This window comes from Tribolium castaneum, chromosome 2, assembly GCF_031307605.1.
Source record: "Tribolium castaneum strain GA2 chromosome 2, icTriCast1.1, whole genome shotgun sequence".
Classification (NCBI taxonomy): Eukaryota; Metazoa; Arthropoda; class Insecta; order Coleoptera; family Tenebrionidae; genus Tribolium; species Tribolium castaneum.
In genome coordinates, this window is record NC_087395.1 from 2,243,698 (window position 1) to 2,479,852 (window position 236,155).

A 236,155-nucleotide genomic window follows, 5' to 3' on the forward strand; every position below is an offset into this window, starting at 1 on the left:
CCATATCACATGGGACTTGCCGGAATAGACTATTATTTTTATTGCGCATCCACCTCAGATGCGTTGAAAATTCAAATGTGTGGTAAAAGTAACAAAGACTTGGAGTACATTCGACAATTTGGAACGCATCAAGTGGAAGTAATTCTGATTAATGAAAGTCTTTGTTCTTCGGTCGCTTTTTGCCTTATCTTTCGTGGAGTTTCTTATTAAGCGCAAAGAGTAATCAAATTGAATGATTACTTTAATAACGTTGCTTGTTTATTAGATTGGCAAACTGTTTGCAAGTCTGACCAAACTGCGTATCTTTCGTAATGTTTATTATTAAGAAACGGAAAAAATATGGTACGTCATGGGCGGTTAGAGCAGCGGTTTGCTATCTTGACCAGTAGTAATCGCGACTTGTTCGACTACAAAGTTGAAAACATTGATTGAGACATTACAACAATAATAAACCAAACAGCCATTTCATTTTAACGGAGGGAACACACAAATTTTTGGATTTTATTGTCAGTTTTGAGGAACAGTGTCAATGGAAATGAAGTTTTCTTTATAGGAACTTAGTACCAGTCAGATTGTTAGCAACCTGGAATTGGAGCCCCATTTTTAAAATTTGAAATACGAGCAGGAAAAGGAAATACAATCGTTATAAAATTCCGTTAATCGAAAGGGCACTAATTCCAACAATTATTGTTGAAGTAGTATTGTTGAAACTTTTGAAACCGAAGAATAAGGCAATGTACAACGACTTCTGAATAATTTACTTTTTCTTTACACAAGACATGACGGACGAGACAAAACAATTTTGTGTGTGAAAATAGCTCTAAAAAATTTATTTGGGCAGGTTTTATTTATTAAGACTTAAACAATCTATAAATAATATAGTGTAAATTAAAAATCTTTTAATGTTCAACAACGTAAGAAATAACTTTTTATGTTTGTGATAACGAAAGGGATAGCAAAAGTTATAAATATACAGGCTGACCCAGGGGTGCGTAATCGGTCTACAACTACTTTTTTGCTGTTGAAAATATTGCGATGCCGTTTTTATTATCCGATAGATCAACTTAAAGTCCATAAACTAAAAATACTTAAATTTTACACAGGATGTTATACAGGGTGATCAACGAAAGTTATGTTTTTTTTATAGGAACACCCTATATATTTTTGCATAATTAAATTCTACGTAAAAAAATAATGGTACTTTGTATAAACTATTACAGGCCTTTCTTTTTTGTTTCGGAATTATTCAACTTTTTGTGCTAAAAAATCACTGTGAAGCCACCAATGAGTATTTTCCGACAAATTTTCGACAGAAAAACTTAGAATATCTTGTAGTTTTAGCAAATAGTCGACTTTTTGTTATAATGTACAAGGTGTGTTAAAACGCAAAAAGTTGAATAACTCATTTTTTTCAAATGGAACACCCTGTATTTGCTTACACCTATTAATAGAAATTTGGATAAGCTTTCTAATGATGTGCGGTTTGTAAAGCAAATTTAAAAGATTTCTCGAGATTTAAAAAAAATATATTTTATTACAAAAAAAACAGTTAAATTTTTGTTTTACAAGAATTACTTTTCTTGGTACAATTGAGAATTAAAATAACACAATGTTTATAACAATATTAATGTTCATCATAATTCCTATAGAAGAAAAATTAACAATAACAAAAATGAACATTATTTTAAAAAAATACTAAATAATAATAAAATAATAAGTAATAAAAATATTAATATTAAAAAATTTAAAGTTCAAATAAACCACCGTTTTCTTTGATACAAAATGACAATCGCCTTTCAAAAGACAATTTGACTCTTGCTAGCGTGTCTTGGCGGATGGACTGAAATGATTCAGAAATTCTATTCCTCATATCTTCAGCCGTCGTTGGTTTAACGCTATAAACTTTGTCCTTTACATTTCCCCATAAAAAAGTCCATTGGTGTTAAATCGGGCGAGCGAGGTCTATTTGGAAAAGCTTCATTCAAATACTGATGAACAATTCTATGATAATATTGATAATGCACCAGAGCACCGTCTTGTTGCAGTCATAACTACCTTCTTGTATTCAGATCTACATTTTCCAAGAGCACAGGGACATTTTCCTGCAGAAATTGTAGGTACTGGGCACCAGTGAGATCACCATCAAAGAAAAATGGACCTATTACATGTGTGCCAATAATTCCCCCCCCAAACATTTAGTAGTAGTGCATATTGTGTCTGTTCATACTTCCATTACTTTTAAATGTCGCTTCATGGGTAAACAGAATTTTGTTTATAAAATTTCTATTTTCGCCAATCAAATTAAGCATAATTTCAGAAAAATTTATCCTTTTTCGAAAATCTTCCCCATGTAGTTCTTGATGTAATTTTAAATGATATGGATGAAATTTATGTTTTAATATAACCCTGTTGATGCTGCTTTGTGAAATGTCGGATTGCCTAGAAATTTCCCGCGTGCTTAAATTCGGGTTTTCTTCTAACATGAGTAGAAAATTTAATTCAGTGTCCTGATCAATCATCCTTCCAAGTATTTCTTTCGTTTTTGGGTTGTTTTTAGCACAAAAATTGAATAATTCCGAAACAAAAAAAGATAGGCCTGTAATAGTTTATACATTATTTTTTTACGTATAATCTAATTATGCAAAAATATATGGGGTGTTCCATTAAAAAAAATATAACTTTGGTTGATCACTCTGTATAACAACAACCTGTATAAAATATAAATATTTTTAGTTTGTGGACTTTAAGTTGATCTATCGGATAATAAAAACGGCTTCGCTATATTTTCAATAGCAAAAAAGTTATAGACCGATTACGCACCCCTGAGTCAGCCTGTATAAAGTTATATATTTTATACATGTTTTATATCTAAATATAAAACACGATGTAGGGCTAACTGTACCTACAATATTTTACAAAGTTGCAAAAATCTAATTCACTCGTAACAAACCGGCGACAATTTTGTAATTAATTAAGACATCGTACTGTATGCAACACTGTGTTTAAAATTACCATGTAATTTATGGACCTGTAATTATATAGTCATTTATAACACGTATTTAAAAACATTATAAGTCTTGCTACAACACATAATTTGCTACGACAATATTGTAAGTAAACTTTAATTTAAATACGAGTTACCCGGCGCATCCACCAATTTTACTTCCAAATTTATCTTATTTCACAAAAATGTATTTTTTATTTTCGTATTCTGTACGCATTTCAATAATTAAAATACACTTCGCTGCAAAATTAGGGAATAGTTCAGTATTTTTATCTTGGCATAAAAGATTTGCATAAGCTTACTTATATTTAAAGAAGATTATTTTATTTTTTTTAGTTCTTATCGTTTCTTTGTAAAAACCCACTAAAACTTAAAATTAGGTCATACAGGTGACAATTTTATTATTTAAATTTTTCGCAAAAAAGCATAAAACTGTTGCAAAAAACAGTTTTATTTTATTGCATGTATGTATAAAGAACGTCGTTGTTTATTTGACACAAAAGTCATCAAAATAGTGACTGTTATTCGGAAGTAAAATTACCGTTGGGGGCGCCACTGAGCTAGGTCGAAAACAGTAACCATAAATGGCGGGAAAATGTTTATTCGGATATTTTGAGCGTTGTACGAATTTTGAGGCTTCACAATTATTACATTGCCTATGCGGAATGATTATTGCATCTTTGATGCAAGAAACTTATGTTGACAAATGAGAGATGACGAGGAAAACACGAATAACGAATGACTTTATTGGAAGATTATTACAAAAACATTGAAAAGCCTACCTTTTGGCATAATTTACGTTTAAATGTATCAGCAGTTGTTAATCTTTATTGTAGTTTTGTAGATTTACCGCAGCATTTCATGATTTTTTCAGTGGAAAATTCTAACCTAAAATTCATAACACTTCACTAATTTATTGGTTTCTTGAGCCAAAGTTTGTGTTCGCTGTGATCCATTACTTATAATCTTTAATTAGACAACTGTTTGATAACACTTTGTAATCAAAATTTAAATATTTTTCACTTTTTATCCACTTTCAAATTCCAACAATAAACACTTTATACCACGAAAAACCACAGAACCAAAGTGAACGCTAGTATTTACCACCACGTACTTTTAAAGTGATTCTTTCTATTGTAAGTAATTAACACTATACACGCAAAATTGTTGAACAATTCATTAAATGTCAGTTAAATGTGGCATTACAAAAATTTCTTTACTGTTTTCGACATAGTTCAAAAGTCATCACCAGAGGGCGTCTAGTTAATTTTATTTCCGAATTGAAAAAGAATTATTCTGTCAATAAGAAGTTGGTTAAAGATTGCATGTGCAACAATCCAGAGGTCAGTACAACTTGATGGCTACATTGTAGGTAGAACGGCTGCTCCTGTAGTAGACTAAAAGTGGGTAAAAAATACACAATAGCACATGCAGAAGATCGACTTTTACGCATTACTTTTAAAAAAAGTTTTTGTTTTGCAAAAAATTTTCTGCATACTACAGGTACCATCGTTAGCTTAGATATGTAAAGTTGTACTAGCCCGGCGCATCCACCAATTTTGTTTCTTATGTTTTTTTTAAACTCAAATTTAATTGAATATCTTTTCTTAGTTAATTGGCACATATTTTTGCATCACTTTTATTTTATTTAATATATAAAGTTATTTAATTTACTTAACGATTTTCAAAATTTTCTAAACTTTCAGAAACTAGAAAAACACAAATTATTCAACAGTTGTAGTACGTCAGTATTTATTGCTATTGCGACAAGCTAATGTATGTAAATTTTAGAATCCAATGAATTGGTTCTATTTAAATGATTATCTTTTCCCAAAAGCTTTTTTGTCACAAAATACATTAATCATGTATTTTAAAAGAATCTTAACGTTACTAAAATTATTTTGAAATTTTGGTGTCGGGTAAAGCGAATACAGAGCGTTCGTTTAACGCGTTTACTTTCCTCAAAAGTTATTACATTTTTTTCTATCATATCCACTTAGTCGTACGGTATAATAAACTTAACGCTCTGAGTATAGTACTGTTCTGGACCACAAAAATAGGCACGGAGCGGAGCCTAAGTGAAGTGCTTCGACCAATGAGAACCCTAGGCGATTGGATAAAACTTACTTTTTAATTTCGTCAACAATTGTACATTAATTGCAGTGTAAACGGGTCGTTGAGGGACTATTACTGTGGCTCCTGACGACCTGTTTTTATAAAAAAAACGCCGGCATGTAAAATATGCAAAAATTACGTCTTACACATTACACTTTATCACTTTTGAATCGCTCATGAGTAACGAATTATTACCGAATTTCCACTGGTTTAATTTCAAATTTTGTCCACGGAATAAGAGTTTGTGGTCAACGAAAAAATATTGTACTCAACTAAAGGGAGAAAACTTCTGTGTGTCCAATATAACTGTCCACAAGTCATTTGCAATCACATATTTTATGTAGTCTATGTTAACATGGTCCATCAGTAGCGCGCAATAGTTAATAATTTATTCGTCCGTCGGGTTGAAGAACACACGTTTTTAAATTGATTCTTACGCAAAATTTTCTGTTGACTTTGAATCCGAAGTTCGTTTTTCTCTTTGGAATTGCCTTCTTCATGAAAAAGACTTTTATGTGGACATTTTTTAAAAACTTAAATTTGGTCAAATTTTTTTTTACATCGTCACATCTTCCGTCTGGATAAACCTAGCAACTTAATTTTTTTGCAAAAATTTTTTAATGAATGTGGATTCTAACGATTAGACACAACTTTTAGTTTTGACAAAGGAAAACTGAGTAAACTGCATTTTTCTTGTAACGTTTGTAAATATAGACCGATACATAATCGAGACGAAGCTAATAGCTTGAATAAGTTTTTGGTGCAAGAATAATTTCGATATCTTTAACACTCAAGAAGTTATTGCAATCTAAAATTACTGTGATTGCTTAATTTTCTCAGTTTTCTTTTCTCAAAACTAAATGTTGTGTATTTACGTTAAAAAGTACATTCACTGAGCATCTTTTCCAAAAAAAGGAAGTTTCTAACTTTACCTAAAAGGAAGGTGCGATGAGGTAAACGAAAAATTTGACCAACTTTAAATTTTTCAAATTTTTTTATATAAACATCTTTTTCATAGAGAAGCAATTTCAAATCTAAAAATTAACTTCGGATTTAAATTCAGCAAAAAATTTTGCTTAAGAATAAATGTTTCGAGGTTTCTCAATGTAATAACTATTTTTATGTTTCTTTCAGCTTAATTTGCTGCATGTCTGAAGTAAGCAACACAAGCAGGAGTAATTTATCGATTTTAATAACTAAACACTATTTTATTAGTTGATATAGGTCTTGCGCCTGCTGCTACTCGGAAGGGTTAATTTGTGGTTTCCTGACTATGTCCAACCTTGAATGTGTTTACAGTCCGTATACGACAGTTTACTAAGTTTTCAATTTAAGAGCACTTCTCTGCTACTTGTACAGTGTTAACTAAGCAAACAGGCTGATGTGCACATATTATGGTTTCTCAGCAAGTTACGTTGCTAACTAGTCAAAACAGAATTTCGTGTTTTCATAATGAGGGGGAAACGTTAAACTATTTTTGAACGCCGTATTTCGCTTATTATTTGATTTAAATACATCCCAGAAACTAAAATTTATTTCACTGCAGGCTTTAAAATCAGAATCTGCTGCTCTTTAAATTTTTTCATTTTTATACCACCAATTATTATTTTGAGATAAGGTGAAAAGTGAAATGGGTTTAGTTAGTTTTAACGCTCTCAAATAACAGAATTTATCGAAAACCATGCAAACAGAGAGAATCAGTTCTAAAATCAACTATCGTTTTCTATAAAATCAATGAAACCTTTAACTTTAGAAAGGTCAGATAAATTAGAGCATACATTCACAAACATAGATTATTGTAATTTTTTTAACTGTTACTATAAGTATTATTCTAAACTTGTATTTAATTAAGAGATAAAATATTTATGTATTCAATTATGCGGCTTGGCCCATCAAAAATAATAATAGAGGTTCCACTGTATTTATGCGATTGATACTTGGAACTTTTCAAGGTTTTTCTTCAAATTTAATGTCAGTACTAAAAACTCTTTATCATCGATAAAACCTATTGTGTTTTTGTAATTTAATTTTTAATTTAATATTTTGGATTCAAATCAATTTTTAAATCAACAAGTGTAATAAATTGAGGTGCAATTACTGTGGCTCCTGGCGGCCACAATTTACGTAAAACATGGCCTACGAATGTACACATTACACTTTCCACTGTTTTTTTTAACCATTATATTTATTATATTTTCATTTTGAGCTGCTTTTTCTGCTTTTATGTTCTTTAAGTACATCGTGTATTATTGTATTTTCTTTCTTATATTAAATAAAAAATAAAAATATTTTATTCTCACTACAGTATTTGGGATACGTCTTTATACGAGAGGGTAGTCTCTCTAACGAAACGTCCAATTACACTTATACACATAAATAATAATCGGACAATACAACAAAATTTTACAAAAACCAACAAAACATTCTACCTTTTTAACAAATACACCCAAAAAACTTGTCCAAAGTTGTGTTTCGATTAAAATTGTTTTTGTTGGATTTTTAAACAATAGCCAGACGTTGTATGTCATAATTATAACAGTCATAAGGTAAGTATTTGAATAATTTAATTGCTGCATAGTTGCATTCTTCTCATTTTGAGTTAGTCTATGTTTGAAATTATCTTCTAACATTCTTATGTTATATTTTTTTATAATTGTGCATTCTTGTATTTTCTTTTTTAAATTCTATTTCCTCATTCGTAACCCGACAAAAGACCCCGCGGCAAAGTAGTCCACCGACAAAATGGCCCACTGACAAAATAGCCCACCGACAAAATGGCCTAGCGAGAAAACAGTCTATTAATAAAATAGCTCATTCCAACTACAACTAAAAAAATTGTTCTAAATTTTAAGTGGTGGAAACAAATAAATTAAAAATAAAAAAGACAAAAATTTGTAGTTGTTCTTATTAGCTGTTTCCAAACTATGTAAACGCCAACGTCGCAGTTTCTCTCAAAATTAGTTGTTTTAAATTATTTATGCACTTTAAAAAATTAATAACTAATTACCTAATTTATAGTTTTAATGAATAATTATTACTAACTATTTTACATTTTTATTAATCGTATTTAAAAATATAATTTGATAAAATGCGACGTTGGCGTTTACATAGTTTTGAAACAGCAAAAAGTAAGTCATAATTTCAAACAGATAAAAAATTAGTTGAATGAAAATCCAATTACGTAATCAAATAAAAACTAAAATTTACAATTTTGATAATGACGTTTATATAAAAATTGTTCTTAATCACAATGTTTAAAAAGTTTGAAACATTTATAAATAAATTCACAAATAACATTTCTTAAATGTCTTAATTATTTAAAGTTAAATTCAAATGATAAACAATTATAGGGCAGACTATAAGCACTTTTTTGTATTTTATACATATTTGACAATATTCACAGCCGGCTGACTTAAATGTTTTTGTGAACATAGTAAGAAACACTATCAGGCCTAATCGTTTGTCTAACTAAATACTTTGCAAACATTTAGACTTATTTTTTTATTTTAGTCCATGCTATTACCTTTTTATAGTCGTGGGCTATTTTGTGGGTGGACTATTTTAACGGTGGGCCATTTTGTCGGTGCGCCTTTAAAATTTTGTCACCAGAATAAAAGTTGCTTAAACATTATCGATTATTATTAACAATAGTTGATTAAGATGCTATTTAACTTTGCTGGGTTTATATTTCACAATTCTTCAATTTTTTGTTTTAAATTATAAATGACCTTTGTGAAAGTAAATTTTCTGCATTCAGGACTATATCTTCTTTATTTTTTTTGTTTTTCTTCAACTTTTCAGAACTCTTCCCAGCTGATCTTTTAAGATCCGAAAACGGAAGCTTTTTGTTGTTTTTATTAAAGCATTTTCTACTTCAGTCCTTGCAGTTTGCTTGGTTTTCTAAGGCCCGTTATTTTAATGTCAAAGTAATTTTGAGTTAGGTAAATATAACTTTCAGGTTAAAATTCTATATAATATTATACAGGGTGTAGAGGTCTTCCTTTTAACACGAGATACTATGCATTATTCTTAAGAATTTTAGCCTAAATCGTCTAAATAAAATGCTTTTAATAACGGAGATAATTTTTAGGTTTTCTAAAATTTTGAGTCCGGTCCTGTCTAACCGCCGTTTTGAGATAAGCGCTTCACCTCATTATTGCAGATATCAGATTTTCAGTAATAATACTTTTAATATATTTTTTCACACTAAGTACTCTCTGAATGCCGCAGCTGCATTCTGACAGCATTGCCCATATACAGGTTGACCCTGGGGTGTGTAACCGGTCTATAACTTTTTTGGTAAATAAAATATTGCTATGCTGTTTTGATTATCCGATCGATCGGCTTAAAGTCCACAAACTCAAAATATTTTCCAATTATGCAAAAATATACAGGGTGTCGCAGCTAAGACTTTCGGGCTTAATATTTCAGTTATTTGTCAACGGATTGTTATAAAATTTAGTGCATTCTAAATTTTATAACAATCCGTTGACAAATAACGAGATATTAACCTCGAAAGTCTTAGCTGAGACACCCTGTACTTATGTTGCAGCCGTTCGATCTCTTCGTATTTCTTCTACCCCTACATTTCTGCTCCATACATTACAATGCTTTTCACAAAGCTGTGAAACATTATCATCCTCTTTCTCCTTTTTAATTTTCTTTCCAAACACCATTATTTTGGCTTTATCTGCATCTCGCCCTTGCTTTTTGCTACAATCATCAAGTCGACTTCAAAGGCCAGGAACCACACTTTCTCTCTGCCTATAACTATTCCACCAACTTGTGTCCTTCTTAGAACCTCAGCATGTTCCTCAGGCATGCTCGGAATAATGCAAGGTTTAACGGACAACCTAGTCTTTCGCCTTTGATTGTCCAAAAGTCCAAAAACCTTTACTCGTTTCTCTACCTATTTTTACGTAATTAATCGCTTCTTCATAAATTTTGACTATTCTTCTCTTCCCTTCTTTCTTAATATTTTAGGAGGTGGTCTTTCATTAGGGGCAAAAAATTACTTTAAGTTGAAAAATGAAATTTTAAAACACATTTCTTTTATTTAAAATTAAGCCAAATGACCGTTGGATCATTAAACCCCGAAAAATAAATAGCCACACAAAAAATTAAACAAATCGCTCGGCTGATCCAAGAAAAAAATTAAATTTTGTTGTTAAAAACTTAATCCAAATTTTGATAGTATTTGGGCAGTCGGCTTTTGAAACAATGGATGAAGCATTTCTATGCAGCATTTTGTGTACCACTGAAAAAACTGTCAAAAGTGAAAAGTAAAATTGTTTTAATTTGATGAAATTACTCTAAAAACCAACAACAGTGGCTGAAATTTTTATGTTGTTGAAAAAGAAATCAATATTCGCCTATGTAAAGTGACGTTGGACTTTTTGTGAATTGTTATTTATGAAATTTAAAGTTCAAAGAATCGTCAATAATTTTAAGACACAGGAAGCGTACTTGAACTAAATCGAGTGAGGAGAAAACACGTCATTGGAAACGAAGAAATAGTTGGGGCTGTAATTCAACCTTTTGAAGAGAATCCAATCAGCAGTGTACGAAACATTTCCAAAGTCTTGAATGTTCAAGTGTCTAGAATTTTTCAGTTGTTGTTCAGTTCTTTAGTTTTTTTTTTGAAAAAATTAAAGCATCCAGTACCAAAAGTGAGTCAAAAATATTGTTTTTTAACTTTGCATAGGTGAGAGAAATTGTGAAATGTCCAAAAATGACCAAAATTCAATGGTAGTGCACATTTATCTCATAGAGATCCACGCTTTTGCATCTGTACCCACGTGTAACAGTTTGTTTCACATTTTTCTCGCGTAACAGACGTCTTCCACGAAGGAGTTTTTTCTGACAGCATTTTTCACTGACGATAAATTTTTTAATATAAATCTTAAAAGGCTTAACATTTTAAAAAGGCATGTATAAATTACGTTTTTAAGACTTGACTTGTTGCATTTATTGGATTTTAATGTTTATTTTCTAAAATATCTGCATTTTAAATTTCATAAAAATCCGTTGAAAAATATATGAGATATCAGGCTCGAAAGTCTTAGCTGAGACACCTGTATAGTCAATGGTCCTTTGATTTTTTTGATCTGAACAGGGTCGGCTTCCAACATTTCAAAAAAATTAGTTATTTTATCTTCGTTATCATCAACATTTTATTAAGGTGTTTTAGGCTTAAATTATAGCACCTCTTAAATGAAACGCCTCAACTTCGTAAACAGCCTGTATATAATGTATATTATAATCAGGTTAAAATCTTGAAGTTAAAATTACTAGTACCACAAATACGAGGCAATATCCCGAAGTAAGACTATATCATCTTCTATCTTCTGCAGTAGATCTCAATCATTAACCAATCAACCAACAATCACTGATGTGTTGGACTAGAATTTAATATGCACCTATTTTTTAATAAATTTCGTTGGAAATAAGACGCTTGCAAGATTTGAACTTTGTGTATTACTTGTGGTACAGTTTAAGCTTTTCATTGTGTTTCCAAAATTGTTCTTAAACCTAAAAATATGCTGATTACAATTTTATTAATTATGTGCAATAAAGCTTTGCATATTCCATATTCCAACACTAGAACGTAGACACACAGCAGGAAGTGTGTAACAATTCACGGTACAAATTAAGGTCGATTGTTGGTGTCAAGTAGCGGAGGTGTCGGGAATTCAATTTCAGTAAGACGCGAGTTATCTAGAAAGTGCGTTTGTGAGAAATGGCATCACTACACTTGACGTTATTTACTGACAGTGGACAAATAGTTGTGCTTTAGAAGGAACTTGCTAGATATGTGAATGCATCAATCAGCCGAGCTGGAATGTTAGGGTTATAAATTTAATTCTGTGCTACATTTATAGACACACGGTATTAGCTGAACCTTCGTCTTATTTTCGCCCATTCATCCTAACAATGGAATGACAAAAAATGTATAAATCAAGGAGATATCCACGAAACCAATTAACTTTAAATTAATTTCGTAAATTTGAACTTTTCCTCTGCAAGATTAAACAAATAATAACTCCCCGAAGGGTTTTGAATTATCCCTCCAGCCTTTAATCTGAATAATTCTCCGCTTACACTCGACCGGCATCATATGTAAAGGATCGCCGCTCCTTGATCCCTTACAGGCAGTATTGTTTTCTCGTAAAATGTGAAATATGGCACGCTTGAACCGGAAACTCCGTGTTCTCGCAGGAAAAATAGCCAGGGTAATAAATAGTGATGTATTTGGACGGACCTGATCGCCTTTCTGGGCCTTCCAGCCGCAACATGATAATCTAAACCGAACATCTTCGCATTTCTTGCATTTCTCGCAATTCGAATCTTGAATCTAATTTATTATTAAGGATGAATTATTTACATTTGGAATGGTGGTCTGCATTTAAAGGGAAGATGTTCAAACGAGTGTTTAAATGGAAAAAAATTAAATGATTAAGCGTTGACATTAAGAATAATGTGCATGGACTCTTGTTGCACAAAAAAATAAATTAAAGTTTGTTTAATCTGTGCTAACAATTTGCTTTCTCTGTTGTATGTAACTAGCTTAAACATAGGTATAATTTATTATATTACTAATTTCAACATTAAAAAAACGATGCTTGGTCATGACTATCCTGTACAGCGTGCTCGAAAACTAGCGCACCAACTCAATGGTGTGTGGTAGAGAACTCGTTACATATAAAGGTAAAAATGTTTAAAAAATTCTTTATATTAAAGTTACTGATAAACAACGGATTTTAGATAAATGATATGTGGCAACGTTGTCTAACAGTCATGATCACAATAGAATTTCAGCAACAATAAAAATAAATTATTTTTGAAACGGTTTCCTAGGAAATAATTCCCAGTATTGTCACATCTACACATTGTGATTTTTTGGATGAATTTTAATTTCTTTAAATTAAAAAAACTGCTAAAATCTGATAGTAAATTTAAAAATAATTATTCATCGTTTTGTTACGGAACGATTACCTGGTATGAAACATAAAAACATAAAAAAATAATAAAAACTAAAGAAGTTAACACAATAAGTTTGTAGCTCCAGATTTTTAAAATATGACTTTAGGAATTTTTTCAACATTTTTTCCGTAATCTGCAGTTGCTTCTCAAAAACGTACCACTGAGTTGGTGCGCCAGTTTTTGAGCACCTTGTATATCTAATAAAGAAAGGTTTAGTTAAACTTTTGAAGTGACAGTGTCATTTTTATGCCTATTAAGAGAATAATTAAAACCTAAGAGAATATCCAGAATTTAGAATGAAGCGTTTTTTTAATAAAAATGGCAATTGAAAAGAAGTAAGAATTTCGGCATAACTGGTAGAAGCTTTAGTCGTTGAATAAGTTTGAAGAATGCTTTCTTTTTTTTAGCTTATCAAGCATAAAGTGGTTAAGTTCTGCTCCAAAATGAAATATTATTTTAAAGACTTCTAAACTTTAATTTCTTTTATTATTTCATCTTTAGAATCATATTCATCATTAAAACCTGAATCATCTTCTAAGGAAATAATGTGAAGAGGAGTGTTCACAAAAAAATCTTTTCAGGTCTGACCTGACCTGACCTGACCCCGGGGTGCATAACCGGTCTATAACTTTTTTATTATTTAAAATATTGCGATTCTGTTTTCATTATCCGATAGAACGACTTAAAGTCCACAAACCAAAAATGTTTCTATTGTACACAGGGTGTTGTATACACGGTGGTGAACCAAAGTTGCATTTTTTTAAATGGAACACCCTATACATTTTTGCATGATTAGATTCTTCGCACAAAAATAATGTAACTTTATATAAACTATTATGGGTCTATCTCTTTTCGTTTCGGAATTATTCATCTTTTCGTTATCAAAAAGACCAATTTTTGAAAAATCGCTGCAAAGTCGCCTGTGAATATTTTTCGGCAAATTTGCAACAGAAAAATTCAGAATACTTTGTAGTTTTAGGAAATAGTCTACTTTTACTTGAAACACGGAAATAATGTACAGTTTGTGCCAAAACGCAAAAAGTTAAATAACTCATTTTTTTAATGGAACACCATGTATTTCTTTACATGTCGATTGCATTTTTCATTAGCTTTCTATTGATATGCGGTTTTTATAGCAAATTTACAATATTTCTTAAAGTGTTCAAAAAAATAAAAAATAATTTTTTTTATTTATTTTATTAATAATTCTTGATGAGTGAAATTCATTTATGTATCAGGTAATAATTAGATTACTTGTGTAATTAGTCACATTAGTACATGTCAAAAAATTAATTACTATTTGACTATCAGATTCTAGGACAACATATTGTCTTGTAATAAAATATATTTTTTCGAACAATTTCGTAAAATATTTTAAATTTGCTATGCAAACCCTATACCTTTAGAAGGCTTATCAAAAATGCTTTTGATACATTTAATAAAATACAGGATGTTCCATTTGAAAAAAATGAGGTATTTAACTTTTTGCGTTTTGGCACACCCTGTATATTATCTGCTATCCTAAAAGTTGTCGATTTACTAAAACTACAAGGTATTCTGAATTTTTCTGTTGTAAATTTATCGGAAAATATTCATAAGCGACTGTGCAGTGATTTTTCAAAAATTGGTCTTTTTTATAACGGAAAGTTGAATAATTTCGAAACGAAAAGAGATAGACCCATAATAGTTTATATAAAGTTACATTATTTTTTTGCGTAGAATTTAATTATGCAAAAATATATAGGGTGTTCCATTTAAAAAATATAACTTTGGTTCACCACCCTGTATATGACACCATGTATACAATAAAAATATGTTAAGTTTGTGGACTTTAAGTCCATCTATCTAATAAAAAAGTTATAGTTCGATTACGCACCCCTGGGTCACCCTGTATAATAAATACATTCATATATATATATATATAAAGACTTGGTACAGTAAGAATGGCCAGTTGTTGCCATTCCGGCACGTTTCTCTTGATCTTTCACCTGTTATCGCTTTAACAGCCCTTTTTTGTAAAATAAAAATATCTTCTGTTTTTGCTTTACCCCAAAAAATGATTCCATATTTAATAATTGAATAAAAGTAGCCATGGTAAACATCTAGCAATGTCTCTTGATTTAAATTTTTTTTTAGTTCTTTTAATAGGTAACAACAAGAAGCTAATTTCGCACTAATTTTATTTATGTGGGTTTTCCAATTTAGGTTTCTGTCAATTAATAAAGGAAGGCGGTATCAGGTTTTAAGGGGACAGCTATATTTCGAATGAAAATGGACTCAGGATAATTATTTTCATTGAGAGGATGTTGAAATAATATACAGTTAGTTTTTTCCAAATTTAATTTTAGTGACTTGTTTTGAGTCCATGTTTGAACGTCTGTAAAATTGCTCTCAGCTTCTGTAAGAATATCAGTAAGATTATTGCCTGTAATCAGTAAACTCGTATCATCGGCATAATTAATAATGTTGACAAAGCGATTATCAAACATGTGCAACATGTCGTTAATGTAAATAAAGAATAAGAGTGGTCCAAGTATGCTGCCCTGTGGAACACGTGATTTAATTTGTAGACCAGGTGAAACATATATTATATAGTCCTTTATAATGACGACTTTCTGAATTCTGTCAGTAAGATAAGAGTGTATACAATTATATGCAACTCCTTTAATACCACAGTTTTCGAGTTTATTTAGCAAATTATCATGATTTACACAATCAAAAGCTTTTGATAAGTCTAAGAACATACCTAAAGAAATTTACAAAAGTCAACAAAACTTAGGATTCTCATTGTAGCCTGATAATGATTTACTTGAAAACGTTGCTAAAAATATAAAGCTTATTTACCACCACAACAGTCTTAAATACGAGATCGTATCTTCCCCTAAACCTCTGAGTAATCGCTTCAAACAGAAGCTAATGGAGCCCCCAAATCTTACAATATCTAACAATTATAATAATTAATAATTTTTGTAAAATAGCGTTTATTGCATTTTAAAATTTTTTGATTGCTATTTTTTGTGAAAAATAAACCTCTGTTTTTTTAATTTACACAATATTTAATTGTACAAAAAGTTTGTCAAGTAAATTCGTATTAGTTTAAACCTGAATTCGGGTGCTTAGAGTAATTTTTGCGTATTCACAAAGCTTTGTTGTTGGCTCTTTGTACATGATGTAAATTGGCTTAGAAAGCCTTTCGATTCGGTACAAAAAGTGCGTTTGATACGTCTTTCCTTGAACTCGTTGTTTCGTTGTATAAAAGCAAAGTTTGGCTTCACCTGCATCCCAGATGTGTATAAAAGGCCATAAACCATTAGGGCCGCAAGTGGTTTGATGTGGCAGAATTTCCATTCGCGTGTCTGTATAAATCCCTTTCGTATTCAACTTATGGACACCAGCGGGCTCCATTATTCGAATTGGCTCATTCCTATTCGTACCTCGCACATCTGTTTCTGTTTCACAGACGCCTCCTCGGTGCTGCTAGGGGGACACTTTCCATAAATCAAACATCGATCCAAACGTATTTTTCCATTATTAAAAATCTAATCTAAACTAAAAAATATTAAAGCCCCAAAGGTTAAAAAAGCAATAGGTTTAGTCCCAAAGGAAACTATTCAATCTTGTTGGACGATTGTTGGCAACAAGGATAATCCGGCGGAAACAATAACTAAAAGTCAATATTTATTTATAATACCTTTAAACGAATTAAGTCTATATCTACTGGAACTTGCTCCAAACTTCTCAAGTTCCTCCAGGTGTTCACAAGTGCATAATGCATTAGACAACTACCTGAATTACGAAGTATGTCGAAGACAGCGTATCTAATAATCGACTCACTCAATATCTGAACACGACAAGATAATCAGGATATTCCATAATCTGCAATTTCGTTCTTTTTTGTAATTCTATTTTTGTGGGGGTTGGAGAATAAATCGTATAAAATTTTTCAGCAAGATAAAAGCTCCGTTGACGTGTATTAAATGTCCGAAATTTTTCTTGCAACCTCTGATGTACATCGACTCATCACGCACTTCCTGGACGAAATCAAAAATAAATCGCAATGTTACAACTATTTAATCATTACCCTTGACTAACCTGCTGTAATATTCTTTTGAGAACATTTTTTGTACAAGTTTTTTTCTTTCATTGGGTATTCTTATTTAGAATTTATCAAAATCGTAGATAACAGATATGATTACTGGAAAAATGTTTTCATGGAATCCAAATTATGTTAAATTTACATAATTACTATAATAATAGTTATTTATTGTATAAGTGTTTTAGGTAACATTTTATCCACGCAAGAATGTTTAAACAGGACCGCGTCAGTCCGGCGTGCGTTAAGTTGGCCCAACCACTTTCAAACTTTGAAAATGCACATACGGCATTTAAATGTGCTCGGAAAGTGCTGAAGAATGCTGCGGTTTATTTAAAAAATGCTATTTTAGTTTTATAGATTTTTTGTGTTTTTTGGTTGGGCTAACTTAACGGTGGCTCAACCATTTTATGTGCTGGACGTTTTGTTTATGCCATTTAAAAGTCCTTTAAAAATGCCGGCAAATGCCGTATTTTAAATTAAAAGTGCTGGGAAAATAACGGATTTTTTTAAATTTAAATAATGGTTGGACTAACTTAACGACAGCCCAACCATTCATGTGCTAAACGATTTCTTTATGTCAACTAAAAGATCTTGAAAAATGCTGGCGAATGCTGTACTTTAAATAAAAAGTGCTGAGAAAAAAAAGGAAGTTTTTTATTTAAGTAATAGTTGGGCTAACTTAAAGACAGCCCAACCACACCGAGTGCTTTCGAGTTTTTTATGTCAACTAAAAGACCTTAAAAAATGCTGGCGAGTGCTGTACTTAATTCAAAAAGTGCGGAGAAAATAACATTGGTTTTTAATATCGAAAATTTTCCCCTTTAAATGCAGGAGCTGTAGTGCTCACTTAGGTACATCATATATCGTATATTTTTTTTTAAGTAGATTCACATGAATTGGAATTGTTTAATAAAAACCCAATACTTTATTTAAAAAAAAATCATTTTAACATAAAATAGACAATAAAAAAATAATATAAATATACTTTTACAAACAGCGATAAACAAGTAGGGCACAACCTCTTAAAACTTTTTCCGGGGGACAGTTTGTGTTCACTTTGTCTTGAAGATCGTCATATATTTCCCATTTTTCATTTGGCCTTTTACAATGGGCAATAAAATGACCTACATCACTAGCAAGAATTCCTTCACCGATAATTTCCACTACCCCCTGGAGTTTGTAGTTTAGGTTTTTATGGATTAATGCTATATTAGCAAGAATTTGGCATAACTGAACACTTCTATTTGTGTTGGTCAATGAAACTGATGCCCAGTCAATAAATATGTAGTTTTCATTAAATTTGATTTCACGTTCAGATACTTTTTGTCACATTTTGGACAAAAGTAAGTTTTCACCATTGTCTTTGTAACAAGCTCAGCTACTAAATTATTAGCACTTAACATAATTGTTGCATAATTTCTGGTTTCATTGTAACCACACTTAGAGCAAACCGTGATTTCTTTCTTAGGCCATTCTAAGAAATTATTAGTAGCTAATCTATCTATTAATAATTGCTGCGTACATACGCAAGGAATTTCTATTAGACCATCGGCCCTGAGGACTTCATCAAAAATTTGAGACAAAATTTTAGCTCTTAGTATGTAAAAATGTCTAGATATTTTTCCATTGACCAAATTCTGTAAAAGTTCGGCCAGAAAATTATCATCTACAACACCCTCTCTAAATGCGGGGCAGTCACAGTAACATGAAGACAATATTTGTGCATTTGTGCAACAAGTGCATCAAATCCACACGTATTAGTAAACATAAACTTTTTTTATTAATCGTGATTGTTCTTAATGTAGAACAGTTTCCATTTTTAATTAAAGATATAGGAATTGTTTTTGCCCGTGCCGAAAGTTCCATAAAATCCCATTCTTTTTTATTTTCCAGATAAGATCTCCGTGGACGTTTAGGTTTAGTTGCACCTTCCCCTTTCCAGTTTTCAACTGCTCTATCTTCTTCATCTTTCATTGTCTCGTCGTTGTAATCGTTTGTTGTTTCCACTTCTTTGGAATTTTTATGTGTTTTCTCTAGCAAAGAAAGAAAGTCGTCTGCTTCTTTGGGTACAGCTGAATATAACTTATCTTCATTTTTGTTAGTACATTTAGGGAAAATATTTTCTTCGCCCTTCCATACTAACATGCTGTCCTTGTTTTTTGAATTTACTAGAGGTATAGCTCCTTCTAAAGTTTCTATGTGGATTTTAAAAACTTTTCTAAGCCTAATAAATTTTGAATTAAAAGTAACTGTTGTTTTCCCAACTCTGTTTATTTGCAGTATAGCCTTTGTCAGTATTTTTGAAAACGTTTTAGTTCATATGTATAAATAAATCGTAGAGCACTCGGTGTAAGATTGGACTGTCCGGCCACCGTTAAGAAGTTAGCCCTCTAATTTTCGATATTAAAAACCAATGTTATTTTCTCAGCACTTTTTGAATTAAGTACAGCACTCGCCAGCATTTTTTAAGGTCTAAACTCGAAGGCACTCGGTGTGGTTGCGCTGTCGTTAAGTTAGCCCAACCATTATTTAAATAAAAAATAAAAAAACGTTTTTTTCTCAGCACTTTTTATTTAAAGTACAGCATTCGCCAGCATTCTTCAAGATCTTTTAGTTGACATAAAGAAATTGTTTAGCACATGAATGGTTGGGCTGTCGTTAAGTTAGATTATTTAAATTATTTAAATTTAAAAAAATCTGTTATTTTCCCAGCACTTTTTATTTAAAATACGGCATTTGCCAGCATTTTTAAAGGACTTTTAAATGGCATAAACAAAACGTCCAGCACATAAAATGGTTGGGCCACCGTTAAGTTAGCCCAACCAAAAAAACACAAAAAATCTATAAAACTAAAGTAGCATTTTTTAAATACATAGCAGCATTCTTCAGCACTTTCCGAGCAGATTTGAATGCCGTATGTGCATTTTGAAAATTTGAAAGTGGTTGAGCCAACTTAACGCACGTGTCAGTCCGAGTATTTAATATTCTTAAGTGGAAAAAATGCGACTAAAACACAAGGCAATACATCGTTTTATCCACAATTATCACATTAACAAAATTAAATTAAAGTTAAATTAAAAATATTCGTATTCGTAAATTAAAAGATTTTTAATAAAGCAAGAATGGAGTTTCTATCAACATAAATGTTAATGTTAATATTAATAAGTAAATAAAATAAAATGATTCTCATCTTAAGTGGTCTGTGAATTCCTCATGTAAAATCACAAATGCCGCTTTATAGAATTAAGGACAGGCATTGGGACACCGAATATTACTATTCTCCATTTATTAACTCTATAATTCGGAAATAAGCTTCGACAGTAAAAGTGTTTTCTTGCAAAATTTAGTTACATTTCAAAGACATTTTTAAAATTACATGCACAGCGTGGTTCACAAAGATGTTGCCAAAGGTTAGGGTGTTGTTGCAGTCATTGAGACAGATAACTTTTGCTTTTAAGAGCCGTCCGGAGTGAAATCTCTTACGGGAGTTCCAATGTAAATGACTACCGCTGTACCTCAAAAATTATCAAACATATTTTCATAAACTTGGTATCATGTAAAAGATATTTTTTTTCCTGTTTATCGACCATTTTAGATATGCGATAGGTTACCTACAAACTCTAATAAAGGTAGAGAAAGTTTGACTAAAGTTAAGGATTTCTAGAAAACGCATTTTAAGAGGTTTTTTCGAATTTTTTAAATGGTCAATAAATTTGTTCTTGTTGTTTAACCCGATAATTTCAAGTCCGATGAAAAAATGTTTGTAAATAACACCTCCACAGAGGTAGCCTTATTTGCAATCGAAAATCGAGTGGGCAAGAGATAATTTACAACTCGCCCATATAAAGTAACCGCAAACAATTAGACCCGGACTTCAAACATAATTTATGATCACCCCTGACGATGCAAACAGATGTCTAATAAATGCCTATGTTTATAAGAGAAGAGATTTTTAAATTTTTTTGGCATAAACATTCTTTTGAATAAATGAGAATTGTGATTTCATTAAAAATACAAGGTACCTAAATAAATGTTTTGCTTTTATTTCCCTCCTGTGGAGGTAGCGTTTTGGCACAGCTTGTACATTATCTGTGCGTTATAATAAAAAGTCAACTATTTGCTAAAACTACAAGATATTCTAAGTTTTTCTGTCGAAAATTTGTCGGAAGATAGTCATTGGCGGCTTCACATTGATTTTTTAAATGTGGGTTGTTTTTACCACAAAAAGTTGAATAATTTCGAAACAAAAAAGATAGGCCTATAATGGTTTATACAAAGTACCATTATTTTTTTACGTAGAATCTAATTATGCAAAAATATATGGGGTGTTCCATTAAAAAAAAACATAACTTTGGTTGATCAGTCTGTATAACAACATTCTGTATAAAATATAAATATTTTTAGTTTGTGGACTTTAAGTTGATCTATCGGATAATAAAAACGGCATCACAATATTTTCAACAGTAAAAAAGTTATAGACAGATTACGCACCCCTGGGTCAGCCTGTATGTCTACTCAAGTGTAAAGGAAGCGTTTAAAAAAATTCCAACTCTTTAGGAATTTTGTCCACCGATTTGTTTAATTTGACTGGGCTAATATTCAATAAATTCAAATTTTTATGTAACTCCACTAATTTCATCTGGCGATTGAAAAGTTAATGTTCTTTCATTTACCTCAATGAAATAAATCCAGAACAGGTAAATTTATTGCAGTTATAAAAAAAAGTCTATTGTCGGCTAGTGTTCGAGGTCGCTTTTCCCAAATCCTATCAAAAATGTCATCCCTTACGCAAGCGTTTAAAGGACATTGTTTTGTCAAGCACCCGCTTCTGTTTGCTCTTATCAGCCTGCCTCTAATCAACATCATTTAATACTGTGAATACATGGGGCAACTGATAAGGTGCTATTTAATTAAGCAGCATAACCGACGATAAAACCGAAACGAGGGTGAGAATTTGCGTCAAGCGCACAGTTTCGATTGACCGAAAAATATTCAAAGCCTCGTTTGAGATTAAATAATGATTGTAGAATGTAGAGCTATTGCAATGTTGGGATTCGGGACTTGAGCAGCTAATGAAGCCCTCTTCTAATTGCGAAGCTACCATGGAATGGTGATAAGCACTTAATTACCTCCCTTTGCAAATTTAATCAGTTATGCTTGCTTAGTATAAGTGCAAAGTTGCTAAAAGGAGGTATTAATAATTAATACAAGTTTGGTTTTTGAACAATAGCAATGTTGGCGAAATATTTGCCCTTTCTCATAAAAAAGCCGTGACATATCGAGAGTCTCCTGGGGTCGCCTCATAACGCACATCCGCGAGTTTGAAGTGTCACAACCCTATTGATTTCCGTCAAGATTTATTGCCCACGCTTTTAGATGCGCCATGCTAATGCTTAACTGATTGATGACCTGCATCGTAAACCATAAACAAATTATAATTAATTTCTTTCCGATCCGACGACGGACAATTAATGACCTAAGATTTATTTGATTAATTTGGGGTCTGCGCTCGATGTGTGCTCTGCTCGACTAAATTCCTCTTAGCTTTTTGCTGAGCTGACAACAAAGTACACCACCTGTTTTCTTCATTTTAACTTTCTTTACGCATATTCCTTTCTTAGGGGTGTGTACACTAGAGCAAATGACATTAAATTTCTCTGCTATTTTTTCAATACATTTTCTTTTTTCCTATGCTTATAGTGTCAGTTTTCTTACATTCTTTTAAAAAAGGAAAGTATTTGTTTTTCTAAAAAATAAAAATAAATGCATTGGTGTAACGTCACTTACTAAGTACTCTTTTTATTTTTCGATGAAATTTAAAGAGTTCCTACTTCAACTCAGTTGATATTTAACATCTCGGATCAAATAAGTCATTAGGTGTACAAATGTTGAAAGTTGGGAGAAACCTCATATCAACGGCATCATCGGTCAAATGATATGTACAGTCACGATCAAAAAGAATGACACCCCTACCAACCGAGCAGGATAGCAAATGGCCGATTAAAATCTTTTAGGCCGTAAATTTCAATAAATCCTTCAATTTACAAACTGTCCAGCAAATTTACACAATATTCAGCTAGTTTATATAAACTACCCAAACGTGCACATTCATTCTTTTTGATCGTGACTGTATCTTCAAAATTCTCTGTATTTCTTTAATGTTAAGCTTTTTAGATACACGCTCCCTAAAATGGTTACTTTGGGACTGCTTTGACTTCGCAAAATGTCATTTTAAAGGACAAGTACTTGTGGCGGTTCTTCAGTTCTCCGAGAGATGGCACTGCGCAGCTTTCTACTTACGACCATAGCATTTCTATTTGTAAATAAATAGACGTATTGTAAAGCTGTCAGACAATTCGTTTCAACTTGCTCGCATACACAATATTTAGCTAATTTATAAACTAGCCAAACGTACACATTCATTCTTTTTGATCGTGACTGTATCTTCCAAATTCTCTGTAGTTCTTTAATGTTTATACTTTCCTGGTATTTTGAGTCTTGGGCGAGGATATGAACAAGGTTTGTGACTATTTCAAGGGCTTTAAGCTTGTACAAGTATAAACTTGCAATGCTGTTGCTATGAGATGCTCGGCGGAGCAAAGAAGTGTCAAAAATGCAAAATGATACTGAATTAGACAAATAGTATATTATATGTAGAAAGTCTAAAGTGCAGCATTTAATTCAACTCAAGCGATTTAGGAACTTTGGTTCCAAAATATATACGCAATTTTTTGCAATTCAAATTTTTTTTTGCATTTCCGAGACTAAAATAGATACTTTCGTTTCAGTATCAACTTTAGTCAAGGAAGTGCAAAAAAACAATTAAATAAACGTCTGTCGCTAGATGTAATTAAATAAATAACGGTTAGCACAAGCCAAATAAGGAAATACAGACAGAGCATTAAATTCTCAATAATATGAGATAAAAATATATATATATATATATATATATATATATATATATAATATATATATATATATATATATATATATATATATATATATATAATATATATATATATATATATATATATATATATATATATAATATATATATATATATACGTTGCTATATATATACGTTGCTATGGAAAGCGTGTTTTAAAATAGTGAAAACACGTTCATATGGGAAACATGTTTTAACATAGTGTTCATAATCTAGGATTCAGATATTAAAAAAGGCTTAAAATGCTACCATCAAAAAACGGGAACTGTTTTGGCTCCGTGAAATGTCATTTTTAAGGGTAAATACTTACAGTCGTCATAGCAACAAATTGCCGACTTTAATATATTTATTATTTGACAAAACAATAATTATTGTTTCAATAAATCAGTCGTTGTTGTGACTATCGATCGACTGCACTTGTGATGAGGGAGAATTGGAAATGTAAAGAATTTTACAATTTTGTGGTTTTAGAGAGCTATTACCAAAAAAGTTTGTATGCAACACTTCCACAAAAAGTTTTAGCGGACTCATCTCATTAATCCGATTTGTCCGCTAAAACTATTTTGCGGACTATGTTATTATAACTATTTTCTCATTTTTCTGATACAAATTTTAGTCGTAAATTTTTCTCGATCTATTAAGAATGCAGAACTCAACATTTATGCATTTTGTTTAAGTAATTAGTGAATTGGTTGAATTTAAATTAATTTAAAACGATTTGGCGTCTCCTAAATAGTCCTTCGTAGACCTGACTTGACCTAACCTGACCCAACGTTTTAACGAAATTAACAACACAACTCGAACAAAATGTGTGGACACGTTTATAGTTAGAGAGGTTAGCTGCTACCAATTTTTTCACCAAAGTTTTAACTTGGGGAATTCCGTTTAAGAATTAAAAAAAATTAGGTTATTATTGTTGTTAGTTGAATATAATTTTTTAAATAAGTCTTGACTCCAATTACCTACTTCGTGGCAACAATCATTTACATCAATTAAGTTAAAGTTATCGAACAGAAATCAAATGGGATCAAAATGCTTCACAGTTGCAATGAAATGCAAAAAATACCAGCAGTTAAAATCATACCTTTGACAGAAAAAATGGTTGTAAAATTAGACAGTAAAGCGTTCGATTTCTGTTGACAATTAGTAGCTCTTTTCACATTAGAGCCCAGTTTTTCCCCTTTTATTTGATTTGAATAAATTACGCCAACCCATCGTTACAGCTTCATCTCACACATAGAGGCTCATTTAAGTCCCATTTCCTCTCGATGTTGATTCAGACTAGCCTAAAGGGCACACCCCATTATTGACGCGGTAGGCGTTTGCAAAGACGCACTTGTCACATCAAAGCATTTTAATTACGTATGCATTACTTAATGTGTCTACTGTAGTATTTTTAGGGGGAACATCACCAGTGTTGCCAACTTAGTGAATGTTTGCATTGTTCACAATTTTTGGTTAATAATAAGTATACTTAGACAAATTTTATACTCGTTTGAGATTATTCGAGAACATGCAAAGAATTTTTTAAAATGTTATCTTGATAATATTTGTAGGGATATTGTAGAAGATTATGCCTTTTTAGAATAAAGATTGAATCTAAAGAATAATCTAGAAAAATTTTAATCGAATTATAATAGTTAAAAAGCGAAATTTAAAAGTAGAAGATACGAAATTAGAAAATGTGGTGAAGAATTTATAAAATAATATAACGGCAAGTTTACATTTGCAATCAACAACAGGTTTTATAAAGAATCAGAGAAAAAAAAAATCTTAAGAAAAGTCCAAAAAAGAAACACTGCTAAAGAAAAATCTGGAAGAGTTCTAAACTTTTAAACTAGAAAAGAATGCTGAAATTCAGAATTCTGAGTAGAATGTGGAAAAATATAGAAAAAGTGTTTATAAAATTATTTTAAGTAAAAACTAGAAAATAATTGTAAAGAAAAATCAGGAGAATAATTTATAAAATGATCTAAAGACGACTCCAAATTTCAGACCTACAAAAGTTTAAAAAAAAAATCGGAGATAAATCTTTAAAAAAATCTAGAGAAGAAGCAATCCTAAAAAAATCTTGAAGAGTTCTAAATTAAAATACAGACTGATCCAGAAATACTGAGTCTGTTGGCAACACTGGACTTAAATTTTTAAGTATATCAATGGAGTACGCTTTTCAGTTAACAACAATTTAACATTCTTGTGGGGTTGTACGTCAGATAAATGTCAAAGAAAATCGAATTCGGTTGCAATGTTACAAATTACGAGCACAAATACTTTCAAATGTGTTGCCAACAGACTCAGTATTTCTGGATCAGTCTGAAGAAAAGAATTCTCAAAAGACGCAGAGTAAAATTTAAGAGTGAATTTAGAAATTTTAGAGTTCTAAACGAAACTAGATAAGAATTCTTAAGTTCAGAATTGAAAGTAGTTAGAATATGAAGAATATAGAGAAACGTAGGAGTGTTTGTAAAATTGTTTTGAGTAAAATTATTGTAAAAAATCATCTGGAGAATAATTTATAAAGTAATCTAAAGACAAGTCCAGATTTTCGATGTACAAAGGGTTTTAGAAAAGAATCAGAAAAGAATCTTAAGAAAAATCAAGAGAATAAGCAATGCTAAAGAAAAATCTTAAAGAATTCTGATTGAAAATAGAGCAGAATTCTGAAAAGACGCAGAGTACAATCTAAGAGTGAATTTGGAAATAGTAAAAATAATTTCCAATCTACAAAGAAAGAAAGAATCAGACATGAATCTTAAGAAAAATCTAGAGAGAAAACATTGCTAAAAAGTAATCTGAAAGAGTTCTAATCGACACTAGAGAAGAATTCTTAAATTAAGAATTCAGAGTAGAATCTGAGAGAGAATTTGAAGAATATAGAAAAATGTAGAAGTGTTTGTAAATTTATTTTGAGTAAAATCTAGAAAATAATTGGAAAGAAGCATCTGGAGAATAATTTATAAAATAATCTTAAGTCGAGTTTAGATTTCCGATCTAGAAAAGGTTTTAGAATAGAAACAGAGAAGAATCTTCAGAATACTCGAATAAGCAATGCTAAAGAAAAATCTTGAAGAATTCTGATTGAAAATAGAGCAGAATTCTGAAAAGACGCAGAATACAATCTAAGAGTGAATTTGGAAAATGTAGAAAATAATTTTCAATCTACAAAAGGTTTTACGCAATAATCGGAGAAGAATTTTAAGAACAATCTAGAAAGAAAACAATGCTAAAGAGTAATCTGAAAGAGTTCTAAAAGAAACTAGAGAAGAATTTTTAAATTCAGAATTCAGAGTAGAATCTGAGAGAGAATTTGAAGAATATAGAAAAATGTAGAAGTGTTGTAAAATTATTTTAAAAATCTAGAAAATAATTGTAAAGAAGCATCTGGAGAATAATTTATAAAATAATCTAAAGACGAGTTTAGATTTCCGATCTAGAAAAGTTTTTAGAAAAGAATCAGAGAAGAATTTTAAGAAAAATCTAGAAAAGAAGCAATGCTAAGAAAAATCTTGAAGAGTTCTGAATGAAAATAGAGAAGAATTCTGAAAAGACGCAGAGTACAATTTAAGAGTGAATTTGGAAATAGTAGAAATAATTTCCAATCTACAAAAGGTTTTACTAAAGAATCAGACATGAATCTTAAGAAAAATCTAGAGAGAAAACAATGCTAAAGAGTAATCTGAAAGAGTTCTAATCGAAACTAGAGAAGAATTCTTAAATTTTGAATCCAGAGTAGAATCTGAGAGAGAATTTGAAGAATATAGAAAAATGTACAAGTGTTTGTAAAATTATTTTAAGTAAAATCTAGAAAATAATTGTAAAGAGGCATTTGGAAAATAATTTATAACATAATCTAAAGACGAGTTTAGATTTTCGATCTAGAAAAGGTTTTAGATAAGAATCAGAGAAGAATCTTAAGAATAATCAAGAGAATAAGCAATGCTAAAGAAAAATCTTGAAGAGTTCTAAATGAAAATAAAGAAGAATTCTGAAAAGACGCAGAGTACAATCTAAGAGTGAATTTGAAAATAGTAGAAATAATTTCCAATCTACAAAAGGTTTTACTAAAGAATCAGACATGAATCTTAATCTAGAGAGAAAGCATGCTAAAAAACAATCTAGAAGAGTTTTAAACGAAACTAGAAAAGAATTTTGAAATTCAGAATTCGGAATATTAGGATCTAAGAGAGAATTTGAAGGATACAGAAAAATGTGAGAAAAGTGTTTACAAAAATATTTTGAATAAAATCTATAAAGTAGTTGTAAAGAAAAGTCTGGAGAATCATTTATAAAATAATCTAAAGACGAGTCCAGATTTCCAAACTATAAAAGGTTTCAGAATAGTCTCAGAAGAATCTTAAGAAAAATTTACCTATTATCCATTCTTTTTAAACAAACGTGGAAAATTATTGTGATTTTAACCAAGCTTGTTTAAAAATATGCAAATGGCACAGTTGGTAAAACTGAACACCAACACAAAATTACACAAATGTCTGCTAAAAGTGAAAGGATTTTTCAGCAAGAACAAACACATTTTTTCTTTTGCTCCCATATCATCGTACGTTAAAGAACTCGGAACAAACAACTCTCTATCGTATAATATAGTTTCTTTTTAAACTCCAGCCATAAAAACAGGCCCTTTTTTCCCTTCAGCAGTCAGTCTTGCTTTCATATTTCTCTGAGAAAATCCCGCTCGTAAAAATGTTTCTTTTCCATTTATATAAGTGATATTCCCAATACAGGCATTATTTTTCATTCATGGCCTTTTGCCTATGTTTTTATCCAAGCCCTTATCGATTGATTGGTGGTAAGAGTGGGTCATTGTGTCAGAGACAAAGTGTGCGCTGAACGTCGACAGCTGAAAGTTACGCACGGCCTACTATTCATTCATCCGGATTTAATGTTCGCTTCCGATATTTTACAAGCTAACCTTAAACACACACACTCTCATCATTTTCAAATGTCCTAAAAGCCAACGTCAGATAGGGAAAGTTATATTACGGGAGTAAATGTTATGCTAATGGAATTACGAAATTGGGAAAGTTGAAGGCACGATTTTAGCAAAACTTAAAATAACACGAACTGGGTGCTGGAATAGCCCTGCGAGGAAAGGACATGATCTGGCGTTAATTGATTTAATATGTTTTGAGTTTTAATGTAGTTTTGTCTAACAGACTGCCTTAAGAAAAATTTACATTTTGAAGTACTTTTTTATTATTGTAAAATTAAAATATCGGTTGTGCTAGATCGTCCAATAAATTCCAATTTACAAATGATTCTGTTCTTCCGCCCCATACATTTTGATCGTTTTTCCAACAAGATGAACGAGACGTTGGCTATTACGTTTATAAAAGATTGGAAATTGACCAGCGCAGCTTTTAAGGTAGAACAATGATTAGAAGAGATGTGCTATATTAATGTGCTTATTGTTGGACAAAATATCTAATTTACTATTTTTTTAATAAATAAGTAATAATTATTATGTCAACATTTATTACATTAGGGATCGATTTATACACGTCATTAACTTAATTCGTAATTAAATGCGTGACTAAATCACGTGACTAAATTGAAGCAATTTGATTAGTCCATTTGCGTTGTTAACTTTTAACGTCGGATTAAATTTTAACACAGCTTTCTATAAACCGGTCCTACCTGTATTTAGAACAAAAATATGTTACTAATACAACTTTGGTTGGAGTTTGAGATAAATTCACTGGTGTTCTCAACAGAGTCAGCCTGTATATTCCTTTATATTTTTATTGGTCATTTTTTCAGAACCCAAATCGTTTACTTTAATTCAGTCTTAATCTCTATTGTATCACTTTTTTGCTTTAAGATTTAAGAAAAACACACTTTTACGTAACAATCTGGTTTAGAAAAATTTTGTTATGTTGGTGAAAAACCATATACAGGTGTCTCAAAAATGACGCCCGTGCGTTAAGAATTTGACTCAGGAGGTTAATACAAATTGAAAGTTAAGAGTAAAAAAATTTCCAATTGTCTTTAGTTTTCGAATTATTGATAAAAAAAGTAAAAAAATAAGCTTTATGCTGTCTTTCCAATTATTTGGAAAACATAATTCATTAGTTGACGTTAGCGATGTTAAAATTCTTTGTATCACTCTGTCTAGTGAGGAGTATTATTAATTTTCTTCAGTTTTGTATGTTTAAAATGATACGATATTACTACATTATTACATTCGAGATTTTGTCGATTGTTAAAAGTGCGGTTATAAGTTAGAGGTGTTTATGATGGCACTGCTGCTACAGAGGCTAGGGCATATGCGGAAAAGTTTCTAAATTGCATTGTAACGTATTTTTTGACAACAAATTTGGTTTCTATTTAACTTTCAACTTTGAAATATAAGTTTCAGTTATCTGACATAAATTTGAAACAAAAGTTGTAAATTTTGCATATGTGTAAATTAGAAGTTTGATTGAATTATTGTTTTTATTATGTGACTAAATGGAAACGCGTCGATGTAAATCGTTCAAATTTAAATCATTTATTACTTGCTAATAGTCTAACATTTGTGCCAAGTTTTGTCAAAAAGTTTGTATTCCTTCTTGGTGTTGCAAGTTTTATGTCACTGAGTACATTTATTTGATTGTAGGACCTTCCGCACTGTTGAGGTGATTGGAGTCACTTAAAAACATTTAGCTTCTTTGAAAATAATATAATTAATTATTTATTGCAAACGACTTATTGGGTTATTATCTAAATATTTGCTCCAGTCCATAACTCCTTACAATCTAAATAGTTAACAAAGCTCTGTAAATCAATTCCTTAAAGTCATCATAGCAAAATTGATATTTTTTAAACTTCTCTGTAAACACTTGCATCATAGCGCTATAATTGTCAATAGTTGATGAGGTTCTATAGATGTTCCGTCAAACTGTTACAAGTAGACGCTGAATTTTAAACGGCAAATTAATTAACTCTGCGTTAAAGTCCTTGTAGAGTCGCAAATTGTCTTGAAGCTTTTTCAGACATTTCAGAAGGATTTATAAATTCTCATGTATCTAATTTTTATGGCATAAAATTTCAAGTTTTCTCAGAAAAATATAATAGGCTTGTGGGTAATATTAACAGGTATCTTACCTTCTTTCATCTTCATACAACAACAAATATATTGCAACTGGTGCAATAATAATAATATATCATTGAATTACTTAAATTTTAGAACCAGAGTGACTGAACACGTTACAAACAATTATGAGAACATATACTATGGCAATTTTTTGTTACAGAAGCTGTAAGTTTTAAGGTGCCTATTTTTCTCACCATAACTTTATAGACACTTTAAGCATTTATTTTATCGTTTTTTTTAAATTCATTTTAGCTTTCTATAGCTTAAAGAGTTGTACCGCTATTGCATGTATTTTTTTTCGATAACATAAGTTTCACATGTAAATAGTAGCCTGGAAGATTTATACATTCCCTAATTTCTTACAAAAATAATAGAATGGTAAGATATTAAGGGTTGGTTTATAGAAAGCAAAATTAAAATTTAATTCAAAATTAAACTAATTCGAATTAAGTTGCCATTTAAAATGCATTGACAAATGTCAAGTTAATCGCGAATTAAATCGTTCTGTAAACCGGTTCTTAGTCTCCAAACATAAATTATACTTACACGTGGTGTATCAGAAATACGTGTCCTAATTTTCACAGATAACAGAATTCAACAAATTAAATATCTTTTTTATTTGTAAATTTTCAATATAAAATTAGCAAATTTACTTAAAATATGGAAAAAGATAACATACTGAAACGTGTACCCGCCTATGGGTAGAAAAATAAAAGAGTGGAACTATTTTAGTTGTGATAGAAACGGACAATTTAAACAATTTAAAACAACAATGAAAATTGTTGCTATGAATACACACTAATTATTAAACATTGATCGGCTCATTTGCACCAATGAAACGAGGAAAACAGTGGAAATTATAAATAAGAATTTTGCAAAACTTTATATAGAAAAGTTGTTTTACTTGATGAGTTTTATTACGTGGTAAAATTAACACACGTATTTCTTTTTATTCCTGGTTTTAATTTATAGTAACAATTGTTACAAGAATTGTCAGGGATTTAAATCAGGATTAAAAATGATTATGTTTTTTACAGTTTGACCCTTGTGCCAGTTATTGTAAAAAGTGAACATTACAAAATTATTTATAAATTTTCAACATTCGTGTAATAGTTAATTTTGATATCTTTAGCATTTTTAGATGAAAGATGTTTGGGAAACGAAAATTGAAGTCTTGATAAATAACTGAGTACTAGATTTGTTGACATAACATTTGTGTTCAACCACTTATTGTTGGCCAGAAGGGAGATCTGAAGTCGTTGTTTATACAACACTTTATTCCACTACCTTCTATCAACACATCAGGTCGTAAGACACTTACGGGTAGTTTTAAACTTTTTTGTTTTTTTTTATATCGTACCTGTCACAATAAGAGCATTTAAGCTTTTTATCTTTTCTAGTAACTTTTCGTTACTTACTCCACAACCAAACTGATAAAAACCTGAATTCAAATAAAAAAAGCGAGCAGGAAAAAATTGTATGAGTTTGAAAAATTCTTTCTCCAATGTTCCAATAAAATGGAATTAATTCATCACCGATAAACTTAAAAAAAAATCTCAAAGCTATTTCATTCTCAGACTTACTCTCATTTGAAATTTGGATTTTGTTCCAATTTTTACTACTTTGAAGTTAGGAATTCAAACTGTGCAGAAGAGGTTTCGAGCTTTTGTAACATTTCGGTTTAGACATCTTTAAACAAAATTGATTTCTTTAACATATACTAAATTTCTAACAAATCCGAAATCATGTAAAATAAAAATAATATTGGTAACTAAACTGTATTGTTAAGTTTTTGAAATATATACTCTTTAATTGCAAAGAAACCATGAGAAAAGTCAAAAATGTTAAGAGGTTTCTGCACATGAAGGACTATTATATATCAAACTTTTAGCAACAAAGCTTTGATTTTCCAACCATTTCATATGGAAGTCATTCTATAAAAAAATTCAAACTTTATTCTATGAATCGAAAGAATCGCATAGGAAAAATTTAGAACATATTAAAATCAGATTGTGTTTGTATCAAATACAAACTTAAATATTTATTTTTTCTACAAGCTATAGTTATTAATAAAGACTTGATCTTAGGGAACTTTCCTAACCTGTCCTTTTTATGGGCTTTTCTTAAAACTCGCAATAAATTTGTTATGTTAAAAATGTAAATGTTTGACACTTTTTTTATTTTTCGTAAATTCCTAAATTGACGTGTTTATCCTAAACGTGTTTTAAACATATTAAAGTTGGATATAGTGGCGGTCAGCTCGATTTGCGTGTGCGTCATCAATTTCATTTTTTCATTACCAACACAAAGCTATAAAAAATTATCAAAAACAATGCAAATTTAAACAGCTAAGGGCTATCTAAGGGTGGTATCCTTGAACATTAATTTACATGTGCACTTCGACAACACCGTCAAGTGTCACGAATTTGTCAAACTGACATTGACAGTAAATTATAGACGTCGTCGCATGGTTGTCGAAAGTGTTATCGGTGTTAATTGCAAGTATTTTTTGTTCGTTTATTGTGTTTTGTGATTTGCGTTTCGTTAGGTTTTTGATTCTGCGTTTATTAGTTCTTGTTTTGTGAATCTGTATTTTTTGTAACAACTCATAATTTAAACATTTCGTAACCTCAAAAAATATTTAATAGTTTGTCACCGCTATGCCCCTGCTATGTAAACGTAGTGACAGAAATGTCAGATGACGCCTTCGACCATATATAATATAGACTGGGCAAGGTGAGATTTGTTTTGAAGCCAACATGTGCAGGTGGGGCAAGGGGAAATAAGGCTTGGTACGCGAATTTGACTCTTAGGTACCCCTTCTCTGATTGGTCCATTCAAAATATTTCCAAGTGTTTCGTTAATATTCGTCAAACTTCGTGCTTCACGATTGTGATTAAAGGGAAAAATTGTGAATTTTGGGCTTAAATTTACTTGTGAATGGGTAAAATCTGGTTCTTGCGTCGAAATATACAGGAGAAAGTATTCACAAGGGGTATTCATCGGTAATGTCATCCGTAGGTAAGAAAATACAGGTGTTAACCTAAATCTGGAAACACACCAGTGGCGTCGTAACGTATTCTGATTTTCCGCTTTGATACTGAATATTTTTGAATATTACAACTCTGACGACATGTCATAAGATAGAATTAGAAGTATTTTAACTAAGGCATTTTTTTTGAAACTCGAAAACTTAAATTATTTCTGAAACTTGTAATGTTTTTTCAATTGTTTGCCCCTTGACTACGAGCTGCCATTGAACAAGGAGTGAGCTTCCTCTTGCCCCTCACTCCTCGCACCCATACATGTTGGCTTCAAACAACCTGCCTACAAACTCGCTTTACGGCGAGTCTATATGATATATGGTCGAAGGATGACGCAAATGGAGACGAGCGCTACCATATATCATTTATGATTCAAAATATGATATTTTTTTAATTTTTATTTTATAATAGTTTTTTACTTTACTATTTAAAAATTTTTTGTTTTTTAGGCTTCCAGACTTTCAATCCCATAATTTTTTTCGAGTCTGTTTACAGAAAGCGAAATTAAAATTTAATTCAAAATTAAACTAATTCGAATTAAGTTGCCATTGACAAATGTCATGTTAATCTCGAATTAAATTTTAAATGCCCTTAAACCCGGTTTATAGAAGCGTCATTAATTTAATTCGCAATTAAAAGTGTGAATAACTGATCATGTGACCAAATTGAAGCTGTTTGATTGGTCTATTCGCGTTGTTAACTTATAACAACCAATTAAATTTTAATAGAGCTTTCTATAAACTGGACCTTTGTATTTCAGTGACACAGTTTTTTAATTTTCATATTTACTTTCTAAAATTGTTTAGTGGTTTCACTTTCTTATAATTTCAGTTTTCAAATTTAATGTTGTTATTTTGCAGTTCTGTAGTGTTTTCATTTATTACTCTTTCAGCCACTTAGATCTACAGAACTTTAATCTTAATGTATTTTAATTCTCTTGTATTTCAGTTTTTAGGTTTTTTAGCTTTCCAGTCTCTTAGTGTACTGGTTTTTATTCAAAATGTAAGTTTTCTAATTATTGTTGTTTTCTTTATTCACTTGTATAATTTTTTTCGTTTCTTAGTTCTTTAGAACTTAAATCTCATTTTTTTTAGTATTCTTTGTGTTTCAACTTTTTAGTTCTTCAGCGTTAAAGTTACATTTTTAGTTTTTAAAGTTTTAATATTTGTACTTCTGATTAACGAGCCCTTCTACAGTATATTTTTAATTTCAGTATTTTTAGCCACTTTTAAAAATGACTTACTTTCTCACTTTAAGATTCTAGTTAATAGTATAACAAAATTAGAGATAGCAGTAAACCTGTCACTTGTACAAAGCTTTGAACTTGTCAATAAAGTGCAAATTTTTCTAAAAAGTGGATACTCCAGTTGTGACAAATTAAAAAAAAATCTGGTTATAAAGAACTAATAAAAATAAAAATGTTAATTGAATAAAAAAATATTGGTAATGTAGAGATGCCTAAACATAAACTAATTTTACAACAGCAAATTTAGAACAATATTTAATTTCAACAATTAATTAACTTCTTTAGGTATAGCTTTTTTTGTGTAGTAAGGAATTTTAAGTTTTTTACAAAACCAATTTTGTTTTGTTTGTTTATTACATTAAAAATTATGTTTTTATTTTCTCTGCAAAATGTATCCTAAATTACCGGATTTTAATTCCTGATGTATGTTTTTGACAACTAAATAAAGTTTTTAACATTCTAAAAATCCGGTCTCTAGTTATTAGTTATTACAAAAAACCCACTTTACTAAAACAACAAGACTCCAAGCTTTCACTATTTTTATAGATCTCATTACAAAACGGTCGTGTAAATGTTTTCTTAGGTCGTATTTAGGACTAGGATTGTATTCCCTAAAGAGGCGACTTTAAAAACAGAATATTTCCCAATATTTGTCGTTTTATATTTGCTGTTCAATCTTGCCTTCTTCCCAGCAATTTACAGAAGATTCCCAAAGTGTAGGATCACGACTACATTATTGCCTCCGAGATATGGAGCAGGCCTTGGCGAGCCGCCGCCGCCTATGTTTGAATTGGTTCGGCTTAGGGAATACGTGAGTTCGCAACTCTCACATGTGCACAACACATTATACAGAGGTTGACTTTAATCTTCTGCTCCTTGCCTTGCAGAAGTATAAAAGATTTGAAACTTTTTTTTTGCTCACCCGGCGCCTCCACCAATTTTAACAATTTGACAGTCGAAAAGTGTTAATTGTGTTGGTCGGTATTTACTAACAAAAAACAAAAGCACTTTCAACGAAATGAAACAATCGAACCGGAGGTGGTCTTTGAGTGAAAATCCCGGTCAGCGTAAAGCAATAACCACCAAATAAAGTCCGGAGGCATTAAGCCGTTTCCAAAAGCCACCCTTATGAAGCGTCTGACAAATATTATTGCTGTGTTCGGATATGAAAGTGATATTTTTAGAGAAAAGATTTTTTCAAAGGCCACAGCTCAAGTAAATAAGTTCTTTGAGGGAATTTTTTTATTGCTTTGGCAACCAGGCCTGAAAAAATAATACTTACAAGTTCAATTTATTGATGAAATTTTATGTAGTATTTTTTATGATATTTAATATTTTTCGAGTTATAGTAACTTGTTAATGTTGAGATAATTTAGCTAGAATTACTTCAAAAAACTTTATACAATGAATTATAAAGTTGGTTCAATAAATAGGATAAGAAGAAAAAAATATATAAGGGATTACCAAGTCGTGGCGTTTTTTTGCAATCAAGCAAATTTAACATTGCCACCTCTGTACGTGTTCGTAAAAAGCTGGAAGCTCTAATTAAAGGGCTCCCAGTAAGCGTACTTGAACTTCGGTCCTTGTACGAGGCGGCTTCGCTTTGAAGTTGCAAGTGCAGAGCACGCACTAATTACTAATTACTAATCCTTCTTTTGAAAACTCCGGATGAGATTTTCCTTTGACGACAATTTCCGTTTAGGTGTTTTATTTCGCGGAGGCCTGTATTGTTCATACGCCTATAGTTTTCCGACGGCTTTACCATTTCGAGAATTTTAGACTGAATGAATAGAAGCCCGGCTTTTGTTCTTTATGATGCAACTACTTTATATCCACATTTCAAAGTTTTAGCCGTCATTATTATCATGGGTCAGCAGAGACTACATACTTTACGTATTGTACTTCACCCGAAATGGTGAATATTGACATTCAGAAGGTTATCAATCAGAAGTGAACAGATAACACTTTTTTCCAAATATGTCTAATATTTATTGTAGTGCTATTTATTAATGGTTTGCAAAGTTGAAAAGTATAGCACAACTGGACAATTGGCCTCGCAAGCAAGTTGTGAATACAGAGTGCTCAAAAACTGGCGCACAAACGCAATGGTGTGTGGTAGAAAACTGATTACATATAAAGGTAAAAATAGTAAAAACAATCTTTGTATTAAAGTTATTGATAAATAACAGATTTAATCAATAAAATTTGATCAGCAATAAAAATTAATTATTTTTGAAACGGTTTCCTAGCAAATAATTTCCAGTGTTGGCACATCTACACATTGTGAATTTTTGGATGAATTTTAATTTTTTTAAATTAAAAAAACTGCTAAAATCTGATAGGAAATTTAAAAATAATTACTCATCGTTTTGTTAGGGCACGATTACCTAGTGTGAAACATAAAATCATTAAAAAATAATGAAAACTAATGAAGTTAACATAATAAGTTTGCACCTCCAGGTTTTTTAAAATATGACTTTAGGAATTTTATCAACATTTTTTCCGTAATCTGCACTTGCTTCTCAATAACGTACCTCTGAGTTGGTGTGTCAGTTTTTAAGCACCCTGTATAAAGACAAGGAAGCATAAATTTGTTAGTTATTCCAGTGTAGTCTGCGGACTTGAATAATTCCAAGAGACTGACTCAGCAACTGCTCTACTACTAATTCAATTAGTGGTTTATAGACAGTACCAATTTCTAGTATTTTATTTTAAATTGTCAGTGATCGCCGAAAATAATAAAGAAGAAACTAAAAACAAAGTGGTGGTATTTTCTTAAAAATACAGAAACAAACACAGGCTCATTCTTTTAGGGCATATATTAGAAACTTTTTAACTTCTAATTAATTAGAGCTTTGAAATTTTGTATACGATCTAAATCGACCATTCTGAGTTCAACTACGAGAAATTGGCGCCAAGTTTGAAAGTTTAAATAGTAACCATCTATTATTATTGCATTTATGAATTTGCCTCTGGAAACTGAGTAAAATGTACTTACCTGTCATAGTTTTTGACGTTTGTCAATTTTTTTATACAAATTTTCATTTGCAGGGGTTCATTTAAAATATCAAGCGTTTACAATAAGTGAATAATTCTTTATGCATTTGGTAGCCAAAGGTTCGAAGGGTCTTCTCAAATCTTCAGAATTGTCAACTGTCAAATTGCAAGGCTACTATGATTTTTTGAAAATGATGATTAAAACATGATCATAAAATAGTTTTTTTTTTCAAATGGAATGATTGTGTTTTTTTAATGGGAATCAAAAAAACATCAATTTTTATGCAGACCTTTATTAATTTATTTCTAATTCTATGTTTTACAGTTTTTTAAATAATCGCAAAAACAGAATTTTAGTTCGTTATTTTTATTTTTAATCAAGTAAATTTTTGAAAAATACGATAAAATTGTGCTATTAATTAAAAGAAATGTCCTATTTGTCACCATATTCATTCAAAAAGTTCAAAATTCGATGGCAGATTGACATAATTCGCTAAGTTATAATAAACCATAATTAAATATTATTAATTTATATTATATATTATATTATTCGATAATGAACCAGCTAAAAGCTAAATAAATAATTAAAATTGACAAATGTTGACCATTGTGCAAGATCTACATGATTAACTATGAGAATTCCGAAGTAAAATCCGTTTTTTGATTTTTTTCAAAAACTATATAGGACGTATTAATAAAAGTCACCATATACAGGGCATCCCAGTGGGTCCATTATTAACCTTTAAATGTTAGAAAATTAATCTTTTTTACGAAAGCCGTACATACTAACCCCCTGACTTACTTAAAATTATTTTCAAGTATACAGCGTGTTTCTAAAATTAGCTACAACACAAATTTATGTTTTTTTAATGGAACAGTCTATATTTTTTGCATTTTTGGCATGTAGCTTTTACGACGGAGTTTCTGATTGCCGTTTAATTTATAAATGCGAGGAATGAGAAAGATATTGCCATCTCAATATTAAGTAGTATTGCCAACTTAACAACAAAGAGGCACCAAGTAGATAATAAAAATTTATATTGAAGTTTTTAAGCTAAATTGTTATTGGTCGATTTTGCTTTGTTTTTGAAACAATTTAATTGTTTCAAAATAATTACATGAAAACTAAGAATCTCCGAAAAGTAGAACTTTGACCACTTTAAAGAAGAAAGTTCAAACTTTAAGGATGTATTATTTTTATTAGCTTACTGCAATCAAGAACATAAAAAATTAAGTGGATTGTTGCAAGTTGAATAACTTAGAAATTTTACATGGAACACCTAATTTTTAATTTTTGCATCAAAAAGACCTTTAAATTGCCTCTCTAAAAACATTAGCAGTTAATGTTTTTTTTTTGCTGATTAACATTAAACAATAAATTATTATTAATTATTAGTGTTAGATATAATTATAATTATTATTATTAGATCGGGAATGACTCTCCCGGCGCATCCACCATTTTTTAATTATGATGTATGCACAATTAGTCACCAAATTAGTAATATTTAATAATAATTATAATAATTTTGTCTGTTGCCGCAATTTTGGAGCGGCAAAAAAACCTGAGGCAACAGAGAAAAGTAGATGACTAAAAGTCATTGGCGGTTTTGAAATCAGTGCATAACAATTACTTAACAACAGCAAATAAATCGTAGAAATCAGTATAATTATAATTATTTATGATTAAAAAAATATTTGTTTTTACTTCAAGTAAATACTCCACGTCGTAGTTCTTACTTCAAGTAAATACTACCTAACGTAGCATTTACTTCAAAGTATACTTGAAGTAAGTAGTTAAAGTAAATACAGAGGACAATATTATGAAAACTTTCAATTACCTGTAGTATTTGCTTCATCGTGAAGTATTTACTGAAGTTTTTGCGAAGTTGCTCAAGGAGTAACTTTGATTTCGTGATTTTGTCAAAAAACTGTATAAAATAGCTATTTTTACCAATTATAATATAAATCATAGACAAATACGTAAAATATTGTGATTAAAATAAAACAGAATTCTTATAGCTTTAATGCAGAGAACGTTAAATGGATCAGGACCACCATAATCGATGGAAAATTAAATAGGATCAGAAAATGCAATAAAAATGAAAATATTTTAAAAAAATTCTTGTTTATCCTGGGTTTTAAGATAGTGATTTTCTTCTAAACGAGTGCGTAAAACTGAATCTGCAAAAAGGATAGCGCACACCTAGAGACCCAGAGCTATAAAGCTTACAGGTTGTACCTACTAATACTGAAATAATAATAAAAAATTAATATCCTTTAACAAAGGATCGATCCTTTGCATTTGCTTCCCAACATAATTTTTAATCTCACTTATGGTCAAAATGATAACTATTAACTATTGTTAGAAAACTTTATTAAAACTAGTTAAATAAAATCAAAAAGCTCAAATCAAGATTCATTCACATTGGTAATTAACAAATGTGAACTCTTTTAATGCCTAATTCTGTCTGCCTTGGGGGCTGTTTTTGTCTCTCGTTCTCCAGAATACCGTCCTTCTATCCTCTTGGTACTTCATGACCTAGTGTTTTTTGTCCTAGACACTTCCCATAAACTTAAGTACTATATCACTAGGGCGAACGAATCCTCACAAGGCTACAAACGCCATTTCTAACACTATTTTCACTTTACAAAAAATAAAAAAATAAATGTCAACCAGTTGACATTAGGAAAGCCGTGGCATTTACTACGCACCGAAGTTTTTACTTTATGTAAAAGTTTATGCTTCAGTAAATGCTTCTTTCTACTTTCTACAAGTAAAAGCAAATGCTTTTTTTAATCATACCACTCATTGTTTCAGTAGTCAAAAGTAAAAATTTTTGCTACTTGTAACTTTAATGTTACCCTTAGGCCATTATTTGTCTTTTATTACAGTAAAATAATTAAAATTTTAATTAATGGCGAATTTTTAAATTCTCGTATAAACTCTAACAATGGTCCGTGGTAGAGTTATTATAGTTATGATAAGGTTTACTGTGGTAACAACAATGCTCATGAATAGAGTACTTTTTTGTTGAAACTAACTTTTAAAGTGAAATATCTTTTGCGTTATTAACTTTAGGTATTCGAAGCTTTATGTTTTTAGATAGAAAATTTAATAATCTTTGAGAAGCAAGAAAAACAATAGGGTGTTCCATTTAAATTTTTCAAGTTATTCGACTTTTAAAAAACTTCTTAATTTTTCCTAATAACAATGCGCTAAATATTTTTTCCCCTTTAAAGCGGTGAAAGTCCTACTTTGCTACGATTCTCCGTTTTTGTGTAACAAATTTTTAAATAAAACGTGTTTATGTCAAAAAAAATCAAATTATTTCAAAAACTAAGCAGAATCGACATATACAAGATTGGATTAAAATTATCAGTATTAAAAGCTACGTCCAAAAATGCATTAAAATTTTGGGTGTTCTATTTAAAAAAACATAACTTTAGTGTATTTTTAATATTCGAACACTCTGTATATACAACGTGTCTCAGCTAAGACTTTTGAGCTTAATATCTCAGTTATTTGTCAACGGATTGTTATGAAATTTAGAATGCATATATTTTAGGAGGTGGTCTTTCAATTAGGGGCAAAAAAAATGACCTCAAGTTAAAAAATTAAATTTTAAAACACATTTCTTTTATTTAAAATAAAGCCAAATTACCGTTGGATCATTAAACCCCGAAAAATAAATGGTCACACAAAAAACAACCAAATCGCTCTGCTGATCAAAGAAAAAAAATTAAATTTTGTTGTTAAAAACTTAATCCAAATTTTGATAGTAATTTGGGCAGTCACCTTTTGAAACAATTGATGAAGCATTTCTATGCAGAATTTTGTGTACCACTGAAAAAAACTGTCAAAAGTGTGCGCGCTGTCAGAAAAGTAAAATTGTTTTAATTTGGTGAAATTACTTTAAAAACCAACAACAATGGCTGAAATTTGTTGTTGAAAAAGGAATCAATATTCGCCTATGGAAAGCGTCGTTGGACTTTTTGTGAAATGTTATTTACGAAATTTAAAGTTCAAAGAATCGTCAATAATTTGAAGACACAGGAAGCGTACCTGAACTAAATTGAGTGAGGACAAAACACGTCACTGGAAACAAAGCTATAGTTGGGGCTGTAATTCAAACTTTTAAAGAGAATCCAATCAGCAGTGTACAAAACATTTCCAAAGTCCTGAATGTTCAAGTGTCTAAAATTTTTCAGTTGTTGTTCAGTCTTTTAGTCCTTTTTGGAAGAATTAAAACATCCAGTACCAAAAGTAAGTCAAAAATATTGTTTTTTAACTTTGTATGGGTGAGAGATAATTGTGAAATGTCCCTTGCATGACAGTTACGTTTCTGCGAGTAGGATTGACCAAAATTCAATGGTAGTGCTCATTTGTCTCATAGAGATCTACGCTCTTGCATCTGTACCCACGTTTAACAGTTTGTTTCTCCTTTTTCGAGCGAAACAGAGGTCTTCCACGAACGAGTTTTTTCTGACAGCATTTTTCACTGACGATAAATTTTTTAATATAAGTCTTAAAAGGCTTAACATTTTAAAAAGGCATGTAAAAATTACGTTTGTAAGACTTGATTTTTGCATTAATTGGATTAAGACACTCTGTATACCGCAATATTTTAGAAACATGCAGCAAGAACGCAGCTATAATCTACAATAAAAGTAAAAGTCAATATCTTTAATGATAAACAAATTATGGAGCTTTTTCGGATCTTTGGAACAGCCAGTATATTGATATTCTTTCAGTATATTGATATTCTTTCGACTGGCGTTAAGAAAATTGGGTCGTCCCATTTGAAAAACTGAGTTACTGTAGTTTTTTACAACCATTTTGAAAAATCATACTAGCCATGAATTTTAACAGTTGACAGTTTCGAAAATTTTAGAAAACTCTTCAAAGCTTCGATTGTCAAATGCAAAAAAAATATTTTCTTGTCGCAAAGGGTTCAAACGCTGTCATATCTAAGACAAACCCTTGCAAATGAAAATTTTAACAAAATAATTGACATATATGTCAAAAACTATGACAGATAAGTACCAACAACTTGGGTAAATTTTACACAGCTTGAGAAGGTGAATTCAAATATGCAATAAAAATATGTAGTTACTATTTAAAATTTCACACTTGGCGCCAATTTTTTGTAGTTCCGGAAGCTCAACCATTTTGAAAATAATTCAGTTAAACTTAGAATGGTCGATGTGAATTGTGTATAAAATAAAGCTCTAGGCTTTATTCGGAAATAAAATTAACTAGACGCCCTCTGGTGATGACTTTTAAACTATGTCGAAAACAGTAAAGAAATTTTCGTAATGCCACATTTAACTGACATTTAATGAATTGTTCAACAATTTTGCGTGTATAGTGTTAATTACTTACAATAGAAAGAATTACTTTAAAAGTACGTGGTGGTAAATACTAGCGTTGACTTTGGTTCTGTAGTTTTTCATGGTATAAAGTGTTTATTGTTGAAACTTGAAAGTGGATAAAAAGTGAAAAATATTTAAATTTTGATTAAAAAGTGTTATCAAACAGTTGTCTAATTAAAGATTATAAGTAATGGATCACAGCGAACACAAAATTTGGCTCAAGAAACCAATAAATTAGTGAAGTGTTATGAATTTTAGGTTAGAATTTTCCACTGAAAAAATCATGAAATGCTGCGGTAAATCTACAAAACTACAATAAAGATTAACAACTGCTGATACATTTAAGCGTAAATTATGCCAAAAGGTAGGTTTTTCAATGTCTTTGTAATAATTTTCCAATAAAGAAAGTGAACCAAACAGTCATTCGTTATTCGTGTTTTCCTCGTCATCTCTCATTTGTCAACATAAGTTTCTTGCATCAAAGATGCAATAATCATTCCGCATAGGCAATGTAATAATTGTGAAGCCCCAAAATTGGTACAACGCACAAAATGTCCGAATAAACATTTTCCCGCCATTTATGGTTACTGTTTTCGACCTAGCTCAGTGGCGCCTCCAACGGTAATTTTACTTCCGAATTAAAAGTTAAAAAGTTTATAATGTCGGCCCTAAAAGAATCACCCTGTATAGTTAGTTAATAAGTTAATTTTGCTAAATATGACAAGGCACCAGGGATTTTTCGCTTGACCATTCTCAAAATTCTGACATCATCAACCGCCCTTCAGTAAAGATATGGAAAATACAAAATTTGTAACAAATTCAAAATAAAAAACTTTCAAAAAATAAATTAAAAAGGACAGCAAGTCGCAAACATCTGGACCAGCCATAACTATAAAGAATTTGTTCCAAATTGAGTCATTATACTGTGCGCAAGCATAAGGCAAGCGTGTATGTGACCAATATTCCAGGTTTCATTCCTGCAAGATCCGCACGTTTTCAATTTGGACTTTCAAGGCGCACACGTTTCCTTCCATCCATGATATTCCTTCCGATTCTGGCGGCATGCATGATACTCGAACAGATTTACCTAATGGAAACACGAACAAATATTCTTTTCTTCATATTATTTACCCTTTTCCAAATACTTTTCTAGCATAATTACTTTTTTTGAAACATACGTATATTTAAAAATATGCAAATTCGTCTCATCGTGGTCTGACTTTTTTATCAAATGGAGCGTTTAAAGCTGTTAAATATTTAAATGTATTAAACAATGGCCAAGCTTCATAAACCCCAAGCTCTGAAAGAAAGTTTATGACCCGAGTTTTGTTGCTGCATGGCGAGATGAATAAAATAAATACCCAAAGTTTGTCGGCGTTTATGTTCCTGAAAATACCTCACCAAGTCGCTCATTGTTATATAAATTTATTTTTATCAAGCGTTTGACGTCCACAGGGATAATACAGAGGGAGAAAAAGTTTAGGTGTCATTAATCTTCTGCAAGTATCCTCACCCAACAACTTCTTGTTTACACTGCAGTTTTACTGCATTCATTTAAATAAGCGATAATGTTAAACAAAACCTCGCGGTTCGTTGATGGTTTATTTTTCCTAATCACTTCAAAGCTCAAGTTCATACTGTTGATTTTTTTTAATTTTTGGGCGAGACCAATAATTGCACTTAGATTTTTACATTGTGCATTTACATTGCACAACTACTCATCATTTTGTTCCAATAGTTTTTCTAGTATAGTTTTTGAAACCGTTTGTTCTATACGTTTTTTGTCAGGAAAAAATTGATCACCAGAATACTGCACTTTCCCATTTTGGAAAGCCCCTCTTTAATTTCCGACAGAAGACAATCTCTTTAGTTATTTCGAGATATTTTTGTGATAGAAATCTTCAGTCTAGAACCGAACTAACTTGCTTTAAGTAATTTTTTGGTAGGACTTGCATTTTTGTGCATTTGTGCATTTTTGTGACAAAAACTTTTTTTTAATTTAGTTGAAACATTTATTTTAAGGAATTTGCTAAAATAAGCCGAATAATATACAAATATACGTAATTTAATTTTGAATTTTTTTATTTTTGAACACATTATATAAATGCCGATTAAATTGTGTACTCCTAACATAACATAGAGACTTTCTTCTCAGAGACAAAGTTAATAATAAAACATTTTAAAATAGCTGAAATTAAAAAAATGTTCTTATTTGTATTACGAGTTTTTATCAAGCTTTATAATCGTCATTTTAGGCACTTATGGTCGGTTTACAGAAAGCGAAATTAAAATTTAATCTTTAATTAAACTAATTTGAATTAAGTTGCCATTTAAAATGCATTGACAAATGTCAAGTTAATCGCGATTAAAATTTAATTGGAATTAAAATGTTCTGTAAACCGGCTCTAAGAACCGGTTTATAGAAGCGTTATTAATTTAATTCGCAATTAATTGTGTGATGAACGGATCACGTGACGAAATTGAGCCAATTTGATTGGTCTGTTTGCGTTGTTAACTTTTAACATCGAATTAAAATTTGATAAAGCTTTCTATAAACCGGACCTTAGTGTGTTTGATATATTGAGTGACTTATTAAGTTTATAAAACGAGTTGAATACTCCACTTTTTCTAGGACGGAAAAGTCTGGAAATCAGACGAATATTTTAAACTTTCAGAGACCACCAAAAAAAGATACTTTAAAAAGTTAAAAAAAAGTTTCTTAATGCTGGAAGGAAAAAGATACCGTCTTTATGCTTTCCAACCTTAACTATAGTCTCATAATCAATTATTCGTGTTTAGATTATCGTTCTAAATATCAATTACAAAATGTATAAGATTCGTGTACTCGTTTAGTTTATGAATTAAGAAAATTTAATCATGTATTACAAAAAGTAAAGGATTTTGATGGGCTGCTTTTACAAGTCCAAACTTAGAAACATAGAAGATGTAAATAAAGGTCTGCATAAAAATTGATGTTTTTTTGATTGCCATTGAAAAAATGGGGTCACTCCATTTAAAAAACTGTCATAATCATTTTCAAAATATCATAGTAGCCTTGTGATTTGACAGTTGCCAGACAATCCTAAAGATTTAAGACGACCACCCTTCGAGCCTTTGGTTATCAAATTCAAAATGAATTATTCACTTGTTGTAAAGAGTTCAAGGACTGTGATATTTTAAATAAACACCCGCAATAGAAAATTTTAACAAAAAAAATTACATACCTCAAAACCTATGACAGACAAGTACTATCAATTATGGTACCTACATTTTACTCAATTCTAAAAGGCGATTCAAGAACGCGATAAAATTTAAAAGTTGGTGCCAATCTCTCATAGTTCCGAAAATTCAGCCATTTTGAAAATAATTTAGTTGACCATAAGATGATCGATTTGGATCGTATACAAAATTTTAAAGCTTTACCTATATTAGAAGATGAAAAGTTCGTAACGTAGAACCTAAAAGAATCAGCCTATATAATCATTTTTTGTTAATGTTCATCTATAAAATGTCCGTTGTTGCTTCCCCAGAAGTATTTCATTCAAGAAAAAGTTAACTAATGTTGCTGATCTTTCATTATCCAAGTTTAAAACAACAATATTTGAAAGATCACTCTGTTACAATATGATAATGTTATACTATTCTTGTCATTTGCTTAAATAAAAACTCTCGGTAAACAATATTCGCAACAAAATAATAATATACATATTTTGATGCGAGTTTTACAAGGCGCATTTTGTCGCATGCACGAATTTAGGGCATGACGAGCGCAGCAAGGAGTAGGAAAAGCATATTTTTTCAATCTCTAGGTTTTTTCAGCATTCTTTTTGTTATTTTCTTCTTGCTTTTTTTGTATTATTTTACTTCAGGTTTTTACTCCTGAGTTGTATTTACAATTACAATTTACAGTTTGCAATTCAAACAGAGACGGATTATTATTATTATTATTATTATTATTATTATTATTATTATTATTATTAATTATTATTATTAATTTAATATTCAAAAATAAAAACAATTTTAATTTTTGGCTAAATTTTAGTCAACGCCATCTGGTGCTGAAAATGAAAACACTTAGATCCATCATGTGTCGAAATATTGGAATTTGAATTAATCGAAGAACGGTCTTCGACCATAAAGTTGTGTGGATTCTTAGTGCGTTAGGTATTTCACAGCGATCAGTTTTCTTAAATCTCTCAGCTTCGCTTCGAGCTTCACACCGTAAAATCATAACTATTACTTTTTAATATTTATTATTTCTGGGCAGCACTGAATATCGAATTTTTTCGCTTGGTAATTTGAAGCGATCAACTTTACACTGGAAGAAACTCTCCAAGTCTCGTTAGTTTGATTTTATGGAACCTTGAAGCTGATTTCGGCTTCTTTCCCGATTCGCAGCACGTCTGCCACTATTCGCATTTTCATATTTCTGCTTTGATCCTTTGCAAATTCGTCGGTTCCCCATCAAAGTGGCGATCAATGCAATCTGCTCGCATTGCGTGCTCCGGTACCGGTTTAATAATAGTCCTGGTGTGATCCTGACGACTCTCGAAGGCGTCGCGACGCCAACACAGCGGAGGGCCGTTTCATCTGTATGCTAATACCCGCAAATTGCGCCACCCTCTCTTATTACTCCCGCCATAAATATCGAATTACTGCGACCTCAAGTGTGATTGATTTTTCCAGGACATGAGCAACGGTTGGACTCTTAACAGGCACTCATTGAGGGGGTGTTAAACAGATTTGCCGACAAATTGATGCGGATTTGCTACATGATTGCTTGACCATAGGGCACACCTCCGGGGATCTAAAACATTTAATTAAAAGCCTGTTACATCTCACAAGTTAACCATTACGAGAAATTCGAAGTGATGATGAGCGAAGGGATTCAAGAAGGGTGAAACTAACACAGTTAAAAAATATATTCAATAAAAAATCTCAAAAATCTAAGAGTGCACTCAAAGTCATTAGTGATTTTTCTAAGGATACCACAGATATTGATGCTTACATAACTATGCGCAAAGTTTACAAAAAGAATTAACACGTGCCAAAAAAAAAAATCAAAAGGCAGATTTCTTGAACAGTCTTCAAATAAAATTAAGGATACTTGGAAACTAAAAAACTCTGAGAGAAAGTGCAGAACAAAAACTATTAGTACACAGCTCAATCGTGAAACATTTATTAACTTCTTTTCTACAATTGCTGATAAAATTTTACAAACACTTCCAAACACTATTAATGACTCCCAGAGGTTTTTGAGCAATGTCCCTATAAAGCATAACAGTAGTTTCTATTTGGAACCGGTAACTTCCCTAGAAGTCATAGACTCAATAAAAAACACTAATAGCTGAGATATCTACAATTTAAACAATAAAATTTTAAAAAGATGGTCTCCTTTTTTGCTGAACCGCTCACCGTTTTATTTAATAAATGTTTCAGTGAAGGAATATTCCCAGATATGTTCAAAAAATCTAAAATTATTCCTGTACATAAAAAAAATTGTGTTAATAACCCGGATAACTTTAGGCCTTTTGCACTGATACCAACATTAGGAAAGCTTTTTGAAAAACTAGTGAAGAAGCGATTAGTTAATTACTTTTAAAAATTTTCTTTATTTCATAGCTCGCAGCATGGCTTTAGAACTAAACATTCAACGATTGATGTGGTTCGAAAGACTGTTGATCATACTACTGAAGCCCTTGATAATAGACACCTCTTTGTGATTTAAGCAAAGCTTTTGATTGCGTCAACCACGATTGCTTAGAGCATTATGGAATTAGAGGACTATTTCTATCGTTTTTTAAGTCCTTGTCAAATAGACCACTATGTGTTATGCTGAATCACGAATTATCTTCGTTTAAAGAATCTGCAAGGGGAGTGCCTCAAGGATCGGTGCTGGGGCCGGTTCTGTTTATTATTTATGTGAATGACATGTTCTATAATATGGGCCTTTCGGGTTTATTGATGTATGCTTATGATGCCTCCATTACTAATATTACCACAAATATAGAAAATTTAAAAGATTTAACGAAAGTTTCATTGAATAAAGCGGAAGACTGGTACATGGGCAACAGTTTAAAGATAAATCGAGATAAAACTCAACAACTAATAATATCTAAAAAAATTAAAAACGAAAAGATCAATAGTATAAAGCTCCTGGGAATTCACATAGATAATAGACTCAACTGGTCTCACCACGTAGATGCCCTTACTTCTAAGCTTGCCACTTATGTGTTTTTATTTAATAAATTAAAAAAATCAGTATACGTCGTCAACACACTGTTAATGGCATACCATGCCCTAGTCCATTCTCAAATAGCATACGGAGTAACTTTGTGGTGAAACTGTGGACATTCCATAAAAATTTTTATAATGCAGAAAAAAAATATGGGCATCATTGCAGGCTGTCCTTACAATGCTCACTGTCGGCCAATATTCAAGATGTACCGAGTTCTGCCTCTTCCATGTTTATTTATATTGTACACAGTTGTAGAAATACATAAACTCTGAAATAAATTTCCTTTACAGTCGGATACACATGATTATAATACTAGATGAGCCAATCTAATGAAACTTCCGTATTGTCGTTTGGAAACTAGTAAACTTGACGTGAAAATTTATAATAAACTTCCCAACAGCATAAAAAATTTGACCGCAATGAAATTTAATATGTTATTAAAAAATGTCTGTTACACTTTTGTTTTTATTCATTAGAAGAATATATGAATACGCCTTTAGAAAATTTTTTCTTACACTGATATTTCCTATCTTGTGTTATGTATTTAAATGTAAATTATTGTTTTATACTCTTTCTTTCCTTTTTCTAACGTGCTACACAGCATGTTTATATTTTTTTACTTAAGTAGCAAATAAAGATTATTATTATTATTATTATTATTATTATTATTATTATTATTATTATTATTATTATTATTATTATTATTATTATACAGCGTGGAATTTTTACTGGAATAAAATTTATAACTTTGATTTAGGCGATTTTGATGAAAATTCCCGAAACAGTTCAATTTTTGTTTTTCCTTGAACACTATTTGGTGCATATTGCAACATTTTTAGTGTGATTTGCCTAATGTCAACTAATAAAATTTGGTTTTCATTTTTTTATCGCGTAGGCTTTGAAAATATTCAGAAAACAAAGAGTGCGCTGTATTCTTTGCAAAGTGCTCTTTCATAGGTGGTGACACTTGACATACCGTCACATTTGAAACAAAAAACTCATGTACCAAATGATGTGCAAAGAAAAATAAAAATCGACCTGTTTTAGGATTTTTTACATAAATCGCTTATATCCAAGTTACTAATTTGATTTTAGTCAATAATTTCACACTGTTTTAATTTTTTATCCCTTGGGCGTTAACAATATTCAGAAAACAAATAGTGTGTTGAACTGCTTTCGAAGTGCTCTTTTACATGAGGTGTCACACGACATACCGTTACATTTGGAAAAAAAGGCGGCTTTGCAGTTTTGACAACAGATAAACAATAACCATCCACCAAATGATGGGCAAGAAAAAACAAAAAACAACCTGTTTTTGGATTTTTTACAAAAGTTGCCTACATCAAAGTTATGAATTTTATTCTAGTTAAAAATTTCACACTGTATATTTGGAAGTTCAAATGATTGATTCGATATTGAGTTAATTACAACTAATTTTGTGTTGATGTTATAAACGCGAGTTGAATGTGTTTAATAGTTTCAGTTACGCTCGTGATTTTCAAAGCAATAAACGTTAACGTCAGTTTCAGGTTGTATTGCAGTTAGGTTAACTGAATTATTCGGTTCAAAATTGCACTGTTTGATCCTTTCGTTTTAACACTATGTGGAAAGAGAAAAAGACAAAAAATTAGTCTCTTTTCTTTTTACACTAAACGTATGTAAGATGTTCTGAGAAATTGATTGGCGTTGAGAAAACCAAAAAAATTTGTCTCAGTTTGGAAAAGATTTAATTTTGTATTTAATTTTCTGTATTTTGTCAAACTGTACGTGTGTATGTAAAATGTTTTGAGAAAGCAATTGAGTCAAGAAAACTGTGTAGTTATCTCACAGTTTAGCAAATTTCGGCTGCATTTATTAATTTTTTTTAATAAGACGTCATTTTTGGCAAAACATCAGAAAACATAATTTTCTTAAGCTGTGGGACAATTAAGTTGTACGTGTATGTAAAATGTTGTGAGAAATCAATTGTGTCAAGAAAACTGTATAAACATCTCACAGTTTAGCAAATTTCGGCAACATGAGAAAACATAATTTTCGTAAGCTATACGTACTCGCTATATGTATGTAGAATGTTCCGCGGAATCGATGGGCGTTGTGGAGGAAAAAAGTTAGCAATTTTTGCAAAACATGGGAAAAGATAATCTTCTTAAGCTATACGTTCTGGCTATATGTATGTAAAATGTTCCGCGAAATCGATGGGCGGTGTAAAGAAAACCGTAAAATCAACAAGGGTTATAGAATTTTGAATATTTTTTCTTATCTTGCCCATTTCGGCGAAGCTGTAATACATGGTACAGTGTTTTGAGACATCGATTGGTCGATGAGATCAACAGTTTTGAAGATATCGACGGAAGTTTTGAGCTGTAGGTGTGTAAAACGCCAATAACAACTGTATACAAATTTACAATTTGGAACATGTACGGTGTAATTATAGGCTTCTGACTTCCTAGCGAGTTTTGTACTTTATTATTTGTTTGTCTTGAAGGGACACAGACAAATTTCATAATATAAGTGCTAAGAAAACTATTAAAATTCTTACAGTTTTGAAGATATCACCAAAGATTTATAATTTTTGATTTCTTTTTTCTTTATTTTGTTAGTTCCGGCGAAACCATTAGACATAATAGTATATAATTATACGAGTATTATAGGATGTTCTATTGTGGCACGAATGATTAGAGTAGAGTGTATGCCACAATTAAGTCTTATAAAACGAGTGGAATATGCTATTTTTTTGCTTTCTATTTTTGTTATTTGTGTTGAGTTTAACTTATCAAAATTTGTTCAAACTATTTGCTCTTAATCTTATTAATTATTCGAACTTTATCAATAAACGACTTGTCGTTGTTGACAGAATGACAGATCGCATACTGGGTACTCAGTCCAGTACTGCCAATAGAATTCCTAAAAATTTACTAAAAGGAGTTACACAAAAGTTCAATGAACAGTTTGTGAAACCAAAGTATATATTTTTTTAATGTCATGCATATGCAAAATAAGAAATCAATTAATGTCACAAAAACTCAAAATTGCCAACAGAAAGTTATCGATTTAAATTCACAAACTTTCAAAGTAATTTTCTTATTTTATCAATTTTGTACAACTTTGGAGGAAAGTCGATGTTTCTGTGCAGAAATTTCTTACAGTTGAGAAAATATCGCCGTTTTTTTTACTTTTTTATTTTATCAATTTTGTCAAGCTGTACTCATATAAAATGTTGCAAGAAATCTATTTGCGTCAAGAAAATAGGAAAAACAATGACAACGTTCAATTTTGTTCCATTTATTTTGTCCAATACGGAGAAACTATTAAAAATATTAAATTTTCAAAAAGTTATACGTATGTAGAGTGTTCCAAGAAATTGATTGTACTCAAAAAAACCTCATAATTGCCAACAGTTTTAAAAATATCGACAGACTTACTTATTTTACATTCGTTATTTTATTAATCTTTATCGGACAAAATTTTTGAATTATACGTTGGTGAAATGTTCCGAGAAATTAATTGGCATCGAGAGGAACGCAACTTGATGACAGTTTTTAAAATAAAAATAAATAATTTTTGAACTTAAGTTTTCCTATTCTGTCCAGTTCAGCGAAATTATCGCACATAATTTTTTTTAAGCAAGACGTATGTATACTCCAAGAAATCAATTAACTTCAAAAAGTTTTTAAAGTGTTATAACATCATTTTTCTTATTATATTAATTTCGGTAAAATTATAAAAGTTCATGGCTTTAAGCTGCACGTGTGTAAAATGTATCAAAAAATGACTAATTAATTTTACTTCACGAAAACTAAAAAAAAACACTCACAGCTTAGAAAATATCGAGAAAGGTTTAATTTTTTCAACTTTATATCTCTTATTTTCTCAACCTTGGCGAGACAATAAAAATATTTCTTGAGCTATACTTTACACAAAATGTTCCAGTGAATCGATTGGCATCGAAAAAACGCAAAATAGACAATGGTCTTGAAAGTATTTATTAACGTGGGCTTATATTTTTTTTAATCATTTTTCTTATTTTGTTAGTTTTTGTAATCTAATGGACAAATAAGTGTTTTCTTGTGCTACAGATATGTAGAACATTGAAATCAATCGATTGTCGTTGAAAAAACCCTAAAAACGCTGCAAAATGATTTTAAGAATTTTTAATTTAATTATTTTTGTGTCAATTTAGGTAAATTTTAACCTAGGCCTAAGTAAAATTTTCAAAAATCTGGTGGCATTAAGGAAACCTCAAAAGCGCCAACAGTTTTAAAGATATCGACGGAAGATTCTATAGTTTTACAATGTTTATTTGTCTTATTTTTTATTACATTATTAGAAAATTAGAAAATTATGTTAATGTTTTAGAATTCTCCGTTTGTAAAATGTTCCGAGGAATTAACTGAAATCAACGAAACTCGAAACTCGAGATACAATTATTTTAAAAAAATTTTTTTTATTTTGTAAATTTTACGCGAAACTTTCGAATTCGTACAATTGTTATTGTTACTGTGTGTAAAATGTTTTGAGGAATTGATGGGCAACAAGAAAACCTTAAAACTGTCCCAACAGTTTGTTGACGTAGATTTATACATTTTTTAATAATACTTCTTTATTTTGTCAATTTTGACAAAATTAGTTCTGCTTGTTGTAAGTAACTGAATTGGCATTTTTTCCTTTACATTAACAATCTGTGTTACAAAAACAACAAAAAATGCATTATCAAACCTTTTTAATAATAAAGAAATAGAAATAGAACCATTTCCTACTCAAAAATTGTTCTAGTAAAAACTACCAATAGAACGAATAAATTTATTTGTACGTAGAATCTTTAGCTTGTTACTTAAGAAATCTTCTCCTGAAAAAAAAAAGATTATTACGTCTTAACTAGAATTTAAAAAAAAAAACAATTTATAATGAAAATGTAATTAGAATTTTAATCTCACACAAAAATTTTGAAAAAGTTTGCTTCGATTCACTTTGGTATTAAGCGCGACATAATCTCTCCAGCGGCAAACGACAATTATGACACATTCAAATATTGACGACTTTGACTAAATGGATGTATCTTGAGGAGCTTCTGGATCTGAATATTCAGAAGGGATTTAAGGAGATGAGGCAAAGCGGTGACATCGTCCTGTTAATTATTTCCCTTCATCTTAAAACTGATGAATAAGTTAAGAAAAATGCGGTTGGAAACATTAGCAGTGGTGTCTAGCAATATGCAAATTTATGAATATTAAGAGTTTTAAGTATCACGCAGTCACGAAGCTAGAGGTGAAACGAACATTTTTTTTCTCATTGTATACAACGTTACAGAAACGCCTCAATTTTGTGGAAATGAAGGGAAAATGGCCAAACACAAAAAATACAATCGTGTTATTACAAGTCGTAAAGAGCATTTTGACATTTTCATCTTAGATTAGATTAGAAATTATTGTGTGTTTAGTATTAGGAAATATGGTCAGACGTTTTTCCTACAAGAACATTTCCAGTTCTCTGAATTTGATACCACTCCAAAAATCGAAGAGATTAATTCCGGGAGAATAACGAAAGGACTTTAATTCCTTAGTTGATCCGATTGCACAATAAAAAATCAAACGAACCTTGCTCACTTTTATCGTGGTGGAAAGGATTTCCCAGTGTTCCTTTCAAATTATTAATTTTCATTGATTTCGATAAATTTATATTTTTTATAAATCAAAATCAACTACGTGACAGCCTGCGTTGAAGGCTTGAAATCGGAAATAGAACTTTTCATATTATTTTTCAGGATCTGTTTGGGGAGACTCCTATTTGAATTGAAAATTTCACCTCAGATATATTCCTTTGAAGTGTTATTTAAATATGAAACTGGATAATATGTGCTTATCTCCAATGCCACTGTTTTGCAAACATTTGATTGTGGAAAGAGATATCTAATAATACTTAAAGTTTCAATTATTAATTTTATTTATCATTCTCTCCAAACAGAACAAATTTACTCAGATTCCGAATCAACTGATGGACCTACTCTATATGTAAATGACGGCACATGCATAATAGGGCTGTCACTGGATGTCTAGCTATTCGATTACTCGATGAAACTCGATTCGCTGTAAAAATGGATAAAATTGCCGGCAACATTAATTCACTTTGAAAATTAATGGAAAACGCTCACAAAGCCAGCTGCAAGCTAAATATTTTTAGGTCTTATTATGTTAAGAGAAAAAACACACTACAAATATTTTTCAAGTTAAAAAGACAATCACAAATAAGTGCGTGATCAAGATTTATTTCGTAATATGTAAAGGCGTTCCTCTCTTTTCCCTTTTCAGGCTTATTTCTTCTCGAGTGTTCTTTGCTTTAATATTTCTATTCTATAGCTCATTTCTTCTCTTCTTTAGATCTTGTTCTCTTAATTTCAACTCTCAAACAATGTATTTAAAACAAGATTAAAACGAATAAAACGTCATCTCAAAAATTATTTTCTAATATTTAAAAGAAGTTTCATTCATTAAGTCTTTACTCCAGGTCTTCTCTTCATCTCCTATCTTCGTTGCTCTAGTTCTTTTTCTTCTAACTTTTATTTTCCCTCTAGCTCATAGCTTCTCTATTTACTTTTTTAGCTTTTTTTCTTTGAATTCCCAAAAAAGTAGTAAAATAAAAAAAAAATCATGAAAAATATTATTTTGTAATATTGTAAAGAGTTCCCTTCTCGTCTTTTTTAAAAGCTTTTATTTAACTTGCTTTGTTGTCTGTCTGTCTGTTTCATATTTTTAGAGCCAAATTTGAAAGGGTTCCCGTTGTCCCAATGAATTGAAATTTTGCATACTTACGTAATCTGCGTGGCAATGTAATCCTATGTGGTTAAATAGGGTTTTGAAGTTTTAGGTTCACAAATGGGCTTTCGATGTGTACATACAGTAACTTATACCAACATTAACGGTATGTTGGTCATCGGCAATTATACTAATACCTAATCATTTTCATTACGTTTCGTTACAAACAAATATCTGTATTTTTTAATTTCGTTTATTTTGTACGATAGAGTATAGACACAGAACAGAGGTTAGGATCTGCTTTCAATGCTAACAGCTGTTTTCTACCACATTCCACTAAACAAGTTTGCACAAATTAGCAAAATAATTATCCATTTCTCTGTCTTTTCACTTTTCTAGCTATTTTCTTCTACAGCTCCTTTTGTCTCTGGCTCATTTCTTTTTTATTCTGCAGCTCTTCTTTTTTATAATATTTTCTTTATCTCTGTTATAGATTCTATAGATTCTCGAGCTCTTGTCATTTTTAGCTCTTCTCATCTATATAACTCCATTATTCTCTATCTCTTCTCTTCTCTAACTCTCTGCTTTTCTAGCTCTTCTTTTCTTTAGCTCTTCACTTCTCTATCTCTTCACTTCGTTAGCTCTACTCTTCTCTAGTTTCTCGCTTTTCTAGTTTTTGGCTTCTCTAACTTTTTCAGCTCTTTTTTAATTCTTTTCTGTTCTATCTTGATTTTTCCCCAGCCTGTCTCTTCTTAGCTATTCACTTTTTTAATTTTTCTCTTTTGTAACCTTTTCTGTTTTTCCTATAGCTCTTTTTCTTTCTAGCTCTCCGCTTCTTTAGCGCTTCACATCTCTAGTTCTTTTCTTTTTTATCTCTTTTTTTCTCTATCTCGTATCTTTTTTATTATGTAGATCTTTTGTTTTCTAATCTTTAGTTCTTCTTTTTTTTCTTGTTCTTCTTGTTCTCTAGTCCTTCTTTTAGCTCTTCTTTCCGAATTTTGTAGCTCTTCTTTTCTCTATTATCTAGCTTTCTTATTTTCCAACTTTTCTCTTCTCTTTTCTTGCTCTTTTCTTTTTTAGCTCCTCGCTTCTCTAGCTATTTAGTTCTTCAGCTCTTCTTTTTAACTCGTATCTTTACTCTTCTCTAGCTCTTCTCTTTTGTAATCTCTAGCTTCAACTCTTCTCTTCTCAAGCTCTTCACCTCACTAGCTATTTCCTTCTCTAGCTCTTCTTTTTAGCTCGTATCCTTACTATTCTGTGGCTCTAATCTTTTATAATTTCTAGCTGGTATCTTTTCTATCCTGTAGTTCTTCTTTTTTCTAATCTCTAGATCTTTTCTTTTCTAGCTTTATTCTTTTCTATCTCTTCTCTTCTTTATCCTTTCAATTCGTTAGTTATACTTTTCTCAAGCTTTTCGCTTTTCTAATTCTTGACTTCTCTGACTTTTCTCTACTCGTTTTTATTTCTTTTTTTTTTCTATTTCTTCATTTCTTCAGCTTGTCTCTTCTTTAGCTCTTCACATTTCTAGCCTTTTTTTGTTTTTTCTATAGCTTTTCTCTTTAGCTATTAGCTTCTCTAGCGCTTCACATCTCTAGTTTTTGTCTTTTTTATTGCGTTTTTTAATTCTCTACTCTTTTTTCTCTAGATTTTTGCTTCTCTAGCTTGTATTTTTTACATTCTGTAATTGTTTTGTTTTATAGTCCTTTCCCTTCCTCTATTCTCTAGCTCTTTTCTCATCATTAGCACTTTTTTTCTTTAGCGTTTCTCTACTATAGCTCGTATTTTTTTATTATTTAGATCTTTTCTTTTCTAATCTTTAGTTCTTCTTTTTTTTGCTAGGTTTTTTGTTCTCTTGGCCATTTTTTGGTTTTTCTTTCCCTATTTTTTAGTTTATTTCTTCTCTAGCTCTTTTCTTTTGTAATCTCTATCTCCAACTTTTCTCTTCTCAAGCTCTTCACCTCACTAGCTATTTGCTTCTCCAGCTCTTCTTTTTAGCTCGTATCCTTACTATTCTGTAGCTTTTCTCTTTTATAATCTCTAGCTGGTATCTCTTCTATTCTTGAATATAGCTGCATCGTTTGGTCGCCTATATATATTACTTATACAGATCAATTAGAGGCTGTGCAGACTAGTTTTCTAAAATATGCTAAATACAAACTGTCTACTAATAATGTTATTTTGAATAGCTCAGATGATGTGTCATCCTATCTATCTATTATACCCCTAGAAAAAAGGCGTACGCTACATAAACTTTGTTTTATGTTTAAATTGGTTAACAGCCAATTAGATTTACCAGACATATTATGTAAAATTAATTTTAATGTATCATTGGTAAACGTTAGATGTCCGGAATTATTTTTTGTTTACAAGAATAAACACAATTATTCCTATAATTCACCACTTAATAGTTTATTCTTGGAAGCAAATAAATATGCCAGCAAAATAGATTTTTTTGGTTCCTCCTTGTACAGATTTAGAGCAGATTGTGTTATGAATATGAAAGTGTAATTGTTTTTTTTTTGCGTTACTTATGTTATTGTAAATGCTTCTTAGCGTCAATAAAGTTATTATTATTATTATTATTATTATCCTGTAATTCTTCTCTTTACTAATCTCTAGATCTTTTCTTTTCTTTTCTAGCTTTATTCTTTTGTATCCCTTCTTGGTTTTTATTTCTTTTTTTTTCTATTTCTTCATTTCTCCAGCTTGTCTCTTCTTTAGCTCTTCACGTTTCTAGCCTTTTTTGTTTTTTCTATAGCTCTTCTGTTTAGCTATTCGCTTCTCTAGCGCTTCACATCTCTAGTTTTTGTCTTCTTTATTGCCTTTTTTTAATTTTCTACTCTTTTTTCTCTAGATTTTTGCTTCTCTAGCTCGTATTTTTTACATTCTGTAACTGTTTTGTTTTATAGTCCTTTCCGTTCTTCTATTCTCTAGCTCTTTTCTCTTCATTAGCACTTTTCATTAGCGTTTCTCTACTATAGCTCGTATTTTTGTTATTTAGGTCTTTTCTCTTCTAATCTTTAGTTCTTTTCTTTTTTGCTAGGTCTTTTGTTCTCTTGGCCATTTTTTGGTTTTTCTTTCCCTATTTTCTAGTTTATTTATTTTCTAGCTCTTCTTATTTCTAGTTCTTTCCTTTTCTAGCAATTCTTTCTTCTATTATTGAGCTTTTTACTTCTTTAACTATTCTTTTCTCTTCTGTAACTTCCCTAGTTCTTTATTTCTCTAGTTTCTCCCTTCTCAAGCTCTTTACTTCTCGTGCATTCTCTGATTATTTTTTATACATTCTTTTTTCTAGCTTGTCTCTTCTTTACTTTCTTCACTACTCTATTCTATTTTCTAGCTTCTTCTCTTCTCTATTCTCTAGCTATTTTCTTCTCTTGTTTTATCTTAAATTATAAATCGTACCATTTCTAATCGTTTTTTTTTAATCTTGTATTTTGTATTTAATTGTCTTCTAAACCTAAATTAAAGAAGAAAAAAATGTGTAACTTGTTTTAACAATCTTGTTGTGCCATCTGGAAATTAACTGTTGATGATTACATGCTCCCTTGAATCCTGAAGGCAGCGTCTCCTTATTGAGTTAGCCTACAAATCCTAAATTTCTGCAAGCATGTGTCCCAGCACAAGCCATGTGCTGGGAATGTAGGCATTCATGTTCTCTAGGGATTTATTAATCCCTTATTAAGTTAAAGATATCTACATAATCGTGTTAGCTGGCATAATATTTATTGAAGCGCGCGTTCCGAATCCGAAAACTGAAAGATAATCGATCAGTTGCAACAACAACAAGAATTTCCAACTACTCAATGTAATATTTATGGAATTAGTAACGTGTTTGCCTTCGAATTTGTTTGAGTTTGCTTTTAGCTATTTAGTTCTGGAACAATAACAGAGAGGATTACCGATAAATTTATCACAGTATGCAAGTTTAATCGGACGAATTTTTCTCTTAGAGGAACAAAGTAGACAACTCAAAAACTTGCCACGATTATGGTGCAGGTACCGAATGTTATTTCGTTTCAACTTACACTTGAAAGCGCTCAATTTCACTATGGATTATGAACAGCCGACGAGATGACTTCAAAAGCTTATCTTGTGTTATGAGAAGTTTCAGCCGTTTTGCCCTTTGGTCAATGCTTCAAGAGTTACTCGGCCTTTATGAAAGTAATTTCAAGTTTTGTAATTACTAATTTACTAAGTTAAATCATGAGCACGGAACGTAAAATCGATCTTGAATTATCTTCGACATTGCCAAAAAAACAATAAACCTCCAACTGAATTATATTTACATGCAAACTCCATTAAGCGCTACTCTTCCAGAGATGTGTTTATGTGTTGATAGCAACCACCTGGAAATAATAACGTCAGAAAATGCATTAGCCATTCCAATTCAGCTAATGTAGAAAAGTTAAAAATTTGCAAATTGATAGTTTCGTGTTCGACTGGGAGTCATTAAAAGTTCATGCATAGCAAATTTCTATTCGTTGCGACCCTTTCTCCCTCCCTCTTTCCAAACTCAATGACTGAAATGAAATTACACCATCCAACGAGCGGAATTTATAAGACCTACACTTAAATTAAAAACTTAAATGTGCCCTCAAAACGAAATTTTTGTTTGCACTAAAGTAATTAATTATGCAATGGTTTCCCGAAAATTACAAACATTATTGATTTGTTTTGTGTATTGTAATTAAAAAAAACTGATCCCAAAAAATTTCACAAGGTGGGTCTGTTGCCATTATATTTTATATCTCAAACGCAGTTGCAGTCTTTGCTATTACATGTTTTATTTATTTTTTTCTTTATGCATGTGAAGTTTTTCAAAATGTTGGTACAATTCCTTGTCAAAAACATTTCTTAATTAAAAACATTAAGGACCGGTTTATAAAAGCGTCATTAATTTAATTCGCCATTAAATGCGTGATTAAATGATCACGTGACCAAATCAAAGCAATTTGGTTGGTCCATTTGCGTTGTTAACTTTTAACAACGAATTAAATTTTAACAAAGCTTTCTATAAACCGGCCCTTAAACATTTAGGACCGGTTTATAGAAGCGTCATTAATTTAATTCGCAATTAAATGTGTGATTAACGGATCACGTGACGACATTGAGCCAATTTGATTGGTCTAGTCGCGTTGTTAACTTTTAACAACGAATTAAAATTTGATGAAGGTTTCTATAAGCCGGTCCTAAGGATCGGTTTATACCAGCTAATTAATTTAATCTGCAATTAAGAGCGTGATTAACAAACACATTCTAAACAACATTTAATTTAATTATCCTTTAAATACGATTACGAAATTTGCCCTAATTTTAAAAAATTTTATGATTTGCAAAAAAATAGTTTCATTCATTCAACATTTTTTTCGTATTTTTGCACCCAACAACATCTAAGCATTGCTTGTTCTAAAATTACAGTAGATATAACAATTTTTGCAGCGACTTAACATAATTAATTAATTTTAATTACCAGGTGTTCTAGAAAAAAATATGAATTTCTACAATTAAAGTTAAATTTATTTCTAAGGACCGGTTTATAGAAAGCTTTATTAAATTTATTTTAATTCGTTGTTAGTAAGTAAGTGAGTAAATAAGTAAGTTTATTAATGTTAACAATACATAGGTATTTTACACAGGTCAAAAGGATAAAGCATAGAAGATAAGTGAAATACAATTGAAAATAAAAAGAAAAAAGTTATAGAAATTACTTAACATCACTTTGCCATATGATTGATAACATGATAACACTCAAAATCAAAGAAGTCACATTCCAAATATTCCGCAATAGAGTAAAAGCTAAACAATTTTTGACGTTGTGATTAAAAGTTAACAAGTTAAAAGTTAACAACGCAAATAGACCAATTAAATTGGGTCAGTTTGGTCACGTGGTCAGTTAATCACGCATTTAATTGCGAATTAAATTAATGCTTCTATAAGCCGGTTCTAAAAGTTTAAGATTTACTCTGAAATTTCTTGGTACAAAACTGCAGAAGACAAGAGTTAGAAGAGAAGAGAAAAGCTAAAAGAGTAAGAAAAAACCAGAACAATCGATCTAGAGAAAAGGAGATCCAGAGAAGAGCTAGAAGAGATGAAAAAATTATAAAAAAAAAGGAAAAAGCTAGAGAAGACAAAAGCTAGAAGAGGAGCGAAGGGCTAGAAAAGAACAGAAAAAAGCTAAAAGAGAAGAGAAAAGCTGGAGAAGATAAGAGCCAGAACAGAAAAGCTAAAAAATAAAAAAAGCTAAAAGAAATGAGCTACAGAAGAGAAGAGCTAGAAGAAAAGTAACGTACTAAAGAAGAAATAGAAGAAATGAGAAAATTTGGGAAATGCAATGCTAGAGAAGACAAGACCTACAAAAGAAGAGAAGAGCTAGAATGTAGTAGATCTAGCTAAAAGAGAAGGAAATAGCTAGTAGCAAAAAGTTAGAAAAGAAGATTTAGACAAGGGGAAATCTAGAGCAGAGCCAGAGAAAGTTTAAAAGCTGAAGAACAACTGACCTAAAGAAGAGCAGATCTAGAGAAGATAAAAACTAGAAGAGAAGAATCGCATTAGAAGGAGAACAAATAGATAAAAGAAAACCAACAAAGAAGAGCTATAAAAGAGAAAAGGTAAAAGAGATGAGAAAATTTAGAAGAGATGGCAAAAACTAGAAAAGAAGAAAGCTAGACGAACGAAATGCTAGAGAAAGAAAAGCTATAGAAGAAAAGACTTAAAGAGAAAAATGGAGCTAAAAGGAAAGAAACACGCTAAAGAAAAAGAGATAGATAAAAAAGAAAAGTTAGAAAAGGAGAGCTAGCAGAGATGAGAAAATTTTGAAAAGAAAGAAAATGTTAGAAGAGAAAAAATGCGCTAGGAGAAAAATTGAAAAGAGCTAAATTAGAAGAGCTAGTGAAGAGAGAAACTAGGAAAGAGATAAGCCAGAGAAAAGAAGAGAAGAAAACAGAAAAAAAATAGAGTCAACTTTAATTATGTTTTCCGATAATTTATGATATAATTTTAAATAAAGATTTTATTTTTAAAGAGATTCTATTTCACTATTATATTTAAATAAGCCGTTGTTTACAACTAAATAAATAAATAAATGATCCTTTAAAACAAACTTTTTTGTTCTTCGTTAATTGTTATATTATTTTATAAATTGTTGAAAGATAACTAAATCTTTATCTTAATTCATTTTTAATATTTTAATATTTTGGTTTTAAATAAGTAGTCCTATAAATTGGAGATTGTGGAAAATTAAACTGGATTACAAAAAAAATTAATGCCATAAAATTAACCAAAATTCTCTTAAAATTATGTATGTTATGAATTCCAAGAAATTAAATTTATTTTTTCAATTAAAATATCATTTCTACCAAATTTAAAAAAATGGCATTTTATTTTTCCGTTTTTTTTAACAAGGTTGATGACATGTTACAGACGTTTTTCTCAGACAAAAAATTTCATAAGATTCATAAAGTCATCCCAGTAAAATTCTACAATTAGAATTAATTAAACAAATAACAAATTACAGGGAATTCTTCAAAGATTCGAAATATACAATCAGTTTTTATTGATTTTTGACAAAAAAACTTTTTTTAATTGGTCAAATCGACACTAGTATATGTTAAAATTTAAATTTTACGTAGCCAAAGCCAAGAATCAGAAAAACAAAAACACTGAAAATTCCAACTTGGCTTCATATTAAAAATTTGAATTAGATAGTAGCGTCCCTTTTCGAGGTCCTTGTTCATTTATGAGCGTTCTCCTGCGACCATTTATTACACAGAGGTCCCGAGACAGGCCGAGACCATCGACGCCCCTTTACCCATAAATTATGAAACTCTGGCACAGATTAACCACACTCACAGCACGCATTATTCCAAAATTCAACAAGTTAAAATGTACTATTGCACTGTGGAGGATTGCCACCGGTAGCAGGAACAATCTCGGACCAACAGTTTGAAAATTTACATTAGGAAGATGCGGTCTAAATACACACACACATATAAAATTAGCTAACTTAATGGAATGAATATTTATAGGCAACATAACACATAAGGGCCTCCTTTGCTAATGTCTCAATAACACAATTCTTACTTTAAAAAAAAATTGTAAAAAATTACAATAATCTAAAATGGATCTTTAAAACTTTCTTCATTATTTTTTAACTTTTCAGTGTTATTTTCTTAGGATTGAGTGATTTTAACGTAAAATGGCCGGCGGAATGTAAATTTGCAAGAATCAAGTCGCTACTACTAACCGTTTTGAAAATATCGTCAAAAATTTTGTCTTGTCACAATTTGTCTAGACCAAATTTCCTTTATTATTTTTCAAATTTATGAAGTTATTTCCTTAGGACTAAATGTTTCTGAAGTAAAATGACCAGCGGAATGTAAATTCGCAAGAATCAAATAGCTACGACTAACCGTCCTGAAAATATCGTCAAAAATTGTCTCGTCACAATTTGTCAAAACCAAACTTCTTCATTATTTTTCAACTTTTTAGAGTTGTTTCTTTAGTATTGAGTGATTTTAACGTTCGGAAAATATCGTCAAAAATTTTGTCTTGTCACAATTTATCAAAACCGAGTTATTTCTTTAGAACTGAATGTTTCTGACGTAAAATGACCAGCGGAATGTAAATTCGCAAGAATCAAATAGCTACGACTAACCGTCCTGAAAATATCGTCAAAAATTGTCTCGTCACAATTTGTCAAAACCAAACTTCTTCATTATTTTTCAACTTTTTAGAGTTGTTTCTTTAGTATTGAGTGATTTTAACGTTCGGAAAATATCGTCAAAAATTTTGTCTTGTCACAATTTATCAAAACCGAGTTATTTCTTTAGAACTGAATGTTTCTGACGTAAAATGACCAGCGGAATGTAAATTCGCAAGAATCAAATAGCTACGACTAACCGTCCTGAAAATATCGTCAAAAATTGTCTCGTCACAATTTGTCAAAACCAAACTTTCCTCATTATTTTTCAACTTTTTAGAGTTATTTCCTTAGGATTGAGTGATTTTAACGTAAAATAATCAGCAAAATGTAAATTAGCAAGACTCAAATTGCTACGACTAACCGTTCGGAAAATATCGTCAAAAATTTTGTCTTGTCGCAATTTGTCAAAACCGAACTTTTTCGTTATTGTCCAACTTTTCAGAGTTATTTCTTTAGAATTGAATGTTTCTGACGTAAAATGACCAACGGGATGTAAATTCGTAACAATCAAATAGCTACGACTAACCTTTCTGAAAATATCGTCAAACATTGTCTCGTCACAATTTGTCAAAACCAAACTTTCCTCATTATTTTTCAACTTTTTAGAATTATTTTCTTAGGATTGAGTGATTTTAACGTAAAAGGGTCGGCGGAACGTAAATTAGTAAGACTCAAATCGCTAAGACTAACCGTTCGGAAAATATCATCAAAAATTTTGTCTTGTCACAACTTGTCAAAACCGAACTTTTTTCATTATTGTCCAACTTTTCAGAGTTATTTTTTTAGAACTAAATGTTTCTGACGTAAATTGACCAGCAGATTGTAAATTAGCAGAATTCAATCGCCACGACTAACCGTTCGGAAAATATCGTCAAAAATTATGTCTCGTCACAATTTGTCAAAACCAAACTTCCTTCATTATTTTTCAACTTTTTAGAGTTATTTCCTTAGTATTGAGTGATTCTAACGTAAAATGACCGGCGGAATCCAAATCTGCAAGAATCAAGTCGCTACTGCTAACCGTTTTGAAAATATCATCAAAAATTTAGTCTTTCAAGAATTTGTGATATGTTTATCACAAAAGTTTGTTAACTTTCTTCATTATTTTTCAACTTTACAGAGTTATTTCTTTAGAGCTGAGTGTTTCTGGCGTAAAATGACCGGCCAAATCGAAATTTGGAAGAATCAAATCTCTATAACAAACCATTCGGAAAATATCGTAAAAAATATGTCTTGTCACAATTTGTCTAAACAAAACTTTCTTCATTATTTTTTAAATTTGTGAAGTTATTTCCTTAGGACTGAGTGTTTCTGATGTAAAATGGCCGGCGAAATCCTTATCCAAAAAAATTCTGTCCTATTAGTTTAGTTCAGTTTATTTTTTTGTAAAAGAAGTGAAGAACGAAAATAATTCCTTTTTTTGACATAAAAATTTTAAAGATACATTAGAGTAGAATAGAATAGAATAGAACTTTATTCGTGAAAAACTAAATAGCGTAAAACATGTCGGAAAAAAATCGAACATGAAAACGTAAATTATACTTAAAAAAATACAGTGACAATTATAAATATAAAAGTTAACAAATACCTATAACTTTAGACTTTAGTTTAATTTTTTTTCAATTTCATTGAAAGCCATTGGTTTAGTTTATTATCAATGTTTTTACGGTTTCATGTAATTTGTATTGCTTTTATTATACAGTGTGTTAAAATTCCGCCTTTCGGTTGAGTTGCGTGTTCTTTGCCGACTTATTAAATCAAATTTCGTCGTGAAAACTTGGCCAAAGTTCGTTATTTTTTTACATTTTAGCATGGAGAAAGTTGTGCTACGAAGTCGAATTTCGTTACGCAATGGAGATTACAAATATCTTCGGCGACGCGTACAATCGGATTAAAAGTTTTGCTTCGTGAAGTGACTTTGAGTCAATGATGGCGATTTCAAACAGACTTTTTCTTTTTCAGGACTGTGTGTTTAACTATAGTTTTCTATGGACGAGCTTCGCAGGAAACACTTTATTTGAGGACAAGGCAAAAACACAACTGCCGAACAAATTGTGTTAAACGAGCTCCAAGTTGACGTGAAATTAGTAGCGCAAAACTTAAATTATTGCGCTGAATTTGGGAAATGTCTTAAAAGGTCGTTCATTCTGTCAGCAAAATCCAGGTTACGTTTGTGTGTTTTGATCTCTCTACAAAGAAATTTTAATTTTTTTAAATAGCTCTATAATTGAGATTTTTAAGGTCATAAAAAATGATAACCGAAATAAAATTTTTTTTATGTAAATTCAAAATTTTAAATGTTTTTGAAAAAGGTATCATATTTTAAAGATACTATTTACTCGGATATTTATCAACATTTTACATTTTTTTTAATAATTTGTAAATTGTGTTTGTCGATTGTTGAAGTGGTTCAAGGTCAGGGAAAATATAAAATACATTGAAATTAGAGTTTTCCTCGGAATTTTCTTATGTGAAATTGTCCGAGGATTTCCAATATGAGATCAATTTTTAATGTAGATTATTTATTATTATCCAAATTTTCCCAATATTTGTTTAAAATATGCGACAAAATTTGTTAAACCGACTATGGGTCAAATGACTATTGTTCTTGATTTAAAAAAAAAATATCATATCACCTATGTGAAATCGTTCAAAAAAGAATTATCCGACTGAACAATTAGTACAATGTGTTTTTAAATGATTCTCATCTAGTCGTTTGTGAATTACTTATGTAAAATCAGAAATGCCGCTTTATAGAATTAATGACAGACATTTAGACACCAAATATCTCCAGTTATTAGGTCTCCAATTCGGAAATAAGCTTAGAAGATAATTATAAGATAATATAAGTGTTTTCTTGCACAGTGTAACAATTTAGTTGCATTTTAGCAAAATTTTTAAAATTAATTAATTGACGATTTGTAAATTTCATAACTGACAGTTTTGACATTTATTGACAAAGAATTCAATTGAACAGAGCGGCACAATTTTTTTTACATGTAAACTTATTTCAAAGTTAACTAGATGAGAATCATTTAAAAACACATTGTATTTAGCCATGGTAATGACTAATGAATTAATGACTCAAATGTTCTTTTCATTTTTTAAGTCAAAAACTAAAATTACTTTTTAAAATTAGAGAAAATGACAAATTGAGCTGAAATTACATGTTTTTACGCAGAATTTTACTAAAATTCGAAAATGTAACCAGTTTTGATATACAATTAACAGTTTTTGAAATTCTGACAAACAATTTACCATTTATTCCATTTTTTTTCTGTTGTGGTCGAATGCTGACATAATTTTCCAGTAAAACGTTGAACAGAAATTTAATTTTTTCGATGCAAAAATCCCCAAGAATTTTTTTCAAGACACTGAATTTTCAAAACGATTTAATATTTTTTTTCTAAATTTTGTCATGTAGTTTCAAGTTAAGTGCAAGAATTTTTCTAGGTCACCAAAAATAACAAATTAAAATACATTTTTTTAGGTGAAATTGTCCAATGATTCTAAATATTTTGCTGAAGTTTTAGTAGTTATTAATAATACGAATGCGAAAACACAAGCTTAAAGCTCGAGGGCTGTCATTATGCAACGAGCGTAGCGAGTAGCTTACCTAGACAACCGAGAATTTCAAGCGTTTTCCCATGAGTAGTGTTATTCAATTTTTTTTTGTTGGAACATTTTAAGTTAAAACATGTTGCTATGGGAAACGTGTTTTAAAATAGTGAAAACATAAATTTAGAACACGTTGGTATGCAAAGCGTATTTTAAAATAGTGTTTATAATCTAGGATGTAGATATTAAAAAGAAGGCTTAAAATGTTACCAATAAAAAATAAAAAAATAACAGAAGAGTAACATTCTAGCCCACTGGTAAATAAAGCCTTTTTTCTGTTTTGATTTGACAAAAGGTCACAAAAAATATTAAATGCATTAAAATTAGAGTTTTCCTCGGAGTTTGATTATGTAAATTTGTCCGAGGATTTTCAATATGAGATCAATTTTTGATACAGATTTTTCTTGTCCAAGCTTTTCCAATATTTGTTTAAAATTTGCGAGAAATTTTATTAAACCGTCTATGTTCAAATGATTATTTTTCTTGATTTGAAAAAAAAAAGATGAATACTGACTGAACAATTAGTATTTAGCCAGTTTGAGTTAATGACTAAAAATGTAACATTTTTTAAATCAAAAATTATTTTTTTAAGATTACAGAAAATAACAAATTGGGCTGGAATTTCATATTTTTGACATGGAATTTTTCAAAAATATTCGAATATTCAGTTTCAGTTTCGATTTACGATTAACAGTCTTCGAAATTCTAACAAATAATTTACTACTTTTTTCCATTTTGTTGTTGTCCTATGGTGAAATAATAATTTTTCAATAAGACGCTGAACTGAAAATAATTTTTTTCTGTGCAAAAATCCCCAAAAATTTTTTTCAAGACACTAAATTTTTAAGTCTATTTAATTTTTTTTCTAAAAATCGTCATATCGCTTCTAGTTAAATCCAAGAATAGAATTTTGCTTGATCACCAAAAATAACAAATTGAACTAATTTTTTTCAGTCTTAATATTTTGCTATATTAAACTTTTTGTACATTTTCAAAAACTATGAAAATTTTAATCTTTTAGTAATGTTAATATGAATATGACATTAGAAAAGTAAAATTTTGGCACACCGGTAAATAAACCTTTTTTTCTATTTTGTTTTGACAATGTTATTCTGTTATTTTATTTTGTAAACTGTTTCTAATTTGTAAATTTATTTATTTAAAAAAATTATTTATACATTCACAGCCACAAATACATTTACGACTTGATTTAACGATTTTTTATTTTAGTTTGATAAAGTTGTCGAAATAAAGTAAACATCCTTTTGGAATTTAGTGAAGATTTTTGTTTTTTTTTATAGTGAATTTGTCACTTAAAAACTTTCGTAAAATCTTCTCATCGGATTTTTAACCATTTCCTACAATGTTTTGACAACTTTGTAATTTTGAACATTAATTTCTTAGTTAAAAATACCGAAAATAGTACATTCCACACTGAATTTTCTATTTTTTATTTTATTTCTCGAAAATGTTACTATTTTTTATATTGTTCAGGTATAAAACTGACAAACGCTTTAAATAATATAACAAAAAAAGGACACTTCACTTAGGTCAGACTAGATTTAAGATTGTTTTGCTTTGTTGTGGCAAAATATTTGTTGAAAAACACTCTATAGACTTCAGAATTGTTTGAATTTACTGAATTTTCAGCTAAAAAATGCTCAACATCATTTCAGGCATGCCTTTTCTTTTTTGTTTTGTAATTAATTACATTCGCAACTTTTTGTGTTTTAACTTTGTAAATTTCGTACATTAAAACAGAAAGTAATCTATTACACACATAATTTAACTATTTTGTGTTCAGATTTGGCAAAATCTCAAATTTTACAATGTCCAAGGACATAACGATTTAACAATTTTTTGATTTGTTTTAGGAGTTTCTCATAATCAAAACCATTTATGGAAAGAAGTAAATACAATTAGTTTCAGGCAATTTTTCTGCTTTATTTTGTAAAAAAATATTATTTTTAATAAACTTTTCCACGAAATACGGTCTAAATTCGTAGTTTTAACTTGCACTATTTTATAATTGTTTTACAAACTCTTGAGTGTATGATTCAAAACTACTCCAAAATTTGCCGACATATATTTTACATCTCATTTTTTGATTTATTTTGGCAAAATCTCACAAATTCCATAGAAAATTAAGACTTCACTTGATGTAGAGTTTTCTTAATTTGTTGTGAGTTGATTTTCGCAAAGTTTTAATTAGATTTTTAGTAAAGAAAAAATTTTGATTCACTCTTAAAATAAATGTAGCGTGAGAAGAAATCTTTACTGTTGATTCCGGCAAATTCGCATTCACCTCACACGTTTCCAGACTATCCTTGCTTTAAAAACGCATAAAACATCCACCTCTGAAATGTGCTTAGCAGCAAATCGTGTTGTATTGGCAATTTTTTTTTCGTGAAGGGTGACATGTGTGAGATTTTCGCATCAGTGGTAAAGACAAGAGGTGGTTTGATGGATGATGGTGTGTGTTATTTGGACGCTAACATCCATCCATCCATTAGTATTGCCATTCACCGCATGGCACTATACTGGATGGCGGTAGAGAAGCGGTTGTGTTCAGCCGAAGGAAGGATCCGGTGTTAATGCACTGTCTAATTTGCATACCGACATCATGAATACGTGATTAGACTCCTCTCCGTTTGATTCAACAACTGAGATGCGAGAGCTAATTCGGGAGTAAATCACAAAAAGAAAATATTTACCCATCTTAAAACAGACAGAAGGATTTTCTCAGAGACTTTTTACAAAACTGTAGTTTAGGGCAAGGATTTAATTTGTGCAATACAGGCTGGTCCAGTTTGTCTGGATAGTTGGAGTTTCGGTATTTTGTAGACATTATTTATATTCCAGGAGACATTTCAGGAAAATACTTTTGATTATATGTACAGGATGTGCGTAATATGACGTCATAATAATAAATTTTTAATGGTATGCTGTTATTTTTTAGTGCTCATTAGGATGTCTTTCTAGCTTTTTAAATGTCCCTAAAGTTTTTTTTAATCGGTTCAGGGATTGTTGTTAAAAAAACTAAAAGCTCAAAAATCGGTTTTACACCTTTAGTTTTAAAAATTAATAAAAAATAGAAGCAGTGCTTTTTTGATGACATTATTAGTACATACGTCTTGAACAAGGTCTAACAGACATATTAATTAAGTTTGATTGATCTGAGTTACTACAGGGTGTTTACAATTTATTTACAAATTTCTTACATTTTGGGCGTTTTTTATATTGTATCTAGTAATCCTTGAACCGATTTGAAAAAAACTTTAGGAACATGTAAGAAACTAAAAAGGTATCCTAAGGAGCACAAAACAATACTAGCATGCCATCAAGAAAATATTGTGTTAACGTCATACATTTTTAGGACACTCTGTATAATCAAAATATTTTGCTTCAAATACGTCCTAGAGTATAAACAATGTCTACAAAATATCAAAGGTCCAACTTTACTAATAACTAAGCTACAGAAGACGGGAGCTGAGGTGGGCCACCCGGTAGGTATACAGAGTGTTCCGAATAAACCCTACATTAGATGTATTGTGAGTTCTAAAAATGATAGTCATCTGAAAATTTGTATAGGACCATAATCATTAAAGTCCTGCTCAATGAAAATATTTTCAAGATGGTTATACCGGAAGTCACTGTTAACTTCCTTATATTAAATCCAAAGCTATAGTTCATTTTTTTAAACAATCAACTGTCAGTGTCAAAATTCTAATAAAGACCAGACTGTATCACCCTAAAAGTTCATGTCCAACCACTTTTGAAACTGGCTGTATTCTGTATTTGACATTTTGAACACCAGATTTGAAATTTTTTGAAAATTGGACGTTAGTGTTAGTCGTTAATTCGTTAGTGTAAAGGTGGTCTAAAATAACTAAATGTGTTGTTGTACGTGTTTTAAATTAGAGAGAACTTGAAAAATTTGGCAAATGAATTTTCCAGGTAAAAAATTACACCAACCTTAATTCAAAAAAATTGCTATTTATGATAATGGCAACCTGACAGCTCTTAGACAGTTGATTATAAAAAAAATCGACTATTTTCGGTTCACTTTCATAAAAACCATTGTGGTGGAATTGACTAACCTGTTACCATGACAACTCATATAAAAGTTAATGCCAAGAGTACCAAATTTCCACCACAATGGTTTTTATGAAAGTGAACCAAATATATTTTTTAATGCGTTTTTGCATTACTGGAGTTATTTTAAGATAGTTTATATAAGCTTTCCCTATATTTAATCGTTTACGAAATATTCAGGGTTTTTTTTTTGGATTTGTACCTTCCAGTTTAAACATCGATAAGTATGCCATTTTAATTTTGCTTAATTTATTGTTTATTCATTTTGATTCTTTTCAAGAATTGTTTATACAGAGTGCTCAAAAATTTGCGCACCAACTTGGTGGTACTTTGTTAAGAAGCATGTGTACATTCCGGAAAAAAAATTGAAAAAATTCCTTAAGTCGTATTTAAAAAAATCTGGAGCTACAAACTTATTTTGTTAACTTCTTCAGTTTTCATTATTTTTAATGATTTTTATGTTTTACACTAAATAATCGTTTCCTAATAAAACGAATAATTATTTTTAAATTTACTATCAAACAGCAGTTTTTTGAATGTGATTTCATCAGAAGAATCACAATTTGTAGATCTGCCAACACTGGGAATTATTTCCTCGGAAACAGATTCAAAAATAATTTATCTTACTTATTGAATTTTAGAAACTTGTTTAGTTTATAGTTAGGGTCAAAAATAACATTTTAAAGACATTAAATCATCAAAAAAATTGGTAATAGTATGGTTTCTTTTTTTGGAATTGCATTTTAAATACAGCGCTAGTTTTGCCACTATTGCGCCATCTTTCCACCAATAAGGCGAGACAGTAGTGAAACGCGGCCGGCTTTAAAGATTCTTACAAGCAAAGAAAAGTTTGCGTCTAAGGTTTGCGTATTTGGTTCGTTTATTTATTTAATTAAATAAGCATTCTTTTATCAAGCGATGAAGTAAAATTTTGCTATTAATACATTGAGATATATCCATTTCATAATCATGGCTAATGGACCGATTGCTGAACGCAACAGAGGTAAGTTTTCGATTACTTAACCTCACAAATTCCAATAAGTGCCGGTGTTTTTTGTGTTTTTGCAGATGCAACAATTTACGTTGGTGGTTTAGATGATAAAGTTACAGAATCGTTATTATGGGAACTGTTCGTCCAATCTGGCCCCTTGGGTAAGCATAATTTTTGTAATAATTTACAAACCAATTTTTGTCCATTTTAGTCAACGTTCACATGCCCAAAGACCGCGTAACAATGATGCACCAAGGCTATGGTTTTGTGGAGTTCATGGGTGAAGAAGATGCTGATTATGCCATAAAAATAATGAACATGATAAAGCTTTATGGAAAGCCAATAAGAGTGAATAAAGCATCAGCCCATCAGAAGAACTTGGACGTGGGGGCGAATATTTTTATCGGGAATTTGGACCCCGAAGTGGATGAGAAGCTGCTTTATGATACATTTTCGGCGTTTGGTGTTATACTTCAAACACCTAAGGTAGGTCAGGGATGCTTATTTCAGTCTGTTGTAACAAAATTTTAAATAAAAACATAATTTAGTGTAAAAATACCATTTTCGACTAATTTTATTGTTTGTTTGGTGATATTGTTCAAAAAAGTTGTGTTGTTAGTACAAAAACACTGTTAAAGGCCAAAACTAACTATAATTTTTGGCTTGGTTTGATACATCTATGACCGATTTTTAACGAAAACTTGGGACATTGTTTTAAGTGACAAACGTGTTAATGCAAAAATTGGTATTATAAAATTTACATTACATTTGAAAAAAAAGTTAAAGGTGCCTGCAATTGACTTGTTTCCGGAATTTTCACAAAAATCGTATGTACTTATCAAAGTAATGGATTTTATACTTGTTAAAAATTCCACTCTGTATCTAATTCTGTAACTGACATTGGCATACCAAAATTTAAGCCACTATACAAAAATTCTTAACGTCGGAAGTCAGTGTATTCTGTCGCTCCTTTACATTTGCGTAAGTGAGAAAGAAATAAAATTTGGGAAATAATGTTGCTTAAAACCAGTTAACATAAAATTTATAGTTTTATAAATGATAATAAAGAATGCATGTTAAAGTGAAGGTATAATAATAAAATTGCAATTGTGCATTATTTACTTTTTTATCGAAGATACACTAAGTTAACATCGATAAAAGCGTTGTCTCAGCTAAAACTTTCGAGCCTGATATCTCAGATATTTGTCAACGGATTTTCATGAAATTTAAAATGCAGATATTTTAGAAGATAAAGATTAAAATCCAATTAATGCAAAAACTCAAGTCTTAAAAACGAATTTTTACATGCCTTTTTAAAATGTTAAGCCTTTTAAGACATATTAAAAAATTTATCGTCAGTGAAAAATGCTGTCAGAAAAAACTCGTTCGTGGAAGACATCTGTTTCGCGAGAAAAATGAGAAACAAACTGTTAAACGTGGGTACAGATGCAAAAGCGTAGATCTCTATGAGACAAATGAGCACTACCATCTCTCACCCATACAAAGTTAAAAAACAATATTTTTGACTTACTTTTGGTACTGGATGCTTTAATTCTTTCAAAAAGGACGAAAAGACTGAACAACAACTGAAAAATTCTAGACACTTGAACATTCAGGACTTTGGAAATGTTTCGTACACTGCTGATTGGATTCTCTTCAAAAGCTTGAATTACAGCCCCAACTATTGCTTCGTTTCCAGTGACGTGTTTTGTACTCACTCGATTTAGTTCAGGTACGCTTCCTGTGTCTTCAAATTATTGACGATTCTTTGAACTTGAAATTTCATAAATAACATTTCACAAAAAGTCCAACGACACTTTCCATAGGCGAATATTGATTCCTTTTTCAACAACACAGAAATCTCAGCCATTGGTTGGTTTTTAAAGTAATTTCACCAAATTAAAACAATTTTACTTTTCTGATAGCTCGCAAACTTTTGACAGTTTTTTTCAGTGGTACACAAAATGCCGCATAGAAATGCTTCACCAATTGTTTCAAAAAATGACTGCCCAAATTACAATCAAAATTTGGATTAAGTTTTTAACAACAAAATTAATTTCTTTCTTGGATCAGCCGATCGATTTGGTTAATTTTTTGTGTGGTCATTTATTTTTCGGAGTTTAATGATCCAACGGTAATTTGGCTTTATTTTAAACAAAAGAAATGTTTTAAAATTTCATTTCTTAACTTGAGGTCATTTTTTGCCCCTAATTGAAAGACAACCTCCTAAAATATGTGCATTCTAATTTGATAACAATCCGGTGACAAATAACGGAATTGTATATTGAAATGAAATATTGCTTTGTAACATCCTTCATGGCCTTAATAATTATAGACATATGGTAGCGCTCAGCTCCATTTGCGTGTGCGTCATCTGACATTTCTGTCACTACGTTTACATAGCAGGGGCATAGCGGTGACAAACTATCAAATATTTTTTGAGGTTACGAAGTGTTTAAATTATGAGTTGTTACAAAAAATACAGATTCACAAAACAAGAACTAATAAACGCAGAATCAAAAACCTAACGAAACGCAAATCACAAAACACAATAAACGAACAGAAAATACTTGTGATTAACACCGATAACATTTTCGACAACCAAGCGACGACGTCTGTAATTTACTGTCAATGTCAGTTTGACAAATTCGTGACACTTGACGGTGTTGTCGAAGTGCACATGTAAATCAATGTTCAAGGATACCACCCTTAGATAGCCCTTAACTGTTTAAATTTGCATTGTTTTTGATAATTTTTTTATAGCTTTGTGTTGGTAATGAAAAAATGAAATTGATGACGCACACGCAAATCGAGCTGACCGCCACTATACCTAACTAGGCAGAAAAATATCGATAATTTCTTATTTCTTTTTCTTTCTTTTCTTTTTTCTCGTTAATTTTTGTAGTGCGCTTTCACTTTTGCACCAAGCAATGGGCCACTCTGAATTATTAATGTTATTATTGTTATTTAAATATTGAAAACAAAAGTTTTTGTCTACTATATTTTGTAAAAGTATTTGGAAACGATAGGAACAAAACAAAATAACTAAGTTAAGTGTGAAATGTATTATTTTCTTGTAAATTTACATTTTTAAAAAATTTAAAAATTTAAAAATAATTATTAATCGTTTTGTTAGGAAACGATTACTTACTGTGAAACATAAAAACATTAAAAAATAATGAAAAGTAAAGAAGTTAAATACAATAAGTTTGTAGCTCTAGATTTTTTAAAATATGACTTTAGGAATTTTTTCAACATTTTTCCCGTAATCTACACTTGCTTCTCAATAACGTACCACTGAGTTGGTGCGCCAGTTTTTGAGGACCCTGTATAACCGAATTTCAAGATCTCAAATTTTTTCGTTGTCCGCTTCGCATGAAAAGCCCCAATTGTTAAATCAGGTGTAAGTGCCTTGTATTGCTTTATGCGACAGATTTAGGGATTCTCATGTATTGAAAAAAATTACCTATACGAGCATTCTTCCTTCAAAATTTATTTATTTATTTTTATTTATAATTTTGCTAATCTCTGTATGTTATTTATCAGTTGAGTTATTTGTCTCACTCCATTTGGTAAAATTAAACGTTCAGCTTCTCCACATACCAATCTATTTTTTTTTTCAAACGTTTTTTTTATATTTTTTAATATTGTAGATAATGAGAGACCCCGACACTGGCAATTCCAAAGGCTTCGCTTTCATCAACTTTGCAAGTTTCGAAGCATCTGACGCCTCAATCGAAGCAATGAACGGCCAATACCTCTGCAACCGCCCCATTTCCGTCTCCTACGCCTTCAAGAAAGACTCCAAAGGCGAACGTCACGGCTCCGCAGCCGAGCGTCTCCTCGCAGCCCAAAACCCCCTCTCCCAAGCCGACCGCCCCCATCAACTATTCGCCGACGCCCCTCCCATGGGCATGATGCCCCCAGGAATGACTCTCGCTCCGCCCCCACCTCCCGTAATCCTCGCTGGAATGATGCCTCCACCACCCCCCACTCCGGCAAGTATGCAACCTCCTCCACCCCCACCAGTTCCTCCACCCAGTTCTTTCCCCTCGGGGATCCCCCCTCCGCCATTACCTCCCTCCCAACCGCCCTTGCCACCAGGTGCACCTCCACCGCCTCCAACCTCCGCCGCTGGAGCACGGCCCCCTCTGCCACCAATGCCTGCCTCAACGCAAGCTTCAGGCGCCCCCAGGATGATACCACCTCCGTGGCAAGGTGGAGGTGGGTTACCGCCACCACCACCTGGACCGCCAAACTCGGCAGCGCCCCCAACGTCAGGTGCACCGCCGTTCCCGGGATGTTTCCCGCCGCCACCGCCTCCAGGGGGGCGGCCCCCGAATTGGAGGCCGCCGGTTAATTTTGGTGGAGGGAGACCACCGTTCCCACCAAGGGGACCTCCACCACCACCTCCGAATAATTTTAGCGAAAATAATTGGTAAAAACAATAATACAATAAAGTCAAGGTGAATTTTTTTATTTCGTTTTGTGTCTTGTTTTTTGGATTTTCCTATTATTATCCTTTTTATTATTGTCACTATTTCCAGTAAATGGTATTGTGGTACCAGGGGCTTGATATCCTAATTCCTCAAAACTTAATGTTTCTAGTGAAAGTAGAATATGTATCATTGGCAATTTTCGTTTAACAACTATTTGGTCTAAATCAGGAATAACTGGATCCCAAAATTCTTCTACTCTGCAAAATTGTAAAATATGATGCAATTTCTGATCCAAGTCGTCTTAGGCTGAAATTAAGTTGGTGACACTCTTAGTGGCGTTTGCCATGCAATGTCACCAACTTATTTTAAGTCATGTCAGCGGAAATTTTTAATTGAAAACAAACTTACACCCTATAACACAGTTTCGTTATTTGGTGTAACTGATTATTGTGTTCCCGTTTCATAATTTCAGCACATGTTACAGTTTTACCAACAGATTGTCCAAATCCTGTCCACACAACGGCTTTAGCACTTGGAAATTCATTTAATGCGTGACTTACAAGATTCCTTATTTTACTTCCACCCCTCACCTAAAACAATGAAATAAAATTAATGTGAATTTTGTAATTACGTTTATTACCTGCATCCATAAAAAATTTTCAGGAAGGTTAGGAATTGGAATTTTGTCCCTTTCGAGAGGTTCTTCCACGTTTTTACCTTTGTGGTAATTCTCCATTTATGGTTTTGAAATGAATCAAAAATACAGTTGATAAATAATGTGGCAAAAAGTGAGGTTAATTGAGAGCAGAGCACCACTTCTCGTTCACTCTATTTCTCACAAGTGAGACAGTTGGAAAAATTACAGTGCATCAGCAAAGTACTGTGTCCATACCACGACCGATGTCGTACAAAAAAAGATTGGATGAATACGGGGTGTTTTAAAATCAACAACTGAATTTTATTTTATTTAAAAGTAAATTTCTCACAAAAAATTTTAGTGCTTAGTGCCTGTTTGGTTAATTTATTTTGTTTACTCATTTTTTTCCATTTATCTTTGATCTTTTTTTTTTAGTAACTTTAATGTTAAACAATTTATTATTGGCAATTCCAACGGAGATCACAATTCAAAAAAAGCAGCTTCAAATTTTTTGTACTTTCTTCCTCGCGACTACCATAAACAATTACTTTCAATTATACGGACTTACCTTAAAATCATTTATTTCTCCACTCAATACTTTCGTTGGACTTGTTTTTTAATATCTATTTACTTTATTTATTTTTTAATTGAGTCAATTGTGTTGTTACGTTTTAGGCTTTCAATAAAAAATAAATATGCGCATAAAGATCTAATTATCTCGAGTAAATGCGAGTCAAACTATCTCGTGTGACCTCAAATGCGACCTAGGATCCACACATTTTTAAATTATTTATCAAAATGACGTTATCATAACAATGTATTAATTAAGTGCGTTATTTTAATAAAAACAGTCTTGCATGCAGGGTTGTTCATACACCATGAAAAAAACAATTCTTCTTTGTCTCCTGTCCCAATTGTTATTATTAAAGGTACGTCAAAAAAACAAGATTCGGTTTTGGTCAAAGAATGATATAAATATCTTGACTTAATTTTTAGGCCGCAGAACTGCAACCCGAAGATCGCCACCAAATAGCACTCCAGTGCATTGATATAGTTGGAATTGACCAAAAGGTCGTCGAAGACGCTATCAATATAGAAATACCCAAAAATAACCCCAAATATAAAGAATTTCTAGCTTGCAGTTACAAGAAACAAGGCTACCAAAACGAAAACGGCGAAATTCTAATGGAAAACATTAAGAAGTTCTTGCAAAAGTTTTACCACCCTTCAGACTTGCAAGAATTGAATTCTTGCTCCGGTCACAATGGCACAAACCACGCAGAAAACGCATACCAGGCCCTTCAGTGTATATACAATCGATTAAGTAATATGACAGTTGTAGGTAATTAAAAAACAAGAAAAATGTGAATCTGTGATTTATTTTGGTTACAACAAAAAAGTGTAATAAAATTAAATATTAAGGTACAATGGGTCTTGATACTGATTAAACGTTGTGTAATTGAGTATGTATACATTTCACTTAAAAATGTAAAGGCACTGTGGAATGTATACTTACAAATAATTATACTAGAAGAAAAAAATTGACCTTGGGTGGCCGTTTCAAGATAAGTAATATCACTGGAGCCAATCCGTTCTAAGTGATTCTATTACTCATAGTGTTTTTAACTGCAGCAAGACGCCGGGTTCGGGTCTTTCCCGGACCTCTTCGTAATGTTAATCCTTGTAAACTCTTCCGCAATTGTTGGATGTATGCCGACAGTGCTCATCAACGCATTCACAGTCAAGTTGCACCTGAAAGTAAACGAAATAGTTATGTTCAGTGTGAGGAAATCTTATGGGCGAAGGTTAGTGCATGGGCACGCGCTTGCAGTCATATAAACCTTTAAATCGAAATGTTGTGGAACAGCTCGCATTGTTGATATAAGTTAGTAAAGAGTATTAAAAAATGTTTAGTCAAAGAATTTTTTGTTGCAACCCTCGCGAAGGGACTGAAAAGACGTTTTAGCTAAAAATTTGCAAACACCTAAAATTGGACACATTTTGCGTTTACATACTCATATCTTCCTTCTGGATAAAGCTTGAAACTCCGTTTTTTTTTGCAAACAAATTTTCAATAAATGCAGATTTATACGTAGTTTAACAAGGTTGAGTTTTGATAAAGGGAAACCAAAAAAATTACATTTTCTTGTAACGTTCCATAATTGTGTAGTGCAATTTTCGAGATGCGAGAAAGTTTTTTAATTTAAAAGATAAGACTCCCACATAATCGAGACGAAATAAAGCTAATACTTGAAATAAATTTTTGGTGCAAGAATCATTTCGTTATCTGTAAGACTCACCAAGTTATTGCAATTTAAAATTACTGCAAAATGCGCCTGAGGTGAAACCGAACCGTATTTCCCTCTGAAGCGTGTTCATCGCCTTTGATAACATTTCGAGAGCTAAAAATCGTAATTCGTAAATAATTAAAAAATAATTATCTATTAATATTATACCTTTACTTTTAACCGCCCTAACTCTCTGTTAATTTTAATAATATCTAAAAAGTCAAAAGAACTTTTTTATCTCATGTACTTATTTAAAAAGCATAAAAGTGACCCAGTAGAACTAAATTACGAAATTGTAATTCATTTCAAAGTATTCTTTGGTGTGACATTAATATTTTTTTAATTATTTACCATTTTTAGCCCATGAAATATTTTTAACCACACCACGTTTCAAAGGGAAATACGCTGCGATTTCACCTCGAGCACATTTTGTAGATAACTAAATAATCCTTCTTTAAAGTCCTTTTTAAAAAAATATACAAATCGTAACGTTTCTGACGAATCAACAATTGTAGTTACACGCTGGGGTACTTGGTTAGAAGCAAATTTCTAAAAATTTTAATCAATTAAAATCATTTGTTTATTGCTTTAAACGACGATGCACAAAGCATTAAACAATGTAAAACCGTAGTTTTAACGACAAATTTAGTTTCTCAACTTAATTTTATTGAAAACAATTTTTCAAATATTCCAACTACGATAAAATTTCTAGAAACGTAAAATTTAAAATTATCCATTACAGTTGAGAAATTTGAGCCTACGTTGATAGAGTTAAAATCTGTAGAATGGTCATTACAAGATAAATTTAATGCAAAAATTGACGCAGTTGTTACTAGATAGAAATCCCGATTTTCTAGTTTTAAAACAAATAGCGAATAATGTACCACCTTCGACATATTTTGAATTAGGTTACTCCTGTAACCAGCTGTGATGTAGAAAGATCTTTTTCGAAATTCAAAGATATTTTAACCGCAAAACGGAATCAGTTATCGAGAATTTAGAAAGAATCACAGTTATTCAAGCGTATTTCTCAGAGAAAATGATTAAAATATTTATATTTAATTTTTAATTTTAATTTCCACTGAATTAAAACGCAACATTTTAAAAATGTAATAGTGACTTATGCTCCCCTGTATTAAACATCTTCATTGGTGTCCATGTAAGATTGAGGAAATGATGAAGTTATTTTTTAACGATTATGTCAAATTAGGTGCCTTGTCAGGGTTTGAACTAGCCAATCAGAAGCTGATATTAGCGACTATTTTAAAATTGGTTCAGAAAATAATCTCAACAAAGATAACGCAGTCTTAATAAATTAGTGACTATTTTACTGCCACAATTTTTCTTGGGTACTCCGTAATTACAATAAAACAATAATATTTATGTTTTAATTAGATTTTTGTAAGCGACCGGTAACATTAATTGTATAAACCCCAAGTAAACTACGCCAATGCACGCGCTGCAACGGACCATTTCATCGATAAATATGAACATCACGAGAGCGCTACGACAAGTCGGTTGATCGGTTGTGGCCTCATGGCCACCCCATAAAATTTCCTCACACTGGTTATGTTACACCTCCACTTTACTTCTTAATACTGCTAAGAATAATTAAGAATGAATGTTTTTTATAATATTATAATAATCGAGTTTCCTGGAACGAAAAACTCACTTCATAGCCGCTGCGAATCCTTGAATAACTTCCCCAGCTTGTGGTCCAATAAAGTGCATTCCCAAAACTTGCTGAGGCCCTTCACGTTTCGCCACAACTTTCAAATAGCAATGAGCGATCGAACGTTGCGGAATGAAAAATTCGGTTGGTTTGTAGTACGCGTGATAGATTTCGATGTTGTCTTCGCCGAAACGCTGAATTGCTGTTTCTTCACTTATGCCAACACTTCCATATTCCAGAGGACTGAAAACAGTTGTTGCCACGTTGTCGTAGTCCATTTGGACAGTGCTGTTGCCGAATAACCGGCGGGCCAAGAGACGTCCAGCGTGGATAGCCACTGGAGTCAATTCGGGCTTTTTCTATGAAAAAAAAAAAAAAATGGCTTAGATATTGAAATGAAATGAATTGAAGCCACAATCCAATTTAGGTAATTAAAGTGATGATCAAAAGCAATCGATATTAATAACATTGCAGACCTTGGTTTCCAAGCGGAAGACGAATTACGTACAAATAAAACGATCAATGAATTACAAAAATTGCCGTATTTAAGTAACAACAGGACACAGGTAAATAGGGCATTAAGTTCTCAGTAGTAAGAGATAAAAGTAATGCAAAAATGTATAGAAAACTACATTTTAAAAAACTTTAAACTTATATCATATTTTTCAAAACGCTGCGAATTTGGTTATAGACGCGTAAGAATATTTTTCTTCGTAATTTATAATGTGTTGTATAATTTAATTGCCTCAATTTTGTTCTTTTTTGGTATATTGAACTGTTACTTGTCCACTATAGACTAATAAGTCTGTTAGAAATAAATTGTATTATTATTATTATTAAAAATATAACGAAAAGTTATTAAAATAAGTAAAAAATTTCAATTTTTCCCTTTTCAACCGTTTTTAATTTTAAATAATCTCGTTCAAAATAAATGTAAGTAAGATTTACTTATAGTTTAGCCTTTTTCTCAAAAAACTGCTAAAAATCAAGCACATTTTTACTCAGAAACGTTGATAAGTAATGTTTTATCAAAACTTTATAAAAAAAATGGAAATTGCATTTTTTAATTGTTTAACCACATTATTGAGACAAAAATGCAGTTTTTGCTAGAGCTGGCTGAAAAATCAGTTAATTGAATAGAAATAGCTATGATTTACAATTTTATAACATTTTTTTTTAATCTAAACGCGCAATTATTCAGAAAAATTTCGTCAAAAATTACCTAAACAAACACTGAATTTTGTCAAAAATGGTGTTTGGATTTGTTCAGTTGCTTAAACACATTTTCGCGAAATTTGAAATAATCACAAAACCTAATAAAAAAATTCACCGTTTTTCGTCGTTTTGCAAAATTTTAATTATAATAAAACAAAAAATTGCCGAATTTTAATTTACGAAATCTTAAAAAGTAGCAAAAAAAGCGTTGGATTGGATAGAATATAGTTTTTTTTTTATTTTGCAAAACCGGAAAGAGAATTTAGCAAATTAGTTAAAATAACGCTTTTTTTCTTTTTTTTCCTTATTATTATTCGGTAATATTATCGTTGGAGGTGCCACTGAGCCAGGAAAAGTCTGTAGAAGATGAAGCAGTTTGTTGCACTGATAAATTGCTTATTCAAGACAACAATGATAGGAAAAATATGAAACTACATAAAATTTAGAGAAAGAAATGCAGTTAAAAAACTTTTCTATCTCCAACATCAACCAAAATGTTGTACAGTAGAATCAGAAACTTTATCTCAGGTAAGTAAAACTTTTGTATGATACCTATTGCTTAGGTACTTGAAAGGAATAAAAAAACGAATTAGTACCGATCGACTTTAAGATTTATTTCAAGTAAAAACAAAATAAAAAAGAGCTAGGTAAATCCCAAAAATGTTTACACTTGAAAGACTTTTGTATATGGACAAAAGTAGAGGAAAAAATACACAAATTACACTCCAGTTTTGTTATTTTCTTGAAAAGCTTTTAAATTAAATAATGATCAAATTAAAATAATTAAGACTTAGTAAAAACGAGCACTCAAAACTGAATTTATGACAGGTATTTGCTCTTAATATTGTTTTTTATATTTTATGTACTGTTTATTTTTATTTACACTTTTTACTACCTTATTACTTGAGAATTTATTTTGTTACGATTGTGTTTACTTTCTTTGATAACCATAACTATAAAATTATAAACAATTAGAGCAATTTTCAAATACTGTTATAATAATGAATAGTAATATACTCTGATACGCAAGCATGACAGAATAATATCAGAAATTCATTTAATCAAGCAAAGACTATAAAAACACAACACATCGATTTATTTTTATTTACATTTAAAATTATTTAGGTCTATGTTATTTCTAACATTTTTCTTATATTTTTAATTGTATTCGCAGCGTTTTGAAAGAAAAATATTGAACAGAGCGCAAATTTTATATATTTTTTCTTGTCCGATAGATCGATTTAAAATCCACAAAGTAAAAATATTTTTATTATGCACAGGGTGGTGAACCAAAGTTATATTTTTTTAAATGGAATACTCTATATATTTTTGCATAATTGGATTCTACGCAAAAAAATAATGTGACTTTATATAAACTATTATGGGTCTATCTCTTTTCGTTTCGGAATTATTCAACTTTTCGTTATAAAATAGACCAATTTTTGAAAAATCACTACAAAGTCGCTTATGAATATTTTCCGATAAATTTGCAACAAAAAAATTCAGAATACCTAGTAGTTTTAGTAAATTGACAATTTTTAGTTAAAGCACGCAGATAATATACAGGGTGTGCCAAAGCGCAAAAAGTTCAATAACTCATGTTTTTCAAATGGAACACCTGTATTTGATTAAATGTATCGAAAGCATTTTTGATAAGCTTTCTAACGGTATAGGGTTTGCATAGCAAATTTAAAATATTTTTCAAAATTGTTCAAAAAAATATATTTTATTACAAGAAAATTTGTTAGCCTATAATCTGATAGTCAAATAGTAATTAATTTTTTTACATGTACTAATGTGACTAATTACGCAAGTAATTTAATTATTACCTGTACATAAATGAATTTCACTCATCAAGAATTTTAAATAAAATAAATAAGAAATTTATTTTTTATTTTTTTGAACACTAAGAAATATTGTAAAATTGCTATAAAAACCGCATATCAATAGAAATCTTATGAAAAATGCAATCGACACATGTAAAGAAATACATGGTGTTCCATTATAAATTAATTATAAAAAAATGAGTTATTCAACTTTTTACGTTTTGGCACACCTGTACATTATTTCCGTGTTTCAAAAAAATTTTTTTTTTAAGTTTTAAAAGTTTTTCTATTGCAAATTTGCCGGAAAATATTCATAGGAAACTTTTCAAAAAAAATTTTTTTTTCAAAAATTGGTCTTTTCTATAACGAAAAGTTGAATAATTCCGAAACGAAAAGAAATAGACCCATAACAGTTTATAAATAACTTTATATTTTCTTGCGTAGAATCAAATTATGCAAAAATATATAGTGTTCCATTTAAAAAAATATAACTTTAGTTCACCACCCTGTATTCAACACCCTGTTGAATGGTACAATAAAAATATTTTGAGTTTGTGGACTTTAAGTCGCTCTATCGGATAATGAAAACAGGATAGCAATATTTTAAATAATAAAAAAATTATAGACCGATTACGCAGCCCTGAGTAATTTTATAATTTTGTTTCGTCTCCTAATATTTATTAAATACTTACATATAAAACATCTCCGACGGCAAATATGTGAGGTACATTTGACTGTTCATTCATCGCATCTATCTTCTCACCATCTCCAGCCACTTTAACACCTGCCTTATCCAAATGAAGTTCCCTTGTAAGAGCTCTTCTACCAATTGCAAACAATACGGTATCAAAGACATCTTCGAATTCTTGACCAGTCTCATTTGACCATTTAACAAGTAGCTTGTTATCAGATCGCTTTTCGACGGATTTTGGCAGACACCTAAATAAATATTGCTATTTAAAAATTATTTTTTAACGAAGTCTAGTAATAAGCGCTATTTTTTAAAGCACGAACGAGCGATAGCGAGTGAGTGCCTTTAACAGTTCAGATTGTTATTCGCCCATCAACAAACTCTCTAATTTAAATCATCCATCTTTAACTTCAATTTAAAAAGTTTAATGTGAGACTTAATTTTCGAAGAGTGGGTCGCCAGGAGCCACGGTAATTGTACCTTAAGGGACCGTTTAGAGTGAACTTTGATTACAAAGTGTTAAAAAAAAGACAAAATAATTTCGTACTTGTGAAGGAATTTAACTCCTTTCTCCTCCATTGCTGAAGCGATGAGTTTAGCCATCTGTTGGTCGAAACCTCGCAAGACCACAGATCGGACCATGACGGTAGCGTCATAACCTAATCCTCTCAAAAAACCGGCACATTCCAAACCAATATCTAATATAGGAAGTTAAGAAAAAAAATTGAAAAGAATTAACAAAATAACCAAAAATTAAATAAAAGGATACATCCAGCACCGACAACTAGTGTTTTTCCCGGTGCCTCCTCCAAACTGAAAATATCATCACTGGTAATACCGTATTCTACGGCACCCGGTATATTAGGATAACGAGGTCTTCCACCTACTGCTATCAGAAAATACTTGGATGTTAATGTACGTTCTCCCTGTTTGGTCACCGTATGAACGGTGTGAGGATCTTTAAAAACGCCCAAACCATTGATGTATTCTACCTTTCTATAAATAAAAAAAATTATGAATTATCAGTATTTCCGTTCAGAGTGTTAAATAATAAATAACTTACTTATCTCTAAGTTCTACCCTGGTCACCCAATTGACAGACTTAATATGATTTTGCACAGCCTGTCTGAGAGACGCCCAATCGTGCTTGATGTTTTCTGGTTGGGGAAATTGCCAACCGTAACTCTTAGCATCCTGGAAATTTATAAAAAAAATGGTAAAAAATTAAATTTTTCGTTTTGGAACGAATTAACTGAACAACGAATAACAATAGTTAATTATGTAATCACAAATCAGTAACGTAAAGAACGATTTTGTTTAACGAGCATAATGTTTGCCAAAACGAGTGAGCGCAGCGAGTGCAAGCAATAATAGTCTTTTTTTCATAACGTATTAAGTAAAAAACTTTTCCAAATGCCGTAGTAAATTGAAAATTTATTCCCACAATTTTATAAAAAAAACGAGTAAAGAAATCAATTAGCATCACCCGTTAACGAGTTGCGTAACAAGTGACAGCAGTACATCAAGTAAAAATTAGAGGTAAAATCGGACATTTGGTAATGGGATTCGGAAAAATTAAAATATTAGTGCCCAAGAGATAAAATATTATTAAAGATCGTGGGATTTAAAAACATTAATGATTTTAATTAAAGAAATATTCCACAGTTTTTCCTTCATACGTGGGATTTTAAAACAATAAAAAATATACAACAGTTTTTCATTCCACTTTTCAATTTGACTTTGTATTTCAACTTTTTTTTGATGAAACATACAATAATAATTTACAGAGTGAAAAATGCAACAGAATAATTGAAAAGTTGGTGAAATAGTCCCTGTTCAGGATAAAGAATACTATAATTATTTTTTTCTACATTCACAGGAGCAATAACATTTTAATTAATGTCTAATCCGTTCTTAAGGTGTTTTTATTTCGTTCTATAACTTCGTAGAACTATAACGTAAAAAACTAGATCATTACACATACAATTAAAAAATTAATTTTGATCAAAATTTGTTTTCCAAATTTCGTCTTCATCTAACCACTTTTTGACATTTTTTTAATTTTGAAAATATAAAAACACACTAATAATAACTTCAACAAAACATAAGTTTGTATTGTAACTCATTAGTTTATTTCTCATTTTACTCATTTACTATTACTGAATAATTGTATTATTTTTTTTATACGAAATGTTCTCAAGTTCAATTGTATTGTGAAACTGTTTTTTTTTAATAAAAAATAATAGGAACTGATAGCCAAAAGTTTCATTAACAATTACATACAAAAGTTAAATCCATTTTATTTTTTTTTAGGCCCGTTATTTCAATAGTGAGTTAACTTTAGAACCAAATAACTTTGAGTCAACCTAAACGGTTCTACCGCTTCTGAGACTTGAAATAAATTGGTTTAACTAACTTAATTAAACCTTAGGTCTAACTTACGAGTTTTATAAGAGGTTCTATTGTGGCACAAATGGTTTTGGAGCACGACGAAGGAGTGCCACAATTAAGTCTTATAAAACGGGTGTCATATACTATTTTTTCTACTTTCTATTTTTGTTGTTTGTTTTTGTTTAGTTTAGCTTATTAAAGTCTGTTTCCTCTTAATTTTGTTAATTGATGACACCCAGCCCAGCACTCCCAATACAACTCCTAAAAATTCACTAAATGGAGTTGCACAAAAGTTCTTTTTGTGAAACTACTTTCAGTTTCATAATAAACAAACCAAAGTAGAAAAAATATTTTTTCATTATTTCATCAGTCATGTGCTCTTTCAACAGCGTCAAGTCGTTTATTGATAAAGGCCGTATAATTAACAAAATAAGAGAAAATAGTTTAACAGATTTTGATAAGTTAAACTAAACAAAAACATTCGTTTCATAAGACTTAATGGTGGCACTCATTTTATTGGTGCACTCCTTATTCGTGCTCCAAAACCATTCGTGCCACAATAGAACGTCTTATAAAACTCGTATAACAAAATACTATTGTGCATCGAGCAAGTAACCAAAAAAATTCATTTTACAAATTTCGTGTTCATTTAAATGACTTTAGCAATTTTTTTAGTTTTAGTTATAAAAACAATAGTTATGTATTGTTTGGATTGTTATTGAGATATCTCATCTATGAAACAGTCTGAATACTATGTATTTGGTATAAAAATGTTTCAAACTATACGTTAAAAACCTAGTGTTTATTTATGTAATGAAAAAAAAAATCTTTCGAAAAAATAGTATTTAATAAAACAAGCATTTTATGATAATTATTAAGACACGAATGGCTTAATAGTCATTAAATGCAAACTGCATACACCATTTTTTCTAATAAATCAAATAAATTTTATCAGAATAAAAAATTGCATTTTTCTCAAAATATCGATTTATTTTTAAATGTCATAATGTCCCCTGCCTGTAGATTCACTTGTTTTAGATTCGGAGTACTAAAATTTTAATCTCTGTGTCTAATCCATTTTCAAGGTCTCAATTTAGTTTTAAAACTTTTCTTGAAAAAACTATGACGTATGAAATTAAATCATTACATGTACAGGTAAAAAAAAACAAAATCAAACATAATTCGTTTTCCAAATTTCATGCTCATTTAAATTGGGCTAACAAATCATAATAATAATTAACAAACATTTTCTTGATTCCTAAAGTGATAACTTTTTTATCGTGTGCTATAATTATGATCTTTAATTATTATACCCTTCATAAAACAATGATTTATTCCACATTAAAATCTTAACCGTAGTTTAATTTAAATTTTCGAAAACAATACAAGAATGACATTTTCAATGTTTACATCAAACATTGAGAAAATGAGAACTCTTCAATAAATTGCCAAATTGTGCATGTTTGATAATCACATTTACGTCACCTAATCGAAAAAACTAATAATAAATAATGAATGTTCCAATCACTGAAGTGGTTTATGACGTCCTATACTAAACCTAACTTATTACCTCGATAGCCTCTCCCAGTAAAGCAGCTTGATGCATCAATTTTTTCGGTATACATCCAACATTGACACAGGTACCACCAAGACCCCATTTAGTACCTTTAGGTGATGGTGTTACATAATCTAAAACTGCAACTTTGGCACCTAACCCAGCTGCTTCTTTAGCAGCTGCAAGTCCACCAGATCCACCTCCAATTACTACCAAGTCATATTCTGGACCGTCACCTGCAAAATGAAGAATGATTATTAAAATAAATATCACATATGACCAAGTATTACACTGAGTCATATTCAGGTCATGTTCTGCAGTATCACCTAAGCAACAAAATGGAATTTTGATAAATGGGGTGATTAGTATCTAACTGGAAATAATATAAGTATTATTAAAAAAACCATACAAGACAAGAATGTTCTTTTTTAAGGTAAAAGTAAGAACAGTTCACCATAATCCATAACAATTAAACAGTTTCTCTAATGAATTCGACAGGTGGCAAAAGAATGTTCTTATACTCTAAAAATAGCATTGTTTGTTTCCCTAAACTTTGCAAATTTTAAACGATATAAACAGCTCAAAATAAATCTGTAAAAATAGCGTAATAATGTACTAAAGTTCAAAATCAGATTTCCAAAAAAACTAAACTAAATAAAATATTTAAAAAATGCTGCAAATACTCGGATTTATTGTATAATAATTCTAACTGTATCACTTTTATTATACTGACCTAATAAGAACATAATTAAATTTAGTGTTTTATTATTCACATAAGCTTTTCTAGTATTAAAAAGATTCAGAAGTTTTTTGTAGTCTCATTCCATACCTCGTGAGTGTCTTATAAAATTAATTTTGGCCGATGTTTCACCCATACGTCAAGTTGACATTTGTTACGATAAGATAAATTTATTGGTGCCAACTAGAAAATTCCTTCATGATATTTATGTACTATTAGTAAATACTAAATATTTATTTTGGTTTTAATCTTTAGGTTCTAGACGAATATCAGTGTCCACAAAGCATTTGACCACTTTTTCTTAAATTCGGTTTCATTTCTGGTGTTTGCTTATTTGAACTTCCTGAATTTATGAGAAGACTAGCAGTTGCCCGCGGCTTCGCACGCATGTCCACAACTATTTCGAAAAGCTAATAAGACAAACCTTGTAAGAAATAATAGGAACACAATTTTATTATTCGTATGAACTATATTTTATTGCTTCTTTTTTGGTGCATACAGCACAGTGTGGAAGCTTTAACTGGAATAAAATTGATTACTTGGATATTGGCGTTTTTGTAAAAATCAACTGTTTGGCGCATATGGGTATTGTTCATCTGCTCTCTGAAATGCACAGCCATTTCTAACTTTTTTGTATGTGAAATGACATATCGTTTAAAAGATCGCTTTCCAAGCAGTAGAATTTACTACCTATTTTCTAAATATGTATTACTAAATTTTATTAACATAACTTTAAAAATTATGGATTCTAATGTTCAACTTTTTTAGGGGAGAAATTTCTAAAAATTTTTATTAAACACTTGTTCTTTATTTTATTCCGAAAACTCAAATACAAATTTTCATAAACATATTACGAATTTTTATGTTTAACCTCCATATGAGGTAAAATTTCCAAAAATCCTGAAAAACGCTTTTCTTTATTTTTAACCGAAGACAGAAATACCAATTTTTATTAATATACCTTAAAAAAAGACGCATTTTTATATATAACCCTTTTAGAGGTGGAATTTCCAAAATTTCTAAAACACTCATTTTTCATCTTTAAACGAAACCGCAAGTACCATTTAGCATGGATAAAAATAAAAAAAACGGATTTTTATACAAATTCCATCCCCTGTTTAACCCCCTTGTGAGTAGAATTAGCAAAACAACTAAAAGACTACATTTTTCAACGAAAGCCTAAATACCAACTTTTGTAAATGTAAATTTAAAAATTACAGAATTTTATCCAAATCTTATTACTCCTTTTAAAACCCTTCGGGATTGATTTCTGCAAAATCCAAAAACATGTGTTTCTTCATTTTTACATAAAAGCCCAAATAATAATTTTCAAATATAAAACTTTAATATAACTTTAAAAATGACGGATTTTTATTCAAATTTTAACACTTCGTTTACCCTCTTTAAGAGTTAATTTTTCGAAAATTTTAAAATATGTCTTTCTTCATTATTAACCGAGAGCCCAAATACTAATTTTCATAGAAATCAGGTAAAAAAATGACGAATTTTGATATTGAACCCTTTGGGGGTGGAATTTCTAAAAATCATAAAACTTGTGTTTTTTTATTTTTCACTGATTGCCCAAACACCAATTTTTATAAATATAAGTTCAAAAATGACGGATGTCTACATTTAACCCCCTTAGGGGTGGAAATTCCAAATGTTCTTAAACAACGTTTTTCATCTTTAACTGGAAACTCAAATATTAACTGCATGGATACAAAGTAAAATTTACGGATTTTTATACAAATTCCAACCCCTGTTCAACTCTTGGGGTCGGTATTTTCAACTAAAATACGTGTTTTTACACTTTTCACTGAAAACCCAAATACCGACTTTAATCAATGTAAATTCAAATGTTACGAATTTTTATACAAATTTTAATACGTTATTTAACCCTCTTAAGGGTTGATTTTTCGAAAACCCTGAAATACGTTTTTTTTAATTTTTAACAAAAATGGACGTTTAAAAATGACGGATTCTCTAAACTCTAATTCTAAATTCAACTCCCCATTTAACCCCTTTAGGGGTTGATTTTCCAAAAATCCTGAAACACGTCTTTCATTATTTTTAACCCAAAGCCCAAATACTAATTTTCAATGATATAACTTAAAAAATGACGGATTTTTATTCAAACTTTAACACCCTATTTAACCCTCTTAGGGGGTGATTTTCTTAGTACACCCCTACGTTACAATAGCTATCTACTGTGAAAATTTCAGGTTTCTATCCTGAGCCGTCTAGGTTGTGCGTTGATAGGTCAGTCAGGAAAAGCAATTTTATATATATTTTATATATTATATATATATATATATATATATATATATATATATATATATATATATATATATATATATATATATATATATATATGCATGCATTCTTGTCAATCTGTTTTGACTATCATTTTTCCTGTATTGTTTACAAAGACATCAATCACGCTTCAATTTTTGTGATTCTCCCAGAATTTTTATGGTATCTTCAACCAATCAATTTGAAAAATATTCGCAAAAATTAAGAACAGAAGCAAACAGTAGTGTTTCACTTTATTTGGCCTGTAAAGTATGATATTTACAAATACCAATCAAATATTAGTTCGTTAAATGAAGTTAAAAAGTTTATAAAATGAAAACCCAAAATCTTTAGTAGCAAGATAAATTCATGTTTCTAGTTGAACTGAAAATATGAAACAAGTTTCACAAATTTTACTTAGACCGTACATTATCATGTATTTATTCAATTTCCTCTTGAAATTAAAAAATGCCATGTTAAATACCAGCTTTTTGCATTAAAGTTGCTACCAAGGAAAATACTCTTCGTACCTTATTATTTGAAAATGAATGATAATTAGCACTATTATTACTATTAAAAACACAAATGAAAGTAATTTCAAACTGATATGAACAGTTAAGGTCAAATTCAAGCTTCAGTTGCTTTCGTCGCTCTTTCCTTAAAACCTTTACTTGGTTATTAATTATTGAAAACATCATAGCATTCTAAGAATCTGAGCTATATTTTAAATTTCTAATAATACTCGGATTGTTAGAAAAAATTTCCGGTAAAAACGTTTTTTTTAATACTAGCAACGAAGTGCCTTCACTACGTACAAATAAATTATTCTGGAGAGGTGAGCACAATACCAATTGTAATTCTGTTCTAGGGAACTGGTTTTATGTCTGTTTCTTTTTTATGTTTACAAAATTTAATAAATCAGAATTTGCAACAAACCTGGATTACAGAGAGTGCCTGCCTGTTTCACTCGTCAAAAATAAGTCAAAAAAACTATAAAGATGGATTTATTTTTAATTTTTATACTATTTTGTAAACCTTCAAAAGCGGTTTTGAGCTAAAATCTTAGCTTTTTCACCAGAACAGAACGAAAAATCACCGAAATAAATGAGTTACTATTACTATTACTATTTTCGACTCAACTGCTTTGTAAAATTCTGTTACTAGCAAAGAAAGTGGTGTTATTTTTGCCTTTATTCGAGAGTCGAAGCACATTTTTGAGATAAACTGCTGACTTTCGAAAAATTTCACTCGAACTAGTTGAAAAACACCAAATCGATTGAATCTTAAATTACTGTTCATTGATTTATTTTACTTTCGAACCAAAAACTCATTTATTTTGCGAAAACTTGTCAAAATAAGCAGAAAATCATCCAATAAATAAAAATTAATAGTATTTTGTCTGTTCCATGCGATTTAAAACCGTATGAAAAAAAAATCGCAAATAAATTGGACAAAAAAACTAAAAAAATTCATCGCGTATTGTACTGCTGTTACTTTCTAAATCTTTTAGAAAACTTTTTGCTAAAATACTGATCACCAAATTCCACTTCCCTTATTTCGCTCGATTGAATAGGTTTTTGAACAAAACTAAAACAAGAATAAATTAAGTAAAATTTCGTCAAAAATAATCCAAATAAACAAAAAATTTAGTTGAAGATGGTGGCATGTTTTTGCACTAAAATCCTAGAGTTTCATATTAAGAACTCAGTTTTTTCAAGGAATTTTAGTAAATCAAGCCTAAAAATTGTCAAATTGTTGCTAGAAAAACTACAGGTATTATATTTTTAACTAATTATTATTAGGCTTTATTAGGTTTATTATTATTTATTAGGTTAGTTGCATAGATCAGCTGATTTCATAGATTATAATTAATCTATGAAGTTAAGCAGCTCTCACCCCGGTCATTCCTTGGATGGGTGACCGGATAATGTAATGCCAAAACATCGCAACTAACTCGTCTTTCGGAGGAGACGTTAAGCCGTCGGTCCCGGTCACTACTAGTGGTCGTTAGGTCAGGTCAGAGGCTGTAGATGCGACCTGAAAACTCTGGCACTTGGGTGATGGCATTACCACCATACGCATATTTATATTTTTTTTTATTTTTTTATTAGGCTTTGAATTTATACAAAAAAAATGAACAGATTAAAGTAAAATAGATATAAATCTGTACAATTTAGTTTTTCTAAAGTGACAACACCGATTGAAAATTTCTGGAAGTCAGAAAGAAAAAATATACAGCAAAAATTTTGCTGTACATTGGTGATTCTATAGAACTGTTTGCAATCCAATGACATGGACTTTTTAAAACTGAACATAGGATATTACAAATAATAGTATTATGTGTCTTATGTAATGTTCAGCGAAATAAGCTCCTCACCATTTAATCAGAAGATTTAAGAAAAAATAATAAAGCACTGATTAGAATTTTTTAAACTGAACATAGTAAAGTTCTGGTTTTCCCAAAACACGTTCAGGATTCCCATATTCTAGTTATTTCTTCAGAAATAAACTGCAATAAATAAGATGTCAACAAATTTATTATTAATAGTTAGTTATGTATTAAAAGCGTAAAGAACTTCTCCGGCCTGCTGAAGCCTTATTTTTGGCCTGAGACGCAGCCAAAAAATTATATTGATTTCTATTAGTAAATGCTCGAGCAAATCACTTCCAGAATTTTACCGAAATTTTGAGGAATATAAATTTGACTTACCGAAGTTTTTCCGTTTTTAATATTTTTTATTTTTTAAATAGCATAATAAAGACACATTAAAATAATGCCAACGTCTTATTTAAACTATATTTTAATAGCAAAATTTAACTTTAATCACAACCAAGTATGTTTAAATGATCGTTGCTTGAATACTTGCTGACAGATCAAAACCTCTTGCCTTACGCAAACTCCTTCAATTATGAAAAAAAAAATATTTACAAATTCAATTATTTTCTGTCAGATGTTAAAAATATGCATTCACAAGTTTATCCGTTTTTAAGATCAGTAACGATTGAAGAAAGAACCCTAACTCAGGCCCAGTTAGTTGTAGTAGGATTGATGCATCTAGAGGAAAGGTTCTTTAGAAAATAGACAAAAAAAACTGTGCACAAGAAAATAATTGTTGAGCTGTAATCAATGATCGAAAAGCTTTCATTTAAGCCTAATTTCGAACAAAATTTTTCTCTTTGTATTTACATGTGTGATGTAGACATCTGTTAATAGATTTTTGAAACGGTCCCACATAGTGCCTTAGCTCACTTGACAGAGAAGCAACACCAACTACTTTTATCATTATACTGAAAAAAATGGTCACGTTTTACACTGCTAACAACAATGACATTGCAAATTTGCAATAACAATTATTAGAAACTAGTTTTACATGATTTCTCGAAATCAAATTATTTTGGAAACTTATCATTTCTACTATTTTTAGTATTTTAACGAAATTATGATACAGACAAGGTAGAATATTAGACATCAATGATGTAGGAGGTCAAGGTTATTTCACACATACATAAGAGAAAGGAACAGGTATTAGTAATTCCTGTTGAAATTAAAACTCTCAAGCTACGATCGGTTTGTGATTGTGGAAAGAGATAATTTATCCAGCATGTAGAGATAATAGAACAATCGTACTGTTATTAAAAAGGCGATAAAATCCTCATAATTTCCAATAATCAAGCGATGACACAATCACAATGTTAAGGTTAGAAAAGTGCAGCATCATTTTCGAGCAAGTGTCTAAAACTATATGCAACAACCAAACTACCACTTACTTTTACTGTACCAACGAATATTACTGTTAATGTAATTCACATTTTGTAACACTAGAAATTTTGAATTTTTCACTTTACAAACACCACGAAAAATGACAGTACTGAAACATAAACGCAACGCCATAGCACTTTTGACGTTCACACTATCAGGCGGCCCTCGTACACTAAATTGACTTTACACTAAAATAACAGTGATAAAAGTGATTAGGCAAAGACATGAAGTCGATTCTTGTGACCGGCTGCAATCGTGGAATAGGGTTAGGTTTGATTAGGCATTTAGTGAGAGAAAAAAATCCCCCAAAGCACGTTATAGCAACCTGTCGAAGCATCGAAAAGGCGAAGGTAAGACCCGGAAATAGAATTTAATAATTGTTACTCACCTATTGGTGCCATTCCGATTCACGAATGAAACTTTGCACAGGAATTGAGTTAAAACAGGAAACGTTGGTTTTTTTTGCGGCGGCACCGACAAACACAACTGATCAGTGCGTTAATGTTCGTTCAAATAATTACAGAACACGAATTTAATTAACTTAAAACTATTTGTACGGATGTTTCGATGTACGCCAGCGCAAAATGTGACAGTGACAAGCGCGGAAAACTATTTGTGTGAAGACAGCTCCCAAAACCAGCTCCTCGAATTTCCGAAGAGACCCGAACATGAAGCCAGTTTCAGACTAGCAAAATAAGTTTCAGTTTGCTTAGATGTATGTTTGGTTGTCAGCTTTGAAACCGTTTAATAAAATAAAAATCCGAAAAAACACTAAACACCCTCTTAAAAATGACATTTTAAGAAAGTCACTATGCTAATAGCGAAAAACTCAATTATTTACCACAAATTGCTTTTTAATTTTTCCCACTTTTTCACCTAATTTCAATATTTATGGCTCCGCAAATGCATTATTGTAGTTTTCGCCCCATTTCACCCCGAAATCGGTTTTGTCACACAATGCCCTTTTGACCACTAATTCAACAATAAAAAAGACGTTTTTTAAAAATAAAATTATGGCCTTTTAGTTGTCGGAACAATGTTAAAAATTGTTATGTTGCCCAGCTCCGCAAATGCACTGTTGCAGTTTTCGCCCCATTTCACCCCGAAATCGGTTTTGTCACACAATGCCCTTTTGACCACTAATTCAACAATAAAAAAGACGTTTTTTAAAAATAAAATTATGGCCTTTTAGTTGTCGGAACAATGTTAAAAATTGTTATGTTGCCCAGCTCCGCAAATGCACTATTGCAGTTTTCGCCCCATTTCACCCCGAAATCGGTTTTGTCACACAATGCCCTTTTGACCACCAATTCAACAATAAAAAAGACGTTTTTTAAAAATAAAATTATGGCCTTTTAGTTGTCGGAACAATGTTAAAAATTGTTATGTTTTCCAGCTCCGCAAATGCATTATTGCAGTTTTCGCCCCATTTCACCCCGAAATCGGTTTTGTCACACAATGCCCTTTTGACCACTAATTCAACAATAAAAAAGACGTTTTTTAAAAATAAAATTATGGCTTTTTAGTTGTCGGAACAATGTTAAAAAAATTTATCTTGTCCAGCTCCGCAAATGCACTGTTGCAGTTTTCGCCCCATTTCACCCCGAAATCGGTTTTGTCACACAATGCCCTTTTGACCACCAATTCAACAATAAAAAAGACGTTTTTTAAAAATAAAATTATGGCCTTTTAGTTGTCGGAACAATGTTAAAAATTGTTATGTTTTCCAGCTCCGCAAATGCATTATTGCAGTTTTCGCCCCATTTCACCCCGAAATCGGTTTTGTCACACAATGCCCTTTTGACCACTAATTCAACAATAAAAAAGACGTTTTTTAAAAATAAAATTATGGCCTTTTAGTTGTCGGAACAATGTTAAAAATTGTTATGTTTTCCAGCTCCGCAAATGCATTATTGCAGTTTTCGCCCCATTTCACCCCGAAATCGGTTTTGTCACACAATGCCCTTTTGACCACCAATTCAACAATAAAAAAGACGTTTTTTAAAAATAAAATTATGGCCTTTTAGTTGTCGGAACAATGTTAAAAATTGTTATGTTGTTCAGCTCCGCAAATGCATTATTGCAGTTTTCGCCCCATTTCACCCCGAAATCGGTTTTGTCACACAATGCCCTTTTGACCACCAATTCAACAATAAAAAAGACGTTTTTTAAAAATAAAATTATGGCCTTTTAGTTGTCGGAACAATGTTAAAAATTGTTATGTTTTCCAGCTCCGCAAATGCATTATTGCAGTTTTCGCCCCATTTCACCCCGAAATCGGTTTTGTCACACAATGCCCTTTTGACCACCAATTCAACAATAAAAAAGACGTTTTTTAAAAATAAAATTATGGCCTTTTAGTTGTCGGAACAATGTTAAAAATTGTTATGTTTTCCAGCTCCGCAAATGCACTATTGCAGTTTTCGCCCCATTTCACCCCGAAATCGGTTTTGTCACATAATGCCCTTTTGACCACCAATTCAACAATAAAAAAGACGTTTTTTAAAAATAAAATTATGGCCTTTTAGTTGTCGGAACAATGTTAAAAATTGTTATGTTTTCCAGCTCCGCAAATGCATTATTGCAGTTTTCGCCCCATTTCACCCCGAAATCGGTTTTGTCACACAATGCCCTTTTGACCACTAATTCAACAATAAAAAAGACGTTTTTTAAAAATAAAATTATGGCTTTTTAGTTGTCGGAACAATGTTAAAAAAATTTATCTTGTCCAGCTCCGCAAATGCACTGTTGCAGTTTTCGCCCCATTTCACCCCGAAATCGGTTTTGTCACACAATGCCCTTTTGACCACCAATTCAACAATAAAAAAGACGTTTTTTAAAAATAAAATTATGGCCTTTTAGTTGTCGGAACAATGTTAAAAATTGTTATGTTTTCCAGCTCCGCAAATGCACTATTGCAGTTTTCGCCCCATTTCACCCCGAAATCGGTTTTGTCACACAATGCCCTTTTGACCACTAATTCAACAATAAAAAAGACGTTTTTTAAAAATAAAATTATGGCCTTTTAGTTGTCGGAACAATGTTAAAAATTGTTATGTTTTCCAGCTCCGCAAATGCACTATTGCAGTTTTCGCCCCATTTCACCCCGAAATCGGTTTTGTCACATAATGCCCTTTTGACCACCAATTCAACAATAAAAAAGACGTTTTTTAAAAATAAAATTATGGCCTTTTAGTTGTCGGAACAATGTTAAAAATTGTTATGTTGTTCAGCTCCGCAAATGCATTATTGTAGTTTTCGCCCCATTTCACCCCGAAATCGGTTTTGTCACACAATGCCCTTTTGACCACCAATTCAACAATAAAAAAGACGTTTTTTAAAAATAAAATTATGGCCTTTTAGTTGTCGGAACAATGTTAAAAATTGTTATGTTTTCCAGCTCCGCAAATGCATTATTGCAGTTTTCGCCCCATTTCACCCCGAAATCGGTTTTGTCACACAATGCCCTTTTGACCACCAATTCAACAATAAAAAAGACGTTTTTTAAAAATAAAATTATGGCCTTTTAGTTGTCGGAACAATGTTAAAAATTGTTATGTTTTCCAGCTCCGCAAATGCATTATTGCAGTTTTCGCCCCATTTCACCCCGAAATCGGTTTTGTCACACAATGCCCTTTTGACCACTAATTCAACAATAAAAAAGACGTTTTTTAAAAATAAAATTATGGCCTTTTAGTTGTCGGAACAATGTTAAAAATTGTTATGTTGCCCAGCTCCGCAAATGCACTGTTGCAGTTTTCGCCCCATTTCACCCCGAAATCGGTTTTGTCACACAATGCCCTTTTGACCACTAATTCAACAATAAAAAAGACGTTTTTTAAAAATAAAATTATGGCCTTTTAGTTGTCGGAACAATGTTAAAAATTGTTATGTTGCCCAGCTCCGCAAATGCACTATTGCAGTTTTCGCCCCATTTCACCCCGAAATCGGTTTTGTCACACAATGCCCTTTTGACCACCAATTCAACAACAAATGTAGTCCTGTTGATGATGTTCCTTTAAGCGAAGACACTCCATATTTTGAATTGAATAAAACACTAGATGTTACACGTGAAGACATTGAAGTTCCTTTAGGACTTTCGGATCTTTCTTTTGTAAAAGCCGATGAAAAGCGCCGCCTATTACCATTGGGTACTAAAAATGTTGAGCCAATTTTGCACACTCCTGTCAGTCGGAGGAAATACGATTGCTGCAATTTTTTAGAAGGAAAATTTGCAATCACAAAAGTTGTTTGGAAATTAATTTTTGAAGATGGTCAATTTCATCCTAGAAATTATCCATATTACTTTCGCAATAGAATAGCTAAATACGTTAATAACACGTGTAATATTGCTTTTTATAAATGGCGCAGTCGTAAAAATGACACTTTTGTTTTATATGCCTACTGCAGACATAACAACTCAAAATGCAAAAATTTTAAAATTGAAATAAAAAAAAATATTAAATTAGATCAATACATGGAAGCCGTCGTGTATTCATCTTCTCTTAACTTTTGCCATCCATACAAAATTACAAGTTTTGTTAAGGGTGTTGAAAGAGATTTAACACGAAACAAGCTCATGAAAACGCGACCGCTTATTTTTCGAAAAGATTCAATTCGTACAGCTAATATGGAACTTCTGACAGTAGCTGGTAATTATCAGCAAATAAAATCTGAGTCGGTGATTAGAAAAGCAAGGTCAGAAGCTTTAAATTTAAGAAAACGTTTCAACGATGATAATTTGGATTTAACTTCGATGCAGAAATCACACGCTGAATACATTAAACAGGTCTCATTTCCATTAAATATAAAAATTTTTAGTAATGAACAATTGCTAGTATTACAAAATTCGATAGACTTCAATTTATACTTCGATGCTACAGGTTCGGTTGTTCGAAATCAGTCTGATCCTAAGAGTACAGTTTATTATTACGCTGGTGTCGTTGTTACTAAAAATCATCGAGTGTGTCCAGTTCTAGAAATGGTATCGTCGGAACACGCAACAAATAATATTCAGGACCTCTTCGTGAGGTTTATAAACTTCTGTAAAGAAAGTAGCATGTCAAATATACCCTTCGAAACTGTTGTTACTGATTTCAGTTTCGCAAATATTCACGCGGTATGTCTGTCTTTTAATGAAATGACGCTCAATCAATATTTGTCCACGTGTTTTGATCTAGCCATTCACCATAAGTCCGTCCCAAAAAAAATTAAAATAATCCGTTTATGTGCAGCTCATTTTATGAAAAATATTTGCACGCATTTAAATGAATTTGTTGGTCAATCTAAGAAGTCTCATCATAAATCGTTCATCAAGGAATTAATTGCATGTGCTTTCAACTTAACTACCTTCGAAGATGTTAAGTTTTGGTTTGAAAATGCTTGCATTATTCTAATGTATGAAACTTATAACGATGCCGTGCAAATCGCATTGCATAACATTTCAAGTATTGCTAACTCTCTTTCTACGAATTTAACAAAAAATATTGGTGACGACGATTTTGGTATTGACCACAGCGTTTCTGTTTCGGAAGATTTTATATCTCATACAAAATTAAGAAAAAATAGTCCATTTTACAAAGAATTTTTAAAAATTTTCAATGCTGTTGTTGCCAAGGAAGAAAAACATAATAATTCAAACATCTACTGTTGTAAGGAATTTATGAATTATATTCTAGATAGGTATATTCCTTTTTTACCAATGTGGACGCTTATAATCCATACAAAACATTCAGAAAGAGTGACAAATAATGCAATTGAAAGATATTTTGGAATTTTGAAGAATGAAGTATTGGAAAGACAAACATACTTGGCACCCTCTTTATTTATTCGACATTCGAGGGATTACGTACTTAGTATTTATCGTGAAGTTAAGTATAATATAGGAAAAGAGGGTTTGGCCAGAGCTCCAAAAACAAAAAAAGATTTAAGTAATGGTACTATACAATCCAAAAGGCTGAAAAAATCACCATCATCAATGGTGACTGATGATAAAGTCTTTATATTGAGTGAAAATGATAAAATCAGTGTCGCTTCTTCATTTGGAAGTGCTGGTACTATTGAAAGTCAATCAGACCAAATTTATTCTCACAAGGAAACTTGGAAAAGTAAACCTGTAAATAAACGGGCATCTTACTTTCGAGGAACTCATTTAAAGAGACAATTATTTGCTGATAAATTGGATACTATCCAAGAAGTCTCAGAAGTACCCGAAATAATTGATGTGGATAAAGTTCCCGACATAAATGTAATGACACCTGTCGCCGAAAAATCGTTTCAAATAAATTTCTTGCCCAATGGCTTAATAAACTCCATCGAGTATTATTTAAATAATTTTACTGTAGGCTACAGGGACTTTATAGTGGCACGGTTTGACAATGCTTTGGGAGACAAATGTTTAAATAATACGGAATTCAAAAAAATTTCAAAACATACTCTCACTAATAAAGTTGCTAATATTTTAAATTCAGTTTTAATAAAAAAATATCAGCTACACGCGGCCACTATATGGTCTGTTCAAAGGAGTCGAATGGCTATAGTGCTGCAAAAATTTTCTGAAAAAATGCCTATCTTACGTAATATTACATACATGATATTAAACGAAGTGGAAGACAAATGGGTTTTACTTAAAATTGACATTAGAGAAAGAGAAGTAGGAGTTTTTAAACCATTTGGTTTAAAAGAAATTGAATTGCAAAGTTATCTTACGCAGTTTGTAAATTTTGTAAAGCAATATAACACTAAAAAAAGGAATTTAAGCACTTTTAAAATGATTCCTGAAGATGGATGGCGTATGTCGGCAATGATGAGCGAATACACTTTGGATCCTTTGTGCTCAACTGCAAACGGTTTAATGGTATATTGGATTTTAACAAAATTGGTTTCAAAACAATCAAAACCGTTAGATGATTCAAGGTCATTTGATCACGAAAAATTTATCAAAGAAATTCAAACACTTCTTATTCACTTTTCTGACGATATGACAAATAACTGTTTGATTTGTGGAAAAATAGAATTGGATCATACAGTAAATTGGATCCGTTGTAACACTTGTGGCAGATGGTTTCATACTCATCATGACGACATCAACACAAGTCAAAATTTAGATTCGTCTAAAGCCACATTCGCCTGCTTGTTGTGTCAAAAATTTTTTAATATTGAATCATCCACTCATGAAATCGTAAAATCTCATCTTCGCGAAAATGCTCTAATGAAAAACGTTGATTATTATGTTGAATGTAAAGCAATGGGTAAAACATATACCGTTGCCAAGTATTATAACTACGGTATAATTAATGTTTTATCAGTAGAAGATTACCAGGATCTTCATGGTCAGCAATGGTTAAGTAGCATGCTAATTGATCAATATTTAAATTTGTATTATAAGGTTAATTGCTTAACCAAGGAATGGTTCATAGACTATTTGATTTTGGAGTCAAAAAAAAGTGAATTCATTTTTTTTAATGAGGAACTACAAAAGTTACCAAGAAGTTTTTTCAACGAGCTACCTAGGCTGGCGGGAAAAAAAGTAATTTTAATTCCAATTCTCAGAAGTTCCCATTTTACACTGGCAGTAGTGGATTTTGAAAATAAAACGTTCCACTATTTGAATCCAATGAAATCCAATACAGATCACACATCTCAAATGTTTATTCGATTTAAAAAGTTTATATCAGAATATAAAAAATATTGCAGTTTTAACGCTGATCTAGAATGTTTTCAATTAAAGACGGTTGAACATGACTACCAAACTGATACAAACAATTGTGGTATTTTTGTTCTCTTTTATATTGAGGCAATTTTAAATAAAAACTCATTAAAACAAATGCCATGTACACCACAACAATATAGAATAAACGTGAAGGAGTTTTTGTTGGAAAATTCAGATGACATGCAACATGTTTGTATGGGATGTGCCAAAGAAGTTGTAACTTCTGAAGAAAATTTTCTAAAATGTACATTTTGTTTGAGACTAACTCATACATACTGTCTTTATGCTCCTTGGACAATTCAAAATGTGTGTCATTTATGTGTAAGAAATTATAATCCAAAAACATCTCAAAGTGCTGTTGGCACTTAAAAATTTACAACACATACATAAAATTGAGAAATTTAAAAGTAACATAATTTTGTTATGTACTTAAAAAAATCCGGTCCACAGCAGGAGGATTCTATAGAAAATATAGGATCCGAATGTTTATAAAATATACCTACCGAACCTAGGGCTTATTTATAGAAACTTTTTGTTTAAATGAAACCTTTACATCATGACTACACATTTTTAGTGTAATATTCCCGTTTATATGATCAGTACTTTATATTATTAGATATTTTTTTCGATAAATAGCTCTATTAGTATTGTACGAGTAGGTATCAGCACTGAAATATTTTCTGGGTGTTATCAGCACTGAAATATTTTCTGGGTGTTATCAGCACTGAACTACTTTTTCGGTGTTCGCTACACTGAAAAGTGTTCTGGGTGTTTTTTGGACCGGATGATAAAGTGCATAATTTTGAGAATTATGAAAAAACTCTAAATTCTAATATTAAAAAGATGTTTCTTTGATCCTTGATGTCTGTAATGGTTTAACATGTAACAAAGATGGTTGTAACGAATACAAGGTATGTTGAAATAAACGCAATAAACTTCCAATTATAAATATAATGTTTTTGTTTTACAGCATTTATGTTCCACTTCGGATTAATTCAATCGACAGCCAGGCTCTAAAGGTTTACCACGAAAAATGAGAAAAAACAAAAGTGGTTATCACGAATACAAGGTATTCGTATGTTGAAATAAACTCAATAAATTTCCAATTATAAATACAATCTTTTTGTTTTACAGTATTTATGTTCCACTTCGGATTAACTCAATCGACAGCCAGGCTCTAAAGGTTTACCACGAAAAATGAGAAAAAACAAAAGTGGTTATCACGTATACAAGGTACTTGTATGTTGAAATAAACTCAATAAATTTCCAATTATAAATACAATCTTTTTGTTTTACAGTATTTATGTTCCACTTCGGATTAACTCAATCGACAGCCAGGCTCTAAAGGTTTACCACGAAAAATGAGAAAAAACAAAAGTGGTTATCACGTATACAAGGTACTCGTATGTTGAAATAAACTCAATAAATTTCCAATTATAAATACAATCTTTTTGTTTTACAGTATTTATGTTCCACTTCGGATTAACTCAATCGACAGCCAGGCTCTAAAGGTTTACCACGAAAAATGAGAAAAAACAAAAGTGGTTATCACGTATACAAGGTACTCGTATGTTGAAATAAACTCAATAAATTTCCAATTATAAATACAATCTTTTTGTTTTACAGTATTTATGTTCCACTTCGGATTAACTCAATCGACAGCCAGGCTCTAAAGGTTTACCACGAAAAATGAGAAAAAACAAAAGTGGTTATCACGAATACAAGGTACTCGTATGTTGAAATAAACTCAATAAATTTCCAATTATAAATACAATCTTTTTGTTTTACAGTATTTATGTTCCACTCCGAATCAACTCAACCGATAGTCAGTAATTCGACAACTTCAAGTTCTCCAAGATTCTCGAAGTTTAATCGTCTTAAATTTGGTGCAAATTTTTAAATTTGTTGTTAAAGCTATAATTTCGTTATTCAGAAATAGTATTTAGTAGTCCTTATCCTCTAAGATATAATTAGTCTATTGTGTTTGTATATCTTGTGGTAACTGATATCTATTGAAAAGAAACCCGAATTTATTCGAACAAATTTTTACCCGCACATTATAACTTTATATTTAATTATGATTATGTTTTTTTGATATTCGCTATTCCGCTTGTAAGATTCGAAAAAAGTTAAATTTTCTGCAAAAAATCTAAGCACAGTTGTTTTCTGTCCTAAGATCTTACCTGGTCGGCAGAGACAGCCAGTCTTTTATGTTTTATTGAAAGGGCGCATGAGTCTTAACACTTTTACAAAAACCGTCATAATTTCACAGATAAGGTTTATGAAGGTTGCATAATCTTAGAAGGTAAGGTTTACTAATTACTACACTATTTTTGTTTTGAAAGAAGGCGTTGTGTAAAACATTCTGTATTTATGTTTAAATTTGAAAGGAAATGTGCAATATAAGTTTGTTACTTGATTTGTTACTTTATTTAATTGGATAGTAAATTTTGTGTTGTAGTCGACAATACTTAAAAAATATAGTTTTACTTGGATTATAATTGCTTTAAATTTTTCTTTTAAGAAAGACGTAATTGTTGGATGAATATTATAAATATTACAAATAAGTAACTAAATAAGGGCTAATATTCACAGTTTGTAGAAAACACAAAAAAGACAATTTCTTAGTATTAACGGCCTCTTGGACACTAAAATTAAAAACAATAAAGAGAAAGAAATTAACTGTGTCTGTACAAAATCAAAATTGGGTCATTTATTATGCACAAAAAATATAAAAGGGCATTGTGTGACAAAACCGATTTCGGGGTGAAATGGGGCGAAAACTGCAATAATGCATTTGCGGAGCTGGAAAACATAACAATTTTTAACATTGTTCCGACAACTAAAAGGCCATAATTTTATTTTTAAAAAACGTCTTTTTTATTGTTGAATTGGTGGTCAAAAGGGCATTGTGTGACAAAACCGATTTCGGGGTGAAATGGGGCGAAAACTACAATAATGCATTTGCGGAGCTGAACAACATAACAATTTTTAACATTGTTCCGACAACTAAAAGGCCATAATTTTATTTTTAAAAAACGTCTTTTTTATTGTTGAATTGGTGGTCAAAAGGGCATTATGTGACAAAACCGATTTCGGGGTGAAATGGGGCGAAAACTGCAATAATGCATTTGCGGAGCTGGAAAACATAACAATTTTTAACATTGTTCCGACAACTAAAAGGCCATAATTTTATTTTTAAAAAACGTCTTTTTTATTGTTGAATTGGTGGTCAAAAGGGCATTATGTGACAAAACCGATTTCGGGGTGAAATGGGGCGAAAACTGCAATAATGCATTTGCGGAGCTGGAAAACATAACAATTTTTAACATTGTTCCGACAACTAAAAGGCCATAATTTTATTTTTAAAAAACGTCTTTTTTATTGTTGAATTGGTGGTCAAAAGGGCATTATGTGACAAAACCGATTTCGGGGTGAAATGGGGCGAAAACTGCAATAATGCATTTGCGGAGCTGGAAAACATAACAATTTTTAACATTGTTCCGACAACTAAAAGGCCATAATTTTATTTTTAAAAAACGTCTTTTTTATTGTTGAATTGGTGGTCAAAAGGGCATTATGTGACAAAACCGATTTCGGGGTGAAATGGGGCGAAAACTGCAATAATGCATTTGCGGAGCTGGAAAACATAACAATTTTTAACATTGTTCCGACAACTAAAAGGCCATAATTTTATTTTTAAAAAACGTCTTTTTTATTGTTGAATTGGTGGTCAAAAGGGCATTGTGTGACAAAACCGATTTCGGGGTGAAATGGGGCGAAAACTGCAATAATGCATTTGCGGAGCTGGAAAACATAACAATTTTTAACATTGTTCCGACAACTAAAAGGCCATAATTTTATTTTTAAAAAACGTCTTTTTTATTGTTGAATTGGTGGTCAAAAGGGCATTGTGTGACAAAACCGATTTCGGGGTGAAATGGGGCGAAAACTACAATAATGCATTTGCGGAGCTGAACAACATAACAATTTTTAACATTGTTCCGACAACTAAAAGGCCATAATTTTATTTTTAAAAAACGTCTTTTTTATTGTTGAATTGGTGGTCAAAAGGGCATTATGTGACAAAACCGATTTCGGGGTGAAATGGGGCGAAAACTGCAATAATGCATTTGCGGAGCTGGAAAACATAACAATTTTTAACATTGTTCCGACAACTAAAAGGCCATAATTTTATTTTTAAAAAACGTCTTTTTTATTGTTGAATTGGTGGTCAAAAGGGCATTATGTGACAAAACCGATTTCGGGGTGAAATGGGGCGAAAACTGCAATAATGCATTTGCGGAGCTGGAAAACATAACAATTTTTAACATTGTTCCGACAACTAAAAGGCCATAATTTTATTTTTAAAAAACGTCTTTTTTATTGTTGAATTGGTGGTCAAAAGGGCATTGTGTGACAAAACCGATTTCGGGGTGAAATGGGGCGAAAACTACAATAATGCATTTGCGGAGCTGAACAACATAACAATTTTTAACATTGTTCCGACAACTAAAAGGCCATAATTTTATTTTTAAAAAACGTCTTTTTTATTGTTGAATTGGTGGTCAAAAGGGCATTATGTGACAAAACCGATTTCGGGGTGAAATGGGGCGAAAACTGCAATAATGCATTTGCGGAGCTGGAAAACATAACAATTTTTAACATTGTTCCGACAACTAAAAGGCCATAATTTTATTTTTAAAAAACGTCTTTTTTATTGTTGAATTGGTGGTCAAAAGGGCATTGTGTGACAAAACCGATTTCGGGGTGAAATGGGGCGAAAACTACAATAATGCATTTGCGGAGCTGAACAACATAACAATTTTTAACATTGTTCCGACAACTAAAAGGCCATAATTTTATTTTTAAAAAACGTCTTTTTTATTGTTGAATTGGTGGTCAAAAGGGCATTATGTGACAAAACCGATTTCGGGGTGAAATGGGGCGAAAACTGCAATAGTGCATTTGCGGAGCTGGAAAACATAACAATTTTTAACATTGTTCCGACAACTAAAAGGCCATAATTTTATTTTTAAAAAACGTCTTTTTTATTGTTGAATTGGTGGTCAAAAGGGCATTGTGTGACAAAACCGATTTCGGGGTGAAATGGGGCGAAAACTGCAATAATGCATTTGCGGAGCTGGAAAACATAACAATTTTTAACATTGTTCCGACAACTAAAAGGCCATAATTTTATTTTTAAAAAACGTCTTTTTTATTGTTGAATTGGTGGTCAAAAGGGCATTATGTGACAAAACCGATTTCGGGGTGAAATGGGGCGAAAACTGCAATAATGCATTTGCGGAGCTGGAAAACATAACAATTTTTAACATTGTTCCGACAACTAAAAGGCCATAATTTTATTTTTAAAAAACGTCTTTTTTATTGTTGAATTGGTGGTCAAAAGGGCATTATGTGACAAAACCGATTTCGGGGTGAAATGGGGCGAAAACTGCAATAGTGCATTTGCGGAGCTGGAAAACATAACAATTTTTAACATTGTTCCGACAACTAAAAGGCCATAATTTTATTTTTAAAAAACGTCTTTTTTATTGTTGAATTGGTGGTCAAAAGGGCATTGTGTGACAAAACCGATTTCGGGGTGAAATGGGGCGAAAACTGCAATAATGCATTTGCGGAGCTGGAAAACATAACAATTTTTAACATTGTTCCGACAACTAAAAGGCCATAATTTTATTTTTAAAAAACGTCTTTTTTATTGTTGAATTGGTGGTCAAAAGGGCATTGTGTGACAAAACCGATTTCGGGGTGAAATGGGGCGAAAACTGCAATAATGCATTTGCGGAGCTGAACAACATAACAATTTTTAACATTGTTCCGACAACTAAAAGGCCATAATTTTATTTTTAAAAAACGTCTTTTTTATTGTTGAATTGGTGGTCAAAAGGGCATTGTGTGACAAAACCGATTTCGGGGTGAAATGGGGCGAAAACTGCAATAATGCATTTGCGGAGCTGAACAACATAACAATTTTTAACATTGTTCCGACAACTAAAAGGCCATAATTTTATTTTTAAAAAACGTCTTTTTTATTGTTGAATTGGTGGTCAAAAGGGCATTGTGTGACAAAACCGATTTCGGGGTGAAATGGGGCGAAAACTGCAATAATGCATTTGCGGAGCTGGAAAACATAACAATTTTTAACATTGTTCCGACAACTAAAAGGCCATAATTTTATTTTTAAAAAACGTCTTTTTTATTGTTGAATTAGTGGTCAAAAGGGCATTGTGTGACAAAACCGATTTCGGGGTGAAATGGGGCGAAAACTGCAATAATGCATTTGCGGAGCTGGAAAACATAACAATTTTTAACATTGTTCCGACAACTAAAAGGCCATAATTTTATTTTTAAAAAACGTCTTTTTTATTGTTGAATTGGTGGTCAAAAGGGCATTGTGTGACAAAACCGATTTCGGGGTGAAATGGGGCGAAAACTGCAACAGTGCATTTGCGGAGCTGGACAAGATAAATTTTTTTAACATTGTTCCGACAACTAAAAAGCCATAATTTTATTTTTAAAAAACGTCTTTTTTATTGTTGAATTAGTGGTCAAAAGGGCATTGTGTGACAAAACCGATTTCGGGGTGAAATGGGGCGAAAACTGCAATAATGCATTTGCGGAGCTGGAAAACATAACAATTTTTAACATTGTTCCGACAACTAAAAGGCCATAATTTTATTTTTAAAAAACGTCTTTTTTATTGTTGAATTGGTGGTCAAAAGGGCATTGTGTGACAAAACCGATTTCGGGGTGAAATGGGGCGAAAACTGCAATAGTGCATTTGCGGAGCTGGGCAACATAACAATTTTTAACATTGTTCCGACAACTAAAAGGCCATAATTTTATTTTTAAAAAACGTCTTTTTTATTGTTGAATTAGTGGTCAAAAGGGCATTGTGTGACAAAACCGATTTCGGGGTGAAATGGGGCGAAAACTGCAACAGTGCATTTGCGGAGCTGGGCAACATAACAATTTTTAACATTGTTCCGACAACTAAAAGGCCATAATTTTATTTTTAAAAAACGTCTTTTTTATTGTTGAATTAGTGGTCAAAAGGGCATTGTGTGACAAAACCGATTTCGGGGTGAAATGGGGCGAAAACTACAATAATGCATTTGCGGAGCCATAAATATTGAAATTAGGTGAAAAAGTGGGAAAAATTAAAAAGCAATTTGTGGTAAATAATTGAGTTTTTCGCTATTAGCATAGTGACTTTCTTAAAATGTCATTTTTAAGAGGGTGTTTAGTGTTTTTTCGGATTTTTATTTTATTAAACGGTTTCAAAGCTGACAACCAAACATACATCTAAGCAAACTGAAACTTATTTTGCTAGTCTGAAACTGGCTTCATGTTCGGGTCTCTTCGGAAATTCGAGGAGCTGGTTTTGGGAGCTGTCTTCACACAAATCGGAAAACTAGGGACATCTAGTCAGTGGGTGATGAATCATCGTTGCCTTTCTAATTTTACCACTTCCACTATTTAGATTTTTCGAGAAAACTGCTAGTCATTTGGTGATCTTTTACAGCTTTTCGAAGAATCTTGCATCATATTTTTGGAATTAGTGGGATATTCATTCGTCAAGAGCTCGAAAATAACAGGTGTGTTGTGTAACTCAAGACACTTCCAAAATTCAAATTTTTTGAAGGGGATGTCACTCTGTCAATGTGACATTTTCAAAATTAAAGTACACAAATAGCAATAAAATCATTTTTTTAAAGCACAAAATATGTTATTTTAATAGTTCCGAATTCATAAATCATAACCAGTATTTTTTGGAGGCGATGGGAACTACCCAACTACCCGTACAGTGCTGCCATCTGAAAAAAATACTAGAATTGTGCTTTTACTCCTACCAAAATTTTATTTAAATCTTTCTAATACTGTACAAGGTTTTCTTTTTTCATAGAATGAGGGCCAGAATATAAACGTCATTAAGGTAATTGCAACCAAAGGTCAGATTGATGATCACGTGACTAAATTGATCCAATCTAATGCTCAGATTCACTAGTTAATTGCCAATTAAATTTTAACTTTTAATTAATCTTCTATAAACCAGGAAACCGGCCTCAATAAAAGTTGGGAAAGTGCTGAATTTTTTGAGCGTTTTTAACGAAAATTTACGTATGTATTGCGTTTCTGACTGAAAAACGAACTAATGCGGTCGAAAAAGTTTTTAGGGTTATTTATACATAATCACATAATCACAGACGTAATCTTGCAAAAAAAACAAGATTTTATACTCCATTTCAGTTCATAGTATATTGAAACTTCTAATAGATATTTATCTAGTTGGTAGTCAGCATAATCCGTTGAACTCTGCTCAATGAAAATATTTTCAAGATGGCGGCACTTCCGGTTATACCGGAAGTCGCTATCAACTTCCTTATTTTAAATGGAAAGCTATGTTTTTCACTGCGTTTTTAGATTAGCTGAAATATTTTAAGGTAGTTTTTATCAGCTTTTTCTATACCTAAGTACCTAACTCTCAACTTGTGCTCCATTTCACTCCAAAAAATGCATATACGTTGTTGCAAAATTCTACTAGAAAATGAATTGGGATATAGTCCAAAAACGTGGTTAAGTCGTTAAGTAGGTTTTATTGGTGTATTTTTGATACAAATTCGATGAAACAGAAGAACACAACTTTTGGCCTTCTTATTTTTTTATTTTAAGGGCATTTTATAAAGTAACTGCCTTTCTATTTAAAAAAAAAACAAAAAATGCTTAGGAAATGAAAAAATACAAAGGTATAAAAATGGCAGCATTAGGTAAAAAAGATGATTAAGTAGAGGTTTTTTGGGACAGTTTCAAGAAAATCGAAATTTCAACACCATACTTTCACCTAATGTGGTAATTTTTCGGCTTATTTTTAACAGATAATTGCATTTCTTTCGTGTTTTATAGAAATATGGACAAAATACCATCATCAATTTTAATTAATTTTTGTGTTTTAGCAACAATTTTGCGAATTAACAAATGAGTTTTTAATTCAAATCAAGCTAAAAAAACTTAAATAACATCAAATTTGTACATGTTGCAGCCACTTGGCGAAATTTTATTTCGAAAAAAAAACTTAATTTTTACCTTGAGAAGTGGTTAAACACTCAAAAAAAAACAAAAACTAATACAATATTTCGCCGAAGTGGTTTGTTTTTAAAAATGTCCTGGTTATAAGTGCGTTTATTGTTCAATAACCTATTAGAAAGATCTCAAACAGCACAATAATGTAATATCGTGTTCATTATACTTAAAGATTAAATGTGTCAAAAACAACATATTCATCTTAATTTAGGAATATATTGGCTCGTTTTTTCAAAATTTAGCGAAATGATTGTTTTTTACCGAAAAACGAATGAAAATTTTCGAAAATAGACAAAAATAATGCACTTATCGACTTAATTTAGTTATTAGTGACCGCCAAAACGTAGAAAAGTATGTAGGTTTGAAAACAGTAGCAAACAACCCCATCTTCGACAAAACTTTGTGGTTATTTTTGACTAAATTTCAATCAAAAACCAACTATATCGCTTATTTTTATTTTTTTTTACATAAAAAATTAAATTTTCGACGTTATTTGTTGACTTTTCGTTTATTTTTTGCAAAATCTAACAAACAAAAAAAGAAGAAAATCTTACATAGTTGAATGATGTACTTAAAGATTCGAAATTGATAAAAATAATAACATCCTTTTCGGCCTATCTTTGCAATTTTTGAACTCGTTTTTAACTACATTATGCAATATAATTACTTGGTGACTTTTTTGTTTAATGATGTTTTGACGAACTCTTACAACATTTTGTGATTCTGGTCCAAAATAATCCTTAACAGCTTGAAAAAATTGACAAATTGACATCCCTTTTTGAACAAATTTAGTGTGATTTTGGTTTATTTTTGACGCAATTTCATTCGAAAACGAGCTTTAGATCGAATGCACTTTAAGAAAATTTTTCCAGATAAATAAGTCATTATTTAATTCTCAAAAGCGTACTAATACGCTTGAGACATTTTATTTCGAAAAAAAAATAGGTGTTCTCTGTGTTTTTAACAAATACTCACAAAACAGAAAACAAGATTTTAACAAAAAAGGTGCTTATAGATTTAAAATTTCACAAAAATAACAACATCATTTCTGCATGGTTTGGTTGTTAACGAAAGTTTCTGGTTGAAAAAGGGACTAAAACGCTCAGAAAAGTGTGTTTTATACAGGGTGATGAACCAAAGTTATATTTTTTTAAATTGAACACCTTATATATTTTTGCATAATTGGAATTTACGTAAAAATAATGTAACTATTATGGGTTTTTTTTTTTAGTTTTGGAATTATTCAACTTTTCGTTATAAAAAAGACTAATTTTTAAAAAAATCACTGCAAAGTCGCCTATGAATATTTTCCGGCAAATTTGCAACAGAAAAATTCAGAATACCTTGTAGTGTTAGCAAATAGACCACTTTTAGTTAAAGCACGCAGATAATATACAGAGTGTGCCAAAACGAAAAAAGTTGAATAACTCATTTTCTTTTCAAATGGAACACCTGTATTTTTTTCATGTATCGATAACATTTTTGATAAGCTTTTTAAATCCTAACGGAATGGATTTAAAAAAAAATGATTTTATTACAAGAAAATTTGTTATCCTAGAATCTGATAAGTCAAATGGTAATTTATTTTTTGATATGTACTAATGTGACTTATTAAATTAGTAATCTAATTATTACTTGATACGTAAATGAATTTTGATCATCATCAATTAATAATAAAATAATAAAAAAGAAAAAAAAATCCAACACTAAGAAATATTTCAAATTTGCTATGCAAACCCTATACCGTTAGAAAGCTTATCAAAAATGCTATCGATACGTGTAAAGAAATATTTGAGATAATAAAAAAATTATAGACCAATTACGCACCCCTGGGTCACCCTGTATTACGTTACGTTTGTGCTGCTTCAGAGTTATTACACCAAAAGTTTGTGCGAAAAAATATTTACCCACTCTCAATTTTTTGCTTAAAATGTAAACACTTACCATGTTTAACTTTCCGCTCGTGAACTTTCACACCACAACAGACGAATCTCATCTCAAAACCTCAAAATTTGACATTAAACAAAGTCAAAATAAATAAAAAAATTGGGACGCAAGTTTTGGCCGCAATTAATTGATAATAATCTGTTGCACGTACGGATGATAAGGGAAAATACAAGCGAGATAATTCAAATAACTACAAGCAATTAAGGAGTGTCTTTATCGATAGATACCCAAGCAATTAAGCGAAGCAAAGTGGATTAAAATTGATTATTCTGACAAGCTCACATGTCACATTTGATCAATAAAAAACTTCTCCCTTCAGCAACACGACTAAAATTAGATTTTTCAGGACTTACAACACATTGCTGCTGAAAATAAAAATGTGCATCTTCTGGAATTGGGTAAGTTAGATGGAATACAGTTCGAAAGAAATATTAACTGTATTAATCAGATGTCCGAAATTATGACGAATATGACAATTTTTCGAAAAAAGTGGAACAAATCGTCCAGTCCGATGGGTTAAACATCCTTTTCAACAATGCTGGAGTTTCGTCGAAATTCACCCGAGTTCAGTTGGTTAAATATGACCAAATGTTGGAAGCTTTCAAAGTTAATACCATTGGTCCAGTCATGCTCACAAAGGTATACGTTATAATACACGTATTAATTAACTAAATAAATGTTTGTGTTATTAGGCTTTGTTACCACTTTTAAAACAAGCCGCTCAAAACAATTCGGATAAACCACTTGGAGCAAACAAGGCTCTAATAGTTAACACGACCTCTGTTTTGGGCTCTATTGCCTTGAATAGTGATGGAGGTTTCTTTCCTTATCGATGTTCAAAGGTACAAAGTATTTATTGTGTACTGTTCTGTAATTTTAATTTTTAGGCTGCTTTAAATATGGCAACAAAGTCCCTAAGTGTAGATCTCCAAAAAGATGGAATTCTGGTCACTGGAATTCATCCAGGATGGGTCAAAACTGATATGGGAGGATCAAATGCGCCACTGGATGTTGATACGAGTGTTGTTGGCATTCTTGAATTGATAAGAAATGTGAACGAAAGCCACAATGGAGGTTTTTATCAATATGATGGAAAACAGCTCGAGTGGTGAAACTTAACACTTACCAAAACTGTTACATTACTTACATTTACAATAAAAAATTGCTGCCAGATAATAAAAATATTTACATTCTTTAAAAAAAAATCACACTAAAATACGATATTCGTATCTATGAGCGTTTTCCCAAATTTTACTCCTTTCATATTTTTTGGTGTAATTATGTTTTTAGTTATTTTTGCCAACTTTAACCACCATATTTTTAATGCTTTTCTTTCTTTCTGTAAGATTTCTGCCTTCCTATGTTCTCTAATAATATTCAATGTCTCTTTTATGTATTCCATACTTCTTTTATCCATCGTTTCACCTCTCCTTTATTCTGTTTCTGGTTTTCTCTTCATTATCCATATTTCTGGATTTTTTTTATCATGTTTTTAGGTTTTTCACTACTTTTGGCATTCGTATTTTTTTAATTCTTTCACCAATATTTCTTGTTCAAACTTCGTTTTATTTATTCTTGTTCTCACAACATCTTATTTCTCATAAATCTCTGAGGACATTATGTCTTAAATATTTAAATTTTTCTAGCTATTTCTTCCAAGAATATTTTAAATTTTCTATATTCACTTTATCATTATTTCTCAAATTATCTTTTTTCATTTCCTTTTTGTTTTGCTTCTTTCTCCTTCACAATCTTTTAATTATGATTAAGCCTCATTTTTAGAAGTTATTAATATATATTTTTGCTTTTCTTAGCTTTAGTGACTTTCTTTTTTAGCTTCTTATTTAAAAAAATGTAAGTGTTCACATACTGTGGTGTATTAGTACTCAAACAAATACTTTCATTAAAAAATTAAGAAATTAGTAGTTCACATAATTAAATGAAAAATTATTGCTACGAAATCGCTTCTTTGTACTAGTAACAAAATAAAGGATCAATCATTTATGTAGGTACTTTGTTTTCTTCATGTTTTAATAGTAATATTAAAATAATACAAATGTTTATTGAAAAACAAGTTTCATAAGTTAGGTCTTAAGTTTAAAGAACGGGTAGCGAAGCCACAAATTATTTCAAAAAATTAATCCCTCAAGGTCTTTTAAAACGAGTCTTTAAGCTATTGCTTTGTAGTTTGCCTTTTTTATGCTGTTTTTAAAGGAAAATGTAGAGACTTTTGTGGGGTTTTTTTTCTGTGAATTATAGTTATTTGTTTCTCTCTACCTTCTTTCTTTCTCTTTCGTTTTTTTTCTGTTCCTACGAGTAACTCCTTTTTTCATTTTAGTAATGTTATTTGATCACTTTTATTATTTTTGTTTTCTTTTTATACTTGATTTTCTTCGCTTTGTCCATTTATTGTTTATTTATATTTTGGGATGCAAACTTTGAACCCCAGCATTCAAATTCACTTTATGATCTCCCCTTTGATTTTGTTTTGCTTATTGTTTTTTTGTTAAATACATGTTACTGGCCTATAGTAAATATTAACATAAAACTAGTTATTCCATCCTTCTAAAAAAATATTCTTCTTTCAATAAAAAGGTGATTGTGTTTTCAATTTTGGTGGATGCGCCGGGCATATGACATAATGAAATAAAAATGAAAGCTGCTGAAATCTAAATTTCCCTTAAAAATCATGAGCTACTACGTGATACTAATTAGTACTTGTTTTACAAAGTTCAGTAGTTTTTGTTGAATTTACAACTATTTCCCTTTTAATAACAACCTGTACCTACATAAACTTGTCTTAATTATAAATTTTACATATTCTTGAAACAATTAAATTATTTTCTAATTTATGTTATTTATAACATTTATTATAGTCCCCACATCGAGAATTGTAGCTTGAATTAAAATTTAAATGTTAATAACAAATTAGAAACAGTAGGAGACTGATTTCGGAAATATTGTTACACAAACATTCTCAAGTATGAATTGTAATCTAATATAATCAGCAAAAAAAAAGTAAGGTATTTTTTGTTAATAAATTCTTAAATCTGTGATTTTTACTTGTAAGGAAAATAAATGTTTTTTTGCTAATTAATTACTGAGTTAAGCACAACTTTTATGAAATGCTCAAATTAGGTAGTTATTAAAGTAGGATGTTGGAAATTTTGTAAAGTAGATGTGTGATTAAAAAAATCTTTCCAAAACATAAAAAAGAATACTAATGAGATTCGTTCTATGGTAAGTTTTTAATACGAAGAAATGTGAATTAAATTCCAAAAATAATATCAATTGATCACTTAAACAGTATAAGATAAAGGTTTTATAATCGTATCCTTATCGATACCAACAAGTTCTCCTATTCTTACAAAGAAAACAAAAAAATCGTATTGTTGAAAGAAAGGTGTGGGACTCGAAAATTATTTGATTCCTTGTTAATTTTCATGAAACAATTGTATATTTTTGAGTTTAATTAAAAATTATAGTATGTAATTATGACATTTAATTTTTCTTTAAAATGTTAATTTGTCCATTTTCAGAAATAAACCAACGCGTTTAAGAATTATTTTACAAAATTTTTAAAAGAAGACAACAACAAAAAGTTTAAATATGCAACATCAGTGCTTTTAAATGTTAAGATACTTACGTATTTAATTGTTTTTTAAATATCAGCCAAAATTTTTTTACAAGTTCAACAAATTTTTCCGGTCATTTAGTATGTAGACATTTAATCTAGACATGTGTGTTATCAATATTTGTATAAAAATTACATTTCATGTTGTTAATGATTATCAGCATCACGTAGTGATTTCATAGTAAAAATTTGCACACGTTGGTCTCAGAATAAAGTCTAAATCTAAAAACTTTATGAATATTTTTTGTGAACTGATCAACATAAATATAAATAAAACAATTAAAAGAATAGTAAAATGGACGATTTGTCTTTCTTGTCAATAATTAATTCCCAATTAAATTAATAAAAATTATCTCGGTGTTTAGATTCAGTCGCCAGTTTGTCTGTTGCATAACAGCCGGATTTGAATGTAATTGCTAAATAATTGACTCCAAGGTCTTTTCCACTGACACATTTTTTAATATTCCAAATTTATTATAACTTTTTGCACATTTCCAACTTGTATCAGTTAACTATTATTAAAAAAAACTAATCATAATTCATAATTCAATATTTTATCTGCGATAACAAACACCTTCATAATTAGGTAAATCAAGCCAAAATTTTATCTGCGCAAGATTACACAATTTTATTAACACAACGACAGTGACAAAAAATGGATTTTTTCCTAAACCGCAGAGTCAGACATGAACTCTGTACCCTATTTATCTGGCCCCAAGACACATAAAATACTTTGTTGGGTATTACTTGGATATTTTTGTAGTCCAATTTAAAAATAGGAAAGTTCAGTTAAAGTGATGCATGTTCGCAACTAAGCGCGAATTGTGTGGCAAATTAATTAGTTTATGGAGAAACAATGTCATTAGTGAGCAATTCTACAATTTTCTAGGTGAGTTTCAATTTACTAGATATTTATTTTTTAATGTAATTTCTCAAATAATTGTACAGTGTACCAGGTTCACGTGACTTGTTTATTTCACTCATTATTTCTGCATTCACAATAATGAAATTGGGTCGAAAATTCAAAAATAACATAAATTTTTGTTTGTCAAAATAGATCGAGGGGCTAAATTTGGACAGTGACAAACAATTTATTTAATTAATTAACTATTTGAATAAAGTGTAAATTTTTATGTTTATTACACGTTGTAAGTAAATTTTACCTTGAAAAATATTCCATTATTGAATTAAAATGATATAAACAAAAGGGCTTTATTTATCCAACATAACCTCACTTTCGGTCCTGTCAATTATATAATGTCAATGTTAAAGGGGTAGACAACCAGTAATTCAGCCGATTTTCGAAATATATTTATTTTGTGAACCAAAAATTAATTTAAAATTATTTAAATATTTTCTATGAAAACTTGATTCATTAAGGATAGATTTATGCAAAAAAGATTAAAAACTTTCAGAAAAAAAATGTGTAATTATTACCGATAAATTCTTTCTTTGTTTAATCTATGTTTTTTAATTAATTTTTTATATTTATCAGAAATATATATAAAAAGCAGCGAAAAATGTTGGTTATCGCATAAAAATAAGTATAACAAAAATGACATTAAAACGATATAAATTTTGAATATTGTCAGAATGTAAAATAAATAAAAATAAAATGAATTATGTATTCTGTAATAAAAGTATTAAAACTTAGGGGATTTTATATGTGGTTAATGCCCTATAATAATAAAGGGTGATATAACAAGCAAAATACGTACAATATGAGTTTGTTATTTTTTTTTCGAATATGAATAAAATCATATAGAAATCAGATATTAAATATTGCTGTTATCATACAACTGATTTTTCTCAGAATATTTCTACAATGGCTTAAAGTTACATTGAGGGTTTTATTTTATTGAATATCACTTAACACATATAACATAAAACACCACTAACCCTATATAATTAAAAAAAAGCCATATCAAAGCAATATTACAATTCGTAGATTTCCTGTATTCTATGGTGAAGGCTGGTGAAGAGTTTATTTCGCTGAACATTCTGATGTCATTCTATACAACAAACGATGCTTAGATGTTATTTTTGCAAAACAATTTAAAAAAAATGTCTGTAGCCCCAACTTCGATTTTTCTAGTAATTCGTAGGGCCAGCAACATTTTTTACGTATTTTTTGCATAAGAGAACGATTAAGTATCGTTTGTTTTAAAATAAGATAAATTGTAATATTTTTTGTAGCAACTTAATATTGGTTAATTGATTACTATCTGATTAGTGATTATTATAGGAAAATTTATAAAACATTTGAAAAAAGAAAGAAAGAAAATACTGAAAAGTAAACGCTAAATTCTGTATGATATGATGATTAATTTTTAAGATATACAGTAGAAATAGACACGTACTTTTTGCGTTGACTATTTGTTAATGAATGATTGTTTAAAAAGGAGTGGACTTAAGTGAGCTTAAAAAACGCATTACAATTAATCACCTACCTCTTTCAAATCAGCAAGTGTACATAAATGCACCATACACGGTCCGTTGAGGTACAACTGTCGTGGCTCCTTGCGCCCAGTTTTTGCGCACTTTAGATGAAACACCGCTGGCACTAAAAAAATGTAAAAAATTACATTTCACACATTACTTTTTTGTTTGTTTTGTTAATAATTTCAAATTTTGTCACTAGAAAAAGAGTTGATAGTACCAAAAAAATCTCAACTATTAAAGGCACTCACCTGCTATCGTTCGCTCGTGCTTTAAACATTTTGAAATTAAGAGTTAAAAAAACTATCTACTTTCAGATCAACCAAACTCCAGTATATTATCACCATGTGTTTGTCGTTAATTTAACATCAAATTATCACACAATGGATTTCGCAATTGGGGGCCTCGCCGCCGCGGGGGCTAGCATCTTCAGCAACCCCTTCGACATGCTAAAAACCCGCATGCAACTTCAGGGGGAATTGCGTGCCAGAGGCCAGCACACCGTCCACTACAAGAATGTTTTACACGCAGCGTACGTTGTTGCAAAAACGGAGGGCATAAGGGGGCTGCAGAGGGGCCTAGGCACCGCCATGATCATGCACACGGTGCGCAACAGCGTAAGACTGGGCTCCTACCAGTGGTTGAGCGATCGCGGTTTTATTTGTGACTCAGAAGGCAAAACTATTTTTCTTCGGAGTTTGATTGCTAGTGCTATGACTGGGGCTGCTGGGGCGTTCTGTGGAAGCCCCCTTTTTCTGATTAAGACGCAGTTGCAGTCGCAAGCGGCTAATACCATAGCTGTAGGGCACCAGCATGGACATGCGGGGCTTCTGCATGCCGTTAAAACCATTTATTTGAAACATGGGGTAAGGGTGGGGGTGGTGGTTATTACTTAAGGGTTGATTTTGGTGGTTTTAGGTTCAAGGGTTGTGGCGGGGGGCTGATGCTGTTATGTTGAGGGCTGTGGCAGGGTCTTCGGCTCAGTTGAGTAGTTTTAATAAGACGAAGGATTTTTTGAGGGAGTTTGAAGTGTTTAAACATTCCACGTTTTTAACTGCATTTGCTGCCAGTATTGTGGGGGGAGTGTTTCAGACTGTTGTGATTGCACCGTTTGATATTGTTACGACGCGTCTATACAATCAAGGTAACATTTTTATTACCACCATACGAACAAAAAAATTTGTTAACAGTTTTTTAACACAAAAATTAGAAAATTGCAGCGTTGTTCATTTTTTTAATGAAAATAAGAACTGTGCCAGTTGATTTAGAATGTACTTGACGTAAGCATTAAATTCCTAAAAAAACTGAATACTGTAGACATAAAATCGAGGCGATCCCGATTTTACAGACTCTGGAAGGGTTTAAATTGTCTGGAAAAATTCTAAATTTCATTCTAAATTAGACAGACTGATTCAAGAATTATGTGTTTGTTGGCAATACTGAATTTAAATTTTAAAGGATACGAATGGAGTAATAATAATAATATCTTTATTTGCTACTTAAGTACAAAAATATAAACATACTGTGTAGCTCGTTAGAAAAAGGAAAGAAAGAGTATAAAACAATAATTTACATTTAGATAGATAACACAAGGTAGGAAATATCAGTGTAAGAAAAAATTTTCTAAAGGCGGATTCATATATTCTTCTAATGAATAAAAACAAAAGTGTAACAGACATTTTTTTAACAATATACTTAAATTTCATTGCGGTCAAATTTTTTTTTTAGATATTAGTTGTTGAGTTTTATCTCGATTTATCTTTAAACTGTTGCCCTTGTACCAGTCTTCCGCTTTATTCAATGAAACTTTCGTTAAATCTTTTAAATTTTCTATATTTGTGCTAATATTAGTAATGGAGGCATCATCAGCATACATCAATAAACCCGGAAGGCCCATATTATAGAACATGTCATTCACATAAATAATAAACAGTACGCTTCCAGTTAACACTAATTAATTCTTGTTGACTGGCACGGCAAAGAAAAATCGAATCTAATATGAATTAAGTAATCATCAGAAAGAGCTTTCTTCCAGTTTTATACATTTGATTTTTTCGGCGGCTTCATCAGAACATATCTAAAAATAATATAATACCTAATTAAATAATAATATACCTCAAGAGCTTTTTATACAGAGTGAGTCAATGATATGGGCTTGCTCGATTGCACTTACACTTCAGAGATATCGAAATACATCAAATGGTACTGCAAATGGGAAGTCAAAGTTCACGTTCCAAAATTATTTTGCCCTATACAAGCTGTTCTATTTTTACAGAGTGCAGCCTTTAACATAGTTTTTTTAAATGGCATCCCCTGTACATTTGTAAATATTTAAATGTGCACTTTTTTAGGCATTTTACATCAGTTTAGTTTTTGCAACTTGCTTTAACCGTTCAGAAGTTATTTAATTTTTTCTACAATTTTGTGCGTCTGCAGGCACATAATTAAAAAATCGCAGTGCGCTTGGTTTTCGAGGTATTGAGTGTGTAAACAACTGTAAGAGGCATCTTTTGGCGACAAGACTGTCCATTTGCATTGTAGCATTACCATGCTGTGACACGTTCATTTTTGTAAACTTTGAAGGACCATAACTTGATTTTTATCAAATAGCACCCCCTGTGTTTTACTACTAAGTATTATTCAGCATCGCATTATAAATACATCTTTAAACTTTTTGAGTTTTTTTTTTCAAAAATTGATAGTTTGGGGGAAAACTCGATTTTTTGGAACAATGTACATAAAATCTCTTGTATCGTGGATACGTAGTGTGGCACGAAAAACAATAAATTCTGACATACCAATATCAGACTGGCGTTTTGATTTTGTTATGAAAATGATTTTTTCATGTAAAATGCATAAAAATCTCATCGAGATATAAACTTTAATTTTGACTTATCTACATAAAAATGAAAAAAAAAACTAACTTAAATAAATAATTTAACGCTGAATAATAATTAGTAATAAAATACAAGGGGTGCTATTTCAAAAAATCATGCTATGGTCCTCCAAAGTTTACCAAAATAAATATGTCACAGCAAGGTGATGCTATAATGCAAATAAATGTATGCTCTTGTAAACCAAAAGATATCTCAGACATTTAGCTATTATCTACGGACAAAGTCCCAACTTGATATCCCAAAAACCAAAGGCACTGCGATTTTTTAATAATGTGCCTGCAGACGCACTAAATTGTATAAAAAAATAAATAACTTCTGATCGGTTAAAGTAAATTGCAAAAACTCAACTGATTTATAAAGCCTAAAAAAGTTCAAATTGAAATATGTACAAATATACATAATAAAATTTAAAAAAACTATGTTAAAGATTGCACTGTAAAAATGAAACATCCTGTATAGCGCAAAATAATTTTAGAACGTGCACTTTGACTTTCCATTTGCAGTGTCATTTGATTTATTTCGATAAATGTAGGTGCAATCAAGCACACCCATATCAGTGACACACCCTGTACAGGATATTTCCTGTGGAAGTGCAAATATTTCAACATAATTAGCTATTCAAAATAAACTAATCTTTATTTTTTTTCTAAAAATATTTTTTTGCGGACTTATTATTAGCTTCCAAAAGTAATCCCGAAAATTCAGACCATATTTGTTGTATTTTCAAATAAAAGAGGGATTATTATTATTATTGTCGTTTTAATGTGATATTATAACTGTGCAAATTGTAAGGTAAGGTTGAACATTGTTAAAGAGGACTCGAGTTTAGCTTGATTTCGTGTTAATAGAAGTTTTTTCAAAATATACCGTCTTCGAGCAAAATAAAAAAATATGAAAATATGTAGTCGTTATTAACACAAACATTGTAGTGCTTGAAAAACAGTTTCTAAAAAAAAAATTATAGCAATTTATTTTTAATGATAAAATACTATTTGCACTCACTGGCGCGACGTCCTGTAGAATTGTTACTGTAGGAATTTATGATAAATAAAACTAATAAAATTTCAAATTTCAAGTCGGAAAATTCTCAAAGATTCGGATTCGGATAACAAACATGAGTCATTTCTCGCATTTCCAAAATATTTTTGTAAAAAATAGATAACATTTTTACAGTTTCGCACTTCTAAGTAACAACAGATTGAGTTTCTGGAAATGTATAGGAAAAATCTCTAAAATTCAGATAAAATTGTAGTATTTGGACCAATCGACATATAACTCTGAACATTTTCTTTTAGCATTTTTTTAAGTTTATTTCAAATTGTTTTAATCAAACTTAAGTTAGTCGATATGGACTTTAAGTACCGGTTCAATTTTTCCGCGAATTTTTTACTGAGTCGATTTCCTATTTTACACAAGAAAAGGGCACTTTTCACATTTCCAAAAGATTTTTTTCAAAAACAGAAATATTCTTAGAGCTGCAGATTTTTTTGGAAGAAATTATGATCACTTTCTCCAAAACTGTTATTTAAACCTCACCAAAATGTTTCTCTAAATTTATAATCCTTGGATAATAGTTCATATAAAAAAGCGATTTTTGTCCTCAAAAACGATTGTTTTTGCATATCCGTAAACCTTGGTTAAATTCTCCACAAGAAATTAAGAAAAAGTGATTTCTTACAATACTTTTTAAAAATTTAATCGTCGAAAAAATTCGGATTCGAATGGCTTAGAAACTCCATTTACACTGTTTTCAACGTTTCCAGTGCTTGTTCAAATTTATTTGAAAAACTTTCAGTAATACTCCAGCCAGTCCGGATTTTACCGGATTACTCCGGAATGGTTTAATTAAGAGCACTTTTCATGTTTCTAAAATGTTTTTGCAAAAAATATAGATATAACATTTTTAATTTAAATTTTGACTGATTTCTTCGAAACTATTTAACTACGCATAAAATCAAAATCTGTCGGTAACCGCTATCTACTTCTGTTGTACCAATTTAAAATAAAATTCAGTATCGCCAAATGAAATTTCACAGTAATTGTCGATTTTTAAAAACTAGTTTAAACGCTGTGATATTTTAACACTACTTTTGAATTAATATTGCTTTTCCGTATTAACAAATAAGCTTTAATTTTTACACTTACCTAATTCAATCTTCTTTCAGCTACGGACGCACAGGGCCGTGGACTCTTGTACAAAGGAATAACAGACTGCTTTATCAAAATTTACAAGTGCGAAGGAATCCCAGGACTCTATAAAGGAATCGGTGCAAACTACATGAGATTAGCTCCACACGGTGCTTTATGCCTGATTTTCTGGGACGTTTTAAAAGACTTACAAAAAAAATATCAACGGAGTGAGATAGGTACAAAACAAGTATTGTAAAATAATGTATTTATTATTGTATAACAGGATATAATAAAATATATACTTGGCAAAGTCAGAACTGGGCTGACGATGCTTTGTTATAAAAAATTGTAATGGAATGTAATGTGTTATAAAAGCCAACGAAGAAACCATTGGCAAGTGAAATAAAAACAAAACAAATATAATATAAAAACAATGGCTATAAATTACAAAATATGATATAAAAATTAAGTACAATATTTGATACAGTCGTAAAAAATGTTAATATATTAAGTGTAAATCTATGATTTGTTTACAGAAATGTGCTCCAATCTACGGAGGACTAAAAATTTCGTACATTTTTTGGTGGATATTTATGTGTTAATAACTTAAAAATAAGGCAAAATTTTGTTTTAACCGGATTTTTACAAGATATTGCTGGTTGCATAATTTCTCATGCCGATTACAACGGTGCGCTAGCTCAAATAATTCCGCCGTAATCGGCGTTTGAAAATGGAAAGTCAAATTTCCAAAACATTTTGAGTATTTCTTGAAAAGTAAAAATAAAAAACACCGGAATCGGGTTAAATCTTTGCATAAGCGAATTTCTCGGTCAATTTTAACTCAACTGTTCACTATTTGCTTGGCAAAAAGTGCTGAAATTAAAATTTTAACGGGAAATCCGTGATTTTTTATTGTTATATTTTTTGTGGTTGTTTTAGTCCCCCGTATTTAATTAGCAGTGATAATGTTACAGTCGCGTGATGCTAATTTTTATCACAGAGAGCGTTGTGTTCCAGTACCCAAATTTTGGACGTTAGCACCAAATATTATGTTTACTTACCTTTTTGTAATTTACAGTTTTGTAAAAAATAAATATTTATATAACAGTACGACTAGAACTGATACCCCTTGCGGGTAACGAATTGCTTTTGCCTGGTAATTCTTTAGCGTGGGAATGTGCAACAACTATACTCAAACATTGGACCCACTCTTCGGCATTTTTGCCATCTTTAGGCTTTAAAATTAGTGTTTGATTTCCTGTGAAGATTTCAAAGGCTTTTGGTATGTTGCGTGCCCCTCGTGATACTTTTACAGAACGGATTTGATTTACATCGATGGATTCACCGCCACTCTTTAATAGTTATTTTACTATGAAAAAAAAATACAGGGATCGAACTTACCGATCCTTTGCAAGATAAGTGAGCACCGGACAAGGTAAAGTATCGGGTTCTCCAGCGTCGGAAAAGTCTCCAACGACCTTTTTTTTCCTTCAGTTGGCCTTCGATCACTGGTTGTGTGTCTCCTGTTTTTTCAAATTTGGTGTCAATTTTGTTTTATTATTAAGAAATTTAGTCAAAATAAAATATTCTTAAATTATGTTTATCTTTTACTATTACAAGTTTCTAAGCATTTACTTAGCTTTATTATAATGTTTCATAACAGTCGTAATGTAATAGAATTATTGTCTAACAAAAAAGTGGAAACGAGGAATTTGAAAGAAATTTGGTTACCAATTTTTTCCTGAAAAAATTCTGCGAATTCCTCCGAAACTATATTTTGTTTAAAAAAAAAATGGAATTATTCGAAATTATTTGAAATTATATATCTTTAAATTTTTGTGGGAGTTTGTTAAAAATAAATAAATAAATAAATACCGAATTACTTTACAACACAGTTTTACTGCAATAAGAAAAATGGTTTTTGAACAAATGTAGGTTCAAATTTTTCAATTATTTAGTAGTCGAAATAATAGGAAAAATCACAAAAATTCGAATACAATACAATACAATAAAATGTTCAACAAAGGACCAATCAGGACGGAAGTTAAAAACATTACTTTAGAATGGTTTAATTGTTCAAGAAAGCTAACAAGAAAATTTTTTTGTACAAAAATTGGCTAAAGTTTAGTTCGTTGAAAGTGAAACATTAAAATGTTTTTCGTCAAAGTAAACACTCCTATTGTCTCAAATGTTTGAAAATTTTCAATATAAATTTTAAACAGGTGGAGAAGAAAAAAAGCTGAATAGAGAAAACCGAGAGAAAAGAAGAAATGTAATGATGTGAAATGTATAATTTTTTGTGAATTCAGAAGGAATATTAATAAGAAAACAAACACTGTTAAAAAATGCAAACTAAGTCCACAAAAATTTGTTTTATTAATGAAACTGAAGGCGTTTTTGGATAAAAAATCGCTAAGCTTTGAAACGCACTGAATTAGAAATTGTTCAACTTGTGAACTGATGTAAATGATAAATTTAGAATGTTTTTCGGTAATAAACTCTAAATTTAAAAGACTGCCAATATAAGAAAAAAATAATAATAAATTAAGTCTGAAATAAATAACATTTACCTCTTTCGAATAGTCGAATTTAGAGTATTTTTCGATGAGAAATCAACTAAATTCGATAGGTTTTGTAAAAAAAATTATGAATTTGAAAGCTTTAAAAATTTTTCATCAATTAATTTAAATTATGTATTTATTTATGTTTTTTAACAATAAATTTGAAATTAGTCCGCTTTTTAGCGGGCTTTAATTAGTCCTAAAAATTCTGAAAGATTTAGATTCCTCGGTTTATTCGACAGCAACCTTTTACGAATTTGTCCAAAACTGTTTATCCAAGGCAGCAAATTTTTTTTGTAGATTCATAATCCAAAATAGTGATTTATGTGCAAATTTATATTCAAAATTAACATTGAAAAAATCATAGAACAGGATTATTAAACTGTTACGAAAATTCAGCGTCTAATGAGAAACTTCCCCTTAAATTCGAACTATACAGGTTCATTCTAATACCATTTAGATTTTCCGAAAAAAAGTTATTTTTTCGTAGAAGAGGGTTATTAAATTATTAAATCGAAGTTAGCGTATATTTGAGAAACTTTTTCTTAAATTCTAATTCTACAGTATTATTCTAATATACTTTAAATTTCCCGAAAACTTTTCACAGATTCAAAAAAAAAAAACAAAAAAAGATGTTAATCTTAGAACACTGGCTATAACTTTTCGTAAGCTGTAACATCTATTTATTTTTTTTATAAGATTATGTACTACTTTCGGTTCACGTTCATTAAAACCTTTGTAGTGGAATTGACTAACCTGTTACCATGACAACTCATACAAAAGTTAATGCCAAGAGTACCCAATTTCCACCACAATGGCTTTTATGAAAGTGAACCGAATGTATTTTAATCGTAATTATTAAGTTGCCTACTAAACTAATACGAATAAATCTCAAAAGAATTGCTTTACTATCTCATATTATATTTTTTATATTTTAATTAAATTCAATAAAAAAATTAGAAATGTACATATTCTTACCTCTCAGGAAGCCCACAGCCCGCTCAGGATGTGCGCACAGAAAACACCCCCACTTGAAGGACCCTCCATCAAGTTGATCCGCTGAACCTCCAACATTTGTAGGACATATTTGAAACACATCAAAATAACCAGAATGTCTCAGCTCATTAATAAGAGTCTCCTGATCTTTAGGACAAGGAAAAGCGCTCGTCACAACCGTCAGAAACGATTTATTTTCGCATTTTAACATATCCCAACAATGCTTCAAACTTGCGACTTGAGCATCACGTGAACTCAGCGCATGCGCATGACGCGCCTAAAACAAAATAACATTTTGATGTTAAAATGCTAAAGTTTTTTGTTTTATCAAATGTGAAAGTCCATGTTATTTTGATAACTTAAAATGACATAAGCACTGTCAAAATGACAATATGTTTTATGTTGGCAAGCCTCAAAACTAGTTACTTTTGATATTAAATTGGCAACATTTCTGTTTCTCAAATTTCAAAGTTAGTGACAAAATTTCAAACCTAACTAAAAAAACACTAAACTAGTTTTTGGGGAAATTTTCTTTTTTGACAAATTCTTTGGTTAAACACTAACCTGCAGCGAAATAAACATCAAGTGAATCCAAATCCTTGGATTTCTCGTCCGCATGGTGAAGTAGGTCTTGGAATATAGACAGTGTTGACCACCACCTTGGCAAGCAAAATGTAATTTTGCAGATTTCTTTTGGCGTTTTTCCTCAATTGTACATTTCGCAGGTGATGGTATGCGTATTGAAACCTTATCCATGTAGGCCTTGATCTTATCCAAATGTTTTTCACAAAAGTGTTGAATCGTATCTCTCATTGGATAAGGTTCAAAGACGCTCATTCGCTGATTGGCTAACGAATTCTGATTGGAATTCAGTAAAGTGACACTTGTGTTGTTCACTCGACGGGATATTACAGTCACAGGGTTGGTAACACTTACGTTACCTACAATATGCGTTAAAAACATATTAAAAAACATTTTTTTCTTAATTGTTTAGTAATTTTTATGCAAAAAATTGTGTTGGCAATCCTTCATACTCAAAAAAAATTGGCAATGTCTGACATTTTTTTGAGTTGGCAACATTTGCAGATCCAAAATTATAATTCAAATGCCAACTTACCGCTGCCCATGGTTGAAGTTACAGGTGTTAGCTGCGAACTTGACGAATCTAAAACTGTATTAGAACCTACAGGAATAGTTTGAGTGACTCCACTGTTTGAATTACTGGTCAAAACGGACACTTGTCCGCTGGAAATAGGTCCTGTATATACAGAACTGACTGTAACTGCATTTGGACTTTGTGGTGATGTGATTTGTAGCGGTGTTACAGTTACCTGTAACAAATGTAAAATTAAGTTGACAACATGTCATTCAATTGCTACCAACTTAATTTCAGGTGCCTGGAATTTTACTTACTTGACTATTTTGGTTTGTATTTAGAGTTAAAGGTCCTTGACTATGTGGCCTTTGCATCCTTGGAGGTGAAATCGTAGTTACTGTTACTCCACCACTTGATATTTTCGTGTTATTGTTAATGTATTTGTTTGTAACTGTTACGTTACTGGACGGTTGGGGAATTGCATTGATTTGTTGGGATGAACTCAATCGTGTCATACTTTTATGAAGACCACCAATCGAGCCACCTATAAAACATCCAACGTAATTAAATTGGTAACAGTGAAAGATAATTGGCAACAATTCCGTGTTGCCAACTTAGTTTGAAAAAAAACAAATTAAAATAAATAAAAACTTGATTTTGCGAAAAAACACATTAAAATAAAAAATAAAGCCTGAAAATGCGTGATTTGCCCATATTTTAATAAGTTTACATTTATTTTCAACAAGAAATCCAACAAATTTTATTATATTTAGACAAAATCAACCAGAAAAATACGTCTAAAATAAGTAATAAAAATCTGCTTCTTTCGATTTATTTTCAAAGTTTTTATTATACTTCCAACACGTTCATCAAAATAACATAGAAAATTGGAAAATTAATTGTGAGATTTATTACTTTTTATGAATTTTATTTTAATGAATTTAAGGGAGAATCACAAAATCTGAGATTTTACTTAAACAAAATAGAAAATGGTGAAATTCAGTGTGAAATGTATTATTTTTAACAATTTGAGGTAGAATTTCAGAAAGAAACTCAGTAAATAATTACACATAGTTTGTAAAAATGTCAGAAAATTGCGAAAACAACAATTCTAAAAAAACAAAATAAAAGTAGAACTAAAGTATAGTATTTTGTACGAATAATATTCCAAAATTAAGTACATAATATGTTGTTTTGACGAATTCAGAGCGTTTTCCAATGCAAAATTCATCAAATTCGAAAAATTTTGCCAGAATAAACAGAAAAATAATTAAATTAGGGCTAAAATGAAATATCTTTACTTTTTTATTTAATTTTTTTTAGTTTTTTTAGTGAAAACAAAATAAAAATAAAACTAAAATATAGTATTTTCAACGAATTTAGAATCATTTTTCAGAACAGAAAAAATGAAAAAAATAAACCCATGAAGATGTAGTATTTTTTGTGCATTTAAAAAGATTTTTAGTGCGAAATTCATTAAATTCAAATTAGTAAACAATTGTTAAATGAAGACCAAAATGATCTTGTTTTGATAAATGTTAGTTTTTTAGAACAAAATTTAATAAATTCAAAAGTTTTTGCTTAAACAAAGCAAAAAAATCGCCAAGTTCATTCTGACACTCATTAAATTAGAAATAGTTTGTAATAAAAACAGAAAACTACAAAATTAAGTCCAAAATAAGCAGTTTTGATAAATATTTACAAAGTTTTTTAAGGCAAAATTCATTGAATTCAAAAGATTTTGCCACAACAAAGCAGAAAAATAACTAAATTAGGCCTAAAATGAAGTAACTTTGCATTTTATTTTTTCAGTTTTTCACTGATTTAATTAAAATAATATTGTGAGAACACAATAAAAATAAATAAAAAATATGTCTATTACTTTCTATGAATTTAAAATCATTTTTGAGGAAGGAACACACATAATTTTGCAAAAATAAATAAATAAAAAATTTAATAAATTCGAAAAATTTTGCAGAAATAATAGTTAAATTAAGTCTAAAATGGACTATTTTCTATGAATTTAAAATCCGTTATTCAAAACATAGAATTAAAAAAGTTGTCAAATTAAATCAAAATAAGAAAATAAAAATTGTTGCCCAGAATATAATTTGTTTACGTTTTTGGAAATTCAAGAAATTCATAATTTTTTTGCCAAGATAATGCAGAAGAATCGCTAAGTTGTAAATAGTTTTGTAAAAAAAAAGGATACAAAATATCACACCTAAACCCAAAACAACCTGTTCCGATGAATTTAGAGCGTTTTTGGGTAATAAACTTTTTAAATTCGAAAAATGTTGACTAAATTATGTCCGAAACGAGTACTTACTTTTTTCGATAGATTTACAACGTTTTTCAATTCGACATACATAATTCGAAACAATTCCGAGAAAATTAAATGGAAAAACGCAAAATTAAGCCCAATTTATTTCTTTTTTATACAACATTACCGTCATCTTTAAATAAAAAAGAAGTACTCGTTTTTCCAAATCAAAAAAGAAAATGGTTAAATTAGCTGTAAAATAGATACTATTAGATGTTTCAAAACTATGTAAACGGATTTTGTGTCAAAATTGTTATAAATTATTCATGTGCTTCAAAAAATTAATAGCTAATGTAATTTATAGTTTCAATGAGATGTCTAATAATTAATAACTATTTTACAATTTTATAAACCTCATAAACATAATGTGGTAAAATGCGACGCTGGCGTTTTATAGTTTTGAATCAGCTAATATATTAATTTAGTTCGTTTTCAAGAAGAAACTGACTAAATACAAAAAAAACTAAATTCTGTTTTTCTGTATTTAGACTCATTCGTCATATACAAAAAAATGTACCCAATTTATTTGGGCAGTAACAAGTAAATAACTATTTCCTAAAAATTTAGAAAGGTTTTTCAGTGAGAAACTCATTAAAATGTTTACAAAAAAAGTTTTGATGAATGTAGGCTGTTCTTGGACGAGAAATTTACTAAATTTGAAAGATTTAAAACTGAGTTGGCAACTTTGACTGAGAGATTTAATTGTAAATAAGTCAGCATTGCCAACTTAATTAATTTCAACGTGGTATAATTACCTGGAATGTTTAACTTTGTCATGCTGCGATGAGTACTTGTAGTTTGAGCAGTGTGTAATCTCCCAGTACTTCTCGAATCACCCAATTTAGCTCTTCGTGTGTAACCTCCTTGTTGCACAGGTGCATTTTGCTGAATACCACCAACTTTGACTATTGTAACACCACCAGACGTTACTTGATTTTGGGTGTTGTTGTTATAGTTGATTTGGTTACTGCTGCTATATTGTTTCATTAATTTTTCATTTAATTAATATTTAATCAACTGTCAGTGTACATTTTTGGACACCAGATTTGAATTTGTTAGCTTGAAAAACAATTTGAAAAAGATTTTTGAGTTTGTCAGGTAAAAAACTACCAACTTTAGTTCGAAAAAATTACTATTTATAGCATTGCCAACCTGATGGCTCTTTGACAGATGATTATTTAAAAAAATGGTTTAGAACCAAAAAACCAAAAAACCAAATTAAACATACCTTGTGTGATGTCTTTGCCTAACTCCAGCCAACACTTTATCAGTAAACAAAACAGGATAAGAACTGCATAACAACGTAGCCTCTCTTAACAACGTACTTTGGGAACCTCTGTCGGCTTTTGGTAAATATTCAAGGACAAAATTTAACGCATCTTGGGCCTTGTCCTACAAGTATTATTTTTATTATTATTTTTTTTGAGAAGCTAAGTTTCCAACCACTTACTTTGCTTAATTTCCCTACAGCTCCGATAATCTGAGCTGCTAAGCACACAGTTTGTGGATGCCTTTCAGCTGATTGTTTCATTGCATTAATATGATCAACTAACAAAGCAGGTTTTTTCTCGGCCATGTGGAGGAATATTTGTAAAGTTGGTGATGCAGTGACTGAACTACTGAGATATTCACACAGTTGAGGCACACTTGCTTCCAATAACTAAAAACTTGTTAGTTATTTTATCAAAGAGAGTTGTTTGATTTGATTACCGAAGGGTTGTCCTTGGCGATTAGGGAAAATAGATGTAACAGTGCCAATTTCTCTTGATTATCACAATGTGGAAGAAGGGAAACTAGAGCCATTGCATGGCCTTGGAAGGGTTCAGGTGATACTTCGTAAATGTTTGGAAGGACTCGACATAGTGGATAATTTCCTATAATTAAATTTGTGCGATAAAGCATAGGACAGAACTTTTAACAATTGTTAAGTCGTCAACTGTGTTTTGCAGTTGGTAGAGATTACAAACTGAATGAAAAAAAAATGCAAATTAGATTGAAACAATCAATGCAATTCTAGGAAAAAATCTAAGACTCTTCTTAGATTAATTAAACTAAGAGAACTAAAAATAGACTTTAAAGAAAAATGCAAAAAATTTAAAGAAGAATAAAAACGAATAATTATTTTTATTATTAAATAACTAGATAATGAAGCATTTTTATATATACAGAGTGACCCAGCGGTATGTAATCGGTCTATAACTTTTTTGCTATTTGAAATATTACCATTCTGCTTTTATTATGCGATCGATCGATTTAAAATCCACAAACTATGGAACACCATGATTTTTTTCGATAGCATTTTTGATAAGCTTTCTAATGATAAAGAGTTTGCATAGCAAATTTTAAATGTTTTTCGGGATTTTTCAAAAAAATATATTTTATTATAAGAAAATGTGTTAGCTTAGAATTTGATAGTCAAATAGTAATTAATTTTTTAATATGTACTAATGTGACTAACTACACAAGTAATCTAATTATTACCTGATACATAAATGAATTTCACTCATCAAGAGTTATTAATAAAATAAATAAAAAAAATATTTTTTATTTTTTTGAACACTTAGAAATATTGTAAATTTGCTATAAAAACCGCATATCAATAGAAAGCTTATGAAAAATGCTATAGATACGTCTAAAGAAATACATAGTGTTCCATTTGAAAAAAAATGAGTTATTCAACTTTTTGCGTTTTCGCACAGCCTGTACATTATTTCCGTGTTTCAAGTAAAAATTGACTATTTCCTAAAACTACAGGGTATTTTGAGTTTTTCTGTTGCAAATTTGCCGGAAAATATTCATAGGCGACTTCGCAGCGATTTTTCAAAAATTGGTCTTTTTTATAACGAAAAGTTGAATAAGTACGAAACAAAAAGAGATAGACCCATAATAGTTTATATTATTATTATTATTATTATTAACATAGATTCTTTGCTGAGGTTAACACCTTTATAGCAAAATATCAAGAAATACGGTTTCGTGTTAAATGAAACACCATTGAATAATGAAAAATGAAATACAATTTTAATCTACAGTTAAATTAGTTAATTAATAAAGGTTAATGTTAATTATTGTAATGTGTCATATTGATTCTTGAAGGAAGAAACAGTAACAGCTGCAACAACGTTATCAGGCAAGCCATTCCATATATCAAATGCACGATTTATCAAATAATTCTTTCTTACGGTTGTCTTAAATGGTTCTTTTTTCAGCTTATAAGAATGACCTCTAAGTCTGTCATGATATTGAATTTGCAAGAAATTGCGTGTTACTCCAGGAAATAAACCATGAGTAAGCCGAAAAATTTGAATTGCATCTGCCCTGTTTTGACGAGCACGTAGATCTGGTATTTTGAGTATTTCAAGGCGTTGTTCATATGAAACTTGTCTTAAACAGTGTGTCCATTTAGTTACCAGGTGCTGAGTTCTTTCCAGCAAATCAATATCCTTTAACAAATAAGGTCTCCAGACTGGAATGGCAAATTCCAAATGCGGCCTTATGTAAGTGATGTACACCTTTGAAATAAAACTGACTGAAGGATTTGGAAAAACATGCTTTAGCAAATAAAACATTTTACGCGCTCGACCCACTGATGCTAGACATTGCTCTGACCATCCTAACTTATCATTTACAATGACCCCTAGATCTTTGGTTGAGGTTTTTACACTCAGTAGTGTGCCATTTATATGGTAAAGGTACTTTGGGTTGTTGTGGCCACACTGAAGTACACAGCATTTTGCAATATTCAGTGGTATTTGCCACTTCTCGCTCCATTGGAAGATTAAATTAAGTTGGTCTTGCAAGTCCGTGACAAGTGGGTTAGCAAATAACTTAATATCATCCGCATATGCTGAATAGCTGTCCAGTGAAAACAATAAATCTGCTGTATATAACAAGAATAAAATTGGTATAAGAACTGATCCCTGTGGGACCCCACTTAATACTGGTTTAGAGTACGAAAATTTACCGCAGACTTTGACACAATAGTTTCGATTTGATAGAAACGCTCGGATCCAATCAAGCAAATTTCCTGTTACACCATAGGACTCCAGTTTTGCTAACAAGAGATTGTGAGGGACTTTATCAAAGGCTTTACTAAAATCAAGGTAAATTATGTCTACAGGTTGGTTAGTGTCTAACATTTTCGTCCATAGATTTGTGAACGATAGCAAATTTGTGACAACCGACCTACCTGGTAAAAAGCCGTGCTGATGCTCAGGTATTAAATTATTCTTTCTCATGTAAGTTAATAGTTCCTTGACTATAATTTTTTCCATAATTTTACAGCATGTCGACGTGAGACTTACAGGTCTATAGTTAGCAGGATCAAGTTTATCTTCTGACTTGTACAAAGGCGTGATTGTTGCTTGCAACCACTCGTAGGGCAAAGTGCCTTGTAAGAATGATTTTGTCATCATTTTGGCAAGTGGGCCCGACAACGAAGCAGCACAAGTTCTCAGGAGTTTGGGAGGTATCTGATCAGGACCTGGAGCTGCATTTAATTGAATGGCACAGAGTTGGCTTTTTACCAGATCCGAAGTTCCCACTAAATGTACTTGTAGGCATAAATGACGGTATATTATTTTTAATGTTTAAATTATAGGTAGCAGCAAAACTGTCCGCTAAAGTGTTTGCAGTTTCATATGAGGTTACATTATTTTTTGCCTAGATTCCAATTATGCAAAAATATATAGGGTGTTCCATTTAAAAAATATATAACTTTGGTTCACCACCCTGTATACAACACCCTGTGTACAATAAAAACATTTTTAGTTTGTGGACTTTCAGTCGCTCTATCGGATAGTGAAAACGGCATGGCAATATTTCGCATAATAAAAAAAGTTATAGACCGAATACGCACCCCTAGGTCACCCTGTACAAAAATTGAAATAAATTCAACAAAAATCTGATATTGAAAAGTAAAGCTAGGAAAAAATTAAAGAAGAACCTAAAAAACACATAGTTTATAGCCTCTATAGAAATTAAAGAAATATCTAAATAAAAATTAATAAACTACTTGTTGTTTCACACAACTTTACGAGGCCTGAGCCTAATGTACACAGCCAAATATACAAAAGTTACAAAACACGGGATACATTTATTTATTTAATTTTTAGAAATCCATGACAGTAGTTGTCAAACTAATGACTGTTTGATTTATATTCATTAATTGCAGATTTCACAAAAAAATTATTGTTATGTGTTCATTCAAGAGACAGAATGAACATGATTGTAAACTATTTATTTTAATCATAACTAACTAAAAATGTAATTTTTTGAAAAGGTGAACATACAAGAGATAACTATCCAATTTTTCAACATTTGTAATCGAGTTCGTATTGGAATATCTATTGTTGGTGGCATTTTACAGGCGCAGGCCTCGCAAAATTATGTGAAACATCCTGTATATCTTAGATCTATGAAGAAATATTTTACTTGTATTTACTACTTAAGAATTAAAAAGCACCTGTAAAATATATAAAATATCGAAAAAATGAAATAACATTTAGCAAAAATCTGGTATTTAAAGGTAAAACTGGAAAAAAAATAAAAAAAAAATAAAAATTAGTACATAAACTCTAAAGAAATATTTAAATAGAAATTAAAAAACTACTAAGCAGAACAAAAGAAAAGATAAAAAATATAATGCCGCATCAGAACTTAGCGAAATGATAGTATATTAATAATTTTTCGCAGCTTCTACTAGAAGAAAGAATTGCCGAACTTTGAAAAACATTAAATACTCAATTGTAAATTTAAAAATGAAGTACTTATATCCAAGATCCATGAAGAAATATTTTATTCAAATTTTACATCTTAAGATTTTAAAGAAATAATCTCGAAAATTTTCTTTAAAAAAATGAAAAAAGTAAGAAGTTTGCAATGAAGAATATTGGAAAAAACGAGATATTTGTACTTGAAGATGAATTTAGAGAAAATTTAAAAAAATCCATAGATAGAAAACTGAAGACGCAATGTCGCAATTTTAAACAAAACATTTTGTCAAAACAAAGGCAAAAAGTCACTGAATTTGAATTTCAGTTTGAGTGTTTTTCTGTCAGAAAAATATATTAATTTAAAATAAATTTTATTTCATGATGCGATGAACAACTTTTTGCGTAAAACCGTTATAAAATTTGAGTTTTTAGTTGACCAGAGTTACATACTTTTCCGCATTCCATAGTTAAATAGAAGAAAACAACAATAAAAATATCTCAAAATAAGAGCAATTTATCTTCTGTTACGCAATAAGTTTAAAATGTGGTCTTAGACTATGTAACTGATAAGAATCTGTCTCGAGTTTTTGATGCTAAGCTGTGACATGACATCATCTCCAAATATAGCACTGGTAGCAAAATGACAAATTCTTATCAAATAAGAAGAAAAAAAAAGAAACGAAATTCCTCCATAATCTCTTAATGTAGGTATCATCTTAAAAATTAAGTGAAATATCATAGAAGATGACTCAAAATCGTCATTGTGATATAATTATTTTTTACAATAACTGAATTATGATTTATAAATTTATCATACCTATTGTTCACTAAATAACAAAAAAATGCAATAATTTTTTCACGACACTACGAAAACTTACAAGTTTTTCACGTCATTGTTGACAAAATTGTGTTAAGTAATTGCCGTGATGGCTTAAACATCAGGAGAATCTCTGGTAAAACGCAGAAAATTATAACATTTCGCACAATAATTTAGTAAATTTTCACGAAAAACTGTAATGAAATAATTCGCGAAATAACTAAAATACTTGTGTCAAAAAAAGTTAAACATTTGAAATAAGAAAAAACAATGTCATGTTAAATGACTTAGCTGTTTTTAGACAGTGTTTTAGACTGTTTATACAAAATCAGCATGTAAGGTTCGGTCACATCATGTGATATATTGTTTTAATCAGGAATAAAAGCACTTTTCAAAAATATAAAAACCGAATATGACTTCCATAAGAAAAACCACAGCTGAATGTTGTAACTTTGACAAGAACGGCTTGGAAAATACGGACCTCGTATCAATTACCCTATATTTATAAATTTCTGCATGATTGAAAAACCAAAAAATTGACAAACTTATGTGTAAACAATTTTATTCTTTAATCTAAACTAGATTCAATTAACTCGAAAGTAAAAATTATAGAATACAAAAAAAATAAATATAAATTTTCTAAGTTTATGACTTTTCTGGCGCATGCGCAGTTGTCTATCATTTAAAAAATAAATTATCAAGAGAGAATCAAGTTTTAAAAACAAAAAATGTCAAGTTTTGCCGCTTTTTTGATTAGAATTTCGAGCGTTTTACTTTATTTTTTAAATTTTGCATAGTAATAGTGTACCTCACGTATTTTATTTACACATTTGTGCTTATTGTTGATGATTTTAAGTGCAAAAAAAATGGCAGTCGCATTTGTAAATAAAAAACAAAATGGAAATAAATGTCAATTTGTGTTCTGTCTAAGGATATGAAACTATGTACAAATACAACGTCCCTGTCCTCGATAGTTCCGTTAATGTCGCCAGAGGCGCAGCTGTTCCATTACCGTCTAAGTTGTGCACTCTGCCCCATATTTTCCAAAACGCTGCGAATACGGTTACAGGTACAAAAAAATTGTTTAAAAGAAAGTTGTAGAGAATTAAATTTTCTTTAAAAAAGTCCGCGAGACCATATTCCTATCTTCAACCATTTAGGCCCCAAAGTCATTCAAAGACGCTCAAGCGATGGTTTTCCTTTATTTTGCCAGTGGTCAAATATTGGAAAATGAGTTTATACCTAAACCGTTGAAGATAGACATATGGTGTCGCGAACTTTTTTGTAGAAAATTTAATTCACTACAACCTGGTTCCTTTCATTTTTTTGTATCTTCAACCGTATTCGCTGCGTTTGTAAGAATATTCTAAACGATATTTTTTTGGGCACCGTCGCCTATTTATTAAAACACTGCGAATATGGTTGAAGATACAAAAAAGTGTAAGGAATGACGTTATAGAGAATTAAATTTGCTACAAAAAAGTCCGGGACACCATATTTCTATCTTCAACGGTTTGGGTATAAATTCACTTTCAAATACTTGACCAAGAGCAAAATGAAGGAAATCCGTCACTTGAACGTCTTTAAAGTCTAAACAGTTGAAGATAAAGATATGATCTCGCTGACTTGTTTAAAGAAAATTTAATTCTCTACAACTTTCTTCTAAACAGTTTTCTTGTATCTTTAACCGTATTCGCAGCGTTTTGAAAAATACGGAGAAGAGCGCAAATTTTAAAGTTTAAATAAGTTTTTTCTCAAGTTTCTCATGAAAATTTTAGTCCTCAGTTTTTCCAGTATGTTGAGAATGCAGTAATTATTAGTGAACTGATTGAATTACAATTAATTTAAAACGATTTGACACCGAGACGGTATAACGCTCAAAGCGCCCTCATTTTACTCTGGCGTACTATTTTTTTTTTTGGGTTCAGAAAACCCTGCGATTTTGTATCTCGTTTCGTCTCCTAAGTTATAGTCCTTCGTAGTTCTTCGTTTTATTATTCAAATTTTTACCCACCAGTGATCACAATAAATAATTCATAACGTGTGTGAAAGTTTAGCGTAAATTTTAATTCACCTGAAATGATCGAATCCATGATGGGTTGCACGTGTGGTGTTAATAGAGATGCATGTTCAATTGCTGCCAGAGATAAATACGAAGCCATATTCCTCGATAACTCCTTATTGCCCTTATGCAAGAATTTTACAGCTACAGGTAAGGCACGTTGCATCACAGACTTTTTACTATAATTCTGTAAAACACAACGTGAACCGTTTGAAATAGTGAATAGTTTGGTAAATGTTTAGTTTAGGGACTTATTAATGCGCATGTCCCAAATCCGACGCGTGCAAGGGAATGCACTTGCGTAAGCGCTGATGCCAAATTGCTGGACAAATACGCGGGAAAGTTATTTCAGTCAACATGGGTGGCCGAGGTGTACCCGCGAATACGTTTATTGTTAATGTAGACGAAATATTAACTGATGATCAAATAAGGAATGAATTTTTCAACTATAAGAGACTCAGTTTCAATAGTAGAATTGATTCTATTCGGTGGTGTGCCAGGCATCGTTTAATTCATAATAGCCTCAGATGTGCCCCCTGTGAAGAACCAATGTCTTTTGTCGTTCGGCACCAATTAGGCGATGGATTTCGGTGGCAATGTAAAATTTGTGGTGCATCATCAAGTCTCCGTAAAGATTCGTTTTTCTCTCGAAGTCACCTATCTCTGGAGCAAATTGTTACAATTGTTTATGGTTGGGCAAGGAATGACGAACAATTTCGAATAATTCGTGAAGCAGATATCTCTTCAAATACCCGAAATACTATTGTAGATTGGTGTTCTTTTTGCCGAGATATCTGCGAGCAATTTTTAGTCGATCATCCTTCAGAGATAGGGGGCTTTGACGTGAATGGGGAACCGAAAACGGTAGAAATTGATGAGAGCAAGTTTTTCCACCGCAAATACCATCGCGGACAGTGGCGACCAGGACATTGGGTATTTGGGGGCATAGAAAGGGGCACAGGGCATTGCTTCTTAGTAGAAGTGCCAGATCGTACCGCGAATACGCTGACAAATATAATAAGAAGGTAAATATGGTGATTATTTGCACAATGGTATGGCTTGTAGATACATAGTTGCTTTTATATTATCTTAGTATGTGAAAATGACCGTGGCTTTTGGTTTTGGGGTAGTTAGCATTTTAGTTGATTGGTACTTTTTCCTTGCGCAAATGACATCTGTCTTACGCTTACGCTAATTATAAAATTTTAAATTATAAATTCTTTTTTTTTAACAGGAAATATTTTACAGAATTTTTTTTGAGTTTGTTCTTTTTTTACTTACTTGGTATTTAAGAATTTTATAATATTTAGATTTATATTACCTGGCACAATCATTGTGAGCGATGGTTGGAGGGCTTACCATGACTTAAACCAAATCGGTGGTGGCATTTATCATCACGAGGTAAAATTATTAATTACAATATACATATTAATTATTAAATATTTAGCCAATTTTTTAATTATGTTGTCAAGAGTTATGTACATGTTGTATTTACATATCTATTCCACAGGTTATCATTCATGAGCAGAATTTTGTCGATCCTAATGATCCAGAGATTCACACCCAAAATGTAGAGAATCTCTGGATGAGAACGAAGCACAAATTGCGCCGGCAATTTGGAACGTCAGAAGATCTTTTTGTTTCGTATCTCCACGAATTTATTTGGCGAAATAAATTTCGCCAGGTTCGTGATTATTTATTTAATGAATTTTTGTTATGTATAGTGGAACAATACCCCATTTAATTTACATTTAAAGTTTTATTTGTTTTGTTTTTTTTTTATATAATTATTTGTTAACAATAACCAATCCATCCTGAATACCATATATCTTATGTTAATTGAATTTTTGCGTTTAAGTTTATGGTGAAATTATTTAGTTTATAATATGGTTTAAATGTGAATATGAATAAAATTGTATTTTTGCAATCATCAAGTAACTATCTAGATAATACGAATGCAAATACGCTGTAAAAGTTGCCTATCACATGAGAAAGTAACGTGCCCAATCTGACATCAGCGCTGTAAAGAATTCAACTTTTCTAAGCATGCGCATTAATAAGTCCCTAAACTAAACATTTACCAATAGTTTAAATGAAAGGACAATGACTTACTAAGAATATACAAGAGATAATATCACTGGAAATTTTTGCATGGGGCGGGTCCTCATCCCTGGACGTGAGCTGGAGGTTATGGTGCAAACAAGACTCCAAAAGCGTGACAAGGGCTTTGCAATGTTGTTCCACACTTCCTGTTTCGCGAATACAAGAAGTGACCCGAGTTACACATATTTCCACCACACTTTGGTCGTTATTGTTATTTGTGTAATCAGGCTGGGAGATGATCGTGTTGATTTCCTTAAGCTGCGACCAAATCACTTGAAATGCTGAAAATAAGTACCTTAGTACTTACCACATTGGTTAAGTCATTGACAATGATCGCATCTGGGACTGAAAACAGGTCTCCAGCCCTTGAAAGGTCCCGATTCTTCAGTACTTGCATGAAGAGTTCGTGCATTTTTCGGTTGACTTTTTCCTCATTTGTGCTCATTGTTGTGAATCTGTTGGTTGTGTTTTCACCGTAACCTCAAATATTTGTTGGGTACTTTACTGCTTACCTATCTAATCAGTAATCTTCCATTTACATGTTAGATAACAGAGTGGAGAATGTAGAATTTCCAAAAACGGTACTGTTTTACCTCATCCCATTCAAAAACAACACATTTCACGATACCGTATCGCTTTCTTTAACACGTCTCGGATGAAAACCGTACAGAGACATATTTCTGGACAGTTCATTGACTTCTGTGGCGAAACAAACGTAAAAGTTCAACAGGTTTACATTATTTTTACAGGTGGTTGTGGTAAGGTGTGTGCGCATGTGCGCAGGTGGTACCCACGTAGATATTTAAATTTTGCAACTTTATTTCGTATTTTTTTTTCAAAAAGAAATAATCGAGATATAATGGAAGTACTACTAGAAAATCCGGTACCACATTTTTTTCATTTGTAAAGTTGTAGACACAAAATCGAAAAATCAGTCCTTACCTTATCTAAAAAGCACAGGATCACTTTATTATTAATATTAATTATTCAGAATGTTTAGAATAAACAAAACTACAATAATTAATAATAATTATATTAAAATTTAACCAGATTTGCAGAAGTAGGCAATATCTACACTCTTGTATATTTGGTTGCGTATCCAATCAAGTGTTTTTACGGTGGAAAGGTGTAAACACAAGACAGCAGATTTCTAGAAACATTCACTGGCATACTCGATCAAAAAAATTTCGTTATCAGAAAGGCAGTGTTATGCAACATGTAATCTAATTAATAATTAATAATTACAATTAACCTGTAATTTGTAATTTGATTACTTTTGTAACAGATTACTCAAGTAATGAAAGTAATTAATTACAGAATAATCTATTTACAATGTAATCTGATTACTTTATTCAATTACATTATACATAACAATAGTTACTTTTTTATTAAATTTATTTTTAAAGATATACCATAAATGTGGTATTGGGACTATTTAGGAAAACCTAGATACCAATTTTGATGGATGTAACTTAAAAAATGACGAATTTTTATTTTGCACCCACTTAGGGGTGGAAGTTCCAAAACGTCCAAAACATGCGTTTTTTATCTTTAACCGAAACCTCAAACACAAGTTTTTGTAAATATACCTAATTTAAAACAATTACTAAGTCAATCTTAAATACTCCATTTAACCTCTTCAGGGGATGACTTTCTAAAATAATGTTTTAGTGTAATTAATTACAAAGTAATCGATTACTTTCCAATTGAATTAATATGTAATTAGTTGCAGCTAATCAAAAAGTAATTGCAATTACAATGTAATTGAATACAAAGTAATCATATTGCAATGTAATTAGATTGATCAATAATTTAATTATTAATTTCTCTGCAGAAAGGTTAGTATACAGCCTGTTAGGAATGGTTTAGCAAAAATGAATTGAAGGTACGGTATTAAAATCAATTGTTAAAATGTGTCAACATTGGCAATTCTATTTAAAATTAGTCGTCCAGGCTTCGTTCCTACTAAAAACTGATTTAAAAAAAGAATGAGGTTTAGATAGAAAATTTCAAAACGAATCGATTAAGTAAAATTTTTGTTTATCTAAAATCTATAGTTTTCCCAAAAAATCGTTTTGAACCTAAGATCAATTATGAGAACCGCTGAACTAGTATGATAACAATTAGCGTATACTTTAAAATTATTGACCAAACGCCAGAGATAAACTAACTTCTTGATCCACTCCGTAATTTTTTTATAACTTGTATTTTGTTATTAAATTTTACAAAAAAAAAAACACAAAAATTTATGCCAGAACCTTCCATGCAAATGATCATGCTAGCCACACTCGTAGCCACAGTTTTGAAAAACTCTCAAAACGTCCATTCGCCACTATACCCATTTTGTTTAAGGAAAAAATTAACTGCTAGTAAACTACCTTAAACCAAAGTGGGTCTCAACTGGTGGATTAATAAAAAAAATTGAATAAAGTATGCACTTTTTGAAAAAATGATATAAGGGTAAGGTTATTATTAGAAATGCATAATTCTCGGACTGTCCATGACCTTACCAGAAACGATTAACTTCATACTTTCGGTTCTGGCGTTAAATGTGTACATTCGGTTCATAAAAATCATTGTACTCGTGCAAATAGCGTACTTTTAGCATTAACTTTTATATGAGTAAATACGATTGACGATTGTAAAATCTAAAGTTTCTTTATTGGGAACTTTAGTAAAATCCATCCTTAATAGAAAATTCTATAAAAATTGCCCTCATAGGGTGTAATTCTAACTTCATTAATTTCGATAACAAATTATTTTCAATAGAATAAACTCTATAATAAATTATAATTATAATAAAATTAATAACTATGATAACATAACATTGACAAACACATGATGAATACGCAAGAGTTTCTTCGTTTTATACTTTTTTTTCCATTTTAAAAAATATTAAAAACCATCAAATCCAAATATACAAATAGTTGTTAATTGTTTAAAATATTACAAATTACTGTATGATTTTTTAAATTAAAGTTATCATAAAAATTGAGGTAGTATTGTCTTTACTATTTACTTATTATTCGAGAGCTTTATTTACAAGTAAACAGCCCTTAGATAAAGGATTTAATAGAATTTGGTAATATTTTTCTCAGATAACATTGATAGGTTTAACCATGTCTCCAGGCCACTTGTTTCCATTCAGGAATAAAAGTTTCCATTCAATAGTCAGGAGTATGAATTGATCATGCATTTTAAATGGCAACTTAATGTGGAATTAGTTTAATTCTGAATTAAATTTTAATTTCACTTTCAGTAAACCGACCGTTAATATTGAAACGAATAATAATTTCATTGTTTTGTAAACTTCTACAATTAATTTTGTTATTTATTATTACATTTTTTTTGTAATAAATGATTCTTTTATATCAAATACACTCCCGACTTGCTAGTTTTTTACTCGAAATACCCAATGCGCAAAAGCCTTTCCATTTTATACTTATCTTCTTTTATTTGCTTGAAGTTAAAGCAATGACTCACACTCAAAATCGGGTTTAATTCCAATTAATTTTTAATTCACGATTAATTTAATTCTGAATTATGTTAAATACGGATGGCATGCGAACACGCCTGAACTCATTTTTTGAAAAAAAAAATTCATCAGCTCTTAACTTCTACATCAATTAATAAATAAATTAATAAACGTTGTATTTTGTAAACTGTTGATTTTGGACAAAAACCCAGAATTAAGCCAACTTCTGTTTTTAATGCTTTTAACTGTGTATTCTACGAGACTTTCCAATTCAAAAATTAATTATCTTATTCTCAATACTATCGGGTCCACCCGATTCTCGACCGCTCGGCTCTCAAGTATGTGACATTACTTCTCGTGCAAGCTGTACATTCATTTTCGTGGGTTATGGCCGGAGAAAACTTACCTTAAAAACGGATTAGTTTACTAAACAGTTATCCTTATGCAGAATTTTCTGCTGAATTCGAATACGAATTTAGTTTCTCGATTAGGAGTTGTCTTCATCATAAAAAGACGTTTTTGTAAAAATTCTTAAAAAACTTAAAAAGCTAGAAACTTGTTTTTTTTTGCAGAAGTTTGCTCAATGCATGTAGTTTTTAACGTAAATACACAACTTTTAGCATTGAGTAAAGAAAACAGAAAATTGGGCAACACTACTAGTACAAAAGGAAATACTAACATTGCCACTTTAACTGCATATCGTAGTAACTAAAATGCAATAACTTGTTGAGTGTTAAAGCAGTGGCGGCTCGTCAGATGAGGCAACTGAGGCCGGGCCTCAGTTAATTGAAACGATTTTTTTACATAATTTTGTTTTTTATAATTATTATCAATCAATCATTATTTAAATCCAAATTGCTTCCTAGAGGAGAGAATTTTCGTTAAAAAATGTTCCAGTTCCGAACATGCTTCCACTTTAACGTTTCACACCCAGCATTCTTGTCCAACGCCAGCGCTAAGGTATCATCCTGTTTCATCTAAAGAGATGTGAGGCAGAATTTTTCGAGCCTCAGTTTAAGAGTTTTGCGCATGCGCAGTAAGGTCTGTTAAAGCGAAAGAGAAGAAACATGTATCAATGTTTCTTCTTTTATTTGAGGCTGAGATTTCGGAGCCTCTCGGTACTCTCGGCGTCTCGGCGAACATCGTCGTCGGGAATCAGACTTAAGGAATGCTTAAGGATAAAATTTCCTATTTGCTTATCTCTGTCTGGATGTTATATCGGCACCAGATCACGTCCACTGCAGCAGCAGTCAGTCTTGTATTGTCAGATAGCATTGGTGTAGATGAGTAGGTGTTTAGGAATCAGGAAAAGGTAAGATCAAGATGAATCCTCAATATGATTCTGAAATACTGTCTTCTCGACGTAAAGAGATTGAAAAACGTCAAATTTTGGAGTTAGGAAGACCAACTCCACGGTTGTGTATGGTCAAATTAGCTGGTTCACATTCGCGATCTTTTCAAAATTCGTGGTATGCTAGTCATAGTTGGTTATGCGGTAGCATTCTTAAAGAAAGTTTATTTTGTTGGCCGTGCCTGTTGATTGGCAATGTAAAAAATGTGTGGAGTTCGGGCAATGGTTTCAAGAACTTGAAAAATTTTTCACGCGGGGTAAAGTTACACGAAGCATCCAAGGAACATATAAAAAACTGCATTGGTTTAAAAAGAATTGAAAAAAACACACTTAGCGTCGCAGAAGCATTACAAGAACACTCTAATTTTAACAAAATTCTATTCAATGAAAATGTTAGATAAAACAGACTCTTAATAGCATATTTAATAGATGTAACATTGCTTCTTGGGAAGCAGGAACTGGCTTTTCGTGGGTACAGTGAAACTAAGTCGTTAGTTAATCAAGGTAATTTTCGGGAAATTTTCCAAGTCTTGATTAAACGTAATACGGAGCTAACTGAACATGTTTCTAAATTTTCCAATATTTTATTGTCAGTCGAAAACAATTCAAAATGAATTAATTTCTTGTATAAGTGATCATTTAAGGGAACATATATTTAATGAAATTACAAGCACAAATTTTTTTTGTAATTGCGGACGATACAACCGATGTTACAGAAAAATCGCAGTGCTCTCTTACAATTAGATTTGTTAATAATGCCACAATTCAAGAACGTTTTTTTGGATTTTTTGATGTGAACGCTGATCGTTCTGCGGAATCTCTTTATCTTGTTATGATGAATGCTTTAAACAGATTCGATATTAAAAATAAACTTGTGGCTCAAAGTTATGACGGTGCTGCCGTTATGGCTGGAGAACTTAATGGTCTGCAAGCCAAAGTTAAGTCGGTTTGTCCACTAGCTCTGTTCACTCATTGTTGTGCCCATCAATTAAATTTAGTTTTGCAACAAGGTACAAATTGTATTTCTAAGTGTAGAATTTTTTTTGGTACCCTTGTAGGTATTCCGCCTTTTTTTTTATCAATCGCCGAAAAGAACCTTTGTTTTAAATAACATAATTGGTAAAAGTGTACCGAGGGCTGGCGAAACTCGCTGGTGTACACGTTCAAAGATCCTTTCCTTAGTATCCGCAGAATGGAACAATTTTATTTGCGTTTTTGAAGAAATTATGAACAATTCAACATCAGGAGCGGAATCCATACGAATGGCAAAAGGATTTTTGAAAAATTTTTCTGACTTTGAATTTGCACTATTAACATTTATTGTTCGTGATATATTTGAAATCACTGATGTGTTATTTCAAATTTTACAAAAAAAAGTTTTAAACATTTCTTACTGTCAAGATCGCATTAAAGGTACGGAAAACCGCATAAATACACTCAGAACAGAAGTTTTTAAAAAAATATTTAATATAGCAAAAAATTTTACTGGTTTACCTTCTAATAAACGTAACAGTTCTTCCAACGAAATTGAATTATTCAATGAATATAAAGTTTTATTTTATGAAATTTTAGATTCTATTAAAATGCAGTTGAATACGAGGTTCCAAGATTTACAAAAACTTTCTTTTTTTTCTTTAGTAGATTCATCACAATTTTCAGAATTTGACAAAAAATTTCCTTCTTCATTTCTAATAAAATTAAATTCTATTTACCCAAATATTTTCGATCTAAGTCGTTTAGAAAATGAGTTAGCGGTCATTTACCGTGATTCTCAATTTTCTGAAGCAGAGCCCATAAAAATTTTGGAACTCCTTGACTCTGATTATAAAGACATCTTTTCCGAAGTGCGAAAACTTTTAATGATAATTTTGACAATTCCCGCAACTAGCGTTTCAGTAGAAAAAAGTTTCTCCTGTTTAAAACGTATTAAAACATACCTGCGTAACTCCATAGGACAAGATCGACTTAACGATTTGGCATTTTTGTCAACAGAAAAAGAATTACTTAATGATATGTCAAAAAATCCCAACTTTTATGAGAAAATCATTGATAAATTTGCCAATCTAAAAGAGCGTAGAATTGATTTAATTTATAAGAAATAAATCTTTAATTATATAGTTAGGATTTTGTTTTGTTTTTTGTTTGTTTTTGTTTTTGATTTTATAAGAATTTTTATTTTATTTTAATAGCAAAGAAAAAAGTGCTTTGAGCGGTTTACGGGTAAAGTAGGGCTGTTATGGCGATGACTCCCTTAAAAAGTCAACGTGTTGGGCAGATTACCTCATGGGTGACATGGAAATATCTGCAATTAATTTGTTGTTTCTGGTTTCTCTTGGCCTCACCTGACTCGAGACTCACGAGCCGCCACTGTGTTAAAGATATCAAAATAATTATTCTCGATTATGTATAGGTCTACCTTTTAAGATAAAAAAATGTCTCGCATCTCGAAACTTTCACTACACAAATATGAAACGTTACAAGAAAAATGCAATTTTCCCTATTTTCTTTTGTCCAAACTAAAACTTGTGTCTATTCGACTAATCCACATCCAAAGGGAATCTTTTGCAAAAAAACTAGCTTTATCCAAAAGGAAGATATGATGATGTAAACGCAAAATTTGACCAATTTAAAGTAGTTAAAAAAGTTTCACATAATCGTCTTTTTCATGATAAAGGCAATTTCAAACAAAAAGTGTAACTGTGGATTTGAAGTCAGCATAAAATTTTTCATAAGAATTACTTTAACAAAACTATTGATTATTGCGCCCTACTGATACACCCTCTCCTAACCAAGTAACTTGTAACCGTTTAATAATTAATAATTTAATTAGAGAATTTGGTGCAATCATTCAAAAAGCTGTCAGAGTTGAAACTGAGAAATTGCATAAAAAAATTGAATCATTAGAAAAGGAGGTTAGATTCCTTAAACGTAATGAGACAAGGACGAATGTCACAGAACCAATAGCACGAGAAGAAGATGAAAACATTTTGGTACCTGAAAAAGAACAATTGGCAAGAAACACCACTAAAAACAACACAACTGAAAAAGTTAAATTCGATTGGAGCAAAGAAGTTGAGGAGAATGCCGCCGATGCAAACATGGAAAACAACGAAAAATGGACCACTATGGTTAAGAAAAGAAATCTACGTAAAGTGAGTAATAATGGAAATACTTCCGGAAGTTCTGGTCGTAAAAAACAGCAAGTTATAGTTGGAGCCGCAAAATTAGATGAAACCGAAAATTATTCCGCAGTTAAAAACCGAAAAGCGTGGTTTTACATAGGTAAAGTCGAAAAAGATATAGGTGAAAACAAATTAACCAATTATCTTAAAAGTAGACTACCACAAGCTGATATATCTCTAGAAAAACTTGTCTCTAAAGGTAAAAATTAAAGCTACAAATTTGGTCTTAAATTTGAGTACATGGATGAAGTGACTAAAGCAGAATTTTGGCCCGATGGTATTATATTGCGTAGGTGGAATTGTGGGTTTCCGTTTATGTGAATTCTAGTCAGCTTATTATTGGTGCAACTTATATTCCACCTAACGCAAATTTTGTGGAATATTCAAATCATTTAGACTCCCTGGCTCTTATGTCTACAAACTATCCGAATGCCGTATTATGTGTACTTGGTGACTATAATTTACCAGGTGTTAGTTGGTTAGTTGATACTGACTGTGATTACTTAGTGCCCAACAATGTATTTTCTGCTGCAGAGGAAATCATATGTGACAATTTTGCATACTTCGGTCTTTTTCAATATAATAATATTGCAAACGATAATGGTACTTTTTTGGATTTGACATTTTGTAATAATAAGCTTTTAGTAAGTAATGTTGAACCCATTCTTGCTATTGATAAACATCATCCACCTTTATGTGTTAATGTCTGTGATATTATTGTACCTGATATACAACCAGAAATTGATATTTTTTATTTAGATTATAAGAATGCACCATATGATGTTATTAAAAGTTATTTATCTTCTATTGATTGGTCTGTTTTAGATAATTTTGTTGATATCAATAACTCTGTAGAATATTTTTATTCTCACATTTATTATATCCTAGATAACTTTATTACGATCAAATGTAAAAATGCGTCTAAAAATTTTCCTTCCTGGATTAACAAATCAACAAGATCTTTAATTGTAAAGAAGAAAATTGCTCACAAAAAATATAAGCGTAGTAGTCTGTTAAGTGATTATGAACAATTTTGTGTACTGAGAGATAAATGTAAAAATGCCACAAAGAACTGTAAAAAACAATTCCTTGATCAGGTAGAACAAAATATTATAACTAACAGTAGAGCATTTTGGTCATATGTTAAATCTAAAAATACTGTACAGGGTTATCCTAAAAAAATGTCGCTAAATGAAAATTCATGTGATTCTCCTAATGGTATTGTAAACCTTTTTGCCCATCATTTTGAATCTGTTTATCTTGATCAACCGAAGTTATCTGATTTAAATTTTTCTAAAAATGATCAAAATGCTGTATTTTTAAATAGCGTTGAAATTTCTGCTGATGTTATTTTTTCAAAATTGATACATCTAGATGACAACTATACAACCGGCCCTGATGGTATATCTCAAATGTTTTTAAAAAATTGTGCTTATGAATTGACATTGCCATTACAAATGCTGTTCAATAAATCTCTTGATCAGTCTCAATTTCCGGATATTTGGAAAATCTCATATATCAGACCTGTCTTTAAAAATGGTAGTCGTGTAAATATTTCCAACTATAGACCGATATGTACCCCATCGTATATATCAAAAGTTTTTGACTCCATTATGGCTGACATTATATCATTTTCTGTAAAACAATCTGTTATTGAAGAACAACATGGTTTTTTCAAGGGTCGCTCTACGATGACCAATCTTTTTCTGTTTACTGAATATATAACGTCAAATTTTGAAAATGGATTCCAAATTGATTGTATATATACTGATATGTCAAAAGCTTTTGATCGCATTTCCATTGAGTTATTAATATCAAAATTAGATAATTTATGTTTTGGGGATCCAGTCCTTAGTTGGATTTATTCTTTTTTATCTAATCGTGTACAGTATGTAACTATAAATGTGTTAAGTCTCGCGCAATTCACCGATCCACAGGTGTGCCTCAGGGGTCACATCTAGGCCCTATTCTTTTTTCTCTATATATAAATGATGTCAAAACAGCGATCGAAAGCTCTGAAATCCTTCTTTTTGCCGACGATGTAAAGATTTTTAAAGTTATTATAAATCCAAACGATTGTGATATATTACAACGTTGTTTAAATAGTTTTTGTATGTGGTGTAAAAAAAATTTTTTAGAACTGAACATAAATAAATGTAAATCACTAAGATTTTCTAGAAAATTATATTACAATCTACCATCGTACTTTATATCAGGCAATCAACTTGAATGTGTCACTCATATTCGCGATTTAGGAGTTATTGTAGACAGCCAGTTAAGTTTTGACTATCACGTTAACCACATTTTGTCGAAAGCAAACAAAACATTAGGATTTATAATAAGACAGTGCTCTGATTTTTCAAGTTTCCAAGTTGTAATGTTATTATATAATTGTTATGTTCCTCTAATTTTGGAATACTGCACAATTATTTGGCAACCTTGTTATAATGTTCATATTAATCGAATTGAAAATGTTCAGAAAAAATTTGTTAAATTTGTATGTTACAAATTTAACATATTTTATGACAAAAATAATTATATAAACATTTTAAGTTATTTAGGACTATCCTTACTATCTTCTCGTAGAATATTTTATGACGCGTCGTTCGTATATCGTATATTGTCTGGTAATGTAAATTGTAATCCTATTCTTCCGCTATTTTCAATAAATATACCCGTTTGTAACGTTAGAGAGCCTAGAATGCTTGTAGTGCCTTACCACCGTACCAATTATGGGAAAAATTCTGTATCTTCTAGGCTGTCTAAAACATGCAACGTACTTTTTGGTAAATTAGATTTTATAGGTTTACCTAAAAATAGATTTCTAAAAGATTTAAAAACTGTTATTGAACATAGTGAACTTAGCTCTTTTAATAATTAACACTTTATTTTATATTATTAACTGTATTGTACCTATCTGTGTTTGTATTTATCTTTGTATTTTATATATCACTTGTACTTGGCGTGGCCGTTAATAAACATTATTATTATTATTATTATTATTATTATTATTATTATTATTATTATTATTATTATTATTATTATTATTATTAATCTTCCTTGTTTATCTACCGCACAAAAAATTGCAAAGTGTTTGTCACTGCATTTATTGCTCTTTGGGTATTGATAGGCTAAAGCAATCCCGACTATCACACAGACCAACCAGAAGTTGTAAAAATAAAAAACCTAATTTTGAATAATTTATTTAAAAAAATTAAATTACAACAAATTTATACAAGACCTTTGTACTAAGAATTTGTCAACTGTTGATTTTTTTAAAACGTTACATTAACGAACATACCAAGAACAGCAGCTTCCAAAGTTCCAGTTCAGGGAGCTGAGCTCAGGAGGGGCCTCTGTTTTATAGAAGTTGAACTTGAGTTGAGCTAAATTAGTTTTTTTGCAGTAGAATCGTCCATTTTCATTAAACTTTTTGTACGAGAAGCTGATTTTTGTCATTAGTATTATTACATAATATTGTATTATAATATACAATATTATGTCTGTTCCTAACATTAATAATAATTTAATTCTGTTTTCATAGGCACAATGTGGTAATAATTGTCTTCAGATGTTCGATAAAAACGCGTTCAACAAACAGAAATCAATCTACATTCCGTAAAACTCTAAATTTGGATGAATTTTGAATCATGAAAATGAAAACAATTTTTTAAGACATTTTTTTGAGGCAAAATACACTAAACAAAAACAATTTATGGTCCGCAGAGACAATGAGCTGCTGCCAATTTTGTCTCGTTAAATTTATTTATTTTGTATTTTTTTAGGTTTTTTCGCCATTACAATACTTTTTTGGACGAACCTCCGAGGGTTCGCGAACCACCGGTTGGAAAACACTGACGTAGTTACTATTTGAAAAAACAGGAATTCGCCCCCTTAATTGAAGAATCTTTTCCAAAAAAAAAGAAGTTTCTAGCTTTATCCAGAAGAAAAATGTGTCGATGTAAACACAAAATTTAACCAATTTTAAGTTTTTCAAAAATTTCCACAAAAACGTCTTTTTCATGATAAAGGCAATTTCAAACAAAAAGACTAACTGTAGATTTGAAGTCAGCATAAAATTTTACATAAGAATTACTTTAAAAAAACTATTAATTATTGCGCCCTACTGATAAACCCTCTCCTGACCAAGTAACTTGTAACCGTTTAATAATTAATTAATAATCTTCCTTGTTTATATACCGCACAAAAAATTGTAAAGTGTTTGTCACAGCATTCATTGCTCAATGGGTATTTTTAGGCTAAAGCAATCCCGACAATCACACAGACCAACCAGAAATTGTAAAAATAAAAAAAATAAAAAAATTTTTAAATAATGTATTTATAAAAAATTAAATTACAACAAATTTATACAAGACCTTTGTACCGAGAATTTGTCATCTGTTGATTTTTTTAAAGCGTTACATTAACGAACATACCAAGAACAGCAGCTTCCAAAGTTCCAGTTCAGAGAGCTCAGGAGGGGCCTCTATTTAATAGTATTTCATAAATAATCATGAATTTAAAAATCAATTTTTTCTACTTTGGTTTTACATGTTCTGAAAATAGTTTCACAAAGCGGAGTCATCAGTCGCCACTGTAATTTAGCATATGATCTGTCAACAGATCGTTTATTAATAAAGCCCGAACAAGTAAGAAAATTAAGAGAAAATAGTTTGAACAGATCTTGATAAGTTAAACTAAACAAAAACAAACAAAAAAAAATAGAAAATAAAAAAAAGAGTATATTACATTCGTTTTTTAAGAATTAATTGTAACACTCATTCTATTGGAACACTCCTTCGTCGTGCTCCAAAATCATTCGTGCCACATTAGAACGTCTTGTAAAACTCGTATAATAATATTCCTTATACCTGCTAAATAAAAAAGTTGAACAAGAGTTGCACTAACGTCAAGAACATCTTTTTGCGAAAATAGGATTCGAATGCTAGTCTAGGCTCAAATAAATAAACAGAAAGTTACAATTTAATTATTTCATCAGATATACTCGTATTACAATGTCCGTTTTTATTTAAACCAAAATGCTTGACATGTAAATCCTTTAGAAGTTCCCAGAACATTAGACAAAAACCGGTTTGTCTAGCTATCCTCATATAATTAACTCCAGCACCTTTGTACAAGCCAAAAAACCCTTCAGATTGTATAATTTTTGTCAAACAATTAGTCATTCCTGTATATAAGGCTCCTTGTCCACTGGCGTAAACATCTGTAACGGAATTTATTAGAATAATTTCATAACCACTTTATTTACGAGTACTTACACTGATTATTTAATCTAATGCATACTAAATCTAAGGGCGTCTGAAAGACAGTCTGGCAAATTCCTCCAGCAATGCTTGCGAAAAAAGCAGTCATTGTTGTAGACCTTTGAAAGAATTCGTACTCTCTTAGTATGTCCTTAGTTTTGGAAAAAGTCGTTAGTTGTGCTGAAGCCCCAACTACTGTCCTTATAACATTTGCATTGGAACCTCTCCATAAACCTTTCATCTACAAACAAAACCTAACAAAAGTTCCACTTAAAATAATTAACCCCATTACTCCATGCCTTGAATATATTGCTTTGAAAGCTTGTACAAGACCAGAGTGCTTATGCTGATGTCCCACCGCAATCCCCTCTCCAGCATTCGACTGCAGTTGAGTGGTAATTTGATAGAGAGGACTTCCAACAAAAGCACCAGCTGCCCCTCCAAAAGCACTAGCAAGGAGACTTTTGTGAAAAATAGTCCTGTTATCACTGTCACAGATATATCCCTGATTGGTGAACCACTGATAAGAGCCAAGTTTGATACTGTTACGCACTCCATGCATCAGAAGTGCAGCTCCAAGTCCTTTCTGCAATGCAAAAATTCCTTCCTGTTTTATTACAACATAAGCAGCATGCAGTGCGTGTCTGTAGTGGATTTCATGTTGCCCTCGAGGTTTCAGTTCTCCTTGAAGCTGTATTCTAGTTTTAAGAACGTCAAGGGGATTGCTGAAAAAAGTGGCTCCCATTGCAGCTAAACCGCCAATTAGGAAGTCCATCGTTGACGATGGTTAAAGCTAGGCATTACTGAAATTGGACGAATTATTATTAAGTTAAAATTGGTTAAGGGATCAAGGTGCTTCAAGAGAGGGAAGTTTAAATGACTAGAATAATTCAGATTCGCAAAGAAATTAATTGAATCGTTTTGTAAAAAAAAATAAACCAAGTAGTGTTATTCCAGCTCATCTAAATGACCCCAATAAAATTAATCAGCATTTTTTACATTCAACAAACAATACTCTTCCCAATGGAAATTTACAGAATTTTTATTTAACTAATGAATTTACAAATTTTGGAACTCGTTTTGAATTTATTCCGGTTGATACAATAACAGTATATACAAATCTACAATATATAAAGTCAAAAGCAGTTGGCAATGACTTAATAAGCATTGACATGCTGCTCATCTGTGGAGATTATATATTACCGTATATAACAAATATTATGTCTTCTAAATTGTGTTTTTCCTAACGAATGGAAAATTTCGTACGTAATACCTTTTCCCAAAACGAAAGAACTTAATTCATATACAGATTTAAGGCCTAATAGGATACTACCGGTTTTGGGCAAAATTAATAGAAAAAAGTTATGTATACTCAAATTGTAGAACATCTTACCACATTCAATATATTGCCCGAATATCAATCAGGATTTAGGAAAGGCCATAGTTGCACAACGGCATTACTTTCAATAATAGATGATATTATTGCAGATGTATATAATGGTAAGACAACGGCTTTGATCTTGCTAGATTACTCAAAAGCATTTGATACCATTAATCATAAACTAATTTTGTCTATCTTACATTTTGTTGGTTTTTCACAACAGGCTATCAAACTTCTAAACAATTATCTTTCAAATCGTAAGCAATATGTAAAAACCAGTGTAGGTAATTCAAATTTGTAAAGTATATCTTAAGGCGTACCCCAAGGTTCGATTTTGGGACCGTTACTTTTATAGTATACCAGCAATCTTTCAACGTGCTTGAAAAACTGTAGACTTCACCTATATGCAGATGACACCCAAGTTTACTACAGCTTCGACTTTCATAATTTAAAAGTTGCCAATGACATTATTAATAAAGATTTTTTACGACTCGTTGAAAACTCAAACAAACATTGTTTATCTATTAATTCTGCAAAATCTAAAGTAATGATTTTTGGTAAAAATAGAGATTATGTTTCAAATTTAATTGATGTTCGGGTAGGGAATTGTAAGTTAAATTGCACAAAAGAAGCAAAAAATTTGGGGCTTTTATTAGATACTGATCTACGATTTAAGAATCACATAAAGAAATGTACTCAAAAAGCGTACATAAATCTTAAAAAGCTATATCCTCATAGACATTGTAGTGTATTTGAAAAACTACCTGCTCTGTTTGGGTCCTTGAGAGAATAGACCTTTCCCTCAGGTTCTCCAACCCTGGACAGAAGTGGTACGAACGTCGTCGCACATAGACGTACCTACTCCGGGCAGTGCGATAAGTTTCTCCTCAAATTGTTCACTTTTTATTTATTAATTAAACTATTAAAAGTACCTATGTGTCTTATTGGATAAGCACCCGCCACCACAACATATTTTACCTAACAATACTAAGATTATATTAACTGAATCCCTAGTTCTAAGTCACTTCAATTATCTCGATATAGTATATGGACCCTGACTGGACAAAGTAACACAAGAACGTATTCAAAGAGTACAAAAATATTATCTACGTTATATTTATGGTATTTAATCCTAAGACACAAGGGTCTCATATCTTTACCACCATATAGGACATCAATATTTCGCCGGGGTTTTGCTTATAATATCTATTCATTCTACAATGAAGTTCCATTGACGTTAAAAAACTCTAAAATCAGCAATTTTAAACACAAATATAAAATGTTTCTTTCAAAATGATTTTTCTGTTTTTCTTATTTTTCCTCTCTGTAATTTTGTTAAAGAGAATTAGATTATATTTTTTTATTATAATTTTTATGTTTCATTAATCACATTGTTTATTTTTATTTTTTATTATTTTTCATTTATTGTCTAGCCGAAAACCTTGATCAGCTTTACTGCCTTTTGGTCCAATTTGTGGTAGGAACAACTTGTAGAAAATTTTAATTTTGTTATCGTATTTTTTTATTCTTGTTGTAACTAATTACATTGTAATTATTTTACTGCCACAAATAAATTATTATTATTATTATTATTGTTATTGTTATTATTATTATTATTATTGTAAGTTTATGAGAAGGCAACAAAAAAGGTATATCTTAGTTTTTACAAGGAATTTTCTTTAGCGATGAAGCTCCATGTAGTGATAACACTGATAATGATAACTGATAAGTAGAGACCGGATTTTTATAAAGTTAAAAACGTTAATTAGGTGTCAAAAAAAGTTGTACAAAAACAGAAATTAGGTATTAAAATCGGGTAATTAGTATACATTTCTTATTAATTCCTGCTACAGGAAAAATAACAACATAATGATTCTTACATTACAAATTCCATTACAAAAACAAAAAAAAAACAAAGAACATGAACTACGTTTTGCCAAAAACTTAAAATTATCTATTACGTAAAAAAAGCTATACAGAAGTTAATTAACTGTTGAACCTAAATATTGTTCTAAATTTGCTGTTGTAAAATTAGTTCGTTATGGTTTTTCCTAAGAATTCATCTCAATCTAGAAAATTAACTCAGTGTATGGAAAAATACATAGTTCTAATACTAGAATCAGACACCTCTGCATTACCAATATTTTTCATTCAATTATAACATTTTTATTTACAGTAGATTGCCATAGAATATAGTATTATGCTATTTATTAAAATTTCATAGTGAGAAAGTAAGTCATTTTTCAAAGTGGCTTGACTAAAATAATGCTTTGCAGAAAGAGAAACACTAATACATTGAAACTTGACATTGTGAATAAAAAAAACAATACACTAAATGATTGAAAAGTTAAAAAAATTATAAACTGGGATACAAAAAATTAAAAAATCTGTAAGTAACTGAAAGAGTAATAAATTAAAAAAAAAACATAGAACTGCAAAATAAGAACATTAAGAAATTGGAAAACTGAAATTATAAGAGAGTGAAACAACAAGAACTAAAAAAAAAATAGAAAACGATTATGAAATATGGGAAACTAAGAAACTAAAAAAATTAGATGCTGAGAATAAACTTAAAATCTGTGTGATTGAAACACTAGGAAATTATGATATTGAAAGACTGGAAGCCGGAGAACGTAAAAAAGAAGAATGAACAAGCAAGTTTTTGTTTTTGCTCTTCAAAAATCATTAAATTGTGTAAATAACAACATAATTCATAAATTTCAAATGCGTAAGACTAAAAAGATATAAAAATTTTTGACCTAATTTGGTACATTTTTGAGTTTCGTGAGAAAATCTTTCGAAACAATTGAGTTTTTGCTAAAAAACTTGCAAAATGTTTGAGTTTGAACACGAACTAACTGCGAGAATCAATCAAATTGATCCACTTATTTATCCACAATTTTTTTAAAACTTGAAATTTTCTCAGAAAACAGCGAAATTCTAGATGATTTGGCCGACATTTACAGTTTGTTCAGTTTTGAACTACCTTATGATCGGTCTGTTGAACCAAATGCTTCAATCGACTTGCAATTTTTTGTGCACCATATAAACATGTAGGAGGTAATTTTTGTATTTTTATTGGTCAATTACTTATTCTTGGGGCACCAGTGAACCGGTTATAAAGCCAGTTTTTCTCGCATTAGACGCAAATGAAATGGTCGATTTTGCTTAGTTTGTGAATTTTTTTTTTTTTGACGAAAATACACATTTTTTTATTACACAAAATTTGAGAATCCTAGAAAAGTAAAACCTTCACACAAGTAATTAAAATCTACACTGTCGGTACAGAAAAATTATTAATTACAATAATAATAATAAAAATAAATTGGCGAACAATGCAATTTTGACACCGCTACGTAAATAATTTTTTTATTCCAAAATCAAAGCTGATAATAATTTAATATAATCTGTTCACGATTGTTTTAAACACACATTAGGCCTAAATATAGTTTTGTTATGACGTCTTCTTGTCAAAGATTTACCTTGTTGTCAGTTTCACTTCTTATTAATTTAAATACTGGATGTAATTTGTGTTGGGACCAGTTTCTGTTGGGGCTTTGAAGAATACCAGAAAGACAGAGACCAGACCCTTTTACCTAATGATAATGAGTAAAACAACAATAAATAACGTATCCAGTTATTTATTTAAAAAATGAAGCAGACTGACAACAGTGCTTAGATTTTAGATTAGATTTTTAAACTCACAGTACTGCCAAATAAAATGCCAGAGTTTCATAGATAGTCCGAATTTGAAACAATCGTAAACATTGTATAGAACTAAAGTATGCATATTTCAAAAATTATAGATTCAAACACTTGCAGAGAAATTTTAGGCTAGGGATCTAAAAACACAAAAACTAATGTGAAGCTGAAATACTGGAAGGCTGAGAAACAAAAAAAAAATTAAATGTAAAATAAAATAACAATGAAATTCAAAAATTTGATGTAATGATGTTAAACTAAATATGTACTAACAAAAAAATTAAAAAAACATCTCACTTTAAATTAGGAAGGTTAAACACACCTGTACGATGTTTAAAACCCATTTAGGATACAATTCAATTTAGGAATAAAAAATAAAATAAACAGAGTGTCCAGTATTTCAATTTTTAACAAAATACATTTATTTCGAGTTTTAAGAAAAGCTCTGCTGATTAGGGAATTATTAGGTAACGTAACGTGTTGTAGCAACTCTTGTAGTTCGAGAAAGTATACAGAAATATCTATTCTAAGCCATTTTGTAAGAAACTTTTAAAACTCCCTTAACTATGTTTTTATTTACGACTTACTAAAATACAAATTCGAATCGTTCATACGTTTTCTCGATGATCATAGACATATCCCCTTTCACAAAATGTGCATTTTCAAAGAAATGTATTCAACTTAAAAAAATGTGATTCTAAAAAGGTGTCTTTACCCTATCATTCTAGAAATTGGACAAAAGAGTGACCATGTTTTTTATTATTATTTTTTGTAGAATTTTATTCCATTTATTTGTTTTATTTTACTTTGTAGTTGCAAATCATTACTTTTTATTTTGCACACTATTTTTTCTACAGAATACTGAGTAATAGGCCCAGCTTTTCAAAATTACGTTGAATATCTAACAACTCTCAGAATTATTGAAATTAATTTGGAATTACTATCGATTACTGAAATTACTGAAATTTATTTTTGGAATTAAAATTCCTCTTTTATAAAATAACGGCCCCTCCAAAATATCATTTTTTTTCGTATCCGAAACTTTTTACGTATTTCGACTTTTCCTTCTTTCTATTTATGCATGTGTACCTATTTTACATTTTCTCTTAAAAGATTTGTTTCACTTATTACAACAAACTCTCGCTAAATAAGTAAGCTTGGTTTATTTCTTTGCCTTTTTTAATGCAGTGAAAATATATTCAGCTAAAAATTTATATGCATTGCAGTTATAAATAATTTTTAATTTAAGAGACCTTAGGATTATCGCCAAGTAATACAATAATTTAATTGTTGACCAAGCAGTGGATTTTAAACTTGTTTAACATGCAGAATAAACTCACGTGCTCTGTATGTTTCAGATGATCCTTGCAATTTTTATTCGTTTCACACATTCATTGAAACAGTTGACAAAGGAAATAATCTTCATTAATTTAACTGGTACAATATTTAACTGAAACACTTTTATTACGGAAAACCTCGACAGTTTCGACACTAATTCTACCACGTTAATGTACTTATTGTTTACCACATTAATTAATTTAAGGTTAGTTCAACATAGTGTGTCTTGTTTACATTACGGCGAATCCTTAGTTTTTAAAATGGCTTAGAACAAGCTCATGCAAAAAGTAAAGCACAAAATTCATATCTTAGTTATTAGTCGATTTTTTTGTTTCGTCCGTCATGTCTAAACAAAAAGTAAATTAATCAGAAGTTGTTGCACATTACTTTTATTCTTTGGTTTTGTGGTTTCAAAAGTTTCAACAGGTTCCACCTTTTACTTCTAAAATAGTTGTTCGAATTAGTGCCTTTTAAATTAACAAAATTTTATCACGATTGTTGAAAATATGAGGTCTTTTTTGTGTGATTTTATTTTTTTTCTGCTCGTATTTCAAATTTTAAAAATGTGGGTCTAATTGTAGGTTGCAAATAATTTGACTGGTACCAAGTTCCTATAAAGCAAAATTCACTTCTCCTGATACTCTTCATAAAAACTGAAAATAAAATCTAAAATTGTGTGCAAAGTGTCCCGTCCGTTAAAATGGAATGGCTTTAAACCTAATGAGTTACCCTTGTTGAGGCGGAACTACTGATTATGATATTATAAAGTTAATAACTAACAAAACAAAGATTAATTTCAATGTAAAGCTAATTGATTTCTTGAATAGTTTAGAAGGATAACAGACAATAGACTAATCGGTCTATAGTTTTCAACCCTCTCAAAAAAAACTTACATACATATGACACTTCCTAGTATAGAAAACATTTCTAGAATGCTTGTTGCCTCTATTTTCTCAAAAATCAATTACCTGATTTACCTGGAAATTTCACCTCGAAGACCTTTTCAAAATTACCTGGTAATCGAAATACCGGTATTCTAGGGAAGCACTTTTACTTCTCTTAGATCCCATTTCAGTTCATAGTAGAATTGCAACAGCGCATTTAAACTTTTTTGGGTGAAAAATAAAGTACAAATTGAGAGTTTCTGTATAAGAAAAGAATCCTGTGTTAAACTAAATCCCAGCGACACACTTTGAGCTAAGGAAACCCACCTGAAACTCTCAATTTGTGCTCCATTTCAATAAAAAATTTCAAATCCGCTGATGCAAAATTCTACTATGAACTAGAGTGGGATATATTATTTTCTGATTGGTGGAACCTGACTTTACCCCACTACAAAATTATTTGGAAGGTTACGTGAGCCTTCTCACAGATTTTTATTTCATTTTATTTTGAGTCGTGCTTCACTTTAAGTGTTTTTCGTTTTAGTGTTCGTGTTCTTGTCAAGTAGGACTAGTAGGTATAGTAGCCTCCGCGGTATTTGAACTATCATAAGTTTTAATACATGTACCCGAATTACTGTTATAGTCCGTCTATCTTTCGTTGAATTTTATGATGCAATAGAGGTAATTAACTTTTTAGGATTTAAGGATTGTAAATTATCGGCGCGTGCTATGGGATAGGATTCCAGGGTCGTATTCGGCATTTTAAAAAATCTAAAATGCGTTATTTTATTTATTTGTTTGTCGTGGCAAGATATTATCAAAAGAGTGATCATACGGTTTGTAAAGTAATGTTTACTTTAATCAATTAACGGTGATTTTACTTTATTTATCAAATTGAAAAACTATCACAAAAATCAAACAATACTACCCTGCAGGCCCGATTCCTTCAAGGTTACTTCAACAACCATCTAATCGCTTTGGTGAAAATAGCTTCACGACCAACCTTGTTATATCCTTCATAAAACCCTGATTGATTTTCCAAAAATCCAGAAACATGTGTTTCTTTATTTCTAATAGAAATCCTAAATACCGAGTTTCAAGATTATAACTTTAAAAATGTCGTTTTTTATTCAAGTTTTAACACCCCATTTAACCCCTTTAAAGGGTGATTTTCCAAAAATTCTTTCTTAGTGGATGGCTACGTTATAAAACCTATCTACAGTGAAAATTTTAACTTTCTATACACAGCCGTTTAGGCTGTGTGTTGATAGGTCAGTCAGCACAAGCAATTTAATATACAGAGTGTCTCAAAATTGACGCCCGTGCAATGGGAATTTGATTCAGGGGGCTAATACAAATCGAATGTTAAGAGTAAAAAAATTCCATTTGTTCTTCATTATCGAGTTATTGATAATAATTCTTTAAATCGCTTTGTCTTGTGACAAGTATTGTTTAAATTCCTTCGGTTTTGTATGTTTAAAATAATACGATACTTTTGCATATTTGATATATTTAGTGGTGTCGGGACACTTGCGCCTTTTTACCTGTAGTGAGTCAGATGCGCCCGATCCGGAATCAAGCCTATTACCTACCTGTGATTGAGAGTCTGGTGGGTCACTTGCGCCCCCATATGCTCAGTACTTATGTAAAAGCTGAACAAGAAAGATAGACATTGACAGAATTTTGAATCCTTTTTTTATCAAATTTTGTAACAATTAATTCAATTCTCTAGTTGCTTTAAAGGTGGACAAAGGTGGTCCGACAATATGTAATGTAAAAACAGCCCCATTACGGAGTCAGTTGCATAAAAAAGTAATTCCAAATTTACCACTTCCTAACAAGTATTTAATTACTACGAGAGGTGGGCTGCGGCTAAATACCCTACCTAATTAAAAAAAAATATGAAAAAATTAAAATTCTTTGAATTTTTTGACAAATCTACTGAAGCCCAACAATGTTTAAGGCGATCCCTGAGAACTGTCAAAATGTTAAAAAAACATTCATACTTTTATACATATCTCAAAATCGACAACAATGTTCAACCAGAAACCATTGTACCGCCTCCAACTGGCACTTCAAACTAAATTTTTAAAGCAGTAATATTGAAAAAATCTTTTTCTCAGAGAAATTTTTCTAAAGGTTTTTTTCTTGCTATTGCTAGTATCGGGTATCAATTTTTGCATGCAAATGATGTGCGTGAATGGTGGGTGTATTTTTTTCCGACCTGTGCAGATTTTGCGTTTGGCACCCAAGTCAAAACTTGATCAGATCAACAGACCAAAAAATACACGGATTCAATACTAAATGAAAAATCTGTAGATTTGTGGGGAATTGATTTCTAATCATTTTGCTTTTTATTTGGTACTGCTCCGTTATCTATTTTCTGAGATATGTAAGAACACATGTTTTTTGATCGTTTTGTCAGTTCTTAGGGGCCGTCTTAAAAAATAATGTAATACTAATTCAATTAGCGTTTAGTACAAGTAATTTTTCCGTAAAAGAACAATCTTTTGAATGAATCAGTTTGGTAAGTAAATGCTGTAGAAAATTATCACAGTTTACCTCAGTTCTAGATAAATACATATAAAGTATTCAAAAGTCTGTCATTCATTTTTTTTGTTCAAGTACCGAGTATATAAACGAGCGCAAGTGACCCACCAGATCCAGGTTCACAAGTAGATAACAGGTGAGATCCCGGGTCGGGCGCATCTGACCCACTTCAGGTAAAAAGGCGCAAATGTCCCTACTTCACACATTCAGGGGTGGTTTTTGTGCTATTTGAATTTTAAATTAGTTGACTCTCGCAGTTGGAGCTTTGCCCATCCCCTAACGTTCTTGCACCCACTAAACGATTTCGGATGTTATCTTTTAGAAGTCATCTTTTGGTTGATTGGTTGTCCGGAATCTTTCACCCCTCTATTAAAAATTTTAGACGTAACTTGGAATTTCCGTAAAACTGTGATTTCATTTGTGTTTTAACCATCCTTAGAACAATGTCTTCAAGTAAGTGCCAATATTTTATTACTCTTTTATAAGTAGAACCTTTGTTGCTACTGTTCAAATTTTAAATGTGCCAGGACCCCATTGCTAACTTTAACCAAATTTTGATTACCTAGTAATTCTACATTGAAGTTTACATTTCGGTACTGATTCGGTCGAGTTTCTTTTACATTACCAAAAGTCAATATTATTAGAAATTCTAGTCTTTGCAATCTGAACACTTCATTGTTCTTTTCTGCAAAAATGTTTTCATTAAAGTTTATCGGTATCAAACGATTGATTATCGTGCTGCTCGTCAGATATCTTCAGTTTATCTTCACTTTTTCTTACTTTTGATTATTTGAATTGTTTATTTATTTAGCATTTAATTTTTCAAAATGCCTTTTTCTTGTTTAAAATGTAAAGATCCGGTCAATGAAAATCAAACTAAATCATTTATCAAATGCGATGGTTGTGAAAGACCGGTACATGTAAATTGCTCAGATCTCACGGCTGCTGAAATTAAGTGTTTTGAGTTAAGGCCAAATTCTAAGCGTAGATTTAAGTATATTTGTATGGACTGTGAACAGGGGTTGCATCAGCTTCCAAAAATTCTCTCGCTAGTTACTGACTTGAAACAAGAGATCAATAAGTTAAATGAAAAGATTGAAAACATTTCTAACCCGGTTAGTTCTAATACTTCACTCTCTCCTATCGTCATGGAAGAAATTATTTCCGAAATATCTGAAAGAAATAAAAGGTCTTCTAACTTACATATTTATGGTGTAACGGAAGCTGGTTCGTCCAAGAAAGAACAATCTGACTTAGACTGTACCTTAATCTCGGATATATTGAACAATTTGGGCTCATCAGCAACTCAACAAATCAAGCCGGTTAGGTTGGGAAAATATGATGCTTCCAATACAGTTAGATCACGTCCAATAAAGATTAATCTGTTTTCTGCTGATTTAGTTCAGAATGTCATTAGAAATTTGAATAAACTGAAAGGTTTACAAACATTTTCAGCGTTGGCATTCTCTTATGACCGAACTCCTCGACAAATTGAATTATACAAAACGGTGAAACAGGAGTTAAATATGCGGCTACAAAATGGTGAGGAGAATTTAAAAATAAAATATCGTAATGGTGTTCCCACCATAATTAATCAGTCCCATTCGGAAAACTAAATTTGTCCAACGCCATATCAGGTCAATTTGAAATCTATTATCAGAACGTCAGAGGTTTCATTTCATGTGCGAATTCTAAAACGGATCATTGTTTTTCTAATTGTTTGGATTTAAATTATGATATTATTTGCGTCACGGAAACCTGGCTAAGTGATTCTGTCTTTGATTCTGAATTACTACCCGATCAATATAATGTGATTCGTTGTGATCGTAAGTTTTCTCTGGTTAAAGTGTCGAAGGGAGGTGGTGTTCTACTCGCTATCAAAAATAATATTACTTTCTCTCGAATTAATACTTCTGAACTACCTGCCGTTGTGCCTTTAATTGATATTGTCTTGTGTAAATGTCTTATAAATATGCAAAGTGTGACTCTAGGAGTTATCTATGTACCACCAAATGTCTTGATCTATTTACCGCTGGATTAGAACAACTTATTTTGGGCCATCAGTTTATTTTGTTTGGTGACTTTAACCTACCTGATTTCGGGAAAACAAACGAATCACGAAAATCGCAGGTTTTTCACAACTTTATAAATGTCCTTGACGCTATTCAGCATAACTGAGTAATGAACCCTAACAACAACCTTTTGGATCTTGTATTTTCTTCCAGTGAGATGAACCTAAACGTCACTAAGTGTGACTTTCCATTAGTGTTCGAGGACCTCCATCATCCTTCAATATCTATCTCTCTCCAAGTAACAAAAAACCTAAATTATCCTTCTTTTCCTTGTAACAATAGCTTAGTCTATAACTTTCACAAAGCTAATTTTCCTTTATTATATAATGCATTTTGTGATATCAACTGGTCTTTTCTAAATGACTTTTCCAATGTCAATGAAGCTATTGAGTCATTTTACTCGGTTATCTATCAACTATTTGATTTGTATGTTCCGAAAAAACGTAGACAAAAGTCTAGTTATCTGATATGGTTTACTCCTGAAATTATATACAATCTTAAGACCAAAAGGTACTTTAGGAAAAAATGACTACAAAGTAATAGAAATAATAGGTTTTATTATAACGAATTTAAACGATTACGTAATCTAACTAAGAATCAAATCTCGATTGCTTATCAATCTGATGTCAGCCATATGGAAACAAATATAAATTCTAATCCTTCCGACATCTGGAAATTTTTAAATCAAAAGAGAGGTTGTTCTCGTATACCAGGAAGAATTTTTACTGAAGATAAATCTTCTGACTTTGCTGATCCTCAAAGTATTGTTAATGGCTTTGCTTATTTTTTTTCTTCGGCTGCACTCATAAATATGGAGGAAAATTTACTCTTTCCTGAAACATGAAACTGGGGTTTAAATTTCCAGTTTTCTTCAAATTTACTGCCGGTGATGACCTGATTCCTTCTTTTATTGTTCGTGATTGTAGCGATGTTTTCGCTCAGCCGTTAACAAGGATATTCAATCTTGCAATTAAAACATCTACTTTTCCTGAATTATGGAAGCGAGCTAGGGTATGTCCAGTTTTCAAAAAAGGGGACAATGCTATTATTTGTAACTATCGACAGATTTCTATACTTTCTAATTTTGCTAAAGTCTTTGAGCAGTGTTTGTATCAGGATATCTATTATAGCGTAAAAAATTTCATCTCTCCGGATCAACATGGCTTCGTTAAGGGGCGCTCAACGGTTACGAATCTCGCGCTTATTACACAGTACATTGCAACCAACTTGGATTCTGGTCGTCAGGTAGATGTGATATACACCGATTTTACTAAAGCCTTTGATTCAGTTAGTCATGATATCCTGCTTTATAAGTTAACTTTCTTCGGATTTTCTTCTGACTTGTTACAACTGAACTTAAGTAAAATTGCAGACTGGTGTAACAAATATAAATTACATTTAAATATTAGTAAATGTTGCACAGTTTCTTTCTCTCGATGTCGTTCTCCTTTTCCATCTTCATATCCTATTAACAATTGTGCCCTTGAAAAAAAGGATGCCATTAAAGATCTCGGTATAACTTTTGACTCAGCTATGACATTCATTATCCATGTCGGAAATGTTCGTAATTCCGCCTTCAAGTCTTTAGGTTTTGTTATGCGTATGGGTAAATATTTTTCTGATGTTGCACTGTTAAAAAATCTCTATTATGCTTTTGTCTTGAGTAAAATTGAATATGCATGTCTAATATGGTTTCCAATTTACATCTCTATGTTAGAAACACTTAATCATAAGAAAATAACTCCGAAAAATTGATAGTCAATGATGAAAATGTAGTTGAATCAATTTGTCAAGTTTTCTCTAATATAATTTTGTATCCTCTATTGACTGGTCTTTTATTGATAATTTATGTGATATTAATGCTAGTGTAGAATTGTTTTATAATTATTTATATTTTATATGTGATATTTTTGTACCCACAAAACGTAGACGTAAAAATAACTTTCCAATATGGTTTAATAATGAGGCTAGGCGCTTAGAAATTCTAAAAAAGTCATTACATCGTGAGTATAAACTGAGTAATGATCCTAATATCTACGCTACATTTGCAAAGGTTAGGAAACAGTGTAAAGATGAAATAAACAGTTGCTACAACAGTTATATTGGACAGACAGAAGATCAAATAACTTCTGATCTAAAGCATTTTTGGAAATTTATAAATCACTTAAAAAGTAGTAATGATCTCAGAGGTCGGTCTGTCATGGGTGTTAGCAATATTTCTAATACATTTGCGATTTATTTTGCCTCAATATACAAAGACTGCCAAGTTTCACTTACTGGTACAAATTACTTCAATATTACTAAAGACAGTGTAGATATAAATAATATTTTTATATCTGAAAAAACTGTACATAAAGAACTTTGCAGTCTAAACATCAGAAAAGGAGCAGGACCTGATGGGTTCCCTCCTCTGTTCTACAGAAACTGTGCTAACTCCCTTGCAGAGCCTTTGACTCACATTTTTCGTAATTCACTTGTATCTGGTATTTTTCCAAATTTATGGAAAATGTCTAATATAACTCCTGTTTTTAAGTCGGGTCTTAAGCACGAGATAGAGAACTATAGACCTATCAGTTTACTATCTGTCCCCGCCAAGTTATTTGAGAGCATTGTATCCAGTCAGTTGTTTTATCTATTTAAAAATGTTATTAGCCCATCGCAGCATGGCAGATCTAATCAGTCTAATCTTTTTGTGTTTGTTAATGACATATTAGACGCTTTCGAGTCCGGTTTTGAGGTGTATTGCGTCTACACCGACTTCAAGAAAGCGTTTGATTCGGTTAGCCACTCTGTATTATTACATAAGTTAAATTTATATGGTATAGGCGATCCATTTTTATCTTGGATCAGAAACTATCTTACTCATCGAACGCAAACTGTTTCAATAAAAGGCTTTAAATCTTTTGTCATTAAAGTAACCTCTGGTGTGCCTCAGGGCTCCATACTTGGCCCTTTACTTTTTAACATATTTATTAACGATGTTGGCAGTGTTATAAAATCTAAGTACCTATTGTATGCTGACGATCTAAAGATGTATAGGGTAATAAAATCTTATAAAGATATAAAGATCTTACAAGAAGATATCAAAGCTCTTGAAGGTTGGTGTAAAAGCAATGGCATGGAGTTTAACACCGATAAATGTAAGACAATGTGCTTTAGCCGTAAAATACATCCCAACAGACACTCGTATATGCTAAATTCAATCGAATTAAAAGAAATTAATTTTATAAAAGATCTTGGGAGTATTTTTGGATACAAAACTTTTATTTACATATCATTATGATTACATCCTATCTAAAAGCAGAAAAATGTTGGGGTGTATAAAAAGATGGACGGCTGATTTTCGCAATATTAGGTCAGTCACAATACTCTATAACTATAACTCTATGGTCCGTTCTATTCTTGAATATAGCTGCATCGTTTGGTCGCCTATATATATTACTTATACAGATCAATTAGAGGCTGTGCAGACTAGTTTTCTAAAATATGCTAAATACAAACTGTCTACTAATAATGTTATTTTGAATAGCTTAGATGATGTGTCATCCTATCTATCTATTATACCCCTAGAAAAAACAGCCAATTAGATTTACCAGACATATTATGTAAAATTAATTTTAATGTACCATTGGTAAACGTTAGATGTCCGGAATTATTTTTTGTTTACAAGAATAAACACAATTATTCCTATAATTCACCACTTAATAGTTTATTCTTGGAAGCAAATAAATATGCCAGCAAAATAGATTTTTTTGGTTCCTCCTTGTACAGATTTAGAGCAGATTGTGTTATGAATATGAAAGTGTAATTATTGTTTTTTTTTGCGTTACTTATGTTATTGTAAATGCTTCTTAGCGTCAATAAAGTTATTATTATTATTATTATTATTATTATTATTATTATTATTATTAACCAAATTTTGATTGCCTAGTAATTCTACATTGAAATTTACATTTTGGTACTGATTCGGTCGAATTTCTTTTACATTACCAAAAGCAATATTATTAGAAATTCTAGTCTTTGCAGTTTTGAACACTTTGTTGTCAGACCTTTTCTGCAAAAATGTTTTCCTCAAAAAAAAATTTGTTTTTATGTTATCACAAAAAAATTTTTTTTGTTACTCATTATTTAATTTATAAATTTTTTTTATAGTTGCACCTGCTGGATATATGGGGGATTATGACCCCCAATTGGTCTTCATACATGGGTCTATCCCAGACATTATTGTGGACAGGGTACTGTCCGAGATCCCGGTAGGGACTTTTGAATATGTTAGGCGGATTGATGTATTCTGGCTTACGACGCCCCCCCGTCACTCCAGGGCTACCTTGCTAATTTGCAAGTGGGGAATATAGCCGCCGCGTACATCGGGACGGCGATGGGATTTCAAGTTGACATTTGGCAACTTATATAATTTTAAAAATAAATATAAAATTTTTATACTATCTGGCGTTTTTCTTTGAACTTACGTTGATCCCATTCTTTCTAATGAGTGACCAAAGCAAGATTCTGACGTATTACATGAGCTTTTTAACCAATGAATGTTATACGAATTCGATTACAACAAAACTTTTGATCCGCTTTTTGCCGCTGAATACGCAGTGCTACCTTAGTTTGCGTAAAACGTACCGCGAACTATTTAGCTCAGTGTGGAATTATCAAAACTCGTTTTGTAATGATCAACTTTCTGTCTTTCCACCATAATTGTAGATCCTACCGACTGCGCCATTTCGTCTGTGGCGGATAATTAAACTATGATTAAGTTTAATAATTAGGGGCCGAGTGGTAGCCGCCACCAGAGCGAAAAACATTTATTTGAGGTAGGTCTTCCGGCAATGTTGCGGAAACAATTATTTGGGAAAGATTGAGGCAATCAAATTAAAGAAGTACTCACTAATAGATAATTTAATTAACGTGCTTGAGAAGTACAAAAGTTAACAAGTATGCTTGCATCAATGAAGCAAATACTAAATCTATTGGGAATCGCCGCCTCTCATGGAAGCGGTTCTGGATTGATTCACCAAATTCCCGTCACCGAATTGAGTACATGAAATTACCGAATACCACACTTAAACCTAATTTGATGCTAGTTCTAACAAATGCAGTACTTAAAGTTTATTTAGTCTTAAAAATCCAACAAAGTTTCGTTCATTTATCACTCGCAACGGCATTCGAATCGTTCAAATAAACAGGTAGCGTCCGCCGCCTTTGTTATGTAGTTTACAACCCCGACACGCTCGGCAGGTACTCATGATAATTTTTACAACAAAGTCCATGTCAAACAACGTGAGAAACTCTGGCCACCTTGAGAAAAGAAACAGTTTACCTATCTTTAACATCTATTGTTTCGCAAGCCACCCGCTAGTGTTCACCGTATTTTTTTTCTGACTTGGCATTATTGCTGAGTCAGTTCTGTTTCATAAACATGGAAAAATATCACAACAAAGTCCGACAAAGCATAAACCAAAATACGAATGAGCTGATAACGATCCATGCTCGGAGTAAAGAGAATTCAAATCGACCAAAACTCACAATGCATCATGCGAAGTTGCATCGATGAAATAATTCCAAAATTAGGGCACTTAGGGCTTTTTTCACAATACAACACAATTGTCACTTAAAACAGTTGATCACCGTAGGATCTTTTGAGAACGGTAAGGCAATACCGCAACCGCTCGGTACTTCTTACTTCAAAAAAACTCGGCGTAAGACTGATTTGATTTTTGTTTTAATTTTATTCGTTACTTCGGTCCCCTACTCAACCCCTATTGATTGTAAATTTGGTCAACCCCGAGGTTAAGTAAGTTGGTGAATTTCCTGTTGGTGTTGCCCTGTGCTTCCTTTCTCGTGCCCCAGACGGATTTTTATTCGACATTGTTTTTAACTTTTGGAGGGTGCATTTTAATGCATTTTAGTTAACTACCATTCAATTTACTCGGCCTGGATGTGCCCCAGACGTTTGACTTTGCGTACTTATTTTGTTGGGCTTTGTTTTAATTTCCCGTGATTTTTAGTAATCTCGCACGTGTTCATAAATGTTACATTGCCTGTCTGTTCCTTTTCCGTTGGTACCCCGGGAGGGTCGTGACCCGCGGTAATTAAGGAGGGCCAATTTGGCCCGTCACAACCACTCCCCTCTCACAAGAAAAGCATGGGTTTTAATAACCCATGTCTTTTCAAATACCTTAACTTATCCTAACCCTGAATTTTCCTCCTGGGAATAAACCAATTGTGAAAATATGATACCAATTGTTGACTGTTACTAACCCATTTCTGGAGAAAACTTTAGGTGTTCTTAGTTCTAATTGACAACTAGGCGTGACGGACAATAATTACGCGCACTCTCGGCACTATTCACTGTTCATACAATCACTAAAACTTCCTCATAGGCACTGTCTTCTTCCTGGATGGTGGAAAGGCGGTAGGACGCCTTTGATTTTCGTGAGGTTGTACCGGCTTCCTCTGGTTGTTGTTGTTGAGTCTCTTCCCTCCACGTGAATACTGGCTTTGGTGGTTGTTTTGGTTCGTCACAGTGTGGGTTGATCTGTGTTGTTTGGCCTGACCCTTGTAAGGTGAGGGTCCCTTGGGAAAAACGCTGGTAACTTGGAATGAGTGCCAGGTTTTTTTGTTGCCGTTTGATTCCGAGAAGATTACGTGTGGTGATTATGCAAATAATAGGAATAGGAAGGTCAGTATGGCTAGCATTGGGAGCACCCATGTTACTTGGCTGATGATCTTCTGGATATTGTTTTCCGTGATTTCGTCCGAGCTTGGACAATTTGGATAGTAGTGCACTGACCGTGTGTAGGCCGTGTTCGCGGTGTGTGGAATTGGTTGTGAAGCATAGATTTTATAATTGACCCCACAATTCAATGCTATGGTAATTGGTAAGTTTTGTGCCATTGACATTCCCCATCCTTTGGATTCCTGGTTTTCCCATGTCACGCTCCAGGGTCCCGGTGGGATTGTTGCGCCCAGAGCTTGCGCTGATACGTATATAAGCCAAGGATGCTCGGGCGACGGTTGTAGAACAGGGTACCAATCCGGTTGTATTAATTGTTCTCCTTGGACTTGGGCGTGATGATTGTAAGCTGTCACTCAATTCAAGATCATCTTTACCCCAAAACCTATTACTAATGAACTTGTTTCACTTTGTTGGACTTTATTGCTACAATAGTATTGCGATCTAAATTCCGGGTATGAACTTAGAGTGGGAATCCTCAAAGGTTACCTTTCGGTTTGCTTGCTCTGTTAATTCCGGATAAACACTTTGTGTCACTACTGACTCAAGACACGGCTCCGATTTACTAAGGTTAACCATTTCCATTTCCTGACTTGGTGCTGATGGTTGTGCGAAAAGATTTTCTGTGCGTGGGCCAAACTTGCGTGCTACTTCCTTTTTGTGTCTCATATGAAGAAACCACAACGTCAGACTGTCCCAAAAACTGGCCAGCAGCTTATAGTACCATCCGTGTGTCCGATGGATCGTGATTGCATTTATAAGCACTTCAATTAGCCACTTCAGTGTCCTCCAGCTCAAGTATAATCCTAACAGTCCACTTGTTATATTTCCGATCCAGCTGAACCAACCCCACATCTTTTCCATTGTTGGCTCTGCCAATTTTTCCATCTCTTCCGCACTGAACATGGAAAGCACTGGTACTCCTTCTGATGAAATTATGTGGCCTAAATATTTGGCTTCTCTCATCAGGAAATTACATTTGGTTGGGTTTAGCTTGAGATTCGCTGGCCTCAATCTATCAAAAACACTTTTCAGTCTCTCCAGATGTTCTTTGTAGTCCGATGAACTGAATACGATGACGTCATCCAGGTAGACCAAACATTCGAAACCTACGAGTCCAGAGAAAACTGAATACATGAGTCGTTGCCACGTGCTTGGAGCGTTTCTAAGACCTATGGCCATCCTTTTAAATTCGTAGTGTCCTGTTGGTGTACTAAAGGCACTTATTTCTCTATCATCCGGGTGTAATTCCACTTGAAAATATCCACTGGCCATGTCCATGATTGAAAATAACGACGCTCCTGATAATTGATCAATTGTTTCTTGAAGTATTCGTAACGGGAAGAAGTCCGGTTTGGTAATTTTATTTAATTCACAATAATCTATGCAGAGTCGAAACTCTGGATCTTCTCCGGGATGCCTTTTCTTTTCTAATAAGATTACTGGCGCTGACCAAAGTGATGAACTTTCTTGTATGATGTCATTGTCTAGTAACGTTTGAATTTCCTTATTCAAGATTTTCTTTCGATGAAACGGGACACGATACGGTCGTTTTGATATAGGTGGTACATTTTCGGTAATTTTTTGCATTTTAATAGGTTGATGGGACACATTCATAATTTGTGCGAAAATTGTTTCTTGATTGTAACTAATTGCTCTTGGTGTTAATAATCCTTGATGTTGATGCTGGTATGTCTCAATAAGAATGACATCTTCTTGAATGTATTTTTCTATTTTTCCAGCACAAATTGCTCTACATCTTGCCGGGATCTGCAATTCTTCGCTCAGTTTTACTTTTGTTGTTCTATCTTCTCTCCTCTTTTGTTGGTCTTCTATCGCGTTGTCCTTATTATCTTGACAAAAGATCTTTCGATCTGTTAGACCCTGTTCATCCTTTTCCAATTTTGGGCCCTTATTGGTAAAAGATTTACATGTTGGGTCGGTTACGTATTTCGCGTTCCACACTTCTGTTCCCTCGATAACCTCGTTATACGCTTTGGTGGTACCACCTCCTTCCGTTTCTTTTCTCATTTCTTTTTTTCTCCCATCTTCTACGTATACGCATTGTGATCAGGCTTTTTTCTTTCTCTTCTTTTTGAACTACTTGCCGGTGTGACGCCTCAATTTTCTTTGATGCATCTTCCTTTTCGATTAATCTTATTTCATCTTCTTCCGTTTACAATTGGACTTCCTGATTTAGTAACTTCAATGTCTTTTCAGACCAACAAATGAAAACCCCGAATCTACGTAAAAAGTCCAGTCTGAGTAACAATGTTCCGCGAAATCTCATTTCGTCGCCTACTGCTATAAACTGATGAATTGCTCTCTTCGTTTAATTAGGTATTAATTGCGTCGCAGCAGTTGATAACCCTAGTGCATTCCTTAGTTGATTTCCTGGTGGTGGTGGATTGTCAGGCATCCTAATTCCTGATTATCGAAAAATGAACCGCTTTGGTGACGAAGTGTTTTTCAATTGAAATTGAATAATTTTTTGTTTACGCGCAATACACCCTCTTTTGACCTGATGTTCTCGCAGTAGGGGTCTTTTCTTAGTTGACCGTTGAAGAATTTCTTCTCCTTGTTTAGTCGCCTTAGCAAGTCGTTCTGTCTTGCTTCACCCGTTTATGAATGACTACCTGTGCCGTTTAATTTACGGTACCTACAGGCAAGGAAACGGCACGCGTTATTCGTTTCCTTGTTTTCTTTTGTAATAAAAAAAAAACTGATTCGAAATTATTTTCTATCTGCTTTACCCTCGTTGCAATTTGGTTTCGATTTCAATTGACCTTTGTACTTTATGCTGATTTTGTGTTTACTAATTTACAATTGATATTTTAAATTGCTCTTTTCTCGCGCCGTTCCTCCGTTATTGACATGTTCTCTTGACCATTGTTATAAAATTTAAATTTTTTCATTACTACCCTCAATTATTAATTCTTATTGTACTGACCTTCTTCCACATTACCTAACGTGACTGCCCGTTGTTTTCTATTTTTTTTTATTTGATTTGTCAACATTTTGTGTTGTATCGTACCAGTGTATTTGCAAATTTGATTTGTCACACGTGTTATGTTACTTTTCCTGAATTCCTACTTAACGTAAGTCATTATCATTCGTTGCTATCTGACCATTTTCTGCAGCAAAAGTTATTTGAATTTCTTTTACGAATTCTACAAAAGTTTATTCTACTTTCTTCGACTTCCTCGTAAAATAGTGTTAATTGGGAAGTGTCGCTGTTCTTATTAAGTTATATACGGCCACATTTCCCTGCGGATTAATTAATAAGCTGTATTTTATTACTTGGACCAAGGCATAAGTGTGAAATTACTATACTTTTAAATAGCTCTCGGGGATGCATTGACAATTTGCGATTCCGTCTTTGGACTATGTGTATCTGGTACATATTATTGCTAGTGCAATTACCCTATTGTTTAATACCAACGATAAATACAAATGGTAACACATTGGTTTTTGTGCTATTTGCATTTTAAATTAGTTGACTCTCGTCGTTGGGGCTTTACCCATCCCCTAACGTTCTTGCCCCCACTAAACGATTTCGGATGTTATCTTTTAGAAGTCATCTTTTGGCTGATTGGTTGTTCGGAATCTTTCACCCCTCTATTGAAAATTTTAGACCTAACTTGGAATTTTCGCAAGACTGTGATTTCATTTGTGTTTTAACCATCGTCATAATAATGTCTTCAAGTAAGTACCCATATTTTATTACTCTTTTATAAGTAGAACCTTTGTTGCTCCTATTCAAATTTTAAATGTGCCATATTGCTAACTTTAACCAAATTTTGATTGCCTAGTAATTCTACATTGAAATTTACATTTTGGTACTGATTCGGTCGAATTTCTTTTACATTACCAAAAGCAATATTATTAGAAACTCTAGTCTTTGCAGTTTTGAACACTTTATTGTCAGACCTTTTCTGCAAAAATGTTTTCCTCAAAAAAAAATTTGTTTTTATGTTATCACAAAAATTTTTTTTTGTTACTCATTATTTAATTTATAATTTTTTTTTATAGTTGCACCTGCAGGATATATGGGGGATTATGACCCCCAATTGGTCTTCATACATGGGTCTATCCCAGACATTATTGTGGACAGGGTACTGTCCGAGATCCCGGTAGGGACTTTTGAATATGTTAGGCGGATTGATGTATTCTGGCTTACGACGCCCCCCCGTCACTCCAGGGCCACCTTGCTAATTTGCAAGTGGGGAATATAGCCGCCGCGTACATCGGGACGGCGATGGGATTTCAAGTTGACATTTGGCAACTTATATAATTTTAAAAATAAATATAAAATTTTTTATACTATTTGGCGTTTTTCTTTGAACTTACGTTGATCCCATTCTTTCTAATGAGTGACCAAAGCAAGATTCTGACGTATTACATGAGCTTTTTAACCAAAGAATGTTATACGAATTCGATTACAACAAAACTTTTGATCCGCTTTTTGCCGCTGAATACGCAGTGCTACATTAGTTTGCGTAAAACGTACCGCGAACTATTTAGCTCAGTGTGGAATTATCAAAACTCGTTTTGTAATAATCAACTTTCTGTCTTTCCACCATAATTGTGAATCCTACCGACTGCGCCATTTCGTCTGTGGCGGGTAATTAAACTATGATTACTTATCTCTTTAACATCTATCGTTTTGCAAGCCGCCCGCTAGTGTTCATCGTATTTTTCTGACTTGTAATTATTACTGAGTCTGTCTCATAAACATGGAAAAATATCACAACAAAGTCCGACAAAGCATAAACCAAAATACGAAAGAGCTGATAACGATCCATGCTCGGAGTAAAGAGAATTCAAATTGACCAAAACTCACAATACATCATGCGAAGTTGCCTCGATGAAATAATTCCAAAATCAGGGCACTTAGGGCGTTTTCTTCACAATACAACACAATTGTCACTTAAAACAGTAGATAACCAAGGAGTATCAGTGCTTTCCATGTTCAGTGCGGAAGAGATGGAAAAATTGGCAGAGTCAACAATGGAAAAGATGTGGGGTTGGTTCAGCTGGATCGGAAATATAACAAGTGGACTGTTAGGATTATACTTAAGCTGGAGGACACTGAAGTGGCTAATTGAAGTGCTTATAAATGCAATCATGATCCATCGGACACACGGATGGTCCTATAAGCTGCTGGCCAGTTTTTGGGACAGTCTGACGTTGTGGTTTCTTCATATGAGACACAAAAAGGAAGTAGCACGCAAGTTTGGCCCACGCACAGAAAATCTTTTCGCACAACCATCAGCACCAAGTCAGGAAATGGAAATGGTTAACCTTAGTAAATCGGAGCCGTGTCCTTGAGTCAGTAGTGACACAAAGTGTTTATCCGGAATTAACAGAGCAAGCAAACCGAAAACCTTTGAGGATTCCCACTCTAAGTTTATACCCGGAATTTAGATCGCAATACTATTGTAGCAATAAAGTCCAACAAAGTGAAACAAGTTCATTAGTAAATAGTAATAGGTTTTGGGGTAAAGATGATCTTGAATTGAGTGACAGCTTACAATCATCACGCCCAAGTCCAAGGAGAACAATTAATACAACCGGATTGGTACCCTGTTCTACAACCGTCGCCCGAGCATCCTTGGCTTATATACGTATCAGCGCAAGCTCTGGGCGCAACAATTCCACCGGGACCCTGGAGCGTGACATGGGAAAACCAGGAATCCAAAGGATGGGGAATGTCAATGGCACAAAACTTACCAATTACCATAGCATTGAATTGTGGGGTCAATTATAAAATCTATGCTTCACAACCAATTCCACACACCGCGAACACGGCCTACACACGGTCAGTGCACTACTATCCAAATTGTCCAAGCTCGAACGAAATCACGGAAAACAACATCCAGAAGATCATCAGCCAACTAACATGGGTGCTCCCAATGCTAGCCATACTGACCTTCCTATTCCTATTAATTTGCATGATCACTACACAGAATTCTTCGCAGAATCAAACGGCAACAAAAAACCTGGCACTCATTCCAAGTTACCAGCGTTTTTCCCAAGGGACCCTCACCTCACAAGGGTCAGGCCAAACAACACAGATCAACCCAAACTATGACGTACCAAAACAACCACCAAAGCCAGTATTTACGTGGAAGGAAGAGACTCAACAACAACACCCAGAGAAAACCGGTACAACCTCACGAAAAGCAAAGGCGTCCTATCGCCTTTCCACCATCCAGGAAGAAGACAGTGCCTATGAGGAAGTTTTAGTGATTGTATGAAAAGTGGAAAGTGCCAAGAGTGCGCGTAATTATTGTCCGTCACGTCTAGTTGTCAATTAGAAGTAAGAACACCTAAAGTTTTCTCCAGGAATGGGTTAGTAACAGTCAACAATTGGTATCATATTTTCACAATTGGTTTATTCCCAGGAGGAAAATTCAGGGTTAAGATAAGTTAAGGTAGTTGAAAAGACATGGGTTATTAAAACCCATGCTTTTCTTGTGAGAGGGGAGTGGTTGTGACGGGCCAAATTGGCCCTCCTTAATTACCGCGGGTCACGACCCTCCCGGGGTACCAACGGAAAAGGAACAGACAGGCAATGTAACATTTATGAACACGTGCGAGATTACTAAAAATCACGGGAAATTAAAACAAAGCCCAACAAAATAAGTACGCAAAGTCAAACGTCTGGGGCACATCCAGGCCGAGTAAATTGAATGGTAGTTAACTAAAATGCATTAAAATGCACCCTCCAAAAGTTAAAAACAATGCCGAATAAAAATCCGTCTGGGGCACGAGAAAGGAAGCACAGGGCAACACCAACAGGAAATTCACCAACTTACTTAACCTCGGGGTTGACCAAATTTACAATCAATAGGGGTTGAGTAGGGGACCGAAGTAATGAGTAAAATTAAAAACAAAAATCAAGACAGTCTTACGCCGAGTTTTTTCGAAGTAAGAAGTACCGAGCGGTTGCGGTAGTGCAGTATATTGAGCAGACAGGTCGATCAATTAATATTAGATTTAAAAAACATGTGGCCATTTAAAATTCAATATATTTGAAAAATCATCACATTTTTTAAAAAGACCATAGAATTGACAGCACTAACTTAAAAATTCTTAAAGTAGAGTAGAGTAATTGTAAATTTCTTGACGCTTTCGAAAGTCTTGAAATATTTAAGAATAGAAACAGGCTTATGAATTCAGACAACGGCCCCATCCCATTTTCTTCCTTCTACTCATTAGTCGGGGGGTAAGGGAAAAGGCGGCAAAATTGTAACATTGTAAGAATTAGGTTTACTTTATATTCTCACCTGAGGATGACCACTTTGTGGTTGAAACGCGTAGTGTTTCAAATAAACGTTGGGTGTGTCGAGTTTTTAAATTTAAACCGATGCCATGTTTATTCGTCAGGAAAACACCATTTTGAAAGACAATAAAATCCGTGCCAGCAGCTACAACCTCGTAACCATATGGGAGTGCGAGTTTAGAAGCGAAATAAAAAAGAATAAGCCTTAAAACTTTTCATAGAAAATGTACTGGTTGAAGAGAAACACCCTCTGAATCCTCGAGATAGTTTTTGTGGAGGTCGTACCAATGATTGCCAATTATATTATTATAAATGTGGACCAGGTGAAAAAATGAAATATTACGACGTTTGCTCACTTTACCCATTTGTGAATGAGTATGGAAAATATCCTGTAGGACATCCTGAACAAATACATGTAGGACACTATATTTGAACGAGATCGATGGGTTTATAAAATGCTGTCACCTCAAGATCTCTACCATCCTGTACTACCATATCACTGTAATGGCAAATTAACGTTTCTGCTTTACTTGTAAGCATAATGAATTGGAGGGTAAATGTACGGGTACCTTTTAGCTGATGAGTTACAGAAAGCTCTTTCGTTAAATTACAGAGTAGTGGAGTTCTCTGACATGTGGGAATATAAAACAGTAAAATATAGCACTCTTACAAAATCAGGTGACTTATTTTCTAAATATGTTAATATTTTCTAAAAATAAAACAAGAGCGCAGTGGCTGGCCATCATGGTGCAAAAACGAGCATGACAAAATTTAATCCGATAATGTTCATCCAAAATCAGGTCAGGTCACGTGTCCAAAAATGTTCTGGGCAGAAGAAAAGGTGGTAGTAGAAGCTGTCGAGCTTTCACACTTGAGGATCGTTGCAATGGAAAAGATTAAAAGTGGGAAGGCTCCTGGGCCGGACGGTGCTCCACCAGAAGCAGTCATCTGGTGTATACAAGCGCTCCCTGACGGAGTGCTACGGCTAGTGAAGAAACTTCTGGCAGAAGAAGTTGTTACCAGCCCCAACCAATCCGCGAGTCGCTCTCGAGAGCCTTCTGGGTTTTCCCCGCAATTCTGCGGAAAACCCCTCAATACGAATTACCGCTCCACCCACACTCACCCCTTGCGAGCTCATTGGATGACGGCTAAGGGTTGTTTAACATAAAACGAGCCACCCTTAGCCACATCAAGCAGTATCCAGTTGAAGTTAGTTGAAGGGAGTATCAAGTCAGTACCCACCAAGTCAGTTGAAGTAAGTTCAAGTGAGTAATCAGTCAGTCATGAAGTGAGTCTAACAAAGTCTAAGTCAGTGAGTGTTCACCCTGTATTCATTCCCTTCAAAAACCACGCTGGTCTCTGCGATGGGCGCTATCGACCCTCCACCAGCTCTTCCTTCCTTCCCTTGTCTCATTTAATACTTACTCAGTAGTTTTATTCCGACCAAACCCCGAACTTTTCAGTTCGTAACTTCAAATGAAGTTTCATACAAGTAATGACCATTGTTACCGCTGCTACGCTGAGCTGCGCCACAAGGGCCAAAAAGCTTCGCGGTAACAATTTGGCGCCCGACACGTGGGGCTGTTTCGACGTCGGAGACGCCGACTTATCCACTACCCTTACCCTCATGCTCTCCAAGTGATGCCCAGTACTCGTGCTAGTGCAACATTAAACCAAATCAACGCCATGGACGCCCTGACCGAAGCCATTCGCGAGCTTATTCAAGCTCAAATCGACGCTGCAAGAGCCCAAACTCAGTTCCATGAGTCGCTCCGGACCAACAACGAAACTCCAGCACCGCAAGAACCCTTGCCACTACCAGAGTTTTTCGGCGAAAATCACGAGGACCCACAACGATTCCTGGACACATGCCTCCTTCGAATCAACAACGACAACCAGGAGATTCGCCTGCAGAGAATCGTTTCACAACTCCGGGGGCCCGCCAAAGAGTGGTGGAGACTCAACGGATCGCTCATTCCCACATACGAGGATTTCACCGCCGCTTTCCTTAACCGATACAACGGGGTGAGTCATTTGTTTAAACTCAAAGCGTCACTCTACGGCGACGGTCAACGAAACGAAAACGTGGAGCATTTTCTTCGACGAAAATGGCTCCTAGCAAAGCGAGTAGCACCCGAACTGCCGGAGTCGCAACTGGTGCGACTCACAGCCGGGTTGCTGACACCGGAACTCGCTGCGGCTACCGGAACTGTATTTCCGCAATCGATGAACGATTTTATCGAAGCCATGATCCAAGTAGAGGAAAACAGAAAGCGTTTACCCTCGAACCACACTCGGCAGCCCCCTTCGCTACCAAAGTGCCGTTTTTGTCCCGGCTTTCACTTTCATCGGGACTGCTCTGCGAAACCACGAACATTTTCGTCGGGAAACGAAAATGGGGCCGTCGCCAAGGCTCAGCCCAAAGCCATGTCGTCCGGTCCCCAGCAGTAAACTTCGCCGAGGCCAAACCTCAACCCCTACTGGAAGAGGGGCCCCAAAATCTGCTTCCAGTGGCGCCCAACTTTTCAAAACAAAAATCCGCGACAGTAAACAGTGCGCCCCCTGAACCGAAATTCGAAACGCAGCCCCATCCACGTCATTCTCCACGTGCCGCCGGCTCTACCGCAGCCCCCACGTCGAGAGCACCAGTTTTCACGCGCACCGTTGGCTCTGACGCAGCCCCCATGCCGAAAACAACCGTTTCCTTGGACAAGGAAACAACTGCTGCGATTTTCAAATCTATCATCGAGGCCGTAACTGTCCCAGTCGCTAAACTAACTCCACGCGATAGCAGCCCCCTTGCTGCTACAACCACAACCACGAATCAAGGCTCAACCGCAGCCCCAAAAATTCGCGAAACCGAAGGTTCAACCGTAACCTCAACACCAGCAACCGAATTTCGACCTGCCTCGAAGGTACAGCCCCCTATGAACACGACCGTTTCGGTCCAAACCGCTGTCGCCGGCGCCGTTGGCTCGCACGTAGCCCCCACGCCGAGGACAACCGCTTCCTTGGACAAGGAAGCCCTCGAAAAAGGGACCCCAAAACGCCATGACAGCCCCCTTGCTGCAAAAAGCGAAGACACTGCGACATCAACACCGCTCCAAGTAAGTGCGTGCCCCGCCAGTGTCTCAATGGACGTGTCAAGACCCGACGAAGATATTTCCGAAGGCTCAGCCGCGGACCCCAGACCGGAGGTCTCCGCACTCAGTGTACAAGGAGAACAGGTACATACTCTACCACACCTCGCCATTAAGACGACAAGCGGAAACCTGCAAGCCTTGCTCGACACAGGGTCATCCCACTCGCTAATTCAACGAGGGGCTCATCGGGGCTCCACTCGTAGACTCCCACAGACCCTTCAACTAAAAACCGCCGCCAGACAAGCGCCCGTCACCATTCACCACTCCCAAGTCATTGAGTGCCGAATAGGTGAGTGGAAAGGCCAAGTCGAATTTCTCGTCGTCGACCAGCTGGCCGAGGAAGCCATTCTAGGGTACTCCTTCTTACACCAACAAGAGGCAATTATCGATACGCGACGCCGCTGCCTCTACATCGGCAAAGAACATGCCAGGAAAACAGTGTTTTTCCAACACCAAGCCAAAGAAGCTCCCTCGGGGATCCCCAGACCAATCCTCAAGCTCGAGGAGATCGAACACGGATTTCCCGCTACCCATAAACATGCCTTGGCGAAAGTTCTTCAAGAATTCGCTTCCGTCTTCGATGAGGAGGCTCGACCAACCACGACGCCATCCACCTGCCACCGGATCCGGCTAAAAACCCCACAATCTTTTCGGATACCACCATATCGCTATTCGGACCAAAAAAAAGCCGTTATTTACGACCAACTCGAACTAATGCTACGAGACGGTATCATTGAACCCTCGACATCCGAGTTTTCGTCCCCGATCGTGGTAGTAAAGAAAAAAGATGGACAGCCAAGATTTTGCATCGACTATCGCAAACTCAACACCCAAACGGTCGACGAGGCAAGTGCTCTCCCTCGCATCGATGACACTCTGCGTGACCTGGGACAAGCCAAGGTTTTCTCCACACTGGACCTACGTTCAGGATATTGGCAGATTCCAATGGAGGACGAAAGCCGCCGTTACACCGCCTTCACCACCCCCGATGGGGCCTTATATCAATTTTGTGTGATGCCATTCGGCTTAAAGGGGGCCCCAGGCACCTTCCAACGACTGATGACACAAGAGGTACTTCCAGGCTACCTCCATAAGTTCGCATTGGTGTACCTGGACGACATCGTTGTGTTCTCGAATGATTACCAGTCGCATCTACAACACCTGCGACTTATACTGGAACGTCTCACAATTCATGGCCTTAGATGCAACCCCGGGAAATGCCATTTCGGCCTACAGGAACTCGATTACCTGGGGCACCATGTCGGACGTGACGGCAATTGTCCTCAACAAAGTCATTTGGAAGAAGTGCAGGCTGCCACGAGGCCCCGAGACCGAAAAACGCTGCGGTCTTTTCTGGGCACGTGCAACTGGCTCCGAGACTACGTGCCTAGATTTGCCGAAATCGCCCATCCACTTACGGACCTGTTGTCCAACAAAGGGAAGTGGAAGTGGGGCACCAAGGAAGAAGCCGCTTTCGAGGGCCTGAAGAGTGCCCTAGCCAAGCCACGCTTCCTGTACCGACCAAACCCCAACTTGCCCTTCACCCTTCAAACCGACGCCAGTGGCATTGGGATGGCGGCGGTCCTTTACCAGGAGGACGGGACCAACCGGCGGGTAATTGCCTACGCCAGCGCAAAATTCAGCCCAACGGAACAACGCTACCACGTGAACGAACAGGAGTGCCTCGCGTTAATCTGGGCTACCCGAAAGTTTCGACCGTACTTAGAAGACCGAAAATTTAAAATACGAACGGACAGCCGCGTTTTAACCTGGCTACAAACCACCCAAAATGAACGAGCCAAGCTGGCCCGCTGGGCCCTCGAGCTCCAGCACTACAATTTTGAGCTCGAACATTGCCCGGGACGTGACAACGAACTTCCGGACTTCCTGTCCCGAAACCCCAGCGGACCCCCCATTTCTATCGACGAGGACATCGAAAGGTTGACGCCGCCAGATCGGATGCGACCCGCGCCCTTGGCTCGATAAAGACAATATTTTATTTTTTTTCTTTCCTGTGTATATAAACCCGCGAGTGAGTGTAGGATAATTACGTAATTAGTCTAAGTTAATTATAAAGTTTGCGGTAACTATTTCTGTAAATTTCGTTAAGGTTAGCTATCTGGCAACGGGCTACGCTAGAAGCTAAGCGGTACGCCTGCGGCTACCATTTTTCATTTGTCACCATGTCTTTTACATTTATTTCGTGCAATTATTGTTGTGATTTTATTTTAACATTTATGTACATTGTTCTTATAAAATAAACACGAGACATTCCTCTCCGCCAATAACCCAGAATGCTCCGAGCCCGTCTCGCGTCTCAAACCGGGGGCGACTTGTTACCAGCCCCAACCAATCCGCGAGTCGCTCTCGAGAGCCTTCTGGGTTTTCCCCGCAATTCTGCGGAAAACCCCTCAATACGAATTACCGCTCCACCCACACTCACCCCTTGCGAGCTCATTGGATGACGGCTAAGGGTTGTTTAACATAAAACGAGCCACCCTTAGCCACATCAAGCAGTATCCTGACGGAGTGCTACGGCTAGTGAAGAAACTTCTGGCAGAAGAAGTTTTTCCAGCGCAATGGAAAGTAGCCAGACTAGTGCTCCTACCGAAAGAAGGTACTGGAAGTTATCGTCCATTATGAATGCTAGACACTTTTGGAAAGGTTTTTGACTAGCTGCTGCTTACACGTCTAAAAAATTATCTAAATAAAACAGGGGGCCTTCATAGTAGACAATACGGTTTTAGAAGTGGCAAGTCTACCCTTGATGCCATGGAATACTTAAAGCAAGTAGTAAACAAGGCTAGAGATGGCACGTGGCAACACAAAAAATTATGTGTACTGGTTACACTAGATGTGCAAAATGCCTTTAATACTGCTAGGTGGGAGTGCATAATGGAGGCCTTAAGACAGAGGAAAGTACCCATTTACCTAAGAAAGATTATAGGTAGTTATCTCAAGAAGCGTTGGCTAGCAGTGGGGTATACAAAGAAGGAGATAACATGCGGAGTTCCACATTTTTTTCAAATAGCACGACTTTTGGTTAATCTTTACAATATCTTCGTAAAAACGTGAAATGCACCGATTCCATTTTTCATACGAATTTGTGCTTTAACAACGACCATTTGGAAAACACATTTTAAGGGACTTCGAGCAAAGACCATACCGCGAGAGAGCACCGCGAGGGCCAACCCAGAGGTCACAGAACTGGCGCGCGAATCAAAAAGAAAATAAAAAGGCGCAAAAACCAAAATTTGAAAAGAAAGAAGTGGATATTCCCGACCTAGTAGCGAAAAAAGAAAGTAAGCCGTCGGACGAACCACTATATGATTTAGGCCCACATACAACAGGCGTCGCAATTAATGAAATTTACGCGCAAAACTTTGAATTTGGAGAGTACATCGACCTATACGAAAGAAGTTACAATCAACTCCGATCAATAGATCCTCGGCTTGAGCGACGGCTACCGTATACTGGTTTTCTACACTCAATGTGTAATGTGCTAAATGCTGTAGCTTTCGACACTACGGTCGATAATAGTGAAAGAAAAATAGATATGACCGGTCGAGTACAGGATTATCTGCTGGATGACCAATTAATACCCGGCGAATTGTATGAATAATTAACATTCTCACAAAGTGAATTTTAGAGTTTACATAAAAAGTAACGTTGACATGAAAATGTTGAAGATGGCTTCACGTAATAATTATACAGTGCGACATCGATAATCCGTACCCTTAATAAATCGGATTCTTCAGTAAACCGGACAAGCAATTTAATTGCATTGTGTCCTTTGTAATCCGGATTTCAGAGTACTTGATAATTCGGACCTGCGTTTAGAATGATTTAGATGTCTTGTTTTGTAAAAAATTCTTAGTAAAAAACATTAAAATCAAAACAAGTGGTTCCCCAAACTTCTAGAAGCGCACATACATTCGTCCACTGTGAGTTGTTTTCACTACCAGAAGCAAGAACTGCTGTTAGCTGCATTAAAAATGTCTCCAAAAAGAAGACATACCACCTTAACAATTAAACAAAAATCTGACATCATTGACAGATTAAGCCGTGGTGAAAGTGGCAAAATGTTGGCAAATGAATACGGGGTTGGTACATCAACCATTTCAGATATAAAAAAACCATCAGAGAATTAAAAGGTATGGTTCAATATTTTTGAAATTGATAATGACACTTGGTAGATTCACTACGTACATGTAATGTTCATATGTACCTTCTCCCAGATTTGTTACCAGCTGTGATTCTGGTCCCGGTACCAGAAGAACATTAAGAAAGGCTGAATACCCTGAAATGGAAGTATGCGTGGTTTTGTACACAACGGTCAAGGCATGTTCCGATTTCGTACGACATTTTGGCTGCCAAAGCAAAACAGTTTTATGCCGAAGCCTATGGAAATGATAAATTTAGAGCTAGCCGAGGCTGGATATCTAACTTCAGAAAAAGACATGGTCTACGTGCTTTAAAAGTGTGTGGCGAAAAACTATCCAATGATCAAAGCTCTGTCGATCCATTCATATCTGCAATTACAGAAACGATACAACAGTTAAACCTCACAACTTCTCAAATATACAATGCAGACAAATCTGCTCTATACTGGAAAATGTTGCCCGAAAAAACATTGGTTCGTGCTCAGGAAAAGACTGCACCAGGTCGAAAAATTAGCAAAGAACGCGTAACATTTCTAGCATGTTGCAATGCAGATGGATCCCACAAATTGAAGCTTTTGGTCATAAGAAAGGCAAAAAATCTTAGGGCCTTTAAAAATGTAAACATCCCTAATGAATACAAAAACTCTGCCAATGCATGGATGACTACGGCCATTTTTGTGGAGTGGTTTCATAGTTCTTTTATTCGCCAAGTGAAAAACCATTTAAGAAGTCTCAATTTTCCTCAAAGAGCCCTGTTAATTGTTGATAATGCCTCGAGTCATGAAACCGTAGAAGAGTTGACAAGTGAAGATGGAGGAGAATTCACAACATTGTTTCTTCCACCTAATTGTACAGCACTTTTACAACCAATGGATCAGAATGCAATCAGATTGATAAAATTATTTTATCGAAAGAGTCTATTGACGCATATTTTGTCGAATAACGAAGAGAACGTTGTTAAGGTGCTAAAAGGCATTAATTTAAAGGACGCTGTATCCCTTCTATGCAACGCTTGGGGAAGTCTCATCAAAAGTTTTATAGAAGTTCTGGCACAAAATTTTTCCACATTTAGCAATAAATAACAACTCAGACAATGAATACGATGCCGAAGATCTTATTCCTCTCATTGAACTGCGACGTAGTATGCTTTCTTTGGCCGAGGAAGTAACAGATGTGTCAGATATGCTCAATGAACTGACAGAGTAAAATCTCACCAACCTGGAAGTACGCAATTGGCTTGAAAACGACGAAGATTTGTTACCATTCGAAGATACAAATCTTCAAGACGAAAATGTCGACGTGATACTGAAGATACAGAAATAAACACAAATAAAACTGTTACAAACCATGAAGCCGTTAAAAGTTTTGATCTAAAATGGGCGGAGGAAAATAACATTGCATTACACGATATTCTAGTGCTCCAAAGACTAAAAGAAACTGCTTTCATAATTAATCAAAAATTAATTAAGCAAACAAAAATTACTTAATTTCTTTAGAAAATAATTCAATTTTCTTTTCTTAGATATTTTTTTGAGTTAATAAACATTTATTTTTGTTTTTTTTATTATAAAATTGTTCCGCTTCTGTAATCCGTATCATTTATTAATTCGGATCATCCTGGTTTTAATTAGTTCGGATTATTGAGGTCGCACTGTATTAGTATTTGTTATATTATAATTTTTGCTTCTAATTTCTAAATTTAATTTTTTACATGACAATGTTATTTCTTTTTTGGCATCGGGGACAGACCCATCCGAATGAATTTGGCGTACGATAGACAATTCAACACTCTGGATAAGACACATACATACATATCTTTTTTCGACCCAGATGCTGCCGATGCCGGACAAGGCTCCACAATAATGGGACTTTGGCACCTAGAGTCGTGATAGGACCACTGGAGAGGAAAAATTTCCTTTTGTCCGCTGATAACTCGTAGGCGCTTGTAGTATTTCTATTTTATTTTAATAAATCAAATAATTAGTAAAATAACAATCCTTATTTCGACATCCCTGTAATAAAAAAGTAACATCCTTTTCACAAATCGTTTATGACCAAATTTATGACACAAATACTCAAAAGCCACCCTCGCTCGAGTCAGGTGGCGATGCCGAGATAAAAAATATAAAAAAACTGAGGTCAGGGAAGGTACAAGTGTCGGCACTACGAAGGACTATAACTTAGGAGACGAAACGAGATACAAAATCGCATGAAATTTTGTACCCAAAAAAAATAGTACGGCTGAATAAAATAAGGGCGCTTCGAACTCTATAAGTTTCGGTGACAAATCGTTTTAAATTAATTTAAATTCAACCAATTCACTGATTACTTAGAGACAAATGCAGAAATGTTGAGCTTTGCATTCTCAACAAACTGAGAAAGGCTGACGACTAAAATTTTCCTGAGAAACATGGGTAAAAAATTATTAAAAATTTAAAATTTGCGCAACTGACAATAAAATTAAAATGGAAGATGATGAACAGAACGGTTTAAAATTGCCAATGAAACGTCCACAGAAGCGCCAATAAAGAGCATTTCAGAACTGAACGTTTCTGAACCAACCTATTGTGAAGTTTCATTTCAGATTCTAGCTTATGACAGAAATATTAATATCGTAGCATCCTGTTATGATCCTGAAATGGTCATCCCAACAGAGCAAATACTGAATGAAATTTCTTCTTTACCTAAAACTACAAAAAAATAAATACGCAAAGGAAGATCAACTGGTTCGCAAGTCCTTACTACAAGCCCCTTTATTATTAAATTAAAGCAAAATTTCAAATGAAAAAGTTGAAAGAAAACCAGAAAAGTTTAAGACATAAAAAAACTGTTCAATCTCTTATTTTGAAAATGACGAAGAGGAAACAGAAGACCCTTATGCTGACAAGGATAATGAAGAGAATGTTTACTAGTATGTCATCTTAGGTTTGATTCTTAAAATGAGTGTGTCATCTTTATAAAGAGTGAGCTTTTGTCCCATTTTAGTTTTTATTTTTTGTCCAAAAATTTTAATGTGCTATTTTTTGTTTTCAAATAAACTAATTCTTTAAATCTTCGTTAGTTTTTGCAAGTTTTTTTGTAAATCTACTTACCTTTATTGAAAGCCTTTACCTTATTGAGCACAATTATCTTCCTTCAGTTTGAGAAATAGAAATAGTTACTGAATTATAGAGTGGTTGATATTAGAATAAACTAGTTTCCAAGTGAAGTGTAGTTCTTATTCCACCACACCCTACAATTTCACCCTTCAATAAAGAGCCTTACGCCAATTTTACTCATAGTAAGAAGTAACGAATTGTGACGAAGATGCCTTACTGTGTTCAAACATTAGCCACATCTTTCTTTGATTGGAGTGCCTAAATCTTTCCCAAAATATTGTTTTCGCAACAAAGCCGAAAGTCCTACCTCAAATAAAAGTTTCTCGCTCTTGTGGCGGCCTCCACTCGAGCCAGATCTAGTTAAACTTATAAAAAGTTTAAATGTAAGTGCTCGCCCAAAAAATAAAGCATAAAAAAGTATTGAGGTTCCAGTAAAGAAATTTTTGGCACCGTGTGCAAAGTAAAAGGCATCACACATTATTAAGGCAATTCTCAAATAGTCAATTTTTAGAAAATAAAGGCAACGGTATGTGATCTTATTACCGAGACAAATGTTACAGAAAGTTATAACACAAAATCCACGTTTGATAATCAGAGTGGCCACCAAAACTTATACCGTACAATACACAAAAATACGAAGATTAGAAAATAGTTACAACTTCATACCCTATGGATTTAAAAAAATGTAATATTGGAAGACATTGTACAAAATAAAGTTGTTTTTTATATTAGTACACAAGTGTTAATAAAAAGCAGAACAACTTAACCACTTCACAGCTGTAAAAATCACTGTGTCTTCATTGAAGATAAAGTAGTTTAAGTTTTATACACGGAAATAAGAGAATTGACAGCTTGCCTAAATTCGACGATAGATCAGTAAGAACAAAAATGCCTTATACAAAAGCAAATAATAAGATTTCTTCGAATAATTTTTTAAGAAAGATTCAGCAAATTAGAGCTGAAAGGCGCCCTATTAATTATATGGACACAGTTTCACACTAATTTAAAAGAATAGATCTCGGAATATATCAATGATGGTCTGAAAAATTCGAAAAGGACCAACAAAACGGGCGAATATCATAACAAAATGGGTTATAAAAAATGAGTAAAAAACAAACTAATAAAAAAATTTCTAGAAGAGAGCGTCGTCATTATTGATAACGCACCATACCATAAGAAAAACATTTATAACATAATAAGAAGTTGTTTAACTTTTGGGGTACAACTTTTTTCTTGAAAAAGTGTAGCAGGTGCACTATACTAATATTTTCCTAACTTTTGTGTATGAATACTGTACAAATGCAGGTACTTCTTTGATCTTGACAAAGTAACCTAATGCATCAAATACGCAGAAATAAGCGGTTTTGCAATTGTTCTTTTTTGAAATAATATGTGTACCTGAAAACGTTTCATAAATTTAGGTTTATTGTATGCTTTGCTAGTTCGTGCTGGGAACCTTTGTGCTTAGATAGTATCATCGGCTACCTGGATGGTTCCTTTTAGAGACAACCTGACTGTTATTAAATTCTGGGGAAAATTTAGAATTTATGGTTATAAATCAAGGACTTTTGTTTGGTTTTCAGCCGTTTCAACAACCAGAGAAATGTTGGGTAAGATTAAGTGAGACTCAGACTAAATCTGAGAATCTAAGATTTGTATTTAAAGAGAGGTAAAGGTCAGTAGATTTTTATTTCACCTGTGAATCAAGATGGTGATTTTTGTGCAGTTTTTTAACGAGCAGTCTGTTAGAGAAATACTTCTCTTATTTAAAATGGGTTTTCTCTTAAGTAAGTTTGGTAAGCATTATATGGACCCCGTGGCCTACAATACACTTTTGGAGGCCCTAAGACGCTACGGTACGTAATAATAATAAATAATAATTATTATTATTATATTTATCAGATATCACCGGCAATACCACAAAGAGAAGCAATCTGATCGCCTTTTGACACTGTTAGTAAATTTTCCTTTTCCAAAATAGTATATTTTGTGTTCAAAATAGTAATACACTGTGTCGTCTTAAGTAACGGTGACGAATATAGAGATATTAATTTATTCCAAAAATACTTGAGTAATTAATTACACTATCTTCGTGTATAATAATTAATTCCAAATAAACTAACAATTGTATTTTAAAAATACAACCACGTTTACGTTCACAAAATAAAATTTTAGTATAGGTAAACAATAAAAATAAATAATTTTAATAGATTACTTTGACGTACAATTTACTGAAAATTTTGCAAAACAACTTTGGAAAATTTCTTACTTTCTTTTAATTTCCTATTTTTTACATCAATTATATTATCAGGCACTTAAAATGTCTCGAATGCACTCAGCCACTCATGCATAAAAAATTGTTATTACTAAAGATGTGCGGTTGACTCAGAAATTTTATTTGACCGTAAATCTAGCATGTAATATAAAAAATCAAATAATGAATTGACAAGACCACATGAAGAATTTCCATAGTAGACCCTCCCTAAACGACATAAATACAACAACTTATGCACAATATTAAAAAAAATGACTGAATAAAAAACAAAAATTATACAAAATATTGTGCGATAAGCGTTTTTCATACACCCATTCGACATTCACATTATATTATATATTAAATTATTATAAAAAACTTGATAACAATGTGTCCCGAGTTCTTGTTTATTCAGGAAGGTTATTATCAACCAAACTTGTGTGTAGCTCAACAGGTTTGTTCAAGTTATACTTCACATAATAGATTAATATTAGGTGTGGTGTTCATCAACATATTTATTATAATAAAGAATAAGCACTTAAAAGTCCAAATAATTCAAAGTTGTAACAGCTACAGCACACAATTTGAAAGGTTCTGATGCTGTTTTATCATCAGAGAAATGTTTAAAAAAATTGACAGATGGAGACCAAGCGTGATTCGAACTGGGAAAAAATTGAGCAAAATCATGACACAATTTATTGCCAAAATAATGTTAAATTCACTTTGGTCAAATACAATAATCAATAAACCTACTGATTTGATTGAACTGATAAATAAATAATACAAGTAAAATTGTACGCTATCTATAAATATTATTAATCCAGAAATGATTCTAACCACTTGGAACACAGTCCAAGAAGATATAAAAAGGACTAACTTTAAATTATGACACTAATTTAAAGTTAATAAATGAAGTCCACGAAAATCACCCAGATGACAAAATTACTTTAGCTGATAGAATTATTATTCGTAAATCGCGATATGAAATTATGTCTAAAGATACAACAAAACAATATCATACTTATCCACTTTTATGTACAACCATTGTATGTGCTATTTTACATTTATTTATAATATATAAAAGCACGAGTTGCAACTGGTATTATCACCAATGTATATTATTTCAATTCTAGAGCTAATATTTTAAGTCTTAATGTTTAGGAATAACATCCCTAATTTTGTAAAAGTTAGAACATCCATAATAAAACACTTGGTACCATATGGTAATTTGTAAATTCTAGGGTAAATCCCAACCAATCAGCTTATAAGAATATATCATAAAAGTATTTCTTTATTATTCATCATTATTATCATTATTATCATTATCATTATCATTATTCATCATTATTATTCATCATTGAGTCTGAGTCTGAGTCTAAGTCTTAGTCTTAAGTCTTCAGTAAATTTTGTTATGTACCACAGCTCTGCATGCAAGCGAATATTTATTTATGCGGTACGAAAAGCTACCCGCTTTCCACAAGTTGCAAGCAACTGTCCTCATCTCTGATATTTAGAGATAATATTTAAAATTCTTATTGTTTAGGAATAGCATCCCTATTTTGTATAACTTAGAACATATGGATACATTTGGTACCATATGGTAATTCGTAAATCTAAGGGTAAATCCCAACTAATCACATCATAGTCAAAAACCAATGAAATATCTGAAAGACAAAAGAGGGATGTTCCAGTTCAGCCCATGAGGCAATATTATTTTTTACCATTAGTTTAACAGTTCTAATAGTTTTAACAGTTCGAAGAGTTCTAAAAGCTCTGCAAGTTCTTCAAGTTACTTAATAAGGGTCTAAGTCCATGAATTGTTATTCGTACGAAAAGTCCGTTCTTTAAATAAAGTAATGACAGAAGTTCCTGCATTTTTATTAATAAAAAACATAACAATTTTCATTCGTGATTTGATGCATGATGTACACTAAGTTCTCCATTATTATAATAAATAAAATGTCAGAAGTTTCCTGAATTTTAGTTTCCAAAAAAATAACACCAGTATCCACTATACTAAAAATAGAGAAGATTAACCGATGACTCATTTAATACACTTCTTTATTGTTTCTTGAATATGATATTAGATTAATTATTGAAATTATTTTTTGTCAACTAGGTAACTAGTATTTACATGTTTGTGAATATGGTTTTGTTTTTATTATAATAATAATTTTACCTGTAACTGTAATAAATTTTGTCAAACTGTAATTTGAGTTTTATTTTCTATTATCTGAAAATAAGTAAAGGTCTGACCGTTAACGGCGCGGAAATAACTTTCAAGTAATAAATCGACCCCAAACTCATAAAACTTGTTGATTCTTTTGAAAATGTCCAAAATTAATCAATTTTCCAAGAAGACAAGTTATAAATAAAGAATTTGCACTCAGGATTTAAGTGCCAGTCCCTTAAATACCATAAAATTAAACGATGGTTAAGAACTACAGTAAGAAAGTAGGTACCTGTACGAGCACCTGTGTGACGGGCCAAATTGGCTCTTCTTGATTACCGCGGATCACAACCCTCCCGGGATGCCAACGGAAAGGAAAAGGCAAGTAATGTAACATTTATGAACACGTGCTAGAATATTAAAAATCACAGGAAATTAAAACAAAGCCCAACGAAATAAGTACGCAAAGTCAAATGTCTGGGGCACATCCAAGCCGAGTAAATTGTATAGTAGGTCACTAAAATGCATTAAAATGCTCCCTCCAGAAGTTAGAAACAATTTCGAATAAAAACCGACTGGGGCACGAGAAAGACAACACCAACAGAAAATTCTCCAACTTACTTAACCTCGGGGTTGACCAAATTTACAATCAATGAGAGATGAGTAGGGAACCCAGGTAACGAGTTAAATTAAAACAAAAACCAAAAGAATCTTACGCCGATTTTACTCGAAGTAAGAAGTAACAAGTGGTTACGGAGGTGCCATACTGCATACTGTGCTCAATTTCTCAAAGCACTAAAAGTTCTTAGTTTGATCAAATATTCCAAGTGCCAATTGCTTTGTATTGTGCAAAAGCCCTAAGTGCCCTGATTTTTGAATTATTTCTTCGAGGCGACATCACATGATGCATTGTTAGTCTTATTCAGTTTGAATTCACTTTACTCCAAGCTGCTCTTTCGTATTTTGGTTTATGCTTTGTCGGACTTTGTTGCGATATTTTTCCGAGTTTATTAGACAGAACAAACTATGCATTTTCACAAGTTAGGAAGAAACGGCGGCGTATCTTCCATCACTAGCATAATACCATAATTTTGCACAATTTCACACACTTGGTTTCAAATTTTGCACACGTATGATAGGAATCATATGATTGAAATTTAACACTTTAACATATATTTACTAATTTTATGTCAATTTTATTACTAGATTTTGTACAATTTTGCACACTTTTTTATAAAATTTTGCACACCTTTACTTAAAAAATCTCAGCACCCCCAATTTAGCATTTACGCATAATTTTTCTAACAATGCAATCATTTAATTTTGCACACCTTGAACCAAATTTTGCACAGTTTGTTTGTACGAGTAAATACCAATCAAAAAAAAAAAACGTAGCGAAATATACGAAACATCAATTATCTCTACCTAATTAAGCGTGCATGCCATAGTTTTACATTTAAGGATTTACTAAAAATTAGGGAAACAAATGACCTGGCAGAACTAGTTTCATATATAAAAAAGTAAAAAAAAGAGTAACAAGAAAAATTTACAAATTAAGGACTGAAATTCTAATTTTTTTAATAAAGTTGAACGCCCTTATGGCATTATGCAGCTAAATGTCGAAATTGAAATTGGTAATTTATTACCGCAATTAGATTTAAGTTCCTGCATCGCCCAGGCTGTAATTGTATCTGTGATTATTGTAAAATTGTATATAAATCTAGTTTAGAAATTTTTGTTTCTAATGTTAGTCAATTTAAAAACAAAATTATAGAAGAATGTAATAACAAAAAAGTGAGTTATTGTAATAAACGTAACAAATTAGCTCTTAAAACACATATAGTAGTAGGAATGACCCCCTTTTTTGTAGACTTTAAATTTAGAAACTAAAATTTTCCAGTTACATTGTAAGTTGGAAAAAATTCCATACCTAATAAATTAGGCTACATTATTACCTAGGCATTACGTGGCGTAATTGGCTATGTTGGCCCCAATGTAGGAGTATTTTAGTGCCTAATGTTTGCGACACGGCAATATATGGGAGAAATACGATGATCGATTTAGTAAAAGCGAACCTTGTTCCAAAAGCCAATTAGTAAATTGCCAACATTTACTTTTTTATACTCATTTAACCTAAAATTAAATGTTCACGTTAATTACATGTATTTTTTTTCACTACCAACATCTATTTGTCTTCCATTATTAGGAAGAAGTAAATTAGTTGTATGTTTACTGATTCAATAAAATCTTTACAGTAAAATTATGTTTATTTATAAACACCCTTTAATCGACTTTACGTATCCAATTCTTGTCCACACGAACTTGAGTAGGTAGGTGTGTATGTACACAAGTTGCAACTGGTATTATCACCAATGTACATTATTTCAATTCTAGAGCTAATAATTTAAATCTTAATATTTAGAAATAAATTCCCTATTTTGTATAAGTTAGAACATCCATATGCATACATTTGGTACCATATGGTAATTTGTAAATCTAAGGGTAAATCCCAACTAATCAGGTCATAAGAATATAATATAAAAGTATTTCTTTATTATTCATCAATGGTCTGAGTCTGAGTCTTAGTCTTAAGTCCTCAATAAATTTTCATCCATTAATATAATAAATAAAGTTGTGTCACAAGTTTCCTGAATTTTAGTTCTCAAAAAAATAACACCAGCATCCACTATACTAAATGGAGAAGATTAACCGATGATTCATATGATATTAGATTAATTATTGTAATTATTTTTTGTGAGTTAAGGTAATTAGTATTTACATGTTTGTAAATATGGTTTTGTTTGTATTATAATAATAATTTAACCTGTAACTGTAATAAATTTTGTCAAACTGTAATTTAAATTTTATTTTCTATTATCTGAAAATAAGTAAAGGTCTGACCGTTAACGGCGCGGAAATAACTTTCAGGTAATAAATTGACCCCAAACTCATAAAACTTGTTAATTCTTTTGAAAATGTACAAAATTTACATATTTTCCAAGAAGACGAGTTATAAATAAAGAACTTGCACTCAAGATTTAAGTGCCAGTCCCTTAAATACCATAAAATTAAACGATGGTCAAGAACTACAGTAAGAAAGTAGGTACCTGTACAAGTACCTGTGTGACGGACCAAATTGGCCCTTCTTGATTACCGCAGATCACGACCCTCCCGAGGTACCAACGGAAAGGAACAGACAAGTAATGTAACATTTATGAACACGTGCTAGAATATTAAAAATGACAGGAAATTAAAACAAAGCCCAACGAAATAAGTACGCAAAGTCAAATGTCTGGAACAAATCCAGTAAATTGAATAATAGATCACTAAAATGAATGAAAATGCGCCCTTCAAGATTTAGAAACAAAGTCGAAAAAAAAATCTGGGGCACGAGAAAAGCAACACCAACAGGAAATTCTCCAACTTACTTAACCTCGGGGTTGACCAAATTTACAGTCAATGAGGGATGAGTAGGGAACCCAGGTAACGAGTTAAATTAAAACAAAAAACAGAAGAGTCTTACGCCGATTTTACTCGAAGTAAGAAGTAACGAGCGGTTGCGGGGGTGCCGTACTGTACTCAATTTCTCAAAGTACCATAAGTCCTTAGTGTGATCAAATGTTCAAGTGCCAATTGTTTTGTATTGTGCAAAAGCCCAAAGTGCTCTGATTTTTGGATTATTTCATCGAGGCGATATCGCATGATACATTGTTAGTCTTATTCGGTTTGAATTCTCTTTACTCCGAGCATGGGTTATTATCTGCTCTTTCGTATTTTGGTTTATGCTTTGTTGGACTTTATTTGCAATATTTTTCCGAGTTTATTAGACAGAACAAACTATGCATATTTACAAGTTAGGCCCCCTCATATGTATTTTTAAATATAAATAATACCATAACTTTTATATGGTGAGATTATCAGCCCTGATCTTCTGGATCAAGTGAACATTGTAGTACCTAGAGCTAACAACCGAAATCCTCTTACATTTTATTTTTCCACTCCTAATACCTTTCATCATCTGAATTCTCCACTTTTTAAATGTTTTAAATTGTATAATAACATTACAATAGATTTAGATATTTTCTTCAATAATTTCCAAACTAAAACTGTAAAGATCTACGAACTACTAGAATATTTCTCTTCACAATTTAAAATGTTTTGTATATTGATTGTCTCAAATTTTGTCAATTTTGTTCTTCTTTAGTATTTCTTTTTATATATTTATATTATATTATATATACCTAGTTAAGCGTGCAGGCGACAGTTTTACATTTAAGGATTTACTAAAATTTAGGAAAACAAATAATGAACTGGCAGAATAGTTTCATATATGGTAAAAAAGGGAGTAAGAAGAAAATTTTACAAATTAAGAGCTAAAATTCTATATTTTTTTTATTAAAGTTGAACGCCCTTAAATGTCGAAACTAAAATTGGTAATTTATTACCGCAATTAGATTTAAGTTCCTGCATCGCCCAGGAAAGTATTTGTAGCTGTGGTTATTGCAAAATTGTATACAAATCTAGTTTAGAAATTTCTGTTTGTAATGTTAGTCAATTTAAAAACAAAATTATAGAAGAATGTAATAACGAAAAAAGGAGTTATTGTATTAAACGTAACAAATTACCTCTTAAAACACATAAAGTAGTAGAAATGACCCAATTTTTTTAGAAGTAGATCATTTTAGTGCTTTTTGTTTGCGACACGGCAATATATGGGAGAAATACAATGATCGTTATACAAGCTGCAAAGGTATTATCGCCAATGTATATTATTTTAATTCTAGAGCTAATATTTTAAATCTTAATTTTTACAAATAACATCCCTATTTTGTATAAGTTAGAACATCCATATGGATATACTTGGTACCATACGGTAGTTTGTAAATCTAAGGGTAAATCCCAACCAATCAGCTCATAAGGATATAATATAAAAGTATTTCTTTATTATTCATCAATAATCTGAGTCTGAGTCTTAGTCTTAAGTCCTCAATAAATTTTCATCCATTAATATAATAAATAAAGTTGTGTCAAAAGTTTCCTGAATTTTAGTTCTCAAAAAAATAACACCAGTATCCACTATACTAAATGGAAAAAATTAACTGATGATTCATATGATATTAGATTAATTATTGTAATTATTTTTGTCAGCTAGGTAACTAGTATTTACATGTTTGTAAATATGTTTTTTTGTATTATAATAATAATTTTACCAGTAACTATAATAAATTATATCAAACTGTAATTTGAGTTTTACTTTCTATTATCTGAAAATAAGTAAAGATCTGACCGTTAACGTCGCGGAAATAACTTTCAAGTAATAAATCGACCCCAAACTTTTTAAACTTGTTGATTCTTTTAAAAATTTACCAATTTTCCAAAAAGAAAGAGAAAAGAGGGATGTTCCGGTTAAGCCCATGAGACAATATTTCCTTTTTACCATTAGTTTAGCAGTTCTAATAATTTTAACAGTTCGAAGAGTTCTAAAAGCTCTGCAAGTTCTTCAAGTTCCTTAATAGAGTCGGTGAATTGTACTTGTACGAAAGGTCTATTCTTTTAAATAAAGTGGTGTCAGAAGTTCCTGAACATAACGGTAAGAAAGCAGGTACCTGTACGAGTACCTGTGCGACGGGCCAAATTGATCCTTCTTGATTATCGCGGATCACGGCCTAGAATATCACGAGCTAGAATATCAAAGATCACGGGAAACTAAAACAAAGCCCAACGAAATAAGTGCGCAAAGTCAAATAATGTCTGTGGCACATCCAGGCCAAGTAAATTAATCAATATTACTATTCAGTAGATCACTAAAATGAATGAAAATGCGCCCTCCAAAAGTTAGAAACAAAGTCGAAAAAAAATCGTCTGGGGCACGAGAAAGACAACACCAACGTAATGATCACCACACGTAATCTTCGCAGAATGAAAGAAAAGGCACCAAAAGACCCTGGCACTCATTCCAAGTTACCAGAGTTTTTCCCAAAGGACCCTCACCTCACAAGGGTCAGGACAAACAACACAGATCAACCCACAGTATGACGTACCAAAACAACCACCAAAGCCAGTATTCACGTGGAGGGAAGAGACTCAACAACAACAACCAGAGGAAGCCGGTACAACCTCACGGAAATCAAAGGCGTCCCTTCCACCATCCATGAAGAAGACAGTGCCTACGAGGAAGTTTTAGTGATGGTATGAAAAGTGAATATAGTATAATTCTTTTAATTTTGGCCGAATGTAGTATAGATGTATCAAACAATACTATCTCATCTGCTACTAGTTTTGTCTTTGTTGTTACTATGCGAATGAGTGAACCAAAATACAAACCGTCAAGCGTAGCGGAAAATGGGAGGATCTACCAGTCGTTCCCAAACTATGGAATGCCACTTCGTTATTTGTTATGTTCATTGTTGCTAAATAAATTAATATGTCTTTTGTTTATTTGCCTGGTCAATCGTTTACTATTATCAGCAAACATATACATGGTAATTATAATTTTCAATTTAAAAGTGGCTTTTAAATCCCAAAGACTTTTTAATGTAAACAATTTGTAAACAGAATTGTCTCTTATTCTCTTGAAAGATTGTTATGTTCTATCTGTAATTACTTAATTTACTGCTACAGCAACTTTCTAACACATAATGGTATTAATACCATGAAAGATTAAAATAAGATTAGTTTTTTAGACACAAGTGATTGATTGTAGATAAGACTTTTCACTTTAGAAAGTTGGTTTTAAGGGTTTAAGAGTCATTTTATCTTTATCCCACTCTCACAAAGTCAGTTGTTTCTACGTCTGGTAATTGCTAGTAAATGTCAGTTACTTCGAAAAAATGTATAATAAACAGTGTCGTGAATTAATAAAAAATGTTGTTAAGTTTTTGTTAGCTGAAAAAGAAAACTTGGGGACATGTTTAGGCGTTAAGTAAAACTTTTTTGTACTCATAGCCTTTAGATAGCTATTTCCAGACAGACTTTCCTGCACTGCGGTGTTTTTTACTTTGCAACAATAGCTAGAAACATTTAATAATATGATATAATAATATTAATAATATTCAATATCGTTGAGATAAAAATGGTTATTTTTTTACGACGAATGATGAACTGATGAATCTATTTTACAAATGTGGCAAAGTGTTTTAAATCAAGTTACACCAGAAGTTTGGAGCAACACAGTCAACGATTACGATAAACTAATAGAGGAAGATATAAAAAAATAAATGTGTTTTGACCAGGTTCAAAAAGACATTAAAATTAACGTGAATTGAGATGATGATAGTGATAGTGACTTCGACGAATTTAACGATGCAGCTAGTGAAAGTGAAATTGAAAAATAAATTAAATTGTAAATAGATCTATAAATATTTTTTGTAAATAAAATTTACTTGTCTGCGCTTGTTGCATTATGTGAACATGTTAAGAATTACTGATATATTTTGGTGGGTGACGTAGTTGTGTTTGCGAAAGTTTCCTGTCTCTTTTAAATGACCTGTGTGAGAAAGACAACATATAACTGGCTCGAGCCGAGGGCGGCCCATCGTTTATCTTACTTGCTCCTAGCTACTTTCTCGGAAGAGTGAGAAAGACAACAACGTTTTACAACATTAAAAAAATTACAAATTAAAAAAATATTACTATAGTGCTGCGAGTGCGCGAAATTTATTGTCCGTCACGCCTAGTTGTCAATTAGAAGTAAGAACACCTAAAATTTTCTCCAGGGATCGGTTAATAACAGTCAACAATTAGTTATCATATTTTCACAATTGGTTTATTCCCAGGAGGAAAATTCAGGGTTAAGTCTAAGTTAATGTATTTGAAAAGATATGGGTTATTAAAACCCATGCTTTTCTTGTGAGAGGGGAGTGGTTGTGGCGGGCCAAATTGGCCCTCCTTCATTAACGCGAGTCACGACCCTCCCGGGGTACCAACGGAAAAGGAACTGACAAGCAATGTAACATTTATGAACACGTGCGAGATTATTAAAAATCACGGAAATTAAAACAAAGCCCAACAAAATAAGTACGCAAAGTCAAACATCTGGGGCACATCCAGGACGAGTAAATTGAATAGTAGTTAACTAAAATGCATTAAAATGCACCCTCCAAAAGTTAAAAACAATGTCGAAAAAAAACCGTCTGGGGCACGAGAAAGGAAGCACATGGCAACACCAACAGGAAATTCGCCAACTTACTTAACCTCGAAGTTGACCAAATTTACAATCAATGAGGGTTGAGTAGGGGACCGAAGTAACGAGTTAAATTAAAACAAAAATCAAATCACTCTTATGCCAATTTTATTCGAAGTAAGAAGTAACGAGCGGTTACGGTAGTGCCTTAGTGTTCTCAAAAGTTCCCATGGTGATCAAATGTTTTAAGTGACAATTGTTTTGTATTGCGCAAAAAGCCCTAAGTGCCCTAATTTTGGATTATTTCATCGAGACGACTTCGCATGATGCATTGTGGCCTTGATGGGTCACTATTAAATTGGTTTCATAGTTACCTAACTGATAGATGTCAACAGGTAAAAATTGGGGGGCATAAGTCAGATATACAGACTGTACCTTCTGGTGTCCCACAGGGTTCGGTCTTGAGTCCGCTTCTTTTCATAATCTTCATCCATGATATAGGACAAAACTTCCAAAGTGATTTTCGTTTATTTGCTGATGACCTCAAAATATTTAAGAGGGTTTCAAAATCGGGAGATATGTCTGTATTGCAATCGGATTTGAATAAGTTGTATGACTGGTGCGAAAAAAATAAAATGTCATTAAACGTAGAAAAGTGTCAGGCTATTGTTTTTAGTAGAAAAATCTGTCCAACACCTCCTAACTATTTTCCTAATAACACAAATATACCAATTAAACAAATTGTAAAGGATCTAGGTATTATTATTGATAGTAAACTGACTTTTATGCAGCATCTGGAGCACATTATTTGCAGAGCTAACAAGGCACTTGGTTGTATAAAGCGATACGGCAAAGATTTCAGAAATTTTAACTTTTTAAAAATTCTGTTTATATCTCATGTTCGTTCAATCCTCGAATATAGATCTTTGATTTGGAATCCTCACTATAAAGTTCACGTCGAGAGGCTCGAGGCAGTTCAGCTTAAGTTTGTTAATTTTATAAAATGGTTGCTTCCACATGGCGTTCAACAGGATAATATGTTGTCTCTTAATTACATGTCGCTTACTACGCTAGAAGATAGAAGAAAATATTTTGCTTTATGTTTTGTGTGTATAAGTTACTGAATAATTTGATTAAATAAGCATTTCATTCCAAATTTAATTCGTCATTCTATAGTGCTCATCCTAATATTCAAGTGTTTTTAACTGTTCTAAATAATTTTCAAATAGATTCTTATATAAAACAACGTAGTGTATCTTGTGTAACAAAAATTTATGACAGACGTGTTTTGAATAAACATGAATATACAGCGTGCTCAAAAACTAGCGCACCAACTCAATGGTGTGTGGTAGAGGAGTGGTTACATATAAAAGTAAAAATAGTAAAAAAATTCTTTGTATTAAAGTTATTGATAAATAACTATTTTAGGTAAATGATATGTGGCAACGTTGTCTAACAGTCATGATCGCAATAGAATTTGAGCAACAATAAAAACAAATTATTTTTGAAACGGTTTCCTAGGAAATAATTCCCACTGTTGGCACATCTACACATTGTGTTTTTTGGATAAATTTTAATTTTTTTAAATTAAACAAACTGCTAAAATCTGATACTAAATTTTAAAATTATTCATTTTGTTACGGAACGATTACCTGGTATGAAACATAAAAATATAAAAAAATAATGAAAACTAAAAAAGTTAACACAATAAGTTTGTAGCTCCAGATTTTTTAAAATATAACTTTAGGAATTTTTTCAATATTTTTCCCGTAATCTGCACTTGCTTCTCAATAACGTACCACTGAGTTGGTGCGCCAGTTTTTAAGTATCCCTGTATATGTAATAAAATAGAACAATATAAAAATAAACAATTAACACGTCTTGCGTTTGCGCAAGCCATTTCGTCTTATTTAGTTTATATGTGTATAATTAGATGTTACTAACGTAAATAAATTGTCAATTTCCATGATATGATTTATTTCCTTGTAGTGAAATACATGTACCTACAGTTCACAAAATAAGTCTCCTGTTTTCAGCAGTAATGCTGCATTACTTGGTTGTATAAAGCGATACGGCAAAGATTTCAGAAATTTTAACTTTTTAAAAATTCTGTTTATATCTCATGTTCGTTCAATCCTCGAATATGGATCTTTGATTTGGAATCCTCACTATAAAGTTCACGTCGAGAGGCTCGAGGCAGTTCAGCTTAAGTTTGTTAATTTTATAAAATGGTTGCTTCCACATGGCGTTCAACAGGATAATCTGTTGTCTCTTAATTACATGTCGCTTACTACGCTAGAAGATAGAAGAAAATATTTTGCTTTATGTTTTGTGTGTATAAGTTACTGAATAATTTGATTAATGATATTCCCTCCCTTACTTAGTTGGTTTTCATGTTAATAGCAGAACAGTCAATCTATTTAGAACTACGTTTGCACAAAATAATTATTTATTTAATTCTCCTATAAACACTGTACTCAGGGTTTGCAATTTGTATAGTTCGGAACTGGACTTTTTTAGTTTTAAGTCTCTGGCATCTTTCAGAAGTTTTGCACGTGTACAGCTGAATTTATAATACGTAATTCTGCATTATTGTATATCTTGTTTGTGTTTTTAGTACTGCATGTTTACTTTCATTTGTTTTTTGTAAAAGGGCCTTTTTCCCCGTTAATAAATGTATTATTATTGTGAGACTTATTCGATTTGAATTCTCTTTACTCCGAGCATGAATCGTTATCAGCTCTTTCGGACTTTGTTGCGATATTTTTCCGAGTTTATTAGACAGAACGAACTATGCATATTTACAAGTTTAAATTATTTTTAACTTTTCAGTTTGCGTTTCCGAGCATCTGCTTACAATTGTCGCGAAATCGAAATTTTAGAAGTGATAATTCATAGAATCCGAGAATCATTTCGGTAAATGAAAAGCACACCTGCAGATGGCAGGGACTAAAAATTAAGAACAGCTGCACCTGCTCACAAATAAAATTATTAGTCAAAATTAGTGTCAAAATAAACCTTTTATCAATTATCGGAAGATTAATAGTATATTAAAAAACAAGTTTCATAAGACTAGACATAAAGCACGAATTCAGTTGCAAAAACGAGTGACGATGGTGCTTTAAATTAGTGCAATGAGTGCTTTAAGGTTTATGGAACAAGTTTTTTGTAATTTGCCCCCTTTTTACCATTTTTAAACAAACAATCCCCAACTTGTTAGGGCATTTATTTACATTTATTTACATCTACTGGCTGACTGTCCCACCCCCTTCACTCCAGGGTTACCTGGGGAGCTTCCGGTTGCAGGACCTGACCGCCGCGTAAGATGGAACTGCCACTGGGTTCAAGATTGACGTGTGGCGTCCGTAGACATTAAAAAATTTTTTAACGACTTATGTAGTTAAAATAGAAATAATAATAAGAAAACTTTTATAATATCTGGTGTTTTTCTTTTAAGTTACTTTGATCCCGTCTTTCTAATGAGTGACAAAAGCCCGTTGTTAATGTATTACAAAATCTTTCGACGAGGGTGCATCTTATAAGTTCGGGACGAGTTGAATTGGTTCCCAAATTCAGTAATCCTCTCTAATTATAGTCCAGTTGGTTCCCGGACATGGTCGAATTGGTTCCCATCAGTCAGGTAGGTAAGATAAACGGATTAAAGTATTAAGATAAAAGGAATAGGATTTTAAGTGAATGAATGAACTCCTACGTTCAAAAATGGAAAACAACGGTAAAATCATTGAATCCATAGCCAAATCTTTTAGCAAATCGTATTGTAACGTTCAAGGATGTGCATTAATATCTCTTTAAGTATTTATGCACTTCCAAAACAATACAGAACGCGCATAGAACTGAATGGGTACTCTGTCGAAAAATGGTATAATTGTTTTTGTAATTTGTCTCCATTTTGATGCTTTAATATACCTACATTTTAACGACCGCAAAGTCATCATGTAAAAAATCCTTTTTAATAGTCATTATTTGACAAAACATTTTAAAATTTTAAAATTTAAAAAACTACAAATGCATGTGAAGCATTTCATTCCAAATTTAATTCGTCATTCTATAGTGCTCACCCTAATATTCAAGTGTTTTTAACTGTTCTAAATAATTTTCAAATAGATTCTTATATAAAACAACGTAGTGTATCTTGTGTAACAAAAATTTATGACAGACGTGTTTTTAATAAACATGAATATACAGCGTGCTCAAAAACTGGCGCACCAACTCAATGGTGTGTGGTAGAGAAGTGGTTACATATAAAAGTAAAAATAGTAAAAAAATTCTTTGTATTAAAGTTATTGATAAATAACTAATTTTAGGTAAATGATATGTGGCAACGTTGTCTAACAGTCATGATCGCAATAGAATTTGAACAACAATACAAACAAATTATTTTTGAAACGGTTTCCTAGGAAATAATTCCCAGTGTTGGCACATCTACACATTGTGATTTTTTGGATAAATTTTAATTTTTTTAAATTAAACAAAATGCTAAAATCTCAAAGTAAATTTAAAAATAATTATTTATCGTTTTGTTACGGAACGATTACCTGGTATGAAACATGAAAATATAAAAAAATTAAAAAACTAAAGAAGTTAACACAATAAGTTTGTAGCTCCAGAATTTTTAAAATATAACTTTAGGAATTTTTTCAATATTTTTCCCGTAATCTGCACTTGCTTCTCAATAACGTACCACTAAGTTGGTGCGCCAGTTTTTAAGTATCCCTGTATATGTAATAAAATAGAACAATATAAAAATAAACAATTAACACGTCTTGCGTTTATGCAAGCCGTTTCGTCTTATTATAAGATCAGTAAGTAGTATATAAGTATGTATTTAGTTTATATGTGTATAATTAGATGTTACTAACGTAAATAAATTGTCAATTTCCATGATATGATTTATTTCCTTGTAGTGAAATACATGTACCTACAGTTCACAAAATAAGTCTCCTGTTTTCAGCAGTAATGCTGCATTACCGTCGAAAACAGATCATTGAGCTTAAAAAATAACATTCTCTTTTTTTTAAACACTCAGTTAGCCAGGAATAAAGGAAATTTGTTGTAAGATATCGTCTCAAGAAAATAATTATTTGAACATTCCTACCAGATTTAAATCTAAAATATAAACATACCTGCAGCTTAATCCTTTCTATCTACCTGCTCATGCGGGAGCCAATTCGACCCTCACCCCGGAACCAATTCGAGCACGACCATAAGTTCAAAATAATTTTTGATCTCCTTTTGTCTGACTATGCAGCGCTACACAATTTGGAACTAAGCTTAGATAATAAAAGTGTTTTCTTGCACGGTGTAACAGTTAGTTGCATTTTAGCGAAACTTTTAAAAAAACTTAATTGCATTTCTCAACTGACAGATTTGACATTTAATGACAGAGGATTGATTTGGGTAGAGCGGAACAATTTTTTTTACATGTAAACTAATTTCAAAGTTAACTAGATGAGAATCATTTAAAAACACATTGCATTTCCAACTGTAACAGTTTAGGTCCTCAAAAGGTTTAAGAGCATTAACATTCTTGAGCGAATTTCTACATATTTTCCTTGATGCATTTTTTCTACTTTGAATACTGTGAAAAATATTCCCTAGGTAGTGATCTAAACCTGACCCAACCTGTTATCAAATAAATAACCCGTATAAATAAACAAAAAATTGACCCATTATAATTACTTATTTTGTCAGTAGTATCGACATGAAAAGTTCAAAAATAACTGCTCAAGTTATCAAAATTTTTAATTTACTTTCACTCATTCAATTATGAAAAAATAAGAAATAACATAACTAACAACGTAACTATTTTCAATAATTGTAATATTTTTAAACGAAAAAATCAATGAGATCATTACTGGGATGTGTTTAAAGTCGGTGTTAATTTCAAATACAAGGACAATGTGTACAAAGAGGACTTATAGCCTAGTGGTGTCACCGTGAGGCGCTTCGAATTCCCAAGACTTCCAAGGGGAACTTTTTTAGACAACAACAAGAGGAGTGTAGCAGTACAAGAGCAACAAGAGGAGGTGTCAGAACCAGAAAATCAAGAGTTATAAAAGACGTGAATACTATGAGATGTTTTCACCAGAACGTGCAGTGTATTTCTAATTGTAACAACAACTTAGACATTTGCTTAGGTGAGTTAAAATATCCCGAAATTGTTTTTCTAACGGAACACTGGCAAAATGAACATTGTATAAAAGCATATAAACATTTAAAATATAATTTAGTTTCTAACTATAGTAGATCGCAACCTCAGGCACATGGTGGGGTTGCTATATATGTGACAAATGGTCTGATGTACAAAGTGAGAGATGATATTTCTAAACTATCGGAAGAATATGTTCCTGAATGTACCGCTGCGGAGATCACTATTTACAATCATACTTACATTACTATTGCAATTTATAAACCACCATCAACAAGTGGAAATATTTTTTTAAATAAACTAGAAAATATTTTAGAGCTTGCATATTCAAATAAGAAAACAATAATTATAGGAGATTTTAACCTTAACATGATACAAGATAACATAAAGTCGTCAATGAATAATTTATTACGTTCTTATAATATGCCTACTGCTGTGGATCAACCTACGAGGATAGTTGGTCCATCGGCAACTTGTATAGATAATTTTAAATTACAACTATTTTTTTGAAACGATGGAAAGTATAAATTGGAATAATGTAATGTTTACACAGAAACAGATGTTGACAATAAGTACAGTATATTTATCAGTTTAATTAACGAAGCTTTAGACAAATGTTTTCCAATAAAAAAAATTAAATTAAGAAAAAACACTAGTGGATTTAATAACGACTGGAAAGACGAGGAGTTTTATGAACTGAAAAGGACAGTAACATTTTTAGCAGAACTATGTTCTATTAATTCAAAATTTCGAAATCAATACAAACATTACAAACAATTGTATTCACAAATGATGCTTGATAAAAAAAGAAGTACTATGACAATATAATAAAAAAAATCTGATAATAAAACAAAAACCAGTTAGAAAATCGTCAATTCACACAGCAAAAATTTAAATCATGACAATATTAAGAAAATTTATAGACTTTAATACTCATTTAATAGACCATCCACATGATAGTAGACGAAATAAGATTTTTAATTATCCTTATCATAAAACTGTGTTTTTGGAGCGAAGCTGTACTTACCAATGTTTGAAATAATGAATAGCATTCCCAGTCATATTAAAAAACTTTGGTATTTTTTTGTAATTCAAATTTGTATACTCTGACTTTTATCACATATTAATGCACATATGTCCCTGATATAAAAATAATATATTATTATTATTATTATTATTATTAATTACGCAACTTCCAACTGAAGGAAGAAATGCTTTTTTCAGTTCCAGTTTCCTAGAAAAACTGAAAGGAAATAAAAATATAAACAAATCACTTGGCATTCATACGTAAAAACCTTAAACAGCTGATTGAATGAATTGTATACCATTCAAACACTGAATGAATGACTTGGTCCCTTTTGTTGCTTATAGTTGTAATTTAATAATTCGCCTATAACTTTTCATAATTTAGGAATAAGCTTAGAGTATTTCCATGTTTAAATAATTAATTACACAGTACAGTGTACATACAGTCCATGACTGCATTTTGCATTGCCACAAAAAAAGCCGTAATGTGCAAAATTGTACGCCGCTTAATTGCAAAAAGTGTTACAAAAAAGTGGTACTTACCTCATAGTGGCCGCAGGGATTTAGATAATTGTGTAATTTAGTTACCAAGTGGTGAAAACTGGAAGCAGGATTCTACATCTAGATTCTGGTCATTGCAGTTACCACAACTTCACACTAACACGTCAGTTTTTACACTGCTTCTTTTTCTATCTTCTTCCTTCGTTGATTGAGGTTACGCTACGTCTACGCATGATTTCTACGCAAACGAGTAGTGTGGGGTCAGAATGAGTAGGAAGGAGGGTTGATACATAAAATAAAAAACAATACAAACTGATTTTTTTTTACTTAAAAGAAACTTTGAACTTATTAATTTAAAAAGTAAATAAAAAAATTGCTAAAGAATAACTACAAGATTATAAAAAACCTAAATATTTTTTTACATTTCTCTAAATAGGTGTCCAACTGTCCATGTCCCAGCAATTTGAAAAGGGTAGTAATAAAACGATCAGTAATAAATTCGATTTTGATCAGTAAAATTAATAAATGATCAGTATTTAATTAATTTTTCACAGTAAAAAAATAAATTACGAGTAAACCACGCACAGTATTTTATTAAAATATGATCCGTATAAAATGTCCAGTAAAAAAATTCTATATGCACAGTATCTAATTTCAGTTTGCACAGTTTAAATAATAATAATAATAATAATAATAGTAATAATAATAATAATAATAATAATAATAATAATAATAATAATAATAATAATAATAATAATAATAATAATAATAATAATAATAATAATAATAATAATAATTTGTTAATCAACAGACAAAAGTCCAAATGTGGTTACAAATTAAAAAAATTATACTATGGGATAGTAAAATAATCGAAAAACAAAAACAATAGTTGAACATAAATAATAAATGCTCAGTGGCTAGCCTACAGGCTAGGGCTTTGCCCCAGTAAACAAAAAGGAAACATACTTCTCCAACGATTAAACTCGAAAATGTGAGATTCTAGACTCTTTTTTTGAAATGCTGTTATTTACTGCTCATTTATTATTTTTACTTTTCATCTATATATTGTCGCTTAGATAAAGTACTGTGCATTTAATTTGTACCCATTTAAAAACGTACTTAGTCCGTTACCTTCAAGCCTTAGAAAATTAATCTTTTTCTTACAAAAGCCGCAGATACGAACCTCTTGCACTACTGTATCACCTAAAATTATTTGCAAATATATATACAAATGTTTCAGAAATGCTACAACACTAACTTATATTTTTTTAATAAAATACGCTAACTTTTATTACATTTTTGGGAGTAGCTTTTAATACTCATGAGTTTAATCGAAGCTTGTAGCGGTCGATTCTGTTTAGTTTTGAAAATAATTTCATTTATTGCCGAAAACAAACTTAAAAAAATTATTACACAAAAACAAAGACACATGAAAAGTGGAAATTTCACTGCTTTAAATAGGTAGGTAAGTTAAGTTAAGTTTGTTAAAAGTTGAAAATATTGAAAAAGTGAAATGGAATACCCTATTTTTTGTTTTTGCTTCTCAAAGATTAAAAAACTGTCTGCTCAAAAGCATAAAGTTTCTATAATGGCAATGCCAACGCCGCATTTTACTGAATTTTATAAACTTAACGTAAATATCGTTTGAGTAATTAGTAAGAGACACTTTAATGTTAATTTTAAGGTCTTTTATTTGAAAATTTTAAGTTATTCAACTTGCAACAAACCTCGTCATTTTTCTTATTTTTTTTATTGTAATGAGCTAAAAAATATTCTTGTACTTTGAAAGTTCTACTTTTCTAGAATTTTTAGTTTTTGTGTAACAATTTTTTAATTTAATTAATTATTTTATTTAATTATTTTTTTTATTTACTTTGCGTAATTATACGTTGGATGTAATCGTCTAATACTAAGTCTAATAATAAGTTGAAATTCTAAATTTTATATGTATAAATGAAAATAGAAGCATAGCAAACAACTACAGACAAAAAAGAACACAAAATTTTTGAACAAATTCATGGGAACATATAATTTTAAAATGTATTACTTTTTGAACAACACACAGCCACAAAACCACGTTAAGAATTTATTACATTAGCATTATTTATTGAACTTGAATATGTAATTTTAAAAAACTGGTAGGTATGTATTTTATATTTATTTGGACAATAATTGTTGATTTCTTTAATTTTTTAGCGATTTCGATAAATCACTTAATTATTTATTAGAAATTTGGTGTTTCCATCAAACACAGTGTAAAAATCTAAATCAAGATCAGAATTGTGTATCTATTTTTTCTTAGTAAAATTAACTTGCTGATCGACCATTTTTTTTAAATCAAAATACTTTTAGTTTAATAATAACATTATTCTATAATTTTGCAGCTTACTGTACAAAAAAAGATGACAATTTTGCATGTTATAGGAAAGTTTATACGAGTATAACCTTTCAACGTTTTCAAAACCACAATATCAGATTGATCCAGAAAAACTGACCCCGACTTAAAAATGTTAAAGAGGCATCTGTCTAATAAATATTGAAAGAAAACGTAGGACCAAAATCCGACAACGCATAATTTAAATTGCAGTTAATTTTGTAAACTGTCAGGATTGAAACAAAGTGAAATAAAAGACATAATTGATCGTTGGCGATTTATTCGGTGATAAACTAAAGTTAGCTGAATCTGCAAATCAAATCAATTTTATTATTAATTGTTAGTCCGTAAATAAATCATAAGCAACCCTTATTTGCCAACAACTCATTTTCTCAACTAGGTATTTTTATGACAACAATAATATTATTGTTATTATATTTATAATATTAAAAAAATTAATTAAGTAATTAAGTAGTATCAGTTAAGTCGGAGATTAACAATTCTTATAAACAATAATTACTGAAAAGCTTTTGTGCAAATAACTTGATTTTATTGTTTATTTTTTATTTGTTGAATAATAGAAAAGTTCTGTTTCATTATACTAATTTATTAGATTTTTAACAATGATGTGTTTGTTTCGGTTTGTTCATACCTTTTTGGCTTTTGCCCTCTGCTTCAGTTTGTCGTTTTCTCTTGTCGTGTGCTAGACAATTTATGAGTTTTTGTAAATTCATTATTCATTATTCAGATTAGTCACGGATTAACATGCAGTTAATGTCTAAATAGAATCGATAAAAGCACATTCTCTATTTTTTTACTACGAAGATTTAAACCGGTTTTGAATTTTTGAATTTTTAGTTTTGCTAAAACCAAGTCAAAAAATGGTGTATTAGACAGTTTCATATTACATAAGATATTACTGATTTGAAAATGTTTTTGTTTATTGTGTAAAATGTTTGAGTCGCACTGGAACCTGTTAGGTCTTGGGTCGTTTTATTGGAATGGTCTCCAGAAATGTGTCTATGAATTCTAAACAAGACAGGTAAATGGCATTTCGCACAAATGGCCTGACAATGTCTCAAGACCGTAATAAATTTGGGGTTTTCGTTTGTCCAAACCCCCATAGCCGACAGATGCCTGAAGAAATGTAAATTTTTACCACTTGTTTGGCAGGTTTGCATTTTGTAGGAAAGCAAACTGCAGAATTGATCAGACGAATGTTTACATCAAAAATGTAATTTGAATTTTTAAGAAATACTACTAAAAATCCTAAAATTTTACACACCAGCCTGTATATTGATAAGAACCATTCTCGATTTTTATTAAATTTTTTTGTTAATAAATAAAGTCGTAGCAGTTTTGTGAGTTTTTGGGCACTAATTGTTAATTTAACTACAATGTTTTTAGACCAAATGAATCCTTACCTGCTAGCCGATCGAACGCAGGTATCAGAATTATAAATTTTTACTTGGTTGGTGAAATATTCGGTCTTTTTTATTTAGACGCAAACCAGACGCGTGATTTATTAGAAGATGGTATAATTTGCCAACAAAGTGATCCGTTACCAGTAGCCGACCTTTTTGAAGCCCCTTATTTACAGTCTTGCAATAAAACTGATGCCTGCATTCAAATATCCCAACGAAATTTTTTTACAATTATCTCAAGTGAATACGAATGGTTTAGTATAAAATTTAAAATTTGTCTTTTTGATCGAAAAATACTTTTTTTAATTATTTATTATTTTTATCTGCAAGTGAAAAATTACCAAAAAATTAGAAGAGATACAGTCAGGCGTGTAAAATGCAATTTTTTTTATTTAATTAGAAATCGCGATTTTCTTAGGTGCGCGATAAGGTTGCCACACCTACTATATTGCACCGAACGTTTTTTAATTTAATGCTATAGGAATAAATTAAAAGAAATACATTTTGAACTCATTTTCAATAAAAAAAATGACTAAAAACTAGTCCGTTAAAAACAGTTTTAATTGTATCTCAAAGGCTACAAATCACTTAGCTATTTAATATTTTAATATACATATTTATTTAATATTTCTCTCTACGCTTGTGCATTTTTTCAAAATTTTCTAAATTATTTAACAACTTAATAAATATTGATTAGCGAATAGGCAACACCTAGCAAAATAGTTTAGTTATCAAAAATTCGTGTAATCAAAAATAACTGAGAATTTAGAATATTTTGTATTTATTTACTATCTAAAAGAGAATATTTTTGTACATGTAATAAGAAAGACTTTTTTTTATTTTTGTTAGATACATTGTTTAAAATTAACAAATAATTTAATATTGAATTAGAGTATGCATATTTTTAAAATTAGGAACCTTAATGCTGAGAAACCAAAAACACAAAAAATATTGAGACTAAAATTGAGAAACTAAAACAACTATAGAATTGGAATGGAGAAAAAGTATTAAATTAAAACATTAGATTATTTACATTTTGAATGAAAAATCAATACACTAAGAGCCTGAAAAGCTAAAAAACTTAAAAACTGGAGTAAAAAAACTAAAAAACACTAAGATTAGAATTCTATAGAACTAAGTGACTGAAAAAGTGATAATTAAAAAACTATAAAACTAAAAATTAATAACATTAATATGATAAGAGTAAAATTACGAAAAACTAAAAAATTGAGAAAATGAATAATCTGACAAATTATGGGGAAATTATAAAATTAAAAAGCTGAAATACTGGAAGCCTGAGAAACAAAAAATCTTTAGATATAAAATAAAATAACTATGAAATTTATAAATGTGTTGTAATGGTATTTGATTTTTAAATTAGAAAATTAGGATGTTCAAAACTCATATTAGGACACAGCAATTCAAGTTAGAAATTTACGAAAAATAAAAACGTTGTCAAATATTTCCATTTTTAACAAAACAAATTTATTTAGAGTTCGAGAGAGAAAATTGAGTGTTAGCAATGTTTCCCAAAATTCGGTGTCTAGCCATGACCAAAGCATCACTACGATTTTACAAGTGGTTATAAAGCAATTGAACGAAGCTAACCCCATTTCAAAAAAAGTGTGTCTATTTTATGAACACCTTTGAGCCATATAAAGCATAAAGCTTGTTTCTTCTACCTGATCGCCCATGGATTTAAAGAATTTAGAAAGTTAGTCAGAAACGACCGTTTTTACAACAGGTAAAAGTCTTTGAAACGAAAATAAGAAAATAGAATACATGTTAACTGCCACTCGTAAAAATTCCAATTTATGAGAAAGAAAAAGAATTAATTGTGTGTTGTTGTCAATAGGTCTCCCAAAAATGTTTTCGTTCAGTCTGTCTAAGACACAGGTACGCATTAGCATTTAAATACTTTATTACTACAAAAATAGATGTTGCTCGGTTTGAGCTTAAGCTTTTACTTATGTAAACTCGGCTTAAATTAAAACCAAGTTAAACAATCCTCATTTATAAATATTTTGGTACATGTCTGAATAATATCGTTATAATAAAAATCTTATGTTTAAAAATGTATCTCAATATAATTATTAATTACCAAAATGACATTTTCTTATTTCATGGAGCTCTTAAATGCGCGCCATTTTCAAATTATGCTTTCTTCTAAAAAAATGCCATTTATCATTTTTACGCTTTTTTTCAAAACACAGCAATAGACTGATTTGCACAGTTTATTTGTTGCTTTTGTGCATTTGAAGATTTGGGCTTTCTCAGTTGTGAAGCATAAAAATTTTATATAAATAATTTAATTTTTTTAAAATTGTTAAAAATTAACTGTAGCTTAGAAGAAAAAGTGTCACAACACTTAATTTTTGCTCAACCTGCAAAAAAAGCGTATTAGGTAAGTGTCTGTGTATTGTAGTTTAGTTTTATTACGAGTCCAATCCTTAACATTTCAACATTAACAGTAAAGATACCATGTTTTTTATTATTTCATATTGCCATTATTAAATACAATAATAATAAAAATAATACAAAATAATACAAATCTCAAACTCTTCTTGGTCATAGAATAGTTTTTTGCTACGCCACTGCTTAATCTCCCCACTCGATGAAGTACGCATTGACTTTGCCTATCGTAATCGTTTACAGTTTTCGAACTCTATTGAGTTTTATTAAAGTTTTGAGTTCCTATAAACTCTGTTTCAAGTTATGCTTTACAGAAACCCTTTATTCTCTCACCTTACAGCGCCTTATTGATCTATTTGTAGAGTCCCTTAGCAAACTCTTTGGATTGATTGTTGTTTAGGCCAGGTTCGAATAGAGGGCAGAGTCTTCCAACGATAGAATATTAAATATCTAGTTAAATGCAGCAGAAATTGTCAATTTTTAATATATCAACTGTGAATCAATCTTTTAGTTCTACTCCTAGTCAATAATTAATTGAAAATACTGTTTACCAAGAAATGAAAATGATGCCTATAATTTCAACTTTTTCAATTGTATTTCAGAAAGTATCATTTGTAAGCATAATTTGTAATTGTAAGCGAATACTTTTAGAAAATGTGTAGATATGTTTAAAAATATTTCATTGGACTGTGACAAGCACTGCCGTATTCGTTCAAAATCATACTTCTGTTGTAAAAACACTTGACGGGATGAACGCACTGAATATGCCTCAAGTGGAGAGAAGTCGTCGAAATACCTTCACTAAAATTGATGGTCGACAATGGTGATTGAGAGAGACTGCCAATGACACATATCACCTATTGAGGAACCTATTGGACAACCTTACAGTCAAAGAAGCATTTGATTCCAAAATCTGAAGTCATTGGGTCATATTTATAAAAATTAGTATCTACTTATAAGCAAATACTTATAAGTATAGTGGCGGTCAGCTCGGTTTGCGTGTGCGTCATCAATTTCATTTTTTCATTACCAACACAAAGCTGTAAAAAAATTATCAAAAACAATGCAAATTTAAACAACTAAGGGGTATCTAAGGGTGGTATCCTTGAACATTAATTTACATATGCACTTCGACAACACCATCAAGTGTCACGAATTTGTCAAACTGACATTGACAGTAAATTATAGACGTCATGGCATGGTTGTCGAAAGTGTTATCGGTGTTAATCGCAAGTATTTTCTGTTCGTTTATTGTGTTTTGTGATTTGCGTTTCGTTAGGTTTTTGATTCTGCGTTTATTAGTTCTTGTTTTGTGAATCTGTATTTTTTGTAACAACTCATAATTTAAACACTTCGTAACCTCAAAAAATATTTGTTAGTTTGTCACCGCTATGCCCCTGCTATGTAAACGTAGTGACAGAAATGTCAGATGACGCACACGCAAACGGAGCTGAGCGCTACCATATTAGCATTTACTTATAAGTATCAGTTGAACCTAAAAGTAAATACTTGCATCCATATTCATAAACAGATGATTATTCTTATGAGCAAATACTTACATCTACTTACATGTGCTTGCTTGGTTACCGACACATTTGTTAAAAATTATCAATTTTGCAAAATAATTGTAAGTTTGATACAATTTTGATTTTTGATTTGATAGGGATTCGATAGGGTTCTAAAAACATAAAAAAGTGCATAAAACATTCTAGCTGTTGATTTTTCATTTTTTTAAGGTATTACGAGAAATCATAATATTTATAGAAAAATTCGAAGAAATCTGCTCTATTAATTTTAAATCGTAAAAATATTTCAAGAATACATTTTCAAAAAAAAAAATTGTGTAAAATCTGTTTCAATTTTTTTGCGAGATATGGCTAAAAAAATTTAGTATTACATTTGTCTTTTATAAAGTGTTTTAGTACGTTTGTTAATTACAAACGCAATCAATCAATTTGGGAAATGTTTAATGAATTAAAAAAAAAACTTAAAACTTGCTCAAAAAAAATTTTACTTTTGTTTACTCAATTTTTAAAATATACAACTATATATTTTGTTAAATTTTGATTTTGTGAGTTTTAGCTAAATGTCGAGGAAAAGCACAAGTCTAAAAAAATGGTGTTGATTGCGTGCCATTTGTGTTTATAGATTTTGTAAACTTAGCTAAAAAATCAACAAATTTTGTAAAAATTAGCTTTTCTCGAAATGTTAGCACATTTTTCAGTAAAAAAACGCAATTATTTTAAGAAATAAGGTCAAATGACTAAATTATTAGATTTGATTTTTTTCGAAAACGTAACAGGTTTTTGCAAAAATGTTTTTTTTTGAGTTTAATGATTTTAATAATGTTGCTAACAGAAAAAAAATACTCCATTAGGCCAAACTAACATTATTTTTATTTTCTACAGGTTTACTATATTGTGCAGCTTACAGCTAGAAATATAATTATAATACGATATTTCGTTAAAAATCAATCCAAACTAGTTACCAGTCAGATCTAGTCAAAAATAGAGTTGAATTGTTGTTATTTATAAAATGTTTTAGTTTAGTTTAGTATCAATTATACATGAAATTATTTTTTAAAAATTATATTTTTTGCATTTATTCGAGTAATTATTAAATACATTTTTGAGCAAAAAATTACAGTTTTTTGCGCAAGTTTGTTAAATCGAATAGAAGAATTAATAAACATATGGTGAGGTCAAGTCAAGTTAATAAATGAGATTAGAATAATTAACATTATTCTTTTTTTACTGTTTGTGCTTTTTTCAAGCATTTAAGTTTAAGTTTAATGATTCTCATCTAGTTAACTCTGAAATTGGTTTACATGTAAAAAAAATTGTGCCGCTCTGCTCAATAAATCTCAAAACTGTCAGTTGTAAAATTTATGAATTGTCAATTAATGTCTTAAAAATTTAGTTAAAATGCAACTAAATTGTTACACTGTACAAGAAAACTTTTTTATTGTCGAAGCTTATTTCGGAATTGGAGACTTAATAAATGGAGAATAATAATATTCAGTGTCTAAATGCCTGTCATTGATTCAATAAAGCGGCATTTCTGGAAATTCGCAGACAACTAGATGAGGGTCATTTAAAATCACTATGTACTTTTTCATCAAATAATTTAGTTATTTTTAAACTTTGAAAACCAAGTTTAAAAACAAAGAATCACTGAATTATATTAAAAATTACTATAGTTTTTGAGCACTTTTTTCGGATACACACGAAAAAATATTTTGAAAAATTAGATTAAAAATAGGCTGAAAAATTACAAATTTTTACAATTTTTCTCGATTAGAAGGAGAGATAACACGTGCTAATGTGTTGACTCACTTTTGTCGGACATATCGTTATGCTAAATAAAATTAAAAAATCACGACTCTGTTTTTGTGTTTTAATACAAATATTTTTCAGTCTATTTCAAAGAATTTCGTCACAAATGAGCCAAAAAATCATTAAATTAGATTAAATATTATGTTATTTTTACGTTTTAGTGACCTTTTTGAACTACTATTAAAAATTCTCAATTTTGCCAAATAATTGTATTGTAAAATAACATCATTTTCGAACAAATTCAATGATTTTTTTCGGTAATTTTTCTAAAATTTTATAAAAAAATATAGAAAACTTTGGCTTACAGTGTAGTAACTTTTTGTTTCATTTTAATAATGCCTCACTTAAGCGCTCAATAAATCAAAAAAACTTCGACACAATTCGGTATTTTGACAAAATAATTGCGTTTTTAATTTCTGGTTGATCAAAGTGACAAAAATTTTGAAAAAAAAGTATTTTTTGTTTGTGTAAATAATTAAATATCTCTTGAAATGTAACAATTTCGGCCAAATTCGGCAATTTTTTCACTTCATTTTTAACGAAATTTTGCAAATAATAATAATAATAATATATAATAATAACATCAAAATTTACTAAACTAAATACATATACCACATACTTACCAGGATGTTTTTATGATTTTATAAGCATATGCTAATACTACATAAGTATTAGCATCTACTTATTACTACAAAAGTAAATACTTACAATTTTATGAATATGGATGTAAGCATCTACTTAAAAAAATATAAGTATAAGCATGTACTACTTTTTATGAATATTGTTGTTGAGCAAAATAAAAAATTGTCTTTTAACAAGTTTCTAACACGATATTAACCCTAAGAGTACTAGTGTAAAGCATATTTTAGGTGTTCTCAAAGGACTTGAGCTATATTATACATAAATTCACATCCTCGTGACAGTTACATATATATTCAAATGAGTATAGAACGTTTGCACATAGCAAACAAATGTGCAAATTTTTGTTATATAGGTGCTCGATCGAGCTTATTTGGACGTGACAAGTAAAACATTTCGATACCTGCTTTACGTATTTAGATTCATGAGATATATCTACGCCATGGGGTTACGTTCGACGAGTTTTATTTGGTAAAAGCTTTCCACTTGCTTCATTTAAAGTGTATCTTTTATTGATTTAATCGTAAACAGTCAAACCACCGTCTTTACGATATATTTACTTTGTGGTGGGGTTCGCATGCACTTTAATAAAAAAAGGTTTATTGATCGTCATTAATTTCGGGTTTTCTTCAACTTAGCTTCAGATGTAGCTAATTAGCAAAAATATATTTGCATGAATTTGAATGAAATTAGTTTTATGAGAAATCAATACTACGATGTAAAATGATTTGAAAAGTAATTGTTGACTTTGCGGTTCATTTGTGACCATGGCTCAAATTTTTCAAAATAATTGTAATTTTGACTTAACGTGCTAAAGTGACGTTTTTCATCTTAAAAACGCGTTAAAAGTAATTGTTATGCTTTGGTTTAACTTATTTTTATAAAATGATTTGGAATAAAAACGTTCTGACCAAAAAAGCTAAAAATGATATCATACATAAACCAAATTAGTGATTTATTTGACAATATTTTGCAAAATTTCGCGAATACAATAAAATTTTTAGCTGAAAAATGTTTTTCATTTTTTAAAAAAGGGCCTATATCACAAATTTTAACATTATTAGAAGAAAACTTTTTTGCTTCCTTCACATAAAATTATCCTGAAAGTAAGTTATTCTGTTTATGACTGAAAACGTATTAACATATTAATATGTTGCCTTAATTTACTCAAATTATCTGAATTATTTTTTTTAGTTCAAATAGTGTTTAAGCGCTCAATAAAATGCATAAACAACACCTTTTTGCCGTAATTTCTTAATTTTCAAAGTAATTTTTTGATTTAAGACTCAAAAAAGTGGTAAAACATTACTGACCTTATTTAGTAATTTTTTACATTAGTTCAAAAAGTAGTTCAAAAAAGTCAGTAAAACGTAAAAATAACATCATTTTTAATCTAATTTATTGATTTTTTGGCTCATTTGTGACGAAATTCTTTAAAATAGATTGAAAAATATTAGTATTAAAACACAAAGACAAAGTCGTGATTTTTTAATTTTATTTAGCATAACGATATGTCCGACAAAAGTGAGTCAACACATTAGCACGTGTTATCTTCTTCTAACCGAGAAAAATTGTAAAAATTTGTAATTTTTTCAGCTCATTTTCAATCTAATTTTTCAGAATATTTTTTCTTGTGTATCCGAAAAAAGTGTTAAAAAAAATAAAGTTATTTTAATATAATCCACTGATTCTTTGTTTTTAAACTTGGTTTTCAATATTTAAAAATAACTAAATTATTTGATGAAAAAGTACAAGGTGATTTTAAATTATTCCCATCTAGTCGTTTACAAATTTCCAGAAATGCCGCTTCATAGAATTAATGACTAGCATTTAGACACTAAATATTACCATTCTCCATTTATGAAGTCTCCAGATCGGAAATAAGCTTCGCCAAGTGTAACTTGGCATTTTAACTAAATTTTTAAGACAATAATTGACAGTTTGTGAATTTCACAACTGACAGTTTTGACATTTGTTTAACAGAGCGGCACAATTTTTTTACATGTAAACCAATTTCAAAGTTAACAAGATGAGAATCATTTAATTTTTGCTCAAAAATTTATTTAATAATTACTCCAATAAATGCAAAAAATATAATTTTTGTAAAAATAATTTCATGTATGAATGATACTAAACTAAACTAAAACATTTTATAAATAACAACAATACAACTCTATTTTTGACCAGATTTGACTGGTAACTAGTTTGGATTGATTTTTAACGAAATATCGCATTATAATTATATTTCTAGCTGGAAGCTGCACAATATAGTAAGGCTATAGAAAATAAAAATAATATTAGTTTGGCCTAATGGAGTATATTATTAGCATTATTGTTAAAAAATTAAACTAAAAAAAACATTTTTGCAAAAACCTGTTAAGTTTTCGAAAAAAATCAAATCTAATAATTTAGTCATTTGACCTTATTTCGTAAAATAATTGCGTTTTTTGCTGAAAAATGTGCTAACATTTCAGAAAGAGCTAATTTTGACAAAATTTATTAATTTTTTAGCTAAGTTTACAAAATCTATAAACACAAATGGCACGCAATCAACCATTTTTTTAGACTTCTGTTTTTCCTCGACATTTAGCTAAAACTCAAAAGTCAAAATTTAACAAAATACTTAGCTGTATATCTTAAAAATTGAGTAAACAAAAGTAAAATCTTTTTTAAGAAAGTTTTAAGTTTTTTTTTTAATTTACTAAATATTTCCCACATTGATTGATTGCGTTTGTAATTAACAAACGTACTAAAACACTTCATAAAAGACAAAAGTAACACTAAAATTTTTTTAGACAAATCTCGCAAAAAGATTGAAACAGATTTTCAAGTTTTTCTAAAACAGTTTATTCTAGAGCATTTTACATCATTTTACGTTTGAGAAATGTATTCTTGAAATATTTTTACGATCTAAAATTAATAGAACAGGTTTCTTCGAATTTTTCTATAAATATTACAATTTCTCATAATACCTTAAAAAAATGAAAAGGCAACTAGAACAATGTTTTATGCTTTTTTTTATGTTTTGAGAACCGTATCGAGCCTTTTAAGCTGCAAGAAATCGTCAATTAGTTCGTTTATTAAATAGGGTTTATTATCGATTTGTGTCGAGTTTTTGGTAAAATTTCGGTACCCAGTAACCTTCTAAAGTGTGTATCATTAGAAGGCTCAGTTAATTTTCTATCTTCGGAAAAAAATTGCTCTGCGACTAATAATAGTTTTCGATAAAATTGTTGACTTGAGTTATAAATTGGTAAAATTTTTAACAACTCTTTTCGGAACTTAAAAGATGTTAACAGTTTTGCGATTTTTACGACATCAATCAATTCCTTGGATCATTTTACATAGCTCTTCATCAAAGTAGTTCCATTTTTTTTAAATATAGTTTTGTTATTTAAAAAAAATGTGATAATTTAAAATTGAAAGATCAAACTAACCTGTGAAGTTCGATCTTAATTGTGCGAGGCTCCTCATCCGAAGAATCACTGATTAGAACACTTGTAGTAACGCTTCCGCGGCTACATCACGCACGAATTTTTTAAAGAGAACCAAAAAGCGCGCCCTCTTTCTAGTTATCTCTCAGCCCTACAGTTGGTACCTTTGAATTCGCCATTACGACTTACCTATAACAATAATAAGCAAAATAAACGGTACCGGGAAATGTTTTATATCAGGGTGTGGTGGGAGTGATTCTTCGGATGAGGAGCCTCGCACAATTAAGATCGAACTTCACAGGTTAGTTTGATCTTTCAATTGTGCTACGGCTCCTCATCCTCTAATCACTGATTAGAACACTTGTAGATGTTTAAAGCTGTTTATTGCTTATTATTGTAAAGAACAAATTCGATTAAATCGAAAAAGATGCTATTGGCCTGAATGTCTCAGGACAGGATAGCATTACAAATGTTGTCCCCTGTTGCTAAGGGGCGATTGTAGAAAGTTTCAAAAACACGAGACGTTGCTGTCCAACCAACATTTTGACGAATGATCTCTACTGAAATGCCCTTGCGGACAGCTGCAGATGTTGCAGCATGACGAGTAGAGTGTCCACTAAAAACAGAAGTGTCAACGCCCGCTTCATGCAGGGTGTTCTTTATCCATCTGCTAATAGTGTTTGTGCTTGCTTTCTTAAACGGCTTCTTCGTTGTAATAAATAGGAAATCCTCCAAGTTGCGTAACTCTTCGGTCCTATTGATATAGGCTTGGATCGCCAAAACAATGCATGATTATTTTACTACTGGAGCAGGATCCCAGGTTGTTGAATATTTTGGCTTCGTTGGTCTTAACCTCATTATTCCCTTAAGATATCGTTTTAGATCACTATCGTTGCCTATGTTTCCTGATAACAATAAAGATAAGGCAGATCTATGCGAATTAAAAGTTCCGGAGTTATGGGACTTTGTAACTAAAAGCTGTTGTAAAAATTGGATAACTTGATGTGGTGTTGCATTGAAATAGTCTGTGTTGGTTTGTGTACAGTAGTCCCACCAAAGTTTATATGTGGTTTGATACTGTCTGAGTGTTGTGTGAGATATCGACCTAATCATCGTATCTACTGCTTCTTCTGGGAGACCTCTTTGTTGATACGCTTTCCGGAGACAATCCCTGCCATCAACGTAAGGGAATCTGCCAGTGGATGGGTTTGTCTGAAAGGGCATGACAATAAATTATAATTGGGTCCGAGTTGAATTACCCTATCCACTAGTATCTTAGACAGTAGTGGATACCAGGGTTGAGAGGTCCATTTTGGGACAATAAGAATACCCCTAGCTTCATCAGTTATAATTTTGTTAATTGTTCGTAATATTAACGAGAATGGTGGGAAAGCATAAAAGAAAAAACAACTCCATGAAACTGTGAATGCATCAACTGCCATGGAATCAGGGTCTCTATGCCACGAAATATAATCCCTACATTTGGCGTTAATTTTTGAAGCAAATAAGTCAACCTCTGGTTGACCAAAATGATACACAACTGTATTGTAGTCCTGATTATTTAGTTCCCACTCTGTTTCAGTTGACTGGGTTCGCGATTCCCTGTCGGCTAAGAAATTGTCTTTAGAGTTAATGTAACTTGCAAATACCCAAATATTTTTTGACTCGCACCACTGCCAGATCTTTCGTGATAAGGAGGCCAGTTTGGGGTATTTTATGCTCCCCATTCTATTTATGTATGCTACAGCTGTCGTATTATCAATTCGGAGAAGTATATTGCAACTAGCAGCTTCAGCTGCAAAACACCTGAGGCCAAAAAAGACGGCCTTTAATTCGAGAAAATTAATATGTTCTTTTTTATCTAAGGAGTCCCAAAACCCATGGGTGCCCTGACCCTTGGAATAGGCACCCCAACCAGAAGCTGAAGCATCCGTAAAAATTTCCATTATGTAATTGTCTTTTCGGATCGGGCAGTAAGCATTGCCTATGTTGGCCTCCCACCAGAGGAAATCTTTAAATAATGATTCTGAAATTGTCATCTTCGCATTATAATTAAGACCTGAGTTTTGTAGAGCAATAAACTTTTCTGTTTTAAAATGTTTTGTGTATAACCAGCCATACTGTACCGCTGGACAAATAGAAACTAGTTTTCCGATGAATTGAGCAAAAAATCTTATTTTGCATGTTTTATTACTTTTAAAATAAGAAATATATCTTAAAATATCCGTTACTTTTTCTCTGGGTAATGATATTCTCATTTTAACACTATCAAAAACAAAGCCCAAAAATTTACATCTTTGTGATGGTTGACAGTTGGATTTTTCAAAATTTATAATAAAACCGAGGTTTTGTAATAATGTAATTACGGTCTTTACATTATTTTGATAACTTTGTTCTGATTTCCCAAAAATCAAGAAATCGTCAAGATAAACAACACAAACTATATTGTGGATTCGTAGAAAACTAGTAACTGGTTTCATGAGCTTTGTGAATGCATAAGGGGCCGTTGATAATCCAAACGGCATACAAGTGAACTCGTATAACTGTTCACTGAATTTAAAACGAATATATTTCCTATCCGACTTTCGTATTGGCAACAGAAAGTATGCATCCTTTAAATCTATAGTTGCCATAAAAATATTTTCTTCAATTAACTTTGTTACAGTTCTTGAATCCTCCATTTTGAAATGAGGAGGCTTTAAAAACCTGTTTAAGTGTTTTAGATTTAGTATGAAGCGTTCTGACCCATTTGGTTTCTTTACCAGAAAAAATGGAGAAATAAATTGGTTTGATGTTGGGATGCATTTTTTGACTGCTCCCTGTGTCATCAAAGCTTGTAAACATTCAATAATCGTTTTTGATTCCGTATTACTAAATTTTTGGTTGACTAAGCGTTTTGCTTGTCTTGGCTGATGTTGAAAAGGTATTGTGTATCCCTTAATCCAGTTCAAGATAACTTGATTATTTGTGATTTCACACCATTTTGAAGCAAAATCTTTAAGTCTGCCTGCTTGCGTTGTAGAACTTACCTGGACTACTTTTTGTACGTTTTCTGAGAGTAGCGCCCTGTTGACTTCTGTCCTACTCTCTGTGGACGAGTCGGGCTCCTTCGGTTTAAAGCACTACGACTTGTGTTTTTATTATGATATCCTAGTGTGCGTTGGGGTTGGGATTGTTTTACCCCCCCCTCACTTTTTGAAAACCTATGCTGGTTTTGCGATGTGGAGCAAGGAGCTTTCAGGTCTTTTGCTAACCTTTCTGCTGATTTTGCCGTACGTAATTCGTCTGCCATATTTGCTCCAAAGAGAAATTCCCTGGGCGGAACTTTAAGTGTTAATTCCTTGACCTGTTTTGAAAGAAGAGGAAACAAAAGATGTCTCCTTGTTTGAGACGTCGTAAAAACGAGGTCCGAAATAAGATTTGCCGAATCGGAAAGTAATTTACCCAGTTGTTTTTTAAATGGTTCGGGTAACTCAGTGGTACACGAAGCTATTAATTTTAAAGCCTCTGAGTGGGCTCCTAAGCTCGCTAACATCTGTGTTTGCGAAGCAACTTGGTATCTGTCTTTTTTAACCGAGGTTGTTGGAAAAATTGCTTCAACTTCTGTATTAAGAAGTGGAGGCTTAAAACCGCCGTTTGCGGGAGGCTGATATAATTTTAATAACTGACCTTTGTCCTCTTTTGGCAAACCATTAAACATCACGTGCGTCCAGCGTGTTACAATACTAGAAGGAACTGTGATATGAGTTACTGGTAATTTTGACGGGTCTTCGCCCAAACACTCCAGTATTTCCTCGGGTAATTCCTCATCGTTATGAATCACAAGAGCACTAGGGCTACTAGGAGAAACGAGAGCACTCCTTGCCGGGCTGCCTCGATCAGTACCATGAAAAATACATACTCCCTGAGGGAGTCGTCATTCGCGTATCCTGAGGACTACGCGGCGACCGAGATCTGTTATCAGAAAAACCTGAGCGCGACCTTGAATACCGCCGGCTCATCAAACGTTCCAACGTTTCCAGACGCTTCATCAGCTCCCGTCGAGAAACGTGTTTGTCCCGTGGCGACGAGGAACGGGAATGGCTTCGTTTATGTTTCCCCATTACCTAGCCTATAAAGGAGGTAAAAAGGTTACAAATTAATTAATACAAACGTGAATTTTCCAAATTTCTACGAGAAACTTGGTCCGTAACAAGCGTGATCGCAACGCACGAAAAACGTAATGGCGAATTCAAAGGTACCAACTGTAGGGCTGAGAGATAACTAGAAAGAGGGCGCGCTTTTTGGTTCTCTTTAAAAAATTCGTGCGTGATGTAGCCGCGGAAGCGTTACTACAAGTGTTCTAATCAGTGATTAGAGGATGAGGAGCCGTAGCACAATTATTATTAGTTAAATTAAAAACAAAAGATTAATAGCACAGTGTTACTGAGTTATTTTTTGTTATATAACAAATCTAACCATTGGTTATGTTAGACTCAGCTTATATCTGGGTTATCTAACCATGGTCATGTTCAGCGCATATAACCATGGTTATGTTACGGTTAGATAACCGTTATGTTTCTTAAGCAATATGGCCAAAGCTAGATTCAGGGTATATATCAGTTATCTAACCATGGTTACGTCTAGCAAATACAGCAAAGGTTATGTGACAGTTATATAACTGCTATGTATGTGATGCAATATAGCGTATGCTAGATTCAGTTTATAGATCGGTGATCTAAGCATAGTTGTGTTACAATTATATTTAATATTTGCTGGCATTTTATAATAATAATTAAAAAGAAAAACAAGTGATCTAAAAAGTTTTTGGTTATATGGTTGAAAATTATCTAGGTTTGTTGGTGGTAAAATGCATTCAACAGTGATTTTTGCTTTTTCTTTACTTCTACGTGTTGCAACCACGTGAATCGTCATCTATATTTATTGTTTATCATGTAAATAGAGTAGAATTTTAATTTATAATTAATTGAAAAGTGAAAAAGTTTGCCTAAATGTATTTTAGTTTTGACCACAAAAAATGAATTTGTCAAAACCAAAGCAAATTATTCCAAGAATGAATGTTTTTTCACTTTCTACCTGTCGACCCCATTAATCCTACAATGGTAAGCTGGGTTTGAAGAATTTGTCCAAAGTTGAGAAAACAGTGAACAATACGTTTTTGAAAATAGTAATACTTTAGTTCCTGATAACTGTAATTTGTTTACGGTTTGGCCAACTCTTGTTCTTTGGAGGAAAAAGTTAACACAAAAATCATTGACTACGTTAGAAGCTTTGGTATTACGCCTACAGTATCTTCGGTCTTAATATAAGTAGTTCTGTGTAAGTTCTGGTCATAGAACACTTTCTTGCAGAAGTCATTCTTAAAAATTCTTTAGAATTTTTTCAACAAGTAATTAACAAAACACTGAACAATATTTATTGTGCACTAGTGATGTCGTGCACCCCAAACAGGCTGTATAGAAGCACCAATTTATTTATCCTAAATACTTAAAATTTGTAGTAAAATCTACTTTTTTAAATAAATTTTAGGCAAAAGTTATATAAAAAAATAAGAATGGTTATATAAGCGTAATATAAAGGTTAGATCACGAAACATAACCGAAATATAAGCTAGATGTAAAGGAAATGATATAACCGAAATATAAAGGTTAGATAAAGGTTATATAACGACACATATCTGCAATATAACCGAGATATAAAAGGAGTTACATATCTGCAACATAACCGCGGATAGATAACGGTTAGATAAGGTGGTTAACTAACAGTTAGCTTATAAAAGCGTCACATTTGGGAGCTGAAAGTTATATTAGAAGGTTACATCTCGGTTATATGTAAGTGTGCTACCAGGGTAAGTCAACAACGCGAATGGACCAATTAAACTGTTTCAATTTGGTCACGTGATTAGTTAATCACACATTTAATTGCGAATTAACTTAACGACGCTTCTATAAACCGGTCCTAATAGTTTTAACAATGGTATATTATTTTGTAGATAGTTTTATAATTCCTTTTCAGATTAATGGTGGTATTCTCTAACTATCTCTGTTACACTGTTACGTTTATAGAATGTTAGCAACAGTGCTCTGTTATGTTATGTTATGACACCGCCTAACAGAGCTGACTAATTTACGATTCTCTACAACTCTCTGTTAAAATAAAGGTAACAGAGTTCCCATTTGTTCGAAAATGTAATTTTAGAGATAATGGAAGTCGATTTTCACGTATGGCTTACTACTTGATCTAAATATTGTATTCGAAAATGTCAAGAAATTTTCTTAAAATTATCATTTTGATCTTGGTATCGCAAAAAGTTCCTATAGAGTGTTAAAGAAAAGTGAATTCAGAAGGCGAGTGCAGATCAAGGCAAAGAATATCTTTGTTTACTGAAAAAAAATAACATTTTTTGTTTTGAGACAATTTCTGTGAGATCTCGTGTCGGATTAGGTAATCAAATTAAAATCAAATTATTTTATTCTGGGCTGTACAAAAATTATACGCAAAATAAAAGGGAGAAACAGAATTCTCAAGAAACAAAATAACTATTGAAAGACAAAAAATGTTATTTTAAATAAATAACACAAATTCAAAAATCTATGTTTTATTTTCACGGAATACTGTTTCCAAAGTGAAGAGTACATAGTGTTACTTTTTATTTATAAAAATTTTGGTTCTGACGAATTTTAAGTTGTGTTCATTGCCCCTTAGGGTTGTCAAAGATTACTTTTGCAACATTATGGATAATTATACCAGTTGATTATTTTCTAAGATCGATCTTACCCCCTTTCTTCGTTTTCTATCGCTTCAAAAACCAAAGGTCGAATTGTTTGCATGATTCTAACCTTCTAGTGTTATCTACTTATGACATTTTTAATACAATTTCTTGTTAATTTTGTAAAATATCGCAAAAATTCGCGATATGTCACTGTCACTGTTAGTTTATGAGATTTTTGCCGCTGTTAGAGAATGTTACTGTAGAAATGTTGCTAACAGAGGGTAACAGAGTTTACGGAATACGAATTTCAATAACAACTGTAATTTTTACAGTAATAGAGCAATAACATAGTAACAGAAGTTAGAGAATAGGACCATATATCTTAAAAAAATTCCTCAAAATGATTAAGGTTGTGATTAAAATTGTGGTAAAACACTTGTAAAAGGCAATCTATTTATTTAAGCACATTTGGCCGAAATTTTTTTTGACAAATGCTTTTGAAATACATTAGTAAATTTTAACTGGAACACGTGCTAAAATGCTAGAAAATGACGAAATACAGGGTGACCCAGGGGTGCGTAATCGGTCTATAACTTTTTTATTATTTAAAATATTGCGATT

At 31.8% G+C, this 236,155-nt stretch overlaps 8 protein-coding genes, 3 long non-coding RNA genes and 2 other non-coding genes across 27 annotated transcripts; 7 read left to right on the forward strand and 6 right to left on the reverse strand.

Moving 5' to 3' along the window:
* Window positions 1-74,119: 74,119 nt before the first annotated feature.
* Window positions 74,120-78,772, forward strand: LOC656501 (splicing factor 3B subunit 4). 2 transcript variants are annotated; one of them, XM_064355254.1, is made up of 5 exons: window positions 74,120-74,301; window positions 74,367-74,450; window positions 74,501-74,775; window positions 77,943-78,291; window positions 78,394-78,772. In XM_064355254.1, exons 1-5 carry the CDS (start codon window positions 74,268-74,270, stop codon window positions 78,729-78,731), a joined length of 1,080 nt encoding a protein of 359 aa, XP_064211324.1. In that variant the 5' UTR covers window positions 74,120-74,267; the 3' UTR covers window positions 78,732-78,772. The 2 variants fall into 2 exon arrangements, with proteins under 2 accessions (XP_064211324.1, XP_968120.1); XM_963027.3 differs by having other exon boundaries at window positions 77,943-78,772.
* A 421-nt stretch (window positions 78,773-79,193) lies between these two features.
* Window positions 79,194-80,056, reverse strand: LOC103312405 (uncharacterized). Its single transcript, XR_010333262.1, has 2 exons — window positions 79,934-80,056; window positions 79,194-79,318 (listed from the first exon to the last, which is right to left on the reverse strand). It is a non-coding gene; the product is annotated as an uncharacterized LOC103312405 (transcript).
* A 26-nt stretch (window positions 80,057-80,082) lies between these two features.
* Window positions 80,083-80,440, forward strand: LOC103312408 (uncharacterized). Its single transcript, XR_010333261.1, has 2 exons — window positions 80,083-80,294; window positions 80,362-80,440. It is a non-coding gene; the product is annotated as an uncharacterized LOC103312408 (transcript).
* Window positions 80,441-80,725: 285 nt separating this feature from the next.
* Trxr1 (Thioredoxin reductase 1) lies at window positions 80,726-116,686 on the reverse strand. Of its 9 annotated transcripts, none has more exons than XM_015978163.2 (9): window positions 116,555-116,646; window positions 91,294-91,329; window positions 91,019-91,239; window positions 88,121-88,251; window positions 87,827-88,053; window positions 87,605-87,755; window positions 87,059-87,305; window positions 83,326-83,684; window positions 80,726-81,117 (listed from the first exon to the last, which is right to left on the reverse strand). In XM_015978163.2, exons 1-9 carry the CDS (start codon window positions 116,604-116,606, stop codon window positions 80,988-80,990), a joined length of 1,554 nt encoding a protein of 517 aa, XP_015833649.2. In that variant the 5' UTR covers window positions 116,607-116,646; the 3' UTR covers window positions 80,726-80,987. The 9 variants fall into 9 exon arrangements, with proteins under 9 accessions (XP_015833649.2, XP_008191174.2, XP_008191176.2 ...); XM_008192952.3 differs by lacking the exon at window positions 116,555-116,646 and adding an exon at window positions 98,183-98,397; XM_008192954.2 differs by lacking the exon at window positions 116,555-116,646 and adding an exon at window positions 97,803-97,933 and having other exon boundaries at window positions 91,294-91,376.
* sni (sniffer) lies at window positions 97,982-117,739 on the forward strand. Its single transcript, XM_008192949.3, has 5 exons — window positions 97,982-98,144; window positions 116,904-116,955; window positions 117,006-117,196; window positions 117,250-117,399; window positions 117,445-117,739. Exons 1-5 carry the CDS (start codon window positions 98,019-98,021, stop codon window positions 117,667-117,669), a joined length of 744 nt encoding a protein of 247 aa, XP_008191171.1. The 5' UTR covers window positions 97,982-98,018; the 3' UTR covers window positions 117,670-117,739.
* LOC103312407 (uncharacterized) lies at window positions 105,027-107,924 on the forward strand. Its single transcript, XR_010333131.1, has 7 exons — window positions 105,027-106,416; window positions 106,476-106,574; window positions 106,640-106,738; window positions 106,804-106,902; window positions 106,968-107,066; window positions 107,132-107,230; window positions 107,296-107,924. It is a non-coding gene; the product is annotated as an uncharacterized LOC103312407 (long non-coding RNA).
* Window positions 117,740-120,773: 3,034 nt separating the features above from the next.
* Window positions 120,774-128,273, forward strand: LOC656748 (solute carrier family 25 member 35). Its single transcript, XM_963255.4, has 4 exons — window positions 120,774-121,080; window positions 122,948-123,496; window positions 123,549-123,774; window positions 127,693-128,273. The coding sequence occupies exons 2-4, from the start codon at window positions 123,014-123,016 to the stop codon at window positions 127,911-127,913; spliced, it is 930 nt and encodes a 309-aa protein (XP_968348.2). The 5' UTR covers window positions 120,774-121,080; window positions 122,948-123,013; the 3' UTR covers window positions 127,914-128,273.
* On the reverse strand, window positions 127,908-146,098 carry melt (melted). Of its 2 annotated transcripts, none has more exons than XM_064354686.1 (14): window positions 145,842-146,098; window positions 145,637-145,784; window positions 145,339-145,587; window positions 143,239-143,413; window positions 136,344-136,507; window positions 136,084-136,293; window positions 135,862-136,025; window positions 135,389-135,603; window positions 132,628-132,854; window positions 132,332-132,545; window positions 131,779-132,155; window positions 131,197-131,491; window positions 129,059-129,180; window positions 127,908-129,009 (listed from the first exon to the last, which is right to left on the reverse strand). In XM_064354686.1, the coding sequence occupies exons 2-14, from the start codon at window positions 145,772-145,774 to the stop codon at window positions 128,755-128,757; spliced, it is 2,805 nt and encodes a 934-aa protein (XP_064210756.1). In that variant the 5' UTR covers window positions 145,775-145,784; window positions 145,842-146,098; the 3' UTR covers window positions 127,908-128,754. The 2 variants fall into 2 exon arrangements, with proteins under 2 accessions (XP_064210756.1, XP_064210755.1); XM_064354685.1 differs by having other exon boundaries at window positions 135,389-135,606.
* On the forward strand, window positions 137,566-139,265 carry LOC135265327 (uncharacterized). The gene is made up of 3 exons (XR_010332942.1): window positions 137,566-138,736; window positions 138,785-138,849; window positions 138,918-139,265. It is a non-coding gene; the product is annotated as an uncharacterized LOC135265327 (long non-coding RNA).
* A 9,723-nt stretch (window positions 146,099-155,821) lies between the features above and the next one.
* On the reverse strand, window positions 155,822-156,231 carry LOC135265409 (uncharacterized). The gene is made up of 2 exons (XR_010333063.1): window positions 156,148-156,231; window positions 155,822-156,099 (listed from the first exon to the last, which is right to left on the reverse strand). It is a non-coding gene; the product is annotated as an uncharacterized LOC135265409 (long non-coding RNA).
* Window positions 156,232-158,302: 2,071 nt separating this feature from the next.
* Window positions 158,303-215,434, reverse strand: LOC657090 (solute carrier family 25 member 35). Of its 3 annotated transcripts, none has more exons than XM_008192148.3 (4): window positions 215,247-215,434; window positions 158,894-159,404; window positions 158,617-158,842; window positions 158,303-158,561 (listed from the first exon to the last, which is right to left on the reverse strand). In XM_008192148.3, exons 2-4 carry the CDS (start codon window positions 159,374-159,376, stop codon window positions 158,314-158,316), a joined length of 957 nt encoding a protein of 318 aa, XP_008190370.1. In that variant the 5' UTR covers window positions 159,377-159,404; window positions 215,247-215,434; the 3' UTR covers window positions 158,303-158,313. The 3 variants fall into 3 exon arrangements, with proteins under 3 accessions (XP_008190370.1, XP_008190373.1, XP_008190369.1); XM_008192151.3 differs by lacking the exon at window positions 215,247-215,434 and adding an exon at window positions 165,025-165,808 and having other exon boundaries at window positions 158,894-159,187; XM_008192147.3 differs by lacking the exon at window positions 215,247-215,434 and adding an exon at window positions 165,025-165,805.
* Window positions 191,692-193,070, forward strand: cag. The gene is made up of 3 exons (XM_015978150.1): window positions 191,692-191,849; window positions 192,014-192,896; window positions 192,937-193,070. The coding sequence occupies exons 1-3, from the start codon at window positions 191,697-191,699 to the stop codon at window positions 193,068-193,070; spliced, it is 1,170 nt and encodes a 389-aa protein (XP_015833636.1). The 5' UTR covers window positions 191,692-191,696.
* A 13,749-nt stretch (window positions 215,435-229,183) lies between the features above and the next one.
* On the reverse strand, window positions 229,184-233,203 carry LOC103314596 (uncharacterized). 3 transcript variants are annotated; one of them, XM_064355005.1, is made up of 4 exons: window positions 232,976-233,203; window positions 231,852-232,933; window positions 230,082-230,848; window positions 229,184-230,034 (listed from the first exon to the last, which is right to left on the reverse strand). In XM_064355005.1, the coding sequence occupies exons 3-4, from the start codon at window positions 230,766-230,768 to the stop codon at window positions 229,615-229,617; spliced, it is 1,107 nt and encodes a 368-aa protein (XP_064211075.1). In that variant the 5' UTR covers window positions 230,769-230,848; window positions 231,852-232,933; window positions 232,976-233,203; the 3' UTR covers window positions 229,184-229,614. The 3 variants fall into 3 exon arrangements, 2 of the variants coding, with proteins under 2 accessions (XP_064211075.1, XP_064211074.1); XM_064355004.1 differs by having other exon boundaries at window positions 231,852-233,203; XR_010333138.1 differs by lacking the exon at window positions 230,082-230,848 and having other exon boundaries at window positions 231,852-233,203.
* Window positions 233,204-236,155: the final 2,952 nt, after the last annotated feature.

Bases quoted from the DNA above. Each gene is read 5' to 3' on its own strand.
- LOC103314596 (XM_064355005.1), bottom strand. From the start codon at position 230,768: ATGGAAATTTTTACGGATGCTTCAGCTTCTGGTTGGGGTGCCTATTCC. The intron at 230,035-230,081 runs GTAATTCAACTC...ATGCCCTTTCAG, and splicing joins CTAAGATACTAGTGGATAGG to ACAAACCCATCCACTGGCAG.
- melt (XM_064354685.1), bottom strand. From the start codon at position 145,774: ATGAGCACAAATGAGGAAAAAGTCAACCGAAAAATGCACGAACTCTTC. The intron at 135,607-135,861 runs GTATGTTTAATT...GAAACAATATAG, and splicing joins AGGCAAAGACATCACACAAG to CAGCAGTAACCAAATCAACT. The intron at 132,156-132,331 runs GTAAGTTGGCAT...CGCATATTGTAG, and splicing joins AACTTCAACCATGGGCAGCG to GTAACGTAAGTGTTACCAAC.
- LOC656501 (XM_963027.3), top strand. From the start codon at position 74,268: ATGGCTAATGGACCGATTGCTGAACGCAACAGAG. The intron at 74,451-74,500 runs GTAAGCATAATT...TGTCCATTTTAG, and splicing joins CGTCCAATCTGGCCCCTTGG to TCAACGTTCACATGCCCAAA. The intron at 74,776-77,942 runs GTAGGTCAGGGA...TTAATATTGTAG, and splicing joins TTATACTTCAAACACCTAAG to ATAATGAGAGACCCCGACAC.
- LOC657090 (XM_008192148.3), bottom strand. From the start codon at position 159,376: ATGGACTTCCTAATTGGCGGTTTAGCTGCAATGGGAGCCACTTTTTTC. The intron at 158,843-158,893 runs GTAATGGGGTTA...TTTTGTTTGTAG, and splicing joins CAATATATTCAAGGCATGGA to ATGAAAGGTTTATGGAGAGG. The intron at 158,562-158,616 runs GTAAGTACTCGT...ATTCCGTTACAG, and splicing joins CATTAGATTAAATAATCAGT to ATGTTTACGCCAGTGGACAA.
- sni (XM_008192949.3), top strand. From the start codon at position 98,019: ATGAAGTCGATTCTTGTGACCGGCTGCAATCGTGGAATAGGGTTAGGT. The intron at 116,956-117,005 runs GTAAGTTAGATG...TGTATTAATCAG, and splicing joins TGTGCATCTTCTGGAATTGG to ATGTCCGAAATTATGACGAA. The intron at 117,400-117,444 runs GTACAAAGTATT...TTTAATTTTTAG, and splicing joins TTCCTTATCGATGTTCAAAG to GCTGCTTTAAATATGGCAAC.
- Trxr1 (XM_064355251.1), bottom strand. From the start codon at position 97,926: ATGGCGTTGCGTTTATGTTTCAGTACTGTCATTTTTCGTGGTGTTTGT. The intron at 91,240-91,293 runs GTAATACTTGGT...TTCATTTTGCAG, and splicing joins TGACCTGAATATGACTCAGT to GTGACGGTCCAGAATATGAC. The intron at 88,252-91,018 runs GTAATAAGTTAG...ATAAATTTCCAG, and splicing joins TACTGGGAGAGGCTATCGAG to GATGCTAAGAGTTACGGTTG.
- LOC656748 (XM_963255.4), top strand. From the start codon at position 123,014: ATGGATTTCGCAATTGGGGGCCTCGCCGCCGCGGGGGCTAGCATCTTC. The intron at 123,497-123,548 runs GTAAGGGTGGGG...TGGTGGTTTTAG, and splicing joins CCATTTATTTGAAACATGGG to GTTCAAGGGTTGTGGCGGGG. The intron at 123,775-127,692 runs GTAACATTTTTA...ATCTTCTTTCAG, and splicing joins GACGCGTCTATACAATCAAG to CTACGGACGCACAGGGCCGT.
- cag (XM_015978150.1), top strand. From the start codon at position 191,697: ATGTCTCCAAAAAGAAGACATACCACCTTAACAATTAAACAAAAATCT. The intron at 191,850-192,013 runs TAAAAGGTATGG...CTGAAATGGAAG, and splicing joins TAAAAAAACCATCAGAGAAT to TATGCGTGGTTTTGTACACA. The intron at 192,897-192,936 runs GTTTTATAGAAG...TTCCACATTTAG, and splicing joins TTGGGGAAGTCTCATCAAAA to CAATAAATAACAACTCAGAC.